General features: G+C 39.4%; 2 protein-coding genes across 2 annotated transcripts; one reads left to right on the top strand and one right to left on the bottom strand.

The window, feature by feature from the left end:
• The first annotated feature begins 15,290 nt into the window (after positions 1-15,290).
• Positions 15,291-202,507, top strand: LOC134225100 (atrial natriuretic peptide receptor 1). Its single transcript, XM_062704883.1, is given in 17 exon segments — positions 15,291-15,555; positions 30,123-30,621; positions 95,461-96,805; positions 118,899-119,297; positions 160,031-160,145; positions 160,415-160,559; positions 176,782-177,081; positions 177,580-177,715; positions 178,446-178,657; positions 178,720-179,215; positions 179,339-179,494; positions 180,403-180,404; positions 191,315-191,482; positions 191,580-191,725; positions 191,790-191,982; positions 200,295-200,469; positions 200,537-202,507. Coding segments are annotated over 15 exon segments (3,894 nt in total). The 5' UTR covers positions 15,291-15,555; positions 30,123-30,621; positions 95,461-96,093; the 3' UTR covers positions 201,076-202,507.
• On the bottom strand, positions 179,323-180,283 carry LOC134225099 (uncharacterized). Its single transcript, XM_062704882.1, has 3 exons — positions 179,789-180,283; positions 179,530-179,724; positions 179,323-179,462 (listed from the first exon to the last, which is right to left on the bottom strand). Coding segments are annotated over exons 1-3 (618 nt in total). The 5' UTR covers positions 180,210-180,283; the 3' UTR covers positions 179,323-179,460.
• Positions 202,508-210,077: the final 7,570 nt, after the last annotated feature.

The following is a 210,077-nucleotide window of genomic DNA, read 5'->3' as shown; positions in this document are numbered from 1 at the left end:
ATTGAAAATTGTTAGTTTGAAATACCTGCGATGCAAGATCTACTCATATTCTTTGTATTGAGCTAACAATACCCGAAATCAGATGCAAGACGGCGAAAATAATGTTCGAGGGTGAGCTCAAACTTCTGGCTGGGAGTGTATGTATGCATGCATGTAGTTAGACAGCATCCTAGCTTGAGTCTTGCTCTGCGTACGGATGCACTCAACAGTAAGGACAAATTTCAATATAATTTTGAATTCAACATATTGCTGTATGAAGGTTCAAATATGGGGTGATGGACCTGTAAGCAGAAACACTTACACGAACCTCACGGGATATTGGAATAATTTAGAGCTGAAACGTTATGTATTGCTATTGAAATATTCCTGAAAATATAATAATTTTTATAAATTTTCGGAAAAAATACTTATCAAATCAAACAACAATAATAATACAAAATAATATAACGAATGAGTATGCTTTGAGCTCAAGGGGCAACCAACTCTAAACTTTGAGAAAATATTACTCATTGTCCCGCGATAGTATTTCGTGGTCTTTCTAGTATCCATGAATTTCCTCAAACAACGATACGGTTGCTAGTTCGGTTGTTATGGCGTTTGTCGGTTAGTTCATGAAGCACAGTGCTCCCCCGTTTTGAAAACATCTTTTTCCACCTCCTATAGATTCTAGAAAACATACAAATCGCATTTTATATTTCTAATGCTATAAAACCAAAACAGGAGCCCCAAAGATTGTTTCGAAAGTATTGGTTATATAAATACTTGTTCAGGTACGTTGTTTAGAAATTTAAAAGAGACTGAAATTAATGTGTTGCATAAAACGAGGTGCACTGTATTTACTGGGTGGCGTCGTTTATGCTTTCCCAACCAGGGCTCTTCGATCAATTTGTCGTGGATACGACGTAGGTTTTTGCTAGTATTTGTTAGTATTTCTGGATACTGTCGAAAGTTTAGAGTTAGTTGCCCCTTGTTTGAGCTTGTTGACTTCCAATCATCCCTTCCTCAAGCGTATAGGAATTATAGGATTTGTTTTCATCGGGAAACATACACTATAATAAGTTTCTTCACAAAGTGAATGTACCGATTTCGGCATTGTGTGTCACAATTACGAAAAACAATATACGGTTTTGGTGAGGTCTTCTCGGGTGTTTTTTTGTTTGGATGGTGAGAGCATTATTTAGTATCCTAGTATATTGGAGCTCTTATTTAAATTAAACACAGATATGAGAGTGAACTGAAACTAATTTTATGAATATGTTAGTTTAATTATAGGATTTCGAGGGAGCGTTTTTTGTAGTGATGAACTCTTCAATATGTTGTTAATTGCTTAAAGAACTAAAAATAGGGCCATTTTTAAAAAAGAACACCTGCTTCTATCCACTACTAAATCAAGAATGATCGTCTATTCGATTTAACTCAAGTGGATGGACCGGGTTGATAAACGAATCATTAAATCGTCAAATATGACCAGTTCTATATATAATTGTCTAAAGTTGCACTTTAGACAAAAAAAGTTAAAAAAAATTAAAAGTTCGTCCTGGGCATTTATGGGTTAAAGAAAATAAAATTTTCACAAATAATGCAAAATTTACATAAACAATCGAGAATTTAGGACAAAACAAACATAAATTATAGCACTTTTAAAAGCAAAAATTGCAATTATAAAATTTCCAGAAAAAATTCAAATGTTCCAAGAAATAAATTGTAAAATTTCCATACATAAATCAATATCAGAAATTAACAATTACAAACCTATGGGTAGCTGTATGTTATGTACAAATTTTCGACTATTCTGTGCGATGAGACCAAAGCAAGCATTTTTCAAGCCCAGCCTGAATCTACTTTCGATGTTTATCCAATGCTCCTGAGATTGAGTGAGCATAACTGGTGATGTATATAATTTTTGGACCAACATTTGAAAATGAGGATAAAAATAAAATTTTCAAATAATCGAGGATGAACAACACTCTCAAGCGTTCACATATCCAAATTACCAATTGATAAAAACTCGCTAGAGCAGGCCTGTCCAACCTTTTCAAGCCACGGGCCAATTTTCAAAATAGTTACTTGCTGGCGGGCCAGAAAATATCGGTAACATTATTTTATACATTTTCAAAATAACTAAAGTGAATACATTTTTACAGAATGGCCAAAATGGTTTTAAAAGAAGACTGAAGACGATTTAATTGCGTTACAACAATCTTTTTTTTGTTTGCTTATTTTTCTTTTACATAATTAATGGAATTGTTGTCTTCTTTCCAATACGCATATTGATTTCGCAATCGATTATCGAATTTTGAATTACTTTTTACTGCTTTCATTATGGATGAGAGTTTTTCACACAGATAGGCACTTCTGGGAAGAGAAAATATCTTACGACAGATGTGTCTTTCTGAAATTTAGATTTGAGGACGTTGCTGCATAGGAGATCAATTATCTCCATTTGAAACATTCCATACACACTAAATTTTTCTTTTTCGAGCTCGAAAAAATCGGGCACCGTTGTAGCCCAGTAAATTTTAAAAATTGAATCTCGGCAGAAAAGTTTGTTTGTTACTGATTTTCAGCAAAATATTTACCGTAGCTTAGCAACCGAAACGTCACTTTTACTGATATTTTGGCAAAAATCATATGTGCTGAAACATAGTGGTGCTCACCTCGGGAAAATAAACAAAAAAAAAATGCTGAGATCACGGCAAAAAAATAGTGTGTATATGTCTCAAAAATTAACGAATAGGCTTGAATATTTCTGTTGAAAGGCTTCATCTGTTTTCTACAGGGTTAAAGAAATGTATCAGTTTTCGACAATCAATTGTGGGAAATTGTTTCAATTTTGTTTTAATAGTTTGCACGTTCAATAATAAAAGTTTTACGTGATAATCCCTGATTTTCAGCATTATGATCAATTCATTGAGATATTTGGTGGCATCTACTACTGTAAAGGCCAAGCACTCAACCATGCAGGATCATGCAGCTTGGGCATTGGTACTCTGCTTCCATTTTCGTCAACATAATTTGGAATAAATGGTTGTTAAGTTTCCTCGCGTAGATAATGTTGATTTTTTAATAACTAGCGTTGCTTCACCACGAATATTGATCGTTTTTGCACGGAGATCATAGATCACATAGATCGGAAATCTACCGCAATTCGCCACATTAATAAAAAGAAAGCATCGAAGAGCACGAAGAGAAATCGACCAATGCAGTTACGCCCCGGTAATTCTAAGCACGAGAATTGCTTTGATTTTCAAGTGTCTCAGCGCACGTGTTCTTTCTTGTCATTGCCGGAGCTCCATCAGTTGTTAGGCCTGCTAGTTCAAAAAAGAGTTCAAGCTCCTTCTTACAAGTCTTAACAGCTTTCCTCAGGTCTATACCTGTGGTAGTCGTTTCCTGATGATTAGCATCATTTCCTCTTATGAAGACCTATGCCTAGTTTCTTACATTCACTATTTTCATTGATTGTGAGCATGAGCAGTTATGACAATAAATAAATTACAATTATGGATTCAGAAGCATGTGTCTTTTTCACGAAACGCAATTTTCCAGTTTTCTGTACGAACTCTAACTGGTCGGGGTTCTGCCAAATCACACCAAGCGCCAATGAAAAATTTCCAATTTTTTTGCCAAAGTTTTCGTGTAACAGATTCAATTAATCACAAATCGCATCGGACATCGTTCAAAGCCACATAAAATATATTCCGTTTTACTTTCGCCGGCTGAACGCCGACCAACTCTTCGCCGTACTTCACGACAATCTAATACTACTGAACTTTAGAGCATACCATATCAACAACAGGCGATATGCATTCCCTAACAAGTTCTCCGTCCTGGAAAGGTTACATCCGTATTGCCAAAATCTAATTAGCAACAAAACTGGCCCGTGCTGCATTATTCGACTTTGTGCTTGCCCAGATATAAATCTTTTAATTAGGATCATTTAGTTTGTCGATGACTCATACCAGAAGTTAAATTTTAAAACGTGTTTTATGGTGAACTTCTGGTGTGAATATTTTTCGACATTTAACCTCTGGAATGAGTTATTGACAAACTACTAAATTATCGAACCTTGAATGTTGGATCGTAGTAGACGAAGGTCGGAAGTAGACGTATTTTTTCTGACAGTGAAATTTTTCTTCTTGATAATGAAGAATAGTTGTATTTTGAGTTTTTTTTATCAAAAGTAATAAAAAGCGTTCTACGGGAAGCTTGCTGCAGATGGTTGATCAAGACAAGGATATCAAACTTATTTAGTTAAAATCCAAGCCTTCCACAGCAGGGACCATCCACATGAAGCAAATGCAGTGATGCATACAGTGGACTAGACATGAAGAATGCCGGACATTTGAACGTTTGACGGGGCAGCTTTCCAATCTGATGTTAGTAACAGGCCTGATGTACGACAGGGATGACGGTAACAATGACGTTGCATTCTCAAATAAAGTAAATTTGGTAAGATGTGTGCTCCTCCTCCATCAGTGAAAAGGTAAGTCTTCATTACCATTAGCTTTTGCACTCATAAACTAAACCTAAGCCGCACACCTCTCATAGACCAGAGTTTGTGACTGCTATATGAATGCCTAGTCAGTTAGAAGTAGATGCAACCGAATCGATAGATAAATGTGCTGCTAGGGTAAGAGTGTTGTCTGGGTAATTGGTAGCGTGATTTTTACTTTAAAAAACCGTGCAGATTAATTTTAAGTAAAAACATGTCTGCGCAATCCGATATCTGAACCACGCCGCAAAAATCTCCAATTCACTCCATTCATCAATATAAATGGCATGCTTATTCATGGGAATGGATGAGCGAAAACATAACTTTTATAAGAGACTGCATAAGACTTTATAAGATAGGACATGCATTTTAGATATTATTCATCATATCATCATATCACAGCTAAATACTTAAAAATCAAATAAAATTGTAAGTGTGATATTGAGGAAAATTATGGGATATCATACTTTCATTGAACATAGTGTGTTGATGTAGAGTTTCATTCTTGGAAATCTAAGCAAAATTATTTTAATCACGTGCCAAATAGGTACTAGAAAATCAAGATTGAATCAATAAAAAAGTCCCCATAATATGAGATAGGAATATCATCACATAAGAGATAGCTCACATTGCTTCGTGTAATGCCGTTAAAAACGGTGATGATCAAAAATAAATTCGTTTATGAATCATACGTAAATGTGACAGCTTCATTCACAATAAGTTTGAAGCAATAGGTTGATCCGATGTTTCGATGGAGTAATTTGCCGAATACAACTAACGAATACAACTAACTTTGATTCAACCAACTGTTGACTGTTATTGGCTTTCCTCAATATTCCTATTTTCTCGATAAAATTTTCTGTGATTGTAAAGTTACATATTGGTTTTCGCTTATTACTAAGGGCATATATTAATATGAGTACATAATTTCAATTGGGATCGCATAAGGGGAAGGGAAAATTAATATATTTTATATTCTTTCTCGTTTCAGAGAGCGAACAATGGCGCTTAAACCTAGGCTAATTACCCGAGCAGCACAAGTCAGACTAAAATGGTTGTTGCAACTTGATAGTGACCAAATCTAGTCGCATATCCGTTGCAGTAATCTATGTGGGACATGTGTGCTACTTGGGTAGCCAGGGCAAGTTTAATAGCTTCGCCCCATCCCAGGACAATTAACAATGGAGTGACAAAAATTTCTTAGCATGGTCACTCCCAACGTCTGTTTAAACGCATTATATCATTTGCTTATGATGATATTCCTAAACTATATTCCTACCAACCATCCAACTCCTTGACATCTATGAGGGCGTCGGTGAGTCGCTGGCCTCTCGTTAAGTAGATGTCATATCATCATTTCCTTCCCTTCCTTAGTAACAGAGAAGATGGGCGTGGCCGGCAATGGTAGCTTTCATGCTTTATCATTTTTGACCCCCAATTGAGTTGCTATTAAATCCCAAATAGTAATCCATAAGCAGTTGGGGTAAGAAAGTTAAAGAAAATACATGACAGCTATCAGTATGCAATCTACGAAATACTCTGTTACAACGCAACGCAACGCAACGCAACGCAACGCCCAGATATAAATCTTTTAATTAGTAATAACCTACATTATGTATTAATAAATAATAAGATGGAGCTTCTCGATCCAGATAGAAAAGCTTTCGGGCCAGTTATTGATTTTTTTTCTTACACGCCGCGGGCCACAAAAAATAGAACCAAGGGCCGCATCTGGGCGTACGTTGGGCAGCCCTGCGCTAGAGAGTAACACTCATTCGATAATTGTATCTCGATTCGAAGCATTGGTAACAATGCCAAACATCCGATCGAACTTCATTGTTGACATTAAATTGCTATTAATGTAAACCTAACATTATTTTAAATGATAATCGATTACACAATTTGAAAAGCACAAGCCTGCCTGATAGTGTACAGCTGCAACCTTCACCGACGCAAATTGCTACAGAGACTTACCACTCGTCGCTAAGTCAGTCTAAGCCCCTTGTGGCTCATTACAGAAAAACCCACTGTGAAAGCTGGGCTGTCAACGGCGTTATTGATAATAATAATTATTCCTTCACGTGAATTGCGTCGGACTTAGCGTGTACTCCGGCAGACACCTACGAATCAGCAAAAAACGAGCCAAAGAAAGTTTACCAGAACGCATTCACTGCAACAGCGAAGAAGATTCCGAGCCCCTCTAATGGCATCAAAAGACGTAAGCAAGAAGCTACCATCAAACGCCTTCAAGCTTTCCAAGGAAAACGCACGTTTAAGTTAGCATAAACGAACTGCACCAGCTAAAAGCCCTGCAATGGACATAAAAAAAAACTTTCAATGAATAACTAAAGAAATGCTAATAAATTACTAAGTTGAAAAGTAGGCCATGTTCTAGTTAGAATGTAGTGCTATGGAAGAAGAAGCTTGCGATGCACTTACGAGATTGACCGATTCACCGAAACGAAGTGCTAAACTGTTAGCAAGTTTTTAATAGTAAATATTATCATACACTAGCTTTATGTACCCGGCCTTGCTCGGAATTGCCAGATTGGTTCGCAATTTGATTTCACAATAGGAAAATGTTAAAACCAATTGATCAACAGGGTAATTGTGTTTACCTATTGATACTTCATCATTTTATTAAAAGAAAACTTTTGGAAACATTGACTGATTTTGAAGAAGGGACAAACCCACAATTGCCTTATTACGGGCAAACGCCTATTTTAAAAAAGGAAAAACATCCACCGATGCCTTATTCCGGGCAAACGCATATTTTAAAAGAAGGGATCACACCCACCATTGCCTTATTCCGAGCGAATGCCTACTTTTGAAAAAGCAATCACATCCATCATCCAGAAGGATGCACATTAATCATTGCTTTTCACTGGGCAAACTATGATTCCGATGAAGGGTAACAATTGACCTTTCCCGTCGAAAATTGAATCTCGTTTTATTGTCTCAGTCGATTCTTTGGCTAATTCGAGGTCAACTTTTCCAAAAAACTAATATTTTTTTAAGCCTTCAACTATTTTAAAATCGAAACGTGTAAACTGGCCTGAACATTTCACCCGATGTTCGTTCAAAATCGTGCCAATCTCATAAAACAGTCTAATATGGTCTTCTTTAGACGGAGAACATGAGTTCCAAATTTGGTGGACATCGGTAAATGGGTTGAGAAGTTATACTGAATTGATCGATAACTAAACAATACCCCTTTCTCACACCCTCCCCCTTTTAAAATGACCTAACCACATCCACTAAAATCGTTTCCTTAGGACATACAATATTTGATACAAATTTGGATCACACCCACCCCCTTTTCCAAAAAGCATCCATAACCCCCCATCCCCCCTTCCATAAATAAAGAATGTGTGTTCCAAATTTGGTTGAAATCGGCCAAGGGGTTCAGAAAGTACACTGGATTGATTGATGACTTATCAATACCTCTCCCCACCACACCCTCCCCTTTTCCAAAGAGCATTCCTAACCCTCCCATCATCGTCTCATTAAGATGAAGAATGTGTGTTCCAAATTTGGTTGAAATCTGCCAAGGGGTTCAGCTGGTACACTGTGTTGATCGATGACTTAGCAATACCCCTCCCTCCACACCCTCCCCCTTTTCCAAAGAGCATCCCCAACCCACCATCGTCGTCTTCTTAAGATAAAGAATGTGTGTTCCAAATTTGTTTGAATTCGGTCAAGGGATTCAGAAGGTACACTGAGTTGATTGATAACTTAACAATACCCCTCCCTACCACACCCTCCCCTTCTGCAATGAGCATCTCAAACCCCCCGATCGTCGTCTCATTAAGATAAAGAATGTGTGTTCCAAATTTGGTTGAAATCGGCCAATGCGATCAGAAGTTATGCTGGAACATACATACAAACATACATACAAATATACAAACATTGAGTTTTATATATATAGATAGATAGATAGATATTGTAACACACTAGAGTTGGTTTTTACGCGGAAGATATGGGCCGCGTAAATTAAAACAACGTAAAAAACCGCGTAAATCCCGAAGTATGTCTGAAGGAACCGCGGAAATCCAGAAACCCGCGTGAAAAAAAAATCGCATAAAAAACTATTCCTGTAAAAATAATCGCGTAATAAACGACTTCAGTGTACATCAGGTATGAAGCGTTGACTCTTCCTTGATCGAATGGTCTAAGAAAATTGAAAATCCATCGAGAAACGGCTGAGATATTAACGATCGAAGTCTATCATATTTTCGTGACGATTTTCATTTTTTTGCAATCGTAAAGTGTACCCCAATATAGAAAAGACAGACGTAGTTCTATGTCGAAATAAAAATGTTCCACAAAATAATCAATAAAGAGCAATAAAAAATATGAAAATTTCCATAAAAAATACAAAAAAGCAATAAACTAGTGCTAATTTGTCTTTTTTGTTTTGTGTTTAATTGTATATTTTGCATTATTAGTAGAAATTTATTATTTATATTACTTTATTCGGCAATTTGCTATTTTATATGAAAAAATTCTAATTTTTTTGGACGCGTTTTTATTTTGGTCATGGTCTATGATACAAATTCAAGCGGAACGATGCATTTAACAGTTTTTTTTTTTGTTTAAAAAGTTGATATCTCCGATTGGGGCAAACCAAAAAAAGCCAGTGGAGACATATCAGCTTCCACAGTGGTATTCTTCCCTCCCCCGTCATACGGGAGTTTAGCAGAAGGAAGATCGTGCGATATGTGCCATCACAAATATTGCCCTCCGCTCGCTTTTAAATCGACTTCTATAAAAACATTCTTCGTGCCTGCCGTATCCTAACGAAACTATCAATTCTATACTTTCGCCTCTAATTCTATCATGAACATGTACGCCTAAGTTTGGAAGATGATATTAGCATTTCCATATCATCAAAAAAAAAATGTCTACACGGCATATGAAAGCGCATATTCTTTATTATGTCAAAAAGTTGGAGATGTTTTTTTATCTCAAGTTTTACAAATTTTACTAATGTCATATTTTTTCAAATAACAGATGATGTTCTTATAGAAAATCACGCGCCCCAAAAGTCTTCAGAAGGTGATATACGTGAAAAATAAAAAATAAAATAAACAGATAAAAAATATTGTTTTTTTTTTAAGGGACACCCTTACCCTAGTAAGTAAAATTGTTCTAAATAAGTAAGCTTGAGAGGTACATAAAAAGTTTTTACAGCAAAGTTGATTAGAAAAAGTGCACCACATTTTGTAGAACATTTGATGTCAATATTCCGCAAAAAAAAATAATTTTTTTTAAAATGGATCACCCTATTTTTCGATGATTCTATAACAAGGGCCCAAGTATCCAAAACAACTTAGTAGAACCATTTTTTTCTTAAAAGTATAGTGTTGTCCGAAAATGCATCTTATTTTGTTTATCTTGCAATAGGGCGATAATGATAAAACTTATAAAAAATGTAAAAGTTGTAGATTTTTTATTTTTTTATTTTCTCAAATGTCACCTTCTGTAGACAAAGATTAGAACATCGTCTGTATCTTTTTACATTGTCGAGTTATATCAATTTATTTGAAAAAAAATGACGTTAGTGGAGTTGATAAAACTTGAGACAAAAAAATAACATATTTACCCATCAGAAATTGCATTTTCAGCTCTAAAAGTCACCCGTAGATGACTTTTCCGATGAATCGAAAACCATAAAAAAGTAGATCAATAATACTGTTTTTTAGAGACACCCTAATCCAAGTAGGTAAAATTGCTCTAAGTCAGCCAACTTAAGAGCTACAGAAAAAGCTACAGAAAAATTTAATGGAATAAGCTGCGCTACAACTTTGTAGAACATTACATGACAGTATTCTGTGAACTAAAAAAACCTTTTTTCAATTTGTTTAAATATTGGACCATTCTATTTTTTTGGTAGCCCCATAATGATGGTCTAGCTATTCCGAACAGTTTTGTAGAACAGCATTTTTTCCAAAAAATATTATTTGGCGTAGAATGCATCTTTTCGCGTAAATCTGTATACTGGACCATAGCGCGATGTATTATCTCTAAACTTTTGACAAATTTGCGTCATGAGCTAACGTTACAGCCTAGGCTAACATTACTTTCCGTTTTTTTTATATCTAATGTTAGGGGAGGAGGTTCGGTTGTCGGCACCCTTTTGAATTTTGTCCATAGCCTTGGTTCTAGTTGGTATTATGTCTACATTTTTATACCAGTGGAAAGCTTAGTTTGAGATTAGAGATTAGTTTGATTTCATCGATTTGAAACATTTTGTTGTCAATTTCGCAAATTTGGAATTTTTGGCCATTTCAGTTTTGTGGTTCGGTTGTGGGCACCCTTGAAAATCCGGCTAATAATGAAAAATAACAAATGAAGTCCACCCAGTTTCAAGGAAAAAGAGTATTTTGTTAGTTTTAATTGCCATGAAATAATAAAAAAAACCTAGATTAATCCACCTAGCAGTAATGATGCCTTTCTCACACATTGAAGAAAGTAACGAAAACAATCACTAAATAAAGATCAAAAATAGCCCTTTAGGAAGTGAAATTTTCCTTTTCCATCAATTTACATATATTGCATTCATTTATATACCTGGCAGACAAAAAATAGCAAATAATAAGACTGAATACCCCGTCGAATGCAACTTGTTGCGTGTAAATCGGTCATCGCTTGATTCCAAAAAGCACATATACAATGGCTAGATGCACCTAAAAACAAATAAATAATAAAACTTAGGTATTGTTACAATAAATTAGACTGAATAATTCGAAGAAAATGCATAAAAACAGCATAAAAATAAGTTTGTTGATATGTTTGTTGATAACCTCAATGATATTGAACGATTTGACAATAAAAAAGAGGGTGCCCATAACCGAACCAATAAAGGTCCCCGCAACTGAATTTAGCAACGTTTCAGGAATGTAATGATAAAAAATGTCTAGCTGAAATTTTGATGGCAATCGTTATTGAACCACAAAATAAACTAAATTTACCATATGAATACGCATTAGAACTCACTTTTTCAATTCAATCACACCATTTTATGACACTTTGAAAAAGGTCAAATAAAATTTTCGTGCTGATTTTCATGTAGAAAAAAAAATTGTTCATAGTTCAAAGTAGAGGTGTCTATCTTGGTATTCTGCACAGAACATCGTGTTTCGATAGCAAATGAATGACAGATGTCAGAATAACAGTATCTGCTTTCTGTCAAAAGATACGTGTGGGTGCCCACAACCGAACAACCTCCCCTATATGTATTTCCATAAAATATTGAAGGTCATGAAATTACAGAATGATCAGCTGTTTGGTTAAAGAGTTATTCTACTTTGAAGTTTCGTTTTGAATCATATCTTCTTCTTTTTATTCTTTTCTTATTTTTCTTCTAATTCAAAGGGTGCTTGGTGGCCTTGTGTCACTGCTTCTGCCTCATAAGCAGGAGATTAAGGGTTTGATCCCTGGCCCTTTCTAATTTCCTATTAGATAATTTCATTAATCATATAACTCAATCTCTTTGCAAATCAAATTCTCATTGCTAGCAAGTATGATTCTAAATATAGAATTGTTATAAAAAGCTGCCTGTTACTTAGTAGCAGTAAATAAAATGTAAAAATAGATTGGTATTCATTTGTACCCGCATACGAATACTATATACGGTCGCTACCCTCGTGCAGGCCTCATACAAGTAAGAATGTGTGAGGTTGATGTGCGGGTAGCGATGGTGTGGTAGACGTGTGCGTGGTATTAGAATCCAATAGCATTCAAATTCTAATTGTAAAAAATGAATCTCATTAGAATTCACTTTAATACTTTCTCATTACTCTAGTACTTCTAATTCTCATTCATATATTCCTATCCCATAGATCGCATCACTTACCAAAGTGAATCCAGATAATATATCCCTTCATACTAACACAATATCCTATCCTGAGACTATCGTGGAGATGCAGAGGTATACTCGGTCTCTAGTAGCAACGAGAGTTGAACTAATAATCCTTCTTTCCCTTGATGACCGGCGCCGTGATTGACTTAGTAAAATGCATTGAATTTCCGAAATTTGCACATTGAGAATGATAGCTAAACCCAAGCTCCATTCAATTGGTTCCCTGTGCAATTTCGCAAGTTCTAGTCAATCACGGAGTAGCAACTACGAATTGTACGGTTATCCTGCTCATGCTCATGCTCATTTTCTTATTTTTCTTCTAATTCTTCTTCTTCTTCATTGGCTGTACATGGAACTAGGCCTACTTTTCAGTTTAGGGGTAGTCCATATACCACGTGGACAGTTTAGGGGGAGGGGGTTTTGGCAAATGTCCACGGTTTATACTTTTTTTGAAAATTTATATGAGCATTTGTCCACGCTGGGGAAGGGGGGTATCTAAAATTGACAAAACCTGTCCACGTGGAATATGGACAGCCTCTTAATATTCTATTAGCGTTTCCTCAGTTGTAAATTGAAAGCCATCTCCGGATTGACAATCCTACGCTTTTGTACGCAAAACTACTTGAGACCACCCCTAGACTTGGCTACTACGGTCATATCTTACTAAGATTAAATGTGAATTGCGACTCTTCGTTTCATATTTAAATACATGATAAATTAGAAAAAAAAAATTGATTCCATGTTTGCATGATTCCATGTTTGCCCTTTGTTATTTCAGAAAATCTTTTAAAGGGCCACCAAGTACGTCACGCCTATAGGGGGAGGGGGGTTTCAGAGCAGCGTGACGATTCATACATTTTTTTTAGAGGTTTGTTACAAAAAGCGTGACGAAAGGGGGAGGAGGGGTGAAAATCGCCAATTTATGTGTGACATACTTCTTAGAAGATAGAATTTTCTGCAACAACAAAGGGCAAATATGTACCCTTGCAATACTTTTTATATAAAAACTGAATTCAGATGATCTTTTCGTACCGAAATATAGACGCTATGTTTGGGAAGAAACAAATACTGCATGTAATCATTCCTAAAACAAGTCAACGTCTCATAGGATTTAAGTTCTAACATCAGTCACCGGCGAACGCTCGAACGCAATCAGACCACCAACGAAACATCAGATTTAATGTCAGATGTAAAAAGCGCAAAACAAATGAGCCGATATGCAAACCTTATTACCGGCAATGTGATTCTCTCCGCAAGCAATGCTGGCGCGGTACCTTCTACATTCTACAATCACAGCCCCTTCCGACGCGACGCCACATCGGCATTCGAGGAATTCATCAAACTCGGATGTCGATTGATGAGATTGAGACAGTGGTATTTGCCGCGCGTTCATCACACGGGGTAGGATACAGTGACACTCGTTTTCACGCACAATCAGCCAGAAGCTTAGCAGTTGATCATTATGGGATTTACGGCGTGCCAATGACAGTCGCTTACGTTGTCATGTCGGGTTATAGGCAACGAGAAATCCGACCTTCTTCAATTTGGATGATGGTCGGATCGTTAGAAGAGAAATATCTCACGAGCACGCTGGTTGACAGCTCTCATATGGGAGAAACAAATTTTGGGTTCATCGGAATCGCTTCAACCAGTTAGGAATGTTGAGTTCATTTGAATGGCCAGGGTGCTTCTTGTGGTTTGTAAATTTGAGAAGGAAGATACCATTGAATCAATTTTAAAACAGCAAATAATTCTTTGAACTGCAGAAAAATGCACCGTTTCAAATACTCCTTATAATAACTCTATAATGAACGACCATGTGTCCCCATTGTACTCGCGAGAAATTGTTTTGCTCTAACTGAAGGTACTTGCGTTTCTGACAGATTCTATCAACCGATCGATACAATCTTTTAATGGATCACTTGAAATGCAGTAAACGCCAATTTGTTTCGGAGTTTGGTTCATCAGGAGATAAACAAACTTAACGAAATTTCGGATAAAGGATTCATATCATTTGTGACAGCACATTCAGTTTTGGTTGTTATATTAGAGATAACTATCGTACTTGCATTTTGCTACTTTTAAGAATAATTTAAGATCCAACAGCTACTTACAGATCTATTTTCATTAAGGTACTTGTGAAAACGCAGTAGGAAACAGAACTTCCAAATGGCAAAGTTCACATATCATCACTCCTCATCGTTCTGTTGATATTGATATTTGAGTTTTTTATTCATTGATAATTGCACAGTAGGAATGATTACCCAACCCCTGTCATCTCTGTCATACTTGGTTGATTTATTGCTCATTTTTGCTAAATCGATCAACGATGACTGCAGCAGAGATGACAGACTGAGGCTGTTGTGAATTTATGAAAAATTGACACCCATTATTTCTGTTTGAATATTACTTTCGTTCTGCCTACTAATAGTCCTAATAGCCCTAGCTAGAATAACTTTTAATCAAAGAAATTTTTCCCAACGAAAGTCTCTCCAGAGTCCACTAATGAATTCATTGAATGAATCGAAATTCGCGCGCCACAACACAGTTTTCTCACAAAGCTGATAGCTCGTGAGAATCGCTTACCCATCGCATGGTCCACGCACGTGCCGGTCTCGCCGATCAGCGAAGATTCAGCGCCTCTCGCGCTCTCTTACGACGGCGACACAAGGTGGAACGATTCTTGTGATGTGAGTAGCTCCCCCGATGATGTAGAGCCGCTGGTGTGCCTACTAACGCAGCACGCGGTGGATCCTCACAAGCAAACAGAAAATGAATGACGATGGTGTCCCCAAGGGTAGAGACATAAACGAATTTAGTAAACAACGCCTTCCCTGGTCGTCGCGGCAGCCGCCCATCTATCGCCAACCATCGCATCGCTGCTCGTGCAACAACGGTGCTGCGGATTGTCGGCGATATTGGTTCAGTCAGTCATCGCTAGGTTCCGATGCCGACCGGTCGTTTGCTCACTAGGCAGCAGTATAGTTATTGATTGTTGTTAGTCGCGTCCACTACGGAGGATCAGTGGGCAGGACTTGGACAGAAGCATTTAGTCGCGTGTGCTGGCTAAGCTGAGTGCATTTAGTTCAGTAGTTTATGGTTCATATTTCAGCGGGGAGTTATCTGTGGACGCATCGCGGTTGTAAATATGGGGATTGGTTGGATGGAGTTGCAATAATCGTCACATCATCGCACAGTGGTAAAAAAAAGTTAAATTGGAAAGTAGTGTTCGTTTTGAATTTGAGAGTGAAACCGTGATATTCAGTGTTTTCTGGGAGAAGTGCTAAACTGAAGCTATCATAACTACAGTGAGTTTTACTGAAATTGTTAAAAACGTTTTTTCTTGTCTTCTATTAAAGATGTTTAAATATGTAAAAGTTAATTAAAAACTAAGAGGCGATTTGCTTCGTGTGCACCGGAAAAAATCTAAAATATTATCGGTGAAAAGAATGGATGCTTGATTTAAATTATTCGCAAAAGACACAAGAATAGTCAAATACGAATAACAGATAAGGCACATAAAGAGAATTCTCGCAATGCTAGTTCGACTTATTTGAAAAATTGAGCTAGATTTTGATACTCAACTTCCAGTTTAGAACAGCGTGGTACCATAATATTAATACAGCTTTTTGTTCAGTAATACGGCAACAAAATTTCATACTTCCTAATGATCAACAAAATTGGTTGAAATTGGTACAAGAATAACATTTGTTTTACGAATATCCGGTTACTTCAAATTAAGCAAGTGAATCGTCGTTTAGCTGAAACTCGTGGAGCACTAAACGTTGTCATTATATAGAATTTGTTTTACGGTTTCTCTTCGTTTGCAAAAGTTTAATGGTGATCATCTTGGTAATTAGCATTCCTTGTTTGCTCAGATGTTACGGGTAGATTATTTTAGGCGGTTTTAACGGTAAAAAGTACGTTTCCAGTATACATAAAAACCAGAATGCAAATTCACTTTGAGTTTGAATCAATCTGAAGATGTATCACGGTGTTCAACGTTTTGTGCACAGTAACATTCTGTTTAAAACCATCTTTGATGTTTAACCCTCTAACGCCCAAGACCACCTTTAGACGATTTTGATTATTTCTTGTAATTTTCAATTGATCAGATTTCGAAAAGTTTTTGATGTTGATCAATAATATAAACTTCAATGCATGTGATCAAATGTGGTTTAAAGTCAATTTTCAAAGTTCTACAATTTTTTTTGAAAAAAAATATTTAAAATTGAGTAATGTTTTGTGCCTCCGTATTTTCGCTCGTATACCTTTGAAGAGTGAAATATTTACAGTTTAGTATTTTTCTAAAACTAACCTAACCTTTTTAAAAACTAACTTTCAATAGTAGGTTATAGAGGTGGATGTTGCACTCTAAAATATGTATTCAACTCGTACACGGAAAATGAAAAAATAGCTCTGTAAATATAAAAATTGCAATAAGTCAGCATTGAATAGGAATTTTCAAACTCTAAATATGTTAAAAAATCAAAAATGATTAACAGTTTCAAGAAATTATTTGATTAGATAAAAACTTGAAAAACAAAATTCTAAAAAATCACAATGTGAAATTGATTAAATTGCGAATTAAAAATTGTTATTGCCCAAACCGTTTTTAGATCGATTTTAGGAAGCAAAATAGTGATTTTGAGCGAAAACAAAAATTTGGGTTGTAGAGAGTTAAGGAAATAGCTGAGAGCGTCTTGGGATTTTATTTCTTCTGAGAATCGTTAAATAAGGTAGGCTCCAAATTTTATCGAATCTCACTATACTGAACGGAATTTCCCCAAATAAGAGATAATGAGCGTCCGCTGTGACGTCTACCTTCGGTACTGTGCACAGAGATGCCAAACATGTCTGTATTATTTATACTGACATTTGATGTTGTATACAGGTACCATACATATTATAGGCATTGTACAGACTTGATTGAAGTTACAGACGTTTACAGACATTTGTTGTTTTCGAACACTTTGGGCTTCCAAACAGAATCCTGTTGCACTTTCCAATTGAACCATTTTGGGTTTTCAAACAAAATTGTTATGCGACTTTGTTCGGAATTCTAAAAGGTATCATTTTGGAATTCCGAATGGAGCCTTCTTGGCATTTGAACAGGATTCCTTTTGGTTCCTAAAAAGAATCCTTTTAGAATTCCATACGGAAAGATTCTTTGGTTCCTTTTGGAAGCCCAAAAAGATTCCATTCAAAAGCCCAAAATGATTCCGTTCGAAAGCCCAAAAGAATACCTTCAGGGTGCCTACATAATTATATAAACTTCTGGGTTTACTAACGGAATCCCTTCGAGCTTCTGAACGAATTTCTTCTGGGCTTTCGAAAGGAATCTATCTGGGCTTCCCAAAGAAATCCTTTTGGACTTCCAAACGAAATTTTGATAGGATTCTAAAGAAAATCATTCTAGAAATCTGAACGGAATGCTTTTGTTCTTCCGAACGGAATACTTCTATACTTTCGAAAGGAATACTTTTGGACTTTCGAATGGAGCGTTCTAGGCTTCTGAACGGATTTTTTTCTGCTTCTAGACAAGGGATTCCGATTAGAAAACTTATGGGATTTCCTACCAAAGCCCTGAAAATATTTTGTTCAGAAACAATTCGAAATCCCAGAAGAGTTCCTTCCGATAGCCAAAAAGAGCTCCATTCAGAAAACCAAAAAATATTGGTCCTTTCTCTGGGTTCCCGAACGAAATTGTTTAGGATGCTGAAAGGGACTCTATTATATTTCTGAACGAAATTCTTTTGGATTTCACTTTCAAACGGGGTCCCTTTAGACTTTCAAAAGAAATACTTTTGGAATTCCGAACGGAGCCATCTGGGCTTCTGAATGGATTTTTTTCTGTTTCTGTACTAGAAATACCAAATCTATATCCGTTTGGAATTCTGTTGCCCAAATAGATTCCGTTCAAAAGCCGAAAGGATTTTATTCGAAAGCGCCAAAAGTATTGGTTCGAAAGCTCAAAAAGAGTTCCGTTCAGGAGCCCAAAAAAGTTCGAAAGACCAAAGGTTCGTTTGTAAACCCAAAAGACGTTCGTTTTGTTCTTTGGGTGTCCAAATGGAATTATTCCTTCTGTGCCTCTCCTCCGAACCGATCTCTAATTTTCTATTTTCGGTATAATTATTCACCAATCAAAAACCTTGTCCCATTTTCTATGATTTTCACCCCATCTAAGCTTCACTTCAAGAACCAAATGGTTTGGAAAGGTTTAATCTACCATAATTTAAACAAGCTTCTTTTTATCATCATTATAGATATTTGCAGCCCTATGCTGGGTTATCTCTTATAAACAAACTGTGAAAATACCTTGATTGGTATTATTATAATGTAAACCAACAACAAAGCACAAATGTTGTGAATAAGTCTTGCCCTGCGCTGTGCATTTCCACAGTCATATCATAAATGAATGTATTCTTTCTAATATTACACCCGACTAGTAGATGGTAGCAGATTTATATCAAAACTTGTTATTCTGTTACATTTTTTTTAACAAAATTTGTTGTTAATCGTACCATTAATAGTTAAAATAATAAGAGTTGTAACAACATTTCTAATTTTAACAAAAGCGTGAATGAATATGTTTCCAATTAAAAAAATATATAACTTGATGTGTCATAAGAAAAGTGAAGAAAATAACTAAAATTATTACAAAAAAATAGAAAAGAACAAAGTTATCACTGGATTTGTTAAAGTATTTCTGTTCATAATAGTTGTATCACATTTTGTTATAATCTTGTTATGACGATCTTGGAATTTCGAATAGACTTTTGTTGATTCCATAGACTCCGAGATAACCTCTGTATCTCCACGATAATTGCAGTATAAAGCATTGTGTTATTCATCTCAAATATCTCTCTAAACGTTGTCGTACTGTAGACATCGAATTCGGATTGATTCAAACCTTCGTTAAAGCCACAAATCAAACACAAAAATTTAACTCCCTAGAGGTTATGGTGCCCTGCTCTTTTATTCTTAAAATGTTATGAAAAAAGACATTAAAGAGGTCGAAATTTGGTGAAATATTGAAGATTTTTTTGAATTTCCGAAGAATTTGTGGATTAATATTCGTAAAACATCCCGTTGAAACTCCAGCGAATTTTTCGTGGAAATACCAATGATTTTCTTGAGAATTCTATAAAAGTTCCCATTAAGTGTAAACTGAGAAAAGCTTAAAAAAAATCCCGTTAAAATTATAAGAATATCCTTCGAAATTTCTGAAATATTCTCGTTGAAATCCTAAGCAAATTCCCGTGGTAATACTGAAGATTCTGACGAATTTAAGAGCTCATTTCGGAAAATTCTCCCGAGTAAATTCTAAAGAATTTTTAATGAAAATAAAAAAACATTATCCATGCAAATTTTGAGCTAAAAAACTCTAAAAAAATTGCCGTAGAAAATCTGTAGGATTTACGGTTGCAGTTTAAAGAATGTCGTTCGCCAAACCAGGTCATTTGGCTGAAAAAGTCGTGTGGTCGAATAGGTTATTTGGTCTAAAATGCGGTTTGGTCAACATGATAGTTTGGCAGAAAAGACCATTTGGCCATAGTAGTCATTTAGTCGAAAGTCGATCTTCATCCAAACGATATCTTCGTCGAACGACACTTTCGGCCGATTTACCTGTTCCTCCCAATGGACGGGCTTGGTGGTGTATGGCTACCGCTTCTGCCTCATATACAGAATGTCGTGGGTTCAATCCCAGACCCGTTCCATTCCGCTATTTTGTATATCTTCTACATATATAAAACAAAGTTGGCATTTGTACGACCGCGCATCACTCAAGAAGAGACAGCCCAATTTTTGCTAATCCATATTCGTTTTCTTTTTCTTTTTACGAGGAAAAATGTTATGACAAAATTGGAATGCTTTGAATATCAAAACTCAATCTTTTCGATGAAATGATTTTTCGTACAATTTGCATTGAATTTTAAAATTTTGATCATCTATATATAAAACAAAGAATGTAAAAAATGAGACATCATTCTGAAGAACCGATGTGTTTTCTAAATAAATTGTGGGCGCAATAAAATTGTATCAGAAAATTAATAAATTTTTGGCGAGACAAAGTTCACTGGGTCAGCTAGTTTTCATATATTTCTCATGTTCCAGCAATCGCTATAACTGGAAATTGACTTCATACCGTTTCCATCTTTTTCCCATCAATCTACAACTTCAATAATTCTAGCAGTAACTGTTAGAATTCGAGATGTACGTAAGCTCGTTTTGTCATAAACATTATAACATCGATGAGAAGACCACTCTTAAATCATTCCCATCGCATTTGCCAACCCGTTAAGGACAATCCTTCTTCTTCTTCTTCTTCATTATTATTACATCCCCAACAGGAACATTCCACCTCGCTGCTTAGTGTTCATTAAGCACTTCCACAGTTGTTAACTGCGAGGTTTCTAAGCCAAGTTACCATTTTTGCATCCGTATACCATGAGGCTAACACGATGATACTTTTATGCCCAGGGAAGTCGAGATAACTTTCAATCCGAAAATTGTCTAGACCGGCACCGGGAATCGAACCCAGCCACCTTCAGCATGGTCTTGCATTGCAGCCGCGCATCGTACCGCTAGGCTAAGGAGGGCCCCATAAGGACACTCCTCATGGAATCCAAATTTAAAAGTACTCGCGTTTTCGAGGGCACACCACTCAATACGGAAGCAACATGAGGATTGTCCGTAATCTAGCCTCTCAGCCATAGAACATGCTTTATAAATTCTTTTCCATCACCGATAGACCATAAGCACATAGCTGGCCCCATTATCTTCTTCTATATATATAAAACAAAGTTGGCATTTGTACGACCGCGCATCACTCAAGAATAGACAACCCAATTTTTGCTAATTTATATCCCTTTTCTTCTTCTATTTACGAGGAAAAATGTTAAAATGAAATGGAATACTTTAAAGATCAATGCCCAATCTTTTCGTTAAAATGATTTTTCGTACAATTTTGCATGATTGTTTTCAATTTTGATCATCTATATATAAAACAAAGTTGGCATTTGTACGACCGCGCATGACTCAAGAATAGACAGCTCAATTTTTGCTAATTTATATCCCTTTCTTTTTTTATTTACGATGAAGTTGAAAAAAATTGACAATCGAAATAAAATCTCTCCGATGAAATGGTTTGTCGTGCTTTTTGTATGATAATTTCAAATCATGTCATCTAAGTTGAAATTATCATCAGATAACGGAAAGATCGATTTTTGTTAATTTTGGATTGGCTACTAAATTAATTTGAAAAGTGTCATGATAAAATAATGTCAAAAAAGGAAAAATTATTTTGAACACCCGGTTTGTTTTTTAGATAAATTGTGTACATAAAAAAATATATCAGCAAATTGATCAGTTTTGGGCGAGACAAAGTTCGCCGGGTCAGCTAGTTGACTTTATAAAAACACTTGAGGTCTCAGACTGTACACATCGATCGTATGCCCCATCCATTGGTTCCTTGGGCAATTTCGATTGTCCTAGTCAGTCACGAAGTAACAACTATGCAATGTATTGCAATGTATCATGCTCATGCTCATGCAAATTACCTGTTTGTCTAAACAGCGTTTTCGACCAAATGACTTGTTAGAGCAAACGACATTTTCGGTCAAATTACCAGCCGTATGTCACTTATGGCCAAATCATTTTCGACCTTATAACTATTTCGGCTGAACCCTAAATCCGGCCGGATTACTTTCGGCTCAACGTGTAATATTAGGCCAAGTGGCATTCAAACATATGGTTTTCCGTCGGATGACTTTCGGCCATCCTATGGAAAGTGCCGTTTGGCCGAACAAGCCGTTAGGCAGAAACTCAATACACAATAGATTTTCAACCATCCACACGTCCAGTTTTTGAGATAAACGGATTTTAATTTGCAAAAGTACGTATTTTCATAGAAATTCAATTTCGTCTTCTCGCTTTAAGAATCAAGTTTGCATTGCATAGAATGGGCCTTAGAAAAGACATATGGGTTGTTGAATTTTATTAGACAAGTACATTTGTTGTAAAAAAAACGGATTTTAAATAACAAAAGTACGTATTTTCATAGAAATTTGGTTTCTTTCCACTGCAAAGCTGAAATTCTGCTTCTCACTTTGAGAATAAAGTTTGTATTTTGTAGAATGGGCCTTGTAGAATGCATGTGGGTTGTTGGATTTTATTTGGCACGTTTAATGGTTGTGAAAACGAAATTTAATTAGCAAATGTACGTATTTTCAAAGGAATTTGTATTCTCTCCTCTGCAAAGTTGAATTTCGTCTTCTCACTTTGAAAATTAAGTTTGCATTTTATAAAATGGTCCTTGTAGAAAGCATATGGGTTGCTGGATTTTATTTCGAATGTACATGTGTTGTGAAAAACGGAATTTAATTAACAAAAGTTCGTATTTTCATAGAAATTTGGTTTCTTTTTTTTAAAAAGCTGCATTTCAGCTCCTCACTTCGAGAATAAAGTTTCAATTTTGTAGAATGGGGCTTGTAGGATGCATGTGGCTTGTTGGATTTTATTTGGCACGTTCATTTGTTTGTTGTTCATTTGTCGTGGGCGGCTACAAAGCAAGACCATGCTGAGAGTGGCTGGGTTTGATTCCCGGTGCCGGTCTAGGCAATTTTCGGATTGAAAATTGTCTCGACTTCCCTGGGCATAAAAGTATCATCGTGTTAGCCTCATGATATACGAATGCAAAAATGGTAACTTGGCTTAGAAACCTCGCAGTTGATAACTGTGGAAGTGCTTAATGAACACTAAGCTGCGAGGCGGCTTTGTCCCAGTGAAGGGATGGAATGCCAATAAAAAGAAAAAAAAATGTTGTGAAAATTTCGTCTTCTCACTTTGAGAATGAAGTTTGCATGTCATAGAATGGGCCTTGTAAAAGGCATATAGGTTTTCTGGATTTTATATGGATCATACATGTGTTGTGAAAAGGGGATTTAAATTCACAAAAGTGCGTATTTTCATAGAAATTTTGTTTCTTGGTTACTTTGGTAATTTGGTTACTCTCTCTGCAAAGCTGAATGTCAGCATCTCACTGTGTGAAAAAAGTTTGAACATCATAGGATGGGCCTCGTAGAACGCACAGGAGTTGTGCAAAATATAATGCAATAACCCATATGCATTCTGCAAGGCCCATTCTAATAAAATGCAAACTGTGAAAAGCCGGAATTCAGCTTTGACGAACAGAGCAACTAAGGGGATGTCCATATACCACGTGGACAGTTAAGGGGGGACGGGGGTATGGCGAATGTCCACGGTTCATACAAATTTTTGAAAGTTTGTATGAGCAACTGTCCACGCGGGGGGAGGGGTATCTAAAACTGATCAAAACCTGTCCAAAACTGATCAAAACTGATGGTATATGGATATTCCCTAAGTTTCCATGAAAATACGTACTTTTGTTGATTGAATTCCGTTTTCCACAACAAATGTACTTGCCAAATTAAATCCAACAAACCATATGCATTCGGTAAGGTCTATTTTACGATATACAAACTTTATTCTACAAACAGCTTTGCAGAGCATAGAAACCAAATTTCTATGAAAAAAAGAAACTTTTGTGAAATAAATTCCGTTTTCACAACAAATGAACGTGTCAAATAAGATTCAACAACTTACTTGGATCATGTACGATTTCTTTCATATAATTCAAACTTCATTCTCAAAATTAGAAGCCGAAGACCAGCTTTACAGAATAGAGAAACCATATTCCCATGAGAATACGTAGTTTTGTGAATTTAAACTCGTTTTTCTCAAAAACTGGACGTGTTACAAAAATACATGAATACAGTGAAGAAAAATCTTTTAAGTACACTGAAAATGGTTGGAGGGAATAAAACACTGTTGACTAGTGATTGGCCGAAAACTTCGTTTGGCTGACCTGATCCAATTTGCCGAAAGAGCCAATTTGCCGAAAATATCATTTGGTTAAAGGATTCTGCATTCTGTACCATATTACCCGTTCAACAAATTACATTTTCGGCCATACCCCGTTTGGCCACATGGCCCTTCCTGTCAAACGAAAATTTCAGCAAAATTACCAGTTCGGTCGTACATATGTCCCTTCAGAAGTACGTCACTTTCGGTCAAATAACATTTTCGGCCAAACCTTCAATCTGGCTAGATGACTTTCGGCTCAATTCGGCCATATGGCCTTCCGCCGAAAAACTTTCAGCCAAACTACGGGAAGGGGCTTTTGGTCGAGCAAGCCTTTAGGCCGAAACCCGAAAGTTGTTTGGCCGAATATGTCATTTAGCCGAACAAACCATTAGGCCGAAACCCATCTGGCCGAAAATTTCATTTGGCCAAAATGAACATCCGCCAAAAATGTCGTTCGACGGAACTGGACATTTGGCCGGAAAAATAGTTTGATGGAAATGGTCGTTTGGCAGAAAGAGTCATTCGGCTGAGAATGTCATTTGGTTGAAATGGACATACGACGTTTGCCGTTCGACTGATCTAATCCAATGGCCGAAAATTATGAAATTACAGGTCTAACGGCGGCGTACATTATATCGTGGATCAAACGTTCAAGCTCCTTGGCAAGGCAACGCGGAATGGAAATGGGACGATAGTTATCGACGTGGCGAACTACGAGAACATCTGTGCATCGTGAATATAATACGGAAGGTGGATTGTTCGATTTCAGACCTTTGAAAGCATTAGCACAATAACCTGATAACATCTACTGCGGGGAATGTTTAATATCGCAGGATGGAAGCGTGTTTAATTGGAGAATTTTGCGAAGTGCTCGGCAGAATCGAAAAGGTCGGGGCTGATTTCGTCACCAAAAGACGATTTCGGCGGCATATAGTGTTTGTTTTTACCTTTCTCGTACACCAAAGCGTAACGAAAAGGCTATATATTCCCTTCAAATACGATTTTGCTCCACGAATTGAGATGATGTATGTCTGTTTTTTTTTTTTTTTTTTTTCTTCCTAAACAATGGAGGGGGAATCTGCTCAACAGACATCCTGGGTTGACCAGGAAGAGCTGGGTTAGGGGCCACCTCCAATGAGGGAGGCAGGGCTGCATCCCCGACCAGCTAAACCGTTTCCATTGCCGCCAAGCCCATCGTCCCTTCGGTACAACCAGAAAGTAATGCTTCAAAGGGGGGCCAGTGCATGACGCACCCTCGAGGTTAGCTGCGTGTCCTTGCAGCATCGAACATCGTGACTCGCTTTTTAGAAGAACACCATGGTATCGTGCCAGCGCATTGCCGGCTTTCCAGGTGGCCTTACCACGCCCTATGTCCTCGGAAGGTGGGCAGGGTCGACTTCGCGCCTGCTTCCCTCTGCACGACTGGTATCAAGAATGATGATGCCGCGTGCACCCCAAATTGACCTTTCTGCGATAGGGCCTATTCGCCAGCACACAGAGGGACTTGCCAACGCGGTGCCTACGCCTACCCCAGCCTTGACGAGGACCCCTTTCCGTCCTCGGGCTCGGAACCCGCCCGGTTGACCGACGCCGCGAAAGCGACGATACCATGTTGTTCTTCGCGCGGCCACTTGTTCGATAAAAGGATCGAGTTCGACCACAGAGCATGACCACCGGTATGACCCATGAAGCCGACTCCGATCCCTTGGACCACCTCTTATTTGCGCCTGAACTAGCCATCCTTGAGTCCACGCGCCACCTTCTGTGTAGCTCCGAGACGATTTGGGCGATAGCCGATAAAACGGCGTTCCAGCCAACTTCGTCTTTACACATCCTCCGAACTAGGTTGTCCGGGGTAGTGTCCAGACCACATGTGGCAAGCATGTGGTCACGCATTGCGCGAAAACGTGAGCACACGAACAACACGTGTTCCGCCGTTTCCTCTAAACCTGCGCACACCAAACACTCGGGCGAAGCCGAGCAAGCCAGCTGCTTTACCTGCACTTTGATTTTGCAGCACGCTTAAACGCCGGGCACATCGAGCCCCCCATGGGGTGCTTGCTGTTCACAGCTTTGCTGGAACAAATCAAACAATTGGGAGGGTTCGTGCAGCATTGTGCCTTATGTCCCTCCAATCCGCAGCGTCGGCAGAGATTGCTTCTGTCAGGGCCTTTGCAGTCCCATTGCTTGTGCCCCGGTTCCAGGCACTTGAAGCAAACTTCGGGTTGCTCGTATATGCGCACAGGGCATACCGACCATCCCACCTTGACGCTCCCTAACTTGACTACCTTGACGTCCGCTGCAGATAGCCGAACCAATGCTACCTGCGTCCCTGCCGGACCTTTCCGTAGCCGAACGGCTGCGGTGGGCGTCTCCACTTCACACTGTCGCCGCAGTGCCGTGACGAGCTCTTCGACTTCAGTGATCTCGTCCAGGTCTTTAACCCTTAGATTCACCTCCGTCGTGAGTGCCCTCACCTTGACCGTCTCGCCTAGGACCTCCTCCGCCAACTTCTTGTAGGCGGCGCCCTTTTGCGAGACGCCCCGCTTCAGCTCGAGTATCATCTCGCCCATCCGGGTACGTCTTATTCGACGTACGTCGGCGCCGAGTTCACCGAGCTTGACGTCACTCCTCATCGCCTTCAAAACATCCGAGTACTTAGCCTCGTCCGCCGTGATGACTATGGCATCGCCCCTGGAGCGATTGGCGCCTACCCTAGACTTCTTGCTACCCTCATTCGCCTGGGCCTTCTTTTCGGCCCTTGACGTCTTCGGTTTCCTCTTGTTCTTGACCAGGGTCCAGGAGGCGTCATTCCCCTCTATTTCCCTGGTCTGGTGCGGCTGAGAACTTTCAGATTGCCGTAACCCCTTACCACCGTCTTGCCTGAGTGGACGGACCTTTCCAGGTCCTTCCTCCCCCGGTTTTGGAGGTACCTGACCGGGGTTCAGCTTCCCAGCCCCACTACCCTTGTTCGGGGTAGTAACCTTCCGCGTTTTGGAGCGGCCCCCAGGGAGCTCATCCCCTGGAGACTGTCTCCCCGTTTTTGTGTCTGCTCCGTTGGAGTAGTCACCCCCGACGTACCCGCAAATACTTGAGCCTCAGTCTGGGTAGACTTTGGCACCACCGTCTTAGCTGGCACGCCTTCGGTCGACTCGACCTTGCCCGAGTCCGCGAATCCTTGGGCCTCAGTCTGGGTAGACCTCGACTCCACCGATTTCACGGGTTTACACTTGGCCGTCCTGACCGCCCTCTCCAGCTTGGCGTCCAGCATCGACTTTCGAAGTTTCTGCAAGCTCCTCTTGAGGTCCTTGCTGATATTATGCTTCGATGACGCAAAGTCGATGATGGCGTCCAGCTGTTCCGTCGCCACCTCGAAGGCCGAAAGCCCATCGCGTTTGCGGTTCATCGCCTTCACAAGCCATGGGCCGTCAATAACCCCTTCCGGCGTTTTTATAGCCGAGAGGAAGGTTGAGTGACCCACGCTGGCGCTGCGCACTGAGCTGCCGACTATTGCCTCTGGCCTCCTAGGCGGAGACCTGAACAACCCACCTCTTGCGAAGGGGTTGTCGCCTACACTACTACCACTAATTGAAGAATTGACTTGGTTTTCCATTTTGGTCCCACGAGTTGCTCGGGAAAAGAGGTCCACCACGCCAGAGCCCAGCATAACGCGGTAAGGGACAATTACTGTGGAGGGTGCCCAGGTACCCCACAGGCTCCGTTAAAGGCCTAGCTTATTATTTCACCCCCCTGGCCATGCATCCCCTCGGCACGGGTCGCTTGACGCCTTGGGATTAGGGGTTAGGGACGATGGTCCCGGTCTAACTCGCAGTGGCCATGGGGAGGGGTCGTCAAGCCCTTGGACAAAGTCCCTGCTGCCCCATGTATGTATGTATGTATGTCTGTGTGTATGTGCGTGTGTGTATGTATATGCGCAAAATAAAACTCACTCATGTTTAAGGAACTTATCCTGAACTGATTTGCTTGGGACTATGGGATTTCAAAATTTTTCGCCATAACACGATTTTCATAAAAAAAAAACACGCTAAGATAATTTCCCCCAAACTTCTCTAGTATGTATACCAAATGCACGAGAAAGGCACAACTACAGCTAGGTGGACCAAAAAGGGCTTTTTGTTTGCCTGCTGTGGATATGACACCCGAAGTAGGTGTGATCTGAATTAACCACATCTTGAACTCGAAATGTATTCACGAAAAGAGGTGAGCAAACAATCGTCATATTCTGCTTCAAGCACCCAAAAAGCTGTCTTGTTTCCCAAGCTTTACGAACAACGTTACGCCAGTGTCGAGATATAAAATTGTTATCTTGATTGTTGAAAATTAAGCAATCCAATCTGTACTATAAGCAGTCTAAAATGTTGAAAACGTTGTTTGCTAGATATGTCTTAACAGGACTTATATAATGGGAACGTTCAAATCGAACCCTGCCCCTCCGGTATGGGGCAAAAAGAAGCATTTCATCCCGAGTAGACAAAAATAGCTCAATAATATCAAATGTTGATAAGACAACAAAATGAGATATGGACATGATTGATATAAGAGATAAAAGATCAGACGACAATATCAATATTGTGCACTAAAATATCATGAGGAGATCAAGTTATGCTATTTGTAAGAAGTGATCAATATCATGTGCCATTAGTTTGTTCTTATCCATAGCATATCTTGATATTTAAATGATATTTCGGTGTAAATTTTTGATATTGGTGCCTGTTCTTTTATCTCTTATATCAATCAAGTCCATATCATGTTTTGTTATTCTGTTCATGGCTTCTGTCCGGGATACGATAGTCGACTTGAAGTTGAATTGCGGAAGCTCGAATTCACTGCATCTTGTTTTCAATTGTTTGAAAATTACAATTGCTAAGCTTCCATTATTTTTTATACTAAGAAAAATTGTGGGTAAAACAGTGAAAAATTATTATTCGTCATTTGTTTTGTTTTTTGTTTGAGGATTTAGTGTTTATTGAAGTACAAAAATGTCAAGCAATTTAATAGGAATGTGAATGATTAATAGGCCCTGTGATGAGAATGAGTGGTGCTAAATTGTTCTTCCTCGCATCGCCCCATTTACTTTATCAAATTGACTACATTTGAACATGACGAAAATGTGAAACCGAAATCTAATTTATTTTCCCGTATTGTTATTCCCTTTCCCTGAATAATGAGAAACGTGCTCTTCTCTTCGCCCTGAACAAAGGTCCAAAATTTAGGCATCACCCTTGCCATCCGAATCCAATTCATGAAAGGTAATCCTGCACAAACTAGCAGATCTGAAACATAAGCTCAATCAGCCAAACCACGAGTAAGCAATTTCTCATCCTATCACATTTCTTTTCTTTATTTCCGCAAGTGACAAGTCAACCGGAATCTTCGAGATTGAAGAACAAGAATTATAACTTTGTGAAAGCGAAAGCGTAGCTGCCATCCAAAAAGTATACACATGCTATACTTCCACAGCAACGCCCTTTCGCAACCTCCAATCGATTTGAGCTACAGGGCTTTGATTTGTGCTGTAGCTCCGCTCTTTTTTTTCGAGACACGTTATCAACTTAAAGATTTGACAGCTAAGAATAGAACGCACACACGTTGACGAACGTTTATTGGAATCTAAGAAATTGGAACATGCTCGAACGAAATCCTTTACATCTTTTTCAGAACAAATGGAATATAACATAACGTTTTACTTTCGGAAAAGGTTCACTCAAAAGAGGTATGTTACCGCTATTCTTCAGCCCAGTAACTAACTTATCAATTATACATTTACGAACAAATTCGAAACGAACACTATTCAAATGCCTTAGAACCGCTGTGCGTCGCGTGGATTACTAAATACATGTTCCGTTTGTTTGGTAGCCGACAGGCAACTCCGGATGTCTGTCATGCAAATATTGGCGCTAAAATATGGGCAATCATCGTGTATGGGGGTATGCCATCCCCCCATTCATTAGCGCAAAGTGAGATGCTTACTGCTGTGCAATGAAGTGTAAAATGTTAAAAGCCTTTAGCTGAGAACTGGAAAAGGAAGAAAAAATATTCGTGATTCCGCGAAAGTGCGAAACCAGTTTCCGACGGTGCGATTATGACACATCGATGAGCATAAAGGTGGGCGCGAGCATAAAGGTTAAATAATTGGCAAATATTCCGGTGCGTATCAGCTGAGCAGCAACACCAACCAACTGTCAACGGCCAGTGAAGTGTATCGCCTGAACCGAGTGTGGGGATCTGTTGTTGCGTCAAATTGATAAATGTGAAAGTGAATTTTACAACAACTGCACAGCAATACTCGAGTGAAAGGATTTAACGATATTTTGAATTGGATCAAGGTTGGATAGCGTGTTTCGGGAAGAACGATGTGAGTATCAATTTGAAACACTTTATTCGTTTTGTAGCCGGTAATGACTGCTAGTTCGTCAGACATCGTACATGGACAGATTACTTGACACGGTGAAATGTTTTAAAAATGTATGTATTGCGTGACTTTTTTATTTGGCTGGATTATTTCTCTCATTGTCAGTTTTTTATCGATCGAATTTCCCAATAAATTTATTATACCTACAAAGAATGTTTGTGTAAAACTTATATAGAGTCAAAAGGTGCACAAAGCCCCGCCAATGAATAAAACAAGCAACAGACGGGTTAAGTTTGCTCAATACAATGGTCGTAAAAGTAAATGTATAATGTACCATTTAACAGACAGATCTCCAGACTTTGTTAAGTGAAATTGACCTGTCTCAACCTTTTTCTCTCACGTCACGCCTTTTGTATGAGGCATTTAGTGTTCATAATGGGTTTCGTGACCAGCATGAATAAAATAAGAGATAAATAGAGTGAAACAAAAAACATTGAGCTGTCAAAACGGAAACCTATCGAGCTGCACGCACAACAGCAGAAAACTACTTTTTCTTGATTACTTACTTCTGTAGGATAAATATAGAAAACGTAAAAAAATGAAAATAAGAATAGTTATTGATCTCCGTAAGGTGTTTCTCAAAACCAACGATTTAAAAAAAAACCCAAGCTATCATTTGGAACAGCTGAATTAACATTACTTTTGGAACGAAAATGATGTTTTGAATATCAAATTTGGGGGTCAAACGCAAAGGGGTATAAGTGACAAAAAGTTAGTTTTGAAAAAAAAAAAATGGGGTTTAAAGTTAGTCAATATTTTTTCTTTCCTGCAAATCGTATGGAAGTTCAAAAAATAAATAATTTTCTGTGAAATTTCTCATTTTTTGCAAACAACGTACAAACTACATCAATATATTTAACTGGAACCTCAAAATTCTGCCCGAATTTTCCAGGCGTGTATGCATTTTTTCAGAAGTAATGAATTCGAAGGCCGATTTATTTTGGTTCCTCTTCATTTGACCAAAATTTAGCATAAACCTATATTAATACCCCTAGCGGCGATTATGCCTTTCTAGTGCCCAATAAAATGAAATAAGTAAAGCGCATAATAACTGTCGCAAAAGCACCTTGGAAAGACAGATCCCATCATTTCCATGGATTCTTGTTTATTTGCATTTATTACTATACATTTACGCTCCAAACGAAAAAAATCGATTAAATTAATTGAACCACTTGTTTTTTGTTACTGCATGTGCGTAGGAATGAGGAGAATAAAGTTGTTTGATCAATCTGCTTCACCTTATATTGCAATTCGAGGGTGACAGGAACAGTACTGCAATTTTTCATTTTCAATGAGAGATGTCACACGATGTTTACATATTTCTCGGGTACTTATTCAAAAGGACGTATGTGATTTTGTAAACAAAGATTCAAACGTTTATTTGTTCAATCTGATAGCACTCCCACGCAAACCATCACTACAGACAGGTAGCGGAAGCCTTCGGCTACCTGTTGGTGGTGTTGGATTGCGTGGGAGTGTCATCAGATTGGACAAATCGACGTTTGAATCTTTGTTTACAAAATCACATACGTCCTTTTGAATAAGTACCCGAGATTTGCCCTTTTCAATCTTTATAGAGACTTATCACCACTATCAACTCGGTGGATTAAAGGAATATTATTAATTTATCGACTTATCATTATTCTTTCAATATATCTATTAGAATAATTTAGAAATTCTAATTTGAAAACAAAGCACAACATCCTTTTATGACTGCTTTTCATGCGAAATTGATCAAAGAACCCACGATACTTTCATTTGGTCGCCCGAGATAGAAAAAACGAATCACGACCTTTTGCAGTACTGGACAGGAACCTTCGCATAATTAACATTAACTATTTATTTCAAACATGGTTGAGTAGGGGAGACTGGGGAGACTTGATCCCCTTTTCTGATTTCCGATGTATCACAGCCAAAAATAAATAAACACACACGATTTCCACACAGACTCTCTAAATATAGCATTAAACTTTACTGATGTATGACACTCCTTAAATTCTTATTGTCATTGATACACAATATTTGATCCCTCTCCAAGAACTTGCTTTGCTAAAATTAGAAAGGTGCCCCCAGATTTTTTAAATATTTTTCCTTCAAAATACGCGGAATTTTCGAATTGTACGTACTTCCCTAATAAAAAATCCCAAAAGAATTACAATAGAAATTATTGTGACAGTACGCTGAAATGAATGGTAATTACATTAAACTCTATTGTGGATCACAATAGATTAACATTAAAGACTATTGTTTTCCACCATTAAGCCTATTGTAAATGGCAGTTTTACAATAGAAAATAGGGGTTGTTATGTATCTTTACAATAAAAAAATCGATTTTTTCTCGAACAAATTTTTGCCATTACAATTGAATTTATTGTAATTCTATTGCCAACATTTTACTGGCAATAGAATTAATTGTCGTATTTTGGAATAACAATACGGCACTTTAATTGGTATGATATAAAAACAATAGAATTTAATGCTCATTAATAAAATGTATTGTATTTTTATGATATTTTATTGCAACTCTATTGTATTTTTTATCCGGGTTATACATGAACGATTTTTGTTATTGCATTCGACAGCACATGGAATTTTAAAAGGAGAATTGATCACCTTTCTTTTGGGGCCCTCCTTAGCCGTACGGTAAGATGCGCGGCTACAAAGCAAGACCATGCTGAGGGTTCGATTCCCGGTGCCGGTCTAGGCAATTTTTGGTTTAGAAATTGTCTCGACTTCCCTGGGCATAAAAGTATCTTCGTGTTAGCCTCATGATATACAATGCAAAAAATGGTAATAGGCTTAGAAACCTCGCAGTCAATAACTGAGGAAGTGCTTAATGAACACTAAGCTGCGAGGCGGCTCACATTGGAACAACTCAGAAAAAAGACGGTCAAAACCTCATTGTGGTGTTTAATACAGATTTAGATCCATGATTTGTTCATAGAATGTGTTCAAAAAGCTGCCCGACAAAATCTAGAGCGTGAAATCCACTATTATGTTTTAATGCAATACCCGAGCAAAAAAAAAATTCTAAAATTTATTTTTGTTCGGGTTTTTGACAATGTTTTAAAATATTGTGTTTTGAGAAATTTTGCTAAAGATACTGTATGTTTTCTTCCTAATTTTAAAGGTTGAATTGTTGTTTTTCGATACTGCTGTCCAAAACTCATATAAAATCGATTTTCAATATTTTTAAAATAAATATACAACATATCAACACATTTATATCACAAAATTAAAAATTGCACTAATATACGATCTTTTTCAGATAATATGGTCTTTCTGATTGGAATTTCAGTCAAATAGAACGGTTTTATTGAAAAAATAGGCTATTTTCTTGATTAAATATTAGCCTTATAAGCACATTTTGGCAGCTAGATTTCCGTTATTCTGAAAGCTGAGTTTGTATAAAAGAAGCCAGTGGCTAAAGCTCAGTTGGGTCTGATGAGGCTCACTGATTTTTATTCCAATTTTTATAGTGTAGTTTTCGATAAATATTTCTCTTTCTCATCATATACACATTTCATTGGCTTTATTGTGGATCTATTTATTATTTCTATAAGTAGGGTGAGCGTACCGGTTGCTGATAATTCAGTGCCTAATATGCCCAACTTTTGAAAACATTGTTTTCAAACAAAATCGATTGGTTTCAGAAGAAAATTTGGCTAAATAATAAGTGTATCTTTATGAGAGCTAAAACATCGCCAAAACTTCTAAAATATTTTTAATAAATGCTCGAATATGGAGATATGGCCAAAAATCGGTACTGTACCCGTATAATACCTTATTGGTTAAGATACTTGCACCTTACCGTTAATCGATAATGCGGAAATAACTGCTTAATAATCAATTAAAGGCAAATTAAATTGAAACAAGAAAATCAGTATGCTTATATTTTACTTACTTATCATGTTTGAGCGCATATTTCTATCTTCCATATCTTCAGGGGAGGAGAATGCTATTTGTGAGCGGGAGCTATAACATTTTTAGTACTATTTTAAGTACAAACTGGATACAGGTGAAACAAAACCTTTTTTTTTTTGAAAATAGCACTTAAGAATTGGAACAAAAATCAATGAGCCTAATCAGACCCAACTGAGCTTTAGCCACTGGCTTCTTCTATATAAAATTAGCTTTCTGAATAACGTAAGTCTAGCTGCCAAAATGTGCCAATAAGGGTTACATTTTTTCATGAAATTTACCTATTTTTCCGAAAAATGTTTTCCATTTGATAGAAATGTCAATAAAAAAAGGCCATATTATCTTCAGATTAGCGTATGTCAGTGCTATTCAATGTTTTGTGATACAAAACGAGTCAAAACGTTGTATATTTAGTTTCGAAATATTGAAAATCGATTTTTATAATAATTTAAGACTGCAATATCGAAAAACAACGATTCAATACTTAAAATTAAGTGAAAAACATACAGTATCTTCAGTAAAATTTCTCAAAATACAATATTCTAAAACATTGTCAAAAACCCGAACAAAAAAAAATGCGGATTTTTTTTTGCTCTGGTGTCGCATTGAACCATAATAGTGGATTTCACGGTCTAGATTTTGTCGGGCAGCTTTTTGAACACATTCTGTGAACAAATCATGGATCTAAATCTGTATTAAACGCCACAATGAGGTTTTGACCGTCTTTTTTCTGAGTTGTTCCAATGTGCGGCTCTGTCCCAGTGTGGGGATGTAATGCCAATAAGAAGAAGAAGAATGATCACCTTTCTGGATATCTACGCAATAAATATTTTTCCTGCCAACCCTTCATCAAATCTTTCAACTCTACACAAAATTAGAAGCCTGAGAACAAATCTATATTTTTTTGAATTTTTTCACCAAATTTTTGTATGGGTGACTAATGGGGGATCAGTGCATATTGAGGCAATAACTTCAAATCCAAATATCCCAAAACTTTGATGGAATGTTGACATTTTGATCAGTACAGATCATTAAGCATGTATATGGCTCTGTGCTGTGAAAAACGAAATCATTTGGTCATTGTTATGAAAAGTTGCTCAAATTTTGCAAAAATCTTTAGGAAGGTCAAAACATACAAACCGCCCTGCAGAATAAATAAGGTTGTCAATCCAAAAAATAACTCACCACATAAAGGTCATTTGTCTAGAGGATCTATACTAAAAAATACGCTAGAACAAAACTACTTTAGTTTTCGATAAAACAGGGAGTGATCAAGTCTCCCTGGGGATCAAGTCTGCCCACCATCCCCTAAACTTCTACATGAAAACTCATTCGATGTTGATAGATATGACAATTGTTCGGGTACTGTTTAGGTAAAAGTTCTCAGATTGTTATTTTCAGCCAATATTACGTCAGTATACTCGCATTTTATACACTAACGTCCTATTTGAGCATAGTTTGAGATCAAAAAGTTAACTTGTTTCGATGTTGTAAAATCGCCGATCTTGATAACTCAGGTTGATAGCGTTTTGATCGTTTAATCGTTTAAAACTTTAAAACCTATAACAGAAAAACCTAACTGTGACGTCAGATCGAAAACTCATGTTGGTTCTCGATAGCAAAACAAGTAAACAGTTTGATATCATTCAATTTCGAAATCTACAGCACTGATTAAACCTTTTGTTACCGACAAAAAAAAACACATTTGCGATACAAACAGGGTACCCGGGTACCCACGAACTTAAAATGATCTTAACACACCACCAACTTTGACTATTTTGGTTGCTACAGATTCAAGAACTTACCCACTATTCGATACATGCTACATAGAACCGATTCGGATTACCTGGTTACCGAAACTCCTTTGGGCCAAGTCCCAAAGTTTGTATAAATTGAAGTTATATCTTCTATATATCTTCTATATACATCTTCTTCTTCTTCTTCTTCTATATACATAAAAATGAATTTCTGTCTGTCTGACCCTTATAGACTTTGAAACTACTGAACCGATCGGCGTGAAAATTTGTATGCAGAGGTTTTTGGGGCCGGGGAAGGTTCTTATAATGGTTTGAGACCCCTCCCCTCTTTGGAAAGGGGGGCTCCCATACAAATGAATCAGCAATTTCAGCATAACTCGAGAACTAATCAGACAATAAATCAATTTTAGACGAAACAAAGTTCGTCGGGTCTGCTAGTATATAATAATTATAAATTGAATTTTCGGGTGATAAAAAAGGGGAATGTAGCAAAATCTTTTTTTTATCTACATGGAACACATGTTTCCGGAACAATTCTAAGACTTTTGATGCCCATATTGCCAGGGTTTCTTCTAAATGAGTTTGTGGCCACTATATAGCCCACGGGATCCTACTCCGGGATGTCTTCTCCGAGATCAAATGATCAGGTGGTCCTAATACGTTGTGAAGTCATAACCCTCGAATTATCTACGAAACTGGTTATTCAGGATACAAGAAATCATCTTTTGGTTTCTATAACATCATTATTTTATTTATTCAGACTAAGGCCGAAGTGGCCTGTGCGGTACGTAAGAGTCTTCTCCATTCGGCTCGGTCCATGGCAACACGTCGCCAGCCACGCAGTCTACGGAGGGTCCGCAAGTCATCTTCCACCTGATCGACCCACCTTGCCCGCTGCGCACCTCGCCTTCTTGTGCCCGTCGGATCGTTGTCGAGAACCATTTTCACCGGGTTATTGTCCGACATTCTGGCTACGTGCCCGGCCCACCGCAGTCGTCCGATTTTCGCGGTGTGAACGATGGATGGTTCTCCTTCTATAACATCATATTATCCATTTTTGAGACATGGTCTAGCAAATCCGGAATTCCGGTAACCAGGTTATCCGAATCGGTTCTATGTGGCAAGGATCGGATAGAGGACGAATTTCTGGATCCATAGCGGAATCGTCCAAATCGGTTGAAAACTAATGAAGTCATACCAAGAGCGTGGGAACCCGGGTACCCTGTCGGTACGTTACAGGGTGAAAATACTCAGAAGCCCCTACCCAAGACCCCCCCCCCTTTCCAGGATTTTCATTTTGAAATCACCCAATCCTAAATTTTGCCGAGTTTGAAAAAAGTTTCACTTCAGGTACCCGGGTACCCTGTCGGTAACATGAGGGATAACAAACTTTGAAAACATTTTTTTTTGTCTTTATTTGAGAGGTTTGCAAAACAAATTATGATTTCAGACAGTACAGCCAAAATCATTTCATCATTTAGCTTGCTTGCCACCGTCTTCCACAGCTTTCACACTTCGCACGATGAACAATGGCCTTATCTGCCGTAATCTGGAAAAGTGACGTACGCGCCATTTTACAACATACATGTTTTCCATTTTTCTGTTAAAGAGTACGATTAGTACTACTCGTTAACACCATTTTTGGAAAATGGCGTATACGTCACTTTGCCAGATTACGGCAGTTATTGAAGATGTTTATGTACATAATGAATAGACAAATGTTGTTGCAGTATACTTGTACATTAGGGTGGCTCAACTTGGTATGGAAAAAACTTGATTCAAATTTTTTGATGGCCGTAGGTCCATTCAGTACACTCAGAAATATATCAAACCTGTAGTAACATACAAACAAATCATTTTGCATATTTTCAAACACATAAGACAAGTTTGTACAGTCCCATTTAATTCCACCTCTTAATTGTACCTTGACAGATACCTATTTCGACCTCAACAGTAAGGTCAATTAAGTGGTGGAATTAAATCGGACTGTACAAACTCGTCTTATGACAAGTGAAGACATTCCACTAAAAAGCTCAAAATAATTTTCTTACCATATTATCATATTTTATATTAAGCTAGAGTAAAAAAGTAACCTATGCAAGATTAAATCGTTACACGGCGAGGATACGGAGGTTATACTAATCAAGTATAAACTGCACGTAAACGATCGTGGGGTCAACCAGGAGAAACGCAGTTAGCATAGATTTTCCTCAGAGTGTAGGTGGCCGGAAATATTTTCACGTACGTTCTGCAATATTTTACACTGACTTCTGAGTTCTGAGATGTTTGCCACTCTTCCTCGGCAATATTAAGAATGAATGGGACATTAAATCATCTGCCGGTTGATTTCAGTTGTGTGTCCGTACCCCAGTGTAGTAGATAAATGAAGGTCAAATAATCTGTTCCTTCGATAGCACCCAGACCCATTACCAATTCTCCGCCTACTTCTTCTCCTATAAGGTGATTATACAACGAAGCCACATATCTTGGAAGCCACGTGCCTTTTTCTAGTAATTTTCCAAGAGCACAAATTGAGAAAACCATAACATGCAAAGGGGTGAAACAAATTGTAAATCATTTGCTTAATTCTGCTGAACAATCGACTTCAATTTCACCACTGCACAAGCATTGTTAAAAGGGATTTGGGCTTTTGGAAATGGGAGTAGAAAAGCATGTGGTGAATTTGAAATTCACCACTGGATTATTTGTATAACAACCTTAATGACTCTACATTCCAGCTGGAACTTGGCCTGCTTTACAACTTATTATTCTATTAGCATTTCTTCAGTTATTCATTGCAAGCTTTTCCATACCCGTCATTGCATCTTGTTTGGCAAGCACAATAAATACACTATGCCCAGGCTGTCGAGAATGTTTCCCCACCCGAAAACATCCTAGATCGGATCGAGAATCGAACTCGCCATCTCTCGGATTCAGTTGGTAGATCTAACTGCTCAAAGCTAGAAACAAATTAAAGTCAATGTTTAGTATCTAATAAAACCTCAAAACTAAAGTGAAAATAAAAAAAAACAAATACCCTAAAAACAATGAATATTCCAAATATATTTCAAATAAGAAATGTTTCAAATTCTAGATCTTGTGACCGTACGGTTGTCTGAGCGTATTGTGTAGTAAGGTTACGGATGGTACTCCAAACACAGGGTCAAAAACCAAAGATAGAAACTATATTTTACGAAGAGAGAGATCGACTAGAAGATATTTCTGGAATTTTTTGGCTTTCTCAGTCTTATGTATCCAAAACGATGTGTTTTGTTTTGCCCGACGTTTCGGCCTTTTATTTTGGTCTTGTTCAAGAGTGAACTAAAAAGGACATGAACATGGAAAAGTGCATAACATGATACATAAAACATATTAAATAAAATATGACCTACACTGTCTACCGTTTTTCATTTTTAGTTTGCCGTTTTTCAATGCTTTCAATGCTCCAATTAATATCTGTTTTCTACCGTGGTGTGGTTTCCTGATATCTCTCTGCGAGAGAAAGTCGTTTTTATGATGTGCAAGTGCAATATATCTGCATAGGTTATATTGAGACCTTCCACATCAGTGCGGTAATTGACTGTGTTAGATGTGTTTTGAATGTGACACATTTCAAGTATTGGTAGGGCTGTTGCTCGCAAAATACGATCTATTATTTGTGTGTTGTCTAGGTTGAATTTGTGTTGGCTGTTCAACATATGTTGGGTGAGAGCAGTTTTAGCGTGTGCGATGTTTTCTGGAATGTTGGTGATCTTGTTTACATCGGATTTATCCAGAGCCTAAAATATTCATCTTCATGAAGCAACTTCGGTCCGAATTTTGACAAACATCGCATGAATATTCAAAACATAGAATGACATAGTCAGACGACTACTCCACGAACTCATTCATTCGACTGTCACTGAATGTGTTTACTATGTGCAGAAAAAACATAATTATCATTGTTTATGTTGATGTTTACCGCTGAAAGTGCCTCGCGGATGAAAATCGGATTCAGTCCTGTGTGATAAATCACTTTACTCATTTGAAACTTGTTCAGATTTCAAATAATTTATCAATTTGTAAAATGTGCATAAATATTCAATGACTAATATTCAACTGAATATTGACTGTCCAGAGCCGACTATGAATGTGTCGGAAGTGAACTGACAAATGAAGAAAAATGGACTTCACTAAAAATTTTCGATTATTTTAAACTCTGGATTTATCACCACTGATACGTTTTTTAAGCTGGTTGGTGGTCATACCATATAAACCTGTTCACAATAGTTCACAGGATCTTTTACTGGTTTTAGCAAGGATTTTGTTGTTTTGGAGTTTCTTTTTTTTTTTCATTTTTTCTTTTTTAAATTACGAGAAGCCCTCCCTACATGAAAAACGGCATACTAAAAACGAAAAACGGCAGACAGTGTAGGTTATATTTTAATATATTTTATGTATCATGTTATGCACTTTTCCATGTTCATGTCCTTTTTAGTTCACCCTTGAAAAATGGCAAAATAAAAGGCCGAAACGGCGGGCAAAACAAAACACATCGTTTTGAATACATAAGACTGAGAAAACCAAAAAATTCCAGAACTATATTTTACTCAGTCGATTATTTACGATGCAGTTAAGCACAAAGATGTAATTACGGCTTTACTGGGTTGTGCCGAGGCGCAATAGCCTTTCGGGAAAACCTTCCGATACACTATGTTGTGTATTATGAGATGAGGGTTCGATTCCGTCATAAAAGTCATAAAAAATCTTCGATAAGCGAAACTTGTTCAATATTTTTTATTCATTTTTTTTTTCATTTGGTAGGCATTTTGTGTTGCTTAACCGCTACTGTGCCGTGATCAACTGTGGTGTTCTGCTGCCAGATTCCATACAAAATATATTTTCAGATGTTCCATTATCCATTGTTGTTGCCATTGCTGGTCCATCTCACGGTGAGACCAAAGTGTCCATTTGTCCGTGTCGTGAATCCAATCGTGGCTGCATTGTTCGGTTGCCATTCCGGGTACGTTGGAGGAATGTCTCCGAGAAGAACAATTTGTCAGTCGCCATCAGGCAGTCGTAACAGTAAGGGCGTTCCCTAGTACGCCACCGTATAGGCTGCACATCCAGCGACTGACGAGGGTTTGGTGGAGGGGCTGGGAATCGAAGCCATAACCATTCGCTTGTAAAGTGAACGTGTAGCCAACTCCGGTACCGGACCCCTTTTCAAACGAGTTTAATCTACTAAGTCCGTCGTCTGTTGTCTTATGTAAGTGTTCAGTAGGGTGCCAATGGAATGTATGGGAAAAATTTGACCATCGTATTTCAAAAACGGGTACTCAAAAGTTTCATCTCCTCGAAAAAAGCCCCTATGCAAAATTTCAGCTCAATCGGACTTCGTTAAGTGTTTGACCAAAGAAAAAAGTTCCAAAAAATTTTTAAGTTCCAAGAAGTCAATTTTTTTTTCGAGTTAACACCAGATCTCGACGTTTCATGTATTTCTAAGACATCTGGTACCCTTCCCCCCCCCCTTGGGAAATTTTCGTGTTTCAAAATAGTCAAACTTTGACCGCTTTGGTCAAACACTTGACGAAGTCCGATTGAGCTGAAATTTAGCATAGGGACCTTTTTCGAGGAGATGAAACTTTTGAGCACTACCCGTTTTAAAAAATTCGAAAAGTGATTTTCATTGGCACAAAGAAGATCTCCAAATATTTTTATTCCTTAGATCATACACATCCTCAATGCTCATCCTGCGTTATCTAGACCCTCCAGGTTATTCAAATGCTTCACATTCCAAAGATTTCTGCGTTATTCAGGGACTTACGGAAATTGTCTGGATTCTTAAAATAATTCGAACCTTCATCCTCTTAGTTCAGCAGACCCACTAGACTACCCAACATCTCTAATTTTCTAAGCAATCCTACGAATTCCACAGATTCTCCAAGCTGTACGGATTCATCATGGAATGCGGGACATCTTTATTGTCTTTATTGTTGTTGCATCAACAGGCTACATTTGTCCCCAATGATGTAGAGTATTTGAAAAAAAAGATGGTACAAGGGATTATACAAAAAAGGTATAAAACATTTAAACAAGCATAGTCATTATCTTCGTCCGTTTATGTCTGCGAAGAACGATGAAAATCTTCGGCGTAACTTGCTCCGTGTGGCGTGGAAATCAAAGAGTGATACGACTCTGTTGAAGACACGCTATAGGCCACATATAGCTCCATGCATGCCATAATTTGTACGACGAAAGGGCAGCCTCAACATATGGCTGTTACGGACTATGCGTGGCTGGACGTTCAGGTCTATTTGTTCCAACATAGCTCCACAGTCGATCTATCCCTGCAGGGTATCGGCGATCATAATGGCTTTGTCGACATCTCTCCTTGAGCGAAGTAGCGAAGTAGGTAGTCTACGAAGCGGTAATCGAAGGAAAAGGCGTTGAACAGATTCAATTCTCTCCGCACCGTTGTTGTGAGACGGACTCCAGACAACAGAACAGTACTCTAGAGGCGAGCGCACCAGGGAGCAATAGAGAGCTATATGTCGGTGAAATTCTTCGCAACTCTGAAGATGAATCCCACAGTTCTGGATGCTTTGTCGACGATGAATGAGATGTGTTGCTAGAATACTAGTTGTGAGTCTAGGATCACGCCGAGGTCCTTCACATAGCTCACTCGCTCTATTTCTGTACCAAGAAGGCTGTAGTTGCAAACGATGGGCTGTTTTTTTTTCGTGAAAACGTTATGACAGAACACTTGGCCGGGTTTACCACCATTCTGTTTAGAGAGCACCAATCCACGAAGCGATCTAGTTGACGTTGAAAGAGCTGACAATCAACGAGACGCCTGACAATACGGGACAAGTATGCTGAATCCAGGACTGTCCCGCATGATCCGAGGCGCCTGGTCACCCTAACAATGATCGATAGAACAAAACCTGCGGCAAAACTTTGTCTTAAATATTTTTTTATTTAAATTGCGTTTTTTCGTCAACGATTGTTGTTTCACGATATAACTTTTTTCTCTACATTGTCAAAAACGACTAGCGGGATACATTTATTAGATTGGGCTGATTAGACTTCTTCTTATTTGCATTACATCCCCACACTGGGACAGAGCCGCCTCGCAGCTTAGTGTTCATTAAGCACTTCCACAGTTATTAACTGCGAAGTTTGGAAGCCATGTTACCATTTTTGCATTCGTATATCATGAGGCTAACACGATGATACTTTTATGCCCAGGGAAGTCGAGACAATTTCCAATCCGAAAATTACCTAGACCGGGAATCGAACCCTTGCTTTGTAGCCGCACGGCTAAGGAGGGCTGATTAGACTTGGATTAGACAAATATTTGACGTTAAGGCAAAGCGTATACTATCGACTTGAAAAACTTTGTCGATTTTACAGTCCATAAAGCAATAAAATAGAAATATTATACAAGTTTTATCAGTATACAATTAAATCAGATATGCGAACTCAAATGAGAAACTAACTTCGCTTAGGAGTCAATTCCCCAGGGATCATGTGAGTTCAGTTGTTCCTAATTTAATCCGTTTCGTGATCAGTGATGTCAATCGTTAACCTCTTGCACAAACAAATATAAAAACTTTTAAATACTTACCGTTCGCCAAAGGGAACCGTCGCATGGTTATTTCAATGGTTATTTGAATGGGTTTGCACCTAATTAAAAAAAGTTTTAGCGGTTCTGCAAAGTTGATTTCGTTTTCCTTGCGGCTTATGTCTTTGAAGTACAACATCGAGTGGAAAATCTCTCATTTTGATCCAATTAGTTTATTTTGTTGCACAGCAAACTGTTTCTTTAGGTCATTTGTAGATTTTATCAACACTTTTTTCAATTTGAATGTTAAAAATCGTCTGTCATCTGGTAAGAAAACCAATTGAAGTTCTTTAGGAATGATTTTATGAAAGATAATCTGCGCAAAAATGGATTATGTTAACGATAACAATTGTCTAATTACCTTCAGTAAACCAAACTCAAGCTATTCTTTTCTAATAATTTATAAATTATGTCATAGTGATTGTATTCAAATATTTTCCGATAAAAATTAAGACAGTGCTTGCCGATATGTCCCAGCCGAAACTCATTTGTACTTCAGATTGGACGTTTCTGCTAAGGAAATCAATTACCATTTCGCCGTATTGACATTACCAGCGAAAGCTGCTATAATCACAAAAGCTTCCATAATTACAGAATGGCAATGTTTTCGATTAAACTACACAGAGGATGGGCGTTTCATGAACCGGGGGCCAGATAAATCAAGATTTGTTTGGCATCAATATTTTCGGAATGAAATTGATCACGCCATCTTAATTGGACGAAATTCTTAGAACGTGGAATCTCATTAATTGGATGGGATACAGAGGGATGGAGGAAGCAATTAATACCAAAGGTTGCAGTAAAAAAAGAGTAAAATACTAGAAATAAATTCACTCAACACAACCATATGATCTGGGTTTTTTTTGCAATCAGTTTCAATGACCTACTTTTTGTTCAGTGTACAAACAGCAGTAGATATTTTGAAATGCAATTTAAATCTCTTAAGTTTGAAATCTTCATACTTCATAGTGTCAGAACTACTGTGTAAATGATTCAAACCATAGCTAACTGAATGTTTGTTATTAACACCAGTGATTCAAACCACAAAAGTTTCAAATGTAAAAACTTTAAGCAACTTCATCAAATTTGATTTTGGCTTTTTATAAAGAACTAGTCGACCCGGCAGACGTTGTCCTGCAAAGTAGGCGAAAATGCGCGTTGTGAACTGCCTATGCGAAATTCCCATACGAATCTTAATTTTAGTATTTCCCTATTTAATCGACTTTAGTAATGATTTTTGCATGAGGAATTATCATATAAACCCGTCGGAAACGATAACGAACATATCTGCTGAAGGAATGAAGAAAATCCATCCAGCCGTTTTCGAGTTATGCGGATACGAACACAGACCATTTCATTTTTATTGTATAGAAAATCCAAAATTTCCTTCTTTTTTGTACGGACCGAATTAAATTAGTGAATCTTTGATCGAGTGACAAAAAATCGTAAGACAAATGTCGGTTGAAGGTTGAAGGGACAATGTGACAAAAAATGACAACAATAAATCGATATGATAAACAATTGTAATGCCTTTTAATCTTGAATAGAATAAAATTAAGCAAAATTGTAAATCAGTGGAGAACCGCTTATTTTCTAAAAAGGAGCCTTCTCAGCAATATGTTGATTATTGGCTGAATTTGATTTCAGTTGCATATTTTATAACATATTATCCAACCAACACTTCAACTCAATCTTGAGTATGACATTAAAGAACTGGAAAACTTGCTCATCTGGCCTTTTGACTGCTGCCATCGTCTATAAAAAAAAAGTATTATTATCGAAGTCTGCAGCCCAGTAGAACAACGTAAAAGCGCTAAAAATAAGCTGATAAATATATTTTTATTAAATTTCGGATTTGATTTCGCTAAGCCACGGAGGTATCAAATTTTGCCAAACTCAATCGTCATTGGAATTCAACGCTTTTTCAGTTTTAACAATCATATTCAGTCTAAAAAAAATCCAAACATCGCGCATGAGATCAAGTGTGCAGTTTTTTGTTTCGTTGTTGATTTGACCGCAACCTCCGGGGCACCTAGAGGTGGCGTGGCTTCCCACTTAATGAGATGTGCTTCGGTTTTATAAACGACGACACATCCAAATTTTGATACTTTCCAGCTAACGAATAATTTTAGCTGATAAGGAACGCTTTTAAAATATATTTCTCAAGAGGTAGACAAACTGGCAAAACCATTAAAAAATGTGACTTGAAGCAGATGTTCCATTTCATGGTCGTATGCTCGTCATGAGCGAATATTTAAAAATAGAGTCGCCTCTGTAGTGCAGTTCTTCTATCAATATTCAGAAGCGAAGTAGGTGATAACTCAATCCCCCGGACCACTATCTCTTTGCGGAAAACTCGTGCATTGGAAGAATTGAGCTCACAAACATACATTTTGAACAACTAGCCCGGTGGCGAAATCATATCAGCTGTTATAAGTTCGATTTCACACTGCCCGCTGGTTTTGACAATTTGTGCGCAGTTTCGTGGAATTGCAATATGAGTTACGAATGCGCATTTTGAAGACGTAATCAACATCCATTTGATATCGCTCGGTCCGTCAGCTATTCCCATTTGGGTTTACGATCCCACAGTGCGCTGAAGGATCCAGAAGACCTGAGACGGAAGAATCTTAATTTTGTCACAGACACGATAGACACCCGTTCGTCGCTGCCTGATTTAGCAATCTGATCTGCCTAACGATGCGATGGTTGGATGGTCTAGCAAGCAGCAAATGTAAATTTAGGCAAAAACACCTTTAGAGAGGCTTTATGCTTTAGGTTTACTTTATTCATGAGAACGCCGCGTCGTTTTTACTCCAAACCGATGACAACGCATTGAAATTCAAATCTAACGAGTGAGATGCCACTTTTTATTGTCGCTTATGCAAATTGTCATTTCGGGTTAGATGGGGCCTGGGGCTGGCTGAACCAATCTGCAAGCTTTCGGTTTTTATTACGGAGGCAAACCTGAAAATTATGATGATATCGAATGGAACAGGACTGCGGTTGGCTAGATTTTCTCGATGGGAATACTGACCAAATTAATTTGAAGAAATACGTATCTCGAGAAATCGCATTAACTAAAAATAGAGAGATCCGCTCATCATCCTATTAATAGCACTACATCTTTGAAAGTTCAGCAAGTTTTTTTTTTGCACAGTTTGAACTTTGGAATTTGCAACAAAAGATCTGTTACACATGGTTTTCAAGGCAAATAAATATGCCAATTTTCACGAATTCAATTGCAACTTTAATCGCATGTTGCTGCTATCGTCGGTTTAGCGAGTTACAGTGGTATTTTCTGTCATGTTGAGGAAGAATGTACAAAATATCTGATTAAGTGCACTAAAGGGATTCAATTTTTAACTTTTTCACTATCCTTAATCCATGACATCTGCTTTTTTTCATTTTTATTTTCGAGATTTACAGCCCGAAATGTGATGATTGTTGTGATAAATGGGCTCATAATTTCCACAAAAAACAGATTAAAATATTTAATTAAAACTAATAAAGATTAACACTTGAAAAACGCATGGTAATTACGTTGTTGAATGCACTCAGTGAACTAACTGAATAAACGGTTTATCTCGTTCGCTCATGAGACGTCAGTTGCTCTAACAAATTGTGTCAAAAGAAGAGCCCACCGATAGTTGAATGGTGCATTTCAGGGACATAGCGGGGTCCTCCCAACACCTCACCCTCTTAGAAAAGATGATAAGGCTCATACCTCACGGATTGTTCTCTGGCTCTCGAAGACTGGCGAAGCTGACTCGATTTTCCTGAATAGTAGCTCTTGGTGCTCGGCGATGAAATTCCCTTGACTGCAGTTCGATGCTACTAGCTCACTGCAATGGTTCAAAACATGCTGGTACTGCACTGTTGATGCTGAATGTTCTGAATCGCACAGTTTCCTTCCGAGCAGGAACGACGACCTTGATAACAGATATTGGTATGAACTAGCCTTGCATAAGAAGTAAAATACCGAAAATGTGTATGCAAAATTCTTTAGGCATAACATGCTTAGGCATTTCAATACCAAACAAATAATATCTAGTGATGCGTTTGGTGTTGTAATAACAGAGTATTTTATACCTGAAGTATTATGCATATTATTTTTGGTATTTTTCCTCTTATGCAAGGCTAGTTCATAACAGAGTACGGTATCAATAGCAGATTGAGGTATTATTAAGTTAATTTCTCCTGCTCGGGTTCAGTTGATTGCAATGGTAATAAAATTCCGCTTCTCTGGTAGCCACACGTTTCGGTGTTCTCTCATTCAAACTAGATCTTCTGCATCGTAGTTTCTTGCTTCCGTGCCATACTTACGGTTGGACTTATTTTATTGCTGTAATTCGGCTTGCTTGTTGGTAGTTTTAGGAGATCCAGTGTTATCCGTAGTTCTCTGCCCAGTAACAGTTTTGCTGGTCACTTCCCTTCTTGGTGTGGAGGAGTGGAGCTCTAGCACATAAGTGTCAATAGCTTCTCAGAGTGATTCCCCCCTTGATGTGATTTTACGATGTAGCGACGAATCTTTCGACGGATGATACGGTGACGTCTTCAAATGTAAGATGTTATTGAAAAACGTTTCGAAATCTTCACTAGTAAACTGTGTACTGTTATCAGTAATCAAGGTTTGCGGCATTCCATTTCTGGATAACATCCCACGGAACATGGCCACTGTCGCAGACGTTGTAATTCGTTTCGAAAAGATGATGTCTGGCGAATTACTGAAGGTGTCTTCAAAAATAATGGTAATATCCGTTGAATGGTCCAGAATACTTACCTTCTACTTCATGGGCTACAGCTAATGAACCTATGCCGAACATAATATCCTTTTTGCTGGACTCTTCTCTGGGCCATTTGCTTTCAGTCGCCCTGAACGTTTATCGAGTTGAACGTTTGGCCTGAATGGTTATTACATAGGTCGCAAACGGTTTGGCCTTAACATATCGATAGCCGAAATGGTTGTTTGGCCGAATAGGTCATACGGCTGGAAATGTCGTTCGAACTGGTACTTTTACCAACCAAATCGGTCTGATGAACATATAATTTCGCCGAACGGGTATTAAGACGAAAAAGTGATTTGCTGAACAGGTAATATGGCCAAAAATGTCCTGCTGGCAAACGTCTTTCTTAATTGATTGGTTTAATCACCGTCTATCTTAATTACCTATTTCACCAAATTACCTATTCCCCAAACGACTTTTATGACCAAAGGTCTAGTTCGGACAAATGACATTTCCGGCCAAATGGCCCTTTCTTCCAAACGCCCATTTTGGTCAAACGGCATTTCCGACCAAATGACCTATTCATCCAAAGTTCTTTTTCGGCCAAATGATCAGTTCGGCCGAACGACATTTTCGGTCGAATGCCCATTACGGCCAAATGACATTTTCGGCCAGATAGGTTTCAACCTAATGCTGGGCCAAACAACTTCCGACCCAACGGCTCTTTCCATTGTTTGGCCCAAAGTCATTCGGCGACAAGCCATTTGTTCGAAAGCAACTTGGCAGAATGTCGTTTGGTCGCACGGGTCACCCAACGTTTACGGTTTCATTTACGTCGACGACATCTTATTGGTCGTCGTCGGAGACACAGCTGGACGCACTCTTATTAGAACACAATCCGCCGCAAGTTCCATCCTTCGTTGGACCACCTCAGTAGGATTTAGCATGACCACTAACAAATAAATACGTGGGTGCGTATGTCGATGAAGACATCAACTATCATGACCGTGCATCAAGTTGGGGGAACACTTTATCCCCAACCGTAAACTTGTTAAAGTACTCGGCGTCTCCATCGACCGTGGCCAACATTGATGCCTAATTTCCGCTCCGTTTAAGTCAACTGCCGTACCAGCGTCAATTTAAACAAACCCCTTTCAAAACCCCAAAGGACCAGCAACAGGGGTATTCGTCTTTACAGTTGGAAAACCATCATAGACAGCCGGCTTCTGTACGGTCTCGAAATCACCTGCATTGCATACCGCAACCTCGTTAACGTCCTGTCTCTGACCTTCAACCTTTGTCTCCGGTCTCCTTCCCTCCACTCCTGCCTAGTCTGCCAGCGACGAGACAGGCATCTTGCGTCTATATACCTGCATCTATATACCTCACGGCTGCTTCCTTCGCCGTTTCGACTGCCGTAAATCACAAGATCCCTTTTCTTATTGAAGGGGACCAGATCCTTCGCATGGTGGCCGGCGTCCGTCTCCCCACAGTGGCCAGGATCCACTGGCATGGAGTGAGGAGCTGACACTTTTAAATACACACCAAAAAATTATGAATATTACAGGTCACGTATTTCAGTATAATGACACAAAACCACATGACATAAACTGAATCGTATATTTTTCATTGCCACGTGATTTAAAATTACATGTCACGGAACCTAACACCTAACGCACAAGCAGTCGATAACTTGATGCAGTGAAATACTTGTTCAGTGCAAATGGTGGAACCTGTTTTACTTCGATCACCCCTCTATCAAGAAATGAATATAGCTGAGTGGTAAGGTGTTGTGCTCTAACTCAGCGAGCTTATGTTCGATTCTCGTTCCAACCTTTTTATTTTTTTGACAATAAAGTTGTGATGTAGAATTAAAGTATCACCTAATTTCACGTCAAAAATGATGCTCGAATATGTCAGCGTCACAACACCTAAAATTACATGAATATTTTTAGGTGTGTGGCACTCCACAATGTTCCGGTATCCACGCTAATGTTGTCGATTGTTGTACATTGACGAGAATGGCCTGAATCCATGTTTATCTTGGGTCATTGCTTTGAAGCGCAGGGATTGCACTGGCGGAGTCAGTCAGGATTATGATCGCTTTGACAGGGAGTGTAGTGGTAGCGTCAAGCAGAGCCGCTTCTGTATTGCTTGGGAATATTATTTGTCATTGTTAGATTACTACTTGTGACTCCTAAGCCGACCTCTTTCCTCAAAATGGAGCCGTCAGTTTAGCGATGTTCAGGATTCCTGTATTCCGTGTTTAGCAACTCAGCCACCGACCTTCGAAGAGTCTTCATATTGTCTCCTCTCTTGAAGCGTCTCGCGATGGAGTAGTTTATATTGTCTACACACCTAAAAATATTCATGTAATTTTAGGTGTTGTGACGCTGACATATTCGAGCATCATTTTTGACGTGAAATTAGGTGATACTTTAATTCTACATCACAACTTTATTGACAAAAAAAATAAAAAGGTTGGAACGAGAATCGAACATAAGCTCGCTGAGTTAGAGCACAACACCTTACCACTCAGCTATATTCATTTCTTGATAGAGGGGTGATCGAAGTAAAACAGGTTCCACCATTTGCACTGAACAAGTATTTCACTGCATCAAGTTATCGACTGCTTGTGCGTTAGGTGTTAGGTTCCGTGACATGTAATTTTAAATCACGTGACAATGAAAAATATACGATTCAGTTTATGTCATGTGGTTTTGTGTCATTATACTGAAATACGTGACCTGTAATATTCATAATTTTTTGGTGTGCAGGAAATGTTACAGCTGATAATCTGGCTAATGTCGGTCACCAAGGCCGACGTTTTACCACTTCAGTTCCTCTGGCTGACGCCAAAACCTGGATCAAAAGAATAGTCAGTCAGGATTGAATTAATTAGTGGGTGGCCTCCAATTCCACGCAGCTACGGAACGTTTAAGGGTCAACAGCTCCCAGGATGATATCACCAGCCTATCAGCCCTCGCGTGTTTCCTCAAAGACGGAGTTACACCCCGGAAGCGAAAGGGCTTCCCCTGGTATTTTCCAGGAGTTCTGAGACCCACCCCTCTCAGTGATCTAACGAAAATTAACTACAGCTCTATGATCAGCTGAGAGGGGAATCAACCTCCTTCAACTTGCTTGTCATATACAGTGACCTGCATAATAAAAATCCCACTTGCCGTTTTTCATATAAAATGGTCCACTTTGGATTCATTTTGGTATTACCGCAATAATTTTTAATCCTATGAATCAATATGGTCGAAACATGGTCAGGTGTGGTAAAATTCAAGTTATATCTGAGCTCTGGTCAAATTTTCAGCAAAATTGGTTCACACGCAATCGAGATCTAGATCTCCAAAGTTTAGCATTTTGTATGAAAAACGGCGAGTGGGCTATTTATTTTGCCGGTCACTGTAAATTGTTTTGTTTGCTTTCGCAATGAGGATTTCTAGATTTCCATGTTCCGAAGAATATATCATCTGATCCCACTGCACAATATGCGATCGAACTTTTTTTTCCGAAGCATCGAAATGTTTTCTAACTTCGAGGCGATTCAATCTGTCACACAGTTTGAGCAAACCAGTTGAAGGATAGGCCTCACTTACATATATTGACGTTTATTTACCTCCGGAGATCAGCGCATAATTCGTTATAAACTTTAGCCAACTTTCCAGCCATAGAAACACCACCAAACAGAGCTTAGGAAGCCACTCAACATACCTTTATCGATAGATCCTGTGTTTTATAAATTCAGTAGGATAGCTGGATTTTTTTTTCGGAAGGAGAGGACTGAGAATTGGATAGTTGATGAGCCTGTAACATTTTAGGCAGCGTATTGTATTTATTAGAACAGTTTTATAACCACCAATGGTTTATCGGATTTTGATGTGCTAGTTAAGTATTCTGTCCTATTTAATTATAATCTGTTACCATACTACAATAATAAAAACATAACAATAAACATAACAATAACCTTGAATCTAGAAGGCGAAGGACCCTAGATTGGACCTGAGGGGTGGCTCCGTTTCAAGCCCCCTCCTTTTCTACAAGCGTCCATCCGGCTTTGGCTTTGGCTAGACAAGTGAATAACTGATCCTTGTATCGAAATTCACAAAAATAAAGTTTAAAAAAATAAAATCACGACCGAAAATGTTCGTACCCCTGAAATTACTGTTTCACAGAATGGGCCTTTTGGCCAAACGAGTCATACGGCAGCAAGTTTCATTTGCTGAGTGGGTCATATGAGAATGAGCATGAACCGACGCCGGTCACGTCCTTACAGTCATATAGGAAGGGAAGGATTGTTAGTCTGACTCTCGTTGCTACTAGAGACCGAGTATACCTCTGCATCTCCACGATTGTCTTGGGATAGGATATCGTTTTAGTTAAGGTACACTGGGGGAAGTGGAAAAGGAAAAATCGATAGTGCATGTTCGAATTAGTGTAAAACCAGTTTAAATGATTTAAATGCGTTTAATCAAAATGGATTATCAAAAACAGTCAATTTTGCACCAACTGTGCGGTAATTCATACCATTTTGGTCGCTTGAAATTTATGGAAATAGATTTTAAAATTAGGAGTTGTTTTTCCACTTACCCTAGTGGGATGGGGTAAGTGGAAAACCCATGTTACCTTGACCTTCAATAGTGATGAGTAGTTACATATAACTAATATCAATACGATAATTGCTCTGAGTATCTTTTGTGGAATAATTTCATTACCTTAACGGAAAAGATCCTCAAGGAATTCTCGTAATAGCTAGGGGAGGGCTGGTTTTGCCTTCTCGGACACTAAGTGTACGTGAAGTCTATATGTTCGCCCCCCCGAATATTTTAAAGGAAAAATGGGACTTATAGGGTTATAAACTAATCAACTTAATTTAACGAATTGAGATGATGTCTGTATGGGCGTATTTGTATGTATGTGTGTGCGCAAAGCACGTACAACATTATCAGCTATTCTTAAGCACTTGTCCTTAACCGATTTGTTCGCAAGAAAATTACATTCAACGACGAAACTTGTAAGGAGGAATAAAAATTAATGTGAATTATAGAATATATTTACCTATCAGTGCTATTTTTAACTTTCTTATATATTTTTTTCATATGGAAAACATGTGAAAGGCATCAGTACCGATAGGTGGATTAATCAGGCATTTTCTCATTTAGATGAGTCCAATCACCACTGGAATCCCAATGATTACAAAGAAGGAACATATTAAGATTCACAGCTATCGAAATAAACCCTAGAGGGAAGAAAAAAATTGCGTAATTAGAACATTATCCACTTCCCCCGCAGTGTTTGATATCTGGGGTAAGTGTAAAATCTTTGAATTATGTGCTTTCTTGGTACAAACCACTACCAATTGAATGGAATTAGTTTAATTGTATTGTTATGGTCACCTGTGATATAAATTCACTAGAAAAAAGAACAATTGGTGCAAATAAGAATTAATTTTATGAATGTCCAATATCATTTTTTTACGAAACCTAAAACTACAGTTCAAGCGTTAACCGTGTTAGTGTATGTGTTATTCAAATTTCAACATAGTATTAGTGTGAGTATCAAAGTATAACATTGCATGATGCCATGATGTGGTAAAAACTGTAAAGTATGTACAATTCCAATTTTTCGAGTCGATTTTTACACTTACCCCCTTTTTCCACTTCCCCCAGTGTACCTTATAAAGGATAATTTATTTGGATTCACTTCGGTAAGTAATGCAATCTATAATTCGCTGTCTCGCCACGAGAAAAATGTTAAACCATGCACATAACCACCATGGTGGCATATGAAAACGGAGGAGAAACGTCTTGGACGACCGAACGGACGCGCAGTACTCTGTACTTACTTGCCCGCAATACATGCGCAAGGACCACGAAACTCGAAATAGATATTTTATTATTTTCCCGATGACTGAAACACGCATTGCACTTACTTGCTCGATAGCTACTGCGAACTCGCTTACTGGAGAAACACGACTGGACAAGGAACAAACTTATTTACTCACCCGCACAAAGCAAAACTAAATTTCGGCGACCAGCCGATCCGCTTACTGGAGAAACACGACTGGGCAAGGAACAAACTTATTGAGCGGAGCTGAGCGGATCATATGACCAAAAATTCAAATCCGTTCAACCGAACGTCCTTACGGTCCTTACGACCTTTGTAATAAATTCAAGAATTTTGTAGAACAACGACTTTAAGGAGAAATAATAAATAATAATAAACAATATTTTATGCACTTAAAGCTCGAAAATCACTTTAACATGATCAAAACGTAAACATAATGAGTCGCAATGTTCACAAGACTTGTAAAACACACCAAAAGCTTCCGTGTAGAAGTTGTTGCGATTACCAAAATTGAAAATAGCCTAAAAACACTAAATTGACATGAGCCACTTCGAAATGTTATCCGAATTGGCTGAAAATTTGACAGGAAGCTTATTTAAACATAAGAATTGTGATTCTGGGCTGACTGGTTCAATTTTAGACACTTTTTGAAAACATGAAGAGGTCTAACACGTACGTCCAGCTGAGTCGATCGTTATATAACACTATGAATCTCTGGACCTTATATTAAAAGTTCTTTCTTGAAGTAACCCTATAGCCTTTTGGTTCAACTTTGTTGTACGAGAAAGGCAAAACTTCCAAAGGTGAATGTTGGTTGAGTACCAAATGCCGGATTGACAAAATATCAATTTACTGTTGTAGTTTAAGTGTCCTATTCATGACAACAAATATTATTAGTAGGGTGATTCAAAAATCGACTCTGATCCACCACACTAACTCAACTCCGTCCAGTACTCCCAGTGCCAGTGTTCTCTAGCATGGAAACAGGAAAACTAAACCTTTCATTACACTGACTATAAACTGACCACCAAGCGCCGGCGAAAAGAGAACCCACATAGTTAGAAGCAACTTTCCAGAGTCATCACTCAACGAGAACCACATCTTTATCAATCCTCTTAAAAATTAGTAATCAAATCCAATCTATGTCGTTGTTTTCGCATATGTCGTAGTACTCGACATGAAACATAGAGAGCTCCACTAGTGCGAAAGACAACACGGACAAATTTAGACTACTAGGGGAAGTGCACCGGTTTTGACCAACTTAGTGCCTATTTTGGCCAACCCTGAAAAATACAATTTTTCCCAAATAATCGATCAGTTAAAAGCAGCGTTGAATCGTGAGGGATATATCTCTTGTTGGAACTAATAAAACCCTCCAGAATTGCTTTATTTTTGGAGTTATTCGCAAAATTGGCCAAATTAGGAACATGGCCAAAACCGGTACAGTTCCCCTATCTGGCATATGAAGTTTCAAAGATGCCCTCTGAGAAATTTAATGATCATGATTAAAGATTCGCAGCTTAGATTGAAATCGATTACCAACTGGCCGGGGTTCTGCCAAAACATACCAAGCGCCAATGAAAAATCACCCAATTTTTCGTCAAACTTTTCGAGTAGCCGATCCAATTGATCTCAAATCGTACCGGATATGCCACAAACCTATTACTATTGATATAACTTATTTTTAACTGCTCTGTGAGAAGTTGTGATTGTAGTGATAAACCCACCAAATCTACTGAACCATGCATTGCAGCATCTGTTGTGAAAACCATCCGTCTTTCACACCAGGAAAATCAAACGACTGCGGTGGTCCAGGCACATAGCAAGTATGTCGAACAATAACTCGGTGAAAATTATTTTTGGTAACGATCCGGCAGCTGACAGGCAAGTACAAGTAGGCGAAGTGCGCAGTGAACAAGGTAGATCAATGTCTCGTCAAATGTCTTCACTTATTATTAGACGAGAGGTCTATTGGAATAAAACTAACAAGTCTTACGACAAATTGTTTTTCAGAAATGATTTTGTATCTGTTGATTAAATTAATCTGGATTGGGAAATCGCCACATGTTCACCGGTTATTTTTTTCGCACGTGTATTTCTTCATTTCATTTCATTTATTCAGACTAAGGCCGAAGTGGCCTGTGCGGTATATAAGAGTCTTCTCCATTCGGCTCGGTCCATGGCTACACGTCGCCAACCACGCAATCTACGGAGGGTCCGCAAGTCATCTTCCACCTGATCGATTCTTGTGCCCGTCGGATCGTTGTCGAGAACCATTCTCACCGGGTTACTGTCCGACATTCTGGCTACGTGCCCGGCCCACCGCAGTCGTCCGATTTTCGCGGTGTGACCGATGGATGGTTCTCCCAACAGCTGATGCAACTCGTGGTTCATTCGCGTCCTCCACGTACCGTCCGCCATCTGCACCCCACCATAGATGGTACGCAGCACTTTCCTTTCGAATACTCCAAGTGCGCGTTGTTCCTCCACGAGCATCGTCCAGGTCTCGTGACGTGCATTTCTTACGGGTGTTCAAAAATAGGAGAAAAAACTAGCCGTTCAACATTTGGCGATTTCCCTTACCATATTCTGTAAGTATGTGTATTTTTAATTTAAGACCGATACAAATATTTAAAAAACAATTCTGTCTCACCCCTCCTCGGATTTGACCGGATTTGCCCAGAAATAATATTTTAAGAGGGTAACAAAATAAAATTCGGATAATTTTGAGAATTTTCAGAACATTCTTTAACAAATCCACACAAGACACACTTCCCGGTAAATTTGACTGTTCTTGATACCCGTCGTGTTGTTGACGGCTCAGTCTAACGCACCCACTTATGAACTGCCAAACCAAAAACTTTATTTCTCTCTACCTTCCCCAGTAGGGGAAGAGGCGATCCTTATTATCCACATTTTGATGAAACAAATTTTGGCCATGCAAACCGCCTTAGCAAAGCCAACCTACGATGTACCACGCACCTTCACATGCATTTACGTACTGTCCATATCAGAAACAGATTGGCCGACGCGTGGTGCGTTGTTTCTTAAGAGCTGCTAGTTGCCAAAGTGAAGTAAAACGCATTTTAAATTGAAAGGAAATGCTAATGTCATCTTCCAAACTAAGACGTACATTTTCATGACCGAATTAGAAGTTTAGATTCAGCACGCATAAAGAATACTTGTCTTGTCTTGTTTTGTCGCACGTGAATAGCTTGTCCTCCGCTCGCTTTAAAAACATGCAGTTCTATATAAACATTCATCATGTCTACCTTATCCTAATGGAACTACCAAATCTATACTCTCACCTTTGGCAAAAAAAGTAACAAACGTTATCAATGCATCTCACCTTTTCCGAGTACAGACTTTACAGGTGAGATGGATTTATTATCCTGGAAATAGTGATGCAAGTCACAAGATAGTACATTGACAAAACTTAATAAAATTCATGCAATAATAGTAAATGAAATATTTTAAATAAGCATTGTGCAAGAGCTCACAAAAGCATTCAAATGAGAACGTGGGGGCGCACAGAGAAAAATTAAGTAGTAGATGATAAAATCCTCGTATTATAGAGGAATGAAAGTTGAATGTTTGCAAGGATTAAAAATACATTCATCTCACGATGACAAGCTTTTTCGCAACTTGGTCAACAGGATAGAGTGAGGAAAAAAGTGAAGAAGATTTATTTCCTCCAAGGAAGCGGCGCGCGGAATAGGAGTCTACGTGGCTCGCGAATACTGCGCTACTGACATGGCAGATTGTATGTGCATGTACTTATATACACTCTTTCTGCACTATGTGAAAGCGTGAACGAATAAATCCGCACAATTTGGTTGAATTTATTTTACTATCCCGTTACGATGGTGCCATTGTGCCGCCCGATAACAACGTGCCTTCATTCATCTTGGCCAGTTTGATGTTGGCACAATGCCCCGGCTGAGACGTGCGCAAGACAAAGGACCTGCATGAGTGAAACTTGAAAGACTGTCTTCCTGTGAGAACGTCTATCACCTGGGATGGCGACCAAGGGAGACAATTATGAGTAATTGCTCTTATAGATAGATGTATAGAATATGTAGATGGAATCATAGTGTCGTACAATATGTGTCCCGTTTTGACGTAATATCGCTTTATGAATCTAAACTAAACAATAAATTCGAAAGACAATTAAGTGAGGCAAATTAACACCACGTTTGGTTCAAGTGGTTCAAACTATATTATCCAACGCCGAGTATTAGTACTGCTGTGAACGTGACACGTGAGGAACTGCAACAATGTATTGTCACCACCACTCATCGTTGTCCGCCCTCGCAAAGTATGGATTGAGTTATAGAGTAATTTATTGGCTAAAGTGCAACCGAAACGTATAATAAGCAATGACTGATGGTTCTAGCAATAGTGCTCAAACAGATCATATGAGCCAACTGTTCAAACGATTAGATTAGGTAATCGAGAGGTTGGTTTTCAAAATGATTCGTCACCAAGCGTTAAAATGAATGACAGACTGCCACCTTTCGTGAAAATGTTTGCTAGCAGAATGTATCATATATAGACCATGAACCATTCAACGCAGTAAACAACACTGGAAAATACACAAATGGCAACTTAATTTATTTAACACCAAAGGCAATGATCACAAAGGACCAACCTTGCAACTTGTTGTTCTTTTGACAGATTAGGGTCCCATTATATTTTAACAACACGCTCATGTATTAGTTGCAGATACTGAACCGTTGGGTTCCATTTTAAATTACTAAATCTATTATGATTAAAACATTTTACTGCATGATCAATGAATAATTTATTCTTAGTTTATGATTATGGTGATTAAAATAATATGTGCATGATTAATGATTAACGATCGATATGGTTATTATTTCAAAACTACAAGGGACAACCCTATGATTGTCTGTACGAACTGTAGACGGAGAATACGAAGCTACTATAATTTTTTGACCAAATCTAAAAGAGCATTCAACGTGATCGTACCTTAAAATAATAAGAAGCGTTGAATTTTAATATCCTCCTTTAACCTGCGAGTCTATCGGTTCCCCAAAACTAACTAATATTGTACAAGAATCATAAAAACTATTCAAAAAACAACATTATTTTGGGTCCGAAAAAATTCGATTCTTACGAAAATTTCTAATCGATTGGTATAAAAAAGAAATTCGTTGAAAAATGAACGACTAATTAGCTACAAAAGTATATCATTTTTTCATAACGCTCTCATTTTTTCGAACTTGTGAAGTGTACCCCTGCATCCGGTTCGAAAACAACAAAGTAGGGTAGGTGTACCGGTCGTAGCCATAGCATTCTGTGTATAAGTCAACTATAAGCGAAAACGCGACTGTATCATCAATGCTTATTCATATTGCAATATAAGCAGGATGCATTAAAAACATCATGGTCAGACAATTCATCTTTACCTACTGTTTCATAGCTAAATTGCCATACCCAAGGCCCAAGGGGCTCCATTTTTATGGTTCTTATTAAATATATCATTGCTGACGTGTTCTATATGCTTGAAGAATATTCCTAATGAGTTTTATTTCTTTCTATTTTAATATTTACGAAATATGCAATGCCTTTCGGCAAATTCTACACCTCAAATTAACATGAGAGTGTTTGAAAAAATATAGCAATAAGAAACTATCAACAACACGAATGTTAATACTAAACTTTTTATAAGATTCAATGGTAATAGATTATTAATAATTTTACTGGCTATTTTCCCACTTTTTGGGGACACTTGTGTATTTTGTTCAAGACTAAATAATCATTAATCCATAACTTCACCTCTATGGCCAACTAAGGAATATTATAGCTACAGGGGTTAGACAAAAAGGTTAAGATATGTAAAATTTGGTTGAAATTCCAATCAGCATAACTTCACGAAGAAAAATTCGATTTTGATAAAACCGGGATTATCGGACGTGGAAACTCTTCTAGTATACTGTCCCCATGCAGAAACGTCACATAAAATGACGCAAAGTTATGCTGGTTTGAACTTCGACAAAATTTGGCCGACCTTTTTGTCTAGCCCCTGTATAACTGATATATTTTCACCTAGTTTTGAATCTTGTTTTAAAATATATGTATGCCGCTGCATAAAAACTGAAAAGCTTATCTATTTTTCTAATCAAGGATGTTATCGATCATTTAGTAGTTTGCGTTCGATCATTTAGTTGTTTGTCAATAACTCATTCCAAAAGCTGAATTTCAAAATGTTTTGTATGGTGGACTTCTAGTGTGAAGGTTTTCCTACAACTCTGCCTAATGGTTCGTTGTTAGAATTCAACTAATAACGGAGTTATAACGCTACTTGCAGACTTGCAGTAACTTAGACTAAATTATTAGAATTTTGTTATCATTTAGTCTAAATTACTGAAACTATAGCTATAACTCCGTTACTAGTGGATTTCAAACAACGAACCATTAGGCAGAGTTGTAGAAAAACCTTCGAACTAGAAGTCCACCATACAACACATTTTGAAATTCAGCTTTTGGAATGAGTTATTGACAAACTACTAAATGATCGAACGCAAATTACTAAATGATCGATAACATCCTTGTTTCTAATCCTTCAACTATTATGTAAGTCTACATAACATACAGTTCTTGAGAGAATATCGTAGAAATCTACTGTATCGTGATATGACCACTAACTGTAGCCAAAGCTGGTACACCTGCCCTATTCTACTTAAAAAAATAACTGTTTACAAAATAGGACACTGCACGTTCTTCATGAAAGTCAGTCAGTGGCTTTGTTGTTTTCCAATTTCTATGCAGATAGAATGTAAATCTCCATGCAGTGCCCTTTTTCAACATTTCTCAGCCAGGGGTTACATGTTACCCTGGGGGTACCTTTGCTGACTTCAGAGGGTACCCAAGACAAAAACGCTTAATGGTGGATGTTTTATTGAAATTCAAAAATAATGATAAGAATTCTTTGATATCATCTTAACGGGGAAGGGTCGTTTGGCATTTGGCCGAATGCCACTAGGCCGAAAGTTGTTTGGCCGAATATATCATTTGACCGAACAAACTATTAGGCCGAAGGTCATTTGGCCGAATGGGTCATTTAGCCGAAAGGGTTGTTTGGCTGAAAGGGTCATTCGGCCTAAAGGGTCATTTGACCGAAAGAATCATTTGGCCGAAAACGACATTTGGCCGAATAGGTCATTTGAGATTTCTCACTTCTCGCTGTAAAAAAAATGAGGAGCGTGAAGTGATTAGTGGAACGTGTCACTACTCCCTTTGCGCTTCTCACTTTTCACAGCGAGAAGTGATAAATGAGGAGTGGGAAGTGAGACGCCTCACTTCTCACTCTTCATTTTTCTCTTCTCACTGTGAGTAGTGAGACGTCTCACTACTCACTTCGCGCTTCTCACTTTTCAAATGACTTATTCGGCCAAACGACCCTTTCGACCAAATGACCCTTTCGGCCAAATGACCCTTTCGGTCAAATGACTCTTTCGGCCAAAGGACTTTTTTGGCCTAATGATTATTTCGGCCAAATGATCCTTTCGGCCAAATGACCCTTTCGGCCTAATCACACTTTCGGCCAAATGACCCTTTCGACCAAATGACCCCTTCGACCAAATGACCCCTTCGGCCAAATGACCCTTTCGGTCAAATGACCCTTTCGGTCAAATGACTCTCGGTCAAATGACCCTTTCGGCCAAATGACCCTTTTGGCCAAATGATTATCTCGGCCAAATGACCCTTTCGGCCTAATGACCCTTTCGGCCAAATGACTTCCGGCCAGATGGGCTTCGGCCTAATGGTTTGTTCGGCCTAGCAGCATTCGGCCAAATGGCTTTCGGTCAAATGTGTTCCGCCCAAACGACCCTTCCCCGTCGGACTGGGATTGTTTTAATTCATCGATTGCTCCTTTAACATGCTACTAAAGTGTAGTATAACTATCAAATCTAGTAATTTTAATTTGCACTTCAAACGATTTCTTAAGATTCCAAAAGATCAACAAAAGATCCCAAAAAAAATTCATAATCTCGAGTGTTAGTGGGCAAGAAGTTTTCAAGACTGAAATGTTTTCCTAATTCCGATTCAAATTAGCATTAGCATTTGAGCAATTCGCACAAATGCGTAGGTGGTACAAGTCTGGACTATTGTATGAGAGTATCATCACTTTCATCCGTTACCACAGATATTGATTTGGGACTAATCACTATCTCTTAGATGGAAGCAATGTACTCTCCAAAAGTCCAGATCTGTTCTGGTCACGTCCTTGCGAATGCTTGCGGAAGGATGGTTAGTCGGATACCTACTTAAGAAAGATGCAGATGCCACGCGAAGTTTTGGAATTGTTAGTGTGGAAGGTTATAACAGTAGGAATCGTGTTGGTAGAACGTGAAACACAGAAAGAACTATGATAGAAATACAAAGTAGGAAAGGGACGAGACTGGAATTGAACCCACGACCTCCTACTTATAAGACCACCGAGCTCATCTTTTTTCCTAATTCCGATTCAAATCGTCCAACAATGATTGATATTTGTAATCCAAAATTAAACCTGTACCGAAATGCAAAAACTCTTGAAGTTTCATCGGAAGTCCGAGAATTAATTTGATAATTGTATTGAGCAATATCACACAATAACGAATAGGTCGGAAACGAGAAACAGCGGATAACCATTTTTCTTGTGCATTGTTATGTACCTTGGGAATTACGCTACAAATTATTTACCATTATTTACTCTACAAGAGTGCCTTAAAACCATTATAAAGCCAAAATGTTACTGAGAAGTGTCAAAACGAACGCAAACGTATCTATTGTGCGGTGATCTCAACAAGGCCTAGATTAGTTTACCTAATAAAAATGATGCCTTTCCCGTGCCTATTGCGCTCGTAGTCCAATCAGGCAAATTTACAATAGTATGGGACCGGACACTCTGTCGAATACAAGTTGATTGAGTGTATGTGTCAATAGAGTGATTCAAATTTTGACTTTTTTGCCCCCCGATGCACGATTGCATTTGCCATTTTAATAATCCTCCTAAATTTTTAGCAATATTAGATGTAATTTGACTCTGCACACGTCATTTGAAGTTTGTATGGAAATTAGTGTGAAAATTGACCCTTATGTGGAAGACCGTTCCGTGAGGTGGCCCATGAACTATTTAAATATAATCAACACATTGCCTACACAGAATACTTCTCAAGCTGAAAGGAGGTTGTTGTTGCGAAGCGATTTCTCGTTTGGAAGCAAAGTTATGAAGAAAACAAAAATGCTCATTATTGATATTGATGTTATTCTTTTACGTGTTAAATTGAATTTCCCACGATTCAGTATTTCCCTAATAACTTTTCTTGCGATCATCAAATCGTTTCGCAACAAAGACGGCCTGATTCCTTGTAAAATTTCTTATGTTGCCGATGTACTCATGTGTTTTTAGAGCTTAAAGGGAAGCGTTGAGGAACGGTTTTCCATAAAAGTTACTGTTTTCATAGCAATTTTCATACAAACTTCAAATCGCGCGTGCTCACACAATTTACTTCCAAATTAGCTAAAAATTTAGGTGGGTTAATAAAAAGGCAAATGCAATCGTTTAGGCATGGGGGAGCAAAAAAGTCAAAATTTGAATCACTCTAATGTGTCATAATGTGAGTAGGGGAAGTTGCCCGGTTATGGGCACAGTCAGCTAGTTTTGCCATAACTTCTTTGAATTCGATAATAGTATAGGAATATGCATATCAATGCAAACTAACTAGTAATGGACTAACTGCAGATGGAAAATGAAATTACATTAGAAGGGTCGAAATAACACTCGAGAAGGATAGATACCATTATTTCCACAATATTCCTTTAATTGGCATTTATCTATTCTATATGCATTACTGTACCCGATTTTTTTTCTTCAAATTTGATTTATTTCAGAGGGGGGTCAATTTTCAATAGCAAATAATGGGCAGGATTCGCCATCGAATGCATCTTATTGCGAGTAAATCGAACAATGCTAAGTTCCAAAAATAAATGCCCACAGCCGTAAAATGCAGTGCTGTAAAAAATATCAGCATTTTTTTTTTACTTGAACTGCACTACTGTACCTGTTTCCTCCGATGTCAGCAATAATAAATAGTGCTGATATTTCGCACAAATGACAATCATCAAATTCACGATAAATAATCACTGGTGAGAGTTGAACAGGGGTACTCACAACCGTGGAACTTACCCTACACTTAGAGTACGAGAAAGGCAAAAATATGACATTACTGTGGAAAATTTGCATATTTAAATTTAAAACGATTTCTACGAGCACCCACCTAATCCGTGGCAGAAATCTAGAGAGAAATAAAAAAAAAGTCTCACCTACCATCTCTGTAGACACTCACGATATGTGGCAAGTTGTAACGATAATGGACTGACCCGGAAGAATATACTTTATGATAAGGTTCTATTACTCCAGTTGAAGGCATTACTTTTCAAAAACGTGAGCCCCTGTCGATTTAACAGGGGTTCATGTTTTTAAAAAGTAATGCGTTTTATGTACAAACACGACATCTTGCCGTATTGGTCTCAGGGACCAGTACTTTCTATTGCGAAACATGAATAATGATCGATTTGAATTCCACTTCCTGGTCGGGATCTCCATATGGTTTGTGTTATTTTTATTATTTATCATCTACCTAACAAGTTATTCAGACCGTTCAACAAATTAGGTATCTAATTAATATTTTGCAGTTTTCATTTTGCCTATTTATAAAGTCTATGCATATCGTTTCGCTTTGTACATTAGTACGCTTCGACCTTGAAAGATCATCTTTTCACGTTGGTGCCACGAAGCTTTTGGATAATTATAGTATGGCTACCTTATCTCAAATCAATGGAGTTGTAAACGAGAACGGTCGTTCGCTTGATCTCTGTTTTACTAGCGCTCGTGAAACCGCTCCAGTTATCTCCAAGGCACCGGTCCCTTTGGTTAAATTGGTCGCTCATCACCCAGCTCTCGTAATTACCGTCGAGGAAACGGCTGGCCGTGATTTTTCTAGCACTGTGGCTGCAGTGACCTACGATTTTCGAAGGGCCGACTATCGCAGTGTTGTCGAAGTTCTTTCAGAACTGGATTGGGATCGAATTTTGGATCCGATCGATGTCAACACAGCTGCACAAACTTTCTCTCATGTCTTGGCATACATCATCGATAGGCATGTCCCGAAAAGAATTGTCCAGTCTGACAGTCGCACTCCGTGGATGACTAACGAACTTCGCTCGTTAAGAAGGAATAAAAAGGCTGCTCTAAAAAGGTTCACTAAATTCCGCTCACTTTCTTTGAAACGATACTATGTCAGTATAAATTATCAGTACAAGCGCTTAAGTCGGTTCCTTTTCCGACGCTATCAAAGAAGGATCCAACAACGCCTAAAAACTCACCCGAAATCTTTCTGGAATTACATAAATGAACAGCGCAAGGAAAGCGGATTGCCTTCATCCATGTTTCTCAATGACGAAACTGCTGACACGCAACAGGACATTTGCAACCTCCGCAGCCGAGAACGTCCGCTTGGCTAACCAACAGCTGGTTAGCATTGACGTGAGTGCTGAACTTATTACTAAAGCCGCATCTCAACTCAAGGGTTCATATAAGCCCGGTCCTGATGGGGTGCCATCCTGTTTTATTAAAAGAAGTATCGAATGGCTACTGGCTCCAGTTCAAAAGATTTTCCACCTTTCAATCTCCAGCGGAGTATTCCCTTCCTGTTGGAAAATAGCCGAAAAGTTTCCTGTATATAAAAAGGGTAACAAGCGCGTTGTTAATAACTACAGGGGAATTACATCGTTATGCGCCGTATCGAAGCTATTTGAACGTATTTGAACGTCAGTGCACACTGCAAGCAACACATCAACACAGACCAGCATGGCTTTGTAACTGGGCGCTCCACAACTACGAATTTACTGTGTCTAACCTCGTACATCACGGAAAGTATGAACACTCGGGCCCAAACGGATGTGATCTACACAGACCTTTCTGCTGCGTTCGATAAGCTGAATCATGACATCGCGATCGCAAAACTGGACCGATTAGGTATCGGTGGGGATCTTTTGAAATGGTTTCGCTCGTATCTTACTGACCGCCAATTAACGGTCGCATTAGGCGACAACCGATCAACGTACCATTTAGGACCGCTGATTTTTATCATGTACTTCAATGATATCCATCACGCTATTAAGGGTCCACAATTATCATTTGCCGATGATCTCAAGATATTCCTACGTATCTGCTCGGTTACTGATTGCCATACTCTCCAAGGTCAAATCAATGCTTTCGCTGATTGGTGCACTGCGAACCGGATGGTTGTTAATCCGACAAAATGTTCCGTTATCACATTTTCACGCAAAAAAAAGGGGGATTATCTTCAATTACCATTTGCTGGGAACTACACTCGAACGGGTAAATCACGTGAAGGATTTGGGTGTGGTTTTAGACTCAAAACTGACATTTTCACACCACCTTTCATACGTCGTTGTCAAAGCGTCTAGAACCCTGGGCTTTGTCATGAAAACAGCGAAAAATTTTACGAACGTCTATTGTTTGAAATCGCTGTACTGTTCTTTGGTGCGCTCTACACTAGAGTGTTGTTCGTCAGTATGGAGCCCGCATTACAACAACGGCATAGAACGTTTTGAATCTATTCAACGGTGTTTCCTGCGGTTTGCGCTTCGAAGACTAAACTGGAGAGACCCGCTGCATCTTCCTAGTTACGAAGAGCGCTGTCGCTTGATTGCCTTAGAGCCACTGCGTATCCGCCGGGATGTGGGCAGAGCCCTATGTGTAGCTGATGTACTTCAAGGAAGAATAGATTGCGAAAGAATTTTGCTATAAGTCAGCATGAACGTTCAACCAAGACCGCTACGGAACAGTTCGATGCTGAGGCTCCCCCTTCGTCGCACTAACTACGGTGCATAAACTGCAATCTACGGCCTCCAGAGAACGTTTAATAGAGTTTCTTCCATGTTCGACTTCAGCTTGACGCAGAATGTTCTTCGTCGTAGATTTTCTGAATTTTTTCGTTGATTGTATGTGATAAGGCTGCATTTTATTTGTTTTTTTTTTATCTTGACAATGCTACTATGTTATATTTTCTTGACTATGTGCGTTTTTTAGTATTAATTAGTATTTACATACATCATTAGGGCCAATTGTAGTCTGTTGATGAAATCACACAATAAAGGCTTCGGTGGCAACATTTCAACCATCTGGAGTAACTTTTTTTTTTGCACTGGTCTGATTCACCCTTTTATCTCATCCAGCCATCTGCGTTAAGGTGTGCATAATTTTACCATTATTTTATCTCTACTAACGTTATTATTATTAACTTACTAACGAGGTTCTAACCTAAGGACTACATTACCTGTCAAAAACTAAAAAAATATATCTGAAACTGTTCACAATTGTGTGGAACAGTTCCAAATTTGCTTTTCACGAATGAAGAATTACGACTATACCACATTTCATGTGTAAATATCATCGTTCATAAACACCAGACAGAAGATAAAATTATGTGTAACGAGCTGAATAATTTGCCTAAGTACCCACGTAAATGCTTATCGCGATGGACGGACGAGACAATTCGTTTCTATGGTGTTGAATGCTCTTGCTTTGCCTTATTCTAGGCGAGATGCTATAGTCGTAACAGTTGTCCACTCGTTGCATATATTGTATCACAGAGTACAGACATTGCAACTAAAACAGATCGGCCGGTACTTGCATGTCAGTCCCTTTCGGAGTTTTGTCTCGCAACATTAGTAATTTAGTGATGTTGCCACACATTTTACAATTTCAAGTTTCATGTCTGTTCTCTGTGCATGTATAGTTCTAGTTAGCCATCTATTTTACGTTCACTGTGAGAATACTGGGCACGCGTTCTCTATTTGAAAAGAAACACGCCGTTGTTGGGGGGGCGAATGCAAAGTTAAATATACGATTAGTCAGCTGTGTAAACAAATAATATTGCCCATTTACACACCCCCATAGTACCCATATCGACGTGCTTTTGTTGGACACTCTCCACGCGAAAAAAAATTTACGCTGTACTACCCAGTTTGAATATATGAAGTGCCGTAGGAAGATGAACGCTTGCTGGTCCCACAGTGTCCCGCTGCGACGATGCCGACGTTGGATGCGGCTCGTTTGGCGAACGTAGCTTTGCAACGGCGAGTTCTCACCAGATAACTAGCGCCCACTAATTGATTTGATCACGATTCAGCTATTTTTGCCTCAGAGCTCCCGCAGGCGTTTTTGGCTGAAGAATGAGCTTCCTGACAATGTATAGCAAAGCAAATAGAGCCGTTTTGCTAAGGGGACTTCGTATGAGGCCATAAAAATTGGCAATCATGGCAGAATGTTAGGATCCTTTTCCCGCAGACCATTCGTTGAAAACACTTTCGTCTGTTGAGTGGGTGGGAAGTGCAACACGTGCCACCAGTGTAGTGTAAAATGAGTAGGGTAGAGTAGAGCGAGTGTTTTAAATATTTCAGCACAAGTGTTTCAAAAGTTTCAATCGCAAGTGTTTGTGTACATGCAAGTATGGATTGGATCAATATGCGGAGGATTTAAGCTGTTCGTCATGTATAATGACCGAGATCCGAAGTAATTCTAGTAAAAAGAGTCACAGTGAAAGTACATGACAATACCAATTGAACAATCATTCGCAACATAGCTTCTGCTCATTACATTTTCTTCAAGGTTTCGGATCATGTCTAGAAAATATGTTGAATAGACGTTACCTTCATTCCACAAAATTATATAAAGTAATTCAATGTTTTGAATCTGATCTTCCAGCTAAGAATCTCCGTACCCTCTTATACCATACAGCATGTCTAGCCTTATTAGTGTGGGAAACCTTTCCAAACGAACGTGATAATAAATATAAACACGTTGTTCAAATTGATTCAACGCTTTACACTTGTTTCCGGAATCTCTAATATTATATATGGGCTGAACCAGTCTGTAAAAAGATAACGTGAGAAACCAACTATGCAATTATCACTTAACTATAAATAAAGCAATCATCTTGTCAATTTAGGAGATGGTTTACAGGAATATTTTTTCCACATTATTTCGAAATGTTAATTGAAACCTTTGTGCAAATATCAATGTATGTAGTAATATTAATAATCTCCCATCAAATTGCCATCGATTTTCATTTAATCATAAACAATACTAGCTTTATTGGCAAAATAATTTTAAGATTATATTTGGCTGAAATTAGGTGGCCCTTCCAACAATGCAGGATGGTTTTCCCAGATCATCCAATTCTCTACTCTGAAGCCTATTGCCAAACAAAAGGCATTCCATGGATCAGTTAAATAGTTTTCTTTTCTTCCCTTTATTATCGTAAGTTTTAGAATTTCTTAACAGAGTTAACTGAGTTAGATGGATCGACAAATTGTGATTAAAAAGACTCCTCGGCTCCTCGGGAGCACTCCTTCCGAATAGGATACCAATGCATTTTTTGTTAATTCCGGATCGAGTACGACTCTGAGACATTTTTATTCTATAGCGAGTAGGACTTCGGTTTTTTGTTCATTCGGAGTCGTGTACGACTCCGAGACATTTTTGGTTTGTTTCCCGATCGAGTACGTCTCTAAGACATTGTTTGTATATACTGGAGCGAGTTGGACGCCAAGACATTTTATTATTATTCAGGAGCGTAGTACAATTCCAATCAAACCACATTGATAATGTTTGGATAATTTTGTATTTTTTAATTTCAAAACTTTGTCTTGTACATACTATGCATAGCGATGTAAATCAAAGCCAATTGAATCCTGACCTCCACAACCAAAGGCTACAGTTACAAAACATCGAACGAATGAACAAATTAGAAAAAAATTCGTGCAATCTACCTGATCGAATCAAAATGTTGGAGAATATGTTAAGAATATGCTTCTTAACTACAAACTAGAATTTAAAGGTTCGGAAGCCTTCGTTTGAGAGGCATCAAGGCCTTTTTTCCCGAAAAGCTTGGTTGTTACGATGCAAGAGGATTAGAAGCATCTTTCTATGCTTCTCGGAAGCGTTCTTCCAAGCTGCTCGAAGGCCGCCTTTCAAGAGGCCTGGAGGACTCCTTTCAAGAGGCTCGGAAGGTTCCTTCCAAAAGGCTCGGATGCCTCCATTTAAGAGGCTCGCGAACCTAATTCTAATATTCTCCTTTCAAGACACCCGCAAGCTTTCTTTTAAGAGGCCCGGAAGCCTCAAGAGGTATGGAAGCCTCGTCTTAAGAGGCCCGGAGGCCTCCTTTCAAGAGGCTCAGAAGGTTCCTTCCAAAAGGCTCGGATGCCTCCATTTAAGAGGCTCGCGAACCTAATTCTAATATTCTCCTTTCAAGAGCCCCGGAAGCCTTCTTTCAAGAGGCCCGGAAGCCTCCTTTCAAGAGGCCGGGAAGTCTACTTTCAAGAGGCCCGGAAGCCTGCTTTCAAGAGGCCCTAAAGCCTCATTTCAAGAGGCCCAGAAGCCTCCTTTAAAGAGGCCCGGATTGGATTTGGATTTGGATTGGATTTGGATTGAATTTGTATTGGATTTGGATTGGATTCTGATTGGATTTGGTTTGGATTTGGATTGGATTTGGATTGGATTTGGATTGGATTTGGATTGGATTTGGATTGGATTTGGATTGGATTTGGATTGGATTTGGATTGGATTGGATTTGGATTGGATTTGGATTGGTTGGATTGGTTTGGATTGGTTTGGATTGGATTGGATTGGTTTGGATTGGTTTGGATTGGTTGGATTGGTTTGGATTGGTTTGGTTGGTTTGGTTGGTTTGGATTGGTTTGGATTGCGTTTGGATTGGTTTGGATTGGTTTGGATTGGTTTGGATTGGTTTGGTTGGTTTGGATTGGTTTGGTTGGTTTGGATTGGTTTGGTTGGTTTGGATTGGTTTGGTTGGTTTGGATTGGTTTGGTTGGTTTGGATTGGTTTGGATTGGTTTGGTTGGTTTGGATTGGTTTGGATTGGTTTGGTTGGTTTGGATTGGTTTGGATTGGTTTGGATTGGTTTGGATTGGTTTGGATTGGTTTGGTTGGTTTGGTTGGTTTGGTTGGTTTGGATTGGTTTGGATTGGTTTGGATTGGTTTGGATTGGTTTGGATTGGTTTGGATTGGTTTGGATTGGTTTGGATTGGTTTGGATTGGTTTGGATTGGTTTGGATTGGTTTGGACTGGTTGGACTGGTTTGGATTGGTTTGGATTGGTTTGGATTGGTTTGGATTGGTTTGGATTGGTTTGGTTGGTTTGGATTGGTTTGGATTGGTTTGGTTGGTTTGGATTGGTTTGGATTGGTTTGGATTGCGTTTGGTTGGTTTGGATTGGTTTGGATTGGTTTGGTTGGTTTGGTTGGTTTGGATTGGTTTGGATTGGTTTGGATTGGTTTGGTTGGTTTGGATTGGTTTGGTTGGTTTGGGATTGGTTTGGATTGGTTTGGATTGGTTTGGTTGGTTTGGATTGGTTTGGATTGGTTTGGTTGGTTTGGATTGGTTTGGATTGGTTTGGATTGGTTTGGTTGGTTTGGATTGGTTTGGATTGGTTTGGATTGGTTTGGATTGGTTTGGATTGGTTTGGATTGGTTTTGGTTGGTTTGGATTGGTTTGGATTGGTTTGGATTGGTTTGGTTGGTTTGGATTGGTTTGGTTGGTTTGGATTGGTTTGGTTGGTTTGGATTGGTTTGGATTGGTTTGGATTGGTTTGGATTGGTTTGGATTGGTTTGGATTGGTTGGATTGGTTTGGATTGGTTTGGATTGGTTTGGTTGGTTTGGATTGGTTTGGTTGGTTTGGATTGGTTTGGTTGGTTTGGATTGGTTTGGATTGGTTTGGTTGGTTTGGATTGGTTTGGATTGGTTTGGATTGGTTTGGATTGGTTTGGATTGGTTTGGATTGGATGTTGGATTGGTTTGGTTGGTTTGGATTGGTTTGGATTGGTTTGGATTGGTTTGGATTGGATCTGGTTGGTTTGGATTGGTTTGGATTGGTTTGGTTGGTTTGGATTGGTTTGGATTGGTTTGGTTGGTTTGGATTGGTTTGGATTGGTTTGGATTGGTTTGGTTGGTTTGGATTGGTTTGGATTGGTTTGGATTGGTTTGGATTGGTTTGGTTGGTTTGGATTGGTTTGGTTGGTTTGGATTGGTTTGGATTGGTTTGGATTGGTTTGGATTGGTTTGGATTGGTTTGGATTGGTTTGGATTGGTTTGGATTGGTTTGGATTGGTTTGGATTGGTTTGGATTGGTTTGGTTGGTTTGGATTGGTTTGGATTGGTTTGGGTTGGTTTGGATTGGTTTGGATTGGTTTGGATTGGGTTTGGATTGGTTTGGTTGGTTTGGTTGGTTTGGATTGGTTTGGATTGGTTTGGATTGGTTTGGATTGGTTTGGATTGGTTTGGTTGGTTTGGGTTGGTTTGGATTGGTTTGGATTGGTTTGGATTGGTTTGGATTGGTTTGGATTGGTTTGGATTGGTTTGGTTGGTTTGGATTGGTTTGGATTGGTTTGGATTGGTTTGGTTTGGATTGGTTTGGATTGGTTGTGTTGGTTTGGTTTGGATTGGTTCTGATTGGTTTGGATTGGTTTGGATTGGTTTGGATTGGTTTGGATTGGTTTGGTTGGTTTGGATTGGTTTGGATTGGTTTGGATTGGTTTGGTTTGGATTGGTTTGGATTGGTTTGATTGGTTTGGATTGGTTTGGATTGGTTTGGATTGGATTGGATTGGTTTGGATTGGTTTGGATTGGTTTGGATTGGTTTGGATTGGTTTGGATTGGTTTGGATTGGTTTGGATTGCGTTTGGATTGGTTTGGATTGGTTTGGATTGGTTTGGATTGGTTTGGATTGGTTTGGATTGGTTTGGATTGGTTTGGTTGGTTTGGATTGGTTTGGATTGGTTTGGATTGGTTTGGATTGGTTTGGATTGGTTTGGATTGGACTTGGATTGGTTTGGATTGGTTTGGTTGGTTTGGATTGGTTTGGATTGGTTTGGATTGGTTTGGTTGGTTTGGATTGGTTTGGATTGGTTTGGATTGGTTTGGATTGGTTTGGATTGGTTTGGATTGGTTTGGATTGGTTTGGATTGGTTTGGATTGGTTTGGTTGGTTTGGATTGGTTTGGATTGGTTTGGATTGGTTTGGATTGGTTTGGATTGGTTTGGATTGGTTTGGTTGGTTTGGTTGGTTTGGATTGGTTTGGTTGGTTTGGATTGGTTTGGATTGGTTTGGATTGGTTTGGATTGGTTTGGTTGGTTTGGATTGGTTTGGATTGGTTTGGATTGGTTTGGTTGGTTTGGATTGGTTTGGTTGGTTCGGTTGGTTTGGATTGGTTTGGTTGGTTTGGATTGGTTTGGATTGGTTTGGATTGGTTTGGATTGGTTTGGATTGGTTTGGATTGGTTTGGATTGGTTTGGATTGGTTTGGATTGGTTTGGTTGGTTTGGATTGGTTTGGATTGGTTTGGATTGGTTTGGATTGGTTTGGATTGGTTTGGATTGCGTTTGGATTGGTTTGGATTGGTTTGGATTGGTTTGGATTGGTTTGGATTGGTTTGGTTGGTTTGGATTGGTTTGGATTGGTTTGGATTGGTTGGTTTGGTTGGTTGGTTTGGTTGGTTTGGATTGGTTTGGATTGGTTTGGTTGGTTTGGTTGGTTTGGATTGGTTTGGTTGGTTTGGATTGGTTTGGATTGGTTTGGATTGGATTTGGTTGGTTTGGATTGGTTTGGATTGGTTTGGATTGGTTTGGATTGGTTTGGTTGGTTTGGTTGGTTTGGATTGGTTTGGATTGGTTTGGATTGGTTTGGTTGGATTTGGATTGGTTTGGTTGGTTTGGATTGGTTTGGATTGGTTTGGATTGGTTTGGATTGGTTTGGTTGGTTTGGTTGGTTTGGATTGGTTTGGATTGGTTTGGATTGGTTTGGTTGGTTTGGATTGGTTTGGTTGGTTTGGATTGGTTTGGTTGGTTTGGATTGGTTTGGTTGGTTTGGATTGGATCTGGATTGGTTTGGATTGGTTTGGATTGGTTTGGATTGGTTTGGATTGGTTTGGTTGGTTTGGATTGGTTTGGATTGGTTTGGATTGGTTTGGATTGGTTTGGATTGGTTTGGTTGGTTTGGATTGGTTTGGATTGGTTTGGATTGGTTGGATTGGTTTGGATTGGTTTGGTTGGTTTGGATTGGTTTGGTTGGTTTGGTTGGTTTGGTTGGTTTGGTTGGTTTGGATTGGTTTGGATTGGTTTGGATTGGTTTGGTTGGTTTGGTTGGTTTGGATTGGTTTGGTTGGTTTGGATTGGTTTGGATTGGTTTGGTTGGTTTGGATTGGTTTGGTTGGTTTGGATTGGTTTGGATTGGTTTGGATTGGTTTGGATTGGTTTGGATTGGTTTGGTTGGTTTGGATTGGTTTGGATTGGTTTGGATTGGTTTGGATTGGTTTGGATTGGTTTGGATTGGTTTGGATTGGTTTGGATTGGTTTGGATTGGTTTGGATTGGTTTGGATTGGTTTGGTTGGTTTGGATTGGTTTGGTTGGTTTGGATTGGTTTGGATTGGTTTGGATTGGTTGGATTGGTTTGGATTGGTTTGGATTGGTTTGGATTGGTTTGGTTGGTTTGGATTGGTTTGGTTGGTTTGGATTGGTTTGGATTGGTTTGGATTGGTTTGGATTGGTTTGGTTGGTTTGGATTGGTTTGGATTGGTTTGGTTGGTTTGGATTGGTTTGGATTGGTTTGGTTGGTTTGGTTGGTTTGGTTGGTTTGGTTGGTTTGGATTGGTTTGGATTGGTTTGGATTGGTTTGGTTGGTTTGGATGGTTTGGTTGGTTTGGATTGGTTTGGATTGGTTTGGTTGGTTGGATTGGTTTGGATTGGTTTGGTTGGTTTGGATTGGTTTGGTTGGTTTGGATTGGTTTGGATTGGTTTGGATTGGTTTGGTTGGTTTGGATTGGTTTGGATTGGTTTGGATTGGTTTGGATTGGTTTGGATTGGTTGGTTTGGTTGGTTTGGATTGGTTTGGTTGGTTTGGTTTGGATTGGATTTGGATTGGATTTGGATTGGATTTGGATTGGATTTGGATTGCATTTGGATTGGATTTGGATTGGATTTGGATTGGATTTTGATTGGATTTGGATTGGATTTTGATAGGATTTGGATTGGATTTGGATTGGATTTGAATTGGATTTGGATTGGATTTTGATTGGATTTTTATTGGATTTGGATTGGATTTGGATGGGATTAGAATAGGATTAGAATAGGATTAGGATTGGATTTGGAATGGATTAGGAATGGATTAGGATTGGAGTTTGATTAGTTTTGGATTTTATGTGTATTTTGTACGGTGTTTATTAGGGTTAGCTGCAATAGGGCTACCGTTTCTTGCATGGTTATATTAATATCTATCATAAACAAATTTGTTTATTTTAAAAGTTATCTGAAAATTTGCCCAATTAGTAGCCATGCCCGGTATAGTCACCCTACACAGATGTACAATAATAATAATGGCTTTTAAGAAAGGACTCCAATATGGAAATAATCTTTTTGCCTTTCTCGTACAACTAAGTTGTACCGAAAGGCTATCATTTCACTCCGAAAACGAACTTTTTACAGAAGCCTCTGAGACCCATAGTATTATATACCAATCGACTCAGCTCGACGAGCTGAGCATATGTCTGTCTGTCCGTGTGTATGTATGTGTGTATGTGTGTGTGTATGTGTGTGTCATTGCGTTTAAAAGTTATGAAAAAATGGTACATCGGACGATATGAACCCCATATAAGGTTGGTGTCTTAACTAAATGCGAGAAAGGCACCACCAGCGCTAGATGGAATAATCTGGGTTTTTTTGGTTTCAATTCCCAAATTAAACTTGAAAGTGACAGTTCAATAGTTGTGGAGTACTTGAGTAACCGTGCTCGATTAACAATATTGCTTTTGGCGGACATCGATTAACTTTCGGCATATCAATATTCTATTGGAAAGTGTATCAATTCTCATGGCCTCAATTTCAATTTAGTTTCAAATTACTAACAATACACATTCATATTACGTAAGCAAACAAGAAACACCTGTGTTGCTTCAGCATTTAACACCTGAATCTTAATGCACAGTTACTGTTGATCCAAATTTGAAATGAAGAGAATAAAGAAGAAGCACATTACACGGCAGGTATAAGCATCAGATCAGACAGATAAATATTAGATTTACGATCCACTTGTAATAAAATATAAATCTACGAATTTTATGTTGCAGTTATTTTTATAAGATGGTCCGCATTCGAAACTTGGTGAGCAAGATGAAAGCTGTGCGGTAACCAAGCATGCTGTTTTCGCACGAACCTAAAATAGACAAACAGGCTGGAAATCTGCGGCATCATCTGCTTTAATCGACTATTAAAAACGAAACCCGAGCAGGGGCAAATGCCTTGATAACAGGACATGTTATGGATTTCTGCGATAAGTTATAATACTTCTGCTGTTACTATGCCACCAAATGGCCTTGGAAATTTCATTTGCCTAAAAGCATCCAGCTGTCTCAACACACCATGAATTCATTTGAATGATTGATGAAAATTTTGAAAATTAGTGTCGGATAAATTTGATAAATCATACGATAACATTTGTCATTCGATTTTTTTACTACTTTACACCACACGGTTACATATACCATATCTATTAGAGTTATCAACTCTGTTTTTATCAATAAAATAATCAGATATAATAAGAGCATTTTCTTCTTCTCGGGAAAATTCTGAAATTTAATGGCTTCGCAAAACAATAAGGATCCTCGAAGACATTTCCGCGACCTTGACTTTGGTGAACCGGTTCATACTTCCACCGAAGAAACTGCGCTCCATCGGGTTTCATTTGCGAACTTGATTCTAGCGCAGAAAAATCACTAACTAATACCGGTCATTAATCATAATCACGAGCATGTCCTCCCACTATATTTCCGCGCACACTCATACCCACAGAGCCGAAGATTATCTCGGTTTGCCAGCAAACCTATAGAGCTTGAGGTGCCGGGTGGTGTTGACGAGCGATGTCCAACGTAAACCCACTGTCGTCGATTTTCCTCTCCTCATCCGGCAGGGGCCCAGTGGTTTGTTCCCACATCACGTATGTCAAGTGCACGAGGAACGGATGAAATTTCACACCGGCTGGTGGTCGGTCGGTCGGTGTGATCGTTCTTCCCGTTTCTAATTTTGCCATCTCTGTAGACATGTAAATATGGGTAAATAGAGTTTGATGTAAGCGGCGTGCAAACATTTCAGCACGTTCAATTTCATATTTCAATTACCTAAATAAATTAAACGTTTAAATATAGAATCGCGCCTCTTATTCCGATATTCTTAATCTTCTTATTGGCATTACATCCCCCACTGGGACATTGCCGCCTCGCAGCTTAGTGTTCATTCAGCATTTCCACAGTTAATAACTGCAAGGGTTCTAAGCCAAAGTATCATTTGTTGCATACGTATATTATAAATACGATGATACTTTTATAGCCGGGAATTTGAAAGAAGTTCCAACCCGAAAACTTCCTACCCGGGATGAAATTAATATACAATCAAACAAAATGTTTGTTTGAAATGCAGTCTGAATGAAAATGGATAAAAAGTATGCCATTTGTTGTCAGATAATAAATTTCCTGATGACTTGTCTAAAATGTAGACATTATTAATCTATTGAATCAGATTTTATTAGATGAACAACAGAGCAATTATTGAAAACTCGTGTTTTAATTACTGAAATTGTTGAAAAGCATGTTTAGACCTTGCTTAGTGGAATGTCTTCTCTAACCATAAAACAAATTAGTTAAAAACCATTCCATTTCACTATTTGATTGTAGCTTCACAGTTTTTTTTTCTCGTTTCTTGAGGCTCTTAAATGTGCATATTTCTTCAACAACTATACTTAACTTATTTCGCTTAAATCTGAATTTTGATATGAAAAATCTAGCAGCCAAGTCCTAAAATTTTATTAGAATTATTTTCTTAAGCTGTTTCGATTGCTATGCAGTTATTATGATTTACTAAAATATAAAAATCATGATTATAAAACAGGTTAAGCAGGTTCTATGACACTACCCCGAATGTCGCTGCCACGAATGTTATTGCCTCGAATGTCACTACCCCCAAACGCCAGTACCCCGAAAATTATAAAATTTTAATAAGGTTTAATTCTAATTAACATTTTTTCATATGCTAAAAATTATCCAAATATTTGAGCCAGGATACACGCTTGAAATGATTAACACAATTTTGTGTTCCATTCACACAAAACGGGCCTCTTTTGGAACAACACCTAGATGAACGACAGTTACACAGTCACATAAACGTCTCGTCAGGTCGTATTAACGGTACTTTTTGTCATGTAAACGTATGTACAGATTACTGGTTTTATGAGGAATGTAATGCTGTTGGAACAAATTGATATCCGAGGTTGAATAACATCACACGAAAAATTTTTGTAACTGTGTAACTCTCGTTCATCTAGGTGTTGTTCCAAAAGAGGCCCATTTTGTGTGAATGGAACACAAAATTGAGTAAATCATTTTGAGCGTGGGCGGAATTTTCGGTTCTACAACACTTCTAGAACTTACTTACAGATCCTGTACACCTCCGGTGGTGCAAAGGGTCGACTTGAAAGATCTCTATCCTGAGCGTTGCCCGGCTATCGCTTTAACCTGTTGCCAGGTTAGATTTCGGTCGACTTCTTTTATTTCTTTATTGAGGCTTCGCCGCCATGAGCCTCTGGGTCTGCCTCTGCTGCGATGTCCAGCTGGGTTCCAGTCTAATGCTTGTTTACAGATTTCGTTTCCGCCCCTACGTAGAGTGTGGCCGACCCAGCCCCACTTCCGATCCCGAATTTCTGTTGCTATCGGCCTCTGGTGACAACGACGATGGAGCTCATTGTTTGAGATCCAGTTGTGAGGCCACCAGGCCCGAATTATATACCGCAGGCATCTGTTAATGAACACCTGCAGCCGTTGAGTGTTCTCCACTGATACACACCATGTTTCGCTAGCGTATAACAGCACAGATTTCACGTTAGAGTTGGAAATTCGTATTTTGGTGCGTTCACTTATCTGCCTGTTTTTCCAGATATTTCCTAAACTCGCAAAGGCAGCCCTTGCTTTCTTGATCCGTGCGCCAATGTCGATCTTGGTACCGCCGTCTGACGCCATTTGGCTACCAAGATATTGGAAGCTTTCAACATTCTCCACTGGTTGTCCGGCTACTGTGAAACTGGAAGGAGTCGCCGTGTTTACATCCAACGATTTGGTTTTGTTGACGTTGATGACTAAACCTGCCGAAGAGGAGCGCTCGGCAAGGTCGTTGAGCTTACTCTGCATATCAGAGCGCCGTTGCGCGAGGAGTGCAACGTCATCAGCCAATTCGAAGTCGTTTAGGTGCTCCATGGTTATAGGCTGCCTTAACAGCCCGCGGTTTGGTTCACGGTCAATCGCATCTACCAGAATCTCATCGATTACGATGAGGAACAGTAACGGTGATAGGATACATCCTTGCCTCACACCAGCTACGACCCGGATAGGGTCGGACAGGACCCCATTGTGCAGCACTCTACACGAAAAGGCCTCGTAGTGTGCTTCGATGAGGCCGATGGTTTTCTCAGGAACTCCCTTGCGTCTCAGGGCGCCCCACATATTCTCGTGATTGAGACGGTCGAAATCTTTTTCGTAGTCAATGAATACCAAGTAAAGGGACTCTTGGAATTCGTTGAACTGCTCCAGAATGATGCGGAGCGTGACAATATGGTCCAAACAGGATCTTCCGGCACGGAATCCGGCTTGCTGCCGCCGGAGAGTCGCATCGATCTTCTCCTGAATCCGGGCTAGGATAATTTTGCACAGAACTTTGAGAACGGTACACAGCAACATAATGCCTCGCCAGTTATCGCATACAGTCAGGTCACCCTTTTTGGGCACCTTTACTAAGATACCTTGCATCCAGTCCCAGATATTATGAAATAAACGATGCAGTAGTTGAGCGGATGTCATGGGGTCAGCTTTGAGCATCTCGGCTGATATGCGGTCGACCCCTGGGGCTTTATTCGATTTCATGCTTTGGATGGCTGTTTGAATCTCTAGCAGTGATGGAGCTTCGGTATTGACGCGTGTTATACGTCGGATCCTAGGCAGATCATGCCGAGATTCTAGAACTGATGATATCGATTTCCTCGCACAAAAAGTCATTTTTTAAAATTATGAAAAAAAAACTCGAATTTCCCGAAATTTCTTTGTCTGACCCAGAGATCCCCCTTTTCTCCCCATTCAAAAATAATGGTATTTTTGTAAGCGGATTTTTTCAAGAAAAACAGTTATATCTCTGCAATACACCCATGTATTCACTCGGTTGTGTAACCACAACGTGAATTTTTTAGGCTCTAAAACTTTGTAGAAGATGTCACTTCGATAAAAATTAAAACTAAAAATATTGATTTTTTAGGGTCACGCTAACATTGTTATTTGAAACTAGCAGACCCGACGAACTTCGTTTCGCCTAAAATTGATTTATTCTCTGATTGGTTCTCGAGTTATGAAGAAATTAGTGTTTCATTTGTATGGGAGCCCCCCTTTCCAAGGGGGGAGGGGTCTCGAATCATCTTAAGAACCTTCCCCGGTCCCAAAAACTTCTGCATACAAATTTTCATGCCGATCGGTTCAGTAGTTTCCGAGTCTATAAGGTTCAGACAGACAGAAAATCATTTTTATGTATATAGATTATCATAACAAATTATACAAACGACGTACAATAATGATTTCTACAGCAAAGTACCTCAAAATTAAATAAGGAACAACTTTCTAGAACATCGTACATTGCTAAAATTAGAAATATATAAGTTAAATACTTTATCTCAAAATGTAGTGGGACCACCCTATTGCAATAAACCTCAAAACAAAGCTGAAATAATAAGCTTTAACTTTGCTGAAGACACTTGATATTTAACATCTTCAAGTTGAAAATATTTTTTTCCTCCTAATTTACCAGCCTGGCCCACCGTGTATTGGTCTATAGTGCGTGTGTTACTCGTCGCGAACATAAGAGACAAAATATCTATTTAATAATCGGAGGATCATGCGCTTGTATTGCGCCCTGCTCCGGTCGAGACAAGTGCGATCTTACATAAATTGCAGTAGTCATCGGGCAAGTAAGTACAGAGTGCTGTTTGCAGGATCGTGTGCGCGTCGTTTCGGTCGTCCAAAACGCGATCATCAATGGTTTGCATATGCCACCGGACATAAATGGTGAGGAGTGTTCATGCCCGGTTCATAGACACTTCGAACGATCTGGTATCGTTGTGCTTTGTGCGATCGAGAAGTAAATCAATTGATACGCGTTGGATCGTGTTCCTGCTCTGTGTGCAGGTAATTAGTGAGTTCTGCTTTGTGCGGCCGACAAATTCTTCTTCTTCTTATTAGCATTACATCCCTACACTAGGACACAGCCGCCTCGCCGCCTAGTGTTCAATAAGCACTTCCACAGTTATTAACTGCGAAGTGCGAGGTTTCTAAGCCAGGTTACCATTTTTGCATTCGTATATCATGAGGCTTAGCATGATGATACTTTTATGCCCAGGGAAGTCAAGACAATTTCCAATCCGAAAATTGTCTGGACCGGCACCGGGAATCGAACCCGGTCACCCTCAACATGGTCTTGCTTTGTAGCCGCGCGTCTTACCGCACGGCTAAGGAGGACCCCGAAACATACACAGCAAATAGTTTTGAAAATTCAACGACGTGTAAAATTGCAGCAAATCACAACACACGAATTAACATTTGATTTTCAATTAAATTTGACTGAATTTTACAAGCAAGCACAGTTTAAATTTATTTCGATTTAAAAGAACAGTAAGATCGATTGAATATTGCGTTTATTTGCATGCTCTAAATATGTGCATGAAAATACATTTAAAATCACAACATATTTTTATCTGTGTAGTTAGTTAAAACCATTGTTGCTTGACTATTATCGACTCTTTCAGTCTTATAAAGCGGCCAAAACGTTATTGCGTCTATTTTCCGACGTTTCGGTGTATATTTCACCTTCTTCGGGGATTTAGAAATATACACCGAAACGTCGGAATTTACCTTCTACGGGGATTTAGAAATATACACCGAAACGTCGGAAAATATACGCAATAACGTTTTAGCTGCTTTATAAGACTGAAAGAGCCGATAATAGTCAAACAAAATTGAGCACAACAGTCGAAAGCATCCTTTCAAATCTAAAATCATTGTGTAAAAAATGGCAGATCCAACGATTATTATTTATTTATTCAGACTAAGGCCGAAGTGGCCTGTGCGGTATATAAGAGTCTTCTCCATTTGGCTCGGTCCATGGCTACACGTCGCCAACCACGCAGTCTACGGAGGGTCCGCATCCGCAAGTCATCTTCCACCTGATCGATCCACCTTGCCCGCTGCGCACCTCGCCTTCTTGTACCCGTCGTTTCGTTGTCAAGAACCATTTTCACCGGGTTATTGTCCGACATTCTGGCTACGTGCCCGGCCCACCGCAGTCGTCCGATTTTCGCGGTGTGAACGATGGATGGTTCTCCCAACAGCTGATGCAATTCGTGGTTCATTCGCCTCCTCCACGTACCGTCCGCCATCTGCACCCCACCATAGATGGTACGCAGCACTTTCCTTTCGAAAACTCCAAGTGCGCGTTGGTCCTCCACGAGCATCGTCCAGGTCTCGTGTCCGTAGAGGACTACGGGTCTAATGAGCGTTTTGTAGATTGTCAGTTTGGTACGGCGGCGAACTCTATTCGATTGGAGCGTCTTGCGGAGTCCAAAGTATGTACGATTTCCAGCCACTATACGTCTCCGAATTTCTCTGCTGGTATCATTTTCGGCAGTCACCAGTGAGCCCAAGTACACAAATTCTTCTACCACCTCGATTTCGTCACCACCGATGCCAACTCGCGGTGGGTGGCTCATATTGTCTTCTCTTGAACCTCTTCCTATCATGTACTTCGTCTTCGACGTGTTGGTGACAAGTCCGATCCGCTTGGCTTCCCTCTTCAGTCTGATGTAGGCTTCCTACATCTTCTCAAAGTTACGTGCCATAATATCTATGTCGTCGGCGAAGCCGAATAGCTGGACGGACTTATTGAAAATTGTACCACTCGTGTTAATCCTTGCTCTTCGTATTACCCCTTCCAAAGCGATGTTGAATAGCAGACACGAAAGACCAAGCAGATCCAACGATGCCTACCTACTAACTGATAATCCTTCCTGTGGTTTTTGTGGAGACGCAGAGGTAAACACAGTCAAATAGCAAAAACACCTACTAATATTCCTTCCATCTTCCTAACTGACTACAAGGACGCGGCCGACGCCGTTATTGATCATTTGAACATATGAGTCACTGAAGCTTGCACACTGAGGGTCTGTCTCATTTGGAGAATTAAAAATAACCCGGTCATTTTTTTTTTTCGTTTCATGCAGACAACCCCTTAAAAATGTTTTTTTTTATCAATATTTAAATACGTCGTTTGGTGGTGGCTACTGTGACTTAAGACACCCTAGACCTAAGCGATTTCATCACCGCGACGGCGACAACTAGTCGCCGCGATTCTATCGTTGAGTCGCTGCCGTCTACGCTACCATACCAAAAGCGACAGAATCGCAGTCGCCAAGCGATAGAATCGCGTCGCGATGGTCACATCGCGTGAGTTTGGGGGAGCCTTTAAAAACTTTAAAAATAAAAAAAATTATAACAGTTTTATTGAATTTGTTAGTCATATTCATGTTAGTTCATATTCAGTCATATTCACATTCATAACAACATTGCAAATGACAACAACATTGTCCTCTCTTGTAAATGTTGGGACAAACTCAACTCGCAATAAGCGTTTGTCCCAAACTGCAATAAAATAGGACAATGATAGCCTGCCGCGCATTTTGAGAAGTAGTCGGTTTCCGATTATGTTTTTGGTTAAATAAGTATCAGTTAGACATAAACTTAACCATCTGTTGACATGATTTGTGTTTTACTTCTGAAACATAGGGGAAGAGGCCCCAAAACGCCCCCCCGATGCAAAACGCCTTTTGTGGTTTCCCTCATAATTACCGTCATTAAGATGTCCGTAACAAAACTAGATCTAAATTTATGTCTTATTGTTCCGTGTACCATGAAGCTCTGGCCATCCGGAAGATGCTCCCTGACGAACCACAACTGGAGCACGACGCTACGCTACAACGTTTTTGACGTCAAATACCCGGATGAGCAGCTGAAAAAACCCAAAACCAAAATTCCAACCCTGTCCATCCTGAAATTACGCAATCTAACCTTGAGTCACCACGAGTATCTTGGTCAATGTCCCTTTCCCTTTACTAACTGTTAATAATAATGATATAGTTTTTAAATATCATAAAGAGTCTCGGCTCCGTTAAGTGTTATACACGCCTGAGCCTGTCAAATAAATGCAATAGATAAAAAAAAATAGATCTAAATTTATGTAAGATAGGCGAAGAAAGTTTCAAAATAGTGCATGGGAAGGTCGGAAAAATCGAAAATTTTCACATTTTGAAGAAACATCTAACATTTTGGCGAGGCAAAACGCCCTAGTGGCAATAACCTACAAAGTACTTGCGTCTCCACGAACTATCCATACTAGAATGCTGATTCGCCGACGCGTGGTACTTTGTTCCCTAGGAGCTGCCAGCTAAAAGGCGTTTTGCCTCATGAGTTTTCCGGCAACAGAATATCACCACTTTTTTGAAATGTGAATATTATCAATATGATTGAGATTTTTGACAATTTTTGAATGGCATCAACTAGCTATCTTGTTCAACTGATGCATAATGTAAAAATACCCATGAATAGCGTTACAAATAAGACAATAGAGCAGTGTTTGCTTAGCTAGGGCATATTGCCCCCCCTTCCCCTACAAGTTATCGCAGTTTGAAAAGTTCAAAACAAGTACCTCTCCATGTTTGTTGCAAATAAAATGGAACGTAACAATGTCTTTATCCTCTGCAGATGAGGACAAAGAGTTATCGCTATTCTCTTTTGTCGCTTGATTTTTGCGTTTTTGAGCAACAATTACAATCCTTGGTCATATTTGATTTATTTGCTACTTGACAACGGGCAAATTGTGGTAGTCAATCTCACATGCATAAGAAAGTACATACAAGTAATGAACTTTAAATGCATACCTAAAGTGTAGAGTTGTAAGCGGATGTAAGGAATATTTGATTAAAAACCATTTCTTACTATGAGGTAGAAATCAATCACCCATCACAACGAGTTGATGAACCAATGTACCATGCGTCTCCATATGCTTGTATGCTTATGTATGTTCAAAACTTTAAACATAAAAATCAATAAATCTCCAAAAGTAATGAAATTACGAACTTGGTGTCTTCAACAAAGTTTTTCAAGAGAACTTTTTCTACAACTCTCGCGGAGACGTATACCTTCCATGTGTAAAGTGGAAAAAATAAATTTTCCATCTCACTTTTGATCTATTACTATTAAATAAACGCGCTAAAAACACAATTTTATTGACTGTGGAATGGGGTCCCTTCTCCTATAATGAGTTGACGTTTCCTTTGTCACAATTTAACTCACGGACGGATTGGTCGAATTGCCAGATTTTAAAATCGTTCAGTTCGTTTTGCGCTCCACACTGTTTATAGACAGAGAAAGACAAATCTTGTCTCTGGGATAGTTTAAAAATCACGAAAATTAGTGCGTCGATGGGTATTAAAGAAATTCAAAACGAACTTACATAAATCGTTCTATAGTGAGTCGCTTTGTAAAATTTTCATTTCAGAACAAAACAAAAATAAGTGTCGTTTCCGAGCAACGCAGGATCCGATCTGCTAGTTTCGTATAAATTCACATTTATAATGAGAAGAAGATATGTATCATCATGGTGCGAAATGACAGTACTCTTCATCAAGGGTTTGATTTTGATATTGGTCTCTCACTTCCCTCAAATCAGAAACAATTAAGGATTGTCCCTTTGGCTTTCTTCTTCGATACGTACGGATGGAGACGCATGATACTGCAATATGAATTCAGAAAAGGTCTTCCAGTTGCTGATATATTGAATAATATCCATTCCCAAAAGAGGTAATTTATGGTATTTGCATATGATGCATTAAATTTAGAATACATGCTATTTCGGAAAAAGCTCATTTCTGCATTTCCAACAGGAATCTTGATCAAGAACTTTTGTACTTATGAAATAATAACGACAAAATGAATGCGCCCATGGATATATAGAAATTCCCATACCTACCATACAAACTTCAAAAAATGTCAACTACAACAACATCTGCGTTTGCCAAAAACTAAAACGGAGTTTTTAATTTAAAATATCTGATTGACCAGATTCGTTGGCAGGGTGGGGAATGTTGGACGACGGATCGAGACAAGTCGATTGTCGACCATCTAGAACGTAATCATCGCCACCAGCAAGAATATTCTAGACGAACAACACACATAGAGTCTAAACGTGGTAACGATGCTCGGCTTTGGAGAAGCATATGAAGCGCTCATGCCGATGGAATAAGCGAGCGTCTAAGCGTGGCAATCATGAATGCGATTGTACATCCCGGCCAGGACGACAAACCAGAATTAACAACTGTTAATATGATTTAGTTTTTTTCATTTGTTACAAATCAATAATCGAGAAAAAATTATAAACAATTAATAATTCAAACTCTCTGCATTCATATGAAATCTGTGTTTATTGATATAATTTAAAAGAAAAAAAATCCCAACCGCTCATTAATATACCTCCATTGATGATAGTCTTTCATTGATTGGAGCGTAACAGCCGACTGCCATCATCAGCTGCCCTTCCCTCCTCATATCGAATGAGGGCGATTTACTTACAAGATTGACCACTATAAACCAACACAAGAGAACGTGGCAGGATTATAAAGGCAATAATGATTGCATTTGCTCATTCAACTTCTGCTCAGCTGCGAAGTCATCCCATTCTGGAATGGGCCCCACTGGTGTGGTGGCCTGTCACTACGGCCCATTAGTTTACGACAGTGCGAATAATTGAGCAGTGATTTGCACACCGTAGACTATGGAGGTGACACAAGGAGGGCACACCACCAGCCGCCCGGCCCTTTGATGGTCGTGATGCGAAAATAGAAAACAATCATTTGCATAAACGCGTGTAAGAAATTCATTAACGGGTACTCGTCAGACTTCTCGAGTAGTGGAAGGTACCCATATGGAAATGCATTTTGGTGTTTCTATAATCTATCGTAAAAATAAGTTTTACCACATTAACATATGGTGTAAAAATTTGTTGCGTACATTTGTTAACACATAGGTTTACAACACATGCCTAGCAGTTCATTCTATGTAGAACGCTGTAAATATTTCTCAATGTTACTGTAAAACAGTAACCAATGTAAAACAAAAACTATTTTTATATAGTTCAAACCTTGGAGAAATTTAATTATTTTAATTAAAATTTAAATAATTTCAATCTCAATTAAATCTGCTATATTTTTGTAAATTTAAATTTATATCGATTTAAAATTACAACAAGTTCGTTTAATTTTACGTTTTATTTCATTCTCCAATTTATTTGCATAAAAAAACATTGTGCATCGTAAAATTACATTATTTATTAGCTGTGTCCCGAAAATTCGACTATTCCGTGGGATATAAAGCAGCACGTGAGTGGCGAAACAGCTGTGACAGGATCGAAATAATTGAATTTGACACCGTACAAATAACAAATACCATCTTTACAAATTGTTTCAGTGAATGATAAAATGTTTCCTAGGTACAAACATGTATCCTTCAGCCAACTGCCAATAAAAATAACTCGCCAAACCGGTCAATCACCACTTTAATATTATTTCCTACTGCAAGCACTAAACTACCAAAAACAATCAGATTCGCCGTCTCGTCTGTGACGAGTTGTCACTTTAGTTTTGTCAAATGTCATATGCAGATTAGGTTACGATAAGATTAGAATAGCATTCTGCATTAGAGTGCTGTGCTTGTGTTGTGTTCATCCACTACTGTTCGGGTCGACCTTTAATAGTAAATAGCTAATATTGGTACGTGCGGGAAACTGTCAAGCTCCTATTGGATTTGCACGAGCTTGATGACAATAGGTACCAAGTGTTGTCGGAAAGGTTTACCACCCGCGGAGAGGTGTTTGCGATGATTGTTGAACGAATGCAACGGCTACGAGTTCAACACGTACGAAAGGTGGCAATCTTTGCTCAGGTACCGGTGAATATTTTGTATGTGGTGGTAATGTTTTAGCTTTGTTGTGATTTTGTGCCATAGCAAGCTGTCTAATTGCATTCAATGCAACGTTCAGACCGGTGCATCTGCTACGGGCTAGATGCACTTGAAAGCTTTTCGCGTGGGAGGAATATTTATCAGTGGCTCGCTTACAGAGTAAAGCAATTACCAACTTTAGTTACTGTTCTACATTTGATAAGGTTCAGACTTATATTGACGAAATATATTGTTATAGAAACGCTAATGTATCCACTTAGCAGTGGCGTATTGCTTTCTCGTAATATATAGACAATAAATTCTGTTGATTACAGTTCGACTGGGGTGTTTATAGAAATATTTTAGCTTTTTCAGTCTGATATAAATATATCAGACTATAAAAGCCAAAATATTTCAATAAATTCTGTTCGTCATTACTTCCGAAGCCAGTAAATTTTATTCTCGCTGAACCTGGATATTTTTAAGTACGAAGTAATCTCAACACCTTATAGGCATAGTATGTTCAGTAGTGTTCAGTGTAGATTAAATCATCACCCAGAACGTCAATGCACTGTTTTTTAAGAAAGGAAAACAAAAGAAAACCTACGATGGTTCGAAGGGATGATTCAACTCAGCTATGATGTGCTGAGTTGGATACGTTTCAACTCATGATTGATTGGAATTGTTCATGAACTTTGATATTATGAGTATTTCCCAGCACTGGTTCGTGCTTGTCACACAAAACATGAACAGCGTATTGGAAAATTAAAAATAGTTGATGAAATACTAAAATTAAAGTTAGAGACCAAATTTCAGTAGAGAAAAAACAGAGCCACAAAAGAAAATTATACACACTTTTCAACTAACTTTATTTTAGATTTTTGTCATCATGAATTGCCAACAATTTTCCAAAAGTAAAATACAAATCCTAACTATCTGATTGATGGATTATTGCTGGAAAACTCAAGTTAGAATAAATTTATCGCTATAATCGTTAGAACAATTTCCCTACAAACTACGAAAATTTTTGAAGACTTGTTACTTTTACATCTGTTTATCGACTAAATGTCGTAAACACCTTCTGCACTGCTGTAAATGTATCATCGTCATTGTAGAGGTAGCCTGATGCCTCCATTTTCACGTGCGAACGATCATTCATCTTCCACTCGTAGCAGTGTGAACGATTTGGCAGGAGCTCTGGTCTGCCTCTGGCATGCACTTTTCCGGTTATGTAAACCATCGCCTGTTACTTTGAAAAACACTTCCCAGCTTTATTACTCACCTTTTTATTTCCGAACTGCTGCATTTAGTAAATCGTATTTTTAAGCCGTGTTATTGTTTATTTTGACTTTGAATGTCAGATAATCACTTGCCATAGTGATGCTAATGCCGGAAAAGGACTCAGTATAAGGTGAGGAGGCCAAAAGAGTTAACATCAATGCCAACCCAGGGACCTTCTGTAAGTTACAAAATTAAAAAAAAAAAAACAAATAAAACCTAATACTGAACACATCAAAATGGGATAAATTTTGGTCCATGGGTAAAACTGGTCGAAACAGGAATGGAATATTAAACGAAAGGAGCCGTCAAACTAAAAAGGAATTCATCGTACGGCTGAAATCTTGCCAATTCTTCCGGAATTTGTGTTGTGCTTGCTGCGTTGTTCTCCTGAGATGATTACTCTTGATTGAAGCGAGGATTGAAGTGAAATCTCCAATATCGTCAGTATTCCATTCCAACTTTCCACTGGACAACGAAAACAATTTGGTCCTAAAATGTTTAGGAGCATTGTTTAATTTGAAATTTCAAAATAGATGAAAATGCTTCCTTGACATTTTCGGCCTTGTTTGACGTACAGAATAAAGTGGTATAATATGGTTTCAAATGCATTAGCAAAACACCGCAAGACACTTGACTCAACCTTTGACAGTTGATATATGGGCCTGACATTTCGGTCTGATGGTTCATTTGTTTAGAAATTTCAGCAACAGAAGTTGCTCAGCCAAAACATGTCTTAAAATTTCTAAAACACAAAAAGACCTTTATATGCGAAATGGTCAATCAAATCACCACAAAACAAGTTCAGATCGATAAAGCATATTCATATGATACGATAACACCTTTGATCTCCTCCAAAACAAGCTAAGCATAATTGTAAAAATTGATTTTGTTTAATTTTTGACATCCTTTGCACAAGTTGTCGCACTAGTGGTCCCAATTTGGCCAATCCCATAAGAAAACAATGGGATCTGCCAAATAAGGAACCAAAATTAAGAATAGTGCCACAACTGGTCCATTAATCAATTTTGAGGATTATAACAAATTTTATTGTGGTTTTCACAGCTGTTCTAAGGAGCAGGAAGTAAAACCTTTCGTTTGATATATATAAAGTCGACCAGCATGCCTTTGACTTATTTAAAAAAAACAGTTCTCGCTTAACTTTTCAAAAGGACCTAAGTAACATTTTTGATGAATTAATTTTAATACTGCAATCAATAGCTTTCATAATGTTCTGTTGATTGCGCTATTCAAATTAATTCATGAAAAAAAATGTTACTTTGGTCCTTTTGAAAAGTTAAGCGAGAGTTGTTCTTATGTATGCCGGCGATTGGTACACCAACCCTATATTATTTTTACTGACTTTGACTATTGACATAATTCATTTAAGATCGGATTAGGTATTATTAACCGATGCACTATCGTTTGTAACCATAAACGAGATAGGGCTTTAGGACCCAATTCAGAGCGGTTTGGCGCAACGATACTTCGATAACTTCTAAACTAAATGCTACTCAGAAAACTGCTGTTCAACGATAGGCTTTTTTATATTCTGACAACAACATGGGGAACTTGTTCAACTGTTTGAGCATGGTCAGAAAATACGCAGTGGTGGAATAATGTCGTTGATGATAAATTATGGGGGTGAGGACCCCCTAGCTGTTGAAATAATGTAGTGTTGAAGAAGCGGAAAGGGACTTATGGGATTTACAACATTGGATAATGCCTAGAAGTTTCCGTGCGCCTCGGATAGTGGGACTTACATCCAGAATATTACTAAGAAGCCCAAAAGAAAATTGTGCGAAAATAGCGTCGAATCATAGGCCCCCATCTTTCAGAAAGCTGATGAGGGCGGCGGTACTGGCTTTATTGTCTGGCTTTATACGCCTCCCAGGGTGTTAGGTATTTGAGACACTGGCAGAGGTAGTGTTCTACCGTGTAAGGAGCATCGCAGACTTCATAGGGTTTTCGGAAGAGCCTCCCCAAAGTTGTGGAAGATCTTGGTGTGCCAGGTTTGGACCCGGGAGATGATCTGCTGATCCCTCAAATTGGGGAGATCTTTTTTTCTTGAGCAAGAGAAAGCGGAAATCTGCAAACAGACACCTGAGTAGGTTAATTTAGATAGTGTGGATATGGGTGTTAACCACTGAAACGAATAGCCTTTCGCTAGTCCGTATCCCCCTGCCTGCAATTAAGCAAAATATCAGGGTGGAACTATCGAGGACGCTCACACTTATGCTAACGTGCAAGGCATTCTTAACACATAAAATAGACTTCAAGGTGGTAACTTCGTCACCGTCAACCACTGCCCATGAACCGCAATGACCTCTATGTTTACATACAATGGTCCCCGCAGTCCACCCTCCACGTGTTCGCTGCCGAGGTGAGCAAGGTATTCACAGCACCACAGTCGTTGGTTTTTTTGCCACCACCACTGCAGCTTCGAAATAATCTGTTGAGCTGCCGTGTTCACCGCGCTCCAAATATGATCATACCGGTATATCATATCAGTAAGGTTGCCGGGGCCTATCCATGCCGCTGACAAGCAGCATGTCTTTTCGCTCAACATCATATCGCGGGCATGCAAACATCATATGTTCCGCCGATTATACTACGCCTATGTATTTTGGGCACTCCGCAGATTCTGCTAATCTGAACTTATGCAAGAACTTTTTAATACAGCCATGTTCAAACATCTGCTGTGAAAGGTGGAAGTTTATCTGACCATGCTTTCTATTAACCCAACTCGACACATCTGGCCTATGACACAACGACCTATGACTGCGGTTTCCGGAGTCATCATCGTTGAAGCACTCTACGTCTACATCCATGAGTATTTCTATCAGCATCATCCCAGTAATGACGCACGTCGCATCATACAATATGGTGCGGTATGCGCTTGCAACCCACAGAAGCATCAGTCTGGGTACCCTAATTAATTTCTTAACATTGTAACCGGCCAGACAATGCTACACCCGCTATAGGCCTTTCCGCCTGACTTTACCACCGATCCGTTGGACATCATTCATGATAAGGATTTTATCGCCGATGAAGCTCTTTGGCATGCATAATCGACGTAACTCGTCTCTAGATACTTTAATGACCTCACGGAGTTAAATGTGCACGTCCCTACATGTATCCTCCCTCGCTTGCAGCAACCCATGGTGTTTATGTACTACAACAACCTCAGTCTTGTGATGTGCTAAGATCAACATTCTTGAGTTGAGACATTCTTATACTGTGCTGATTGCGTATGAAGCTTTTAGTTCAGCTTCGTCGAGATTGTCACCTCTAACCTCTAACATGACATCATCCGTGAAGTATTCTATTTTTACACCGGCCGGGAGATTTAATCGTGATACTCCATCATACATTTTATTCAATAGAACCGATTCGTGGATCGATCCCTGTGGAACTTCCGTTTTCTCTTCGATCGACTACTGTCGTATAACAATGCCTACCCTATTCTGACCCTTTCGGCCCAATGACCTTACTTACTTTACTTATGGATCCTGTACACCTCCGGTGGTGCAAAGGGCCGACTTAAAAGATCTCCATCCTGAGCGTTGCCCGACTATCGCTTTAACCTGTTGCCAGGTTAGATTTCGGTCGACTTCTTTTATTTCTTTATTGAGGCTTCGCCGCCATGAGCCTCTGGGTCTGCCTCTGCTGCGATGTCCCGCTGGGTTCCAGTCTAATGCTTGTTTACAGATTTCGTTTCCGCCCCTACGTAGAGTGTGGCCGACCCAGCCCCACTTCCAATCCCGAATTTCTGTTGCTATCGGCCTCTGGTGACAATGACGATATAGCTCGTTGATTGAGATCCAGTTGTGAGGCCACCAGGCCCGAATTATATACCGCAGGCATCTGTTAATGAACACCTGCAGCCGTTGAGTGTTCTCCACACACCATGTTTCGCTAGCGTATAACAGCACAGATTTCACGTTAGAGTTGGAAATTCGTATTTTGGTGCGTTCACTTATCTGCCTGTTTTTCCAGATGTTTCTTAAACTCGCAAAGGCAGCCCTTGCTTTCTTGATCCGTGCGCCAATGTCGATCTTGGTACCGCCGTCTGACGCCATTTAGCCACCAAGATATTGGAAGCTTTCAACATTCTCCACTGGTTGCCCGGCTACTGTGAAACTGGAAGGAGTCACCGTGTTTACATCCAACGATTTGGTTTTGCTGACGTTGATGACTAAACCTGCCGATGAGTAGCGCTCGGCAAGGTCGTTGAGCTTACTCTGCATATCAGAGCGCCGTTGCGCGAAGAGTGCAACGTCATCCGCCAATTCGAAGTCGTTTAGGTGCTCCATGGTTATAGGCTGCCATAACAGCCCGCGGTTTGGTTCACGGTCAATCGCATCTACCAGAATCTCATCGATTACGATGAGGAACAGTAACGGTGATAGAATACATCCTTGCCTCACACCAGCTACGACCCGGATAGGGTCGGACAGGACCCCATAGTGCAGTACTCTACACGAAAAGGCCTCGTACTGTGCTTCGATGAGGCCGATGATTTTCTCAGGAACCCTCTTGCGTCTCAGGGCGCCCCACATATTCTCGTGATTGAGACGGTCGAAAGCTTTTTCGTAGTCAATGAATACCAAGTAAAGGGACTCTTGGAATTCGTTGATCTGCTCCAGAATAATGCGGAGCGTGACAATATGGTCCACACAGGACCGTCCGGCACGGACCCTTTCGGCCAAATGACCCTTTCGGCCTTATGACTCTTTCGGCCTAACGACCCTTGCGGTCAAACGACCCTTTCGGCCAAATGACTCTTTCGGGCAAATGACCTATTCGGCCTAATGTCCCTTTCGGCCAAACGACCCATTCGGCGAAATGACTTTCGGCCTAATGGTTTGTTCGACCAAATGGTATATTCGGCCAAACAACTTTCAGCCTAGTGGCATTCAGCCAAATGGGTTTCGTTCGGATTATTCAATGTAAATTTCTGTTAGAGAAGCCATAGAGAAATAGATTGTAGATTGATTCGAGTGTGGTTCAATTTGACTTGTAACTCGAAAACAAGAGTGAATGATCGTAGATGAAAGAGCTCCATGAGTATTCCTTCCGTTGAATAGAAAGATCTCGAATTAGTAAACATTCAAATAATTCACTTCGATGGTTGGACATAACTTCGCTTACCCTGTCCATCCAGTCAAATCCGGTACGGAGAACAGTTTTTACCGGTTTATAGTGTTGCATCACTATGTAAGGATTATTTAAACCAACATATTTATACAAAATCTGTGAGATTAAATCCATAATTTCTTATTAGTAAATTAGCGACCGAGCCTATAACAACTGACGAACTAGCAGTCGATCCGACTCCCGTTGATGTTTGCCGCGACCAGACTTTTCCAAGCGTTTACAAATTTATGCGTTATCTACTTCCAGCTCCCGATAAACACGCACAGCTAACTATCGATTCGCAGCAAGAAATGTGTCTATTTGTTTTCCTGTGCACTCAAAATATCTTCGCTTTGGAGGAAGGAGAAACTGCCATAAATTCAGCACGCAAGCCGGGCAGTGCACGACGACGGCCAAAAACGTTGTTGGACAACCTCCAACGAAAAACCAAAGTGGTGGCTAGAGTCGTCCGATTATCATAATGCGGTCATTTGATAAAAACGGCAACCGTTTCTCGCAGGATTATAAACCAGCACCGGTTTGTGATCGTCCATGCTTCAGTAACACCCGGCACAGCCGGTTTCTGCATCGAGCTAACGCTGCTATCCGGGGTGGGACGGTTACTAAGCTGCCAAATTGCCAAACAGTTTTTGCAGCCTGTTCACACGTGCGAGTGAGACTGATCCAGATAATGATGAAAATAGAAGAAAGTAATACGATTCGTTACTCATATTTGAGGCTGATAAAGTTGTGAATAAGTAAAATATTAGAACCAGTTCCATATGTGATATAAGTGGTACAAATATAAGCCGATCATGCGAGTGCTAACCGTAGAAATAAAAAGTGTGAATACAAATTACGAAAAGTGTAGTGCATTAAGTCCGAATTAAAAATCAAATCATGCTCAAGCCAAAACGTGCGTCGGTGCTATCAGTGATATCATTGCTAAGCTCGTTGATCTGCTCAGTTCAAAGCGAATATCGTACCTCGAAAAGCAATGGAAACAGCAACAATGCGAACAGAAACCATTACAAGTACAACCATCCTTCAATCTTCAATAACATCAGCAGTAGCAGCAGCAGCACCAATGTCATCGAGCATAATAATCCCAAAGCGATAAACGACCTCCACAGCAATCCTCCACCTTCAGACTCATCCAACGAAAAGACTGCCTACCAGTACGCAATAAATGACAACGACTCCAGCGAAGCACCCTCATTCCCGTCCTATCCTTACTTCATTTCACCATGGTCAGTCGAACCGCATGCCACCGTTGAGCAGCTAACAACCTTCAACGGAAGCGCTTCCGAAAGTTCAAGATCTGGCACCCGATTATCACCATATCACAAGAAGACTGTTGTTCGGTCCGCAGCCACAGACCACCATGGACCGCACATTAAATTCGCAATCCTTCTGCCCGAGCACGCCAGAAGCAGAGATTCTCGAACTCTGGCCACAGTGCGACCCGTCATCGAAATGGCCACCAAGTTGGTCACCGGCCCGGGCGGAGTTCTGCACAATCTGAAAATCGAAATCGACTACCGGGACACGCAGTGCTCGTCGACTTACGGGGCGCTCGGTGCATTTGATATTTTGCTCAAACGGAAGCCAGGTATATGAGGGGACCAGTTTTACCAAAGTAGTGTGGTTGTTGTTCAGTTGGCACATTTATTGACACCTATCGAATCGGATGGACGGTTAGCTCCCGGTGGAATTATAGTTGCTTCACTATAGTCTGTTGGATACAATGACGGGGTGCAATTAAACTGTCGGGTGTAGGATCTTATCAAATATCATGTCGCATATCAAATGAAAATGTTGAAGGCATTAGAATTAAATCGGGTTTAAAATAAATTAAGTGAAGCAAGCATTTATGATTGATGTGTGTAATAAATGCCATAAATGTGGCTACCCGTGCTTTTGCAGCGTTGCTTTATGCTCAACAAAAAAGTCATCGAACCAAAGACAAAATCACCTTTGATAGAACGGTTTGAACAATTAGCCGTGATGGCAGTGTAGCTTTTGAAAACAAGGCGTATCGTTTGATTTCGCATCCGCCAGACTATAGTAAAGCGACAATAGGTGGAATAAACCATTCCGCAAGCGATATCGAATGATATTTATTGTCTAATTTTATACTGCTGAGAAATGATGCTGTCCATTCTACAGTTTCAACTTCTAGAGCTAGTTGCACAAATTCTGCCATATTGAACTATTTTTCGATTCGGAATAAAGAATTCAGAATTTATTCACTCAAATCATTAATGGACACATTAATGGACACAACACATTAATCAAAACCCAAAATAATTCATCTAGCGGTGATGGGCTTTGCATCATTGGATAAATTTCTGAAAAAAAAATTGATTTTGATTTTTCTCTATGGAAAAGAAAACAATGTTTTGATAGTAAATCTGGAAAGCAATGACCGATTGGACTAATTTTCAATAGCGAAGAACTGCCGTCGAGTGTTGTTCCACGATCATGTGAGACTTTCGGAAAAATCAGGGAATACCTTTAGGGATACCTTTAGCGTGTGCAAGCCATGACTCTGCCTCTTTCAGTCAGATCACCGTGGCGTATGCACGCATCAACGGAGAGTCACTATCACAGTATTTCATTCCGACCATTTGGGGCTACACATTTTGGCGATCCTGACATTCTATTTTTCGGATCCTGTCGCTGATTCCAAGAGGTGAATTGAATTCATGTGGTTAAATTGTGAAGAATGATATATTTTAGTTTGAGAAGCACATGGCGCGTCTCGAAGACCGTCGAAAATGGTTTGTGGTTTGCATAATCACAAGGCGCGTCTCGAAGACCGTCGGAAAATGGTTTGTGGTTTGCAAAACCACAAGGCGCGTCTCGGAGACTGTCGGAAAATGGTTTGTGGTTTGCAATATCACAAGCCGCGTCTCGAAGACCGTCGGTAAATGGTTTGTGTTTTGCAAAATCAACGCCTCGAAGACCGTCGGAAAATGGTTTGTGGTTTGCGAAATCACAAGGCGCGTCACGAAGACCTTCGGAAAATGGTTAATAGTTTGCTAAATCACAAGGCGCGTCTCTAAGACCGTCGGAAAATGGTTTGTGGTTTGCAAAATCACAAGGCCCGTCTCGAAGACCGTCGGAAAATGGTTTGCGGCTTACAAAATCACAAGGCGCGTCCCGAAGACCTTCGGAAAATGGTTTATGGTTTGCAAAATCACAAGGCGCGTCTCCAAGACCGTCGGAAAACGGTTTGTGGTTTGCAAAATCACAAGGCCCGTCTCGATGACCGTCGGAAAATGGTTTGCGGTTTACGAAACCACAAGGCGCGTCTCGAAGACCGTTGGAAAATGGTTTGTAGTTTGTAAAATCACAAGGCGCGTCGCGTAGAGCCTAAAAAAAATGGTTTGTTGTTTGCAAAATCACAAGACACGCCTAGAAGACTGTCGGAAAATGGTTTGTGATTTAGAAAATTATAAGGCGTGTCTGTAAAGTGGCCGAAAAATGTTTTTCAGTCGTGTCAACGGAAAATGGTTTACGATCTAGAAAATCTCAAAGTCCTGCGAGCATTGGTTTATTTTAGATTTAGACTTCATGAAGCCACTTTGCGGCGGTAGTGTACATGAGACTACCAGTTGAGCTATGTATTATATAATGAAATCTGAGAGAAATTGAGAAATATTCTATGCTACAAAACTGTTCAGAAAGCCAAATATATTATCTGAAAATTATCTAGGAATGTACTGACCTAGTACTCACGGCGGGATTACCTGTAGGATCAGATATTTTGGAATTTGCTAAATAATTAAGGTTCCCGGTTTCACAAAGCTATTCGGAAGTTCGAATTTATTATGCATAAGTTTAGTTTGGAGTTATTGGGTAGCAGTACTAGTTTACGCGTCTCTCATGTGGGTATAATATATAAGATTTTGCTAAATTTCAGATAAACGTTATATGCAAGGCGTTTACTCGGAAGGTCAACATCAATATGCTGAAGTTCAGATTGATGGTGTACTATACGCAAGACTAAAAATTGGATTAAATGTACGGATTTGGATTGTGTTTGGATTGGATTTGAACGGGATTTGGAACGGATTTCGATTGAATGTGAATTGAATTTGAATTGCATTTCCGAAAATTTCGGATAACAAAAGAAAGCCATTGACGTCGTAAACTTGTTGTATAGATTTGTGACACGGAAAAGGAACGAAAGTATGAATCATGTTAAATCTTTCGCGACCCACAGCTTGGGATTCTATATCATTGTTCTGGTATTAAAACCATGATGTTGAGACAAGTTTATTTTGGTGTGCAGTTTTCAATGGAGTTAATCGGTTTCTCAAATACAATAGATGTTCACCTTCATCTCAATTAAATAACCTTGGAGATTAACAAGCATTGCATCCTATGCTAGAAGATTTTTTTGCGTTTTTTAATGAGAGAAGAAGGGGAATGTGGGGTTTCAGTAAGATATCTTTAGCGTGTGTTTATAGATTCACACCCAATTCAGTAAAATCGGGCGTTTGCATTCGGTAAATAAATTTGTTTGTTATTGAAACAAATATCTTCCATGATTCAGCAACTGAAACGTCACATTTACTGAAATAATGAAAAAAAAAATGTTTGCTGAAATTACTTCGGGTGATCTCTATGGGCTGTATCAAAACATTTTGCAAAGGTTTCCTCCAAAACTTCAGATTAACGTGTATAGGTGCATAGATGTTGAAATGGTTACCTGCTTTGAGCATCGAGGTCAACTTTCTGAACTCAGTTTGAGTGGTATCAGAGCCTTCATCGAAAAAATAATTGCCATGCGTAGTAGCGAATACTTTTCTGCACAACTGGCACCAAATGTTTTTTTTTTTCTAGAAAAGTTTCTTCTTTTGAAAAAACCTACGTTATTTATGTCTGTTATCTTCATGCTGCCCTACGTGCATATAAGTTAGCGCCACTTTTCTTCGTACCCTCAGGCGCCCTTCTTTTGACTTCAGAAACTACTTTTGATGTTTACTTTTCTATAAAACATGAACAACAAAACCAAATTTCAAACAGAAAGTTGCCATCACTTTCAACAAGACACCTGAATGCTACTAATAGACATTTAGCAATTATTTCCGTCATCATTTTTGTTTCAAAAGGCTGTATACAGTTCGCCTATTAATTTCGATTGATTACACATATGTATGGTTGCTAATCCGTAATAAACCAGGATCAGTGAAATTGTCCAAGGAATCAAATAAATAGATGACTACGATTGTTCAAACAATTTCGATCATTCAAATTATCGATAACGGCGTCGGCCACGTCCTTCTAGTAGGTTCGGAAGATGAAAGAAACACAAGTAAGTGGCTTTTACTGTTTGAACACCATGTTTACCTCTGCATCTCCACAAAAATCACTGGAAGGCATCGTTGGATCTGAATTCACTCGGATCAATGATGAGACCATGCCACACCACAGTGGTTAAAATCCCGAAAAACGTGATCGTCAGCTTTTTCGGTATGAAATCGTGTTTTAAATGGATAATATGTTCAGCTAAATTGCAATATCTTAATGCTGTATTTGATTGTGCTGAATAAGTTTCTAGAACATTGTTAACCTCAAAAATTAGACCATACAAAGTTTTTCTTTGTATACCAGTTTTTATAGGGTTAAATGATCTATTATCTACACAGTATAAAAATGTTACAGCATATATGATGTAACAAAAAGGATCCGTTCGATTCGACTCATTTTTCCATCACTTTTTAAAATTACAGGTCGTCATTACTATGGAGCTTGTATTCAATATTGCGTACAAGCAAAAGTTGGATGTAAAATTAGAGGATATTGAACACAAAAATATTTCAAATATTTCCATAGCGTGTAATTTTCAGAAATTTTAACTGTGTAAAATTGAGTCATATTTCGTTCGTTTCAATAGATAGACCCCTAGTGTCTTTGAGAAAGTTTTTCTGTACATTATTTCTGACAACTTTCCGAAAGACGCTATTTTGCTTCAACAAATTTTGAAAAAAAAACAAAATGTCTGTCTCACTTTTAGGTGAAATAATCAAAAATAAATTTTTCTCAAATGATACCCCTTGATGTATGCAGCATTTCATACCGACGAAGCTGACGATCACGTTTTTCGGGATTTAAACCACTGTGCCTGGAAACTCGTGAACTATCAGAACAGAGTCACTATCAAACACGAATCAATTAATTTCCTTTCCGACCGCACAAAGCAGAGGAAAACCGGATCGCGCGTTATCTGCGTATTGAGCAGAATAACGATCAAACACGCACTCTTTTTACCAAAATTGCGTTGACGTTACTTTTGACGGAATCGATCAATCGATGATTTTGACGGGGTTTTTTATCTTATTTTAATGCCGGAGGTAAACAACATTTACGTCTGTAATACGCCTCACTGTGATAGATATCATACTTAAATATTTTTATTCGTTTATTCGTAAGACTCATTCGCCATAGGGCATAACGGAGCCAAATTCGTTTTTTGTTTACATTTTTACAATTTTATTCTGAGTCTTAAAGACTAGGAAGGTTTGGGAAACCGAAACACTCTCGGTTGAGGCGAGGGTAGGGACTACATGTTTTTAATTCAATAGGATGGATAGGGATTCATAAGAATTTATTGTGGTGTAGTTGCAGAGCTGCGTTTGACTATCTATAACGAAATGAGAAGAAGGGAAAGGATTTTTTGTATAGGGAAATGATACTGCGACGAGATTATGATAGTTGAATAGGATGAATAAAGGGTTAATGATAGGATAAAATAACTCTTGTAGCATTTCTTACTTTTGCGAGTGCGTTCAGTAACATTATTTATTCGTCTTCAGGGTCAGCAATGTAGAGGAGAAATTTAGCCCCATGCATTGCTAACTGGGTACATGCTATGTTAGCTAATCACTAAATCACTGTAAAAGCAACAAGGACTTGTCCGCAATGTGGAGTGCTTTCTCCTTTCTTGTGGTCGCTAGTGGTGGATGAGCTTCTAAATAGAAATTAGAAAATTAGATTAGAGGCATTAAAATTAGAAAAAAGAGGCGAAAATGTCGTGGGAAGAGGTCTCTTTGAGGCCTAAGCCACTAGGCTCGCCTCGCTGTACAATTTATGCTTAGCCAAACACAAAATTATTTGTTCCTGAAAGATCATTCGAAAACCCTGATAAATCCTCTTAGCGGAAAAGGTGCCATTCCTAATTTCAAACCAGGATATTTCTTTTAGCAATCCTCCAGAAATTGCTTCATGACATATTTCAAGAATGATTTTTACCAGAACCAAGAAAACCTTTCAAGTTTTTCACGAAACTGTGATTTCCTGGAGCAGTTTCTGGAAACGCTTTTTAAAATTTACTGAAGAATATCTTGAGGAATTTCTGGGGGAATTTCGAAATGAATTTCTGAACGAGGGTGAATGGGTGAATGCTTACAGAACTTTGGGGGAGTACCTGGCGAAGTTTTAAGGAGACTTCCGGCAGGAAATTTCATTTCTTTGGGAATTTCCAGGATAATGCGTGTCTGTGATTGCTAGAGAAATTTCCGGTGGATTTATGGCATTTTCGACAGGATTGTTTTAGAGAAAAAAAAATCGGAAGAATTCCTGAAGAATTTTTTAGAAAAATAACCGGGGGAATTCGTGAAGGAACTTCCAAAGAATTTCTGAACGCATTTCTGGGGAAATTCGTGGAGGAATTTGGGATTACCGAAACCGTCAGATGCAACAGTAAACTAGTTTTTGTTGCGTTACCAGACTGCAACAGCCAAAAACTACACGTTCCGTCGCTACTACAGTCGCCAAGCAATTCATTGAAAAATAAAAATAAAATAAACAAAACAAAAATATGGAAACGCAATAAAACTGAACATTTCTTCCATAGAAGACGATATGTGGAAATTAATCCAATTGAAAATATTGATTTCAGAAGTGAAAAGTTTTCCTTTATTCCGGTTTTTCAAATTCCTATACTCCGTGAAAATTTTTATTTGATCTTTTTCCACTGTACTGCAGCTACGATACGAATAAATAAACAGTTCCCCTATATGATCCGTATTACAAACTCGTTCCCACCCACCTTATTCAACATCAGCAGCGGATTAGGATAAGTGCTGAAAATCCATTATCTCTTTAGCCAAAAACAAACATTTAAAGAATGGTCCTTTATCACCAGCCCAACTGCCAAACTCGGCTATCCAATGACTTCCACGTCTTGTCTCCAAAGCCATTGCCGACGAAGCTTTCCATTTCAACGGAGCTTATTCGACGTATCTTTCCATTCCGATGATAATATTTTCTTTTGATTTTGCGCTTCGTCGGCTATATCATTTTCACTTTCCGGCGCGGATGCTGCCGCATTAAACATCTTCGGTTGCCATACTATGGAGCGAAGTGAACTATTTAAAACGGAAACAGCTTCGACTGTATCAAACCAAAGCATACAGTTCCAGCAACGGGAAGGAATTGCGTGTGCAGTGCAAAGAGCGTGAATTGTAGAATTGTCGAGGTTGATATGCAGATTGATGTTGCCATGGCATAGGAGAACTGCTCCGTTTTCCATCTCACTGAACATATATTCATCTCATCGCAAAACAAAGAAATACAGCACCAATCTCGTCGCTTTTTTATGCTAAACATGCGTGGGCACTGCTAATAAAATCACAAAAATGAGAAACAAATCAAATTCCTTTTCATTATTTCGTTTTTGATGATCGATGAACAGGGAAACTATGAGATGAAGTGACAAACAGTTCCTCTGCTTAGAGAACCCGATAAGTGGTAATTATTAGTATTGAAATACTTGGCAAAGCTTTGTGATGTACATTCCTAGGTACTTATTTGAGTCCAAAGCGTTTTAACAAAAATTGATGATAATTTAACTTGATAACAATTTCAGGGCAATGAAACCTACGGATGTTTATGATTGATGTAGAGTATGCAAAGATTTCTGTGCCTATACATTTCAATATTTGCTACATGAATATTGTTCATTATTTTCAAATATCATTCAGAAAGAAAAAAAAACAAAAACATGCTAGTCCATTTCCAGGCTTTGGAGCTTGATCTTCCACTTAACTTTGCATTTTCAAAGTTATAATAAACATGAATCTGAAGGACCATATAATATACCTTTATTAATCTTACTTATATCGCTGACTGATTATTGCAGGAGTATGGAATAGAGTTTTTCTTGAGTCAAAAACACACAAAGAAGGAGTAGCTCTCTACCAGCCCAACCATCAAAGCCGGGTGTTCAACGAACCTCAGCCAAATAATCATTTTCTTGTGACAAAGCTAAAATGGACCGACTTCCTATTTCAACATACATAGCGCAGTAGACATGAGGGAATATCTCCAATATTGGACACCAATGTAAGCTGTAAGATATCAAGCTATTTAATCTATTTGTTCTTACCAACCTCATGCCAAGAAGCTAACACATGCAAAATCACATTTTGCAACTTGTTCGAGCTGATGAAATATAAACATTTAGAACTGCATCAAGAAAAAATAAATCTAATTTTCTCCCAAAGTGGCTAAGAGACCTGTGAGTGTCGTTCTGAGGAATGGAAGATGTCCATTATTGGGAAAACTCCCCCTAAGTTTTTGTTCCGATTACGTTTCCTATTATTCTTCGTCAGCTGTATTAAATTCACTTCTCGATGACTGATGTTGGTTTTTCTTCACCAGCTTTGGCTACCATTATGAAATATTCAAAACGGAAAACTCCCAAGGATGTATCCAATCGAAGCTTTGGTGAGATGGAGTCCCGAGCAGAAGAGAGTAATAAGCCAGGAACATAATACTTATACGCCCTCGAAACTTTCTTCTACTGAGCCGGTCTGCACCAAATGTTGCCATATATTTTATATTGTGGATCTATTGTGGGTGCCAAATCTTTCAGATTAAAACCCAAATTAATTCATGTATAGTACTGATACTACCTTTCTCGTATTTTGCTAAGACAGCAATATATATCTTTTTCCAGAGATTTTCTACAATTTTCAAATGTTCTAGAGTTTTGTGCGTCATGAAAAAATACACACAAATTTTATTTTTGTCTTCTAAAATGACTGAGTAATTGAGGAATTGACTTTAAAAAATGCATGACTTTGACATTGCATATCTTCCTACGCGCAAGTTTACGCAATCTGAGATTTTCACACATAAAACTATGAAACCAAATCTAAACAATGCGTTGCATTCGAAAAAATAAGATTGAATGAAAAACTCGGATACGATTGATTTTACTGAATACCTGGCAACACTGTTCACGATCACGTTCACTCAAAATAATGTTCACTTAGAAGCTACTTGAAAACATATGCAGATATTTTCCATGTAGTTTCGGATGTAAAAGTTAAATGATTTGTTAGTGATGGCACTCATTATTCTCAATTCACTAGAAAATAAAATAAAATTTAAGTGAATTTTTGTTTGGCCATGTACTTAAATTTTAAGTGAAACTTTGATAATTTTTTTCTATAGTATACCTATTAGTGATGTGTATCCCGTCCACTAAAAGCGGACGAGGGCAAAAATAGGAGTAGAAAACTATTTCATACTCAAACACTTTGTTTCGCAAATCGTTCTCATAATGCTTTTGCAGAATGTTTCATTAGCGATAGTTGATAAACATACATTTCGCTTTGAGAACCCCACTCATATATTTTTCATACATTCATTTTGAGTAGAATTCACTAGAAGAGTATATAGATATTATTTTCAATGTTTTCTAATGAATTCCACTACATTTGTTTTTAAGATGCACTTGAGCTTTTAGTAAGTTTTATTTGATTCCAGTAAGGCCGATGAATGTTTCGATTTTTAAAGTTTACATGACTTTTTATAGTGGAATTAAAGTGACAATTATTTTGAGTGTTAATTCAACAAGCCGTTCCGTCAGACTGAAACATCATTTACCTTTTCCATTGAGGAGTACCAAATTTGCAATAAACATTCTAACGTATCAAATTTGTATTTCGGAATTGTGAACTTGAACAAAATAACGCGATTGTGGATAATTATAGTCTTTTTATTACCTTGAAATTCGGTTACCATCAATGATTCTCTATTTCGCTTAATTCGCTTTCTTCACCATCATCGTCAGTGGATTTGACCAAAAGTCGGTTCGCGTCGTCGGACAATGGATGTTCAGGTTTATTTGGAAATCCTCTGATAGTCGTAATCAACGGATCTGATGATTCCAGTAATCGGTGCAAAAGATCGGTGTTGGTTCCGGTTGAGAGAATATCCTGGAATTTTCTGTATTTCCAGATGTCCTTCTTTCGCGACTCTTGCTGCTGTTGAGATGCATCAACGGTCGAACGAATCTCCACATATTCTAGCCTGGAGTGCAGAAGCTGTTTCGCGATGAATTCCACATTTGATAAATCATGCGTTCATAAAAAGCATTAATCAATGGCGGTGTTCAAGATTGAAATCAGACGACCGGTAAGCATCGGATTGCGATAAAACCTTTTGAGGCGTCAGTCTTTACATCTAGCATGGAGTTTTTGTCCAGTTGTATGATGTATTTACAGAACTTTAGTTAGTTGCTTAAATAATTGATAAATAGGCGAAACAAATTAGAGACCTCAGATAGTGTCGAAGAAGCCACGGTATTAAGAAGCCGGAGTTGGCGGAATCGATTCTCATTTGGCCGGGGTTCTGCCAAACCGCACCAAGCGCAATTGAAAAGTCAATCATTTTTCTGTCCACATTTTCATGTCGCAGATTCTATTAATCACAAATCGTATCGGATAATGCATTAAAACACATTAGCCACATTTACACCATTTATGCGTCACAAATGCGCGAATTGAGACAGCCTCAAGCTACAGTATTGAGATTTATCATTCTCCCTGGACATCAATGTTTTGTTCGCCCTATCATTGTATGTATATTCATGCTTCTTCTCAAATGTGGAGAAATATCATTAGGAAATTTTTAATTGGCGCATCTGCTTAATTAACTGTACAGCAACTTTGAATTCGCCATGGGCGCCTCCATAGTCCTAGTTAGTAGTTGATGCTCTATAGGTTCAGAATTTATTTCTCTCAATGAAGAGTTTTCCCTCAATGAAAACAATCAGTCACTTCACTGCAAAAACTGTTTCTTCTAGTGGACGTGGGAGATGATCTGGGTAATTGGCAAGCTGGAGAAAAAACTGTCGAACGGTTTGATACGAACAGTTTTCCGATCTCATTAGTCAGAACTTTTGTCAGAATCAAATCAAGGGAAATAACCATTGTCCGTCATGGACAATGGTTGTAATGCAAGCTGAAAAGAAGGAGAAGAGAAATTAGCCTTTTGCTTGTAACCGATCGCAAATTTGAGTGCGTCTTTTTTTCGTCATTTATTTCAATGTACTCAATCTAGACTTTGGTGTTATTTTGCCTTGTTATATTTACTATCAAGTGGTGGAATTAAATGGAATAGTACTAAAGGTACTAACTTGTCTTATGACAGGTGAATACATTCCACTGAAAAGCTCTACATAATTTTCGTATCTTCTTTTTCTTATTTATATACATAAAAATTAATGTCTGTCTGTCTCACCCTTATTGACTCAGACACTACTGAACCGATCGGCGTGAAAATTTGTGTGCAGAGTTTTTTTTGGGACCTGGGAAGGTTCTTAAGATGGTTTAAGACCCCTCCACCTTTGGAAAGGGGGGCTCTCATACAAATTGAACATCAATTTGTTCATAACTCGAGAATTAGTCAAACAAATGGAACCAAATCTTGAATGTGGAGGTTTTTCAAGGGAAGATGTGTTTCTGTAGTGGTTCGAAACCTTTCCCTCTGCTGGAAAGGGGGTCTCCCTCACAAATGAAACAGAAATTTCTGCATAACTCGAGGACTAATCAGAGAATAAATCAATTTTAGGCCAAACTAATATATAATAATAAGGCAATACTTGCGCATGAGCCACCGAACACCAAATAGATATTTTATTAACGACGGGTCGGCTAGTCTTCTTCTATCTTCTTCTTCATAATAAAAAATGAAATGGTCTGTGTTCGTATTCGCATAACTCGACAGGGTAGATTTTCTTCATTCCTTCAGCAGTTATGACCATTATCAATTCCGACGGGTTTATATGATATTTCCTCGTGTGAAAATCAAGAGTTACTGATGAGTAAAATAAGCCGGTATGCGTGGCCCGTAACGCTGGGTAGACACCTTTGCGTTACGGTGTAAGATCTACCACGGTCACATTGTCAGCTACAGGCAAATCCTGACCCAACGAATACGGGGGCCTCTCGTTCAGTAAGTACTACATCAACACTTCCTTCCTCTCCCAAGTTACGGTGAAGATGTACGTGGCCAGGAGTAGTAATCCTCATGCTTTTGTGATTTTTATCCTAGATTGAAATCAAAGACCACACCCACCTTGATTTCTGATAGCAATCTGAATAAGGATTTCAAAAGAAAAACATGAGTATCACTAGTGAATCTACGAAGTACACCGTAACTATGCTATGCTATGCTAGTAAAATAAGCCGGTATGCGTGTATGGAAATTTCGCATAGACAGTTCACAACGTGCATTATCGCCTACTATGCAGGACAAGGTCTGCCGAGTCGACTAGTAGGGTAACCGTACCATTAGTGGAGGTAGCACCAATTGTGAAGGTAGTGGGGTTTTAGTGAGATTTATCATAATTATACACTTTACGATGGTTTCAGTTGATGTCCTGACAAATACAACTTATCTCAAGATTTCACTTGGAGAATTATTGAAAACAATGATTTTCTTCAAAAAATTAAATCCCTTGCACCTATAGTGGTGCAATTGTACCAATAGTGGCGAGTCTCATAAGAAAACAATGCATAGCACCACTATGGAAGCCAAAATTAATTTTTACCGCCACTAAAGGAACAGTGTAGAGTAGAGTGGGGCAAGAGTACGCACTTAGTTTTCAATCGATCATGTGGTCCTTATGAAGCAAGCTTCTGCATATCAAATCAGTGTCGATGATTCATATACTCTTCCTTTATGTTACCCAGTGGAAAAATATTGAAATTATTGAGATTCGTTTTAGTAGAACCCTTATTCCAAGTCAAGTGAAAAACGCACTCTTACCCCACCGGTGGGGTAAAAGTGCGCATCGGGTGGGGTAAGAGTACGCATTTATCAAATCATGTGCTTTAAGTATAAATTAATAAAAATAAGAGTTAATAACATTTAACTGATGTTTAATGAGCATATATTAGGGAATGTTTAAAAATTACGTAACTCTTAAAGTGGAAGGGGGTCCTAAAAATGTGCACTTTCATACGAAAAAAACATTGTTTTTTATATATATACAAAAAACTACAGAGGTAAAAATATATCAGGTTTCGCGCGGCGTACACAAAGGCATTTTCTTTAAAGAAAGTCCACCAATCACGTAACGTAAAATTTGGCTATTTTATCACCCCTCCCCCTATCTTACACTGTTTGTATGAATCCTCTAAAAATTATATGGATCTCCACACATCTCGCAACCCCTCCCAGCTAAACGTTGCGTAATTTATGAATGTTTCTTTTGATTAAATGAAATTATCATTTAGGTGAAATTGTGTTTTCGTACTATGTTTAGGTGTACAACAAGTCCTAAACCAATTTCATTATTTCGCTTCAGTGCTTTGTTCGCTAAGTCCTTTCTAACACCGAATTACTTCATCTTATCCTAAAAACTTTGATAGAAACAGATAATTTCGAATTCTGTCCGTTTTTTCTTAGTTGTGGGTCTTCACGCTTTGGAAAAAGTCTTATTTTGGCCGGAGATACGGGTTTGACATCGAAACTTGAAGATTCATATGCGTACTCTTGCCCCACCGGTTCCTGCGTACTTTTACCCCACAGTCCCAAAAAAGTAATGGTTTTGACTTCTTGGAAAACCAACCTGATTGGTGTTCTGTACCATAAAGTACTCTATACAATAGGTTATCGAAATGGTATAATGTTCACCTGATTGAACGTATATATGTTAATGAAATACTAGTTGCGGAAGCCCAATTATTTTTAGCAAAATGACCTTAAGTTATCTAACTCCATATCTTCCTTGTTGTTTATTCAAATCGTTTACAATTACGCATGATAATCGTTGGCCAGAATACCTGTCAAACTGATGCAGTGCTGCTAGTTTATCTTTTTTTATTACACCCAGGTTTTTTTTTACACGGTTGGAATTCATTAATTTTCCGGTTAACCCGAACTTTCACAGCTTTTCAAATACCACCTGAATTTTCTTTGATTTTTTGTGAATTTTTTCGTGGGGTTAACTCCTTATTTCATTGACGCTGAAGGTCTTAAACGACTAAAACCAAACCGTGTAAAAAAAAAACCTGGGTGCACTTCAAAAAATCGAAAACGTACTCTTACCCCACGCGCACTCTTGCCCCACTCTACTCTACCCATTATTGGTGCAAGCAATATTTGATTTCAAGCCGATATGATAGGTGCAGGATGTACTCAAAGAAGCGAATATAAGCATGGAGCACCGATAAGCCAAATTGAAACGCTTCCTCATTTTCGGTTCTTTCTCGCAATTTTCTCAAATCATTCATTTGTGACGGTTTTGCTCCTCAAATGTAGCAACACTGCGATGACATAGAGGTTAAAGCGTTGCACACTTTGCCATCTACCATCGTCATCAGCATCTTGTAAACGACCTGTACGGAACGACCAAAGCACCTTAGGATCAAAGGCTGAAGACCAGCTATTTGATTATCCAAATTAGATTTTTCATCAGGGGTCGTACACTTATTACGTAAGCATTTTTTCTGGGTTTTTCAGAGCCCCCTCCCCCCATGTAAGATTTTTCCTATACAAATGATTTTTTATTTATATGGCGCGTAAGAAAGCAGCAGACCCCCCTCCCTCCAAAAGTGCTTACGTAATATGTGTACGGCCCCTCAGCGATGAGATCTTTTGTTTCTTGAGCAAATTGCAAGTGTACTGATCTACAATATTTTGGATACGAAGGACGTGGATTTTCAAAAATAATTTTCACGTTCGAATCAATCCTGATGGGCACCATAGATGTCGCAGAAAGCTGGCTGTCAGTTGCGGTTCCATCGTCAGCTACAAACAAACTTTTGTTTGTACTGAGCGTGATCTCCACTACCATCACATCCGTATTTGACTGTCAAAACCAGATTCTGCAGCTTTTGATCCGAAAACTTCATCATTTTTTCTTCTTTGGTGAGAAGGATACGTGTAGCTGTGGCTTGAAGCTTAATTCCCATGTCCGTTTCCGATATTTTTATTGAATCAATATCGGAATAGCATCTGATTTTTGCGTCCAAAACCTTTTCGTACACAGGGTACAAACTTGCATTTCGAATCTTCGCTCCATTCCGCAATTTTTCGTACTGTGCTACCGTAAGTTGTGCATCGAAAATCAAAGCCAATGTTTCGTCCGGAAAGTATGGAACACAAACAACAGGTTTGGATCTCTTCAAAGATTTCAACAAACGAGTTGCTCGGGAGGGTGTTGATTGAGTTGCATTTTTAACTAGTGAAGCCGGGTCTGCCTTCTTCACGAAGCTTCATTGCAGATGCAAAATTCAATTCATCTGCGCTATGGTCTGACCTAAACTCAGCCATTTTGCTCCTCTTTACGCAATCTTTCTGCCCCTCCTCAAAACAGAAGTTGATGGCAGATGAATAAGTACAGACTGTGGCAAAACGAAAGATTAATAAGCCAGCTTCAAAAGACTGTTTTCCTTGTGGCCATGCTTTCCAACAATTTTTTGAAATATTGACTCAAATCGTAAGCACATTTTTGTATATCCGATCGAATGTCAGGAATATCGTCCAAGGAATAGCGATTAATTATGTATTTCGTTATACATTGGGCCTTCTCTTTGAGATCGCCTTGAGCAGATCTCCACAACTGGAACAAATCGATAAACTTATATTCACCTATAAATTGGGAAATTTACTATGATTCAGATAGCATACAGTTTGAAGTATAAACTTACCTTTAACAGGAGCAGCTATGTTTCGGTAGTGCTTTCAAATTTCTCTTCCTTCTTTCAAACACTGTAAATCAATTTGCGCACTGCATCACCTTGCGTCAATGAATAAACAACAGATCGAACTGTTTGACGATTCGTGTACATAAATGTACAGCTGATTGAACGCAATTGGGAGCAGTGTTGCCAGATATTCTGAGAAAACAATCATACCAGAGGGAAAAAAAATGTTTGAATGCAACGGAAAGCGACGAAAAGATATTTTTTGTGGATTGCATAGAGTTTGTTTCAGAGTTTAATGTGTGAAAATCTTAGACTGCACAAACGTGCGCGTAGGAAGATATGCAATGTCAAGGTCATGCATTTTTTAAAGTCAATTCCTCAATTATACAGTCAAGATAAAAATTAACTTTTTTAATTAAATTGTGTGTTTTTTCATGATGCACAAAACTCTTGAACGATTGTAGAAAATCTGGAAAAAAAATATTATGAGGTGTTTCTATAAAAAACTCCACGAAAATCTATTCAAACGAAGAGATAGACATATAATGTCTTCCGCATAGTTTTTTCTAAAGAATTTATCTGCAAGTTGAGCAAATACATTTTTTTTAAATAAAATTATAAGAAAAGTCAATTTTGGTTCTCACTTGTAGGGGGATTAATCATCAATGTGAATAAAATTTTACTGAATTTTTGTCCTGATGACACCATAGCAAAAAAAAATGACGTTTTCAAGGTCAAAACAATTTCCATTACGTTTTTCACCATTTTTCCACAGTGTGGCACAGTAGCTCTATGTATAACAGCTTATTGTGCTCCGAGATAATTTCGCCGAGTTTACGAGAGTAAGACGCTGAAGTATGTTTTTAATTATGGTTATTATAAAATAAATGTAGCTTTGTAGCTGACCAAAATGACAATATTATTTGTATGTCTGCTGGAAGAATCGGTGTCTAGTTGCACCTCCCACAACAACACTGTAAATCGATGAAGTTAGTAGAGCCTTATGTAGCTTTCACTGCAACAATTTTCAAGTCAAAAGGCCGTCGGAAATTTCTTGTGCTGAAGACTGTTTTATCCTTGATGATTTATTGTATAAGCCCCTTTGAACAAGAACACCGTGATGCTAGTTTGGAAAGGCCGTCAAGTAAGACACTACCGCCCAAATATCAATCCTGATCTAGAAAACAAATAAAATTACTTCAGCAGTGAGAAGGCTTTCTTGAGCTTGAGCTTGAGCTTGATTGACTGCTCGTAGTTGCTACTCCATTATGACCAGATCAGCTGTTCTTGCACAGGGAACCAACAGATGTTTGCTTGGGACTAGCACACGTCTTCAATGTACAAGTACTGGTGATCTCATTTGTTAGGTCATACTGGCGCCTGCCACATCAGAATGCAAGTCAATGTAGGGAAGGGGGAGGAAATGATGATGCAATCACTCGCCCACTGCAAGCCGAATATACCTCTGCACTTGCTACGAGTTCATGCGGAATTTGTTGGAATTTCTGGGTTAGGCTGGAGAGGCAGAGGTCCGTCTTGGTTAACGAGCTGCCAATGTGATAGGTAGGAGAAGGTAACTGATGGAATTTCTAATTGGATGTAGGAAACGAGCTCTATAGTTCATTTCCAATTCTAGCAGATTACTGTTAGAATACTCAAGTTGAAGGTACCCCCTTTGAAAATAAATTTCAAAATCGAATAAAAAAATTTAGAGTAAAAAACCTTCTGAAACAAATTTATATTGAAGCGTAAATGAATCGCTGCGCTCTTCATGGGAAAAAAATAAATAAAGATAAAAAACATTATGGAGAAACAGGTTAACGGTAAGAGGCCTTCAACGCGAACAAACCTTGAATAGTCTTCCCTTTTCTTTCTAATTAGGGTAGAAGTGCGCGCGGCCAAAAGTAGTATTGTTGTTTTCTTTTCATCTTTGATTAAAATAAAAGACTACATTAGCTTTATTTTCTGATAGCATTCTGGATAGAAATTTCATAAAAAAGTATGTGAGTCATGAATACCACTAGTGACCAATCTACGAAGTATACCGTAATAATTTTAATGTTAATCTTCTTGCCACATTTTTTTAATCATATTGTGGAAAAGCTCTTAGACAATAAAAATGGAATGAACTTCCCGATTAAAAGGGACAAAGGGTATTGAAGAGTTGTTAGGAAGATGATCCTTGTGTATTCGAAAAATTGGGGGAAGGGTCGGGAATTAGGGGAAAGTCATTTGGCCAAATGTCACTAGGCCGAACAAATCATTAGGCCGAATGCCACTAGGCCGAAACCCATCTGGCAGAAAGGGTCATTTGGCCGAAAGGGTCATTTGGCCGAAAGGTTCATTTGGCCGAAAGGATCGTTTGGCCGAAAGGGTCATGTGGCTGAAAGGGTCATTAGGCCCAAAGGGTCATTTGGCCGAAAAGGTCATTCGACCGAAAGGGTCATTCGACCGAAAGGGTCGTTTGGCCGGAAGGGTCATTTTGCCGAATAGACATTTGGCCGAACAGGTCATTTGGCCGAATAGGTCATTTGAAAAGTGAGAAATTGCGAATAAGAAGAGAGACGACACTACTCACTCTTCATTTTTCTTGTCTCACTATAAAAAGTGAGAAGCGCTGAATGAGTAGGGAGACGTCTTACTACCCACTTCGCACTACTCACTTTTCACAGTGAGAACTGAGAAATGAGGAGAGAGAAGTGAGACGTCTCACTTCTCACTCCTCATTTATCACATCTCGCTGTAAACAGTGAGAACCGCGAAGTGAGTATTGAGACGTCTCACTACTCACTTCACGCTCCTCATTTTTTTTCAGTGAAAAGTGAGAAATGAGGGATGACAATTGAGAGTCTCTCTTCTTACTCCTAATTTCTCACTTTTCAAATGACATATTGGGCCAAATGACCTATTCGGTCAAATGTCTTATCCGGCAAAATCTCCTATTCGGTCAAATGACCTTTTCGGCCCAATAATTCTTTCGGTCCAATAACTCTTTCGGCCAAGCTACCCTTTCGGCCAAGCGACCATTTCGGTCAAACGATCCTTTCGGCCTAGTGCAGCGGTTCTCAACCTAGGGTACATGTACCCCTGGGGGTACCTTCACTGGCCCTAGGGGGTACCTCGGGCAAAAATGCATAATGGCGGACGTATTTCAATTCCAATCGGAGCTTATTGAAAAAGTTTTGATAATTGTGTATATTTTTTTTCAAAACTTTGTCTTGTACATAATATGCATGGCGATCAGTAAATCAAAGCCAACTGAATCCTGTCCTCCTAAACCAGAACAGCGTATGAAGGGTTGCTGAACGAAAAAAAAAAAACAATCGGACAAAAAGCAAATTTTAAAAAATATGTATTGCAATCTACCTGATCTAAACAAAATGTGACAAATATGTTGGAAACATGGTTTTGAACTAAAATCTAGAATCTAAAGGACAGGAAGCAACCGTTTGAGAGGCATGAAGGCTTTTTTTTACAGAAAAGCTCGGTTGCTTTGTGGCAAGAGAATAAGAAGCATTCTTCTACGCTTCTCGGAAGCCTTCTTCAGAGCAGCTCGAATGCCTCTTTTCAAGATGTTCAGAAGCCTTCCCAGTCAACACAAGATTGTATATAATGCCGAATAAGATGCTAAAGTGGAGGCGATATAGGTACTTTCCCATACAACATGTACGTATATCGTCTCCACTCTAGCATCTTATGCTGCATCATATATGATTTTGTGTTGACTGGGTTCTTTCAAAAGGTTCGGAAGCCTCCTTTCAAGAGGCCTTTGTCTTCTTCCAAGAGACCCGGATGCCTCGTTTTAAGAGATTCGGAAGCCTTCTTTCAAAAATCTCTGAAGGATCCTTTCAAGAGGGTCGGAAGCCTTTTTCAAAAAACTTGGAAGCCTTCATTCAAGAGGCTCGGAAGGTTCTTTTCAAAAGGCTCTTTTTAAAAGGCTCTTTTCAAGAGGCTCGAAAGCCTCCATTGAAGAGGCTCGGAAGTCTTCTTTCAAGAGGCTTGGAAGCCTCCTCTCAAGAAGCTCGAAAACCTTCTTTCAAAAGGCTCAAAAACCTCCTTTCAAGAGGCCTGCCTCGTTTTAAGCAGTCCGGAAGCCTACTTTCAAGAGCCTCGGATACCTCCCTTCAAGAGGCTCGGAACTCTTCTTCCAAGTGGATTGGAAGCATACTTTCAAGAGGTTCAGAAGCATCCTTTAAAAATGCATAGGAAGCCTTGCTCCTTTCAAGATGCAAAAGAAAGCCTCCTTTCAAGAAGGTCACAAGCCTTCTTTCAAAAAGCTCGGAAGGCTCTTTTTAATATGCTCGAAAGCCTACCTTCAAGAAGCTCGTAATTCTTCTTTCAAGAGGCTTGGAAGCATACTTTTAAGAGGCTCAGAAACGTCTTTTCAAGATGCAAAAGAATCATCTTTTTAAGCGGCTAGAAAGCGCGTCTACAAGAGGCTTGGAAGCCTATTATCAAGATCTGCGGAAGCCTACTTTCAAGAGATTAAGAAGCTTCTTTTTGTAGGCTTGGAAGCCTCCCTTCAAAAGGCTCGGAATTATTCTTTCAAGAGGCTTAGAAGCCTACTTTCAAGAGGGGGTACCTCAATTAATGCAAAAGTTTGAAGGGGTACCTCTCAAGAAAAAGGTTGAGAACCGCTGGCCTAGTGGCATTCGACCAAATGGCTTTCGGCCGAATGGGTTTCGGCCAAACGATACTTCCTACTCAACTCGGAGGTTTAGTGTGCCAATCCAAAATAGGTTTTATTAGGTTGAGTAACATTCATTTAAATTCAGTAAAATTTACAAAGGCTTACCAAATAGCATAATTTGGGAGGACTTTTTCATGCAATGTCATCTCGTTCTCCTTTCAGCCATGAATAGCTGTCACAAAAAATCTCCATGCTCAGAGTGTATAAGTTTTTGATTGGGCCTTCAAAGACAGTTTAATTTACTTTTTCTACAGATTACTCGGTTTCATTGATAAGACAACTCTATTCTACGACACCAAGAGAGGTTAAAATTTGAAATGTTGAATCAATATATGCGGTATTCCGGAAAATTACGTTTCAGGTGATTCGAATCTATATTCGGTGGTTCGAACCGTGAAATTTTGTTTAGCACTGCTAATATCAGATTTCGTTCTTTCCTTTCGTATTGGTATTTTCCAAAAATTTTGCAAGAAAAAATATTTTTTTATGAGGCGAAACGGTATTATGTGGAATACCGAAATAAAATTTAATGATTCCGTGAAGCTGCAAATACTAAAACTCGTTTTAGATCTTTTCCACTTCGTATTTTGTACCATTGTAAAAGTAAAACCAATGTGGCAGCATGTTTTGACTCTAGGTTGCCATCTTCATGGTCTTTTTCGAAAGTTTTAAAAGAATATCAAAACCTTTAAATTTGCCCTAGAGAGCTGCGACATTATCCAAATAGTTAAGTCAACATTCAGTAAGCACAATAATCGTTGGTGCGTTCCCTTACCATAGATGGCCAGATGTATTTTTTACCGTAAACTACGTCTAAGAGGAAGGCTCGGATACAGGGTGTAAAATGAAAATTTCAAAGTCATGAAATGATGTTAGATTTTGAGCGCTAATGGCGCCTGTATCTTTAGATGGATTTTTGGGATTTATATATCAATGGACTCGGAAAGTCTCTACCAATGAAATCATGAAGTTTGATATGTCGCATGATGGGGTTTGGTTATTTTCCAAAATTGTCCCTTGAACCGGTATTCGGTAAATGCATTTACCGATTTCAATCGATTCAAATAAGGCCCAGGAAGTACAAAACTACCGTAGATTGCCATAACTTAAATCATGAAGTTTGATGTGTCGGGCCATATGAGAGAACAAGCATTGTAACCTGTCTTGGTACAGTGATCACCACATCACTATCCAAGCCGTTCCTGGATGGACGTTAGTCAGAATAACAGCGATTTCAACAATGCTTGTTCTCTCATATGGCCCTCTGCTAGTCTTCAGTTTCTATTCATTTCACACTTGCCGCTCGCTTGCGGTGTCAATCGAATCTGTATCTTCATTACTTTCATCTACTCCCTTTCGCTTTGAGTAGTATAATTATCACCGAAAAATGCCAATAAATTAATTTTGATCAAACCAAAATATCAGTTACACCCCTCTGCTTCTAACGCCCTCAATATATGAATGGAAAAAAATGATATGTATTTGATATTGTGTTACACACGGGACAAATAGACGATAGCAATACATACAATACTCCTTGTTATTTGGTAGTGATTTGTGGAATCAATAATAGGATATTAGCTTGATTGTAATAATTTGGCCGTAGGATTTTGAAGATTCAGATTCCACAAACTTTAGTCGTAACTAAAGCTATGATAAGCAAGATAAATTCTCAGGGAAAAAACATGTTGTCTTATATCGAATGCCAAAAAATTGAAATACGTTGTTCTCCGATCAAGCAGCATATTCTATATTTTCCCCGAGTCAGCTGTAAAGGAAATAGCTACAGAAATAGATTTAAATAAACACGTTCCACCCAATGTCACCCCATAATCAAACACTTTCCTGCAGTCATCTGCATTCGATTCGGCTATTAACGGTTAATAATTTCATTCGACTTTGATCCGATTCGATACGCTCGATAGGCCAACTGTAAACAACCCCGCTCGAGAAACTTGAGCCGAAAAGTGCCAAGCAGGATTGGTCTTTCGGCCCTCCGCCCCACCACCGTGGCACGTGTGTTAGTATAAATATGTGTTCGCTTCTATTATTAGACGTCTTCTTCGGTCCCATCTGCGATTACGTGATTGCCCCAATCGCGCGGTACAACGCTGTTTGGGGCATTCCGATTCTCACGACCGGGGGCTTGGCGGATGCATTCACAATCAAGTCGCCAAACTATCCGACCCTGACGCGAATGATGGGCAGCTACAGCGATCCCGGCATGGCGCTGCGGGAAATGTACCGACACTTCAACTGGACCATTCAGGCGTTCATCTACCACGACAACGACGAGAAGCGCGGCATGGGACACTCGGACTGCTCGATGGCGATACTGTCCATCTTCCGAGTTCTCAACACCACCGAGTACTTTTCGCACAATTTCGACGAAACCGAAACGGATTACCGGGGATACCTGCGGATACTGGAGGAAACGAAGCGGAAGGCCAGAAGTAAGTGTTATCATGAACTTAGTTTAGTTTACACTTGAATAAATGCTAGCCGTATTGATTAATTGCCTGGTATTAAAATTGTTTATTCAATTCGGCTGAGATGATTGCTTTCATGAATCGGAATAAACAAAATGCATTTCCCCATCACTCAACACTATGATTGAAAATAGTTAGGGTTAGTGCTCCTGGGTTTTATCTCGACTTGCAAAACAAAGGATTGAATAGCATTTTGCTTCGTTGCTTTTGAGATATTTCAGCAATAAACACGCTTGGTAATAAAAAAGGAAGTATCGGGCAAATATACCAGCGTGGTATTTATAATGGAACAATTACCTTACCTATCGTATGAAAATTGTCGTCCAAGCAATGCGTGCTTTGGAATAGACACAGGATATAACCAACAAATGAGGAAAATGTGTATGTGTATGGTCGATGAATAATTTTTATTTTTCCACTATTCTTTTCTTTTGACCAATGGCCTCAACTTATAGGCTGTTCCATAAATTATAAGCACACTAACAAGTAGTAGACAGATTGAACTGCATGTAATGAGTCATTAAAATTTGTATGCATCCTATAGATTAACTACATTTAATAAACATGATGCAATTTTTTCGAATAGTTGCGAAATATAGCGTCTATTATTAGTCAGAAAATTTGGCTTGCACAAATGGACCATTTTTGGAACGTTTTTTCTTGAAAAATCCTTTAAAATTTGAATTTTCATTGCAGGTGTAAGGGAGAACAGCCTAAAATACACCGCTTAAGTTTTTTCGATGTTTTCACCAATATATATTCACAAAGAGTATCGAGCCATTTCAACGTGTAGATGCAAAATTCACAAAACTAGCAACATTTCACAATGATCTCATATTCAAAACAACAGGTGCCAGTCTTGGCACGGTGGTTTCCATACCACTAACCAAGCCGTCCACAACCAGAACGATAGACAAGAAGATTCACGCTTCGATTGTTAAGCTGTTCAATAGATGGTCTCCATGCCTCCCTTTCACACTCTATCGTTTGATTTTCAATTATCTTTCGATTATCTACTCCCTCATACTTTAAGTAGAACTGATCGATAAAGCCGATAAACAAATCATTCAAAACAATAAAGTTTTTATGACTTTCTAAAGCATTTAAAATAAGTTTTTAAAATGGGCCTGGTGCAAAACAACCGAATGGTGGTGTAAAATGATTTAATTGATGATGATGATGATGATGATGATGATACTACCATCTATTGTAGCAAGGCACCTGCCGATAGCACTGGCCATATCTGACAAAAGATTTGATCATGATTATACATCAAACTCCTGTATGAAGGGCCAAAAATGGGTGGGGTGGTGTGGTTCCATAAGCAGAGATACTTATGCGAATCCACGGGATGAATAGAGAATCTCCTTCCAGAAGAAAGTTCGTACATACAATAATATAGCCTAGCCCTCGTTTCCCAGATTGACCCAATAGATGGGGAGAAGAGCTTGCCCTTTATTCACGAGATGTTAACAATAGGAAGTTGGCGATTCCACTCTTCCTATCCAAATCGCTTCAATCGGGTACCCTGATGTTTTTTTTATATAATCATATAGTTTCAAATAGATGTAATGTAAATTAATAATATATGCAATGGAATTTTCCCACCAAAAAATTGAAATCTTTTCTTAATCACCAGCATGTTTTGAAACTAATTGAATCATTTGTTTGAGAAACTGCATAAGTCCATTTTACACAATTTCGAGAAAACAACAAAAAACTGATATGGAAATGCTAATATCATCTTCCAAACTTGGACGTACATGTTCATGATAGAATTAGAGGCGAAAGTATAGAATTGATAGTTCCGTTAGGATACGGCAGGCATGAAGAATGTTTTTATAGAAGTCGATTTGACAGCGAGCGGAGGGCAATATTTGTGATGGCACATATCACGGACATATTTTAACGCCACATGTTAGAGTACAAAAGTAAGCATGCTGAGACCGTAGAGCATCGACTCAGTTCAGCTTGTGCGAAGATAGTAGTGACGACACATGTCTACGTTCAAACTGAATGTTTACATACGTGCTGAGCCTGCCTTGTTTTTTGTATACCGTGAAAAGCATCCTATGATTGAATCAAAACTAATAAAGAGATCACAGTAAACCTGATTACTTGTATATTGCTACATATTAACTATTGGGTGTGATATCTTTTTATAACTGGCTCCATCCATATACTCCGACCAAATCCTGTAATTCAGGTAACCAATTCCATCGGAAAGAAAAGCTATGCTACCTAGAAAATATTCCCTTTTATTTCCTTTTGAGTTGTTTTTAATTTAAATTAAAATATTGGTGCAATCTTGATGAAATTATAACATGTAAAGAAAAAGTACCGAATTTGCACACTTTTTGACTATTTACTAAAACTGCAATATCTCAGCCCCAGAACAACATTTCTTGGATCTTTTTTTATGGAAATACTCCTTATAAATAGCTCTTTGTAGTATGTAAATTTTTCTGAACGAGAAAAAAAAATTTTTGTTTGGGGATGAAATAACTTCGAAAATTTGTCAAAAAATGTGCTTTTTTTCGATATTTAAAAAGTTTTGCAGACTGAAAAAACGCATAATACCAAAAAATAATGCATGGAGAATATGGGCAAAGATCCACAGAAAAACAAAAAAATATAAAACGAATGAGTGACCTTCAAAAAAAATTGTGGAAGGACCCATATTTGATTTTTTACATAAAAAAAAATCATTTTTCTAAAATCGATCTGGCGCGACATCTAAACATTTTTTTAGAAATTCGGTTTGTTCTACAAAAATTATCCAGACAGGTATATCTTTCATTTCAGGGTTGAGCACCATGACTTTTCAAACATCGATTTTTTTTTTTGGGACACCCTAATACTCACCTTCCAGAGTCTCAACGGCACTTACCTCCCACTCACTGTTTACGTAAAATTTAAGTCAAGTGCATTTTTATGATCTGCATCTCTTGCATGATCTGAAGGTAGATACCAACAGCCGAACGTTGGGTAATGGCATCCTACGGACCACAAAAAATAGTCGTCATGATCCACTATAGGCTCGAAATCTGCTGATGGATGGGTAGGACATCATGCTTTACATATCTTCTTCATTCTTACATTCTTGAATTCAGGAAATCCCACCATCGGGAAAAAATAAGAGACAGCATTGTTGTACCCGAAAGTAAGGAAGTAGGCTCCACGACCTCCACCACCACCGCCGCACACCGTCTTCCTTGTCGACGGAACAGAACTTGAGCTGCTAGTTCTACCATTTCGTCAGGGAATCCGTTGTTGATGTCTTCTAGCAGCATCTCTCCAAAGGGTACCCAAAAGTCTAGGTTCTTGAATCTTCAAATTGGAGTTTGAATTTTTTTTTTCACAAAAAAACAGAAAAAAAGACGCCTTATGAAATTTTTGCATCTAGTGGTGTAAAATGACTTAATTACACGTAAAATAATGGTGAACGCATGGTTGTTTATTAAAAGAGGTTTTTTGTGGGCAAAATTATGAATCCTGCAATAAATGGTGATATTCGTCATAAAAATATAGAAAGATAAGACAAATATTTTTTCTGTGGCTTCAATGGAGTATGGGATTTCAATTTTTGCCATATTCTACAATTTGGTCACTTTTTGCAATAAGCCTGTTTGAAGCTAGATAAAATACGATTATCGATCGTGATTAAATGTTGACAGAATATGTGTATGATTAATGATTAACGATCGATATGATTAATGAATAATGATTATGAATAATCAAATTAAATGATTTACATAGTGATCAATAGTCAAGTAACCTTTCTTCCAAATTGGGTTATTGAAGGGTATAAAATTATATGATTATGATTGAAGATTAATGAATAAAAGCGATGTATGCAATGATTAAAATTGATGATTAATGAATAAACTCAAAACAATTATGAATATGATTAGTGATTAATGATTGAATTTAAAATTATATGATTAACGATTAGTGATTAATGATTAAATCATATTTTTTGTATGACTATGATTAATGAATAATGATTAAATAACCCATTATTCATTAATCATGATTAAATCTATGATTAATCACTAATGCTCTGGGCTGTATTCTTCGAAAGTTCTACCATTTCGCCAGTGAATCCGTTGTTGATGTCTTCTAGTAGCATCTCTCCAAAGGGTACCCAAAAGTCTAGGTTCTTGAATCTTCAAATTGGAGTTTGAATTTTTTTTTCACAAAAAAACAGAAAAAAAGACGCCTTATGAAATTTTTGCATCTAGTGGTGTAAAATGACTTAATTGCACGTAAAATAATGGTGAACGCATGGTTGTTTATTTTGTCTTAATGGATTGAACGACAATCTTACGGATAAGGTGAATAATTTGCAAATCGTTGAATTTAAGTGAAAATGAAAAAATCGCTTATTTTTTCCATTGCAGCTCAATAATTAATAAATAATAATGAATTGTAGGTGCGTTATCCACTATTCTCCCCTATAGGTATGATAGCCCTGTCGTCGAGAAGAGGTTGCAAATAAAATGTAAATATTATCTAGTTTTTTAATACCGGCGTGGCTTAAAAATTCAATGACTTTGTCGTTTGGTATATGTTGGGGCTTATGTAGACTCCTTATCATAAGAAAGCACAGATTAAAAAATCAAAAAATCATGTTATGTATGTGAAACGAAAGCTCGACATTTATTTTATGTATTTCGGAGCACCTCATTGTGAATTTCAAATGCCTCTAATTCTCCTTCGATTACAACATTTTGAGTTTCAACATCTGTAATGGCTGGTAAACTATTTAGTATAATAACCATTTGCAATGGATTTTTTGTATATATTGATGACAAATTTGAAAAAAATACTTGAAAATGTGCAAACGCCTTAAACCAATGTGAAAAAAATCCAATGAGAAAGAAGACAAGATAACAAATTATACGTAACCGAAAAATTGTAAATAAAAAGCTCGAGAAAAGTTTTCTTTTTCAATTTCTTTTCTTTTAATTTCTGGAACAGTCTATATGTATTAATTTGTTAGGTACATTATTCAGCATTTGTTAGATATAAGCATTTTTTAAATAACAAGATAACACCAGTCCAAATATATACGTTTGGTACCGAAATGGTCTAAGTAGTCGAAATGAAAATAAGGGGGTGGAATCAAATGGAATACCATCATCGGGGTGACAATGGGCCAAATAGGGGTGAGCTTGGGCCACCGTTTCAACAACTTGTCTGTATAACAGAATTGAAGTATCTAAGGGCAAGAACACTAAAATATAAAAGATATTTTGAACGATTCAGTCATCTGAACCACACACTGCTCATAAGAACGATACACAATAGTAAAAAAGGAGGTTTTTTGTGGGCAAAATTATGAATCCTGCAATAAATGGTGATATTCGTCATAAAAATATAGAAAGATAAGAAAAATATTTTTTCTGTGGCTTCAATGGAGTATGGGATTTCGATTTTTGCCATATTCTACAATTTGGTCACTTTTTGCAATAAGCCTGTTTGAAGCTGGATAAAATACTAATGGTTATAGAGCACTATTAGCTTCTGATGTTTTCATTTATTTAACTTACATCTAAACAAATAACACTGAGTCAACAATTTGACGCCACAATACACAGTTCGAGGCCGCATCTTCCCATCCTCGAATGCACCCACGCTCGCCTCGTTTTGTACTTGATCAGCGAACCTTGCTCGCTGCGCTCCACGACGTCTCGTACCTGCGGGATCTGAAGCGAACACCTTCTTTGCAGTGTTGCTGTCTAGCATCGTATCCTTCCGGCTTTAACTACCTTCTGGATACTGGGCTCGCCATAGAGCTGGGTAGGCTCGTGGTTCATTATTCGCCGCCACACACCGTCTTCTTGCACACCGCCAAAAATGGTCATAAGCACCCGTCTCTCAAATACTCCGAGTGCTTGCAAGTTCTCCTCGAACATTGTCCATGTTTCATGTCCGTAGAGGACTACCGGTCTTATCAGCGTTTTGTACATAACACATTTGGTGCGGTGGTGAATCTTTTTTGACCGCAGTTTCTTCTGGAGCCCACAGATGATGCGCCTTCGTATTTCACGACTAATATTATTATCAGTTGTTAGCAGACGAGCTCGGTGGTCTAGTGGCTACCGCTTCTGCCTTATAAGCAGAAGGTCGTGGGTTCAATTCCAGGCTCGTCCCTTTCCTACTTTGTATTTCTATCTTAGTTCTTTCTGTGTTTCACGTTCTACCAGAACGATTCCTACTGTTAAACCTTCAACACTAACAATCCAAAAACCTCCCGTGGCACCTATGAGAGGTCGTAGAGTTCTCTGCATCTTTCTTAAGTAGGTGTCCAACTAACCATCCTTCCCCTTCCTCAGCATTCGCAAGGACGTGGCCAGGACAGATCTCGACTATTGGAGAGTGCATTGCTTTCATCTAAGAGATAGCGATTAGTCCCAAATCAATATCTGTGGTAACGGATGAAAGTGTTGCTACTTTCATAAGATAGTCTTGGCTTGTACCACCTACGAATTTGTGCGAAATGCTTAATGCTAATGCTAATGCTAATGCTAATATTATTATCAGTTGTTAGCAAGGATCCAAGGTAGACGAATCCATCGACCACCTCGAAGATATCCCCGTCTATCGTAACACTGCTTCCCATGCAGTCCCTGTTTCGCTCGGTTCTGCCCACTAGCATGTCCTTTGTCTTCGATGCATTCACCACCAGTCCAACTTCGTATGCCGCCTTGAAATCAATGAACAGATGGTGGGACCTGGTATTCACGGGTTTTTTGAAGGATTTGCTTTACAGTAAGGATCTGGTCCGTTGTCGAGCGGCCATCAACGAAGTCGGCTTGAAAACTTCCCACGAACTCATTCACTAATGGTAACAGATGACGGAAGATGACCTGGGATATCACTTTGTAGGCGGCATTAAGGATGGTGATCGCTCGAAAGTTCTCACACTCCAGCTTGTCACCAGTTCTTGTAGATGGCATATAAACCCTCCTTCCACTCCTCCGGTAGCTGTTCAATTTCCCAGATTCTTAGTATCAGTTTGTACATGCAAGTGGCCAGCTTTTCCGGGCCCATCTTGATGAGCTCAGCTCTGATACCATCCTTACCAGCTGCTTTATTGGTCTTGTACTCTCAGCGCCATTCAAATGATCCTCGTAGTACTGCTTCCACCTTTCGATCACCACACGTTGAACCGTCAAGATGCTCCCATCCTTATCCCTGCACATTTCGGCTCGCGGCACGAAGCCTTTGCGGGATGCGTTGAGCATCTGATAGAACTTTCGTGTTTCTTGAGAGCTGTTCCATCTCCTCGCACTCCGCTTCTTCCAGACGACATTTTTTCTCCTGAAAGAGGTGGGTATTAGGGTGGTTCAAAAAATCGATTTTGCCCCACAGTGCTCATCTGATTCTTTACCATGTTCTGAGTGTCCTCTGAAAATTTGAGCTCATTTGGATTAAAACTGATTTAGCACAAGCAGTTTCAAGTTTGCATGCAAATTAGTATGGGGAAATTTATTTTTTCATTATACTGTAAATAACGCTTCCACATCAATCGCAGGTTAAAAGAAAACCTATATAGCTAAAAGGAATACTCATCAGCTTTCACTCAGTGAAAACCGCATCTTAATTAATCGTTCCAATAATTAGTAATCGAATTTAATCTATACCGTGGTTTTCTGGAGCTAATTGCAAAAATCATCAACAGGCAACATTGCTGCTCGTGGCGCGAAAGATAGCACACACAAATTCAGGCTACTATGTTGCCCTGCACATTTCAGTGATGCCCTCAAAGAAGTTTAACGATCATGACTAAAGATTCGCAACCTGTCTTAAAATCGATTACTAATTTTTGGGACGATTAATCAACATGCGGTTTTCGTTGGGTGAAAGCTGTTGAGTATCCCTTTTAGCTATGTAGGTTTTCTTTTAACCTTCGCTTAATGGGGAAACGTCATTAACAGTATAATGACAAAATTAATTTTCCCATACTAATTTGCATGAAAACTTGAAACGGCTTGTGCTAAATCAGTTTTAATGCAAATGAGCTCAAATTTTTAGAGGACACTTAGAGCATGGTAAAGAATCAGATGAGCACTGTGGAGCAAAATCGATTTTTTGAACCACCCTAGTGGGTATGCTGTCTTCGCTTCCGTCTACACCGTTCCACGTTCTGCTGGGTACCATGCTGCAGCCTGCGCTACGTCGTTCTTCCCCAGAATCTGTCTGCACTTTTCGTCGAACCAATCGTTCCGTCGCCTTCCGTTGCTTTTACAAAACTACTAAAAACTAAATTCTGGATGGAGCTATCACGTAATCAAGCCTATTGCGTAAATCTTTTTCAGACCTTTAAAACGATGTATAAATATAACACTTTTGTGACGAAAATTTTCCATTTTCCAAAATAACGTAAAAATGTTATTTCTAGGAACGCCCAGATTGAAGAAATAAGTCCCAGAAGTCGTCTTTAAAACTTTTTAAGACATTCCTTAAGATGTTGTTCTTTTGTCCTGATCACTTTTTCCATTAACAATGCGGCAAGTTTTGGAAAAAAGTTTTTTGTGTTCATACTCTTCGTCTTTTTTTCTTCTTTTCTTATTTCCCTTTCTTACATTGTATGCTAAATCATTTCTACAGCATTTCATTTGTCAGATATTTGGTTACTGATTGAGGTATGCAACTATGTATGTCGATAACAACTCCTTACTCATTACAAAAGACAAAGCTATATTAAATCGTTTTGATTATGAGTTGAATATCGTTGCTGAAAATCACACAATTTCAATTAAATTACTGATGGGATCAACTTTATTATTTTCGCTACATTGCTTATTTTTCTTTGTCGACCTTTCCGCTATTATCGACGGAATAATAAATATTATGATCTTGAATGAGAGCCTGAATACATATCGGAAGCAAATGGTAAGCAAGTTAATAAGGAAGAGAAAATCAACTGAACAGTGCTGGTTCGTTTACGAGACATTCTGCTCCAGAAATACTGTACAATATGACGACCCGGACATTGTTTTTGCAGTCTTACAAAAAAAGTGACATAGGCGAAAATGGATCGAGGTTATTGAATTGAGCGTGACTTAATTTGAGCAGGGAACAAAGGCTTGTGCTTATCTCTATATGAAGAAGATGAAGCTACTGTAAGGCAGCAAACATTGTAGCGTTGAAAAATATTGAAAATGCACAAATCTCAATTTGATAGACTTATTTACAAATATGAATCATTAAAAACAACTTACCTATATTAAAAGCACAAATGCGGTCATTTAGGTCAGCCAGTATTATGATAATTTATTCACGTTTACTAGATTCTCTTGAAATACATTTCGAATATTCAGTGAATCCAGTCATAAATAACGACATACCTACAACATACGTTGTCGTTCATTAATCAACAATAACTGCTCGTCAAGTCCATTTCTTTGCATCATTAAAGGTGGAGCAGAACGCGAATCATTTTGTTGTGTTGCAGGAGCATAGACTTCCATCAATCACCCCTCATTTTGACTGCATATGGTTGGGGAAAGGAAGGGCAATATGCCCTAGCTAAGCAAAGATTGCTTTAATGTCTTAGCTGTAACGATTTTCATAGGTATTTTCACCTTATGCAACAGTTAAACAATACAGCTAGCTGATGCCATTTAAAAGTTAATTCACAATTTAATTAATATTCACATTTAAAAAATGTGATGATATTTCGTTTTAGGTGATGATATTTTTAATTTAGGTTTTTCCAACCTTCCTATCTTTTATTTTGACACTTGTTTTTGGTCTAGTTTTTTGCGGCCATGCCAAATACGGTAAATATAAGAGTATACCCAAAAGGCGTTTTGCCCCGGGGGGCGTTTTGGGGCCTCTTCTCCTATTGATGTATCTGATGGAAATCTCTCCTTACGGAAGTATTCTAGTCAAAATACACTCTCAGCTCTGTCTAAAACACTAATACTAAGTTTCCGAATGCTGCTTTCTAAGTTTTTCGAACCCACACAAAATTCTATTTCGCTTTCAAACATTTTCATTTTTCGCGCACGCCAAAGTATGTCGAAAAGCTATAAATTCACTCCGATAACGAGCTTTTGATAGAATGTCCTGAATGCTCCATCGGCTCTGTTTGGTGAAGTTTTTATGCGCGTTTATGTGACCGACAAATGTAATCTTTTTTTACTATCTTTAAATCGATTAACTTAAAACAACCCGAAATGCACAAATTAGACCGATTTGTTGGCAGCAATTGATATATGACTGGATTTGGCCATACATAAGTCACAGTAACTCTTCTATGGCAAGTGCATTGCGAGTGTAAATATAATAAATAAGACTAAATTGCTAAAAATATATATTTAGAATATGTGAAGAAAAAAATAAAAGAATATTTTTAGCCCCATTGGTTATATTCCCATCCACCCAGTTCGACGATTTCCTGGTTGATTTCCTATTTGAAACTTTATCACCATACGTAATGTAAGCATTTGAATGTCACTCGACGCACAAAAAACAGTGACCCACTCTTCTACAGATTCCTTTACCGTGGTTTCTCAAGAAACTTTTGCATAGCGAGATTTCGAACATTGCGATGTTCACATACGGGCCACTCTCGTCAGGGATCGATACAAACGTAAATATTATTATTTGAAAGATTATTCGAATGTCTGTAGCTTTAAATTTCGGTATCTTACAACCTCAGCACGCACACACATGGCTTGCTCTGGAAAACAAACGCGGATTCAATTCATCTTCCCTACAAGATAAAAAGCAAATGACAGTAAAAATTATCCTATTACTTTTTCATTGGAATGCAAGCATAATAGATTCCCTTGGGTAGGTTAACGAGTAACGAAGATTCTACCTTCTGTCACAATTTGATGACAAGGGTCCTACGGAGAAAACATCACAAATGCCGGATGTCCATCAGCATCCGGAAAAGTCCGGAAAATGGTTGTTTCACCATTCCGTTTATTCGATGTATAATTACATGATTAATGGTTTTATTCCGCAAACATAATCGCTATTCCGAACAGGATAGATTTAAAAGAATGCACTGAGTTTCGAAAAACACTTCTGGATTTCCATCCACATCGAACTTGTAACATGGATTCATTTGATTGTTTTGTGGAACGTTGCCGTTTGAAATCTGTCAAGCGTACTCTTCGCGTTATTCAAGGAAGTTGTGATACGTTGTTTTATTTTTATTCGGAACTCGAAGAATCTTGTTTCAACATGCGTTTTAAATAAAATAATATATAATATGAAAAGACGTTTGCATCTTTCTACTTCATTTTACAAAATAATTCCTCTCTATGCAGTCTTATGCAACGTACACACCAGTCAAGCAGTTCGACGAACATTGACTCCACCCCCAAGAAACCGCTTCGGTTGCTGCTTTGTTGGAACGTGTGTGAAGTTGTTCGAACAACCATTTGACAGTTGGCGGCTCGGTTGGAAAAAATTAAAACGGTTTGATTTTGGTTTGAGTTGTCGGGGGTGGAGTCAAGGTTTGCCGAACATGTGTGAGCATTTGTAGTGAAGTTGCACAAACCCCCATATATTTTTTGATGGTTGGTGCTCAAGATAGCGCTTCGGTCGTTCGTGTGTGATATTGTTGGTCGAATAAATTGATTGTTCGTGCCGCTGTTGGTAAAACTTGATGGATGTTGGAACAAACGAGAGGTGGAGTCAATGTTGGTCAAACTGCTTGACCGTGTGTACGTTCCATTATATACATTTTAATTTTTTTTCTGGGCCGAAATCTATAGGGTGGAGCTAGCACCAATAGTGGAGGCAGTGGGGTTTTTATAAGATTTTTTCGTAATTATTGATGTGTATTTGTAAATACATTTTTAATAAGTTTAAACTAACTGTGTCGTAAACAGACCACACTGCGCATCACACTGCTATCAGACGCAGCTATCCGAATAAAACGGACTGTAGTAAATAAAGCTCCTTCTTGATTCAACATTCGAACGATCAACATAAGGCATATAGTCTTAGTCACTAGCCCTTAAATCAGCGGCCCTAGCCCTTAATTATGAAGTGGCGAATTCCATAAGAAATATATTGATAGTACCACTATGGGAACCAAAATTATTTTTTATAAGTGATGCAAGCAATTTTTGGTAGTTTTTTTTTATGTTAAACAGCCAAATTCTTCTTTTTGGATGCAAATTCATTAGTTTATCTAAATTGTCTAAGGCAGCGGCTCTCAAAAAAATCTACTCATCTACTGAGGAGCCTTCCCCCTCTTTTTCTTTCGAGGAAATTTTCATTAATCTTCCGTGAAAAGAGTGTGACGAAAAGTGAAGTTAACATTTTTTTACTGAAAATGAGTAAAAATTCTACGAGAAAAAAATATAGGGCAACTCTTTTTAAGATTCGGATTTCTGTGAATCGTTGAAATTATTCTTCCTTATGAAGAAACAATATTTCATGTTAAAGAACTACTAGTGGGGAAAGTGGCACTTACATGGCTTCTATACTTCTATACTACTGAGATATAGTTTTTTTGCTTCTGCAAACAATATTTCAATTCATCTTTCATAGTCCCACGCAAAACTTTAGGTCTCGATGAACTTTTAAGAATAACTTTTAAGTTATTTGAGGAGAGTCTACGATTTTGAGAGATTAATAGAAAATCCGAAATTGTTTTATTGTTTTATTGTTTTACTTCTCTCCACGAACAGCCTAGATAGCCGTGTGGTGTCTGGTTTTCTGGCTAAGAATAACATTACGGATTGCCTGTTCCAGTGGTAAAAGTCCACCATACAGGTGATCCCTAATTCGCGGTGTGATGCGGCTTTATGCTTACCGTGCCTACGAATGAATTGTTAGGGAGTCTAATAAGAACCTAACCGCAAACGAAACCTGTGAAGCACCAGGGCCCCCTTCACAGTATTTAGCCCTCGCTGCGCTAACCGGAGCTATGGCGTAGTTCATTTTTTTGCTTCTCCGAGATAATCGGCTACTCTTATTCAATCTCAACTTGAGGTTAAATAAGGATGGGGTTATGAATATGTGTTTTACTTAGTTTTTCAACAAATTGTCACCTATATGGATTCGCATTATGCGTTTTTCACAGGGTACTCTGTGTTTCGTCTTTGACGTTCGGCTTCGGCTACTCTTGTTCAATCTCAACGTGAGGTTAAATAAGGGTAGGGTTATGAATATGTTTTTACTTAGCTTTTCAACAAATTGTCACCTACATGGATTCGCATGATGCGTTTTTCACAGTGCACTCTGTGTTTCGTCTTTGACGTTCGTCCATTGTTACGTCCTCAGTGTTTTTGTGACACCTCTCTTTAGTCCACTGATTATGGATCGACTGTACGTTTTAATTTTATTTATTTAACGGCTACTCAGTCTTGCAATTATAACAACGAGTTTTTTATTTACCCGACGTTTCGACACGGGGATTGTGTCTTTTTCAAGGGGAAAATATTTTTGTTGTTTGTCATCGTATGTTTAGTCTAACTTACACCGTCTGTTTGTCTGATTGTCCGTACAAGACTTCGGAAGCACTGTTATCAATTTTCATATTTGCACGGGCAATTAGACAAACAGACGGTGCAAGTTAGACTAAACATACGACGACAAACAACAAAAATATTTTCACCTTGAAAAAGACACAATCCCCGTGTCGAAACGTCGGGTAAATAAAAAATCTCTTTAATCCCTAGTTTAATGCGTGTGAGCCTACATAATTGGCTCTCCTATAAATGGCATATCATATGCATTCGCATTGTGTGACTTATCCAGTATAATTTATGCTTCGCGTTTCATTGCGTTTTACAAAATGCATCGTATGTATGTATTATTGAAAGTATCCTCCTTCTCCAGAAACCATTCTCCTTTCCAACTTCACTTCCTCTTCCTTTCCCTTTTTCACTTCCTTTTCCATCAGGTAAATGATGAGAAAGACCAGTGAAGGCGGTGGCACAAATCTCCCAAATTGAGGGGAACGTGTCTTCTGAGCCAACGTGCTGATACCTGATACCTGATGTTAAACAGCCATTTTTGATAACAAATTCATGGCTTCTATTATAATTATTTTATTAGGAGCCGAATTGTGTATTTTTGGATTCATTGATCAAATTGTATCAACCAAAACCTATATAAAAGTTCATTTAATCATCATACAATGTTCTGTGAAATTGTTCTGTAGCATACCAACTGCCGTTTTTGAAATTCTGAGGTCAATCGAGAAATCAGAACCAATTTCCAGATCGAATGAGTGACGGAGGTGTATTTTCTCATATATTTTGGATGAAATCCCCATACAAACTTCAAATCAAATGCGCCAGCTTATGCAACAAGCGATTGAGCTGAAATTTTCAGAAATTGATTTTCTCACCCAAAGACACAATCTTGGGGGGTGCCCCGTGGCATTAGACAACTTTTTGTTTCCTGGGCCAGTCTAATGTCCATGATATAATTAGAGGCGGAAGCACAAATCTCATGACACTTTGATTATCAGCCGAACGCCCTACCAACTGCACCAGATACGCTTGCCGTTGCAGCATGATGTTAAAATTGAATGACAATCTACCAAGTCACCAATGATTACTTTGTCTCAACGCTTCAGGTCCCAAATAAAAATATTTGATGACGATCATTGAAAAGCAATGGTAACTTGTTCGATGGAAATGCTTGCCAGCGTGCAAGTCTTTGTAATAAGACAATCAATTAAGCAAATTAAAATGTGAATGCACTCCTCAATTTTCTACAATTTTTTTTATACCTGCCTAAGATTTAGTACCGTGCTATACTAAAATGAATGTGTAGTTGCAACTTCCCGACAAATTCAATTAAAAAAAATATTTGGATGTGGATTTCATAGGCCTTTTATCAATGAAAAATGTTGATTTTTGAGAATCTCGAAGGACGAAATCTGTTGAAACGCGTAGAAGACCTGTCCCGATTATAACACAATGTTCTACAAAGTTTCGAGGATAAGTATGGCTTTCATTTAGCATTCAGCATGCAATGAAATTCATTTATCCCACTCAGAGCTACGATTTTTTAGGGGCAAAATTATGCCAAAAAACAATAAATCGATTTGAAGCACACCCAAATTTCAACCAATTGAGCTGAAATTTTCACCAGAAGTCTATCTTAGCATAAAAATTGTAAATACCAGTTGATCGGTCGATTTTAAGAAACTTTTTGAAATTTGAACAGATCTAATGCACACCTTTGTTTGCGTGTTGGCTGGCGTATACGTTGTATTGTTCGGATTGTACTCACCATTTCACTTATTGCGCTAGTGAATTTGAGTCTTCCGCATTTTATTGCATTCAAAATACGGTCGTCAAATTTGTCTCTCACTTCGATTTTTGGAAAGCACTTTTCGACAGTTTTTGGACGTGAAGTGAATTAATTGGTATTCAAGATTGAAGAAAAATGTGAAACTCAGTTAGTAAATATGTTTTAGGAGTGATTAAATCAAGAAAACAGTGGGAAAAGATCAAGTGAAAAATCAAGTGCGTGTGTATGTGTTTGCTCCGAACATTCGGAGTTAGTATGCGTTCAATAAAAATGCGAATGTCGGCCTAGGAAAAAAGCAGTTTTCAGCGCTTTTCCAGCAATTCCTCAGTAATTGTTAGTTTGGATAGGTGAAAAAATAATATGAAAATGTAATGAATATGCAATGATGAAGGTAAGTCGGCAAATAGCCCCATTGAAAAAAAAAATTTATTGAATTTAGTTCAAAACTTTATTAGTATTAGTGCGGATTCGAATAAAATCATCGTCATTATGGGATTGATTACAGTTTATAGAGCCTTATAAACATGTTATGTCAATTCATGTAATTCTCTCTCCTCCATCTTTAACAGAAAAATTATTGTGAAAACTCATATGTGAATATGTACATTATGTGGAAGATATTGATTTGGAAAATGTATTTAAGTTAACCACTTTCCTTTCGATGGGACTCGAACCCATGACTCTACAGTACGCTAGACTAGTGCTTTAACCAACTAAGCTACGAAGGACCTCCGTCGGTGAAAGTGTACTACACACATGTGGAAGTGTTGGCTTGAGAAATGGATTGCGAGTGATTTGACTATGCGTCCAATTCGGGAATCTCGAGCTCATTCAGTAGCCGCTAGGTTGCGAAGGCCGACGGAGGTCCTTCGTAGCTTAGTTGATTAAAGCACCAGTCTAGCGTACTGTAGGGTCATGGGTTCGAGTCCCATCGAAGGGAAAGTGGTTACCTCCAATACATTTTCCAAATCAATATTTTCCACATGATGTATATATGAGTTTTCACAACATTGTAAATTAATGTCCAAGTCGGGTGGTTTAATCCCCGGAAATAGGCAATTAACTTTGATTGAACAGATAATTTATAACAAAATTATTGCAAGTTTAGTTATTTGTGACACATATTGATACAATTGTGATATAATTTTGTTATGACTAACTGGTCGGGAAACGTCACTTAAAATGACAAGCAAAGGAGAAAATGCATCTTGAACATACCCTCGGAAAACCCGGAACATCTCCGGTGGCCAAACACCAATTTCAGATTTTGCAGGGGACGGTGTACTAGAAGAGTGTCCACTTCTGATGGTCCTGGTTTTATAAAAATCGGATTATTCTACGCAAAGTTATGCTGATTTGAATTTCGACATAATTTTACCTATCTCATATGTATGCGATAATGTAAGCGATTTATTTGAATTGTTCATTAGATATGATATTTTTAACACTGAAGATGAGATGAATCTGTTATCATAAGTTGTAAAATGGAATGGCTCCCCTGTATTAAAGTGAAATATGTTGAAAGGTAATGAATAGTATTCAATATTTGTTTCATCTGGTTGAAAGATCAACAACATAGAATGGTTTCCATGGACAATGCGCTCTGTTGGACATTCAATACTCAAGCTTAGTACATATCACCATCGAATGGTGTGCCGGGCAGTTGATGTGAGTCTGTATAAAGCCTAGTTAATCCTAGAGGCGTGATATGTACATTCTGTAGAAATAAAGCTTGATTGACGTTATACTGAAAACAACTTCATCATAGATATCGGTTCACTTTATACATTTTTCAAGCTATGCAGTGTTAAATGAAAGCATATCTGAATTAAGTTATCTGCATCAATAGCTGTCCTTCTGATTCTAAATTTTATTATTGCCACCTGCTCCACAAGATATCTCAAGTGGAGAATTGTCCGCATATTTTCACTATAGGAAAATTTAACCCATTTCTATTTAAAAAAGCCCTTCCATCCAACGGTAATACGTATGGCTACAAAGCAAACCATGCTGAAGGTAGCTGGTTACGACTCTTGCGGTAGGAAATATTCTCAACTTCTCGCACAAGCCAAGAGTATAAGTGCAACCTGCACGATATGCGTATGCATACAGGGTACTTGGCTTAAAAACCTCACAGTAAAAATATGTGAAAGCGCTTTATGAATACTGGTGTCCCTTGCTTGATACTATATACAACAATATACAACATTTACTTCAAATGTTGTTCAAAGCTATATAGCATATGCGTTGGATATGATGATAATACGGTGGAGACAATGCATCAAAGCAAAAAAACATACAAGAGCCTGGAGTAAAATGGAAACTATAAAAATCAGATAGAGATTATTGATAATTCTACTCTTTCTAAGTTATATCAGTCAGTTCTAATATGACATTGCCTGTAGGTTTCATCGGGAAAGCATCAATATGTATAACAATTTTCGCTTTCCTGTGAAATGCACCAATGAATCCCTGTTCGCTTCTATCCCTATCATGCTTGAGTGATTTTACAACATACTAAACAATCTTCTAGAGGAAAGTTGCGCACCGTGTTACGGTGGCAGTTTATTACTCTGGTACCAACCTAGATTCACCTCACGCATGGTGAATACATCACTTCTGAAGTCACTTCCATTACTTCTGAAGTCACCTTTTTTGAAACACTGACTTGTGATTTGCTTTGAATTGGCTTACAGAAGTTCAAAACGATCATTTGGACCCAGGTTACGGTCTTACCCCTCCGATGCCATCATGTCAGTGCCCAAACGGGTAAAGTCAAAGCATCCGCTACGATACTAAATGTAAAAATCTCAATTTATTGCCAATAGCTCTAGCACATTGTAAATTGTTGTACTTTACGGCTATCCGTTCCGGATTGCGGATAAAGAGTGCAAATAAAGTCCAACAACCATATAATGTTCAGTATAGCGAGAACTGCCGCATTTTTCGACATTTAATCGTCGTACCGGCAGTTTACACTTGTGCTGAGGACGAATAGCTCTTTACACATAAAATTTACAGTTTTGGTGGCTTACATCTGATTTACTATGTAGAATTGAACTGAAATGTAAAAGTAAATCAGCATCTACTACTCTACAACAAAAATCTTATTACTCCAAGACCCTCTGATACCTACATGGAAATGTGCTTTTAGCCAAATGGCCCTTTCGATCAAATGTGCTACTATGCACATTACTTAGAATTCACCTGTATCAGAATCATAATTAAGTCTTTCATTAGTTACATATTTCTTGAAGAACTCCCTGGGCATAGTGATGCATAATAATTTGTCCAACTCCATCGACATCATTTTGCAGATTGTTAAAAAATTCAAGAAACTTGACACTGCCTAGAGGATGCATATAGCTTTAGCGTGTATCAAATATTTTCAATTAAACAATGCTCAAAGCGGCAAAGCACATCCCTGACGTTGAATAGACAACAACCTTTCTGGAAACGACAACGAAAATTTGCTGACTATGTTCATTACCATAGAGTTTCCACTTTGCCATGCGAATAGAAGAATAGATTTATCACACCGGAGGTGGTTTACAATGCCGTCCCGAACATTTTCGGGTAGGAAAGTTTCCCGATTTTCTTGGCATACTATCAGATACAAAATTTTAATTAATATATAACTGCGGTAGTGCTGACGGAAGGCAAGCACAATTGAAGTAGGACCCTAGAGCCACGAAACATGTTTATTACCTTCTCTTTATGTTTTTATGCTGATATTGCTCAAACTAATGAAACAAGTTTAAATGGGCTACACGTGTAGCTGTAAGCTAAAAGCGAACTTTGATATGACATATATCACGGTAACTTTCACTCATGTCGAACAAGACGATCATCTTCATGTAGAACGAAAACCAGCGTGTAGAGAAATTTCGATTGATTCTATCTGATGTAAAGCGCCTTTTATAGCTTTTACTCTTTTTTGCTGTTCCATTAAGACCGGGCTTTTTAAGACTTGTTCGCCATGTGTAGCAGAAGAGTTTTGCCACCGAATGGGTGTACTTCGTGCCTGCTATTCAAATTCAGTTTTCGCCTACCGATTCATATTCTCCACCCCATTCTACATCAAAACCTGGATGACAAGAGCCACTTGAAAACCTTTTTCAGCCGAATGAAGTTGTGTGTTCCGACATTTCTTGCCCTTAAATGCTGTCCCATCTTTGCACCTACATGATGGGACGAATGGCTCCAAAATGGAAACTTACATACCTAGATAGCACTGCGAATTGTTTTGATAGCAGAATGTATTCTATACTACAGTAGTTGAATATCCCCGGTTAAAATTAAAAATAATAATTTCAAACAGGTGTGACACAACCAAATTGATTAATTATCATAATTGCTCGAAAGGGCAGAATGGCCGAATGATATGCAATTAATTGTGGCAACGAAAGTTACTGAATCGTATGAAAATTGTATATTATGAGTCTAAGATAAAACGAATTTGTAACATTCCCAATTTTCATGTTTAATAAATAAAATATTATAAAAATATGTGGCATGTCCACCGCACCAAATGTGTCATGTACAAGACGCTTATAAGACCGGTTGTCCTCTACGGACATGAAACATGGACAATGCTCGAGGAGGACTTGCAAGCACTCGGAGTATTCGAGAGACGGGTGCTTAGGACCATCTTTGGCGGTGTGCAAGAAGACGGTGTGTGGCGGCGAAGAATGAACCATGAGCTCGCCCAACTCTACGGCGAACCCAGTATCCAGAAGGTAGCTAAAGCCGGAAGGGTACGATGGGCAGGACATGTTGCAAGAATGCCGGACAGCAACCCTGCAAAGATGGTGTTCGCTTCCGATCCGGCAGGTACGAGACGGCGTGGAGCGCAGCGAGCGAGATGGGCAGACCAGGTGCAGAACGACTTGGCGAGCGTGGGGCGTATCCGAAGATGGAGAGATGCAGCCTCGAACCGTGTATTGTGGCGTCAAATTGTTGATTCAGTGTTATCTGTTTAGATGTTAACTAAATAAATGAAATGAATGAAAATATGTAATCATGTGTGCAATTTTTGACCCGGAATTCTTGAAAAAGCAACACAATACTAAATGGATAGAGAACAACAATGCAGTTGACTTCGCCGTCCATGTTCAAATAGGTTCAATTCTTTAGTCAATCTTCTCTTTTGAGGAAGACGGTATCTACGACAACCTTACTTAAATTTTGCTAAGTTATCCATTGATTCCACCGCGATGAATGGTCGTTACGAATTCTTAATGTATAATGAAATAAAATAAAATAAAATAAAAAATAAAATGCTGTTGTATAAAAATATTCTTTTAAAGATGTTTTTTTCTGAAATTAAATTAACTGTCCCCTTAAATTAACATATTTGACCAAACAATTTCTCGACAAAGGTTTTTTTAATTTGCGATTATTTTTCTTCGGCCCATTTGTGATAACCACCGACGTCAGGGAAACGACTTGGACTCTTCATATCGTACCCAGTCAAAATGGACCGGGACCTTTGGCTTTACCTCGCTGATTCTTTCCGACGCTGTTTCCTACGGTGGTCGTATCTTAGCAACTGTTTTCACATTTTATATTTTTATTTACACATTAATTATAATTAATGTGCAACAAAACAGTAAATCATAAAAAATGTGGAAAAACTGGACGATAAAACCAGATAAAAAATTTGAATTCGCGATGCTCATATGTTTCATTTGTAGTTCTCGACCTCTAAAATCGACTGGTTACTGGCGTTTGTTGTTTAATTGAGAAAATTTCGAGATTATTTGGTCACAAAATATGAAGCGGATCAACGAATCTGAATGTGGCAAAATGGGCCTCCCAGACGAAACGATAGGTAGAAATTTTGAAAACTGTTCAGCAGCATATAAGCATAAAAGTATATGGAGACGCATGGTACATTTGTGCGATGATTCATCTTGTGACTAAACTTTGTACGAAAATTTCATCTCATCCGTTTTTTTTAAACAAATGAACAAGTGTGCAAGCATTTATATGGAACTTGCCTTATGGGAAACTTGAACCTAATTGCATGTTGGGACCTACATGTTCTTGGTTAATCTATCCAATACTGCGATCAAGAAAACATTTGAATGATGATTTGAAGAGCAGGGTCTCGGGCGTCTTCTGTGTTTGTAATGTTTCTAGGGACCATTATTAGCTGGAGTATGGGTGCTGTCAATTGAATTTTTACCGAAAATTTACCGATTGAAAACTTCAAAACGGAAATCAACCCAGCTTGTCCCTGCCTAAAGTCCTTGCGTATTATGTGCAGTCCAAATTAGTTTGATGCAGATATTCTAGGTTCTTCCATTCCAATTGTTCTGAAATTCAGATTATTTGGTTTAGCATGTCAATGGTATGTCAATAGTAGCACTTGCGTTCAATGTGCAGTCTAAATAATTTTGATGCAGACGTACTGGGTTCTGCAAATTGTTCTGGAGTACAAATCATTCGGTGTAGCAGGTCAATTAGATGCTGGGTCATTAGGCCGAAAGCCATTAGGCCGAAGGCCATTAGGCCGAATGGTCATTAGGCCGAATGGCCATTAGGCCGAATGAGAACTGGGGAGTGAGAAGTGACTAGTCCGCAGTGAGGAAGAAGTAGAAAGGAAGAAGGAAGAAGGAAGAAGGAAGAAGGAAGAAGGAAGATGGAAGAAGAAAGAAGGAAGAAAGAAGAAAGAAGGAAGAAGGAAGAAGGAAGAAGGAAGAAGGAAGAAGGAAGAAGGAAGAAGGAAGAAGGAAGAAGGAAGAAGGAAGAAGGAAGAAGGAAGAAGTAAGAAGGAATAAGAAAGAAAGAAGAAGGAAGCAAGAAGATGGAAGAAGGAAGAAGGAAGAAGGGAGAAGGAAGAAGGAAGAAGGAAGAAGGAATAAGGAAGAAGGAAGAAGAAAGAAGGAAGATGGAAGAAGGAGGAAGGAAGAATGAAGAAGGAAGAAGAAATAAGGAAGAAGGAAGAAGAAAGAAGAAAGCAGGAAGAAGGAAGAAGGAAGAAGAAATAAGGAAGAAGGAAGAAGGAAGAAGGAAAAAGGAAGCAGGAAGAAAGAAGGAAGAAGAAAAAAGGAAGAAGGAAGAAGGAAGAAAGAAGAAGGAAGAAGGAAGAAAGAAGAAGGAAGATAGAAGAAGGAAGAAGGAAGAATGAAGAAAGAACAGGAAAGAAGGAAGTAGGAAGAAGGAAAGAGGAAGAAAGAAGAAAGAAGAAGGAAGAAGGAAGAGAGAAAAAGGAAGAAGGAAGAAGGAAGAGAGAAGAAGGAAGAAGGAAGAAAGAAGAACGAAGAAAGAAGAAAGAAGAAAGAAGAAGAAAGAAAGAAGAAAGAAGGAAAAAGGAGAAGGAAAAAGGAGAAGGAAAAGGAAGAAAGAAGAAAGAAGAAAGAAGAAAGAAGAAAGAAGAAAAAAGAAAGAAGGAAGACAGAAAGACAGAAAGAGGAAGAAGAAAGAAGGAAAAAGGAAGAAGACAGATAGAAGAAGGAAGGAGGGGTAAGACGAAGGAAGAACTTTTAATTTTGCACTTCTTGCTTCTTTTTGCTAATTCGGCCTAATGGCCATTCGGCTTAATGACCTTCGGCCAAATGGCCTTCGGCCTAACGGCTTTCGGCCTAATGGCCTGACACCGGTCAATTATGCCTGGTATCCAATTCGAATCAACCCACCATGTCCATACGAGTCCCTAGAACCCATGCGTATTATGTGTACCGTCGTGCGAGGCTTCTTTTGACTCCGGGGGCTACTTTGGATTTTTGATTTTCTAGAAAAACTAAATTGGAAAAAATATCAAATTTGAAACAGAAAGTTGCCATTCAACTATCAACAAGACATCCGAACATTGATAATGGCAATTTGATAGAAATTCACGCTGTAATTCTTGTTTCAAAATGTCCAAAGTAGCCCCCAAGTTGTCAAAAGAAGCCCCGCACGACGGTAGTCCAAATTAGTTTGATGCAGATATTCTAGGTTCTCCAAATTGTTCTGAAGTCCAGATCATTTGGTCTGCAAGGTCAACTTCGCCTGGTTTCAAACCGAAATTACACAAGCAGCATAATAAATGCGAAATTAATTGCTGCGACTCGATTATGACTGAATCTGTACATATTTAAGTTTCAACAATCTGTATAAGACATGTGTGTTGCTCGGGTAACCCAGTATGTCCACACAAGTTCTTAGAGCCCTTGCGTATTATGTGGAGTTCAAATTAATTTGATGCAGATGCTCCTGTGGACATACTTTGTTGTTTCCGGTTGGATACTAGGCGTAGTTGACCTGCTAGACCAAATGATCTAGAACCTAGAACATCTGCATCAAACTAATTTAGACTGCACATAATATGCGAGGGCTTTGTGGACTTATGTAAACATGCTTGGTTGTTTCCAATAGGATACCGTAGGATAGCGTAGTTGACTATCTAAACCAAATGATCTGAACTCCAGATCAACTTGGAGAACCTAGAACATCTGCATAAAACTATTTTGGAGTGCACGTAAAACGCAAGGGCTCTAGGGATTGTTTGGACATGCTGGGTTCTTTCAGTTCCTTCATGCAATCCAGGCGTAGTTGACCATGTAGACCAAATTATCTAAAGCACAGAACTTTTTGGAGAAACTAGAACATCTGCATAGAACCAATATAAAACGCAAGGGCTTTAGGAGCTTGCAGGAACAGGCTGGGTTGATTTCCGTTTTGAAGTCCTTCATAATCGGTAAATTTGGTAAATCGAAGTTTTCTACATTCTAAATTCGGCATCCGCACTCCAGCTGATCTAGCATAAAAAATAGGATTCCTAGAAACAGGGGAACTGTTCCGATCTCCATATCACTGTACATATATCCATCTCATCGCTAAACAAAGAAATACGGCACCAAATTCGTCGTTTCTTTTTGTCAGCACGCGTGCTCACTGCTGAAAAAAATCAAAAAAATAATAAACAAACCAAATTCCTTTCCATTGCTTTGTTTTTTTTTTTGGGGTGGAAATAGGGGCTATGAGATGAAGTGGCGAACCGTTCCCCTATAACAAACTAGTCGACCCGGCAGACGTTGTCCTGCATAGTAGGCGAAATGCCCATGCAAAATGTCCATACGATTCTTAATTTTAGTTTTTCACGATTTACCCAACCTTACCTGTGATTTTCGAATGAGGAAATATCATATAAACCCGTCGGAAATGCTATCGAACATATTTTCTGAAGGAATGAAGAGAATCCAACAGCCGTTTTTGAGTTATGCGGATACGAACACAGACCATTTCATTTTTATTATATAGACTAACAAACTACAGGAAACTAGATGAGGTGGGTAAAACAACTTGTGAAAATCGCTTACAAGACGCCCAGGAACCTGCTGTTTGAAATCATGATTTCTTTATCGCAATATTCAACATGTTAACCAAGAACATGTACTTCCATGCAAATGCTTGCACTTATTCATTTATTTAATAAAACGGATGAGATTTGTCTAAAAAGTTCAGTCACAAGATGAATCATCACAGAAATGTACCATGCGTCTCCCTCCATATGCTTTTATGCTAATATGCTGCTGAACAGCTTTTAAAATTCCTCTTTCTATCCTATTCCTATTTCCTCTGGCAGGCCCATTTTCGCCTGAAAAACACTCTTGGGGACATTCAGATATCATAATAACTAAGTATTTTAACATATCTGAACATGCAGTCATGTTTGCATGCAAGTGACTTCAACGCCGTTAAAGTGATGATCCCCTTTTCTTCATACGTTGTGACCAAATAATTTCAGAATTTTCACAATCAAACAACAAACGCCAGTGCAGTCCAAAGTCGATTTTAGATATCTAGAACTACAAAAGCGATTGTACGACAATTCCCCGAATAACAATTCCCCGAATGCAATTTCCCCGAATAACAATTCCCCGAATGTAACAATTCCCCGAATGTAACATTTCCCCGAATGCATCACCCTTCTTTTTGAGTGCGGCACAAGGTGATAAGCCATGCGAGCAAAGGCGTATGATTGCCGATTCGGAGGTTGCGAGTTCGATTCTATGGTCGGCCTTGAAAAGCGTTTTGAAAAGCTCCAAAAGTCTTCAGAAGGTGACATTCGTGAAAAATGAAAAATAAAAAATCTACAGCTTTATCATTATCATCGTATTATCATTTATCATTATCATCGTATTGCGAGATTTACGAGAAAAGATGCATTTTGGAGCTAAAGCATACTTTTAAGAAAAAAAATTTGTTCTACAAAGTTGTTCTGGATACTTGGGCCCTTATTATAGAGTTACCGAAAAATAGGGTGGACCATTTTATAAAAATGTGAAATTTTATTTTTTTTTATTTTGCAGAATATTGACATAAAATGTTCTACAAAGTTGTAGCGCAGCTTTTTCCAATCAACTTTGCTATATAAACTTTTTATGTAGCTCTTAAGCTCACTTGTTTAGAGTAATTTTACTTACCAGGATTAGGGTGTCCCTCAAAAAACAATATTTATGATCTGCTCATTTCATTTATTATTTTCACTTCTAAAGACTTTTGGGGATTTTCAAAACACGTGTTTTGCTATAAGAATATCGTATGTATCTTCTTCCGTTGTTGAGTTAAATCAATTTATTTGAAAAACATGATTTTAGTAAAATTGGTAAAACTTGAGATAAAAAAATAACATATCCCCAATTTTTTGACACAATAAGGAATATGAATTTCTCCTTCAAATGCCGTGTGATCATATTTTTACGATTACAACTTTTGATCGGGAAAAGATATTGAGCATATTTACCCTTCAAAAGTTGCATTTTTTTGAGCTTTAAAAGTCACCTGAAGACAGGTCATTCGATCTTCTGTGCAAAGATACTGATGATATGCTGGGATATCGATCTCAGTTATCTATCTGCTCAGTAAACAAAGTGCATTGTTCGCCACGGAGAAAAGTTTTTTCACTGCTTTTGTGAACATTGTGAACAAACTCCTAACCGCGCTGGCTATCAGGATCATCATCAAATGCTCAAATGATAATATCTTTCCAGAGTGCTCTTTGATTAGGGATAATATCCTTGCACAAGCAAAGATGATATCCTGTGCTCAGATGATATTGTAATGCCTGCCTGAAGACGACTTTTTCGAGAAATCTAAAACAAAAAAAGTAGATCAAAAATACTGTTTTTTGAGGTACACCCTAATCCAATTAAGTAAAATTGCTCTAAATCAGCCAACTTAAGAGCTACAGAAAAGCTATTAGTAAAACTGATTAGAATAAGCTGCGCTACAACTTTGTAGAACATAACATGTCAATATTCCGAGAAATAAAAAAATATTTTCAGTTTTTTTATATGATGGGCCACCCTATTTTTTGGTTGCACCATAATGATGGCCTTACTATTTCGAGGAGATATCATATAAACCCGTCGGAAACTATAACGAATGTAACTGCTGAAAGAATGAATAAAATCCATCCAGCCGTTTTTGAGTTATGCGGATACGAACACAGACCATTTCATTTTTATTATATAGACTAGCAAACTACAGGAAACTAGATGAGGTGGGTAAAACAACTGTGAAAGAATTGTGAAAATCACTTACAAGACGCCCAGGAACCTGCTGTTTGAAATCATGATTTCTTTATCGCAATATTCAACATGTTAACCAAGAACATGTACTTCCATGCAAATGCAAATGCACTTATTCATTTATTTAATAAAACGGATGAGATTTGTCTAAAAAGTCACAAGATGAATCATCACACAAATGTACCATGCGTCTCCCTCCTTATGCTTTTATGCTAATATACTGCTGAACAGCTTTCAAAGTTCCTATTTATCTCATTCCTATTTCCTCTGGGAGGCCTATTTTGGCCTGAAAAACACTCTTGGGGACTTTCAGATATCATAATAATTTAGTATTTTACACATATGAGAACATGCAGAATGTAACAATTCCCCGAATGTAACATTTCCCCGAATGCATCTCCCTTCTTTATGAGTGCGGCACAAGGTGATAAGCCATGCGAGCAAAGGCGTATGATTGCCGATTCGGAGGTTGCGAGTTCGATTCTATGGTCGGCCTTGAAAAGCGTTTTGAAAAGCCCCAAAAGTCTTCAGACATTGGTGAAAAATTAAAAAAATTACAGCTTTAACACTTCATATAAGTTTTATCATTATAACCATATTGCAAGATTAACGAGAAAAGATGCATTTTCAGACTAAACTTACTTTAAAGAAAAAAAAAGTTCTACAAAGTTGTTCTGGATACTTGGGCCCCTATTATAGAGTTACCAAAAAAAAGGTGGACCATTTATAAAAATTTGAAATTTTTTTTTGCGAAATATTGACATGAAATGTTCTACAAAGTTGTAGAGCAGCTTTTTCTTATCAACTTTGCTATATAAACTTTTTATGTAGCTCTTAAGCGCACTTGTTTAGAGTAGTTGTACTTACCAGGATTAGGGTGTCCCTAAAAAACAATATTTATGATCTGCTCATTTCATTTCTTATTTTTCACGGATGTCACTTTTTAAAGACTTTTGGGGCTTTTCAAAATACGTGTTTTGCCATAAGAATATCGTCTGTATCTTCTTCCGTTGTCGAGTTATATCAATTTATTTGAAAAAACATGATTATAGTAAAATTGGTAAAACTTGAGATAACTTGAGAAAAAATAACATATCCCCAATTTTTGACACAATAAGGAATATGAATTTCTCCTTCAAATGCCGTGTGAACATATTTTTACGATTATAACTTTTGATCGGGAAAAGATATTGAGCATATTTACCCTTCAAAAGTTGCATTTTTTTAGCTCTAAAAGTCACCTGAAAACGACTTTTTCGAGAAATCTAAAACAAAAAAAAAGTAGATCAAAAATACCGATTTTTTGAGGTACACCCTAATCCAGTTAAGTAAATTTGCTCTAAATCAGCCAATTTAAGAGCTACAGAAGTTTTATTAGCAAAACTGATAAGAATAAGCTGCGCTAAAACTTTGTAGAACATAACATGTCAATATTCCGAGAAAAAAAAATCAATTTTTTTTGTCTGATGGGCCACCCTATTTTTGGTTGCACCATAATGATAGCCTTACTATTTCTAAACAATTTTGTAGAACAACAGTTTTTTCTAAAAATATGGTTTTGGCGTAAAATGCATCTTTCCGCGTAAATCTGTATCCTGGACCATAGTGCATTGCGAAATAAACGGATGACCAAGAAATCGGCAATCACGATTGCCGGAATAGTAAACGGATACCAGAACAATGGAGAAGGTATTGATGAGGAAGACATTGAGCAGCAATCTGTGGGAGAAGAAGAACAGGAAAAGGAAACGGATCAGTTGTGGTACGAGCGCAAAGGATATCTTAATTACACCGAGAAAAACAGAAAATGTTGCGGGAATATGCGGAGGAACAACGGAAGAAGAAAGAGGAGGATCTGAGATAACAAGCAAAATACGCGGCTCGCAAAAAGCGCGAAAAATGTATTGTAATTATGATTACTTTGTTATTTAATATGTTTCTCGGCTCCGTAGAGTTTTATATAAAACAAATGAGCCTCAAATAAACGAATTAAAAAACAGTGAGCAAAGTTGAAAAACTACTTTTCGCTTTTGTCATGTGTTTACTTTTCAAGTTATGTGCCACTGAAAGCGCTATGTAGTTTTTAAATTGGATTCCAACGCGATTCACCTTAAAAAATACTGTAGTGCATGGATTTAACATGTTGAAGTCAGATAACTAAAATACATGAATCTGTTTAGTATATAAAGTCCTAGAATTTAAAAAAAAACACATTAATAAAGTTTAAAAAGTGTATGTAAAGTAAAATAATCATTATTTATCGGTGCAAATCAACCACAATTCAAAATATTCATTCGCTTCCAACGGATTTAAGCATTCTCAAGACTACGAACATCCTTATGGGCCACTAACGATACCTTGCATGCAGCATTGGAGTCACGTGTGTTTGGGGAACCTAACACGCTCATTTTGATTTCACTCTCCAGTGAGATGAATTATAGTTCCCTCTCTTTTGACTAGCTTTTCTATAAAGCGTGTTCATAGCCTTCCACGAAGTTGCCGGCCTCTATCCGCTTCACTGTTCAATTTTTCATTATTCATTCTTCCGACATTCGCACTAAGTGACCAGTGCACAGAAGTCTGCCGTATTTTATACGGTGCACAGCAGTTTCTTCTTTGTTCACTTGATACAGCTCGTGATTCTTGCGTCTACGCCACACTCCATTTTCTAGTTTCCATCCGAGTACTGTACGCAACACTGCTCGCTCGAAAACCTTAAAACGTAGAACCACGTAGGCCACTGGTAGAACAAGAGTTCTATAAGAACAAATTTCGTTTCCGTCTACATGTTTCAGGACCAAAGCTGGTTACGTAATCCGTAGAAGGCCCTATTCACAGCAGCAATACTTTTTTTTTCAATTCACAGGAAACGTCGTTGTCACATGTCAAAAGCGTTCCAAGGTAAACAAATTCTTCAACAACTTCAAACACATCCCCATCAAGCAGGGCTGACAATAGTCATCGTCATAGCACGAAATGCCACAGTAGCGACGAGTTGCATTGTCTTCATTGCTACCTACTCTACACATCGTCAATGACGCGCACGACGTTAGCTTTCATCGTGTAACCGAATCGTCATGACGACATCGAAGAACGAAGACTTCATACCGTTATTCTTCAAGCAGCAGCTGCCCTGCGAAGATTTTTACTAATTCTTTGTAATAATGAATTTAAAGCAACGTATGAAAGCATTATGAATGTTATCGATACATTTATGTTACCAAATTTCCTACTATTTGTTTATTTGAGACGCTATTATGTTTTTAACCAGTCCGTCTATAATGACGTGCAATCAATTGTCTGAAGAAGTGACGAAATCGTCATAACTTTTGGCTGCGCGACTATCGTCGTGGTATGCATGCGGTGCGAAGAAAACGAATAGGTGTTGCGTCGTGCAATGTTATGACGAAGACTAAATTTTTTTCGCTTTCTTCATACGACGAGAATGACTATTGTCAGCCCTGCCATCAAGCACTACCTTAGCACCACAACACTAGGACAAACTCTATCTCTACTCGCAACCATGATATTTGACTTGGTACAGTTAATGCTAAGCCTATCCTCGCCAACTCTCTCTTCATTGGGCCAAAGGCCCCTACTACTGCTCTGCGATTATTACCAATGAGGACGATAGTCCAAACAGTCCAAAATGCACCTCTTAGGCTTTCTCTTTGTTTTCACCAATATAAACGGGAGAATCAAACCATTTCAACGTGTAGAGTAGTTGAATCATTTGTTTGAGAAACTGCATAAGTCCATTTTACACTTTTTCGAGAAAACAACAAAAAACTGTTTTTGAACAAATTTGTACCGAATCTTTCGATTTCTTCGATACAGATCAATAGTTTTTGGCAAAACTCAACACCCTAGGACACTTTCAGTGCCAAAAATGTAAGCAGTACTCCACAATTGCTCTTCAAAGTACGTGGACATATGTAGTTTCTCAAACAAACGAAATTTTTTTCATACACTCCTGAACAAAAATTTTTTTTTCGTATTTTTTGCCAGAATACGTATTTTTGGACGAGGATTCAGAAGATATAAAAATCTCATTTTGACCAAAAATGTTACATATGCAGTTTCTCAAACAAACGGTTCAGTTTTTTTTTCCAATTTCGTTTATTTGGTAGGCTCAGGCGTGTATAACACTTCACGGAGCCATGGTTCTTTGGGATATGTACAATAAATATCATTTTATTATGAAGTTAATAAGAGGGGGAAGAAGCCAACTTACTCGTGGTGACTCGAGGTTAGGTTTACAATGTTCAGGGATGGAAGGGGAATAGGATTCGGAAATCAGGGAATCATCATAATCAAAGAATGTCAGCTGCTCATCCGGTTATTTGGTGTCAGTTACGATGTGGTGTGTCGTCGTGCTCGAAGAATGGTTCGACTGGGAGCATCTTCCGGATGGCCAGAGCTACGGAGCTCTACGGAACAGACAGGCAGAGACTTAAAAAAAAAACTTTGAAGAAAGAAAAAAAACAAAGTATTAGATTTTGATGTCAGAAGAACAAAGAAAACCATAAATGGCCTGCATATAGACTACATCACGATCTCCCAAAACACCTCGAACTTCCCTGAAGGGTTGTTTACCTCGGGCCACAAGGGTATCCAATAGTCGCTCTCTGGAGGCGTCATTTTCCGAGCAGAACCAAACTACGTGATCGATGTCATCATAATCGGCTCCGCACCTACATAAGTTGCTATCGACAAGGTTTATTCTGTACAGATGTGCGTTTAGTGAATAGTGATTGGACATAAGTCTCGACATCGTGCGAATGAAGCCTCGACTTAAGTCCTCACCTCTGAACCACGCTCGCGCAGAAACTTTAGGAACTATAGAAAATAGCCACCGTCCAAGTTCGTTGTGTGTCCAATTCCTTTGCCAACTCTGAAGAGTACTCTGACGGACTAATGGGAAAAACTCGTTGTTCGAGAGTTGTCTATTATAAACCTCACCTTCCTGTGCGCCCACCTTTGCTAGCGATTCCGCCTTTTCATTGCCGGAGATTGCGCAGTTAGAAGGGACCCGAACAAAGGTAATCTTGAATGATCTTTCGACCAAAACACACATCTGCTCTCTTATGTTTGTAAGAAAGTAAGATGCGTGCTTAACAGGTTTCATCGACCGGAGTGCCTCGATAGAACTAAGACTATCCGAGAAGATGAAATAATGGTCTACGGGCTGATTGGAAATTATCCCCAAAGCGAAGTTAATTGCTGCCAGCTCAGCAACATAAACCGAACACGGTTCCTGAAGTTTTCGGAAGATGGTTGAAGTCACATTGAAAACACCGAAGCCAGTGGATCCGTTAATACGAGAACCATCAGTGAAGTATCTGTTGTTGCAATTGACATGTTCATATTTTTCGGAAAAAAGAGAGGGAATGGATATTTTTCGAAGATGATCTGGTATTCCTTGAATGGCATGTTTCATGGATAGATCGTATTCAATGGAGGAACTGTCGTTGGTGAAGTGAACTCGAGATGGATTATAACACGGAAGACAAAGATCTGTTGATATGTAGTTGAGATAAACTCTAAGGAATCTTGAACGGCAAGTCAGTTCAAGCATTTTTTCGAAGTTATCTAGGACAAGTGTGTTACTTGTTCCACATTTGATGAGTATTCTAAGTGAGAGCTCCCAGTAACGGTGCTTTAAAGGAGTGACTCCAGCAAGCACCTCCAGGCTCATGTTATGCGTTGAATGCATGCAGCCAAGGGCAATACGCAAACAACGATACTGAACACGTTCCAATTTGATCAGGTGGCAATCAGCTGCTGAGAGGAAGCAGAAAGAACCATACTCTAAAACAGAGAGAATAGTCGTTCTATAGAGTTTGATGAGGTCTTCCGGGTGAGCACCCCACCATGTTCCGGAGATAGAACGTAGAAAATTGATCCTTTTCCGGCATTTTCTATCAAATACTCAAAATGTAGTTTCCAGGTACATTTGGAATCAAACACGACCCCAAGGTATTTAGAAGATAAAGATTGGTTAATGTCATCATTCAACAGCTTTAGTTTCAGTTGAGCAGGGTACCGCTTCCTAGTAAACACAACCAACTGAGTTTTTTTTCGGCGAAAACTCGATCCCTAAATATCTGGCCCAAACAGTCAGATTATCTTGGTCACTTTGGAATGGTCCTTGCAGAACTTCTGCACATGTACCTCTTAGAGAGACCACGGCATCAACTGCAAGTTGTCTCAGCGTGCATTGTTCTTCCAAACAATTGTCTATATCTTTCACATAGAAATTATAAAGATAATTATAAAGAGACTTAAACATGAACCTTGGGGAAGGCCTATGTAACTAGTTCTGGAAGTTGTCAGAGTGCCGAGTGTGAAGTTCATTTGTTTTTCTGACAACAAATTGTACAAGAAATTATTCAAAATAACTGGTAATCCATTACTGTGCAGATTGTCTGACAGTACTTCTATGGAAACTGAATCAAAAGCGCCCTTAATATCCAAGAATACTGAAGCCAATTGCTCCTTGTGCGCAAAGGCCAGCTGAATATCTGAAGAGAGCAGCGCTAGACAATCGTTTGTTCCTTTCCTTTCTAAATCCAAACTGAGTATTTGAAAGCAATGCATTTTGTTCGACCCAATGGTCGACTCTTGAAAGGATCATTTTTTCCAATAACTTTCTCATGCATGATAGCATGGCAATCGGTCGGTATGAATTGTGATTAGACGCTGGTTTCCCCAGGCTTTTGAATAGCTATTACTTTGACCTGTCGCCATTCAGGTGGCACAATGTTGTACTCCATGAAACAGTTGTACAGGTCAAGTAATCGTCTTTTGCGATATCTGGGAGGTTTTTCAGAAGATTGAATTTGATGTTATCGCATCCCGGAGCAGAGCTATACGATGAAAGAAGAGATACAGAAAGTTCCAGCATAGAGAATGGTCCACCTAAAGAACCGGGATCAGGGATTGATTCTCGAAATACCGGCTCTGCTGGTACGGAATCCGGGCAGACCTTCTTGCGAAATTGAATATCCATCGATTGGAATATTCTTTCACTCTCATTGGTGGAAATGCGGTTCCGCATGTTGCGAGCCGTTTTCCAAAGTGTTGTCATTGAGGTTTCTCGTGATAGTCCTCAACAAAACGTCGCCAGTAGCTACGTTTTTTGCCTTGAGAAGATTTTTGAGTTTTCTTTCGAGCCTCAAATACTCTTCAAAGCTCGGACCTTCCGTGTTTACGGAAGGCCTTGAAGGCATCAGATTTCTCAGAATACAACTTAGTACATTCATCATCCCATCCAGGAGTGGCTGGTCTTCTGATGACAGATGCACTTGGAACGGGTCGTTTCTGAGCTTCTAGTGCGCTTTTGAATCAACTCAATAAGGAATCGATATTCATCCAAAGGTGGAAGAGTGTCAGTTGAGTCAATACCAATTTTACCGCCGATGCAAATTTTTGCCAGTCAATGTTCTTCGTGAGATCGAAAGGAACATTAACTGGCTCAGATTGTTGATAGCCACTCTTAATTGTGGTGACTATCGGCATATGGTCACTACCATGGGGATCTTGAAATACCTTCCACGTGCAATCTAATGATAGTGAATTTGAACATAAAGACAGATCAATACGGCTTTGTTGACCATTTGGTCCTATTCGAGTTACTTCACCAGTGTTCAAAATATTCAAATTGAAATCGTCACACAAATCATAGAAAATAGGCGCTCTATAATCGTCATACGTTTCGCCCCATCCAATACCATGTGCGTTCATATCACCCAATATCAATACTGGAGATGATAGGAGAGAGACTGCGCTCCAAAAATGTCGACGATTAATAGAGGCATTTGGAGGAATGTACACTGAAGCTATGCAAAGATCTTTATTCTTCACATTTACTTGGCATGCGACGATTTCTAAGCCGGGAACAGTCGGAATGGGAATTCTGTAGAAGGAGTAGCATTTTGATCCCCAAAAGAACGCCACCATAATGATCATCCTGATCTTGGCGAATAATGTTAAAATCGTGGAAGTTGATTTCATCTTCAGAAGAAAGCCATGTTTCACAGAGTGCAAATATATCGCAATCGGAATTGCGAATCAAAAACTTGAACACGTCTAATTTATGACTATGACAGTTCCACTGCAGCACAGTGATTGTATCTTGTGTAATAGCCGTATTATCCATCGAAAGATACAATTCCTGCAAGAAGGGGCCATGAAACAGTCAATTGCTTCAGATAACTTTCCACTGTTGGTATAAAGAGGTCAATGATTGGCCTCAATGAAATCGGAATATTGAATAAATTCAAAAACGGTCCACAAGGTCCTTAAAGGAGATCAACCCTCGCTTGGACGGAATTCTTTTTCTAGAAGTGCGAGTAACATTCTTTTTTCGTTGATAGTTCTAATCGGATGTTTCTTTGAAACATCGGTTTTTGGCAATAGCGGAATGTCTTGCTGCAACTAGGATCTAATGGAGTAGTGAAGACAGGTTGCTTCGGGATTTTAAATAATCCCCATTGCCTTCAGATTTTGGCAAGCTTTATGGATGACTTTTGTTTTCTTACGGCGTAATCCCTGGGAAGACGGTTGCTTCCTCTTTTCGGGCACGTGTACCTCCGCAGAATCATCCATGTCGGCTACATCAGAGTCCAATTCGTCAATGGAAATGGAATCGTAGTAATCACTTACTTGAACGGTAGCTGAAATAGCAGGCTTTGCAGTGGTATCGGCGGATGAGTCTTGCGCTTTAACCATCTCCGCATAAGTCTGCTTGGAGCGCTGTACCAACGAGCGCTTCACTTTTTGGGTGCGCTTTTTGTACACCGGGCAATCTTGCAAACCATGGGCTGGAGCCATACCACAATAAGCACATTTTGTGGCTTGTTGCTGACAGGACTCTCACGATGACTTTCAAGCATTTAGCACAACGTGGTTTGTTGTCACAAAACTCGGCAGTGTGACCAAGTTGTTTGCAATTAGTACAATTAAATACCCTTTGGCACAAAAAGACGCACCGGAAACAACATATTTTCTATATCGACATATTTTGGGAGCATCGAACCGGCGAATGTCACCCGAAGAGAGCCTGACTTAGAATATACTTTTACCATCTACCGTGGTTGCTGAATGCAATTCCTTGCAGTCCAGAATATCCACGGTAGATTGCAGGGCATTCTTTAGGCGACCTTTCCCTGCAAGCACATCCTTACAAGTCAGGCTCGCTGCGTTGATTACACCTTCTATCTCGACCCCCCCCAAAAGGGCACATAAACTAAATATTCAATATTGTACGCCTTGTCTTTCGCAATTTCATTCGCCACCTGGTATGTAGGTGCGGTGATGCGTAATTTGTTTCTGTTGATTTGACTGAATTCAAGCTTCGTAAAACGACGCGTCAAATCTCGTTTTATGCCCAGGAAATCTAGGCTCTTCACTTTCTGCCGAAAGTAAACAACCCAAGGCCCAGGCGAAGCCGCATGGTACAATCGTGTGCGAGTACTATCTTTTGGAGGCCCATTGCCTCCTACTGTCTCTACCTCCATTCTCAGGTCGCAAGGTGGAAGGATAATTATTGCTTATGCTAACTTACAACTAATATTTAATTATAAAAACAAATATTAAGAAGAAAAATAAATTAAATTTATTTCTATTAGTTCTGCTCTGTGACGGGAGAACAATAAAGCAATCTCTCTGCGCCTGCTGCTGTAGGTAGCAGCAGTAACAATAGCATGCTTCACTGGCGTCGCCAGAAGCAGCTACTTCCCTCGCCGACAGCGATCGCCTTGGATCCGTAGGTAGGAATAGCACCACACAATACAACTCACACTACCGAACACAATCCGCGATAAGACACAGCACATACGTCTGGCTCGTTCAAGCTATCGGCACGGAATGCAAACGGTTCAGTTGCAAAATTTACAAAACTAGCTACAAAAATGGGCCTGGGGCCCATAACAATAACAATAACAGTAAAACAATGGTGAACGCATAGTTGTTTGTTTGGCTTAATTGATTGAAAGACAATCTAAAGGGGTAAGGTGAATAATTCGCAAATTTAAGTGAAAATGAAAGATCATGTTCATTTTTGCCATTGCTGCTCAATAATGAATCAATAATAATAAATTGTAATTTGTAATATTCGCTCATACTGCCGCTAACCGCAAGTCGAGCACATCTGTGTATGGGGCTCCATATACAGATGTGCTCGATTTGCGGTTAGCGGCAGCATAGATGTCATACAAAAGATTATATGAGTGAAGCCATTTTGCCGTGTGGGTGCGTTATGCTCTGTTGTCCCTACTATTCTTCTGGTAGCATTTTTCTCGTCTGTCACTCGCTGGCACTCCTCATCAAACCAACCATTTAGTTTCCGTCACTGTGCAGTGTCTACCACTTCCTGCGCTATTGTAGTCACAGTTTCATGGTTATTCTCCCACAATCTGTTAACGTCACCAGATCCGTTGACATCTCTCCGCTCGTCCAACTACGGCCCTACTGTTCATTCACCCCATTCAACTGTCAAGCGTTGAATATTGAAACGTATCGTTATCTTGTTTTTAAAATTCGTGACGCTGGATAGTCGCGCCCTAATTTTTTCAACAACGAGGTAGTGATCCGAGTCAATGTACGAGCTTCTGAAGGACCTCACACCTGCAAAGTCCGAAAAATATAGTCCGTTGATCCCTACATTGTCTATCTGTGAGCAAGTGTAGCCATTTGGGTGTTGCCAGGTATGTTTGAGGATATTTGTACGTGCGAAGTGGGTAATGAGGTCATCACAATTCGCAAACCATTATCGTTGGTAGCGGAATGAAGGCTTTCCGTACCAATGACAGGGCGAAAGAAGCTTCCTCTTCCGATCTGCACGTTTGAATCCCGATAACAATCTTTACATCGTGTGTTAAGTTTTCTCCGTAGGCCTTATAGAACGTATCCTTTACGTCATCAGGCTTATACTATGTACGCACTAACATGTTATTTAATTTATTGACAAAAGAAAGCTCATCAAGATAGCCGAATAACATGTTACAAGGCCCTAATGCGAACATAGTATTATACTTTGTTCGCACTAGGTCCTTGTAACATGTTATTCGGCTATCTTGATGAACTTTCTTTTGTCGATAATTTGAATAACATGTTATTCAGGCCGTAGTGCGAACATAGTATTATTGTACGTTTGGGGCAAAGATGCTGATCAGGCAGTAGTTGAATAATTTTCCCAACCGGATAACACGCTTCTCTGCTTCCCGATCACAATGAAGCTCTGTTAACGCCGCTATAGTAGATGTGATACTTGAATGAAGTGTTTGCGAGGGGATTCACTTTCTCCGGTTTTGGGCCACTGTATTACCTGGCTTGCTGCCACGCTCACGCTTACCTCACAAGGAGCCCAGCACTTGTGGGTTCACTTGAGGTTCTCACGTTTCAAGATCCGACTTTCCAATCGTTGTCCTTTATTCGTTGCTAGGTCTGTTGCAATTGAATCTATTCGTTTACTCTATTTTTGTCTTTCTTAGTATCTATAAACATGAAAACTTCGGTAGACTACTTTACCAGGGTTGCGCTACCAACATCGTGTTGAAGGGGCTGCCTTCTTGATGCTGACACGGGAGATTTTCAGCCGAAGAATGGTTTATCTCCTAAACACTCGGACGATGATCAGCCTCCCTCCCCTAACATGGGCAACATACGCTATTGTGATCCGCTCCTAACATGGAGAACAGACTCACACATCGCCCTCACTCCTCACTGTCAGCAAACGACTTTAATTCCCACAGAGATTGGTTACCCGAGCCGGCCGGCACTATTTACCATGCCACTATTGAGTAAATACACCTGAAGGTGTATATCCTGCCGCGATAAACCGAAAACTAGTTGGCGTGCGTCGATTCGGTTTATGGAAACGATAAATTGAGAATTTATTCCAAATCACAATCCCTATTCACATAGTTCTCTGTCCAATTTTGGAAATTCTAATCAATCACGAAGTAGTAAATACGAATTGTACAGTTATAACACTCATGCATTCGACTTTCTCGTGTAAATTCTCGTTAGCTTTTGAACCTGTAATCAATAATTTGAAAAATGTACTAAATAAAAACCAAATGAACTTTTTTTAGATAAACATACCCCAAGCAGCACACTAGTCATAAACGGCTTACTGTGTTAAATTTATTATTATTAACATCTTTATTATAGAGATAGCTGCAAACGGCTCATCTGTTAAGATTAAAGCTAGTCATATATGAGTAGCTGCAACTAAATCGGTGCTACTTGGGACTATCCTTAAACTCCCCGGGTAGACGATAATGGCTCATTAACAGTAAAACGTGATATTGATAACAAAACATGATACTAACTTGTTTGAAATAAGAGTAAAAATAACAAGCGAAAATAACAAAAAAAAAATATAAAAAATCATAACATAACATCAGGTCTTGCCATTAACAAGAACTTATCAATATCTTGAGCTATTAGTTTGTTCTTATTAATAGCAAAACCTGATATTTTTATGATATTTCGGTGCAATTTTTTGTTATTTCCACTTGTTATTTTTACTCTTATTTCAAACAAGTTAATATCACGTTTTGCTATCAATATCACAGTTTCTACCCGGGTCACGACAGGGACAAACAAAGCGTATTGCCCTGTGTGGTGTTAGCTTATTTTCGGTTCTCGTTAAAATGATCCGTATATGAACACGAGAGTGGAGTGCGTTACATATGGCGTTACGTGGCGTTACATATAAATTAAGCTAATAGTATGTCGATTTATGTTTAATGAACTATATCAAATATATGTAACAGCATTTTGTTGGCTGTGATGTTCGCCCCCAATTGCGCTCAGCACATGGTATGGTGATTTGTGTCAAAAGGTTGGCTTTTGCCGTTTAATCGATTACACCGGTGACCTGCCTGAGAACAGGGTATGATTGAAAAGGAGCTATGCAAAATTTGAACAAAATTACAATGGTTTATTTGTTTCTGTAACTACCTACTTGAAATAAAACTGTTTTCCGATATCGGTGTTTGTCAACATCCAAAAAAATCACCTACCGTTGCATTTTAAACCATTCTCTCCCCTTTTCCACGCGATAAAGCTTTCCAAAGTTGTGCCTACGGTGCCATTGAGGCACTCTTTTCGATTGCTATGCATTATTTTCTCTTACACTGCATTCGCACAGCATCCAATTTCCAAACAAATGACAACCAGATAGACAGTCTGCACTATCTTCCGTTCTTGCTGCGATAAACGAATACCAGCTTCTTCGTATTACTTGACAAAGACATGATATGTACTAATAGAAGAATGCCATTAGTGAATGTGAAAATCGTAAACGGCGATTAATTATTATTACACAACGTGAAAAAATTTCTGTTGGATTTTAGTCCACATATATTTTTACATGCATTTTCCTGGCATAGAAACTAAATTCGTGGGTAAGATTATCGAGTTATACGGCTGCCTTATTATTTAAAATCTTGAAGTATCCTCGTTAATAGGGATGACAATTTTCGTATATTGGAAATTGTCTCTACTTCCTTGGGGATAAAAGCCACATGATATACGGATGCAAAATTTGTTAACGTAACTTGAAACCTCCCAGGTAATAACTGTGAAGGCGCTTAACGAACACTAAGCTGCGAGGTGGCAATGTCCCAGAGGGGAATGTAATGCCAACAATGGAGAGAAGAATAGCCAACATTCTTGTCTGAAGCAAAACCAACAAAATCATTTTTTCGCCAACGTGAATTCTAGTTTTCAACAAATAGATAACAACGCTTTAACATAATTGATTAAACATGAGATTCAATCACTAGCTAAAACCATCATCATATTGTCTCATACGCTTCCCAAACATCGAAATGCCTAAATATTACAAGCGTCAGCAGCATCCAAATTATTAATTTTTCCCATTTTTCCTTCGTTCTTTCTCTTTTTCAGTTGTGATAATGTGTGCTAGCCCATCCACCATCAGAGAGATCATGCTGGCAGCGGCCGAACTAAACATGGTAGACAGCGGCGAATATGTCTTCTTCAATGTCGATATCTTTAGCAGGTGACTAAGCTTTCCTTTTATGATTCTAGCCGACAACAATATTCCCACCCCACCCCTCCACGCAATATCATTATCAATAATGTCTTGAAGACCGCATGGCCTAATGACTGCGATTATTGTATCGTGCTTTCTCATTTATCATTTTCCTTACCGATTTATGATCTCATCACCCACCTACCAAGAGCTTCATGCTGCTAACATTGAATTATTGGTTTATTTTTCCTCACAACATTTACCCCGTTTCCCGCACACCATGGTCTGATGAGTAGCATGGCCGCAACGAAGATACCTTCCTGGCACAAGGCGAACGATACCGAGGAACGCAACCAGAAGGCCAAGAACGCGTATACCGCCATGCTACAGGTGGTCGCCAGGCAACCGGAAGACGCAGAATATCGAAGATTCTCGGAGGAGGTAAGTTTCTTCCATCTCAGCTAGGGAGTGTGCGGCAACGTTAAGATTGCTTACTTTAGCGGAAAATACCTAACTAAACAAACGACAACAGACATCATCCGTCTGTTTTCGACCGATGTCGAAATAGGTGCGAAACAAAATTGGTATTTCCTTTCATGTAATGGCATCGCGGCGACGACGAACGACGGCTGTACGCTTTGACGCATGCCAATATCCGATAACCATCATCGGAGTTTACTAGCCGAAGGGACGATACGTGACGGAAATTCAAACAAGTCCAATAACCCTAATATATGTAAGAGAGTATATTCCGCTGGCATGATAACGAATGGAAATTCCATTGCGAAGTTAGATTGAGGAAAATTGTTCCTTAGGTCGGAAATTACAGTCAACGCGGAGAAGAGTAAGGCGTTTGGGCTCAAAGAAAAGGCGATAAACATTTCAATGAATATGAAATCTAATCAAGACGCAGGACCCAACTTCGAAAATGGATTCAACAACCAAACGTGGGACATATTTTGCGTACGTTGTCGACTATGTACGCTGATCAATATCAACTTATAAGCAGCTTGAAATGGTTGTGCTTTAATATCTGAACTGGAATAACATCGGTCTAACTTTAAGAAATTTCAACAGTTGCTACTGCCGATACTCGCATACCAATCTGATCTTATTTTTTGTCACTTTTTGTAGAAATTCGTCGTGAAGTGTCACGGAGCCGAAGTCATGTTTTTCCAATACAATTTTTCATAATTTTTTAATTATAAAATAAAAAAACGACAGAATCACCGTCTTCGACCAGAAGTCGTACAGACTGAACATCCAGCATGAGACAACGGACAGGGGGATTTACACAACACCCAGTGGACCAGCGGAGAATTATTCGTATCACGGAAAGTTTTCCCCTTACGGGGCGGGAATCGAACCCACACTCTATAGAACATGCATCTCGACGATTGACGTCGATAGCCGCTCGACCACGAAGACCACTTCTTATACAATACTGTTAATTTTAGTTTGATCACGGTTAGGGAATACAATAATACAGTCGAAAATTAGGAGAATTTATGGCAATTACGATGCTGCTGTTCACATAGTTAACATTCTTGGAGATTTAACGAGACAAACAAACATTTTCTTGGGAGACAACAATGAAAATCAGACATTCTAAAGGGATTAACGACAGACATTGAAGTGGACAGTAAGAGGAAGACATTCATGATTGGGTTAGCAGACAGCGGAATGGTCGGACTATGATTATAAATAGCCCAAGTATCTTTTTTTAACTAGTTCTATTTGTTAATTATTTAATACATGCATTCATCATTAGATCAATTATCATTAATATATATCAATTGCCTCTGGCAATTAGGATTTTTCCTCTGGTTGAATTGAACCATGTAGGAATTACAATGTTTTAAACTTAAACTAAACTTTTTTTTTTTTTTTTATTTTCTTTATTAATGAGGTTTTCGGCCCTTGACCGGTTCACCTCATATTAAACTAAACTTAATCTAATACATACTAAGGGTAGAAGGAGCTTATCGTTGAAATAGAAGATTGCAACGATTTTTGTCTAATTGAAAATTATTTTATTGGACATTTGTTGCAATGTCTCAATATTAGAAATTTTATGAAGTTTTGATACTATACCACAGAGACAACTTCAGAATCATTTTCAAAATTTTATTTTGAATCCTCTGAAGTGCCTTCTTTCTGGTATTGCAGCAACTAGTCCATATTGGCACAGCATACAATATGGCTGGTCTAAAAATTTGTTTGTGAATCAAAAGTTTGTTCCTAAGACAATGTTTTGATTTTCTGTTTATAAGTGGATATCACTTAATATATTTGTTACATTCGGCTTGAATGCCTTCAATGTAACTTTTGAAAGTTAATTTTTGATCTAGCAGAAGTCCTAAATATTTCGCTTCGCTAGACCAATTAACAATCTGTTTCAAATAAGTGGCTTATGTGGGAAAATAATAAGCTGAGATTTGGAAGCATTCGGGGAAATTTGCCATTTTTGCAAGTAAGTGGAGAAAATATCCAAACTTTTTTGCAATCTACTAATGACACGAAGGCTTCACCCTTTGGCGGAAAGGCCCGTGACATCTGCAAAGAAAGATTTTTGACACCCTGGTGGTAAATCAGGTAAGTCAGAAGTAAAAATGTTATACAATATGGGCCCCAGTATGATGCTTTGAGAACGTTAGCTCTTACAGGTAATCTATCAGATTTAGAATTCTGATAGTTTACCTGCAGCGAACGATCAGATAAATAATTTTGGATCAGTTAAATAATGTACAGAGGAAAATTAAAATTTATCAATTTTACAATCAACCCTTTATGCCAAACACTGTCAAATGTTTTCTCTATATCAAGAAGAGCAACTCCAGTCGAATAACCTTCGGATTTGTTGAGCCGAATTAAGTTCGTAACTCTTAATAACTGATGAGTGGTTGAATGCCCATGGCGAAAACCAAATTGCTCATCAGCAAAAATAGAATTGTTATTAATATGAACCATCAATCTATTTAAAATAATCTTTTCAAACAGTTTGCTTATTGAAGAAAGCAAACTGATTGGGCGATAACTAGAAGCCTCAGCTGGATTTTTGTCCGGCTTCAAAATTGGAACAACTTTGGCGTTTTTCCATTTATCTGGGAAGTATGCCAATTGAAAACATTTCTTAAATAAATTAGCCAAAAAGGATAAAGAGCTCTAAGGAAGTTTTATGATGAGTATGTAGAAAATACCATCATCACCCGGAGCTTTCATATTTTTAAATTTTCTAGTGATAGATCTCACTTCATCCAAATTTGTTTCCAACGAAGGGAAAAACATTCTCTTGATTGAGAATGTCTTCGAAGCTCCGTGTAACCTGATCCTCAATTGGACTAGTCAGACCTAAACTAAAGTTATGGGCATTTTCGAACTTCTGAGCAAGCTTATGAGCCTTTTCGCCATTTGTTAATAAAATTTTATTTCCCTCTTTAAGCGCTGGAATTGGATTTTGAGGTTTTTTTTTCAAAGAATTTTCGTTAATTTCCAAAAGGGTTACGAACTTGGATCCAACTTCGAGACATTATTCTCATAATTGGTATTTCTTAGAATAGCGAAACATTTTGCCTTTCTCGTATACTAAGTATACGTAAAGGCTGTATGATCACTCCAAAACCAAACTGGCTGGGAGAGCCATAGTGTTATATACCAATCGACTCAGCTCGACGAATTGAGGTGATGTCTGTTTGTGTGTATGTGTATGTATTTTTTTTTTTTTTACAAGGAGAATGCATTTACACACTAACCCAGTACACGTGCATTGTAGTTGCCAAACTACCACACGGAAGTGTACTGGAGTGTCGGACTCTAGACCATACCGGTAATACTGACTAAACTCCCTTGGCTCCAACCTGCCATCGTTTCCCAGGAATTACCTCCAGTACTACTTGGGATGGCAGTACTAATCGTACTCGCTCATTCTCGCGCACACATGCACCCGTCGCATGCGAGTCTGACTTGGGTGCTCGCTCTATTGCACCTCAAACACACCCTACATACTCTGTTGCACCTCTGTCATGCCGTGCGGGTCTAACTTGTGTGCCCACCCTTCTCATGCCATGTGGGTCTAACTCGGATGCCCACCCAAACCCTTGATTCTTGCTCATTCACCCCCTCCTCTCTCACACGCTACGCTCCTACGGGTCTGGCTTGTGTGCCCACCCTTCTCATGCCGTGCGGGACTAACTTTTGTGCCCACCCTTCTCATGCCGTGTGGACTAACTTGTATGCCCACCTTTATCGTACCATGTGAGACTGCTCACCTCTTTCATTCAGTTCGCGCTGACATATACTACTCAGTCATTCGACCTAACACTCCCTCTGGCATCCCTTGTGGGACTCTTCGCTTAGGGTTCCCACTTCTGACATACCATGTGAGTCTGACTCACCTCGTTCATGCCATATGAGACTAGCTCAACACGACTCAACTCATTCCTTTCGTACCATGTGAGACTGACTTGGATGCTCACCACTCCTCTGCTACGCCGCGGGGTATCAGTAGTCGTCTACTGATAGTCTACTCTCCAGCGCGGCGTGTGCAGTCCATAAATACACATATTCATTCACACTTCTGCCATGCTTCGAGGTGACGATCTCGGTTGCCACCCACTGCGCCAATACCTCTGCATGGGCAGACCATTCACACACTTCTCCGCGTTCGGCGCTTTCGCTCTAACTAACAATCACAATCACAATCTCAAGTTAGTCATGATTGACGCTTGTTGCTCGGCGCGCCAGATTCTCGCCAGATTATCCGGAGTTGTGTCCCGGCCGCAAACGTCTAGCATTGCTCTTCTTTCGACGTCGAAACGAGGACATACGAACAGTATGTGCTCTGCAGCCATGGCCTGATAGGAATTGTGTCAGATGGAAGTGAACCTCCCCATGGGTCTCCCCACCCAGCTTGATATGTTAGGAATCAGCCGGTGGGTCCACCTACCTTTCGAGGAGTTATCCCACTCGCGCTGCCATCTGGCAACCAGAAGTCACCCTGGTACGCTCGCGGGCTCCTCTGGTGCCACGTAGGTCAAAACACTCGTCCTCCCGGATGACCAGCCCGACTGGCATCATACTCGCTATCACACAGGATGCGTCGCGCGATACCGTACGGTAGGCCGATATCACCCTGAGACACATCAAGCGGTAGGTGCTCTCCAGTTTCTGCAGGTAACTGGTTACCCCAGTGCTTTTGCCCAGGACGGGCCGCCGTACCTAAGAATAGATGCGGTAACGCCTGCCAGTAGCCTACGTCTACTGGCGCACACCTGAGCTATTGGACATCATCCTCGATAATGCCGCCACAGCAGTCGAAGCCTTCTTGCACGCATATTCGACATGGCTACCGAAGGTAAGCTTGTCGTCTATGATGACCCCAAGAATCTTCAGACTCCGCTTTGAAGTGATCGCGACGTCTCCCACGTGTACAACTGCATGTTGTGCCGACTTACGGTTGCTGACGATAACCACCTCCGTCTTATGTTGAGCGAGCTCAAGGCCTTCGCACTCATCCAGTCCACCACAGTGCTGATCGCGTGTTCATGCGGTTAGCTCTTTTCGGGGATTGACTCCCCGTAGACCTCTAGGGTTTCATCGTCTGCAAAGCCTACGATCTTCACACCAGGAGGGAATTTTAGCTTCAGTACCCCGTCATACATCAGGTTCCATAGTACTGGGCCCAGGATTTACCCTTGCGGGACGCCTGCGGTAATAGGAACGCTTTTCTGACCGGCATCGGTCTCGTATAACAGCACACGGTTCTGGAAGTAGCTTTCCAAGATCCGGTACAGTCCCACCGGCAGGCTAAGCCGGCGTAACGAGAGCGCGATGGCATCTCAGCTTGCGCTGTTGAATGCGTTCTTCACGTCCAGTGTCACCAACGCACAGTATCGAATTCCGCCTTTTTCCGTTGGATCGCTACCTCTGCAGTCTTGAGGACTGAATTGATAGCGTCCACCGTGGACTTACCCATCCGAAAACCAAACTGGTTACTCGACAGGCCATCCGTACCCTCTGCGTACGGGGTGAGCCTCTGTTGAGGATGATCCCTCTCGAGCAGTTTACCCGTCGTGTCGATCAGGCAAATTGATCTGTACGCCGATGGGTCACCCGGAGGCTTCCGGCTCTTCGGCAGCAGTACCAACTTCTGTCTTTTCCATCTCTCAGGAAACAACACTCATCCAGGCATCTCTGCATAGCTAGCCTGAACATGTTCGGGTGCGCTATGATCGCTACCTTGAGGTGCACTGTTTGGAACTCCATCAGCCTGGAGCTTTGTTCATCGCAAGGGTGTTAGCCACTGCGAGTAACTCTTCGTTCGTCACCGGAGCCACCATTTCGGCTTACACTCCCAGCGCCTTGCAGCGCAGGAGGAGGCCAGCGACTCTGTGGCTCGGGACGGGAAAGAGTACTTCGATAATCCTCGCCAACCGGTCCGGTGACCGTTCGGGGGTGAAGAGCCCCTTTGGTCTTGTGGCCATCACGATCCTATAGGCGTCACCCCACGGATTGGCATTGGCACCCTCGCACAGGTTGTCGAAGATCGCTCTCTTGCTGCTCTTAATGGCCTTGTTAAGGGCCAGTCTCGCAGCTTGAAACACTTCCCGGCGGACCGCTCTTTCCTCCTCGGTGCGGGCTCGTTGCGTCCTACGTCTATCCTTGAGGCAGGCTGATCGTAGGGCTGCAATTTCGGCACTCCACCAGTATACCGGGCGTCCTGCCATTTCTTGGCAGGGCTTTCCTCGGCATAGTAGCGTCGCACGCGCGTGATAGGACAGCTATCAGCGCATCCCCGCTTAGACTGTCGGTGTTGGCCTCCAGTCCCAGGGCCGAGGTGAAAACTTCTCTGTCGAAGTGATCGGACTTCTACCCACGGACCTAACAAGGATCACCCGCCTCGGACGCTGCACACCATAGTTGATCTTGAAAACGAATTGCTAGGGTGATCACTATGGTGTAGCCCTCGTTCTACCCTCCAGTCCAGGTCCGAGACCAGACTGGGGCTGACAAACGTTACATCTATCCATGACTCGGCCCCATTCCTACGGAATGTGCTACTGGCTCCGTCATTGACAAGCACTGCGTCGAGTTTTGCAAGTGCCTCGAGTAACGCTTGTCCTCTTGGGGCAGCAGCTGCCCCATTCCACTGCCCAAGCATTAAAGTCTCCCGCTATAACGAACGGGCCTGACCTACTAGGGTCGGCCGATAGCCCTGTCGATCATCTGGATTGAACTGTTCCATTTGCCACCTTGGTGGGCGTAGCAGCTACAATAGAACACCCCATTGATCTTGGCTATCGCGACACCCTCCGCGGAGGAGTGTACAACCTCTTGAACGGGGTACCTTCCCGTTGTGCAGATTGCCGCCGGCCTAGACCCGTCCGCCACCCAGTTGCCATTGCCCGGCAGGGACGTTGTACGGGTCGGACAGGAGGGCGACATCGATCCTCGACTACGAGACCGCATGCCACAGCAGTTGCTTGGCAGGTGCACAGTGATTCAGATTCAGCTGTGTTACTTGCACGGCTTTTTCCGATTGGCTTCTCCGAAGGGACACGCAGGCCCACCCATAGCATAGTTCCGGGCCTGCTTCTTACTGGCAGGCAGATAAGGCACCTAGGTGCGCCTTGTCGCATTCCTGTGCCTTTGTGTCCCTCCTCGCCGCAGCGACGACACATCTTGCTTCGGTCTGGGCCCTTGCAGTCATAAGACTTGTGCCCGGACCTCAAGGCACCACCGGTAGCACCTTGTCCACTGAAGGTGGCTGGAGCACGCTTTACTGGGGCATACTGACCAGCCGATCTTCAGCTTCCCTTTCTCAATGACCTTTTTGGCGTCAGCCACCGATAGTCTGAGATAGGCTACACTGCGTACCAAAGAATCCCCTCTTAGACGTACAGAGGGACCGCTCAACCTCTGTGCCGCACTGCTCTTTGACGGCAGAGGACGTCTTCCGCGGTCGTGACCTCATCCAGCTGCTTACACTGGACGGTCACTTCCGCACCCAACGACCTGACCTGAGCGCCGTTACCCAAGACCTCCTGGGCAAGCTTTTTGTAAGCCACCCTGCTGGATTGCGCGCCACGCTTCAGTACCAAGATCAATTCGCCGTTCTTGGTACGTCTGACGCTGCGCACGTCTGGCCCAGGGCCGATAGGCTATCGGCCGCCTGCAGCGATTTGGCGACATCCGGCGTATTTGTCCTTGCCGGTTTTCACCAACAAGGCCTCGCCTCTGTCGCTCACTTTCTTCGTAGGTCGAGGGGTGTTCGACTTCCGCGCCCTACTGACCAGTTGCCAAGGATTCGCATCCCTCTTCGGCGAGTACCGATGGCTGGCTGGGGCCAGCTTGTGACTCAGCAACTTGTGCCTGTCTAGTGCCTTTCGCCTTCTTGGGCACACGCCCCTCAGGCTCCGGTGCACCATCCAGGCGACGCTTCGCCTTAATGGTAGCGCGTTTGGGTCGCTTCGAACTTGGCGTTTTCGCCCTCACTGGCCGTAAGGGCGGTCGCCTCTTTCACCGCAGTAACACCGCTAGGGGAGGAGAGGCCTTGGTCTGCGTACCTTTGGCTACCTTCTCTGCTGCCGCTACACGCCTGATATAAGCGACCTGTTCTTGTCTTGCGACACGAACAGCTCGCCGGAGCACCAACAGGCTCTGCTTAAGCTCCTTGTTGGTGTTCTGCCTGCCGCTTACGAACTCGATGATCTCATCGAGTTGCTCGGCCACCACCCGTATCCCTGGTAGTGGCTCGTCAGGCGTGCAGGCAGGGCTACTCCCCACCACCACTGGAGACTCTTCGGTACTGCCAATAGCAGCAGCCGTCACTCCACTCGCCCCCTCTTTAATAGGGGTACCTCGCTAGACCCCTTTTGGCAAAGGGGTCCGTCACCCAACTCCAAAGACTGATTTCGTTCAATACTCATTGCTTATGGGTCTCCCTCAGGCTGCCGCCGAATCCTACTGGAGAAGTCGCCTTTAGTGATCCCATGGTTATCTATGCCTGCCCTTGCGGCAAGCAGGGAGGCCATGCGAGGGTTGACACTTGCGTGTTCAGAGCCAGATCAACGCAAGTCAGGAAAGGGCATCTGAGCCTACTCCCACCCAGTAGGCAAAACTGGATGGCAGGATTGGGCAGCGCGCTACAAGGCCCGCCACGGTTTTATGGGACGGAAGACAGCCTAGCCATTAGCCCACTCACCGTTTCGAGTCGGTGTCACCCGGCCCTACTAAGAGAGTAGAATGTCAGACTGCCAGCCCTCACTTCACAATATAACAATATCCAAATACAAGACCAGTACACGCAACCAGTTTGCCATAATCAGGGTCTTTACTGATATCAACCCTGATGTGCCAGTAGCACTCCCTGGGCTTGTGCTTTTGAAGCGGCACACAGTCGCTTTGATAGAGTCTGATTACGGGCACTTGTGGTTTTTGGGAGGATTTTAGCAGAGCCCACTGCTAAGTCCCACCACGCCATAGGCAGTTCCTCCTGACTCACAGACAGCTGGGGAGGGGTCGTCAAGCCCTTGGACATGGTCCATGCTGTCCCTGCTGTCCCCATGCCCCCTGTGTATGTATGTATGTATATGTATGTGTAAGTGTGTATGTGTACAAAATTTTGTAGACACCCTTTTTGGAACTTAGCATTACTCGCAAATAAGTTCCAACTGAGAATCCTGTCCCATTGTTTGCTATTAAAAATTGGCCAGATTGGACTATGGGACTGTAGTTATGGTCAAAATACTATTTCCTATATGCAAAACACGCTAAAAAAGCACTCACTCACATTTTTAGTATCTTTTTACACGAGAAAGGCACCGACACCGCTAGGTGTATTAATCAGGGTTTTTTAATTTCATTTTGCAAATCTCACCCAATAACTTTCAACGCGTGATGGCGAGTTTTTGGTTTTGCCTTCGCCTCTACATTTTTAAGACGGATCAGTAGCTGAAGATCGTCGTCAATAGTAATGGAATTGAATTTAATTTCACATTTAGGAATTGCAATGCCTCTGGCTTCGAAAATTAAATTTGTCAAAGATACGAAGGCATTATCAATATCACTTTTTGGTATCGAGTGGAATATCAACATCAAAATTCCTATCGATATACGTTTTATAGAAATCCCAATCAGCTCTATGATAAATAAAATTAGAGCTGATTGATTTGTTATTAACTTCCTGTTAGATTTCAAGCCTCACAGGAAGGTGATCAGAGTCAAAGTCAGCATGAGTTACCAATAGCCACAGCTGACTTGAATCCGTCAAAAACTAAATCAATTGTAGATGGATTTCTGACTGGAAGAAACAAGTTGGTCAATTGGGGTATTGAATAGTTTAATATCCCGCAGGACAATCTACAAATAAAATTTTACCATTGAAATTGCTTTGAGCCTTATTCCATGAACAATGTTTGTCATTGAAGTCACCAATTATGAAAATTTAGATTTGTTGCGAGTTAGAATTTTAAAGATCAGCTCTCAACAAATTCCTTTGCTGCCCATTGCATTGGGAAGGCAAGTAGGCAGCAATAAAAGAGAATTTTCCAAAATTTGTTTCAACAGAAACTCCCAAGGTTTGAAAAACTTTGGTTTCAAAAGAATAATATAATTTGTGTTTGATATGTCTATTAATGACAATGGCGACCCCACCACAGGAGCTATCAAGACGATCATTTCGGTAAATAAAATAATTTGGATTTCTTTTGATGAAAAGACCAGGTTTTAAATATGTTTGGCAATGGTAATGTGCACATTATGAACTGTTAGGAAGTTGAATAATTCATCTTCCTTACCCTTTAAAGAGCGGACAAAAACAAAAAAATGGAAAAATTTGTAATTGTGTATTATTAATATTGATTTATTTCTAGAAATTGTGTGCGTGTGTTTTTTTTTTTTTTCAATGGAACAACTTGATTTCTTTATGGAAAGCTCTTCTTTTATATCTGCAATTTATGATTTTAAAAGTGCTTATTTATTTTGGTTTTGGGGAAAATTCTAAATTGTTTTTGGAAATTTTGCATAATTTGGGGAAACTATATTTATTCGTTGCTTATACGCAGATTTCTTTATTGGCAATTTCCTAATTTGTTATAGGAAATTTCTTATTCCTTACGGAAATTTTATTTTGCTGCCATGGGATTTGCTCTCCAACATCAATGTGTACAGTCCGAGAGCTCTAGTATTTTTAATGGTCTTTAACGGCACTGGCCACTTCTTCAAGGTCTGTCGGGGATGGGAAGGAATTGATGATGCAATCATTCGCCCACTGCAAGCCGAGAACACATCTGCACTCGTCTCGAGCTCATGTGAAATTTCATTGGAATCTGGGGATTAGGTTCTATGGCAGAGGTTTGTCTTCGTTAACGGGTTACCAATGTGATAGTAATGACAGGGTGAGTATATTCTAATTGGATGCCGAAACGAGTTTTTTCTGCTCATTTCGAATTCTAACAGTAACCAGCCAGAATTAGGCAAGTTGTTTGTATAAGATATACGTTGAAAACGGTTTGAAAGACCATTTCCAGAAAAGATATAAAGTAGGTGGAATGGAACGGGCCTGGGATTGAACCTACAACCTCCTGCGTATGAGGTAGCCATATGATCACCTAGCCCGTTTATTGAAACACTACCGCAACTATTAGCATAGCATAACCGACCGCACATAATCCTGGATTGGCTGTCGATAGAGACGTTAAATGCGCCAGAAAACAGCCTGGGACCTCTTTGTTCAACACCTGGCCATGTCCTTACGATCAGTGGGGATATGGGTAGGATGTGTTGATTAGATACCTACTTAAGAAGATGCGGAGTAGTTGCGCGACCTTCATAGATATCTGGAGTTGGAATTTGGATGGGTAATTATGGGATGCTTTCCATGACGAAAAAGCGTAAATTTCAAGGTGTACCAAATGTGAAACAACGGCATTTGGTATTGAATAAAATGTGAATGGTAAATAGCGAAATAAATTCTACATACTATACTATATAATAGTTGTTGAATTCATTATCGTGTGATGCCAGAGCCCTCGCCTCACCAAATGCTGCCGAAAGAGATTGATTATGTGGTTACGTAATTTCATGTAAGTAGCTATAAAAAATAATTCAATAACCTATCCGCTGCAGGCCCTTTGCGGGCAGCAGGGACTATGTCCAAGGGCTTGACGATCCCTCCCAGGCCATCTGCGAGTTGTGGCGCCTACCTAGGATGTGGTGGGGTTTGACAGTGGGCCCTTTTAAACCTCTATAAAAGCTGCATGTATCCGCAAGTAGGCTCCGCCAAAGCGACCGTGTGTGCCACTCAAAGCGCATGCCCAAGTCCTGGTGTTAGGTGGGACGCTTAATAGCCCCTGACACGACGGCCCTCCAGCGAGACAGGAGGTTTGCGCAGGCTCAATAAGCCGCCTGGAAACCAACAATAATTACGAACAATATAAGAGATAATGCGACTCGATATAATCGGCAAAGACCTAGGCGACGAATAAAGGATCACGATTGGAAGTTTGGAACATGGAACTGCGAGTCGCTAGGTTTCGCAGGTTGCGACAGGATGATACGATGAATTACATCCCCGCAACTTCGACGTCGTCGTGGCGCTGCAGGAGATTTGCTGGACAGGACAGAAAGTGTGGAAAACCAGGCATCGGGCGGCTACCTTCTACCAAAGCTGTGGCACCACCAACGAGCTGGGAATCGGCTTCATAGTGCTGGGAAAGATGCGCCAACGATGATTGGGTGGCAGCCAATCAACGCAAGGATGTGCAAGCTGAGGATTTAAGGTCGTTTCTTCAACTATAGCATCATCAACGTGCACTGCCCACACGAAGGGAGACCCGACGACGAGAAAGAAGCGTTCTACGCACAGCTGGAGCAGACATACGATGGATGCCCACTGCGGGACGTCAAAATCGTCATCGGTGACATGAAAGCGCAGGTAGGAAGGGAGGAAATGTATAGACCGGTCATCCGGAGGAAAAAGCGTCAGCAAGAAGATCGAGACCGTGAAGAGACGGAGCAACTGTACCGCGCTAATAACACACGAAAGTTCTACGAGAAGTTGAACCGTTCACGTAAGGGCCACGTGCCACAGCCTGATATATGTAAGGACTTAAACGGAACCTTCTTACGAACGAGCGTGAGGTGATCCAAAGGTGGCGGCAGCAACTACGAAGAGCACCTGAATGGCGATGTGGCAGACGAAGATGGCGGTATGGTGATGGACCTGGGGAACGCGCGCATAATTCTACCGGCTCCGGATCTCCAGGAAACCAGGAGGAGATTGGTCGGTTGAAGAACAACAAAGCCCCTAGGGTTGACCAGGAGGAGAGCTATTTAAACACGGTGGTGAGGCACTGGCCAGAGCGCTGCACTGGGTCATTACCAAGGTTTGGGAGGAGGAAGCTTTGCCGCAGGAGTGGATGGAAAGCGGTGTCGTGTCCCATCTACAAAAAGGGCGATAAGCTGGATTGTAGCAACTACCGCGCAATCACATTGCTGATCGCCGCCTACAAGGTACTCTCCCAAATTTTATGCCGTCGACTAGCACCAATTGCAAGGGAGTTCGTGGGGAAGTACCAGGCGGGTTTTATGGGCGAACGCTCCACCACGGACCAGGTGTTCGCTATTCGCCAAGTACTGCAGAAATACCGCGAATACAACGTGCCCACACATCATCTTTTCATCGACTTCAAAGCCGCATATGATACAATCGATCGGGACCAGCTATGGCAGATAGTGCACGAACACGGATTTCCGGATAAACTGACCAAAGCGACGATGGATCGGGTGATGTGCGTAGTTCGAGTTTCAGGGGCATTCTCGAGTCCATTCGAAACCCGCAGAGGGTTACGGCAAGGTGATGGTCTTTCCTGTCTGCTATTCAACATCGCTTTGGAAGGGGTAATACGAAGAGCAGGGATTAACACGAGTGGTACAATTTTCAATAAGTCCCTCCAGCTATTTGGCTTCGCCGACGACATAGATATTATGGCACGTAACTTTGAGAAGATGGAGGAAGCCTACATCAGACTGAAGAGGGAAGCCAAGCGGATCGGATTAGTCATCAACACGTCGAAGACGAAGTACATGATAGGAAGAGGTTCAAGAGAAGACAATGTGAGCCCCCCACCGCGAGTTGGCATCGGTGGTGACGAAATCGAGGTGGTAGAAGAATTTGTGTACTTGGGCTCACTGGTGACTGCCGAAAATGATACCAGCAGAGAAATTCACAGACGCATAGTGGCTGAAAATTGTACATACTTTGGACTCCACAAGACGCTCCGATCGAATAGATATAATAGTAGTCCTCTACGGACACGAGACCTGGACGATGCTCGTGGAGGACCAACGCGCACTTGGAGTTTTCGAAAGGAAAGTGCTGCATATCATCTATGGTGGGGTGCAGATGGCGGACGGTACGTGGAGGAGGCGAATGAACCACGAGTTGCATCAGCTGTTGGGAGAACCATCCATCGTTCACACCGCGAAAATCGGACGACTGCGGTGGGCCGGGCACGTAGCCAGAATGTCGGACAATAACCCGGTGAAATGGTTCTGGACAACGATCCGACGGGCACAAGAAGGCGAGGTGCGCAGCGGGCAAGGTGGAAGATGACTTGCGGACCCTCCGTAGACTGCGTGGTTGGCGACGTGTAGCCATGGACCGAGCCGAATGGAGAAGACTCTTATATACCGCACAGGCCACTTCGGCCTTAGTCTGAATAAATAATAATAATAATAACCTATCCGCAGAAATTTTAATGATTTAATCATCGAGTATGGTTTTACGCACGTTTTAGTGTGAATCCTCTTATCACCTCTTCACCCTCTCAGAGTATGGCCACTAGGCTGCCGTAATCTGGTAAAGTGGCGTATACGCCAATTTACAATATACGTGTTTTTCATTTTTCTTTTAAAATTAGAACACTACCGCAACTATTGGTACAAAAAGAACGAGAAAATTACAAAGTAGACCCGTAACGCTGGGTAGACACCTTTACGTGATGTGTTACGGGGTAAGATCTACCACGGTCACATTGCCAGCTACAGGCAAATATTGACCCAACGAATTACCTTCCTCATTATCTAACTCCGTGGTACTTATGAGGGTGTCGCTAAGTCGGTGGCCTCTCGTTAAGTAAGTAGCACATCAACACTTCCTTCCTCTCCCTAGTTACGATGAAGATGGGCGTGGCCAGGAGTAGTAATCCTTATCCTTTTGATATTTTTGTCTAAGACTGAAATCAGGGACCATGCCCCTTCTTGATTTCTGATAGCATTCTAGATAAGGATCTCAAAAGTAAAACATGAGCATTACTAGTGTCCAATCTACGAATTACACCGTAACAATGCTAATGCCAATGTTAATGCTAATAATGACGAGAAAAATACAAGGTATTTTATTTATGCTTTACCGGTGTTGGGGGAATTTCTTAGCTGTTTCCTTATATTTCGTGGTGAGATACGTCAACTGATAGACTGACAATGTGGGGTACCGTTGATTTCGTATATTCTATAAAAATTATACTACCGCAACCATAGGAATACCCATGATTATCGGATCAGTGGCGTAGCCACGGGGGTGGTTTTGGGCATAAACCCCACCCCCCACAAAAACAAAATTTTTAGAAGAAATTTTATTTTTTCGAATTTTTTTTTTCAGGAAACCCTCCCCCAAACCAATTTTCTGGCTACGCCACTGTATCGGATCATTTGCCTATTGGAGAACGAGCTGGATTTGAAGAAACAATGGGTAAAAGAATCAAAATAGGTCGACCCCACCATTGCACAAAACCTCATAAGAGGTGGAAAGGGAAAGTGCGGGCATTCATTCATGGAGAGAATATCCAATAAATCAATAAAATAGAAACCTAACCATAATGTTGCAATTTATTTCCCAATATTTTGAGAAAAAAAATACGACTACACCCAATATTTTTTTTACACGGTTGGTATTTTTTAATTTCCTGGTCAACCTGATTTTTCACAGCGTTTTAAATACCACCTGAATTTTCTTTGATTTTTTGTGAATTTTTTCATGGGGTTAACTCATAGTTTCATCAACGCTGAAGGTCGTAATCAACTAAAACCCACCCGTGTAAAAAAAGAATCAGGTATAATGAATTTTTGACGACCACTTTCGAGTGTCTTATTTTAATCGAGTACAATCTTTAGACAATATAATCCAAGATTAACTATTTCAATTTCAAATCATTTTTATCCACTAGCAAAAGGAGCATCCCCCCCAATCAATTCATTTTCATTCCAAACAAATTGCCATTGCTAGCAAATTGGATCTCTACGATAAATGATTTATACGTCTTGAGACGAACAGCAAACATATGTACGTACATAATTCCCATTCATGAAATGGGTATGGGTTTCACCGAAAAAAAACGGAAGCAAATGTTCAAAATTGAATAATAGAGTTTTGCAATCGCACATGAAATGCACTGACGGTAGTGATGATTCGATCAAGGAATGTCGAGAAATGTAATTCTGATTCCCCCTGCTCAGTTTGAAATTTTTTGAAAATTATGTGAGTGCATTTGACACTTGAAAGATGGATTCACCTCCAAGATATATTTCCCTAACCATAAGTTGGTGGTGGGTTCAATGGAATTACCTGTCTCGACTGAAAGTCACTTTTCCTCGCACTCCACAGGTAAAGCTGCTCACCAAAACCAAGTTCAACTACACTTATGCGGAGGATGAGCCGGTGTCAACATTTGTGACTGCGTTTTACGATGCCGTGCTGCTCTACGCGTATGCCCTCAACGACAGTATCAGCCTTCTCGGCGAGCAGCGCGCACTGAAGCAACCAATCAATGGAACGTTTCTGACGCATCTTATGTGGGGCAAATCCTTCAAAGGTATCACCGGGAATGTCACAATCGATTCTAATGGAGATAGGATCTCGGACTATTCGCTTCTGGACCTTAATCCGGAGACCGGAATGTTTGAGGTATGGTTGTAACTGATGAATACGCTCAAGTCTGCTAAGATGACAAATGTTTGCCACCGTATATTGGGTAAGATTCTTAGTAAATGTTGCCTTCAAGGATCAGGAGTGCATTTATAAACTGTTTTTTTCTCACATTTTTATGAAACATCTACAATTTCGTGAAGTAAAACTCAATTGCGACACCTTCCTAATCAAAACGATAAAAGTGGACGCATGGCACGTTGTTTCATTTTATCTGCCAGCTAAGAGGCGCTTATGTTGTCCGCATAGTAGAATTAAATAAAATTAATGGTCTATCGAAAAATCGAATTATGTTATTTTATCTATGTTGCTGCGCTTGAGTTAGTTTGGTAATTTCGAATAATTTTAAAATATATCCTATCACATCCTATCACAATACGTGTGGCAAATATTTATCACACTGTCAATTCATGTCGTTCAAGTTATCGAAAAACATAAGGTAATGACGATACTTTATGATTCATATTTCCTTTCAAGATAGTAGCAAACTACTTCCATGATGGGGGCTTGCAGTTCGTAGAAGGCACAGAAATTCACTGGTCTGGAGGACGAACGAAAGCTCCTCCTGACAGACCAACCTGTGGATTTGATGGTTCCTTATGTCCCGACAAGTGTAAGTACCTAACTATAATATGGAGTAAGGTGGCTCAAAAAACATTTTTTTATAGGTTGTCCTCTTGTTCTCTGATTTTCTGGACAAAGTTTCAGTCAAATAGGTCAACGTTTGGGCGGTGCTAAACTCATTTAAAGTTTATATGTTTATATATATAACATGTATAAAAAAACAGTAATTTCAAGTTAGATGGCACCATTTGCGATGAAGAATTATGAAACTCATTGTTCTTCATCGTAAATGGTCTAATAATGCTTCTAATAACTTTTTTTTATCTTTATTAAAAAGATTTGCAGCTCTATGCTTGTTCGTCTCTTCGCTTCAAATGACTGTTTTTCGATGTTTCGCCATACATTTTTCCATATAAACTTGCAATTAGTTTAGCTCACGAATTAACCGATTTGGGCGAAATAAGAAGGTGACCCATCAAAATACTTGAAATATATTTTTGTTTCTTCATACTAAGATCGTTATGTCTTATTTGTCTCCTGAAGGACAAGGTGGGAAAATAAAAAAAATAAACATTAAAATGCGGAATTGCTAAAGAATATTTTGAAAATCCCCAAAATTTTCCGAAAGTTTTATTGTTGACCTCACTCCCTTTCGAATATTTTTGCTCAAAAAATCCGAAGGGGTACATTTTTTTAATATTTGTTTCTGCCCAATTTGAACCACCTAATATGTGGGGATATCTCATCTCAATTTATAACTTCAATAATACTCTAAACAGCTCTACCCGGATACGCAATACTATCTCTGATTCTGGGCTTGTGTGTCATATGCATGGGAATAGCGTCGCTCATGGGATATCGCCATTACAAACTCGAAGCGGAGATCAACTCCATGACATGGAAAGTGCACGCCAACGAGGTACTTTCCTGCAATCCTAGTCAGGGCCATCGGGGTAGTCTACACCTGATGTCCAAACGTGGCAGCCAAGCCGTAAGTACACCCTCGGATGTGGCTCGTAGTAATTTATGAACCAATTAATAGTACGATTTCAGACTATATACTCCGAGGACCTTAATTCGCTGCCTGGTGACCGGCAGATCTACATTCAGTTTGGGTTCTACAAAGGTTGCAAAGTGGCAATCAAGAAGATCAGCATTAACAATTTGAACCTGAACCGCACGATGATGCTGGAGTTCAAGCGAATGAAGGACATCCAGCATGATCATCTCGTTCGGTTCTACGGTGCCTGTATTGATCCCTCTCCGGAACCGTTCATTCTGACCGAGTACTGCCCGAAGGGCTCCCTGCAGGACATCCTGGAGAACGAAACCATCAAGTTGGACTGGATGTTCAAGATATCGCTAATGCATGACATCGTCAAAGGTATGGCGTTTCTACACTCCACCGAGATTCACTCACACGGTGCGCTCAAATCGTCCAACTGCGTCGTGGATTCACGCTTCGTGCTGAAGGTTACCGACTTTGGGCTGCATCAGCTTCGCGGACCAACCGACGAACAGGATCAGGAAAGTTACGCCTACTGGAAAAGTGAGTAATCTTTCTCATTATGTCAGTTATTTTTATACCTAAAACTCCAATGTTCTATGCCTTACACCATTTTTATTTTACAAATATTTTTAATTCTGTACATGCCTCACTTTATACGCCCAGAACTACTGTGGACCGCCCCTGAGCTCCTTCGGGATCCTCACCATGACCCAGCCGGGACGCCGAAGGGTGACGTCTACTCGTTCGGTATCATTGTGCACGAGATTGTTTCAAGACAGGGACCGTTCTACATCGCAGATGATGATAAGTCCCCTAAAGGTAAGTTCTTATCGTTAAACTATGTCGGTACTTACATTTACGGAACGGGAACATGAATAGCGGACAGCATGGTGTTTGAGGTTCATCGGTATCCCGGGGAAGTTTAAGCGGTTCTTTCTCTATCTCTTGCAACCACAGTAGCCGTGGCTGTCGCCAGGGATTCTCGATTTCAACCGCGGGTTTATATTTCTTTACTGATTCTTCAAAGGCTTCTTCCCAGTTTTGGGGAGCTGCGGCAATTAGAGTTGATATTATATCTGACAAAGTGTACACTATTTGCATCTACCACCGCACCATAAACTTTAATAATTTTTATTCGTCTGGGAATTATGGTGCGTCTTCGTTGATATTCAAGCAGTGCATCTTTGAAGTAAAGTCTCTTCTTCTCCGTCAGACCCGTCGAACTTGAAGGATTAGCAAAGGATATGCTTTGTATCCGTTTTCGAAAGTCATCCACGCTTGGATCCGGACTTCGACGAGATATACTGCCACTTGTTGATGGTTTGCGGGCCAAGAAGATTGACTGTCGTTCCCGCTTGATATTGTCCAAGCACACTGAAAAGGTAGATCTCTGCGGGGGCTCATATAGTTTGTAGCGAGATTTCGAAATTACTACACGTGTCGGTCGTCTATCACTTGCCGTCGGCAATGTTCCATCATTTTTATATACGACCGATTTTTTTGGGCGTTTTTCCTCCCCATCATTGTGAGGCATTTTTTGAATACTCTAAGAACACAACATTACACTGTTAATTTTGACAGCAGTTTCCGAAACAATGAATTCGCGGCTCAAGCCCTACTGTGGTTATTGATATGTGCGATGTGCGATCAAGGGCTGTGCGCGTGCTTAATAAATCATTACAGAAGCCCTTATTAGGTAGGCCTTCACTCTCTTTTCAATTGCAAAGAAGTTTATCTCGTTCAACTTTTAGCAAGCCAATTGAACTCACTTCATTTAAAGTGTGTATGGAAATTACTGTGAAACCGACCCTTATGTGAAATACCGTTCCGTGAGGTGGCCCATGAAATATTTATATATAATCAACGCATTGACTACATAGAATACTTCTTAAGCTGAAAGGCAGTTGTTGTTGCGAAGCGATTTGTCGTTTGGAAGCAAAGTTATGAAAAAAACAAAAATGCTCATTATTGAACTTGATATTCTTCTTTTACGTGTTAAATTGAATTTCCCACGATTCAGTATTCCCTTAGTAACATTTTTTGCAAGCATCAAATCGTTTCGCAACAAAGAAGACCTGTTCCCTGTAAAACTTTTCTATGTTGTTGATGTACTTATATGCTTTTAGAGCTTGATGGGAAGCGTTGGGGAAACGGAATTTTCATACAAATTTTCAACTGCGCGTGCTACCTCAAATTAGATCCAAATTAGCTAAAAATTTAGGAGGATTATTAAAATGGCAAATGCAATCGTTTAAGCATCGGGGGGGCAAAAAAGTCAAAATTTTAATTACTTTAATGAGCATCGCTGAAATGTTAACTATGTGAACATATAGTTTCTTATCTTTCTTTTCCGGGGTTATTAAATAAACAACTTTTTTTCCTTTTCAAAATGGAAGCTACATTCTTATCTAATACCAGCCGCCATTCACGAGTTAAGTCTTTCATTCATTTTTTAACCATTCTTTATGAATCAAATGCAATAAATGAATATTCTTCATGTTCTTTTTTTAAACCTAATTTCAAAGGCTCAAATGCGGAGAACCACAACGGAGCCGAAATAATTAAATTCAACATTTGGCTTGCAAATATTACTGCTTCGCAAGTGTTAAACACACTAGTAATTTTTAGCAACATCTCCCTGATCAATTTAATTTAATAATTCCTACACTTTTTGGATTCAATTGTAAATTATCAAAATTCGTAGAAATTAATCCATATAGGTAGGGTAAGACGGTATAATATGCCTCCTAAGGCAACTCCGTGATATCTTTTTACTTTTCAACGCAATTTATGCAAACTGTGTGTTATTTGGTAGTCCAGGAAGTCGCAAATGTATTGCCCGTGAGTAGTCATATAAAAATATTACAGATAACACGTAATAATGCTTTTTTGAAAAGTCGTGAAAAAATTGTTTTCAAAAGGTGCCTGGGCAATACGCCCCACCTTAGCCAAAGACGTTCCATAGTTCTTCATTAGTATTTCATCAATCCCATAATAAAAAGGTTACAAATCCTTATGCGCGTGACATTAAAACAGCAACATAAGTCCATTTAATCAGGTCTGAAATACATTTCAATAGTTTCCATATAATTTGGAAGCAACTGCTGCAAGCTCGCCGCGCTTGTGTCCAGTTGGTAAGGGCATATCGTCCTGCCTATACTGGGGCGTATTGACCAGAGAAACATATTTTCGAAAAACGTTACATTTTTGAAGATGGAAGCAATTTTATATTACATTAACCCCTGATAGAAGTTAATAGGTTGCCCAAATGAGTGCTCCAGTGCAAGTTTTGCGGACAGTATGCTAGAGTTGCTCCAGAATGTTGAGCAAACAAACATTGAAAGTTACATCAAAACTGTAACTTTTTGTATTTTTCTATTATTTTTATTACGTAATACAAAAATACTCCCATATTCACATAGGATGATGGTTTTACAAATATTTATAGGTACCAACTGATTTTGACCCTTAGTTAGTTATAGTTTTCTAGAAATCCAAGTGGGGCGTTTTGGCCAGGTGGGGCGCATTATACCGTCTTACCCTATATGGGAATTTACAAATTGATTGTTTGAATTCGAAAAATGATGGGATTCCGATATTTACAAAACGTTTTCTGAAAACCTAAAGATTTTTTGATACATTTCCACGAATATTATTATCAAACATTTTTACCTACCTCGTGGCTGAGTTGTATTCTCAGTTTGGTCTAGGAAATTGTTAGGTTGAATGTTTTCTCGGCATTTCTATGTGGGATGGTTTAACAAAGATATTTGTGTAGTTTTGACAAATATTAGCGGGGCTTAATCATTAGTAAAGCTTTTCGAAATTACGCTGCTGATCATTGATCATCTAGATTCTTTCCCTTGGATTGATGAATGAAAGTGAAGCTCATTGATCACTTCAAAGTCTGGTGGTTGTACCAAGAGTCATGAAAATAAGTGTCTTTTTAAAGGCAGGAGTGTGATTTTCGTTTATTGGTTAACTATTCTGAACTGTTTTGTTTTTATTAGATTCATCTATTCAGCACGATTTTTCTGACTAAAAATCCAAACTATTGAAAAACGTTCACAAACTACGTCCAGATTTTGTAGTTGCGTTTTTGCGCAAATAATAAAGAAGCTTCATGTAAAAACTGGAATATTTCAAATGTTGACACACCTACTAGCTAGATAAATCACCAACAAATTATTTTCATATTGGTGGCCAGTTTTGTTTTCCGTGTAAGAGTGCGCTACAAAACCGTTCCCATTTTTTTAAATAGGAAAGGAATTTGTATTCTCTCATGCGTTATGAAAAGTTTTTTTAAAAGTGATTATAGAATCAGTCCCGTGCTGAACTTTAAATTCACCACATGTTTGTCCACTCCCATCTTCAATAGGTAAAATACGACATACCACTTTTCATACAGTGCTAAAACTGAAGTAGATTGTATAGCATAAATAGTCGGGGTTCTTCCAAAACACACCAAGCGCCAACAAAAAATCATCTATTTTTCTGCCCAAGCTTTCGTTTAGTGGATTTTATTGATCGCAAATCGTATCGTATATCCCCCAATCGCATAACTGAGGATATCATACATCAAATATAGACACCCTGTACAACAAAGCCACAAATCGTACACGTTTCCAAAGGTGTACGATTTGTGGCTTTGTTATACAGGTTGCCTGCAAATTATCCGTAGGGGAAGGTGGGGAAGACTTGATCCCCGGGGAGACTTGATCACTCCTGTTTTATCGAGAACTAAAGTAGTTTTGTTCTAGCGTATTTTTTAGTATAGATTCTCTAAACAAATGACCTTTATTTGGTGAGTTATTTTTTGGATTGACAATGTTTTGACCTTCCTAAAGATTTTTTTATTGGCCACGCAAAATTTGAACAACTTTTCATAACAATGATCAAATGCTTTCGTTTTTTTCACAGCAACAAGCCATAAATATGCTTTATGATCTGTACTGATGAAAATGTCAACACTGCATCAAAGTTTTAGGATATTTGGATTTAAAGTTATTGCCTCAATATGGGGACACTTGATCCCCCATTAGTCATCCATACAAAAATTTGGCGAAAAAATTCAAAAAAATATAAATCTGTTCTCAGGTTTCTAATTTTTTGTAGATTTGACAGATTTGATGAAGGGTTGGCAAGAAAAAAAAATATTGCGTAGATATCATAGAAAGGAGATCAAGTCTCCCCAAATTTTCAAATTGCATGTGCTGTCGAATTCAATAACAAAAATCGTTCATGTATAAGCATAGCAATTCGAAAATTCCGCGTATTTTGAAAGAAAAATATTTTAAAAATCTGAGGGCACCTTTCTAATTTTATCAAAGCAAGTTCTTGGAGAGCGATCAATTTCCCCCGAATATTTTAAAAGTCGATTTTTAGAGTGCTGTCAATCGATTTTGTATCAATAACAATACATTTTTTTTCAACGCGATCGAAGGATCAGGATACAGGGGTCTTTTTGAAGTGAACAAATCCATATCTTACGATATCCATAAGCCTTCCAGAAGGTGTAATGGATATAATTGTATTCATATTGATGCTTTAAGTATCGAAAAGAGCTTCTAAGCAGCCGTAGATCTGAAGACCCGAACTCAAGGACAGTTTGGATTGCCCAGAATATCCCATAACTATCTTACCATATCAGTTGACCTCCCGCGAAGTGTAATGGATATAATTGAACGGATATTGAAGCTTCAAATACAGAAAAAAAGCTTCTAAGCAGAATATCTCAAAATTATCTCACCATATCCGTTGACCTCCCGGGAGGTGTAATGGGTATAATTGAATGCATATAGAAGCTTTGAGTACCGAAAAGAGCTTCTAAGCAGCTGTAGATATTAAGTCCCGAACTCAAGAACAGTTTGGATTGCCCAGAATATCTCAAAACTATCCTTCGATATCCTTTGTCCTCCCTGGAAGCTCACTATGGGAATCAGGTGGCAGAAAATAAAAATACAGACTTTCTCCGATTCGTAATTCAAGTTGACCTACTGAATGTTAATGTTTTGGAGCATCAAACCCCAAAATATCAGCACTCTAAGCCATATGGTTATCAAGATATAGTCTACAGAACCAGACACTTTTCAGTTCTTGAAAATCAATACATTATTCAACTGCCAATATCTTCGACTACAGTAGCTTTTTCGAACTCTTCAAAAGTTTCTGGGAAGCTTGTTTCGTGGACTTTCGAAGAACGGATAGCTTGTGGGGAAAATATGAAGTAAAACATCCAAATACGACCCGACGAAAAAAAAAAAAAAATTTCCATACAAAAGTTTCATACAAAAAAAAAGTTTCTAAAGTTTCGCTAGCGACTACCCCTACGTCTTTCTTTGGTCCTCCCAGTGGGCTTTAAAACAAAATCCATATGCTTATGGCTGCAAATCTGCGACTCTGATCATTTTTTCGAAAAAAGTCATTAATTTTGAAACATTGAATACATATGGGTATTCCTAAAATACACGGCAGACTGCGAAGGGCTGGATACAGATTTTATACGTATGTCAAAAGAGCACCAAGAACAGTTAAAATAGAGAGAGTAGATAACGCGGAAAGCGCCGTAGGCTTCGTGGTAGGCCGTGTACACGACAGCTTATGCTATATGATACTCCATTAGGCGCATTCTCACCAAGAGGATGCAACTCATTATCTATCAAGTATCAAGTAAATAAATATGAAAAAAGACAACGAAGAGTTAATACACCGGTTCTGGAACATTCTGATCGCGATAAACTGCCAAGAGCCAGTTATTCCTGAAAAGCTAGACAGTTATTGTAAAGCAACCTACCGGTTATATTTGCAGCTGTATGATTGGTGTAAAATTCCTGCTACGGTGCATAAAGTCCTTGCCCATGCTAGGGATATAATAATTTATTCACCAGCACCACTTGGAATGTTGGCTGAAGAAGCAGCTGAGCGTCAACATAAAGCACTTAAAAAGTCGGACTCATCATGCCAGGAAAGCTTTAAGAGGATAATTTACATGACGTTTTCATTCGTGCCATGAACTCGTCGGATCCTTTGATAACATCCCTCAACTTAGGCAACCGACTTCAAAATAAATCTAGTCTGGAATATCCAGAAGTTGTTCAAAGTTTTTTAGTGACTGAAAGTTCCTGCAGATTCGAGTACAGAGAAAAATGCCCTAGCAAATATTTTAATCGATCTTGAAGAAATAAATGATGATTTTGTTGAGGATGTTCATGTACATTAAATAAATGATGCTGCAGTATACTTGTACATCTTGAAGCTTTCATTACATGAAGTTCGTATAGCTTCATAGAGCTTTATATTGTATTCCTTTACTTGATTTGAGGGTTAAGAGTCTGAACCATTTTGCAGAATCCTTCAAAGACAACTTGTTGCGCTTGTAGATGCAAAAGGCCTGTATTCCGCAGAGTCCTTGGGCAACTTAGAACATATGTACAACTCAATACACACAAAACAATATACAATTTATTAGTTCGAACTCTACAGGTATGTGCTTCAATAAAATGCATATCTATAGACTGTTGTGTACACGTGATGTTTGTAGATAAAAGGGATATATTCCATGGAGATTAAAGGGCTGTATTCCAGGAAGTTTGGAGACCTTAGAAGCAATAACGGCCTGCAAAACAAGTATTTCACATATTTTAGACATTAATCTACGTGTAAGTGTGAAATATTGCTGAAATGAAATGAAAATATTTTCAGCCACCTACTTGTATGGAGACGCCCCATAGTGGGGATGTGTAATGGATATAATTGAAGCTTTCAGTACTGAAAAACGATTTTCTTGCGGCTGTAGATTTCCAGTCCTGAACTCAAGGAATGTTTGGATGGCCTAGGACGTCCAAAGAAGTTAAAAAAAAAGTTTATTGTACATCACAGTAACTCAACTGATATGTCGATATGAATACAAATCTTATTTTAACAATACAATCCGCTGCCAATACACCTAAAATTTTCTCTTTCGTAACTTCACCGTGTTCATGACATTCTATAGGTTGTCGTAGGGCCTTGATCGTAGGGCCTTGATCGCCCGATAAAGCATCAAGGAGAGGAAAATACATGATTTTTTAAAATAATTCATTTTGAAAAATGGATTATATTTCGCTTGCCTTAAACGTAGCAAATGCATTCTTTCAAAGAAGGGATCATATCTCCCTTTGCATTGAACCGAGCAAATAGGAAACGGTTTGGTACATAATCATAGCTCATCCCGTAAAAAAACAAAGCAATGAAAAGCATTTCTAGATTAACATTTGAAAAAGGGGCGTAACAGCTAAAAATTATTCTTCTGATTCTTCGTCCACATATAGCCATGTATGGTAGACGAAGAATCAGAAGGAACAAATTTTGGCTGTTACGCCCTTTCAAATGTTGGTCTAGATTTGACTTGTTTTTTCAGCAGTGTGCACGCATGTTAGCAAAAAAAAAACGACAAGATTGGTGCTGCATTTCTCTGTTTTGCGATGAGATGAATATATGTTCAGTGAGATGGAAAACGGAACAGTTTCCCTATCGCTTAACGAAGTTTGAAATTAGAATAACTTTAGAAAAACAATTTCTGTTATGATAACATATTTTAGTCTTCATATGTACTTGATACTTTCTTAACCAATAACTAGACAATAACTTATAATGTTATTAGATCAGAGTTTGTTATTGGTATGCTATTATTTTGTTCTTCACCTCTGCTCGGGTTGTCTTCAGTGGTGCGAATTCTCAATCTCAGTGACTGAAATTTGTGGATATTGATACCAGAGTGTATTATATATAGAGTGAAGCCGCAAAGAGTGAAGCCAAATCTACCTATTGAACTGTCAAACCGTCTACCTATCGAGCAAAGTAAACAAATGATTGTTGGTAAGGCGGAAGTATTGTTATCGCCTGATGATTATTATGGCGAATTAAAACTCATGAATTGAAATGTATTAGATTTGTTCTAGAAACAGCTTCAAAACTTCAATACACCCCCAATAAAGTTGCAACAAGAAACTCACGTGTTTGCACCTGTAGGTGACTTTGGTTATCGAGATAAAAGCTTTAAGTGATCACCCCGTGAAGTCACTTGAAGGTTGAACAAAAATGAAAGTTTTCAACATAATAACAAGAGCATCGTTCAGAATAAGAGTAAGAAGATCCTCTTTGCAAACTCTATATATAATCGACTGATTGATACCTATTGCCTCTTCACACTCACTCTGTAGCAGTGAAAACTGAAAATGGTTAGCAGCAACAAAAGATAAAGTGAACAAAAGACTTCTTTTCCATTGCACACGCAGCCCGCAGTTTTTTTTTTTTTTACTAATTTTTTTTGCTAATTATCTACCACATCCATTCATCTCTTAGCCTAGTTGTTCCGTTTTTTCTAAACACTATCATTTTTATTTGCTATTTTATTTTTTTGGTTATTATTATTACATTTCAATTGCCTCTGGCAGTTAAATTTTTCCTCTGGTTGAATTGAACCATGTAGGAATTCACAATGTTTTCAACTTAAAACTAATCTTAACCTATTTTATACTAAGGGTACAAAGAGTTAATCGTTGCAATAGAAGATTGCAACGATTTTTGTCTAAATTGGAAATTATTTTGTTGGACATTTGTTGCAATGTTTCAACATTAGAAATTCTATGAAGTTCATTGGTACTATACCACAGAGGCAACTTCAGAATCATTTTCAGAATTTTATTTTGAATCCTCTAAAAGTGCCTTCTTTCTGGTATTGTAGCAACTAGTCCATATTTAGACCAGCATACAACATGGCAGGTCTAAAAATTTGTTTGTAAATCAAAAGTTTGTTCTTAAGACAAAGTTTTGATTTTCTGTTTATAAGTGGATATAGACACTTAATATATTTGTTACATTTGGCCTGAAGGCCTTCAATGTGATTTTTAAAGTTAATTTTAATCTAGCAGAAGTCCTAAATATTTAGCTTCATAGACCAATTAATTGGAACCCCATTCATAGTGACAATATGTCTGCTAGAAGGTTTCAAATAAGAAGCTCTCGGCTTATGTGGGAAAATTATAAGCTGAGTTTTGGAAGCATTCGGGAAATTTTCCATTTTGCAAGTAAGTGGAGAAAATATCCAAACTTTTTGCAATCTACTACTAATGACATGAAGGCTTCGCCCTTTGGCTGAAAGGCCCGTGTCATCTGCAAACAAAGATTTTGACACCCTGGTGGTAAATCAGGTAAGTCAAGAAGTAAAAATGTTATACAATATGGGCCCCAGTATGCTGCCTTTGGGGACACTAGCCCTTACAGGTAATCTATCAGATTTAGTATTCTGATAGTTTACCTGCAGTGAGCGATCTGATAAATAATTTTGGATCAGTTTAGAAAATTAATATTCATCAATTTTACAATCAAACCTTCATGCCAAACACTGTCAAATGTTTTCTCTATATCAAGAAGAGCAACTCCATTCGAATATCCTTCAGATTTGTTGAGAATTAAGTTCGTAACTCTTAATAACTGATGAGTGGTTGAATGCCCATGGCGAAAACAAATTGCTCATCAGCAAAAATAGAATTGTCATTAATGATGAACCATCATTCTATTTAAAATAATCTTTTCAAACAGTTTACTTATTGAAGAAAGCAAACTGATTGGGCGATAAATTAGAAGCCTCAGCTGGATTTTGTCGGCTTCAAATAAAGAACAACTGGCGTTTTTCCATTTATCTGGGAGTACAATTGAAAACATTTTGTTAAATAAATTAACCAAAAGGAAGAAAGAGCTCTCAGGAAGTTTTTTTGATAAGTATGAAAATACCATCATCACCCAGGGCTTTCCATATTTTAAATTTTCTAGTAATAGATCTCACTTCATCCAAATTAGTTCCCAACGAAGGGTCAAAACATTATCTTGATCGAGAATGTCTTTGAAGCTTCGATGTAATTCTGATCCTCAATTGGACTAGTGAGACCTAGACTAAAATTATGGGCACTCTCGAACTGCTGAGCAAGTTTTTTGAGCCTTTTCGCCATTCGTTAATAAAATTTTATTTCCCTCTTTAAGCGCTGGAATTGGCTTGGGGTTTTTAAGAATTTTCGTTAATTTCCAAAAGGGTTTCGAACTGGTCCAACAGGACATTAATTTCAGTTGGTATTTCTCAGAATAGCGAAACGTTTTTAATTTCATTTGCAAGTCTCGCCAAACAACTTTCAACGCGCCCGGATCGCGAGTTCTTTGGTATTGCCTTCGCCTCCATTTTAAAGACGGATCAGTAGCTGAAGATCGTCGTCAATAATAATGGAGTTGAATTTAATTTCACATTTAGGAATTGCAATGCCTCTGGCTTCGACAATTAAATTTATCAAAGAATACGAGAGCATTATCAATATCACTTTTGGTATCGGAAGGAATATCAACATCAAAATTCCTATCGATATACGTTTTGATCTCAAATCCCAATCAGCCCTATGATAAATGGTAAGTAGAGCTGATTGGATTATAAATATTCTTGTGAGATTTCAAATGTCACAGGAAGGTGATCAAGTCAAAGTCAGCATGAGTTACCAATTGGCCCACAGCTGACTTGAATCCATTAAAACCAAATCAATTGTCGAAGGATTTCAGTGGATGAAAACAAGTTGGTCCATTGGAATATTGAATAGTATAATATCCGCAGAACGATACTTCAAATAAAATATTGCCGTTGGAATTGCTTTGAGCATTATTCCATGAACGGTGTTTGGCATTGAAGTCACCAATTACGAAGAATTTTGATTTGTTGCGAGTCAGAATTTGAAGATCAACTTTCAACAAATTTCTTTTGCTGCCCATTACATTGAAAAGGCAAATAGGCTGCAATGAAGGAAAATTGACAAAATTTGTTTCAACAGAAACTCCCAAGGTTTCAAAAACTTTGGTTTCAAACAGAAGAAAATAATTTATGTTTGATACGTCTATTAATGACAATGGTGACCTACAGGCGCTGTCAGACGATCATTCTGTAGATAAAATAATTTGGATCTCGTTTAATGGAGAGTCCTGGTTTAAATGGGTTTCAGTTATAATGGCAATATGCATATTATAAACTGTTAGAAGTGAATATTCATCTTCCTTACCTTTAGAGAGCAGGCATTCCAATTTAGAACTTTCACACAATTATTTAGATTCATTAAAGAGCAGGTCCGATAACAATTTTTGTGTGTACTTTATACCAACCTGAACAGCTTCCAGGGTGGTATTGCTGGTTTGCCATCAATCATGTGATGCAATTGTTCGGATTAAAAATCAAAATCGGAAGCAGATCATGCTACCTGAATCAACAGCATGACCATTATTTTCCGTTGGGTTGTAGGTATAAACCACATTTGAGAAGAAATTTTGTCTGTGATGTTTGCAGCACGTAGGTACATTCGAAAAAATTGGAATTTACTGAAGTGCTTGCTACCCAAGTTGACGAGCAGGCAAAATTTGTTTGTGAATTGTGGTGGTGAATTGCTCGACCGGTAACTGGTTTCAGAAATTTGAGCGTTGAAAATTTCTACCCGTCGAATCTGGGATCCTATTGGAATTTCCCGTCATCAATTTTGCAGAATTCAAAACTTTTGCGTGAAGGCTTCCCAGAAATTGGATTATGATTTGCCCCCCCAATTTGCACATTTAAATTTATTGGAATCTTCTCTCCAGGAAATAAAACTAGTCAAAAACGGACTGATGGTCTATCCACCATTCAGACCCAAATAGACGACAATGTGGTTCCGCAACATCTTTTTGGCACTCAGATGCTGGTCAGAAGACCCGATGGAACGCCCAGATTTCAACACGCTGAAAACAACTATTAGGAAAATCAACAAGTAGGTTGCACTTGCTCTCTGCTAACGCTGCAAGATCAAAGGCAGTTCTCACCATTACCCACTGATTTCTTTTCATCTTAATTACTTGGACCTTCCAGGAAAACGAATCTGGTAATATATTCAATAACTTACAATCTCATGAGCAGTATGCAAATAACCTGGAGGCACTAGTGGAGGAGCGCACGCAAAGCTATTTCGAGGAGAAGCGCAAATGTGAAGAACTCCTATACCAGCTTCTGCCAAGGTAAGTGAAGCAAGCACATAGATACATTTTCCACGGCAATTAACGCAGCAGTCACCTTCATAAGGTCTGTGGCAGCGCAGCTGATAATGGGCAAATCTGTGATAGCCGAAACCTATGATCAAGTAACTATTTATTTCAGTGATATTGTTGGTTTTACGTCCATTTCCGCTCAAAGCACACCGATGCAGGTGGTAGACCTGCTCAACGATCTCTACACCTGTTTCGATTCCATCGTGGAAAACTTTGACGTGTACAAGGTGAGTTGCTGGTGGTATCTGAATTCGTCAGCATTATCTCTAAATTTTTTTGCGCATAATCACCTGTCTTAATTATTTCTTTATTTACTTCATGAAATTTCTTGTTTTATTCAAATGCTCATTCTGAGCAATTTCAAGGTTGTTTCAATGAACGGTGTCAGGGAACAATTAGATTTTACTTCCGACCAAACGGGTCCAACCTGGGTGCTGGTATAGCAAATCTTCACCTGCGGGAGCACAAGATGATGGCTTTGGGGGAGTTGATATAGCAACTAGGACGAATCCATACCTGGTTCGCTGGGCACAAAAGTATTCGTGATGCAGCCTCGAATGCAAAAATGGTAACTTGGCTTAGAAACCTCGCTTGCAGTTGAATAACTGTAGCCCTATATCCAGTATGTCCCAAAAAAAGACAAATGACGAATAGTCATGGTGATCAACCCTGAAATGAAAGATAAACCTGTTGCAAACCATTATTGTAGAACAAACCCACTTTCTAAAAAAATCGTTTAGAGGTCGCGCGTCGATTTTGAAATGAGCAGAAAAATAAGCAAAAATCATCAAAATTTTGATAAATTGGGCACCATTCGTTTATGTATTTTTAAATCTAAGCATGACAATTGTATGAATCTACAAAAGATGCCCTTAATTTTTCTGGCAGATGTTCAAGATTCTTTTTTTATAACAGTTGAGTTTCAAAACCTTAAACTGGTATATTACTATGTTCTATTTTCAGATTTGAACCACGAATGAATAATCGAAAGCAAAACCCGAAATAGTATTCAATTGCGTGTATGAACTGCGTCAATTCGCTGAAAATTCACTACGGTGCTTTCGTTGCAGCAACAAATTTATTTAATTCTTGAAATTTTTGAGAAACAACACTTCTTCGTCGTTTTAACGGCGTTGAAGTTATTTTAAAAATACGTTTTGCATGTAATCAAAGAATATATATTTATGATTAAAATTAAAAAAAAATCGATTTTGTTTTACAATGATTTTTTTTCGCTCGTATTTTCGATCGTGGTGACCAATTGCCCCAATTCTCTTGCAACAACTTTTCAAAGGCAAATCCAGAATAAATCAAAGAAAATCACATGATAATTAATATACGTCTGTACAATGCATCCTTTGAAAGAAGGGATCATATGTAACAGTGTAAAACAAAATCCAGTGTACTAAGTTTATACCATAACCATAGTTATTATATCTGTATGTCCTCACGAAATAATGGTTAATACGTAAAATGTTCAGCAGCATAAGCATACAGCAAATGTCTGAATATGGAGACCATATGGTAATTTTGCCTTCGGCAATGATTCATCTGGTGATTAAATTGCCGTTCTTACATATAATTGTCCCATGTTACCTTGTGATGAAAAATCTTTAACTCGTGAATAATGAAGGAATCGTTTGATGATAATGGAAGGAAAAATCCGTTTACATAAGTAGTGACCCGTTTTAATGTTACCTACGCACATAACATTCCAAAGATATGGTAAAATCTCCAAATAAAATAGTTTTGCTCTTGAGCACTTACAGTCTTGACGCGAGTTTCCGTCTTTTGTAATTTATGTATGTGACGATCTTACTACTGACCCAAAAAACAAGGTTAAGACATGGTATGGCAACTTTAGTAAGAAAGGCAGAACTGAATTAAATTTTGTAAGAGTCTACCCATGTTCCTTAACACGGTGAATGATTTGGTATCGATTTTTAATTTAAAAACAAAACAATTTAAAGCATCTCTGATGAGTGCAAGTGCATATTACTTATAAACAATTGCGTTATATTATGAATGTAGGGAAGCTCCGGGAAATCGATGATTGACCCAGCTGGCTAATACTGCCAAACGACGCAATTTCGCGCTAAATAACTTTTGTACCAGCAAATGGCACCTACCATCTCAGAATCGAATTAAACGTTATTGGGCATAAGATATGGTAATACTATAACCGAAAATCTGCATACTTGACGTTTTTCAAAAAATGTAGTGAGAGGATCTAATTATCAATCGTGTTTCTATTGTTTCAGAAATTATAAAACTAGTCAAAAACGGACCTGATGGTTATCCACCATTCAGACCCAAAATAGACGTTACCTCGTACGAGGACGTCAACAACATCATGGTCAGATGCTGGTCAGAAGACCCGATGGAACGCCCAGATTTCAACACGCTGAAAACAACTATTAGGAAAATCAACAATGGGTTACTTGCTCTCTGCTAACGCTTGCAAAGATCAAGGCCATTACCCATCTAATACCCATTCTATTCTTGCGCATTCAGGGCTCGAATCTGGTAATATATTAGATAACAGCCACTGGGAACGTATGGAGCAGTATGACATAAATAACCTGGGAGGCACTTACTAGTATTGGAGGAGCATACGCAAACGTTGTCTATGTTTACCGAGGAGAAGCGCAAATGTGAAGAACTCCTATACCAGCTTCTGCCAAGGTAAGTGAGCAGCAACATATTTTCCACGCCAATTTACCCTTATTGAATTACACGATCCATACATTCGACAGGTCTGTGGCAGCGCAGCTGATAATGGGCAAATCTGTGATAGCCAAAACCTACATTCAGTAACTATGGTTATTTCAAAGTGATATTGTTGGTTTACGTCCGTTTTTCCGCTCAAAAGCACACCGATGCGGTGAGCCAGACCACTCAACGATCTCTACACCTGTTTCGATTCCATCGTGGAAAACTTTGACGTGTACAAGGTGAGTTGCTGGTGGCTGCGTCACATTATCTCTAAATTGTACATAATCACCTGTCAATTAATTATTCTATATTTACTTCATGAAATTCTATTCAAAATCTCGCAATTTCCAAGGTTTCATAATTTTATTTGAAACAAAAAATGCATCGCTTACCTGATACCTGATACCATTTGTACATACGCGCAAAAAACGACCGCAGTGTATTCAAATTTATTATCGTGAGTAGCTCCAAACGATTAGTGAAATTGTTATTTGGATACGCATTTATTCTCATTGACATACTTTGTCAAATATGGATATTAGAACTAATGATCTTACCCCCAAGCGGTGCGGTATGACCTAAGTGTCCCAATGTAAAATATTTTTTCATATGATGTAAAAATGAGATTTCAAGAAGCAATTAAACTTGATGTCACATTCAATGCGAACCCCGGACCAACCTGGGAATACTTCACCTGCGGGAGCTTTGGCTTTGGGGGAGTTGATATCAACTAGGACGAATCCATACCTGGTTCGCTGGGCATAAAGAAATATCATCATTTGAGCACTGCATGGTAGTGCTGACATGCTGAACAATGTTAACAGCTTAGAAACCTCGCAGTTGATAACTGTGGAAGTGCCTATCCAGTAGGGTGCCCCAAAAAAAATCGTTCAACCCTGAAATGAAAGATAAACCTGTCTGCATAATTTTTGTACAGACAACCGACTTTCCTAAAAAATCGACACATTTGGGACGTTCGCATAGAATTCGATTTGAAAAATAAGCATTTTAAGAGTTAAAAATTAAATATTGGGTCCAACATTTCACAAGGGCGTATTTTTTGAGGTCACCCATATCAATGTTTTATATATTTTTATTGTGATATTTTATGCAGTATAACTCCCCATACAATTTAGCAGATCCTACAAAAGATTGCCCTTAATTTTCTGGCAGATGCTAGATTCTTTTTTTATAACAGTAGGTGAATTGTCAAACCGGCTTAACCTTCTGTCTGTGCTCAAACGATAACTTACGTTGTCTGTGCTCATGGGTCAATCATTGACCTTCCCCAATAATTGATAATGCCAACAGTTCCGTTTTATCTTCTGTTTGGTCCGATTAGTTTGGATTTTAGGGGCTGTTTCGAAACATGTAATTTGAAAATGCATCTTTCAAGGTACGTAACCAAAAGATTGACTATTGTTAGGCGGGCACATCGCTTGGGGAGGGTTTTTAGTGAACATTTAGGGTACAAAAACAGAGATTTTCATCAGATTGTTTTACTTATATCCGAAAATCTCTACCCATTTTGACTGCACCTTTTTAAAAGGTTATGCAGGAAAGGCGTGATAACTTTGGCATGAGGCGGAGATGAAGTTAAGAACTTGTGCCAGGTGGTATATTTAAATTCATTATTTTAGACTACTCAGAAATATTCCGATATATAGAATTCTCACTCTCAGTGTAAATATTCTTATCATCTGGAATTACAAATTTAAAATTTGTTATAAAATGGCGTCTTGATCAAAGATCGTCTAGTGGGAATGGACTGTTTAGTGACGGAAGTAATAATTGGGAATTTTACAAATAGGCGGCAAATTGGCTAATCTTTGGTTACGCATGTAATTGACCCAAGGCAGCCTTAGTTCAGGGTCAGGGTTTCTTGAATGACCTAAAACATATTCTGCTTGAACACATTCTATTATTTGCAGCATCGCTGGAGCAGTTGAATGCAAAGAAAACTTTTGATGAACTCTACCACAACATTCATGATTACCAAAATGCTGCAAACCAAAATACATCAGATCATCACATGCAACAAAATACTCAAATATAACAGCTTATTAGCGCCGCATCTTGGAAGAAGTGCGCTCATTATATTGAGCACCGCTTTGTAAGTCCTGGACATCCTGACCAATGTTGCCGATTTGCCGAATACAACTTAGTTTGTAGGTATGAGGGATCTCAAGCTAAAGCAATAATATTTCAAATATGCAAGAATATTGCAGAGTACACTAAGCGCCGCCTATTTGTAAATTTCCTAATTATTTATTCCGTCACATGACAGTCCATTTCCCACCAGACGAACTTTGTTAAAGACGTCATCTTTAAATTTCAAATTTGTGCTATATAAGAATTGTTACACTGAGGAGAATTCCATATATCGGAATTACTTGAGTAGTCTAAAATAACGAATTCAAATATACCATACCTAACGACCAAGCTCTAAACTAATCAATACCTCATGTCAAAGCATACGCCTTCCTGCATAACGTTCTTGAAAAAGCGCATTTTAAATTAGTCAGGATTTTCAGATAAAAGTAAAATAAGCATGAAAAATCACTGTTTTTGCTGTTCCTTTTTTACAAACCCCTCCCCGCAGTCTTTTCCCGCCCACCTATGATCAATGTTTGGTAACGACCTGAAAGATGATTGATGCTTTCAAACAGCCTAAAATCAAAATTGGCCAAACATTAAAAAAGTTATATACTTCAATTTGGGGTTAATTTGACCTCAGAGCACAGACAACGTAAGTTTTTTTTAAAAAAGTACACTGTAGCGCATATTTTCAAGATTTTTCAAGCGAATTTGCACCTAGGAGACAGATCTCGGCGAGTTTTACCAAACTACCAAAAATTAGGAGAATCGGTTGAAAACTAAAAAATGGCAGCCACTCTAAAGTGGCCTGGGGTCCATATTGACCCCCAGAGCACAAGACAAAAGGTTAAACTGGTATATTACTATGTTCTATTTTCAGATTTGAACCACGAATGAATCACGAGATTAAAAAATAGTTTTCAATTGTTTTGGTGTATGAATGCGTCAATTCGCTTTGCAACTACGGTGCTTTTCTTTGCAGTAACAAATTTATTTAATTCTCGAAATTATTTGGTCACAAAGTAGAACCTCCTTCGTCGTTTTAACGGCGTTGAAGTTATTTTCATGTTTGCATGCATGTAATCATAGAATATATATTCATATTCATAGAAAATTCGAAGAATTTAAAATACTAAGTTTATACCATAAGCATAGTTATTACGATATCTGTATGGTAAGACGGTATAAGATGCCCCCCTAAGGCAACGCCTTGATAACTTTTTTGCTTTTCAACGCTATTTATGCAAACTTTGTATTTATTTGGTAGTGCAGGAAGTCACAAATGTATCGCCGTGAGTAGTCACATAAAAATATTACAGATAACACGTAATAAAGCTTTTTGAAAAGTCGTGGAAAAATGAAATTTAAAAGTGCCTGCAATACGCCCCACCTCAACAAAAATCATTTGATAGCCCTTCATTAGTATTTTATCAATCCCATAATAAAAAAGGCTACAAATCCTTATGCGCTTGACATTAAAAACCAACAAAGGTCCAACCAAGCAGGTATAATGTCCAATGTTCAGCAAACAAACATTAAAGTTACATCAAAACTGTGACTTTTTTGTATTTTGCAAATATTTTCATTAAGTAATACAAAAATATATCCATATTCACATAGGATGATGGTTTTTACAATTATTTATAGGTACCAACTGAATTTGACCATAGTTAGTTATAGTTTTCTAGAAATCAAAGGGGGCGTTTTGGCCAGGTGGGGCGCATTATACCGTCTTACCCTATGTCCTCACGAGGGGGGAAATGTTCAGCCGCATAAGCATAACAGCATATGGAGACGCATGGTACATTTGTGCAATGATTCATCTGGTGATTAAATTGCCGTTCTACACATAATTGTCCCATGCTACCTTTGATGAAAAAATCTTAACTCGTGAATAATGAAGTTGTCGTTTGATGATAATGGAGAATGAAAACCGTTTACATAAGTAGTGACCCATTTTATGTCCTGGAAAAATGTAACCTACGCACATAACATTCCAAAAATAAAGGTAAAATTTTCGGATTCAATAAATGTCAAAAAATCTCGATCATACTGATAATATTCACATTTCAAAAAGTGGTGATATTCTGCTGCCGGAAAACTCATGAGGCAAAACGCCTTAGCTGGCAGCTCCTAGGAACAAAGCACCACGCGTCGGCGAATCAACATTCTGGTATGGATAGTGGGTGGAGACGCAAGTACATTGTAGGTTAGTGCCACTAGGGCATTTTGCCTCGCCAAAATGTTAGATGCTTCTTCAAATGTGGAAATTTTCGGTTTTTCCGACCTTCCATACACTACTTTGAAACTTTTTCGCCTAACCTACATAATTTTAGATCTAGTTTTGTTACGGACATCTTAATGACGGTAAATATGAGGGAAACCACAAAAGGCTTTTTGCCTCGGGGGTGCGTTTTGGGGCATCTTCCCCTAATTGACCTTTCCCGTAAAAAAAAAAAAATTTTTTTTCACTCAATCGTTTCTTTGGCTTATTTAAGGTCAACTTTCTCAAAGAACCCATATTTTTTACGCATCTAAGAATTTTTTTTTTATTTTAAGACAAAAATGAAAAAAGCTGTTTTTTTTTTCAAGATTGGCCCGCTTTTGAACGAACATCGGGTGATTTTTTCAGGCCGGCTCACACGTGCAGCCCTTTTTCTATTTTTGTTTTCGCTTTTAAAAGTTAGCTGCAAATGCATAGGCTGCAAAAAATATGAGTTCTTTGGGAAAGTTGACCCTCAATAAGCCAAAGAATCGACTGAGACAATAAAACGAGATACAATTTTTGACGGGAAAGATCAATTCAAAATAGTTTGATGCAGATGTTTTGGGATCTCCAAATTGTTCTGGAGTTCAGATCAATTGGTCTACCATGTCAACTGCCCAAGTATTGAACCGAAAGCAACTCATCGTGTCCATACAGTCCCACAAGCACTTATCTAGTTCTAATGAACAATTTGGAAAACCTAGAACATTTGCATGAAACTATTTTGAACTATATATAACACGCAAGGGCTGCTGGGACTTACATGGGCATGCTAAGTAGATATCGATTATACCAGGGGTAGTTGACCTGGTAGACCAATTGATCTGTACTCCAGAACAATTTGGAGAACCTAAAACATCTGCATCAAACTATTTTGAACTTCATATAATACGCAAGGGTTCTAAGACTTTGTGTGGACATGATGGGTTGATTTTCGTTATGAAATACTTCTGAATCTATAAATTTTCCTCACGATGAAGTTGGTAGAACGAAATTTTCTACAATCTTTATGACAGCATCCGTACGCCATCAGATATTGCAAAAAAAAATGAATATCCTTGGGAAAATAACAAACTAGCAATTTACAGAAAATGGATAAGATAACCGTCACAAAATCCGAACACAGCCAGCACATTATTTTCACACTGTGGTGGATTTGTTTCTCTGCCCTTTCTATACGGTATACTATTCAGATTCATCTTTATTAATCTATCATTTCAAATGCCAAGGGCTGGATATTGGAACACGTCGTTCTGTTTGACGCATTGTATTCTAGAAAATTTCAATCGTTTCATTACATATCCATATGAACTACATCGAGTCCACCAGGAAATTAGAATCTTTAAACTTGTCGGACCTATGTCTATTTCTTAAAGTTCTATGAAAACAACAAATCAGTATAAGATCCGTTGAAGCATATTCGACTCATTTGGGTTTAATTTATTTAATACTATGTTGCAGGTTGAAACCATAGGTGACGCTTACATGGTTGTGTCAGGATTGCCCGTTCGTAACGGGAATCTTCACGCTAGGGAAATCTCTCGACTAGCCCTGGCACTACTGTCCGCCGTGCATAAATTCTCAATCCGCCACAGACCAAACGAACAACTCAAATTGAGGATAGGTTTACATAGTGGTAAGTTCAAATATTGATTGGTCGCAATTAAACTTCTGTAGGAAACATAACATTTTGTTGCTTGCAGGTCCATGCGTAGCGGGGGTGGTAGGATTAAAAATGCCTCGTTACTGTCTATTTGGGGACACCGTCAATACGGCCTCCCGGATGGAGTCCAACGGAGAACCACTCAAGATTCACATCAGTCAAACCACGAAAGCTCTCCTTGACACCTTTGGTACGTTTGAAGTCAAGGAGCGTGGTCTAGTGCCGATGAAGGGCAAAGGTGAAATGCTGACGTACTGGTTGAATGGAGAGAAAGCGGTCGCTTTGCCGACCAGCTTCAAGTCAAACAAATTTTCCGATGGCGCGACTCCGGACAGCGGGCCTTTGGCTTTATTAAATGGAGCTCCGCCCACCGGCATTCTCAACAACAATAATAACAGCAACATGTACAGCCTGAATAATGCCGGAGGCGGTCCCAACAAGAAGCTCAACAGCGTGTCATACAATTTCATCAAATCGGGCAGCACCAAGAATATTCTTAACTCCAAAGGTCGACGTAGTCTTGGGGGCGAGGACACGATTCGGAGTGTGACACAACCTCTGCTAACACAAATCAATTGATATTCACCCCTTCTTAGAGAGTAGAACTGACAGACATGTAATTAAATGAGTTACAAAACCACACAAAAGTAACAAGTACCTATACGTTATCAGCAGGATTAGATAATGAATCAACGGAACACAGGAACGACAGCACAAAAGGCAATACGAGTAGTTCTTCTCTCACATAATTGGTACACATGTGACCGGTAATATGAATTTAATGAATGTACATGAAATATACCAAAATCTGTCTAAAAGCGTGTTAGATGACCCTTCGAAAGTTTATGTACTTACTACACATTTGTGATCTATTACTTAGTCATGTAACAGTACACGTGTAAGTTCTTAATTTAGTGAAGAGTTTTAGGTTTTTTATATACGATCAGAACATCTACTCGTACAGAAATGCGAATCTACTCAGTAGACTGGGCCTGGAAACAAAAAGTCGTCGAATTCTACGGGGCACAGCTTTTACTTTGTCTAAGAAAATTTTTATCTAAAAAATTAGGCTCAATTAGATGTTGGCACATTAAACATGTAGTGCATTTTGAATGGGGTTCTCATGGGAAGTTCAGCTAAAATATATGAGAAAATACTCATCCGTTAGTCTTTCGCTTTAAAAAATTATTTGAATCGCCCGCTTGTGCCCAAATCGGCAAAACATTCATTTGACTTGCCAATGAACAGTTCCACCAAAACTTCCACTATGAATTAGTTTTGGAAAGACTTAATAGGAGTTAGATTGTGTAATTTGAAATTTATTGATTACCATGAAGATCATTCACATCTAATTGAATGTGGTATTTTGTATCTTTACTAAGGAGACTTTTAGCCCTAGGCTGGCTCGTCTACGGATAGTGCATTTAAATATGTTCAAGCGCACGACACCACACGTCGCAAGCATGTTTTCAAAGCAATCATTTGAGTACACAATCCAACTCCTAACACATTAAAAAAAAATAATTGAAAACTTATTCAATTATAATTTAATGTTCTGTGGAATTCGTATTGGACATGTAAACTGCATTTCCTACCAATTTGAGCGCATTCGGCTTTATAAACTGATTTCCCAGGCGAAAGAGATTTATTTTCCCATATATTTGACTGAAACATTTCTATGAACTTTAAATCAAATGCCTGTGTTTAGGCAACAACCGACTGAGTTGATATTTATAGTGAAATATTATTTTACTCAAAGGGCAGAGAGGTGTCCCGTAGAATTTGAACGCTTTTTTTTCTTCCCATTCGACTACACAGACAAGTGTACAGGAAACGAAGTCGCCAAATCTTATACTAAATAAATCACATTTAAAAAACAACTTGAGAAAATATCCCAAAAAATAATATCAAAACTACTTTGTGAGATTGTGGACGAGATGGTGATTCAGATAAAATAAAAATAAAATGCATGTGTAGAAACTTATGTATCTGGCAAATCGAAAACGAGAAACCATTTTTATTTATTTTGTATCACAGTCCTTTTTAGCCTTTCTCGTACACTTCTTTCTTCATCTTCTTCAATGGCTCTACATTCCAACTATAACTTGGCCTGCTGTTCAGCTTAGTGTTCTATTAGCTTTTCTGCAGCTATTAACTGAAAGCTTTGTTAGGCATAGGACAATTGCAAGAATAGGTATCTTGTATGGCAAGTACAATGGATAGACACTATGCCCAAGGATAATGTGACCAGCAAGCGTCCTGCGAAACGCGGGACGGCTATCTGGATTGCGTCGGTGACTTGAAAATGGATCCTCCAAAATTGCATTTCGCATAGATTTTGGCCAAAAAAATTAGAAACATATTTGTAAGGCTGTATGAATTGTAATAAATTAGTAAATCGAAGAAATGCAGGTCACATTACCCAAGGAGCCGACCTCGCCATCTCCGGATTGGCGATCATCCGCCTTTACTCACAAGGCTAACTGGTCACTCCAAGCGAACTTTGATTAGTTCAATAAATGTATTGAAGGTAACCACTTCCTCCGGTGGGTTTTGAATCCACGACCCCAAACTGCTATCCCTACTAAGCAACGAATGACCTCCGTCGTCCTCCGCAGTGCAGGGTTTGGGTTTGTAGGCGAGGTGCACAGCGAGCAAACAGGATCGATCAGGTGGAGGACGATTTGCGGACTCTCCACAGACTGCGTGGCTGGTGACGTGCAGCCATGGACCGAGCTGAACGGAGTAGACTTTTATGTACTGCACAGGCCATTCTGGCCTTAGTCTGGTAATAAATAAATAAAATACTCCGTATAGTCCGTCAATCTATTCAGAATCACCCTCTCTAAGTTGGTGGCAGCTCCTGAACATATATGGAGCGGCAAGAATAGTGTGCTTAAGGAACAGGTTAGACATACAATCTGGACCTGGTGCCTGGACTAGCCATGTTCACTGACTCGTACGGTGTTCCATTCCGATGCGTCATGATTCGGGAACAAACTTGGCTTACATCTCCGGGGATTTCTCAGGAGGTGTGCTGTTGATCAGAGATGCATCCTGAACAGAACATGAGCCAAGAGCGTGCCTTAGTGTTCTTAGTTTTGAAATCTGAACACAGTTCAGTGTGCACTGGGTTGGTACGCAAGCAAAATGATCATGGTAACTAAGATTCCTTAGGTTTGGAACTATGCAAACACATACGAGCATGCTTGATTTCTATCCGTTAGACGCCCAGGATACAAGTTGCTAGGTTAGGTCAGTGCTCTTGAACAGTGTGCAGTGTTCAGAACGTTTTGAACACGAACACGCGTTCTCGTGTTCAGATGCATCTATGCTGTTGGTCCTAACCATCACTATCCTGTATGCATCCCCCATGGAGTATTATTGGCCATCCTACAGCTCTTCAAAGCAGGCTCTAATCTTCTTCTTATTGGCATTACATCCCCACACTAGGACAGAGCCGCCTCGCAGCTTAGTGTTCATTAAGCACTTCCACAGTTATTAACTGCGAGGTTTCTAAGCCAAGTTACCATTTTGCATTCGTATATCATGAGGTTAACACGATGATACTTTTATGCCCAGGGAAGTCGAGACAATTTGCAAGCCCAAAATTGCCTAGACCGGCACCGGGAATCGAACCCAGCCACCCTCAGCATGGTCTTGCTTTGTAGCCGAGCGTCTTACCGCACGGCTAAGGAGGGCCCCACTCTAATACTACATTCGATTTCGTAGTTCAGAGCTCTGTTCGATGTTTGGAACACCCGGCGTCTTTCTAGCCTATCCACTGCGGTTCTAGCACGTTGCAACCTTCTTTTAGCTCTAAGACATGTTCTGCGAAGATCAGCTATCGTGCCACCTGTGCATCGGTTTGCGGTTACCAGTTGGCATAGTCCTCCTGGGCATTGTCACGTAACATGCTCGTGTTAGGACATCGGATAACTCATGATCACCACTAAGGCCTAGAATCTGATTCCCTCCCCTCCCTCCTGGATGGGGTACCTCCCGCAAGTCCAGATGGTCGCTATTCCGGACTTATCCGCAACCCAACTGCTATGTTTAGCAGGGATGTCGGACAACAAGGCAACATCAGTCTTATTATCGTGCACCGACTGTTGTAACAGTGCTTGCCCTGCCTCGCAGTGGTTTATATTTAGTTGAGCTACTTGTATGACCGAACCCGTCTGGAGGACGGACAGGCCTGCCCACAGGATGGGTATTTGTTGTCTGTGTCACGACCACTGATCAAACACCTCGGTGCGGCCTGGCAGGTGTGAGCCTTGTGGTCTTCAGCTCCCCACCTTCGGCAAATCCGACTCCGATCAGGACCTTTGCAGTCATATTACTGATGTCCGTAATCGAAGCACTTGAATCGCTGTATCTGCGACGTGATGTTGCTAAGGCTTCATTTGTATCTGACCTTCTCTGCCGTCATACGCATATATGTCCCATGTTTGATGGGATTCCCTATATATATGAAACAAATATGCGTTGAACGGCAGTTCTGCTCTCAAACGTTGACTGTTGTAGTTTACTCCGTCTTATAAATATTGATATTCGTCGTCGTGATCTTCGTTCTCACAATTTTATTCGTCTTCCTATGTCCCGTACAAATTTTGGCCAAAATAAACCAATCAGTAGTATGTGTAGAACTTTCAATCGTTGTTATAGTGTATTCGATTTTCATTTGTCTCGTTTTACATTGAAGAAGAACTATAGTAGATATTTGTGATATTTAGACGTAGTAATAATGTATTAAGATTGTATTATAAAATCTAGTGCTTGTCATCATTTATTTATTACCAGACTAAGGCCGGAGTGGCCTGTGCTGCACATAAAAGTCTTCTCCATTCAGCTCGGTCTATGGCTGCACTTCGCCAACCACGCAGTCTGCGAAGAGTCCGCAAATCGTCCTCCATCTGATCGATCCACCTTGCCCGCTGTGCACCCCGCCTTCTTGTTCCCATCGGATCGTTGTCGAGAACCATTTTCACCGGATTACTGTCCGACATTCTGGCGACGTGCCCGGCCCACCGCAGTCTTCCGATTTTCGCGGTGTGAACGATGGATGGTTCTCCCAATAGCTGATGCAACTCGTGGTTCATTCGTCTCCTCCACGTACCGTCCGCCATCTGCACCCCACCATAGATAGTACGCAACACTTTCCTTTCGAAAACTCCCAGTGCGCGTTGGTCCTCCACGAGCATCGTCGAGGTCTCGTATCCGTAGAGAACTACCGGTCTAATAAGCGTTTTATAGATAGTCAGTTTGGTACGGCGGCGAACTCTATTCGATCGTAGCGTCTTGCGGAGTCCAAAGTACGTACGATTTCCGGTGTTGAACTTAATCTAGAATTAAAAAAACACCTAAATAAAGATTTAAAAAAAAAAGTCCGATTTCCAGCCACTATGCGTCTCCGAATTTCTCTGCTGATATCGTTATCGGCGGTCACCAGTGAGCCCAAGTACACGAATTCTTCTACCACCTCGATTTCGTCACCACCGATAGAAACTCGTGGTGGGTGGCTTACATTGACCTCTCTCGGCCCTCTTCCTATCATGTACTTCGTCTTCAACGTATTGATGACTAGTCCAATCCGTTTAGCTTCGCTTTTCAGTCTGATGTAGGCTTCCTCCATCCTCTCAAAATTACATGCCATGATATGTCGTCGGTGAAAGCAAATAACTGGACGGACTACGTGAAAATCGTACCACTCGTGTCAATCCCTGCGCTTCGTATTACTCCCTCCAAAGCGATGTTGAATAGCAGACACGAAAGACCATCACCTTGCCGTAATCCTCTACGCGTTTCGATGGGACTCGAGAATGCCCCTGAAACTCGAACTATGCACATCACCCACTCCATCGTCGCCTTGATCAGCCGTATCAGTTTATCCGGAAATCCGTTTTCGTGCATTAGCTGCCATAGCTGGTCCCGATCGATTGTATCATATGCGGCTTTGAAGTCAATAAATAGATGATGTGTGGGCACGTTGTTTTCATTTATTTAGTTAACATCTAAACAGATAACACTGAATCAACAATTTGACGCCACAATGCACGGTTCGAGGCCGCATCTCTCCATCCTCGGATACGCCCCACGCTCGCCAAGTCGTTTTGCACCTGGTCTGCCCATCTCGCTCGCTGTGCTCCACGCCGTCTCGTACCTGCCGGATCGGAAGCGAACACCATCTTTGCAGGGTTGCTGTCCGGCATTCTTGCAACATGTCCTGCCCATCGTACCCTTCCGGCTTTAGCTACCTTCTGGATACTGGGTTCGCCGTAGAGTTGGGCGAGCTCATGGTTCATTCTTCGCCGCCACACACCGTCTTTTTGCACGCAGCCAAAGATGGTCCTAAGCATCCGTCTCTCGAATACTCCGAGTGCTTGCAAGTCCTCCTCGAGCATTGTCCATGTTTCATGTCCGTAGAGGATAACCGGTCTTATAAGCGTCTTGTACATGGCACATTTGGTGCGGTGGTGAATCTTTTTCGACCGCAGTTTTTTCTGGAGCCCATAGTAGGCCCGACTTCCACAGATGATGCGTCTTCGTATTTCACGACTAACGTTGTTGTCAGCCGTTAGCAAGGATCCGAGGTAGACGAATTTCTCGACCACCTCGAAGGTATCCCCGTCTATCGTAACACTGCTTCCCAGGCGGGCCCTGTCGCGCTCGGTTCCGCCCATAAGCATGTACTTTGTCTTTGACGCATTCACCACCAGTTCAACTTTTGTTGCTTCACGTTTCAGGCGGGTGTACAGTTCTGGCACCTTTGCAAATGTTCGGCCGACAATGTCCATGTCATCCGCGAAGCAAATAAATTGACTGGATCTGTTAAAATCGTACCCGGCTGTTACACCCGGCTCTCCGCATGACACCTTCTAGCGCAATGTTGAACAACAGGCACGAAAGTCCATCACCTTGTCTTAGTCCCCGGCGCGATTCGAACGAACTGGAGTGTTCGCCCGAAATCTTCACACAGTTTTGCACACCATCCACCGTTGCTTTGATCAGTCTGGTAAGCTTCCCAGGGAAGCTTTTCTCGTCCATAATTTTCCATAGCTCTACGCGGTATATACTGTCGTATGCCACCTTGAAATCAACGAACAGATGGTGCGTTGGGACCTGGTATTCACGGCATTTTTGAAGGATTTACGTACAGTAAAGATCTGGTCCGTTGTCGAGCGGCCGTCAACGAAGCCGGCTTGATAACTTCCCACGAACTCGTTCACTAATGGTGACAGACGACGGAAGATGATCTGGGATATCACTTTGTAGGCGGCATTAAGGATGGTGATCGCTCGAAAGTTCTCACACTCCAGTTTGTCGCCTTTCTTGTAGATGGGGCATATAACCCCTTCCTTCCACTCCTCCGGTAGCTGTTCGGTTTCCCAGATTCTGACTATCAGTTTGTGCAGGCAAGTGGCCAGCTTTTCCGGGCCCATCTTGATGAGCTCAGCTCCGAAACCATCCTTACCAGCTGCTTTATTGGTCTTTAGCTGTTGAATGGCATCCTTAACTTCCCTCAAGGTGGGGGCTGGTTGGCTTCCATCGTCCGCTGAACTGACGTAGTCATCTCCTCCGCTGCCTTGACTTTCACTGCCTGTACTCTCAGCGCCATTCAAATGTTCCTCGTAGTGCTGCTTCCACGTGGGCACGTTGTATTCGCGGCATTTCTGCAATACCTGACGTATGACGAACACCTGGTCTGTGGTAGAGCATTCACCCATAAGTCCCGCCTGGTACTGCCCCACGAACTCTCTTGCAATTGGTGTTAGTCGGCGGCATAAGATTTGGGAGAGTACCTTGTAGGCGGCGTTCAGCAATGTGATTGCGCAGTAGTTGCTACAATCCAGCTTATCGCCCTTTTTGTAGATGGGACACACGACACCTTCCATCCACTCCTGCGGCAGAACCTCATCCTCCCAAACCTTGGTAATCACCCAGTGCAGCGCTCTAGCCAGTGCCTCACCACCGTGTTTAAACAGCTCTCCCGATAGTTGGTCAACTCCAGGGGCTTTATTGTTTTTCAGCCGGCCGATCTCCTCCTGGGTTTCCTGGAGATTCGGAGCCGGAAGTCACATGTCCTGCGCGCGTGCTCCTAGGTTCATTACCATACCGCCACCGTTGTCTGCAACATCGCCAGTGCTGCCGCCACCTTTGGATCACCTCACGCTCGTTTGCAAGAAGGTTCCCGTTTATGTCCTTACACATATCGGGCTGTGGCACGTGGCCCTTACGTGAACGGTTTAACTTCTCATAGAACTTTCGTGCGTTATTAGCGCGGTACAGTTCCTCCGTCTCTTCACGGTCTCGATGTTCCTGCTGGCGCTTTTTCCTCCGGAAATCGAGTTTTGTCTGTTCCGCGCCCGTTTATATCGTGCCTCGTTCGCCCTCGTGCGGTGTTGCAGCAATCTCGCCCATGCTGCGTTCTTCTCCTCAACTAACTGCTCACATTCGCCGTCATACCAATCGTTTCTCTGATCCGGAGCCACCGTGCCTAGTGCAGAGGTTGCGGTGCTTCCAATGGCGGATCGAATATCTCTCAAGCCATCTTCAAGAGATGCTGCGCCTAGCTGCTCGTCCATTGGGAGTGCCACTTCCAGCTGCTGCGCGTAGTCTTGGGCTAGTCTTGGGCTAGTCTACCGTCTTGTAGCCGCCCAATGTTTAGCCGCGGCGGACGACTCTGACGCGTGTTGTACACCGTCGAGAGTTTTGAGGGCAGACATACTGTAGCGAGGTAGTGGTCAGATTCAATATTCGCACTGCGGTAAGTGCGTACGTTCATGATGTTGGAGAAGAATTTACCGTCGATTAGAACGTGGTCAATTTGGTTTTCCGTTACTTTATTAGGTGATTTCCATGTGGCCTTGTGGATATTCTTGCGGTGGAATAAAGTGCTTCGGACTACCATTCCGCGGGAGGCTGCAAAGTTTATGCATCGTTGGCCGTTGTCGTTCGATACGGTATGCAGACTATCCGGTCCGATGACCGGTCTATACATTTCCTCCCTTCCTACCTGAGCGTTCATGTCACCGATGACGATTTTGACGTCCCGCAGTGGGCATCCATCGTATGTCTGCTCCAGCTGTGCATAGAACGCTTCTTTCTTGTCGTCGGGTCTCCCTTCGTGTGGGCAGTGCACGTTGATGATGCTATACCCAACAAACAATTTTAGCTGAACAAGCTAGTTTCCTAGCTGAAGAAGACTATTTTTGGTTGAATAAGCGCTTTCAATGTTTGTTGGGTAGTTGAAGAAACTGCCTTTTATCCTCAGCCTGCACATCCTTGCTTTGATTGGCTGCCACCCAATCACAGGTTGGCGCATCTTTCCCAGCACTATGAAGTCGGTTCCCAGCTCGTTGGTGGTGCCACAGCTTTGGTACAAGGTAGCCGCTCGATGCCCGCTTTTCCACACTTTCTGTCCTGTCCAGCAGATTGTAATTTATCGTAGATTATCCTGTCGCAACCTGCGAAGCCTAGCGACTTGTATGTTCCAAGCTTTCGATCGTGATCTTTTATTCGTCGCCTTGGTCGATGCCGATTGTATCGAGTCGTTATCGTTATATTATCTTCTATGTCGT

The sequence above is a fragment of the Armigeres subalbatus genome, chromosome 3 (assembly GCF_024139115.2).
Source record: "Armigeres subalbatus isolate Guangzhou_Male chromosome 3, GZ_Asu_2, whole genome shotgun sequence".
Classification (NCBI taxonomy): domain Eukaryota; kingdom Metazoa; phylum Arthropoda; class Insecta; order Diptera; family Culicidae; genus Armigeres; species Armigeres subalbatus.
Note: the sequence above shows the minus strand (reverse complement) of the source record. Positions and strands in the feature narration are given on the sequence as shown.

What these genes read in the sequence shown, in the direction of transcription:
- LOC134225099 (XM_062704882.1), bottom strand. Translation starts at nt 180,209, where the DNA reads ATGCCTCACAATGATGGGGAGGAAAAACGCCCAAAAAAATCGGTCGTA. An exon ending in AAAAATTATTAAAGTTTATG is followed by an intron (nt 179,725 to 179,788) that starts GTGCGGTGGTAG and finishes TAATTGCCGCAG; the next exon opens with CTCCCCAAAACTGGGAAGAA.